The sequence below is a fragment of the Astyanax mexicanus genome, chromosome 20, assembly GCF_023375975.1.
Source record: "Astyanax mexicanus isolate ESR-SI-001 chromosome 20, AstMex3_surface, whole genome shotgun sequence".
In the NCBI taxonomy this organism is placed as follows: domain Eukaryota; kingdom Metazoa; phylum Chordata; class Actinopteri; order Characiformes; family Acestrorhamphidae; genus Astyanax; species Astyanax mexicanus.
In genome coordinates, this window is record NC_064427.1 from 35,144,144 (window position 1) to 35,382,912 (window position 238,769).

General features: G+C 38.3%; 5 protein-coding genes across 12 annotated transcripts; 2 read left to right on the forward strand and 3 right to left on the reverse strand.

The window, feature by feature from the left end:
- Positions 1 to 2,152: 2,152 nt before the first annotated feature.
- On the reverse strand, positions 2,153 to 6,943 carry LOC103021711 (phosphatidylinositol glycan anchor biosynthesis, class P). The gene is made up of 4 exons (XM_049469098.1): positions 6,540 to 6,943; positions 4,816 to 4,888; positions 4,331 to 4,449; positions 2,153 to 2,787 (listed from the first exon to the last, which is right to left on the reverse strand). Exons 1-4 carry the CDS (start codon positions 6,619 to 6,621, stop codon positions 2,654 to 2,656), a joined length of 408 nt encoding a protein of 135 aa, XP_049325055.1. The 5' UTR covers positions 6,622 to 6,943; the 3' UTR covers positions 2,153 to 2,653.
- Positions 6,944 to 7,872: 929 nt separating this feature from the next.
- Positions 7,873 to 53,723, forward strand: ttc3 (tetratricopeptide repeat domain 3). Of its 6 annotated transcripts, none has more exons than XM_022681410.2 (48): positions 7,891 to 7,985; positions 8,873 to 8,902; positions 11,165 to 11,243; positions 11,628 to 11,670; positions 12,620 to 12,779; positions 13,680 to 13,758; positions 13,889 to 13,954; positions 15,716 to 15,845; positions 16,002 to 16,087; positions 19,540 to 19,634; positions 19,731 to 19,793; positions 19,935 to 19,989; positions 20,080 to 20,242; positions 22,683 to 22,731; positions 22,851 to 22,941; positions 23,370 to 23,409; positions 26,156 to 26,216; positions 27,830 to 27,920; positions 28,208 to 28,357; positions 29,646 to 29,726; positions 29,867 to 29,976; positions 30,091 to 30,217; positions 31,382 to 31,495; positions 32,773 to 32,874; positions 33,403 to 33,495; positions 33,590 to 33,654; positions 33,855 to 33,991; positions 35,088 to 35,408; positions 36,827 to 37,099; positions 37,191 to 37,237; positions 37,342 to 37,398; positions 37,500 to 37,582; positions 37,673 to 37,822; positions 40,277 to 40,973; positions 41,082 to 41,159; positions 42,207 to 42,356; positions 42,463 to 42,602; positions 42,741 to 42,809; positions 44,125 to 44,221; positions 44,342 to 44,445; positions 45,060 to 45,144; positions 45,321 to 45,422; positions 47,948 to 48,160; positions 50,007 to 50,341; positions 50,809 to 50,932; positions 51,598 to 51,750; positions 52,270 to 52,362; positions 52,960 to 53,723. In XM_022681410.2, the coding sequence occupies exons 1-48, from the start codon at positions 7,978 to 7,980 to the stop codon at positions 53,089 to 53,091; spliced, it is 5,871 nt and encodes a 1,956-aa protein (XP_022537131.2). In that variant the 5' UTR covers positions 7,891 to 7,977; the 3' UTR covers positions 53,092 to 53,723. The 6 variants fall into 6 exon arrangements, with proteins under 6 accessions (XP_022537133.2, XP_022537131.2, XP_022537132.2 ...); XM_022681411.2 differs by having other exon boundaries at positions 23,373 to 23,409; XM_022681412.2 differs by lacking the exon at positions 8,873 to 8,902 and having other exon boundaries at positions 7,873 to 7,985.
- Positions 53,724 to 54,952: 1,229 nt separating this feature from the next.
- On the reverse strand, positions 54,953 to 61,589 carry vps26c (VPS26 endosomal protein sorting factor C). The gene is made up of 8 exons (XM_022681415.2): positions 61,425 to 61,589; positions 59,638 to 59,781; positions 58,722 to 58,871; positions 57,519 to 57,599; positions 57,326 to 57,400; positions 56,349 to 56,499; positions 56,000 to 56,152; positions 54,953 to 55,858 (listed from the first exon to the last, which is right to left on the reverse strand). Exons 1-8 carry the CDS (start codon positions 61,479 to 61,481, stop codon positions 55,776 to 55,778), a joined length of 894 nt encoding a protein of 297 aa, XP_022537136.1. The 5' UTR covers positions 61,482 to 61,589; the 3' UTR covers positions 54,953 to 55,775.
- Positions 61,590 to 64,485: 2,896 nt separating this feature from the next.
- Positions 64,486 to 79,947, forward strand: dyrk1aa (dual-specificity tyrosine-(Y)-phosphorylation regulated kinase 1A, a). Of its 2 annotated transcripts, XM_007247283.4 has the most exons (13): positions 64,486 to 65,185; positions 67,426 to 67,538; positions 67,763 to 67,832; positions 71,301 to 71,497; positions 71,912 to 72,031; positions 72,188 to 72,376; positions 72,708 to 72,855; positions 73,270 to 73,556; positions 73,796 to 73,942; positions 74,071 to 74,211; positions 74,468 to 74,771; positions 75,534 to 75,655; positions 75,986 to 79,947. In XM_007247283.4, exons 3-13 carry the CDS (start codon positions 67,823 to 67,825, stop codon positions 76,592 to 76,594), a joined length of 2,274 nt encoding a protein of 757 aa, XP_007247345.1. In that variant the 5' UTR covers positions 64,486 to 65,185; positions 67,426 to 67,538; positions 67,763 to 67,822; the 3' UTR covers positions 76,595 to 79,947. The 2 variants fall into 2 exon arrangements, with proteins under 2 accessions (XP_007247345.1, XP_007247346.1); XM_007247284.4 differs by lacking the exon at positions 67,426 to 67,538.
- A 12,889-nt stretch (positions 79,948 to 92,836) lies between these two features.
- kcnj6 (potassium inwardly rectifying channel subfamily J member 6) lies at positions 92,837 to 195,574 on the reverse strand. 2 transcript variants are annotated; one of them, XM_022681416.2, is made up of 4 exons: positions 195,209 to 195,574; positions 132,333 to 132,378; positions 131,030 to 131,954; positions 92,837 to 102,676 (listed from the first exon to the last, which is right to left on the reverse strand). In XM_022681416.2, the coding sequence occupies exons 2-4, from the start codon at positions 132,363 to 132,365 to the stop codon at positions 102,333 to 102,335; spliced, it is 1,302 nt and encodes a 433-aa protein (XP_022537137.2). In that variant the 5' UTR covers positions 132,366 to 132,378; positions 195,209 to 195,574; the 3' UTR covers positions 92,837 to 102,332. The 2 variants fall into 2 exon arrangements, with proteins under 2 accessions (XP_022537137.2, XP_007247344.2); XM_007247282.4 differs by lacking the exon at positions 132,333 to 132,378 and having other exon boundaries at positions 195,209 to 195,572.
- Positions 195,575 to 238,769: the final 43,195 nt, after the last annotated feature.

Here is a 238,769-nt window from a genome sequence, read left to right on the forward strand (position 1 = left end):
GAAAACATGGAACACAGGTGAACCTTACCAGGAGTGGGTGAACAAACAAAAGGGCATGGACAACTCATTCAGGAGATCACAAAACAACCCAGAATGTTTGAAGAACTGCTGAAGATCAGTGTTATCCAATGGTATCCATTACAGTTCCAAGGCAAAAAACTTTTTGGAAGGTGTGTGCCCTATTACATTTGGTGTAAAACTTACACACACACAAAAAAAATGTAAAACATGGGGGTGGTAGTGTGATGGTCTGGGGCTGCTTTGCTGCTTCAGGGTCTGGACAACTTGCTGTAATTGATGGAACCAGGAACTCTGCTGTTTACCAGACAATCTTAAAGGAAAATGTCTGGCCATCTTTGTGTGAGTTTGTGACCTCAAGCTCAGGTGTACTTGGGTTCTGCAGCAGAACAATGATCCAAAGCACACAAACAAGTCCACCTCTGAACGGCTCAAAAAAGTTTCAGAGTGGCCTAGTCAAAGTCTGATTGGGATGCTGTGGCATGATCTTAAACAGTAAAGTTAAGAAACATTGATTTCAGGTTGTAAACCATCTATAAAAATCCAGGCATCACCAAACTTCTGACAGCGCTGTACACAATATCTGAAGCACCATAGCCTCATGGTGGACCGGTCAAGCTGCAGGTAACCGAGGTTAAACTGTGGCCATCCACTCGACACCAGCCTTGTTTACTTATGATGGGTTATCTGCAGACGCGGCGGCCGCCGACCCTTCACCTGTCTGCAGGAGGGCCAGGGACAGAGGGGCAGTGCTGGCGGGGTGGGACCGCGGTGGACAGGTGAGGGCAGGAGAGGTGAGCAGACTGATTGAGTGGCCTCTGTGAAGTCCGTGAGATGGGCAGATAGTGAAGTGACCATTTCACTTCTAGTCTGATGAGGAGGTGAAACAATAACCCAGACTTCTGCTTATGTCTGCTGCGGAAAAACCTATTAACCCTGTCGTATCACATACAGGACAAATAACAAATAAGAAATGTAATATTTTACTCTAATTACTTTACAAAATTAATATCATAGCTGTCCGAGAGCTAAAATTACGTAACTATGAGTTGGTTTATTTCAGGTAATTTTCGAGAATTTCTTTTGGTCCATTCATCAAGACATTTGGAAGCAGTGTAGGGGACAGTTTGTTTGTTCAAGTTATGTAGTAAACTAAAAATCAACGAAAATGGAGAGACTTGTTTTAACTTGTTTTTGGACATCTATGATACACAAGAAAGATAAGACTGACAAAAAAAATGAACAGTCAAAGAAAAGCTTAAAGGAGAACTCCGGTGTAAAATGGACTTTTGGTACTTACCTTTGACAGTGTCCACAGTGTTCCAAGTCCAGAAATTGTATCAGTTTGCCCAAACACCCTTTAGACTGTAGCTCCACACCTCCTTGCTAGAATTCGGAGAGCCCTGACATTTAAAACGAGGCATTAATAACTTAAAAAGTGCACAAGAAGCTTATTAAAAAACACCATTCACATCCTGTAATGCTATTAATCTATGACATTATCAATAAGAATATGGCTGAGCACGGAGCTGGAATCTGAAGGGTGTTTGGACAAACTGTTAAAATTTCTGGATCTCGGAACGCTGTGGGAGAGCGGAGGAGGGCTGTTCATCGAAGGTAAGTACTTTTTATCATGTTTTACCACACCAAAAGTCCATTTTACACCAGAGTTCTCCTTTAAAAATGAGGTCAAAGAAATGAAGGAAACAAACTAAAGACTCGATCGTGGATTAATAACTTTAGTATGCCAAAAATTAAAGTATAGGCTTATATAGTGAGCTAGAATTTATTCTCAGGGATGAGCCGAGCAGTCAGCTACTGAAACCCCTTGATAGCCCCTGTGATGCTATAGAAGATGAAACCAAAACTTCACATGCAGCATTGTTCTTTTGTACATCTCTTTATGTATGAATTTAGCCAAAGAAGAAAATTAGAATATTATAAAAAAAAAAGGGGGAAAAAAAAGGAAGAAAACACATGTTGAGGAAGAGTTTTAATCTTAACTTACTACTCCCTATATAGTGTACTATATGAGTCAAAAATATAGAACCTAAACAAAGCAGTATTTATTTAACAGAATAGAATGTGGAAATCTAAAAAAATGGTATTTGTGATTCAAAAAGAAAAAAGCATGTACTGTGCTGTTTTTTTTAATTGGAGCATTTCTAGTTTTGACACAATACAAGAATAAATAACAGATTCAGCAGCAAAACAATTACATCATTTGATATTTTAGCATTTATTTAGCATTTATTAAAAAAACAAAAAAAAAACAAGAAACCAGCCACTTTCAAAGCTGCAAAACCAGACAAAAAGATCCTGAGCGGCTTTTGTGAGCAATCACTTTTACTTCTCCATGAAAGCAGCCCATCTACCTGACGCAGGTTTTTCAGCACAGCAGTCTCTGGGGGTCCTCTCTGGAGGTCATGTGATTAGCACACCATCAGAACCTCCAGGGTTCATCCTAGAGTCAAATGCCTGTCCTGTCATGAGTGAGTGATGGAAAAGGTGCATCTAAAACCTCAGCAAACTCCAGAGGCCTGGGCTGACGACAACCGATACTGGATGCTGGCCGTCTGTATGGATCAATGCAGATCAGAAATTTGGGGACACGAGGCATCATGTCAGAATGCACTCAGGTTCTAGGGTCCTGGAGTTCATGTTGTGAGAGATAGAAGCGACGGTTGACTTCACTGATGGGTACGTCCCGCAGTCGGGGAATAGCTTCTTCCTGAGAAGACACCCCACGCTGACTCTTAGCATAGCGATCTACAGAAGAATCAAAATAAATTAATCAATAAATAACAAAATAGACAATATTAAGTTATCTATTAAAAAATGTTTCTGTTTTTAATTTTATGAATTTTAAATATTTTATGCCACCAACTTCCATGACTTCTCCATAATCCTTTAATAAGGACATTTATTAATAAGTAAAGTTATTGTTTTTAGGGATGCACAGATGTAGGAATTCTGGGCCGATATTAGATTGTACACATTTACCTTTCTAACTATGCAATGCCAATGCAGATATACATAATTATAACCTACAGAGAGACTAGAGTTACCAGTATAACTTTACAGCATTAAAAATAATAAAAAATAAATACAAACTAATGTCACTGTAATTCTAAATTTTATTTAAGTTAAAACAAATAGTAATTTTCGGTAGAGAATATACATGTCCAACTTTAATATAAAATTACTATTTAGGGAGATTAAAGGTTGGCAGATACAGAACCTACGGCAACAATTTTCTGAAGGGATCAATTCTCTAATTCTATTTTCTACTAAGAAATAAACCGCATGGGACATCTGACCTGGTGTGTGTAAAGTTTTGCATGAGCTTCTATATTTTACATAACATTTACATGAGAGCAGCATTTAGTTTTGAACTGGCTAGAAGTAGATCATTCAGTTTTCAGTTCTTCTCCAGTTTCTCTGAATCACTATATCACTTCTCTGTATATACATTGTTTGTCTGCACTTTTTTACTTTCTAAATGAATAAAGTAAATGTGAAAGGTGCTGCAAACCATGGTGAGCACCGACAGGCCAACATTTGGTCTAACCAAGAGCAGGCTATTCTCATCATTTCCACATATTAAAAGTAATGACTGATCAACAGAATAGTAGATATTTGTATCTATATAAATATCTACTATAACAATAATGGTAAAATTGGGAAAGCTGAATTGTATGTATATTATATACATAAATGTCATAGATATAAAATTACATAACATTATACATTAAAATGCTAGTATTTTCATGTATTTGTGTGTATTTTTTATATTTATTGTGGTGTGTTTTTCCAACAAATGATTGTAATATCTCAGCTGATGCTTTTAAACTAGAACAAATGATTGTGCTGAGTAAAAGTAAAAAAAGAGCTTTAAGAGAGGAGGGCAGCAGGCCTGTAAGTGCGCACATGGATGTGTTTTAGAGAGAGCACAAGAGCGAGAGCATGCTCTTGAGAGAGAGAAATTGTGTGTTTGTGTGTGTGTGTGTGTGTGTGTGTGAGAGAGAGAGAGATGCAGTAAGAGTTAGTTATAAGATTGAATGCATATTTCAGCATAAACAGAAAGTAACCCATCTACCTTCTGAACTAGTGATGTAGTGATGCTGTTTACAATTCTAAATATAGCCAATATGCTTAAACATCACCATGCTTTATAAAACTAATATGATTAACTTGTGTTTAAAAAACATAAAAAATTCAAAGTTTTCAGAAACTTTGAGGGCCTCTAGAAAGAAGACCCCGGTTGCCACTTCTAATATTATTACAGCTGTGGAGAAACCCAACCTCATACCTGTGATGTTGTTCACAGAACACAGAGGAGCAGTGTTCATCATATTGACTCCAAACAGCAGCACGAAACACACTGCTAAAGCAACCAACAGGTAGATCGGAATAGCAAGAGCCCAGTACCTGCAGACAAATCAGTGTCCCTTATTAATCATTTTGTAATTTTGACATTCAGTTCCAATTTACAAAAGCGAGCATATAAATTGTCAAAAAAGTTTATTAGCTGAAAACAAAGTCTCTTTGATGCATAATGCCTAATTTAAGAGTAACTTAAATAATGTCTATGTTGCAGAAGATATTGCTTAAAAGGTGAGTTCTTTAACAGTATAATGACCCAAAACACACAGCTAAAAATATCCAAGGATGGCTGAGAGCAAAGCACTGAACAGTTCAGAGGAGACCTTCTATGAACCTTCCTGATCTTAAATAAATTTTATATATAAAAAAAAAAACATAAATCCAGACTATCTAAGGACATGATTCACATACTTCTGAGGCCAGTACGTCAATCCAATAGAGTGGAGCCAGGACTCAGGAACATACGCCCATACTAAATACAGCACTGTGAGAAAACAACATGAACACATTAGTTGGCTTTATTATTAATGAACATTTATATGGCAAGGAAAGCATTATAGCCCACAATTACACCAGCAATAACAAAAGTCCTGACTTATTTTGTACCAGTAATATCATATTTAGATTCACATACAGTCAATATAACTTTGACTAGTTATATGGGATTTGCATGGGATTTAACACTATCTTAACTATAATTAACTTTTGTTCAAGTAAAAACTGTAATTAAATATACAATACAATATACAAAATGGTCACATCCAGCCTTTTGGCTTTCAATACCTGGCACTTCATATATCCACCTCAGAAATTGAACCGGACTTCACTGCTTCACATTTTTTCTGCTTAACTGTAGTATCTATTCTTATCAGTAACACCTTATCCAAACCATATAATTACAACTTTTTTGAGGCAATTTTTTTTGTTGATCTATATTTTTTTATTGTTACATTGTCTTGTATTTTTGAACACACACACACACACACACACACACACACAGACACACACACACAAAACTGCCTTTTGGGAAAATTAATTACCCACCTCTGCTATAATTTCTGACAGTACAAACAGTTCTTATCAATAATGTTAGATTGCATGTAAACCCAAGGTAAATCAACCCACAAACATTTTATTTTATATACATATCCTCCTGGTAATATGAAGAGTCAGCGCTTTATAGATCTTTAGATTTGATATTATTGGTTAATATTGTAAAGCTGATATCTGAAATGAGTTTTGATTACTAAAATTATGTAATTTTAGGCTAAAACAACCTACTTGCCGTACATTTCAACACTGTGCATTTTAACTGTTTACTTTTAATACCCTTAAAATACATACAGTATCTCATAAACGTGAGTGCACCTCTTACATTTTTGTATATATATTTTTTACCTTTACAAGGGAAAATAATGAAGATATGACACTTTGACAATTGCAACGTGTACTGTGATATTATAACCCTAAAGGGACGTAACAGTAGTAGATTTTATCCTGGCGTAAAATGTTTGTCATCTGACGTTATGACCAACATTTAACCTAAAATTTCTATTGATGTTGGTGGCCAGCTAGGAAAGCATTGACCCTCCAACCTCCAGGAACTGGGCTGCATGGCAGTTTATAACAACAACAAAAAAACAACCCCTAACACACCTCCAAAATGACCACCACCGCTTTGCTGAGGAAACTGAAGCTGAATGGCTCCAGACCTAAACCCTATTGAGCATCTGTGGGGCATCCTCAAATGGAGCTGTGGTAAACTCCATGCCCAAAAGAGTTAGGACAGTGCAGGAAAATAATGTCCACACAAAATAGTGACACTTTGGGAACAATTTGGCCAATTGTAATACTTACTCTTGTTACCAGCTGTTTAGACATTAATGGCTGTGTGTTGAGTTATTCTGAGGGCACAGCAAATTTACACTGCACTTTTATACAAGCTGTACACTGGCTCTTTTATATTGTATCAAAGTGTCATATCTTTAGTGTTGTCACATGAACAGTTATAATAAAATATTTTTGTGTAGGGTGATACTCCCTTAGCTAACTATGTGAGGTACTGCAGCTAGCTAACACTAGTAAAATGAAGATGAAGAGAAGTATCATTAGTTTCATTAAGAAGTGACACTTACAAAAGCCAAACTGTGATCCCAGGAACAGCACAAACCCATAAATAGCTCTCTCAGGCACCGGAGATGGAGAGTTTTCTACCATGATTATAGTGACTAATGTGATATATAGCTAACTATATAACCTAACGTTGTTAACTTAGCTAAGCTAGCTAACCAAGCTAATACAGCAGAACACAGCACTGCCCTAAATGAGTTAGGTAGCTAAAGCTACAGCTAGCTGGTTAGCATGGCTGAAATTTCACCACAAAAACAACAGATAAAAATAAACTTTAGCTAGCGAGCGTTAAACGTGTCTAAATTAATTTTTAATATGTCTTAAATTAACTGGATTTAAATATGTGTAAAACCACCTCTTAAAACAAACCTCTTCCCTTTTAAAGCTAGCTACAGTACACAGGGTACATCCAGATACCACACAGTGAAGTCTACTATATATAAGACTCTAAAATACCACAGCAGTGAACCTCTTAGTGCACTTAAAGAAGTGCACTAGAGTGTGCGGTTTCAGATATACCCTTTCTACAGTCGTGGAGCACGGGCCCTCCACTACAGGCTAGTTAACTACTGCCATCTTTAGGTTTGGAGCAGAACCACGCTGCATATACAGCTCTTAAAAACCTTAAGAGACCACTTCAATTTCTGAATCAGTTTCTCTGATTTTGCTATTTATAGGTATATGTTCGAGTAAAATGAACGTTTTTGTTTTATTCTATAAACTACGTCCAACATTTCTCCCAAATTCCAAATAAAAATATTGTCATTTAAAACATTTATTTGCAGAAACTAAGAAAAGCCTGAAGTAGCAAAAAAGATGCAGAGCTTTCACAGCTCAAGTAATGCAAAGAAAACAAGTTCATATTCATGAAACATTAGGAGTTTATAAATCAATATTTGGTGGAATAACCTTTAATTACAGTTTTTATGCATCTTGGCATGTTCTTCTCCACCAGTCGTACACATTGCTTTTGGATAGCTTTATGCCACTCCTGGTACAAAAATTCAAGCAGTTCAGCTTGGTTTGATGGCTTGATGGATCCTCTGTCTTCCTCTTGATTATATTCCAGAGGTTTTTAATTTGGGAAAATTAAAGAAACTCATACTTTTGAGAGGTCTCTTATTTTTCCCAGTGCTGTACTCATCAGACTGTGACTGTCCTATCAATTCTAGTAAAACAAAATAAAAGCAGTTGCAGTGTTTTAAATAGAAAATCATTGTGTTTCTCATAAAACAGACTAATACAATACTTTTAAATAATAAGGGCCGAGTCATTTATATATTTGACAGGGTTTTTATTGTCCTTTGTGTGTGAAATAAGCGGCAGAGGGCAGTGTCTCCTGTTTACACTGCGGGCTGTCTCGGCGGAGCTGCTATAGTCTGAGGTAGGAGTTCGTGGCTCTATGTTTCAGGAAATCTTCCCCCACCCAGGAGACCGTAACTTATGGACAGGTTTGTTGAATATCTGACTTATTTCATGGTGAAAATTGTGGCGGGAGTATTGTTTTACACGGCTGTGTGCAGCTGCTGTGACTTTCCAAACTTACCGAGGATAAAAACGCGGGATCGCGGCTGTCGGGTGGACCGTAGGGCTAAAAGCTTGTGGGTCGGTGGTATGTCGAAATTTGCTACCCGTCAACATGTGCGAGTAGACTGTACTGCGCATGTGCGGTCAGATATTTTTTTGTGTGTATGTAAAATATTTTATATAATTAATTTTAATGCGCTTTTTTAAGGATGATTCTGTTTTACTCGGATTACGCGCATAAGCTATACAATTTGAATTTGTTGTCATTATTTTGATATCATTTGATTATTTGATAAAAGTATATAAAGTGTCTCAAATTTAAATAATAAAGTGATTTAACGTTAGGCCATCTAAGTGAATATTTTTTTCTACAGCTAGTAACTTCTGCTTGAACATTGTTTTTGATATGATTCCTTTAGCCTTAACCTAAATATTTTAAATGATATGTTTCATACCCTATGGTTAACACGTTCTGACACGGTTGCATAAATCGACAAAACACCAGAGAGAGCTGGTTAGCTAGCTTAGTTTAAGTAAGTTAACTACACTACGTTTGTGAATTATGATATCTAAGAGCAGAATGATATGGGGTAGGTTGTGCATCTAATCTAATGTTAAGAAGTGAGGCAGGTTTATTTCTAGTGCCCGATCTTAAGTTTTGGTCTAACGTAGACCTTCCGCTGGTAAACCTCCTTTGTGAACTGACCTACCTCACTAACAGACAGTACAGTACAGTACAGCAGCCGTTAGCTTAGCTTAGCTTAGCTTAGCGTAGTCTGCTAACGCTAACTGAAGCTCTTTACTTCTACAGACATTCACATCTGGACTGCTGTAGTTGTGGGTAAGGAAGCTTATGTTTCTAATCTAACGCTAACTATATGTTTTTTTCTGATATGAACCTCTCGAATTTTACAGAAGAACAACAAAAATACGACATAAGTAGCTGCCTGTTACTCAGGCTAAAGTTAATAGATAGAAACTCATTCTAACGCAGATTTACTAGTAGAAACACTTATTTCGGATATTAGCTCTAAAATAATTACTATATAACATAATTTTTCAGCTAAATCTGTTTAAAGTAGTCGTATTATTAGGACAACAAATTCTTAATGTAGCTAGGTTAGCTAGTTAGTTTTCTAACAAGTCAAGTCAAGAGGCCTTTATAGTCATTACATCTGAGTACAAGTAACTTTACACTGTGTAACGAAAGTACTTTAGTTAAATTAACTAGCTTAGCTGTTTACTTCACTAATTTAGGTTAACAAATGTTTGACTATTCACGTGTTACCACTGATTTACATAGATGATTTTTGCTCTCTTAGCTATTTATAATTATATTTTACTAGTGTCAGTTGATTAAAACAGTTAATAAAAAGAATCACGATATAATTCTGTCATTAATCATGATTAATCACACTTTTTCTTCCTCAAGACTAAACTTTTGATAATGTGTATTTAAATGTGAACAAAATAATCAGTTAGAAACACCTACATTTTTATTATGGGTGTCATTCTGTGAGTAAATGATGAATAAAATCATGATTACATGTTTATAAATGCTGGTAGTTAGCTATATTTTGTTTTACTTTTTTTACTGTATTGTTATATTTCAGTGTAGCTTTAATGCTTTTTAAACTAAAATATTGTGATTTTCTGAGTTAGAGTTTAACTGAAAGATTTAATGGATAAAATAAACGCTAGTGTAGCTCCATATTCCACTTTCAACAGCTTGAAAAGAGGAAACGTGCCATCAGCTGTGTGTGTGTGTGTGTGTTCATCATAAATAAAAGATAATTTACCTTCTGAACTCAACAGTGAGCGTTGCTGTGATATATTGCTAATAAAACTGCTAATGTGTCACTGGGGGCTGTCAATTTTGTCACATGATTAATTAGCATTAAAACAAATTAAGTTTACAAACAAAATAAGTTTTCATATTAACTGCATGTGTTAACTCTTTAATGCCACACTAACGCTAAGAATAATTATATATATATTGTTTTTACTATTAGAAAATAATTGCCAGGCGCCGAGTGGTCCAGCGGTCTAAAGCGCTGTCACTATGAGCGGGAGGTCGCAGGTTCGAACCCCACATCTCTCCTCACATCTCTTCTAGGGTGATGTCCACAGCACAGGGCGTCTGTGAGATGATGTATCAGAACCGAGTCGCTCCGCTTTCCTCCGAGCGCGCTGTGATGCTACTCTGCAAAGATGCATCAGCAGCAGCTCGAAAAGAAGCGGTGGCTGACTTCACATGTATCGGAGGAAGCATGTATTAGTCTTCACCCTCCTGGTGTGTTGGGGCATTACTAGTGATAGGGGGAGTCCTAATGAGTGGGTTGGGTAAATGGCAGTGTAAATTGAGGGGAAAATGGGAAAATTTTGAAATAAAATTAAAAAAAAAAAAAAAAAAAAAGAAGAAAATAATTCCACATATCTCCACTGTAATTCTGCCTAGTAAAGCTCAGGTACACATCTGTAAACCGTTGGTGTAGCGCAGTGGATAACACCACCTCCTGTTTGTGAGCTACCACATTTTGTAGGAGACTGGGGTTCAATTCCAGGTCTGGGTGACTATGCTGAGCTTCACCAATAAGTCCCTGGGTCCTAATCTATAATGTTGAAGAGACTAGTAAAAAAGTGTATTTCTACTAAATCTATAAAATATAGCTTTTTAAACATCTACAATTTGAATTTTATTGCTAATAATAATATTATTGATATTTTTAGAGGTGAGTAACCCAGGCATAGAGATTAAAAATCAATTTCTAGTGTTGTGTCCCAGCAGAGCAGAGCACAAGAGCTGCAGAGCTCGGATGAATTTTTAACTTCCTGTACCTGTGTTACCCACCTCTAGATATTTAAAACATATCACAGGGAGTTACTTTAGCTGGCTGGCTTAGCTTAGCAGGCCGAACAGTTAAGTTAAGTTCCACACTTAGAATCTGTTTTTTGTGTCGATTATGTTGGCCAGGTTAAGGTAAGAACCTCTGAGAGAGCATCTGTTCACTCTTCCATGAACTTTGTGCTCATTCCCAAAATGTTCCCAATCAGAGATAAAGTCTGACTTTCTTGTAAACTCTGCATCTTCTGTGTGTTTTAGGCTTCTGCCCACAATGTTGGAGTCTGACGATTCAGATATTGAGGACGGTCCTGATGTGGTCCGACACAAGACCAAAATTGTAAGTGCGAAGACGCAGACCAGATTACATATATATTTTTTGAACAAACATATATTTTTACTGTAACATCACAGTATACAAACACAAAGTTTGTATGATGAGATATGATATAATGAGATGAGATATAAAACAGGCAACAAAGGCATTTATATAATTGTATAAACATTACACAATTTCTGTTATGAATAAATCAATGTAAGTAATAGTTAGTATGGTACGTACATTTTGGTTCTAATTTAAGGAAGAACTTATTATACAACCACAGGAAGTTTGAAGAAGGAAGTGAAATGTCAGTGTAAAATTAAATGTGTCTGAGCTATCAAAGATGCCAAAAGAAAATTGTCTTCTCTAGCTAATTTCTGATTATTTATTTTTTCCTTATAGATTTACCAGAACACCTTTCCATACATTCACATGGAACCACCTGGTAAGATTATTCCCTCCTGTTTTAATGTATATGTAATAAATTACTGTCTTAAAATACTGTTTTTGCCATTTTTACTTTTGTTATGATTAAAATCAGCTACTTATTCTTTGAATTCTTCGCATTTTGTAAAAACAATTGGAAAAATGGAAATGCAGCAAAATTGGCTTGATTCAAATCATTTTACATAACTTTTATTTCCATTTTGTTTGTTTAAAACATGCTATTATCTTATGGCTATGTGAGAACAGAAAGATGAGAAGAGGGGAACTCAGAGAACTTTGGACTGAAGTTTGGACAGCTTCAGCTTGTCGTAGGAAGCAAGCCCTCCTTCTCCTTTAAGTAGAGTGAGGAAGGAGAGATGGAATAAAAAAGGAACAAGAGAGGGGGTGGTGGAGGGTTGCGAAAACATCTAAAATCCTTACAACAACACAAAGTCAAGAAGTGTTTTTTTTTTTTTTTTTAAATCATCTTGTATAAGGTATAAGATACCTGTACAGTTTCCATTTTTGAGATACAGGGTTTTTGTGTGACAGGGACGATTAGTACTTTATGCAGTTAAAGTTAAAGAACCAACGTGTCCTACTGCACAAAGAGCTACTTAACCCTAAACCATTTTTTTTCATTAATAGCTAAAATTTGTTCCTTTTAAACTAATAAAACGTACCAGTCCTGCATAGAATTATTATAAACATTTCCTAAGCTTTAAACAATTATTTTATTGTGGTAATTTCTGCTTCTGCAGGGCCCTCTCATGCCTTACCTCTAAACCCATACATCACCCAGTGCCCCTCCCAAACTACTCCTCCTATTTTTTTTAAAGCCTTTTTCACATTTGAGCTGAGGGTGAAGTCAGCGAAAGTCAGGGGGTTTAGTAGCCAGTTAAAGAGTGAAGTTGGTGATTTATTATGCTGTATATTCATGTATTCATGTTTTTTTGTGATGAATGTAGACGTCCTGTATGAGCGTTGGGCTAGAATAAAGCTGGAGGTGAGGGAGGCTGTTGGACACATGATGCACATCTCTGTGTTCTGGTGGCACATTCTGTTCCGGCAGCAAGACAATCACGACACCACTGCCTGGGCGGTGGACATGGGCTTCCTGGACTCCAAGTAAGTTTTTTTTCTTTTCTTTTTTTTTTTTATTTAGAGTTTAGCTCTGGCTCTCCTAGCTCATGTTCTGTGCTGTAGAGAACAATGCTACAGGATTCTGCTGCCTGCCTGTTTTTTTTTGTGTTTTTTTGAGACGTGGCAGTGACGAATAGTGACTTAATTTTTCTGAGTTTGGGTTGGTCAGAAAATATGCAGTCAGTGTTACTCCTCATTTAAAAGTCTATTGCACAGGATTATACCACTGGTAAGCAGTGGTCCCAAACTTAGCTCCTAAAGACCGGCATTCTAAAATTTGATTGGATGAGGAAGAATGTAAGCCATTATTAAAGTCATTATTATTATTATTATGAATATTACTTTCTGCCTACTTAACAAAAGTAATATAAAACCTTAAACTCAATGCACATAACACAAACAATTGATTGCTTATTATTATTTATTGGCTAAAACAGTTCTTTAGTCTATACTCCACTGTGCTCCACCAGCCGCTCGCGTTCAGTAAAACTAAGCCAGATCCTCTGTTAGAGGCTGTATGTGTGATGTAAGTACATAAAGACGCTCGACGTGGCCTGAAGAACTCCAGAGACGCGCGACCCGAAACTAGGAACTTTTATTCCTATTCCACTCAGAAATGCTTTTGCTTTCAGTTTAGAAACAAAATAATACAGACTGCAACTTTAATTTAGTACTGAAAAATGCTGCATGGTGCAATGTTTTACACTGAGGAATCATAAAGCGTCTACGTGTGCAGACGTGTAGTGCTGCAGTTTGTTTTTTTGTTTTTTTTCTCAACTGTAAAACTTAACTAACTTAACATTTTTACATGGTATTTGTAAAGAATAATACATGTCTCTTCATGTAATAAGATTATGCTCGGTTTTGTTTTTCTTTCTTTTTCAGTGTTTCAAACGATTTGAATTTGAAAAGGCTACACAGAATTGAACTCCTGGAGCTCATCCTGAATACAGTAGAGAGATGTGTATGTTTTCCACTTTTGCTGCAGCATGTCCTGAACTCATCGAATACACAAGAACATAGCCAACAGGCTTTTACAGACTTTTTCTGTTTTAGTCAATAACATCTATTGTGTGCATATCTTTCCTTTACAGCTGGCAGACACAGATCCTGAAAGAAAAGCACGGGAGTTGGTACTATTAAGCACATCTTTTAAACTGGTAAGTATACTTTACATAAATGACAAATATGAAGTAAAATAAACTCAAAATCAAACAAAGAAAGATTGAAATGAAAGCAAACAAGAAGACCTTTGATTGTCCAATCCATTTATATGCTCAAAAGAAGGAGGAAGTAATCACCCCTTTTTCTTTAACTTTAGTTTTTCAGGGGGTCCTTGTGAAATTTTCTCTTTTATCGGGGGTCCTCTGTGATTTTATTCCCGTATGGAATGACCATGTGTGTGTTTTTCTCAGGGGTCCTCTGAGAAAATTACAGGCTAAATTACCTGCTGTTTTTCACAGAACTCCGTGGTTCTCTGGTAATTTTAAGTCCCATCCGGACTCACATCTCGCATTTAATAAAATAGCTATTTGTCCACTGCCACACATCGTAATTACACTTTTGGCACTCGTATCAACGGAGATCCACGTAAACACTGAGCTACTGAATGCGATGTCATGTGACAAAGAAAGCTTAAAAAACTCACTTTTTAATTGCAGTCAGGATGCAAGTGAAAAAAGCAAGAGTAGAAGTGTGAAATATTTTTCACAGATGTCCCCCTGAGAAACTAAATCCATCCAGATAGGGCTATACATACCCACAGGTTAATCTGACCACGGTTATTTCCAAAACACAGATGCCACCATTGTCACCATATTTTATTTATTTCTTTATTTTTTTTAAACCAGTGTTTTCTGACAAGTCCAGACAAAATACAGTACTACTCAAAAGTTTGGACACACCTCTACACATAAAAGGAATTTTATGATTTTTTTTATTTTTTTTTTACATTGTAAAATTAAAAATTAATTTAAGACTGTGGATATATCTCGATTTCTGAAAAAGACAAAGTCACAACTTTCTTCTCCAAATAAATAATTATCGAAAGTCAGATCATATGGCCGGTAGTGTCTCCTTTAAGAGCTCCCCAAAGAGAGATTTACCTTGGTTTAAATACTGTCTAGACAGGATATTGGCTACTTTTCATTGCTTACACAACAGATAGGTGTTCAACATTTCATAGGTTACAGATTATTACAAGTAAACAGTCCCCCTTAAGTTAATAAATGTATTAATAAAGTTAAATAAATTGGATTATGTATCTTCATTATGAAAGGAGGAGATTATATAAAAAGGAGACGATTAAACTTAAAATATGTTACCCAGCATTCAGTGTTTGGTTCATAGAGAATTCTTTGTCTTATCGAACAGCCACAGGGTCTAGAGCAATAATTCAGAATAAATCATCCGCTTATACATTTCTGTTACCACAAGATATTAAAGCTATACAGGATCACATGCAGAGTATATAGTACTGATATAAATATCAGTGTCTTCATGAGGTAGAGTCTATAAAGTTTTTTCAGCATCTTTAATGAGTTCCTGGAGGTGCTGAACAATAGCTGAAACTGCTTTTCAGCATAAATGGGTGTCCATTTATTATCAAAAGGTTTTGATACATCAGTGGCTGTTATCCTTGTGTAAGCTGATTTACATGGAAGTACCTGATAAACATACTACACCAATTAGTATGTTCAAATTAGGTTAAAATATTAAACGTCCATTTTCAATTTAATATACTTTTTCAAAATACACATTAAATATACTTTTGCATCAGTACGCAAAGTAGTACATCTACAATATACTTTAAGTGTAATAAAAAAACACATACTCAGTTGGCAGAAGTTAAAAAAGACATTTGCTTATACTTAAACTCTCTCTCTCTCTCTCTCTCTCTTTCTCTCTCTTTCTCTCTGTAGCAAGAAGAGTGTCTTGTAAAGGCAGTGAGCTGGCTTGAGGAGTTTGGACCAACAGGCCTAAGCAGGAGGCTGCTGGACCTTGGCTCAAAGCACATTCGCTACCAAATACTTCAGTTTATTTTCATTGAGTGTAAGTCAGTGCTTAGGTTATCCTGGAAATGCATGCCACTGCAAGATTGAATACTCCTGTCTTGTATGTGCCTTTTTTGTGTACATTGTGTACATGTAATGTGCTAAGTGTTTAGTCTCCAGCCCAGGGTAATCATATTCTCCTCCTTCTCTTCAGATGCTCGTTACATTCAGGTGATGTCATGCAGCAAAAAGAAGATGATCAGGGAACTGTCAGTAGATCCTGATCAGTGGAATTTACAGGTTAGTCCAAGTTAATTAGGGTATAGGTCCATGTATCTTTGGTCAGTTTAGTGGAGAAAAATGACCGTAATATAAGCCGCACTATCAATGAAAGTCTGTTTTCCGGTCTGTTTTCATACATAAGGCACATCGGAATAAAAGGTGCATTTTAAGTGACAATAGTAATAAACAAGGGTGTTCAAAGTCAAAGTCAAAGTGGTTTTTATTGTCATTTCAGCTATATACAGAGTACACAGTGAAACGAAACAACGTTCCTCCAGGGACCATGGTGCACATAAACACAGTGTAGACAGAACAATAGTGCAACAGTACAAAAGTGCAGACAGACAATACAACACAATACAGACAAAGAATAATAAATAACAAGACAGTGTGCAAATTATGCAGTGTGCAAAAAGTGTGCAAAAAAGACCAGTGAGGTAGTAATTACCTCTATTACACAGTGTGCAATAGAGTCCAGTGAGGTAGTAGGGTTTTTAGTGCTTTCCATTTTCTGGGGTAAGTGGGGTAAGAGTGTGTGTGCATGTACAGAAAAAACATCAGTTCAGTCTCTGCAGTTGAGGAGTCTGATGGCTTGGGGGTAGAAGCTGTTGCAGAATCTGGTCACCATGTTGCCATGTCTAATTTAGCAGGTCTCACTGCTGCTGGTGGGGGTGAGTGCTAGGTAAACTAATCTGTAAAAAAAACATCTTTCAAAGTCAAAGGAGTGCTGGATGTTAATCTACACATTTCTCTCCTGAAAACTGTTTATTTGGGTGAGTAAAGCATTTCTATTTATTTACAGTAAGATTAGATTTCCAATATTTTCAACAGCACGGTTAGCAGCAGTGCTAGCTGCGGTTAGCCGTGGTTAGCAGTGCTTAGCGCTAGTAAATGCACCCGACTGCGCTACACTGAGGAACCCTGCGTGTTCCGGTTACCCAGGGTGCTATTAGCTAGCGGTTTGTCCCACGTAGCTTGTTTTAACTATAGTCCAATATAATCATCTATGATTGGCAAATGAGCTAGCGCTGCAGTTAGCGGCTAATGCTAATACTGCTCCAGCCCCGGTACTGAAGAAAACTTCACTGAAACGCTTTCATAACCCTGCACTTTTTACTTTACTGCCCCTTACAACCTGACTGGTAAAATTCATACATGATGCGCACCAAATTATACATTATAAAATCATAAAATTCAAGGATTTTAAGTGCTCCTTATAGTGTGAAATATACGCAATATATTGTCTGTTTTGTCATTGAAACATGGTGGGATGGGTGGGGCTACAGATCATGCTGCAATCAGCCAGCAGAGGCCTTAGACCCGTGGTGATATTTCACTTTGAGAGACGTTCTACTGTCCATGTTTTCTACAGTAGTTGTTAATCATACTAATGGCAACATGAATAATGGTTGATACATCAGTAGTGTATGAGGAAATGACACGGAAATACATATATTGATTTTCGTGTGCCATTTTCTGCACCAGGTGTTATGAGGGTGTGAGACAGCCACGCCTTCGTGCCTCTAAATGAGGCTTACTGTGTTACTTCAGTTAGAAGACAGGAATGCAGTCTACAATGAGTCATTCTCAGGAATGAATGTCCTTTGTGAAGAAAAAACGTGAAATTCAACCTCATTACATTTAAAAATATTACAGGGTCGAGATTCGCCTGATGGCTTTCTATGATTGCATGCACTCTTTCACACGAAGGTGTTTTTGTCAGATTTCTGATTTCTATTTGGCACTATGCCAAATATTTTGTGTGCCAAAAATGTTTTAAGATATTAAGTAGAGGTAGGGTTGAAACTTTGTTGTTGACAAGATTGATCTGAAATTAAAAAGGGAAGATAACCATACCCATATTTAAACCATGTGGTCAAAGCAGAGAAGGAATAAAAAGGAGAAGTACCCATTCAGAATGTGTTCAAAGTTTGTAAGACACTAGAGGGCGTGCTCAAGTGAGTCCACAATGGAATTGGTTGATTTGGAGCATTTCATCTAAATCAACAATCTATTTATTAATGTTTGACCATTTTCATACTGAAAGTACTGTTCCAATTTCCTCATTGCTAAACGATATCAAGTGTTTTAGCATATCAGACTTTTTGAAGCTTTTTTTTAATCTGCCGTTATTTTAAACATGCTCTGGCTATATCAGCTCATCCAGCATGATCTCATCAACCTGTCAGCACACAGCAGCAGCAATACTTTTCTCAAAAATATTTAGCTGAAGAAAAATGCAAATATACATTTTTTTTTTAATATATTGAAGTTTTCCTTCTATTATAGCATGGACTAAAAAATGTCTTTACTTAGCAATAGGCTTAATATGTTGTGTCCCAAAAAATTAAGCTTTTAAGTAGAAATATGGTTTAAACTTTGATCCTGACGTGATTGATCTGAAAGTAAACAATATTTAAATGTATAGAAAAAGGGGAACATAACCTTACCCATACTTAAACCATGTGGTCAAACAGAGGAGGAATAGAAAGGAGAATTACCACTGGAGAATGTGTTGTAAGTTTGTAAGACACTAGAGGGTGCTCCCAAGTGAGCCCAAAATTGAATGATGATTTTGCTTAAATGCTCCATATCAACTAAATCAGTTTATCATACTGAAAAATGTTTCAATTCCTTAACGCATCTTTAAGCATGGCTGACTTTTTAAAAGCGTTTCAGCTCCAGTTATAAGACAGTTATAAGTGCTGATGCTCTGGATGTAATTCCAGCATCAGCTTCACACAGTAGCAGTAATGCTATTGTTCAGAAATGTTTTGCTATAGAAAAATGTAAATATATAGGTCAGTTTTCTTAGTTTTTTTTAATATTATTAAATATATAAATCTATATTAAAAAAATTAAATGAATATCCTGGGCAACTATTCTAACTTTTTTTTTTTTTTTTTTTTTTTTTTTTAAATAGCTCCATTCACACCCATTAAGTGAGGACTCGACTCACTCATAGGCTCCCTCTAGTGATTTTCAGTCATATTTTTCATATAACTAGGGAAATAGGAAGTGGCCAGGCTGCCCTTAAACCAGCTTTGGTCAAAGAGACTCTAATATAACTTCCTGAAAACCAGGTCAGCGAGATAAAACTGTTATTTTACAGTGCAGTGGAATTAAATAAGGTGTACAAATACATTTGAAGGCAATTACTTTAGTACTTTTACACAAGTTGAGGTCTAAAAGGAGATGTTTTACTTTTACTGGAGTTAACTTATAAAAAAAAAGTTAAAGTAACTCAATAATGGAACTAATTATTTTTATATTTAACGCTTTTGATGTGGTAACTTCTTATTTGCTGTGGAAAGTATTTTTGACATTGAAAATGTTGTAAACTGTAATAAAATGACTGGCTGAAGCAATTTGTAATTCAGCCAAATCAGGTGACTTTAAAGGGGGTTGAATCATTTGTAAAGGCACAGTGTGTGTGTGTCTCACTCGACTACATGTGTTTTTTTTTTCAGAAAAGTGAAGAAATGAAGAACAAAGGGAATGAACAGTTCCAGAAGAAAAAGTATGATATGGCTGTGAAGTGGTACACAAAAGCCATTAAATACCAGTAGGTTTTTATGTTTGTTTTTATTTTTAATTTACGATTAAGCTTTGTGTCATTCTAATGATATTTTTATTAATTTAAACATATGCTTTGCTCCAGTACCAACAACCATCTGCTGTATGGAAACAGAGCACTTTGCTTTATACGATGTGAAAAATACCTGTAAGTTTTATATTACTTAAGTTTTTAAAGAGACAAATAATTAATTGTTCTACAAATATTTTTCAGACTTGTGATGTGTGCAGTTACTGAGAATGGTTCTTAAATAAAAAAAAAATGTATATATATATATATTTTTTTTAGGAAAGCCATGGGTGATGGCAAACGAGCTATTATTCTGCAAAAAAACTGGGCAAAGGTACGCTTCTTGCACTGTTTCTACCTGAGCTTCTTGACATTTATTTTCTTTTTTTGTTTCTGGATTTGTAAATTTTTCATTGTATTTCAGGGTCACTATCGCTTCTGCGATGCTTTGTTCTTTCTGGGAGCTAAAGATAAAGCAGTGGAAGCCAATGTTTTAGCTCAGCAGCTGTGCGGTGCTGATCCGGAAGGAATGAGAGATCTTCAACAGCAGTACTTTCGCTTCTTGAATGAGCCTTATGAGGAAAAAGGTAAGAGAAGAGCACAATTTAGGTCATTCTAAACATTTCACAATTTAAGAACAGTTAGACCAAAAATCTATTTCACTTATTTAACTATCCCCTATGTCCTTGATCAGCCAAGACATGATTGGTATCTGAATTAATCAAACACTAAAAACACACTGAGCTGTTTAGGAATCTTAAATAGAATTGCATAGATGGTTTTTGAATCTGTATAACCTGCTGTTTCATCAGTGAATGACATTTTCATGTGTGATGTCACTGACAGGCTCGGGAAGGTGTGGGCCTCATGGAAATTTACTCAGTAAAGAAATTTCATTTGACTAGTGTCATGATTCTGATTCATCATGATGAGGAAGTCAGCTGCAGATCTCATAGCTGCTGCTGTTTTTTTATATATATATAATTAGGTTTGGTCAGACTCTGTGTCCATAGTTTAACAATTGTTCTGGTCTATTTCCTCTGGTACCAGTGTGTTTGTAAACTAGAAATGGTAAGATAAGCTGGACACTAGTCCACCATGACTGGAAGTGCTCTAATATTTAGCATTTTTAATAGCTTTCATATACATGCCAATTTTGTAACGTGTGATGTTCATGGCAGATGCCCTTAAGAGAACAGTTTCTAATCTTGTCTTTCATACAGTATGTCTGTCAGAATAAAATGGATGAAAAATGATTAGTTGGGGATTTTTTGGGAAATTAAATAATATGTACTCCTATGTTGAGTAATGTTTCTTACTGTTAATGATTGTAAAATGTATGTTATTTAGAGAATCACTGCATACAGTATGCCAACAATGCAGGAACTACCATGGCTCCATGAGCTGCAGCTTGTGGCAATTCACCACAGGTATGCAGTACACCTGTCTCACCTGACTGCTGTCTTTGCAAACTCCTCCCGTGAATTGATTTGAGGAGGCGAAAAAGGCCAGGTGGCTTGCTTTTGCTGTTTTTTGCAGGTATAGGTTTGAAAGTTCACATTCATGTCGCATGTTCATGGATCGGATACACGTCTGATTTAGGACCAAATATGAAAGTGGCTCAGATCTCTGATTTTAAAAAATGAATCGAATTTTGCACGTTCACACAGCAATGAGAAAATCAGATCTGAGTCACTTCAGCCTGGTAATGTGAACGTAGCCTCTGTTCTAAAGGGAAGGGTTACACTCGAAAACAAGGGGTAGGGGTACAAAAGAGAAAGGGATTGGGACTTAATTGAAAGCAAATGACTAATCTGGAGAATTGGGAATACTCTAAAACTAATGTAGGTTGCAAAATGTTGCTATATGACAGAATAAAACTAAAACTGAGTGGAAACTAAATAAAACTTGTGTATTTTTTTTACACTTTGTGGAAAAACAAACTTCCACAATTACTGCACTGTAGGGAAAATAAAATTATTACTCTTTTTGAGAAAAGGGCTGTGGTTTACAGGCCTGGGTGCGTTTTCTGCAGCGTCACGGGAGAGAGAGAAAAATCACAATGTAACCAGAAATGGGGAAAAAAATGTTAAAGGGAAAAGAAGAGAGTTCAGTAGGGCTAAAAACAGAAATGAGTAAGTAAAAGTCAGTTGTTTTTGCTAATTATGTTACTATTAAATGTCCTTGACTAGGATATGAAACAGTTATGTTACAATAATATTAATAACTTTAAGGTAAATAGCAATACTGATAAAACTAATACTAATAAATCCCTTATAAACAAAACATTTATAGTTGTTTTGCCATTTGCTTCAAACGTGTGCCAGACATATCTTTTGAGTTAGTTTAAGCTTCTGAAGGGCGGGTTTTAGACTGACTTTGGGCTGGATATTTGTTTGTTGGACCTGGCAACCCTGCCGCCTGGAGGAGACTAGATGGCGGAGTAGCACCGGTGAGTGGTAGGAGTGATTAGGCCGGTAATGTAGTGCGATGTTGATTGGTAACGTTAGATTTAACGTACCGTGGATTAACGTATATTGTTGTGTTGTGCTGTGCTATTTTATGGAACTGAATGCGTAAAAAATACCAAACGTATTTAGTTTTAGAAGTGCTGTAATTTAATCAAACATACTGCACTATGGTGGGATTTAGCTTTGTTACATTACTTTGTGAGTTAGCTAACCTTAGTTAACGTTACACTACTAGCCTCGTGGTAGCAGCTGAGTAGTGGAGTGGAGCAGCTTAGTTAGCTAATTAGCTAAACTAACCCTAATAAACGTTTTAGAAAACTAGTTAACTAACCTAGAAAACTTCCAAACATGTCCTGGCTTATCAAACTCATTTGGGGTAAGGGAAATTTGACCTAGACTGAGCTTTATTAGCTAAATCATTAACTCTAAAGCTGTGTGGATAGGTCGATGTTAAGTGCGCAGTCCGGCCTGAACACAGGTAGCTAATGAAGTCCTTCATTAGCCACAGCTGCATTAATCTCGCAGGTGTGTTCTCTTCTTTCCTTTTCTTTTCAAGATGAAGTAAAACCAAGGAAACCGGAGTCAAAGAAAGCACCTGGTAAAAGGTAGTTAGCTAGTTATCGTTTTCCTCTTTGCCTCGTTTTTGTTTTCTTTTTAAACTGCTTAAACAGAGGCTGTTTGTCTCATGTCCGCTAACTAACTTGTCTTCATTTTTGACTCTCAGGTTTGAAGCAGCATGTGGCATGGAGCCCTCAACTGAACATCTAAATTCTCACAGAGAGCCTGAGCTTGTCTCCTGTACTAAAGAGAATGAGGTGAGGGGAATTACTTGTTAGTGCTTGTGCACGTTTACGTTGTGGTTATCTGGAGTTTCCACCAACTGACCATGTTAACTAGCTTAAAAATCTTAACTACCTTAACTAATTTCAGAAATAAGACAGTTCTGGCCTTCAACTAGATCTTCTCCAGCCATGTCTGTAGTTCAGGGTACCTTTAAAGCGTAGGCTAAACTGTTAGGTCCATTAATAGAAGACTTAGGCCTAGTTCACAAAAACCTGAATCGAGTATTGACTGTCAGAAACTGTAGCATTAGCTAAGAGAGTTACGACCTCTCATTTCTGACCATTTGAAGCAATAAAGAAACCAAACATGCTCTTATTTTACTCATCTAATATTTAATGATTGTTTACTATGAAATAATCACATCATATTCTGTAAGTCAATTCACTGTGTTCCTGTACAGCAGAAAGCAGAAGACAGAAGGGAGGAGGAAGACCCTCCAGGTGAGTCATGATGCCCCCAGTGCTGCACTCAATTCATTTACTAGTTACTTTCTGAATATCAGGGGCTCAGGCTTCCTCATCATCATCATTGTTGTTATTGTGGATGTATTAAACACACCTATCAGTCAAAGAATAGCTGTGTAAAATATAGCATTCTATAGCTTTATACTGTGTGGTATGCTATATTTTATATAGTGGATGTAGTTACATATCTTGAATCAGATTTGTTTTATAGACTTGTGGTAATGCTTGTCATAAAAATATATGCTCAAGCCTGTGCTTTCACTTTCAGCTTAAGGTTTAGACCACACTGAGGTGGTGAAATGAAAGTGGTTGATTTGCCTGTGTTCAGTAGTCCGTGCATAAATGTGGAGAATATGCATTGGGATGTGCATTGTTCTTGCATGGTTTTCTGCTTTTCATGATGAACCCAAGTGCGTCACAGTTTGGGGTGTTTATCCAATACTTTTTTTTAATTTTTAAACTTTTAGGCTAAATTTGAAAATGGACAAATTGGTGTAAAACTTAAATATTTATTTATTTTTAGTACTGTACATGGAAAAATAATCAAGTTCAAAGAAACAATGGTCCATCTTTGCTACAAGAAGCAGAATCTTATGTTAATTATTGTAACATAACGATCTCCACTGATTGTGGAAGCTTCACACTAGAACTCGAGCAGCTTGGACTGTGTACCTCTGCACTCTTTTCCAGACTCTGGTCCTTTGATTTACAAATGAAATGCAAAATTTACTAATCAGTGATGGTTTGGAGAGGTGTTTCTCTACTGTGTTTTATTATCAAGTCCAAACTCAGTGCAGTGTTTTCCCAGAAAATCTTACAGCACTGACATGCTTCCCTCTGCTGACGACTTTTATGAAGATGCAGATTTTATTTTCCAGCAGGACTTGGCACACTGCCCCCACTGCCAAAAGTACCAATTGGGCTTGCATAATATTCAATTTTTTTAGAGACTAATTTTTGGATTTTCATTGGTGGTAAGCCATAATCATTAACAGTTAAAAAAAATAAATGCTTAAAATAGATCACGCTATAATATGAGTTTTACATTTTAAACTGAAATAAAGTAACTTTTCAATTATATCAAAATATTTTGATATGCACTAGTGTGTATATATATACACACTATATATATATATATATATATATATATATATATATATATATATATATATATATATATATATATATATATATATATATTTCTAGTGAGCAAAAAATGGGTTTTGTTCTATTCAAAAATATATATATTTTTCGCAATCAGATTTTAAAAAGTGAATCAATCAAATCAAGTTCAAAAGGGTCATGGAATTTGAGAATAGCAGTTTCCAGGCCTGGGTAAGTTTTGGAAAAATAAAAATACCCAGAGAGCTTTGGAAAAGTCATGAAAACTCTCTACAATGTTTTTTGTTTATTAATGAAAAAAATCTATTTTGAGCTAACAAATAGGTCAGCGCAGAGTTAATTCAGTAATTTAGCCCTACACAATGGAGCTCTCAGGATCTGACTTTCACTTTTTATTATTAAAGCTTGTGTGTCAACATTTTTATCAGATTCAGTTTAGGTCTACTATAATCAATTGTGATTACAGTTTTAGGTGATTTTTGGTTTTTATTGCCCATGCCTGCACTGATGTTTTAAAAATCGTATGGTAAATTTGCCTTGAAGGCATAGAAAAGTCACAAAGAAATCCTGGAAATGTATTGGTTTAATGTGTATGAACCCTGTTCAAAAAGCAAAAAAAAACATGAAATGCTGCAAAATTGAGAAGATTAATGAAATACCCTTTTTTATTCAGTCTCGTAAGTGGAAAACAAATGAATAGGTTTTACACCTTTTTGTTACGAATTTATCTTTAAATGGTCAGAAGTGATAAACGTTGCATTGAGCAACTTCTAGTTAGTTGTCAGTGTTTTGTGCTTAGTTGTATCTGGATTAAGGAATGTCATATGACCGGCAAAGTTAGTGTCTGTTAAAAACAACAAATCTGTTTGAACACGGAGTGAAACACGGAAATAGATCAGCAGATCACACTCGCACTAAACTAGGTAACATTTCAGCTGGAGACGCTGATTATCTGCCCACCGTAAGACTGGGTAAGTCTGAATAACTACTGCGGAATTTCACCAAGACCACGTTTAAAGTACTGTAGAGGTTTCTGTATTAAAATACTGTTTATTTTTATTAGTTTAAAGAGTTAAAATTAAGGAGGATTGCGACATACTGAGTTGAGCGCTGTTTGCGGATGTTGTGTCCTTATTTAAGCTACGTTAGTTAACTCAAGCTAACGTGGGCAGTTAAGTTAAATATTTAATGCGTTTGTTCTGGAATTATCTCTCTTCTAACTAATCTAAATTACGTTTTCTTAGTTTAACAATCTAGCCAGCACGCTGAATTCACAAACCAGCTCCTGTTGAAACCCTCAGACAGAGATATATCACACAGTCATAAACATGAGCACCACAGATCTGATCTGAAATCAGTCCCGTTTGGAGCGAGCAGCTCGGCAGGTCTTACCGGTTCCAACAGAGTTACTGCTACAGAGTTACTGGTGAACTTTTACGAAGGGAGTGGTGTCTCAGAGAAAAATAGTGTGAGAGAGAGACAGACACACACATTCACACACACAAGACACGCGGGTTTGCGAACACAGGACGGGAGTTTACTTCACTCTTCACAACTTCATCTTCAGTTATGTTCAACAGGCTGAACTTTGCTTTTACAGGTAAATCCAGAAGCGGACCGCACGCAGAGGAGAGCTCCAGAGCCTCCCGGGACGCTAAAAGGTAAAGCTAAGCTAAAAAAACTTATAAAGCTATTAAAATTGTAAAGGTGGGTTAATTCCACTGACGGAAAGTAAAAACCCAGTCCAGGATATTGTTCGAGCTGCGTGTTCCAGCGGGCGGTCGGATCAAAATCCTGGAATGAATTTTTACTTTTTGGACCTGGATTTATTCACCGCTGTTCGCGGGTTTGTTAGAGCAGAGCTCTTTAGGTTTGATAGAGTTTTTTTTATTCTCTGTAATGTTAAACTAAAAGCAAAACAATAACTAGAGTCGATTAAAATTGGCGAGTTTGTTATTTTTTTTTAAATATGTAATTATTGTGTTTTGCTGTACATTTGGTCTGTTCTTAGTTTCACTTTTGTTTCATTGCTCGGCTGTTAGGCGCAGACTTGTAATTACTAAGAGGTTTGTGTTTAGATAGTTAACCACTTATTTCAGCCTTATCTCTGTTCTCTGGGGAGAGGAGGAAGTTTCGAGAATTTTCTTAAGATTTAGATTATGTTTCTCTCTGTTATTTTAAAAAATAAGATAAGCAATAGATATCATTTTAAAACTTGCACATTTTAACTAATTAAAAAAACTAGATAACTTATAATAATTATTAATATAAATACAATAGAAGGTAATATTGTTTTTGATAAAAAAAATATTTAAAATAATCAATAACCCTTTATGGCATTGTGTTGCCCTTCTTTGATAATCACATTAATTTAATATATTTATTTTAATGTAAATATGTTGTCACAAGACAAGCCTCTTTTAAATAAATGAGTGGGGAGACTTTGGTTAAACTTTTTACCTGAAGGTGGAGTAATTTTTTTTTTTTTTTTTTTTTTTTTTTTTTAGCAACCAAAGCCACAGGAATATAAATTTCAGTTTAAATTCAGTATATTAAAATATACTGAGATTTTAAATTACTTGTTTTCATTTACCTATTCAAAGTGTCCTCCTGAGGCAACAAATAAAAAACATTATGTAGTCAGACCTCTCTTTAAGCAGTGCTTGTTGTTTTTCTTCAAGAAAAATAAAATAAAGTTCATGCTGCACAGGGTTGATAATTTTAAAAAGTATATAATTGTATCCATTACATTTAGTAGAAATAGAAATTGTACAATTATGTCTTTCTTTCTAATGCATTTTGTATCTGAAAGGAGGGAAGCATACAACTTTTTTTTAGTGTTTTGGGGTTTCGTAGAATTGATATTAACGAGATTGTTGCAAAGTTTCATATTTGGCATATTAAATATTATACAATATGTGAACATTGCCATAAAGACTTTTTTTTAAATGAAGGACTTGTTGGTCTAATTAAAATTATGTATGTGAATTAAAAACTTGAGAAATCTGCATACCACACACAAAAGCTGGCAGTGGGGGAAAGCCCCAAATATTTCTTCCACCTACGCAAAAGTTACTTCCATTCCAAAGATTGTAGCTTGCTAGTCGGATAATGATTACATTTTGTAGATGGTGTGTTAGTCTTACCTAATTGAATAAAAGTGCATCATGCTCCAAAGTAATAAAATAAAGCATGATTACTATTCTGAGTTTCTTGTCTCTGTAGACCTACTTTTAGAGTATTTTATCTTTTTTTTTTTTTTTTTTTTTTATAGTGAAATGCCAGACAGAAAGACCAAGAAAGTCCCGCCAGGCACTCCGGAAAAAACAACTCTAAGGAGTAAACACTCATCTGCACCAGAAAAGGTAGGTGGTTTCATTTAGTAATAATTCAGGATGTGATGCATTTATTGCCCTGAGTATGAGGTTGAAGGACTGTTAGTTTTGTTTAGCTTTAAAACTTGGTGGAATGTTGAATTAGAGTTAAGATTAGATCTAGATTTCAGATATTGAGCTTTCAGATCTTTGCTGTAATTTGTCCTTTTTAGTTCTTGTTCTGAAAGCCTTGCATGTAATGATTCACTATGTACTCCTTGGCTTGGTTTCTGTGTTTTATTGGTTTAATATTTTATGATGTATTCTCTTATCAAAAGCCTCAGCCCAGCAACAGTGGTGCAGGCAGCAAAGAGCAGTTTTGCGCTGCAGTGCAGGATGCTCATACGGCGCTCACTGACCAGCGCTGTCGCAACGCGGAGCAAGCCTTTTCCCTGGCCCTCAACATTCTGGAATCTAGTGGGATTGAGGTATTCATTCTCGCATACCCATCTTCATAATCACTTGCGCACATATTTTTCTGATTATACATAACTAATCAGAGGAAGTTCACTGTTTTGCTTCAAACCTAAAAGGTTATTTCCTGTCTGTGGCTGCAACAACTGGAGCACTGCACGAAGTTGCAAAAAAAAAAAATTACATTACCCTGACTCACACAAGCTAACACATGACTATGATGTAATGTGCTTTGCATCTAAAATATTTGGATAATGCATCTGATGTAGATTCGAAGTAACATCAGCACTTAAACAGTGTTGCCTGTGGTCTCATCTGAAGTTCATTAGAAGTGGAGCAGCTGGTCTCCACCCACATTTTACCCTGCCAGCAGATGATAAACAATGTGCCTACTAAGAATGTTTTGCATTGTTTTACCAGTTGTATACCTGCTGTATTTTTAAACAAATTAATTTGGGTTGTCTTGAGCCCTAATCAGACAGGATTATTTTTTCAGGGGAACGTATGTGAAAAATATTTCACAATCCTACTCTGTGATAAAACTCTTGCATCTGGACTGCAATTGAAAAAACAGTTTTTTTTTTTTTTTTTTTTTTCCCCTTCTCTTTTCTTCTTTCTCTGTCACGACATCGCACTCAGTAGCCCCTCCACTTGTAGCTCCATCCACTTGCTGTTGTGTTTATGTAAAACTCATTGGAAACACGCACCCAAAGTGTAATTACAGTGCGTGATGGTAGACAAATACGGTAGCTATTTTTTTAACCTGAGGTGAAGAAACTCACATATGTGGATACAGACAGGACTAAAATTACTGGACAATCATGGAGTTCAGCGTAAAACAGTAGGTAATTCAGCCTGTAATTTTTTCAGAGGATGTCTGAGAAAAACACATACATGTATGTAAAATCACGGAGGACCCCCCCCCCCCCCCCCCCCCCATAAAAAATGACCCCAGAACCCACTGAGAAACTAATCCAATCCGAATAGGGCTTTTTTTCTAGAAAAAGATGATCTTATTTTAAAAAGGAAAAACGTTGTAACCTCTGGACAATTATTGCAACTTTTACAGGCCTGCCAACATGGACGCATTTTGTGTAATAGGCTTGCTCCACCTCCTAGCACGTTCGTACGATTCCATGTGTTCTAAAGTTCACATATAGTTTGATCTCTATGGCACACTAAGTTGTTTAACCAGTGGTGTATTATCTAAATTGACCTGACCTTTAACATTTGAAGTGAATTATTTTAAATAATGTTTCTGTTTGTTGAATTCCTCAATCTGATTTTTCTTCTTTCATACAGGCTCTTGGCATCACTACACTGGACAGATCCTTGCTTATCTATGGCTGTGCAACAGCATTGGTTGAAATCGGCCAACCTGAGGTAACTGACTGAGTTTACAGCTGTCCTTTAGTTAAAATATATAAACCACCATCATATTATAGTTCACAGTTGAAACTAACAACCTCCAACATTTAATGTAATTTTTATTTATTTATTTATTTATTTATTTATTTTTAAAGGACCTGGCAAAAGCTCGGAGGCAGTTTAAGGAATTAAGCTCGCTAGAGGACCGGAAATTTCAATCATTGGTTCACTATGGAAATGGAAATCTTTATCTAAAAGAGAACAGGTGAGTGCAGACTGCATTGAAAAGTAAGAGTGGAAAACTAAATCTGGTTTTCACAAGTGGGTGGCAGTATTTACACTTATTCTCTTACTAAGTAGCCATTCTCTTCCTTTTCAGGTTTTCTGAAGCTTTAGAAGAATTTTGTGATGCTCTTTTAATGGTGCAGAGGAAGATCACACCTGGAAAACTCACCTGGCCCACTACTAAAGTAACAATTGAAGAGACCAGACCTGAGTATTTAGAGGTAATGTCTTGTGCAGGGAGTTTTCAACTTTCATGTATACGATGGGTCATGTACACATTGCCAAAACCTTTTATCCTTATTTTTTGACTAATGTTTCATTAATTTTGCTATTTTGAAGATAAGGACTTTATTTTGTTACTCATTCAATCCCATGGACAGACACATTGTTAAAAAAAAAAAGAGTTGTCACATGTATAGCACCTTTACTCTCAGGTGAAAGTGTTATGTGTACCTTCACCTATTACAATTCAATGGATTAGTGACAAACAGCCCTTTCAGTGTTTTATGTCTCATACTCACCCTCTCCTCTCTTAGCGCAGACAGGAAAACAGAAAATCATGCCTTCTTGAAAATCTCTACTTGAATGCACGCAAATATAAAAACCGCAGTAGTACCAAGAGGCATTTGGGTGACACAAGCTAAATGTGTTACTGAGCTGTCTTTTGTGGCTTCCTGGTAGATAACTGCACATCAAGATTACAGAAGTGTCATATTTTGCTGGCTGCAGGAATGACAAACATCGCTGCTACTGTCAGCAACTAGAGAGAGGGTCCCCCTTGAGGTGCATTATCTGTGTTGACCTTTAAAGATTTAAAGGAGAACTCCCAGATTGTCGCTGCATTCAGTTCCAAACCAGTTGTTGTCTTGGGGACACAGGTTGGCTCTGGGCCCTAGGCACTTGATTGGTTTGTTTGTCTTGTTGCAGAGGGCCTGATCAGGATGTCAAAAATTATCTATGTCGTATCGTTTTCTTGTAGGAAAGTCAATGACACAATTGGCCATGTTTTTTAATGATGGCTCAAAACTTTTCAGAGACTTCGTCTGTAGCCTACTGAGATGCCTCTTGAATTCTTACGACTATGTTGCAATCTGGGAAACTTGCATCTAAAACAATGCAGAAGTTAATGTTCTGCATTTGTCCACCAGCTATTTTGTATCTGTCAATACCAGCATAAGGAAATAAATAAGCAGCCTTTGTTAAGCAGTTTAAATAAAGTGTGTTACTAATGGCATCGTGGGCTTAGGTCTATCTAGTTTTCACCATCACCCTCCAAAGGATTAGGATTGGGTCACTTATCATTCATTATCAGTTTACAATTACACTTCCCCCTCAGCCAGCCCTATTGTTTATTATTCCACTTACATCCTTCATGTTCTCTACAGGAGCAGCTTCAGACCTCTATTGAGCTCTGCAAATTTCCACCCAAGCCAGATGCAATGTGTCGATATGATAACTGTCGATCCAAGAAGGTGTACTTCACAGACCCAGACTTTAAGGTAAACCCTTAAACTTATGCATTATGGTTACATAAGACACAACAGAGGTCAAAGTTCACATGAATCTGTAGGCAGTAGGATGCTTAAATGAAAAATAAATATACTATGCTGAATTCTAATAAGGGGCTATAAATACCCTCTTTACACCTGATCAGTTCATAATATCTTGAGTATCAGGATTATTTCTGGATAAAGTTAAGCTTGAGAGGGGATGAAGCCAACGTTTTTATTTATTTTTATTTATTTTTACTTTATTGTAAACATCTCGGCAAATAAAATTCTAATTTAGAAATCCTTACAACCAAGCTGAGTATAAAAAGTCATTTTCACTCTTAATGCACCAAAATAAGCACCAGTAAACCATGCAAGCACATTGTCTTCTCTGAGCTGTCTGGCGTTGGAGGAATTACCATAAAAAAGCCATTAACAACCAAAACTCCCTCTTAGTACATCCAGAACACCTGTAATAATTGCTGCACATCATGTAAATTTGTATACATTAATTCCACATTGCAGTTGATTGATTTTAGTCTGGTTAACCAGAGACTCATTTGACTAGTGTGAAGCCACAAGAGCTCAGAGTGCTTGTGCTACCTCTTGTCATTTTAATCAACTTCTGCAACTCTCTTCTGGCTTGTCTTCTGTTGCGAGTCATTAGGCCGGTGCAACAGATTCCGAACGCGTCAGCACGACTGTTCTTCAATCTTCTGAAGTTCATGGCTTCCTGTTGTCGACCGCATCCGATTCAAAACCCTGACGCATGCCTACAAAGCCAAAAACAGACCAGCATCTTCATACTTGATGGCAATGGTCAAAGCCAGATCTGTAATAAGAGCTCTTCAAGCTTTCAGAATGGCTTAGCTGAGTTAGACCCACCATTCTACAAGTCCCACAGAAATCAAACATCGCTACTCTTCTCTGTTCTAAACCACGGTGGTGGAACGAACTTCCAGTGGATTTTAGATCAGCAGTCACTCACTGTCTTCAAACGCCAACTGAAGACTCATCTCTTTAAAGAATTCCTGAACTAACACTTTTCTAAGCATTTATTAAAGCTTAAAACTTTTATTTTTTTATTCTAGTCTCTACAAACTAGCTATGGATATGTTTCAAGTAATCAATAAAGCCCTTTTGTAAGTTGCTCTGAATAAAGTCATCTGCTAAATACCCTAGATGTAAAAGGATACTAGTACATTACATACATGACCTGATGTCTCTGTGTGAACAAATGTTTTGTCCTGAGAGAATTTTTACATTTTAACATTTTAATTTTGCAGGGTTTCATTCGAATTACATGCTGTCAGAGCTGCAACGTGGAGTATCATATCAACTGCTGGAAAAAACTCAAATCTGCATCATTTGCTGATAAAAATGATAAGGTAAGCAAGCAAAGATGGAGTTAAACTAGAGGTGTGCCATATATCATACATGCAATATTATTATTTTTGGATCAATAAAAAAAGTCTGTGATGATAGCACGATTCTGTCTTTAAAAACCTGTTTTGTATAGTTTTTGCTATATATTGTAAAGCTAACTGCAGACTGCTTGTTTGGAGTTTGTATGCATGCATAGTTATTTTATTTTTTTTTATACATTTTTTATTACATTATTTTATTCAAAATTAGCATTTTAGTTTCTGTTTACAAAATAGACCAGTTTTTCTTCACTTTTTTTGGTTCAACAGAATGGTTAAATTTTTTACACTATAAATCTACATTTTTTGTTGTCTTTGCAATAGGATATTTTTAAAATTAATTAAATAACTATTTTATTATTATTTTTTTTTTTTTTTAGTTTTGTCTCAGTATTATCACAAAAAAAAATTAAGGCTCATGTCGCTCACTCTTAAATTTGATTTCAAAGTTTTGAATGTGAATTTTTTTTTTCTCATCTTTTCCCCTTCTAGGACTTTCTTCAGGATTTTTGTTTTACTCCAGACTGTACTGGTAGAATCTGTCACTTTGTAATATTTGGCTCAACTGGACTTATTAAGTGTAAGGTAGGTGATAGACAGAAGCAAAGTCACATAACACATTGCAAGTTACTCCCGAATAATGTTGACCTTTTTCTTCTTGACTACTTCTTTATTTTAGTTTGAATCATCTGTTCCTAAAAGCAAAGCACCTGGGAGATTGAGAGTTAAGCAGAAATGTACAAGGTGAGCTATAAACTATATTCAAGCAGTGAGTCTGCTTGTTAATTATGATAAGCCAACAGTATCTGGAATCTTAAAATGCACATAGAAGAGGAATAATTGCACTTCTTTGGAGTTTTGTATGTATATTTTGATTGTGAAGAACAGGTGTTCAGCTGCGTAGATGTTGGTAATGAGACCCTTTGCTCGTTTGCTCTTTTCAGTCTAAAGAAGTTGAAATCTAAAGAGGATCGAAAGCTGAAAAGGAAACAGCAGAGAGCGGCTGCGGCTGTCGCCAACAGTGAGGCAAACATCTTAACCAGAGAAGAGGGAAGAGACCACCAAAGAGAAGAACAGACAGGTAGAGTTCATCATTATATCTATATCTATAACAGAAACACTAAAAATAAACGTGTGTGTGTGCACCTGTAGGCTTTGGAAGTCATGGCAAACAATAGAGAAGCTATTAACCAATAAGAATCCAGGCCTATTTCTGATGTTTTTTATTTATTATTATTATTATTATTATTATTATTGTGGGAACATGACTAAATATTGTGAGGTTACATTTTTTAAGTAAAATAACACAATGATTGCTTACCTTGTATCTTAACAGTTTGTTCTACAAATTGTATCAGAACTACGTAGATGGTAGGGGTGGGCGATATGGCCCTATAATAATATCACAATATTTTATGGTATTTTCACGATAACGATACTCTTGGCGATATAAATTAATGATTTTTTTTTCAGGAATGCACTACTGCAACAAACTGAATTTTATTTTATTATTGCATACGATTTCTGTCACACCCCTGTCTGAGATATTAAAAATACAAGAATTTGATCAGATTTGTAACAGAAGTCAATGATCCAGAAAGTCATGATACTAATAATACACTCCAAATATCCCCATATATCTAGGATTAAAATAAAATAAATGACACTGGACAGATATAATCTGTCTCTAGTAGATTTATAATGGAAAATGAGAACAGTATATTTTTTCTTTTGCTAAAACAGTAAAAAAAAAAATAGTACCCTGATGTGATCATTAGGGGTGGGTGATATGGCACGATATTTTTAGGGTAAAATATTGTTCACGATATTCAAAAATGTTAGCGATATTATCGCGTACGATACAATATGGCACACCCCTAGTAGATGGAATATAAAACATTTAATTTTAATTGTTAATCTGGTTTGAACACATCGGTAGAAGTGAAAAATACACTTTTGTAAGGAGCAAGTTTTATCTCCAGCACTAACCCAGCGTGCATACATTCTGCAAAAAAGGTCAGATGAACAGCGATGCTCCCAAGATATTCACTATATGTCACTTGGGGACTTGATGAGTTAAAGTGAAGGACACAGTGCTGTAAAGAATTTGATAATGTGGTCATAAAGTGACTGATGACTACTCTTTTTTTGTTTTGTTTTTTCTTTTTATGCTTTAGCATCAACCAAGGAGGATTACACTAAATATGGAGACCGTGTTTTACAACAAATTTATGAAAGGAGAGAACATTTTAATGATGAAATACACAATATTTCTACCATGTTAACGTGTCTGAGATCATGGATGGAGCTGGATGAAGCTAATGGACATGTAAGCATGTTAAAGGATTGTGCAGAGCCTCACGTTTTGAGTGACCTTGTCGACCTGCTACTGAAGAGGAGCAACCGCGTCTGGGCTCGACTTTTTGTTCATAAACTCAGTGGCTGCAGTAACCTCAAACCAAAACTTCACGACTGGGCTCTGCAGCTTGACAGAGCTGGTAAGATCCTTTAAGCATGTGATTCATAAAAAGCAAGTCTTTTGAAATTTTGAAACTTTTGATTTCCGCATTGATTGCTGGTAACATGTAGGCTTATAAAACTTATGTAAGATTGGTGGTTGCACATTTAACCAGCCCCGTGAATCATAATGTTGCAATTGAAGATTTATGTTGTAAGTGTAGGTTTCACGGTCACATAAAGGCACCTAAACCTGGTTACTATGAAATCTGTTCTGAAGAAAAGTTGTTTAGTTGTTAGTGTTTTAAATGTTTTATCCCTATTTGTCTTGGGTAAGAACCAGACCACGTTTTTCATCGCATTCAGGGCATTAATGTCTTTTTGTTTGCGAGATTATAATTTTTTTAATGTGTGTGGATGCTGTCTTAGTTTCTGAAATAAATTGAAGTCATATATTTGTTGAAAGTCAGATTATAAGGCTGGGAGTGACTCCTCAAAGAGCTCACAGAAAACGAGGTTTGACCACAGTTTATATAGCCTCAAGACAGAATACTGGCATTATCATAGATTACGAAGATGGACAAAAGATCATGATCATGAGTTACAGATTTATATCAGAGAGAAGTAAAGCCCTATCTGGATGGGATAAGTTTCCTGGGGTAGTTTTCTCTCTTATTTGGGGTCCTCCGTGATTTTATTTCCATCAGAAACTACCATATATGTGTTTTTCTCATACGTTTACTGACTAAATTACCTACTATTTTTTGCTGCTGACCTCCGTTGTCGTAAGGTAATATTATTTCTGTCCGGACAGACATCTCTTGAGATTTGTCACCTCGCGTTTAATGAAATTGCTATTTGTTCACTGCCACGCACCGTAATTACACTTTGGGTGTGCGTTTCCACGGAGATCCACGTAAACACAATAGCGAGTGGAAATGAAGGAGCTACTGAACAATGTCACGTGACCAAGAAAACCCCAAAAAAATCACTTGTCCTTCTGTTTTTTTTATTGCAGTCCAGATGCAAAAGTTTCATCACTGAGCAGAAGTGTGAAATATTTCTCACAGACATCCCCCTGAGAAACTAACACCGCCGATACTCGTTATTTGTTAGCAGTAAGAGTGAAAGAGTGAAAACAGAGAACATATTTATATAAGTTTGTTTGGCCTTCCTCTAGATCACTTAAATAAGTGATTAATTTAGAAAGTAAACAGCACACTAGCTTGTTAAAGCTTAAAACAATACTTATAGTACTCAAAACTATATAGAACTTACACAGATATTTATGCATTTATGTGCATTGCAGGAGCAGACAATTCCACATTCTGTTAATATGACATCTAATGCGGTTGCATTGTTTGAACACCAGATCTGAAATATTTGTGTAGTTTGTAATGTGCATGTTTTTTCTTCTTTTTTTTTCCTTCATGCATCCTCCCCTTTGCTCATCTCATAGGTTTTGTTGCTGCTCAGAACTTTATTGATCGGTACGGTAATCGTCTGGAGGACTTGGATCTATCACCGCTTTTGGAATTTCACCCACTAAAAGAGGTCCTGATCGAAAAGTTTGGGACTATGCCGGACTTATTTGACATCTCAGGTGTTACTGTAATGGATTACCTCAGACAAGCTCCACCACAAGAAATGCGTCTGTTCATCTGGGCTCTAGAAGAGCACAGAGAGCGATACCCCACTTGCTGTACTATCCTTGATGAATATTTTGAAACAGGTATATGTTGTGGAAGTTTTGACATTTGGGGAAAAAAATGTTGGAAAAAAAAAAGTCTTATCAGAACTTTTTTTTTTTCTTCTTTTTTCAGATGGAATATGTTTAGTGATTAGGAAAACTGAGAATGACGAACACTTAGTGAGTATTAGTATCTATACTTCAGTTGTTAGTTGTGTTGTACTAAATTGTGCTAAGTCTTGGATATTAAATGTTAATTTGTTTTATTTTTATTTATTTTTTAGAGTTCGGGTTGTAAAGGTAAAAGCAAAAATCGAAAAAAGAAGCAGAAAGAACCAAAGGTGAGTGAGTGATTAGAAGTAACTCCTCTGAAAAGAGCTGACTAGATTTATGAATGCAGTTACTGAATTCAGTTCTAATATTTAAATTTTGTCCGTCTCAGCCTGTTCTTGTTCTGTCGGGGATGAGAAGTGGAGCCCTGAGAGATGAAGACGATGAGGATATTTTCTCTGAGGAAGATTCACTGTAATATTTTAATTTCTGCTTATTGAAAATACAAATTTTGATTAGCCTAAAACTGTAATATTTAACTTTCACTTTAAACTCTCTGCCCAGGTTTTTGCTTGATGCCACCGATCCATTTAGCGTTCCAGATCGCTTGAGGGAACGAGTTGCAGAGTTTGAGGGTCACTATACAGGGCGCTTAAATCAAAATAAGAGAGTCTTGGACAACAACCCAGATCCGACAAAAGAAAGTTTATATGAGTAAGTACACAGTTAAATCAGTATTGTTGAATATATCACAGTATGGTATTTCATCTACATGTAAAAAAAAAATAATAATAACACTCTTTTAAGTTTGTGTTTGGCTGTGTGTTTAGCAGTCATTATCATTGGGTTTTGGTTGTTTTGGGAGGACTTTGATTGTTGAATGCGTCTTGGTGGGACGGGTTTATTTATTCTCATTTCTGAAAAGCATCTCAGACATCATCTCCTGAAGTGGTTCAATTTATGGGCTTTCATTTTTATTTGGCTTGGCCTTACAGATGCATCTAAAAAAAAAATGAATATCATTGAAAAGTTACTTTATTTCAGTAATTTAGTTCAAAATATGAAACTCATATCATATAGATGTATTACACACACATTGCTCTGTTTTAAGTGTTTATTTCTTTTATTGTTGATGACTATGGCTTAAAGGGATAGTTCGGGATTTTTGACATGAATCTGTATGGCATCAACATGACCAGTGTCGTGCATTCTCACTGACTTACCCCCGACCATGTCCGCTGAGCGGAGTTCTTGTCCAGTATTGTCCGAGCCGAAAGTAGTCCGGCATGTTTGCTGGGGTCACGAAACGAAAGCGTTTTTCTTCCCAAAACAGTACGAGTGCAAAAGAGCGATTTATTTGCATAACAAAAAACGGTGTCTGCAAAAGTCACGCCTCATTATCACTGGGGCACTACTTTCATTTTGGATCAGTGCGCATGTCATTCTAACTGCGAGCAGCGCACTAGTCTTTCAGATCATTGGCTGCGCTCAGCTTCAACCAGCAACGCAAAGAGCAAGCTTTAGAGAGAAGTTTATCGGCTTTTATAAGCTTCTTGAACACAGATTTATACATTTGTATGTGTGTGTGTTAAAATGGTGCGGACTTGTGATTATCCAGGCTGTAGCAACAAAGATGTGGCTGATTCTCCGCACAGTTTCCATCGTATCCCCGTGACTGACATTGCTCTCAGGCAACTTTGGATACCTGCAATGGGCTTCCATGTGGACACCAAAGTGGTGAAAATGAAGAAGCTTCGTGTTTGCGGTGCGCACTTCAGCGAGGATGACTATGTTTCTCCATGCCCGCTGTTGTTTGTGATGCAGGCAGCAGCTGGCCTGCCGACGTCCTCATCAATTGACAGGTTCTGTATCTCGGGCATAACTAAATCCCACTCGTGGCAGCAGTAACATTCCACCTCTGTCGGCATTAGTTCGCACTTCAAACAAGTGCACCAGGATTTGTCGGCCACCCTTGGTATCGCAGCAGCAGCAGCAGCGGCTCCAGCTTCGGTCTCAATCATTTCTCTGTCCACCCTCTCTCTTTCTGCACGATCCAATTCGATTTGGGCAAGTTCCTCCTCAGTATACTCAGGCTCATAAAGATACCCCCTTGGCTCTGAGCGGAAATCAATATATTCCTCGTCGCTCTCGTAGTCCGACATGTTCCCGAACAGTAAACAGTGAAATCGAAACCGTAGGCTAGCTGCCAGGTTGCGCAATCGCGCGCACTGATCCAAAATGAAAGTAGTGCCCCAGTGATAATGAGGCGTGACTTTTGCAGACACCGTTTTTTGTTATGCAAATAAATCACTCTTTTGCACTCGTACTGTTTTGGGAAGAAAAACGCTTTCGTTTCGTGACCCCAGCAAACATGCCGGACTACTTTCGGCTCGGACAATACTGGACAAGAACTCCGCTCACCGGACATGGTCGGGGGTAAGTCAGTGAGAATGCACGAAACTGGTCATGTTGATGCCATACAGATTCATGTCAAAAATCCCGAACTATCCCTTTAAAGCCAATAAAGACCCAAAAATTAGTCTCAATTTTATTTTGTACAAGACCAATTGGTACTTTTGCCAGTGTGGGCAGTGTGCCAAGTCCTGCTGGAAAATAAAATCTGCAGCTCCGTTAAAGTCGTTAGCAGAGATAAGCATAAAGTGCTGTAAGATTTTCCAGGAAAACACTGCAATGATTAGCCTTAATGTTGCATTTATATTTTGAGTAAGCAATTATTGTCCTTTTAAAAGTACACACTAATAGAATATAAAACTTTCACAAACACATTTTTGTGATAAAATGGTATTTTTTTTAAATATTGATTTAATAATTAGAAATTCATTAATTAATAATTAAAAATAACTATAAGAATCTTTCTCAAAATGAATTTGCACATCCCTGTCTAAAGCATTTGTCCATCTCCTGAAGTGGTTAAAATGATGGGCTTTGTTTTTGTTTACACTTTCATTTTTGCGTGGCTTGGTCTTATATAATCCTGATTTTTGACATTCAGTCAAAACTGGAAAGAGTGTACAGACTGCTTAAAAGAAACAAATTAAATGTAATCTCAAAGTATTTTACAGGAAAGTGTTGTTGTTTTTAGGGAGATTTTAATAAAGCCACCATATCTTAATCTAATCCTGCTAAATTCTGGGGGGGGGGTTCCAGTTATTTTGCTCAGATTCTGGAGCAGTATGGTCCTCTGGAGGTGTCCAACCCACTGCTGGTGGGTGAACTGGAGAACTTTCCGCTTGAAGCTCAGCAGAAGATTGAGGGGGCTGGAGGACTTGAAGCTTTTCTACTCGAGTCTCTTCGGTTTGTGATGAATGAAAACCGTATCGGACTGACTAGGCATGCGGTCACCCTGCAGAACAGTATGGCTGACGATGCCAGTGCTTTCCCTGACTGTGTTCCTCATACTTTCGGCACTGAGACTTTGGAGTTTAGAGGATCCTACTATCTCGATCCCACAGCAAGAGAGTTTCTTCCACAGTATGAGCATTTCAGTGACCGTAACGCGTCTTGTGACATTCCCGGTATTTTGAGTGATGAAGACAGCTCTGCATCAGGACTGTGTGAACCCACGCTGCCTGATCCATATGTTTTGGAATCTCAGCAGGCTCGTAATGGTGATTGCATGTTTGTACCAGAAGATACAAGCATGTTCGCTGCTTTTTCATCTGGTTTAACAGTTCCGGAGTGTTCGGGGTACGTCCATGGCTCAGAACTGAACTTCTATAACTCTGCCTACCCCCCTGAAATGAACAGTATTAATGCATGCAGTGAGAAAGGAGGAGGACAGCCATGTTCAGAGATTATTCGTAACGAAGCTAAAAAATCTGAAAATAAAACAATTTCTGTGCAGGTAAGATTTTACACTTTAACTTATAAACTTGACATTTCTTCAAAAAATATTGTGTGAGTAACTTGATGCAAAAAAAAAAAAAATTGTATTGTTCCACTGTTCTTGTAGACGTTTGGTTATAACAAAGACACCAAAGATGATGTGGCCGTTAATACAGAACCGTGTGCGTTGTTGGAAAGGAATAAGGTGAGGTTTTTTTTTTTTTTTTTTTATATATATATATATATATATTTTATTAACCTTCCACCTGTTGCTCATAGTCTTGTCTAGGGCCATGTTCACTTACCCCAGTATTCCACTGGATGAGTGTGTGCTGCGGCTGTGCTGTTTGTTCGTTCCATCCTTCACTGTCCACAAAAGCTTTAACACAAGTTGCATAATTCCATTCCTCTCACTCCAGTCACTTCAGTGTATTCGCTTGTTATGCTAACTGGCTAGCATTCGCCAACGATCAGTATGCTTCTGCAGCAGTGCTGTTCTACACAACGCTCCGCAGCACCTTTGGTGTTTTAATTTCCTCTTTGGTGTATCGTATGAAGCGGTATACGGCCCAGCACTAACCACCATTTTTTTTGTTGTGCGCAGCGATGCAGCTCCACCAGACAACTAGGCCCACAGGATCTCTTATGAAGTCACACACAATCATGATAAAGCAGGATATATTTTTCTGCGAATAGAATAATAAAACTGTTTCCGTTCAGAGAATTAGTAAAACAACTCTGTGCTGTCCTGCTGGTTCTTATTCAACCATGGATTGAATACAATATTTATAGTTTTTATAATTATATGCTCAACTAACAAACTAAATTATTTTAGTTTGAAAATTCTTTTTTTTTTTTTTTTCATTTATTTATTTTTTGACAAATTTGATTTATGATTTATTTTAGTTTGAACAGACACATCACCTCATGTTCTTATGTCTGTTTCCTTGAAATACCACCACTAAAGACTTCTCCTCAATGAATGCCACATTAATTATGATCTAGCTTTTTAGACTGAATCACGTGGTTATGGTATTAACAGTGTCATATTTAATAGTTTTTTGCTGTATTTGGGCCACTTTTACCTACTGAGTAACAGTGGCTTAAATGGTGGTGGTGGTGTTGGCAGTAATAGTAGTGTGCGTTGACCTTCAGGCCCTGTTTGTATTTGATTGTTTAGTCTCTAGTGGAGGGAGGAATGCTGGAGTTTATCAGCTTTAGTTTTAACCTTCACACTCTGTGCTCTTTTCAGGGTGATATGATCCTGAAAGAGAAAAACAACATAAAACTTGAAAAGTGCATCCAAAATGCGAAGGACACACGTTCGTCTCGCCAGATAACAAGAAAGGAAGAACTTTCTGTACTGGAGGCCCAAGTGAAGGAAGCCCAACAGAAAATAGAGGTAAAAAATCCACAGATTGTTCTCCTTTGCTGTGGGGTCTTGTGTTGAGGGGCATTAAACAAACAGCATTTTGACTGTGATGCATGTTTCCTATGTCTGTGTCCAGATTACCAACAAAGAGCTCAGCTTATTCCAACAAAAGCTTGAGGAGGAGATCCGAAAAGATCAGCAGGAGAAAAAACACAACCAAGAGACCCTTAAAACCTTGAAGGGGGAGATCAAAGAGTTGTTAGATTTGCAGGAGAGGTGAGGATCCAGGGGGGAAATGTTTTTTAATCTGTATCAGAGTAGAAAGTACTCTTCAGCTTCTTTAAAAGTTTGCTTTGAATATGAATGAATATGCTCTCATGTCCTGATCATTTCTTTTTTTCATGTCTTGCCTAGTTACACTAAGCAAATCCAGGATAAGAATGAGGAGTATCAAACCGCGCTGAATCAGTTCTGTGCAATAAGGCAAGTACTGTAATATGCACTACATTTTGACACTGTGTAGAACATCATGGTATTTCACAAGGTGCTGTCTGTGTAGTGAGTGATTTTTGCTGTGGCTTCCTGTTTCAAATTAACTTTCTTTTACCTGCATAAACTTTAATTTTGGGGTCGTTTTTATTTATTGGCTTCAAACAGACCTGCCATCGTGTATGCAATTTGCACAACGAGTATCCATTTTGACCTTTAATTAGTTTGTAAGATTTCATGCTCTAAAGTACATGTATTGCTTGATTTATTGTTGCTCTGGTTGGTTAGTAAACATGCTAAGCCTGCAAGGTACCTATCGCGTCATCGGCTACTTTCATTCACACTTCATTTTCCTCCATCCCTGTGCTAAAGACTCTCAGGCGTGTGCTCTTTCTCTCTCTCTCTCTCTCTCTCTCTCTCTCTCTCTCTCTCTCTCTCTCTCTCTCTCTCTCTCGCTCTCTCTCAGGAGAGCACTTTTTTTATTTAGTAACCTGAGAGAGAGAGTAAAGTGATATAATTAATGGAAACTATATAGTTTTATTTTTTTTTTAATTTAACAACTTATCCTTTAAGACTTGCAGGCTAGGACGACATAAGACTTTTGTTAACTTAAAAAAAAAAAATAATGCTATGTATATTTTATTATCGTATTCATCAAAATCATACAAATGATTGTAAATTAAACTTTGGCCGGGGAGTGATTTTGTATTCAGTTTTTTCGAGGTTGCCAGGTCTGCTACAGCAAGAACTTTCTACTGACCTGATAAAATTGCAGTTTTAATAAATATCTGCACACGTACCATCTGTCTTGGTGTGCTTTTCTTGTCTACCTCGTTTGCTCTGGTCTAATCCAGAATTGTAGAACCAAAATTTGCTCCAACCAAAAGTCAGTCTCTATCTGAGTCAACTGAACCATGGTTCGGTTTATTAGCAGTGTGATAAACACCTTTTTTATTGATTAGACTTGTAGGCCAGTTGTAGGAAGTTAAGGTCTAATATTAACAAGGAAAAAAAAAAGTGTTGTGCTAAAATCTGTCTCCCTATCACATGCAGGCATTGCTCTTAACGATCAATTTGTTCTTGTGACTCTTATAAAAATGGGCTAACCTGTAGTTACAGTAGATATAAGAGAAATGAAAGGAGTTTTTGGGCGTAATTTGTTCATCAATCTTCTGTGTGACATGCATGCACTTGGAGGGAGTCTGATTCTGGCAGGGAGGCAGATTTTAGCACAACACCTAGAAATTGTAATTGAACATAAGTGAAGGAGCCTAAAGCATATTTAAACTAAGATTGTGTCATCTAACAGTAATCAGTCTGCTGCTGAGAAGATGAGTTTGGAGGAGGAGATCAAGAGACGCAGAGATGTGTGCGCCAAAGCATCTAATCGATCAGTGGCAGCACAGGTAGAAAACTGATTCTTGTTTATATTCAAATTCAGCTTTGAATGTATTTCTTTGCTCTCATCAGCAAACATATGAAATGAGTTAAAGCAGCCTGAAATCTCTACTGTTCCCTCTTTGCAGCTGTCCGTCCTGCAAAACAAGCGGGAGAATGGTTTGCGCAAGTTAAAGAAGTGCGTGGGAGACGGGAAAGCCATTCTACAGAACATGACAGAACTGTCATCCAGGTAAAGCCCAGTGTAATTTTGTAATATTATAAATAGGTTTAGAATGTAATATATTGTCCTATATCTTCCTTAAGGAAGGCAAAGAAAAGAAAGTTACTTTTCCTTTTTTATAACAGGAATAAAACCTGATCCATGGCAACAAGTTTTAAAAACAAAAGATTTATGTGGATTTATTACAGCAACTTTAGTTAGTGTCCATTATTTTACATTAAAATAATAAATTCATGCCCAATACTGGATATTCTCTCATTAGATTTGCACATACAGCAGGTTAACATATAAATATCAGCTTGTCCTAACAGTAACTGCATGAAATACAGTCATAGAAATGTGTAAATATGTATAATGCCAGTTAGTTAATGTACCTAATGCATGTTGTTTTTTTGTTTGTTTTTTTTTTTGGTGCGGGGGGTTGGGGGGGGGGTGATGTTGATCAAATTCAGCTTGAAACTGTTGACTGTTTACGTTTTTTTACCTTTAATATTAAGGTGTTTTTAAGCAAAAGAGAAAAAAAAATCCATAATGGTGTCATAATAAATTGCTTAGCTAGAAATAATTTATCTTACTCATGATAAATCCAGTTGTTCACTCACGTTTTTCCTCACTCTAATCAGATATCCATCTGGAAGCCTCTTCTCCACAATCGAAGCCTGGAAATCATGTGTGCTGGAAGCTGAAGAAAAGATCAGAAGGACAAGGGTCAGATTCAAATTCATTTATTTGTGGAGTGGTACTTTTGTCTATTTGGCCTTTTAAGTCCTTCTGAACAAGATAAATAACTGTAATATCATTTGATTGGTCGTTTACAGGTGATTGAACCACTTCACTTAAAGCATTGTACTGCATTCTAAAAAGTATGTTGTATGTATGTGTAGGCACAATATGAAGAACAAATTGAGCTACTGAAGAAGGGTACCAAACTGTGCTCGCTTCCTCCAGTCTCAGTACCCAACGCTCCTGCTCCTCCTCCTTTACCGGTAAGAACACTGCTCTACACATGCTGTTGAGTGACGTGTCTAAATACGTCTATTTGGATGGTTTCCCCTGGAGGAAACCGGGGTTCACATCTGCTTATTGCAATGGTCTAAGTTCTCTTAAGCATACAACTGTGTTTAAAGAAAGGGGAAGACCGCTTTATTTAGCAGGTAGTTTCAGTCTTACAAAGCAGATCAGAAATTAGAAGTCTTCCGAGAAACACAGTCCGTAAAGACAATTTTTATACATGTAAAAATGTGTTTGGCATTCTTGGTGGGCCGGCATGTAGGTGGGGAATCAAGGCTCCACTTATATTTGTCATATAATCTTTTCCATTTTTGGGCCTAATCGCATCACCCTGAAGGGCCAAGGCCATGTTGACCTGTTTGACCATACCTTAAAAATTTCGTCTTTTAAAGGAGGACTGTTCTGTTCGTCCCTAATGAGTTTTTGGCTTGGTTGTTCGGGAAAGATGCCAGCCCGTTTTGATAGACTGTTGGGACTGAGACTCCCTTCCCACAGTATATGTTGGTCTACAACCATTTGCCTAATTTATGTTCTTCTAGTCAGTTAGGGCCGCCCCCTGTCTTCACATGATTCTTTTCAGGCCCAGCACCTTTCTCACAGTAACAGGGTTCAGAAAAAGGACAGGCGTGCAGGCTTCAGTATAGAGCACTGTTGTAATCTCATATATTTAGAAGTCTATAAACTAATAATTAAGGCCTTTAATTAAAGCCTATACCTCCACATGTGTATCTTGAAACTTGGTGTGTTTGACTTGGAGGCAGTCATGTAGCAGGATAAAAACATTATCATACTTGTATAATCCTACCAAACGTGCAGTTTATTTAGATGAATGGATCTGCTTTCTTGCAGAAATTTTATGAGCTTTTTTTTTAACTATGGTAAATTCTAAAACAGCATTTTTAATTTACATTTTTTTAATCTGTTTGTAATCAATACATGTTACAGTTCAGTATCAAACTATGTAAAACGGTGTAAAGAACACTTTCACAAACAAGTCTATACAGAATAAATAAATGCTTTCCTAAAATGGGAGTCATGTTTGGAGTGCACAATTGAATCATCTCTATACCAAACATGTGGATATACCAGTTTGTTTGTCTTTCTGTACAAATATCAGACCTCATATTTCCTAAACAGATTTTAAACAGAAAGTTTCTCTAATCTCTAATCATTCTATGATACTTTCTTATAACCTGAAAATTATTATAAAGAGAGAGAAAAAAATCATTTTCTTAGGGCGTTTTCACACCTCCAATAATTTTTATTATTATTATTATTTTATATATTTTTGTTGTCTGAATAAATCAAACTCACAATTGGTGCGTTTTGTTAGGGCTGATGCAAATGCAGTAATTGCACTCCGGTGCAGACCAAAACAGCTGTACTCAGACACTTGAGCAGACAGGGTTTTAGTCCATTTGTGGTGAGAATGAGCTGTGAACTTGATCTGACCCCACTATCAGATATACTCTGCAAGATTGAGCTAAACTCAATGCTATAGATTCAGTTTAACCAGATACTGCTCTGAAAATTAGTACAGCTGTGTACAAATGCTAACTCTACTGTTTCTCCCTCTTAAATTGCACTGAATTATGCTCTATACCAGAAGACAGAATCACCTTTCTGTATTTATTTACTTTTCCGCCCCAGACAGCCTGACCAATAAGAAGAGAGAATGTTTTGGAAAAAATAAATTAAAATAAACCATGGGGAAAATGCTGGAAAATGCAGAGCTGTATTTTGTACCAAAGTTCTGGAGTCTGGGGCCTCTTAAATTTGACTTTAACTCTTGAACACTTCCATTTAGTAAAGCTAGTACATTTCAGTGTTAACCGAACATTAGCAGTGGTCTGTGTTTTGATCAACCTCTACGGCCTGTGCTAAAAGCATAGTAAGATGCAATGTTCAAGGAAATGATGCCGTCCTTACGTGACCTGTTTACCACAGACCACATAGTGTTCTAGTCATTTCCGCCCTTTAAACACAGAGAACATGCTGTAGTTCTTCTTATAGATCATCTTATGGAGGTCCCAGCCCTGCTCCTGGATTGCTTCTGTTATACCTCCATCCCAAATTTGACTCTTTAATTCAACTGATCAAGCTTTCCTAGGGGCAGTAATTAGGTGAATCGGGTAGGATTGATTGGTGGTTGGAACTAAAATCTGCAGGTCTAAAGGAGAGCTCTTCAAGAGCAGGATTGTTACCCTCATGCTGGAAGTTCTCTTTATACTACGCTTTCTGTTCAACTGTTTGTGACCTTGTAACTGTGGAATTTTTTATGATTCTGCAAAGTAGAGTAGCTTATACCTACACTCTTCTAAAATCTGTTAGTTCCTAATTCTTTCAGTGGATTACAGCTGTAAAACTAGACCTCTGTAAACAGTGTTATAATGTGCTATAAATGACTAAATCAGCTTTGCTGTACTAATCATGCTTACGTTTCAGTGGCTGTGTTTTAAATTCAGCGAACATTTGTGAGAGAAAATGTGTGGTTTTGCAGATAAGACGTGGCGAGAATGGTTCTATCGTGGTTTTGCCTGCACCAGGGGTTGAGGTGTCCCTGGAGTTACAGCTTCCATTCCTGCGCCCTCCTCCAGGGTTCAGCCCCTGGTTTCTGCCCCCTCTTCCCATCTTTAGGCCAGCCTTGCCGTACGTAGCGCAGGGACAGTCAGTAGCAGCACAGATGCAGGAAGGCAGAGTGAGTCAAGAGCAGGTAATCTGAGACTGACATGAGGAAACATGAGGTTATGTTGCGCTTATAGTGGATTTTTGCACTGGATTATACCTCTGTGATGACTGGGGTACATTTGGATCCATAAGTATTTGGACACTAATTTGACAAGCCAGGATTTGATTTGAAATGTACAATTGTAGCGTTTAGTTTTTACTTTTTCCAATTTTCACAGGCTCAAAAGTAAGGTCACAGGTAAGGTTACAGTGACTTTTTTTTTATTTGTGGAGGCCAGTACTTTGCAGTCGAAGTGGTGAAAAGTCTAGAATCATTAGAAAGGAATGAGCTTTCCTAGGACTTCACGCTGCTGCTTTTTGTGTTAACTGCTCAATTGGGTTTGATGTCAAGACAGAATTAAAAGAAATTAACTACAGTAACCATATAAGTAAAACACCAGTGACTATTCTGTTGGTAGATGCACACACCTATTTCATGATGGTACCTCCACCATGTTTGACAGATGAAATTGAGTAAATCTGCTTATTTCTTACTACTAGGGCTGCAACGATTAGTCAGTGTAATCGACAGTGTTAATTTAAATTTGTCTACAAATTTCTTTGTCAACTAACCATTCATTTGTTACAGTACTGCATTACACAAAGTGCTGGAGACAGAAGTGCAATGAGTCATGGGTAAATGGCTCACTCGCACAGTTTACTCTCAACTTACTCTGTGTTTCCAAAAGTGCTCAAACACAACAGATTACATATTTACTCACTAAATATCAGTACTTTCTACATTTAAACAACATCTAGACATTTAAATGCATTTCTATCATTTTTTTGACATGGAGAACATGGCAGAAATAATCGTTGACTAATCGAAAAAATAATGATAATTTTAGTCGACTACCAAAATAATCAGTTGCAGCTCTAGTTACTACTATTGGGTCTGTGAAAATGGACAGATTGTGTATAATTGGCTCTAAATCCAAAACAGTTACATAAATATTGTTTTTCCACTTTTGAGTAACTTTTTTATTGCTATATTTTATATCCAAAGAGCTAATGTACAGATACATATTACAAAATATGTATAAAAAACTAAGGTGACATCATGGCCCGAACAAAAGTTCAAACCACGTATCATGGTAGATGACATGCTTGCCAAAGTAATAGTGCAGTTGGGGGCAGTTAGACTCAAAGGGTGTCAAATTGTCAAACTGTTTAAGGGACCATTTAAGGATTATATTTTCTCTAGTAGCTCATAACATAATCAGGATGTAACGTCAGATATTAAGGAAACATGCTGAGTTTAAACACTGGCCGCTATTGTCAGCAGAGCTTCAGCCAGTATGTTCTTATCTGAACCGTGTGGTTCATCAAGGAAATCTGTGTTGCTTACGGCCTCTGAATCTGCCCACCGCCGTTCCCCAAGTCTCATTTCCACACCCCGTGTTGCCAGGTATAGAAAACAAAAACATGCAAACAGTGTGCTCTAGCCATGGAATCGGGTAAGCTGGCTATTTGTCTGCTGGGAAATTTATCTCTTCCTTTAGTGTAGTAGTGATGGGCGTTTTGGACATTAAAATGTATGTATTCTATGATCAGCTACATAGTAAGTCTCGTCGTTGCTAGTCACTCTGTGTCAATCTGACAACCCGCGTTAACTTGGGAGGAGAAGGAGCAGATAACTCTTTCCAGTCTGGAAATCAGGCTCCTTTACCATTTCACACATTCGCTCACGTTTATTACTGATTGTTCCTTTAAACATGCGTATCATAACTAACATAAACCTATTACTAACAAGCCTACTGTACTACAAGCAAGTTCTTTAATTAGGATCAAGTTATCTTTATCTAAGCTTGACTTTTCAACTTTCCCTGCAGGCTTTCTTAAACACACCATCCAATCAGCAGCAAGTTCCACAGCAGTTTCCTGTGGGGCACAGGCAGCCACATGCACCATACAGTGTGAATCAACATCCTGTGAGACCCCAAATGCACTCAGCAGTGTACGTACCCCTGGCTCCACCTGCAGAGAGAATTGTGCGCACACAGCCAGCACCCAGCGTTCCTGCCACTCGTGTGGAGGCTCCTCAGAAACCGGCTGCTCCTGCGCCAGCTCCTGCTCAAGCTTCTGCTCCAGCCCCAGTCCAGCAACACCTCAGTGTGTTTGAGAAGATCATAGACCACCTGAGCTTGATGTTTCCTCACTATTCCAGGTGAGAGTTATAGGCATTGACAGACTGCTGCGCTACTGCGGTTATGGTTAACTTAAATATGAATTGTGCATATTAGTAAATATTGTGATAAGCGTGTATCGCTAGATATTAAGGAAATGTGCTTAGTTTAAGCACCAACAACTCTTGTCTGCAGAGCTTTAGCCAGTAATTCCTTATCTAAACTGTGCGGTACGTTACGGTAATCGGTGTGGGTCACGGCCTCCGAAGACACACCCCAGGTTGCCAGGTATAGAACGCAGCATGCAAACAGTGTGCTGCACAGACATACATTTACAGACTGCTGCGCTACTGTTAAAAATGGTTAGTTAGAATTTAAGTTCTATATACAAGGCATTGTAAATGTAACTTGTGTAGACAGTGTAACTTGGCTTTGCATTAATAACTATTATGCTAAATTTCTGATGTTATTTTTATTTTATTTTTTATTTTTTTCCTCCCTCCTCCAGGGCGGTCCTAAGCAAGTTTATTCAGGAGGTCCGCAATGCTAGTGGGAGCCTGAACCAGCTGACATATGAGGAAGTGATCAACAGAGTCACACAACTCATCCTTGACCATCAGGACGAGTCACGAGTAAGATAAATAACAGCTACACATCGTTATATTAGTCAGGTCTACATAAACTACATGTTTAGAACTCCAAAATGGACTAAAATAAAATGTTTTTAAATGGTTGTACTTGAAACTAATTAACTTCTTGATATACACAAATTCCACTGCAGTCAAAGAACTCAATACATGAGATTTTTGTGTATGTATTAGGGGTGGGCATTATCATCGATATTTTGGGGTAATTTTGTGATAATGATGTTCTTTTCAATATATATTTTCAAGAATACACAACTGCAACAAATTAAACATTACAATTGTATTAATTTTTTACTTAAATATAATGTAAAATAATACGAATATCATATGAGTGTCGTTTACAAATCATTTACAGTAACTTACCAAGACCCTGATTTGTTTATTTTTTTTTCCCCCCAAACAAGAATCTACCACAAAACTAAAGTTTAGCATATTAAGTGCTTGCATATAAACCACAAACATTCATAAGAAAAAAAAACAGTACATTTTTAAAAATGTATTTATTTATTTATTTATTTCGTTTTTTGGCAATATTGTTGCAAAGTAAACAATATGTTCCCACTAATACATGTTTATGTTGATTCCTTACATACAGTGATCTATTACAAGCGAGAATTATTTTAATATTTATGATTATGTTTTGTGTGTAGGAGCAGATTAGTTTGGTGAGAAGGGCTGGTGTGAGGGAGAATGTAGTTCCCAGTCCAACTCCCAGCGGAGACTCGAGCAGAGCTACTCCCACTCCACCCCCTGCACATGTCTGGAAGAGTGTGTCTTCTCATCAGCGCGGCACCTCCAAAGCTGTAAGACTTACTTTGTAGCCATCCACATGTACATTCTGGAATCTACCACAATTTTTTATTAAAAGAAACTAACTGATTTCACACAAAAAGGATAATTGTTTTTTAAAGTGCCTACCTTCAAAAAAAAATATCCTTTTTGTGTGAAATCAGTTAGTTTATTTTACTAATGTAAGCTTTATATTTTAAGTGCCTTTATGAATGAGAAAATGTTAAAAACTTATAATTAGTTTTTAATGTAAAAAGTTGTCCTAATGAGAGAGGGAGAGAAATGCTTAAAACATGGTTATTCATAGAAATGTTTAAGAGGTTGTACAATCCAGAGGACAGAGGGCTGTTCCAAGTGCAACTTTATTCGATAAATATATCTATTAATGTTGCACTTGAAACACACCCTCCTCTGATCTCTGGATTGTACAACCCCTTATGCAGACATCTGTAGATTCTGGAAGTTCCCCACACTGGAAAAGTATCTAATACAGAAAGACACACCTAACCACACTTCTGTTTCTTCAATCCCAGCTGAATATGGAAGATCCCTGTATTATCTGTCATGAGGATATGGCAACTGAAGATCTGTGTGTGCTGGAGTGTCGCCATAGCTTCCACAGAGAGGTAATAACTGTTCCTTTATTATGTTATGTTGTAGATGGGGTTATTAAACAGGGTTATTCTAAATGACAATATTTTTATTTGGAAGAGAAATGTCTGTAGTTTATAGAATAAAACAACAATGTTAATTTTACTCAAACATAAAACTATAAATAGCAAAATCGGAGAAACTGATTTAGAAATTGGAGCATCTGCAGCTCAACTCAAGCTCCACAGTACCATCAAGTGGTTGAACAATGAACTACATCTTGCTCTGAGCAAGAAGCTCCTACAGTGAGCCTGCTGTAATCCTTAACTCACAAATATGAGCTGATCTGTTTCAGGATTGGCTAATTGGAGAAATCACGGCCAACCAATCACTTTGGCCTAAAAATGTACTTAACAAGGTCTTGATTATTGAGTATTAGTGTGTTGCCAAAAAAAAAAATACAAAGGAAACAGCTGCACAGTGTAGACATTGAATTAAAATAAGTTACTGGAATAAATTAAATTAATTTAGTTATAAATTAATAGATCTAAAAAACTATATTAAAAAACTTAAAGTTCAAGTGATTAATGTATTGTATTTGTATTCTAATTGTCGTGTCTGGTTTTATGTAGTGTATAAAGTCATGGCTGAGGGAGCAGAGCACCTGTCCGACCTGCAGAGAGCATGCCCTCCTACCTGAGGATTTCCCCATGTTGCCTGGACGACATCACAGAGGACACACATCTGCAGCATCCTCATCTTAAACACCCTGGATAATCTCTGTATATACAAAAACACCAGATAAACCTGTACAAGCATACGTGTGTCTATAAACGCTGCATGAAGTACAGCTGGACCAAGATTATATACGAATTTACACTTATCAGTTCTGTGTGCCTTTTCTTCTTCCTCTTTGAGATCATCCTATTGATTTAAATATTGCCTATCATAATGACAGTTTAGTTTTTTCTGGGTTGCATCATAGTCTGTTTAACTCCTACTCACTCACTGTACTGTGATCACTGAGGACCAATCAGTTGTTTGTAAAAGTTATTTTAAAGGTTGCTTTATTTTCTTTTTGTTCTTTTTTTCTTTCTCTGCAGTTGTGTTCATTATGCTGCTGAAGAGAAACATTTGCCCCTTTGCCATCTTGTTATTTATGTATATATTTTTAAAAAACAATATTTTTAAATGGTTTCATTAAAAATGCCATGGAAATGGGATTACTTTGTTTTATTGGTCTAGTTTTGATTTGTTGTATAAGCTGTAACTAAATTTTAGAGTGTGGCAAGAATGGCATCTGTGTGTAAGTGTTATTTAGACTGCTTGTTCTGTTTGTTTTTTATTTAGCCTGCTTTAGCCTTGAAGAAAAATGTGTATTAAAACCTGAAAATGATCAGACGTGACTGCCTCTCTAAATATAGCTATGAATTGGGAGTAATTCCTTTTATTCCTGATTTAATGTTACTATTATTAGTGTGTGGATATATCTTTTATCCTGTGGACTGGAATTCTCCAGTGATTTTTTTTTTTTTGTTGTTATATCCCCCCTACCTTTCTCCTTGATTGGTAGTATAAATGCACCTTAAAGCTCATGTCTGTAAGTGTGGGGATTTAGGGCCCTCTCTGGTGAGAATGGGTAATTGCACCGAGCATGCAGAAGAATCATTTTACTGATTCTTTTAACTGGGCGGGTGTGATGTGCTCATCACCATTCAGAGCGGACGAATCTGATTCCAGGTTATGTTTAGTCAGAAAGAGAGAGTGCTCAGTCAAACTTCACTCCTTTGTTTTTTTGGTTTTAATATGAGTGAATGAGCTACTGAGCTCTGAGTTTCCCCTTCTGAAGTCTCCATTGCTCCACCAGCCACTAGTGTTCAGTAAATCTGAGCCGGACCCTCTTTTAGAAGCTGTATATGTGACGTGGCCAGAAGAACTCCCGCGAAAATCGTTAAACACCCCAGTTTTTAGAATGAATATATTAGGCTTAGCAGGCAACACAACGTTGTTAAACACAATATTTTATCCCTTCTCCACTCAGAAATGCTTCTAGCTTTAAGTTTAGAAACAAAATAATAGACTTCCACTTTAAAGTCATTAACATTACAAATCCAAGTATATGGTGTGAATTGGTGTAATGCAGGTGATCCCAGTAGCATTTACCTTACCTGGTTTGGAATTATCCGAACCTAAAGTTTACCAGTATTTCTGAAAGTTCTTATTCCAGTCGAGCCTGAGCAGAACTGATCTGTGCATGTTTAATCACCATGTTCTCAGTTTTGGACAGCTGCACAGGTGTGGATTTGCTTTTTTGCAGGAAAGACCTTTTAGTAAGATTGGACACTCCTGTGTAGTGTTTATATCATATTTAGGCAGCATTATGTGAGAGTTGTTGTTTCTTGGGCTCCCCCTGTAGTTGGAAAGTGGAATTTGTTCACTTTCAGGCAGGCAAGCTCGTCAAAGCCAAGACTAGCTACAATATTGTAATTCTCCCTGTAACTCAAAGTTCATTGTCAGACATGAAATACTTGAGACTGAGACACTTGAGTAAAAAAGAGTACAAGTGCTCCATCAAAAAAGTGACTTAAGTGGAAGTGTTCTTTAAGGAACACACTTAAGCGGAAGTACTGCAAGTAGTGTATTGCTACTTTATTGTTATGTAGTTTTTACAGAAATCAGTGTAGAAATCGGGATTAGTTTCTCAGGTGGACGTCTGTGAAAAATTTTTCACACATCAACTCAGTGATAAAACTCTTGCATCTGGACTGCAATTTTTGCTTTCTCGATCACGTGACCGCGTTCAGTAGCTCCTCCATTTCCACTCGCTGTTGTGTTTACGGGGATCTCTGTGGAAATGCGCGCCCAAAGTGTAATTACGGTGTGTAACAGTGGACAAATAGATATTTTATTAAACACGAGGAGACGAAACTTGTTAAACCACAAAACAGAAAAGACCATAGCTTGAAGCTTTGGCAACTGTCGTTTGAAGACTCCTTTTATATCAGTATCGGGGGCTTCTAAAGAGTTGTCCCAATTCTTCGGGGGGAGTATTTCACCCGTTCCTCTTGTAACTCTGTTCTAAGGGCAAGGGGTCCAAAAGAGAACTGGGATAATGCGTGAGTTTAATCATATTATAAATGACATGGCACTGGATCTCTGCAGATGTCCAGGGTTAGTAAACCATGTACCACAAGGCAACATAAGAAGAATAATGATCGTTACAAACCAGTAATTGCTCATGGTAATTATTTGGCAACTGCTTGGTCAGTCTACTATCAGAACACTGTGACTCTCTGTACTGTACATTTTATAGTTGTGGTAAATATCAGCACCCATAGCTCCAAAACTGCCCCCACTGCAGCAATTCTTGACTGGGACCAGAAAAACACATAAGGTCACTTTGCAAAATATCCAACAGTTAATGCTGGTAAATCTGTAGACTTCGGCGTCACACTCTGCACAGCTTCAAGGGGAAGTTTTCCGTTATTAAATGGTCATCGTGAAGAACGATCACCACGTTCATCTCAAACTCTGCAAATAAAGCAGTCACAGTCAGTCTCCAGGCTTTAGAACTGAAGGGTAAGTTATTTAGTGACACACTGTACCAATAATGCAGAGCAGCAATAATACAATACATCTCATAATTCTAAACGCCAATAAAACGGGACTCACCAACATTAAAGTTTGTAGTTTCAAGTGTAGGACAAGTGAAGAGCCTGGGGAACACCATGTATATTGGGATGGGGAGGCCGTGACACACATCTCCTTCTGCAATCTGGATGTTCTGAATCTCTGTTGCATCCCTGGCATACCCCTCAGCACAGCCTGGGAAAGGAAACCATATTTTAAAAAGTTTTTTTTTAATATGTATATATAATAAAAATAGAAAAAGTAGAAATGAATCAACCAACCAATCCGGACCTAAAGCATTAAATATCGTAATATTTTCTCAATAATGTAACAAATGTAACACATTGTATTTAATATTTTATATTGTATTTTATATGTTTCAGTCCCTCACCGCATGTCTCCACACGGACTAGCTGCAGCTCAATGCTCTTGATTGCAACCTCTGAACTCTCAACGACCAGCTCCCCTGTGAGAGGCTGTGTGATCACACAGTTAGTGGCATCCAGGTGGCCTCTGACCAGGAACTTCGGCAGAGAGTTCCTCTGAAAGAAGAAGAAAAAGAATATACCGTAACACTTTATTACATCATTTACAATACTTTAGGTAGTGCTATGGTTTATTACATTAAATAACATTATTGATCTTCAACAGAGTATGATGTATGATTGCTAAGTTAGAATAAAGGTACATTACTACATTACTTCAGAAATAGTGATATAGGGGCTCTGATACCTCTTTTCCACCAACAAAGTGCTGGTGCCGGAGCCAGAGCCGGTTTCTGCGAACCTTTTAAGAACCGGCCTGTGTTTCCACTGCTCTAAGGAGTCACTCACTACGTATGTGAATGTACGTAGTGAGTGACCGGCACCATGCCGGTTGAAAAGCGCCCTGAGTGGTTCAGTGAACTAAGGCACAGCAACTATGATCAGGAGATTGCTGGTTTATATCCTGGTGATGCAGCTTGCCATCAGCTGCCGGAGTCCTGAGAGAGCACAATTGGTCTTGCTCTTTCTCTGGGTGGGTCTCTCTCCCCTCATCACTCCTAGGGAGATGTCGATCAGCACTGTGAGCTGATGTATGTGAACCGACTCGCTCTGCTTTCCTCTGAGCACGCTGTGATGCTACTCAGCAATACTGCTTCAGCAGCAGTTGGAAAAGAGGTGGTGGCTGACTTCACATGTATCAGAGGAGGCAACAATAATAATTCGGCAAATGTTCTAAATCACTATAGGGTGGGCTTTGATTCCTTTTAGCAAAGGGGAGACCTAATGAGTGGGTTGGGTAACTGGTGGCCATATACATTGGGAGAAAATGGGATAAAAAATTTTAATAAAATTATTTAGAAATAGTGATGCCATTGATTCTTACCTCTTTCACGTTCTGTAATGTTTCTGGAGATATAGTGAAATCAACTGGACTCGGCTGCACTTTAGATTTCTGTGGCTGAAGAACATGACAGTAGATTAAATTTAATACTGCTCTGAAATGAAGTGTTTAGTGTCTGTCTTTAAAACTGTTTTGCTAGAATTAGAAATAAAGTGATAACAGAACCAGATCTTACCTGACAATGAAGCATAAATTCACAGGTCTTGCTCAAGTCTTTCGCCAGCAGAGGGCGCCTCATGTCACAGCGAAGGGTGTACTGTGAACACAGAATCCACATCACTGACCAACAGACAAGAAGTAACTTCTAGGTGTCCTTTTTCTCTTGTACTGCACTTATTTCTTTTTTTTGTCTTGTTGAAGAGTCTTCATTTATTTTATTTTGTTGCAGACAGTATGAACTCAATTTTCATGTTTTTTTTATTTTTTATCTGGTCAATCTTCACCTGGATTTTACTACGTAAATGATCTGGGGTTGCTGCTGTTGGTCAGGTCTAGAATATATACTGAATATAGACCAGGTTATTCCATTAATGGATTTTTTTCTTCCCTGATGGCACGGCCATATTCCAAGATGGAAGGCTTTGTGCAGCGGTCAGAGTCTACCATCATCAATGCTGCAAGATCTTGGTGAAAAAGTAATGCAACACTGGATTGAAATAAATCGTGTTACATTGCAGAAGCTTATCAAAACAATGCCACTGTGAATGTGTGACGAAATCAAAGCTAAAGGCAACCCAACTAAATATTAGAGTATGTGAACTTTTTTGGGCCAGGCAGTGTATTCATCCACAACTGGTCAGTCATTTTTCTGAACACCCCCAGTTTGTTTTTCCGTGTGGGCGTGCATTTATACGGAGATTTATGTAAAGCAGTAACAGCAGCGAGTGGAAATGGAGGAGCTACTGAACGTGATGTCATGTGACCAAGAAAGCCCAAAAACTCACTGGTCCTCCTGTTTTTTTAATTGCAGTCTGGATGCAGGAGTTTTATCACTGAGTAGAAGTGGAAAATATTTTTCACAGACATCTCCGTAAGAAACTAATCCTGTTCGGATAGGGCTAATGACAACCCTTTACTGCTGCACAACATGAAACATGTTTACAGAAAGAAATGGGACAAAATAACACCTGAATCACTCAATATTTTGAGAAGAAATGGCAACATGCAAAGTGGTATATCTTTATTTCCCAATCTTTGTTGCACACCTAAAGTGTGGGAATGGATGCATTTTAATAGAGGCAGTGAAAGTAAATGTAAGAAACACTGTATCTGCAATGTATTTGAATTTTTCATACTGCCACAATGTTTTCAAACTTGGGGATGTAAAAGATAACAATTAAGAATGAGACTTTTAACCCTCAAGTCTGCATATAAGTACCTGAATGTTGACAAAAACACCATGATACGTCTCGTACAGCACTTTGTTTCCTTTGACTTGCAGCGGGAATTCAAATGGAATCTCTGTTTTGCCTCCCGGGACTTTGCCTGGTTTAGCCACTTCAATGTTGCTGTTGATGAGCTGAATGGGCTGTGGAGACAAACATAAAGAGACTTAACACAAAGCAATGCAGCCATCTTGGGGCAAGCTTACTTGAGCATGGATGGTAGGCAACATATTTTTTTTAAATAATGTGCCCTAGGCTCCGAGTGGCCGATGGCAGTGGGCTAAGCGTTCCCACTATGATCAGGAGATCTCCAGTTCGAATCCTGTTCATGTAGCTTGCCATCGGCTACCAGGAAGCTCACTGAGGGAGCACAATTGGCCTTGCTCTCTCCGGGTGGGTAGATGGTGCTCTGTCCCCTCATCACTCTAAAGGATGATGTCAGTCAGCACAAGGCGTCTGTGAGCTGATGTATCAGAACCGAGTCACTGCGCTTTTCTCTGAGTGCGCTGTGATGCTACTCAGCAATGCTGCATCAGCAGCAGTTTAAAAAGATAAAATAAAATTATATAAAAAGTAATATCTTTCTTAATCACACCTTTATTAAAAACACCATAACAATATAAAGCATATCACTGGTGGTCATGGCCAAGAGAAGCTGTGGGGGGTGTCCTTTATTTTCATTTCTGAAAGGTGGAACCCTAGCTGCGTTACCGTTCATCATCATTACCACATCAAAAACATTTTAAAATTTTTAACATAATTTAAATGTATCCATTGATCTTGTGTCAGACATTTTGGCATGAAATTCCCACAAAATTCTCTTGAATAATTGAGTGTTCAGGATTTTTACAGTGGGATTTTTTGGGACAGTTTGGCAACCTTTATCCTTGTCCATGGTGGATCTCTCACCTTTACGGAGTTGTAAAAAGCTTCGAACACTCCCACACTTTTGGAGCTAAGCTGCAGGTTCACAAGGCCTTCCATGGTAAGAGAGATGCCTTGATGCTGCACTGCTTCCTTACTGGTGATAACCACGACTCCAGCCAGCACCTCCTACACACACACACACACACAATAAATTAACAGATGTCGATTTTCCCAATTCAGCACTACTACTAATAGACCCTCAAAGAATCTTAAGCCCTATCTGGACAGGATTAGTTTCTCAGGAGGTCCTGGGGTAATTTTCTCTTTTATTGGGTGTCCTTTGTGATTTTATTCCCTTCCGAATCAACATATATGTGTTTTCTCAGACGGAGATCCACGTAAACAAAACAGTGAGTAGAAATGGAGAAGCTACTGAACGCGATGTCAATAAGAAGAGGTGTAAAATATTTTTTTTACAGACGTCCCTCTGAGAAACTAATCCTGTTCGGATTTTTACAGGTAATTACAAAAAGCAAAAAAAAATGCACATGCCTAAAATCATTTGTACTTTAAACTGCTTGAATTTCATAATGCTTTAATTCCATGTCCCAAACAGAGAGGTCCCACCCATCACCGAACTTCAGGGAGTCTTCCACATTTTAATAGGAGGTCCCAGATGCATGAAAATGATATACTCAATATCCTGAAAATCATATTTTAAAACGAGAGCGCACACAAGAAGAAAGGCTGGATAAGTGTTAGGAAGATACTGTAGTCTGCCTACTCTCTTAAAATAGTGTTAAATTATATAAAAAACTTTATTTTTACCACTTTGTACACACTACTGGTCAACAGTTTTAAAACACCCCAATTTTTGTCCTCTTTTTGCCTTTGCCATTTAAGCTCTTCAGGTCCAGTCAATAACCAAAAATTCTACTAAATCCAGTGTGTAGTAAACCAAATAAACTAAACACTGGAAAAAGTAATTTTTGTATTGCAAAAGAAAAAGAAAAATAATAATAATTAAATTGTATATTGTACAAAAGGCATGCAAATATGTATTGTTTAAAAGTTTAAAAGTGAGTTTAAGGAAACAATTAATTAAAGTAAAGTAAAGCTGGACTGGAACAGACACTGTTACTGCACTCTCTATTGCAGCTTTTACACACTTACAACACCTCACACTTTTATCATGATAACTAGAAAAACATACAGAAACACAGATGACTATGTAACTATCAAAAGTATAAGGGTTTCCTTTAGAGAAATTGCAGAAGAGTGGTTATTACAGTTTTCTACATATTTAAAAGACTTTGGTAAAGGAAGAGAGGTCTGGCTGACCCACATGGCAACACCTTCAGATCAGCTTAACAATAGACTAAGTCTCAGTTTCAGCAGTGAAGAGAAGATGGAAAGCATCTGGAACAGGAATACAAGCTTCAATATTAGAGTCCCACACAACTAAAGAAGCACATTTTACATTTTAGAAACCAAACATTTCAGGACAACCTTAGTTTAAAGCAAGTGTGTAAAATGATAAGTGACTTTTATTATTTAACCCCCTGAGACTGTCTGTAATAACACTGTTACAGTGCAGGACTGAAGTGTTTACTACAGCCAGCTTCTCTCTGACTGTTACTCATTAGTGACTTTAACACATTTTAGAATAGGTCTAGTCTAAACAGTAAAATACAGAGCTCTACCTGCTCTGTTAAAGTGTTTACTCTTACCGGATAACCTACTCCAACTAGCTGACAATAATTAATATATAAAAAAGCCAGAAGCACCGCTCCCCCCCACTCCCTGCAGGAATAAGAGAGTTACTTTACCGCTTCATGGTAGACTTTATTAGCGCGCTTCAGTCTTATATCCAGAATAACGCTCATCTCTCTGAATCTGAAGATTTATATCATTTATTCAGCTGTATTATAAAGACCCGCTCTGTGGTCAGCGCCTCTTCCTGATCCAACAAACCATGTGACACAGGTCACGTGACGAAGCCTGATCGCTTCTGCGCAGAACATCACCCATCATACAATATCAACAGCAGAACATACACTGTAGAATAGAATAGAATAGAATAGAATAGAATAGAATAGAATAGAATAGGATAGAATAGAACAGATCAGATTAGGACAGAATAGAATAGAATAAGGCAAATCAGAATAGAAAAAGACAAATTACAATAGAATAGAATAAAATAGAATAGAATACGATAAATCAGAATAGAATAGAACAGATCAGATCAGATTAGGACAGAATAAAATAGAATAAGACAAATTACAATAGAATAGAATAAAATAGAATAAGACAAATCAGAATAGAATAGAATATATCAGATCAGATTAGGACAGAATAGAATAGAATAGAATAAGGCAAATCAGAATAGAATGAGACAAATTACAATAGAATAAAATAAAATAGAATAGAATATGATAAACCAGAATAGAATACAATAGAACAGATCCGATCAGATTAGGACAGAATAGAATAGAATAAGGCAAATCAGAATAGAATAAAACAAATTACAATAGAATAGAATACGATAAATCAGAATAGAATAGAATAAAATAGAATGAGACAAATCAGAATAGAATAGAAAAAATAGAATAGAATAGACAGATGCAAATAAAATACATAGAATATAATATATGAAAACAGATGTAGAACATATTATATATTAGTTTAGAATAGATAAAAATAGACAAATCAGAATAAAATACAACAGAAAACAGAATAGAACAGAATATTAAAAGTAAAGAAAATGATAGAGCAGAACAAAATAAAGAAATAACAGATAAGAACATAATAGAATACATGTACGCAGAAAACTAAATAAACAGAGTTAAACAAACAGTAAAAAGAATAGTGTTGAACAGAACAGACTGTAATAGAACAGAATATATTCAAATAAACAGAATAGAATATGTATAAAATAGAACAGAGGAGAACATAATAAATTGCACAGTGAACAGAATGAACAATAGTTTAAAACAGATAACATAAAATTGAATAGAACAGAAATCAATAAAACAATAAAGCAGATTAGAAAAGAATAGAACTATATAAGTATATAAGAAATTGCTGTTACTTCTGTTGTGATGATATAGGAATATAAGTGCATAAAATAAATAAAAGATTACAAGCCTTTTCAGAGTACCTTTTGATTACTATACACCACTTTAAGCACTTTTTTAAAAAGATAGTTTAAAAATATTGTCTTGCCATCCCTTGCAGTAAAAACTATTTTGTCTTAAAATCAATATATTTTTTGTCAATACGTTTTATTGTGAATATTACTAAATCCACTGAACCGTAGTGCCATTAAAGAATTATAAAATAAAACTCTAAACAAATTTTATTTTATTTTATTATTTATAGTAGGACTCAGTCTGGGTGAGGGGTGAATAACGAATTTGTTTACATTTTAAAAACACCTGTTTTAAAAAACACAGTTGTCTCTAACTAACTGGATCTACATATATAGTATTATGATAGGAACACAAATTATTTGTACTGTTTATATGTCATCATTAGCACCCTCTGTATGGGTTTGGCTTAGCAAACTGGCTAAAAATGCACCATAAATATATGCTTTATGGTATGGGAAGTTTTATATATATTTTTGTAGAACTATACTTAAATATGTATAAAAAAAGGTTAGGCGTAAAGCACATATTAAGTCCTATTTATTTATTTATATATTTTTTGCGTTTTTCATTGCTGGAGTGACCGTGTAGTATAGCCTGTTTAGACTAATGCTGTCTTAAATTTATGTTGGAAAAATCATATTTATGAGAACAGGGCAAATAAACACCAAAACAAACTTGTATTTACCAGTGGAATATTTTTGGCCCAACATTACTGCAATTGCCTTCTAATTTTAAATGGTTTATTTTTATCCACACATTCAAAAATCTAATATGAATGTGCTACTGATATTTCTGCTGGTAATAATAAAGCTCACCTAAAGCTCATATGTGGCTCTTTGTTGTTTTATCCGCAGTAACTATTATTAAAATAAAAAAGGGAAACAAATGCAAATAAAAAATACAAAAAATGTGTTACTTTACTTAAGTCAAACTTTACTATACTTTACTGGATTAATTCTTTTTTAGACAACATTTTACTTCTACTCCTTATATTTTAAATATAGTCTTGTTACTCCTATTTCATTTAAGCTTTTTTTCATTTGTTAAAAAAACATATGGCCTAAGTCTTTATTGGATTTTTCTCCTTACATTATTTTTACTTTTATACTTTAAGTAGCCTTGAAACCTGTACCTTTACTCTTTCACTTAAATAACAGATTTGATTACTTCTACAGAAATATTCACTCTAGTATATATAACTATAGTATCTATACTTTTAGCTGAGCAATGAATTTGAATACTTTTGACATCTTTGTTTATCATAAACTATCATAAGCTCCAGACCCTATTTATGGCCTGTTATGGAGAGAAGTCATTTAACAGCTCACAATTTGCTGTTTTATACTCTCACAACATGCCACACTATGTCAGATTCATTCGTTTTTAAACTGTTGGGACATATTCGTTTTGTTAAAGCTCATTATGACCTAGCTACATGTATTTTAAAGAACAAATACTTATTAAGTACCATTTAAGCAAAGTGCAGATCCTAGCGTGGGTTTGGTTGTAAACTAATTCAGTTTAATCTTAAGTGTGTCTCTGATAAACGCTGGTTAGTTCATGCTAAGTAAAAAAAAAAACACTTTTTTTTTCTTCTAACACTTTTTTTTCTTCGCCACGCCCCTAGTAACGCAGAGGTGATTGACAGTTTCTAAGGCAACTCCGGGAACGTGTCTACGTCATGAGGTCATCCGGGAACTTGGCGGGTTTGATTGACAGTCGTCATGGTAACGCTCTTACTCGGCTTCCATTTTGTTCCTGCACTTTTTCTTCCGTCAAACGTTTCGAGGTTCCGAGCGCTCGCGGCGAATCTTAATCGACTCGAGCGGTTCTCGCCCGCTTCGATATCGAGCGGGAGCGCGCGGGGAGCTCGGCGCGAGCGGAGCGCGCGACTTTTAGCTCGACCTTAGCCGGCGCGAGGCGCCTTGGTCATGTCCGAGGTCCGCCGGGCCGGTCCGCTGCGCAGGTTTGGAACGCGCGCCATTTTGTAAAATTTACACAAAAAAGGAAGAAGCGGCTGGAGGAGGATGAGCTCTCCCCGGAGAGACACAGCCAGCGCGCCGCCACTCCACAGCTCGCTTTCGGTGAATATGCGTTTCGGACCCGCGGCTCTTGCAGCGCTATTACGTGACTCGCGTCACTGACGGTCGATGCCTGCGAGGCGGAGGGTCAAAATGTAGCTGCGTTTCTGCGGCCGGATCGGAGAAGTTTGTGTTGACGGAGGCGGGCTGAGTTTGACGGAGAGGCGCTGTTGATTCGGAGAGGAGTTTTGACTCAAAGTCAAACGACTCAGGGCTTTTTTTCTGAAGCTTCAACGGACAATTAATACACGGGATCTGAGCGGAGGAGGCTGGATTTTACCGCGGAGGTCGGTCTTGTTGTATTTAAACCCTATGAGGATATTTTCTCTCCGCCGTGAACGGACGCATAGCAACAAGGTAAGTTTGTGTTGAGTGACTGAGTGATGATGATGGGGAGCTGCTGAACGGTATAGTAACGTTAGCCAGCTCGAACGTTAGCTGTAGCGGGCTGGCTAACCTGGTCAGCTAACAGCTCGCCGTTTCCAGTGAATGCGGGGAGAAGAACGGGCTGACTAGCTAACCTAACTTAGCTTAGCTAACGGTGGGTGATGGTTTGGGCTAACGGAGTCGTTAGCTAGCTGAGCTAGGTTAACGTTGTTACCACAGAGCGGATCAATGGTGAGCTAGCTTAGCTAACCAGGCTACTCTTTTTTTATTTGTAATTATTTGTAGCTTTAGAAAATTATCTCTAGCTATACACGGTGCGGATTTAGCTAAGCGGAGCGGAGCTGTGCTAGCTAACCAACTAACCTGACTGTAGCTAGCGTTATTTGAGCGGGGAAGGGAAGGTCTAGTCTCGGTTTTTTTTCACAGAGGCCGGACGGAGCGTTAATGTTACTAACGTAACGCTAGCTAACCTAGCGATAGCTATATTTTTTAGTGATATATTCGCTAACCTAGCTATAATCAACTAACTAGATAGCTAACTGGCTATATTAACAGCCAGCTGATTGTATCGTAGTAATTATATAAGCTAATACAGGTTATTTATTTTTCCAGTGTCTGAAACGGTACAGCCAAACAGAACAGCTGTCTAGCTAGCTAACCTAACTTAGGATACCTCACCAGCTACTGGCAGTTCAATTGCAGAGATATCAAAAATGGAGCTGAATTCGCGTTAAGGTGCTGCTGCTCTTTCTGATTCTGCTTTTTGAGCGCGATAGTTAGCTAGCACAGCTAAGCAAGCTAGCTAGGTTAGCTAACGCTAGCTAGGATAGCTAACTCACCAGAGCGATTTTAGCCTTGGCTAGTCCTGTAGCTGCTACCTGTGTGACAGCTCTCCTCTTCTCACACACACTCTACTCAACTAACGTTAACGGTAGACTGGCGAGCTCAGCCCTCGTTTACAGCCACAAAAAAACGAGAATAAGGTCAGTAACAAATTTCAGCAGCTCGTAAAGTGTTCTAGTTATACCCAGAATATCCAAAGTGAAGAGACATAATGGATTAATGAATAAACACGACAAAGTTAACATTGGCAAGCTGGAAGCAGTGTTGGAGTGGCAGCAGGCTAGCTAACCTAACGTTAAACCTGGCTACCAGTCTTACTAATTCTCTTTGCTGTCGATTTACATTGGAGTATTCTGGGTGTTACAGTCTAGCTAGATTAGCTATATATATTCGTTCAGTAGCTCTAATTTAGCTAGCTAACTACCAATCAGTACAAGAAGAGATGGAACAGATTGTTAGCTAGCCACCTAGTTATGTTAACATTGACATTGAAGGACTGTGATTGTGTACCATAATATCTATAATTTAGATACAGCTGGTTACTTTTGAAGTGATGAACAGCTAGCTAACTAACTAGCTAGGTTAGTTCTGAACTGATGTTTTAGATAGCTAATACACAAGGTGCCATGACTTGTTTCTAACCTAGTGTAACGGGGTTCCTCAGCTAGCTGTCTAGTTGGCTAGCTAGCAGCTTTAGAATCCGTGCAGCAGGTAGTCACTTTTTATTTATTAAGTCAGCAAGCATATGTGTTTAGGTTCAACTAGTTTTAAAATACACGTTACTGTGTTAAAAATGGTTAATCTACATAGATAGCCGTTTAGCTAAATGTCTTGTTTTGCTCGCGTCTCCTTCAGAGTTCCCCTGTGCTTTGTTTACATATGATTCAGTGCTTGCATTAGGTTAGTCCAATACATGCTGGCTATATGGATATGGTAGCTGATGAGTAATTGCATTACATGTACTCTCTCCTATTTATATTTATGTAGTCTTAAAATAAAATAAATGACCGTGGTATTAAACCTTAGCTAGCTAAACAATGGAGTGATACGGCCTTAGCTGAAAGGTTGATGCAGGGTTTTTGATACTCCTCTCACTGAGAAGTGACCACTGAAATCTAGAAGGCCAACCTTATTTTTGTAAATAATGTTCAGGACAAAGAGTGATATGGAGAGAGGCAAAGGTTTTGTGACAACTGAAGTCAACAACAACAACTTGGAATTTTAAGTGTGAGATTTATTTTTGGGTGTTTAAGCATTAAGCTTTCTGATAACATTGCATATACAATGTTATCTAATGTCCTAACCACCTATACTGCATTATTTACTGTTATTGTTAACTGGTCTGACAAATGGTGCGTTCTTTGCAGATCCATACCAATGGTTGTGCAAGTTGAAGAGAAGTCAGTTCATCAAACGTTGAAAGACCCTGCTGGGGCAGCAGGGTTGTTCTCACATAGAGACCACTTGCAAGTTGGTTCAGGTAGCCTACGTTTTGCTTATAACTTGTAGAGACGTAAGACCTGTTTCTTAAAGTTCTAAACCATAATCAGAGAGTAAGGCCTAGTTTTATGGTCTGCTCTATAGAAATTGTTAACAATGTTCTTAGTTGATTTTTTGGGTGGGGTATAATGTGTGGTTTGTGATTGTGTTCATATGTAATAGTTACTAAATTTTGCAGTTTTCTTCTTGTTTTCTGTCTTTTAGTGTGCTGTGGTTTGCGGATGGACTCCCCTGCCAGGATGATATGAGATTTGCCAGAGGACGATGCATACAGGTTAGCTATTTTTTACTTTTTTCTTATTTAGAGAAAATTGGCCAGAGCATCTTGTTCTATGAAGTATCTGAATATTTCAGATTTAAGTCTGAGGGCTCACTGCTATTGAACATGAAATTATAATGTTCGGAAAAAAAACTTAAACAAATACTCAGATGGTTACTTTGTTGTGTTTTGTATACTTTGTATATGGAGTCTTGCACTTATGTGTAGCCTCCGAGGAAGTTTAAAATGAATGTTAACTGATATCCATAAATCCAGTGCACTCTCTGAGTTGGACCTCGGTTCTTGGCAACTTTTCCTTTTTTTAAAGCTATTGTGTGTGTTGGCATCAGGTGAGCAGTTACGAAACTGTCATGATGTAGGGTTTAATATTTGAGACTAAACGTTTCAAGGAGACTTCTGAGTCTGTTTCAGAGGCCCAGTCAGCAGGTGTGGCTTTAGTATGACTTCCTTACAGTGACCATAAGTTATTTTTCCTAAAAAATCCTCTGTGCAAACTTGGGCCAGGGATGTATGAGAAACTGAGAGTGCTGCCTAGTTGGGATCTAAGCGTCATGTATCCATGTATGCAGGGAGGAGTTGCATTGAGGAGTGAATCAGTCTTGCATGAAGTTCTCTATTTGGGGCAAACATGCTGCTCAAACTATAAATGTTTAAAAATATAGGCCATGCTCCCTCCTGGCAGCTGCCGCGCATTTTCTGCTCCTGTCTCCAGGGTCAGCTATCAGAGTTCCTTTCTCGGAGAAACTGATTCCGGGTTCCTAACCCGCGAGCTTTTCTGTCAGCAAATACTGTGTTAAACTGTGCTGGGAAATGTGTCAAAGTGCAATGCAATTTCATGCCTGTTACCCGTTTTCCTATTGGACGGCGCACCGCTGCTTTGCCCTAGCAACAAAAGTGGGTTATTTGCATACCCTTTCCCGATTGGCTCCCGCTCTGCCTGCGCGGCGAATCGCGCGGCATCTTCCTGGTGGTAGGCTATGCTAATGAGGCACTGTTGCTGGGGTTGAGAGCGCCGGTTGCCAGTGTGGTTCTGGTGCATTGTGACTGCCTGGTGAGAGACGGTGATAAATGAGGACTTAATGATCTGCACAATTCCCTCTCACTCGCATACAACGTTCACGTTTTCAAAAACGGCGCTCGACAACGTCGGCCAGGCCGCGTTTATAGCCGAGTTTTAGGCGAGCAGCCCGACAGAGGCTCGCCTTGCAACAAACAACGAAAGCAGGCGGCTGGTGGAGTTCCTGCGTGTGGACCACTCGCCTGCTTTCATTGTTTGTTTTGCGTGATTTTTTTTTCTTATGTTGCCGATTCCCAGCTGTGTGCTCTGCTGAAATACACCAAACACACAAATAAATAAATCCTGTTTTACTCATAAGTTAAAAACTTTATTTGTTTATTTTATTATTTATTTTGGGTATTTTAGGTTAAGGAGACAAAAAAAAACACAACGTCCAACCCCCCCCCCCCCCTATTTCTATTTATAAAGTGTTGTGCTGTAGCTGTGTTTTTGTACTCCTCTGTTTCTGAGGTCAGTGTGTATAGACTTCTTTTTGTTATTACAGTTTCTTTCAATATTGTCATACTATATGGATGCTGGAGGGGTGATTCTGACTGACTGTGTATGTGTGTATGTGTGTGTTCTCTATCTTGGATAGAGATGAGTAGTACAGTACTGTAGCATCACTTGAAGGATGCGTGTATGTGTGTTAGTGTTAAGTAGGGCTGGGCAATATGACCAAACTCACATCTTGATATGTTTAAGACAAGTGTGATGTAGTATGTTCTAAAGAAATTCTTAATAAAATATGACTGTACTAATTTATAGAGCTTATTTTTGCATGGTCAATGCAGTGTTTTTATATATATATATATATAAATTGCACAAGACTCTACTCTGTTTAGTGTCGTCCCTCTGGAAACCAAACTATTTTCACACAAGCAACCCATATATTTTTGGGGGGAATTGAACCACACAGAGATGGCAACTTCTGTAACAGGAACGATGTGGTCATTGCTGTTTACTCCTTATATAAAATGGTTTCGAATATATATTGATGTTTGCAATATATTGCCCATCCTTAGTTAGAAGTATGGACACCAGTGTACTGTTGTTAAGCTCTTCAGTTTGATGGTGAACCAGCTGAGTCATAAACACACACACGGCTCCAATTATACTCGCTCTCTCCCTCATATTATACAGTGGCACCAATCTACCCTGGCAGAGCTGAGCGAGGCCGAGGGGGAGTGTGCATGCATGCATGTGTGTGAGGAAGAGAGAGAGAGAGAGAGATGTGAGTGCTGTTGTAGGAGCTACTGTATGCCTCCATCCTGTAGCTGTGTTCTCTCATACCCACTGTAATGTCAGCCTACTGATTATGCCAGCAAACTAATAGTTGATAATGGCTCTACCAGCTCACAATTTGTGTATTTAAATGGCAACTAAGCATTGGTGGTATGAATGTGGACTGCTTTGTAAATGTTGAACTGTAATATAATTGATTTGAGTCCATTTTAAAGGCTTATTTGCTCTTATTTGTTTAAAACCTATGCAGTGTTACACACACTAAGCAATAATATCAGGATATACTATATGGTTATTCTTATTCAGGCTGGATGCATTTATGTGTCTGGTTGAAGCTTGTTGTCTAGCTTTAGAAAAGCTTCGTACTGGAATGACTGAGTTTGCTCATATAGCCTACCCTCATTATAATTTTATATAATATACTGCCCTGTTTAATAAAAGGCGACAAAGCTTTGCACTCTTCTTAAAATGTGATAATATTGACACCTTGTTCTTTAATTCCAGACATACACATGAATCAGTTTATTGTCCAATGAGTTTGTTTTTTGAGGAACAATAAATCCTTCTGCTTTTGAGGGACTGTAACAAGTGCTAAGAGTAATCTTGTGACAAAAGCATGATCACACGCTGCCATTTTAGTCTGTTCTTTTTTGGATGTGCTGTAACTTGATCGGCAGTTACGAAGGCAGATTCTTCTGCTACAGAACATATTAGACAGTCCTATCTTTTGGAACATTACATAAGATGTTTAGCCATGTCCCAAGTCTGTGGCCTCTGTTCAAAGCAAAGTAAAGGAAGGTGGAGATGGTTGCAGTCTAGTTGTCTACCCATCATTTTGACTGGGCTGTATGTCATCTGTTTGTGTTACTCTTCAAATCCAGATTGTGTTAAGGCAAGGATCCTGGCTAGGATACTGGCTAGAATACTTGCATCCCTTTGCGGTGTACTGTGTGAACTATCCTGTTCTCTTTCCTGAAAATTAGATTATGATGGCTAGAAGTGGGCACCAGGAATGGATTTAAAAACCCAGAATGGATTAGAATGGCAGGACTTAAGTTTGAATGTCTGCTGTGTCTAGTTGCTTTAGATGTTTCTCCTGGCCCCAGGAAAAGTGTCTTTCATCTCCTAATTCAGTTTAATTGTTTGGTGTGATATTGCAGGAGGAGAGACCTCAGCATGCAAACCCTCGTCTGTTCGGCTTGCTCCTTCGTTTTCGTTCAATGCGGCAGATGTGCAGATGGCTGCGCAGACGCCCCATTCTCACCCGCCGTTCAGTGACGGCCACCAGCCGAGCGCTGACCCGCCGGCCCCTGTGCTGCCCTTCGGCCCACAGGCCCCACAGCTCAACACCACCCAGGTACCAGTCCGGACCATTTACACATCCCCATCACCACCTACATATCACACAATATCTCAAACCCACACACATGGTCCTATGATACAGTACCTCCTTGTTTCCCAGCATGGGCCAGGTTCATTGCTTTTAGTCTTCTAATTCTATACACACCCACCCTGTAGAATCGCTCTCCTCTAATTCTATACACACCCCCAAACATATCTCCTCCAAAAGTAGATCACCCCTCTAATTCTACACATTGTGTGTGCGCTCTTTAATCATCCTTTAATTAATAGTTCTAGTAGTGTTGATGAATAGCAAGTGTTTAAAAGTGAATGAAAACTTGAAATGTTACTTTACTTTCAAAGAAAATCTATGAGTGGAAGTTATAATGGGGTTTGTCTGTGTTTGTCTTTCTGTGTCTGTGTTAAATAGGTGACTGCTGATGTGGTGATGTTACAAAGGCGGATCCCCCAGTGCTTTCGGGATCCGGCAACAGCTCCCTTAAGAAAGCTCTCCATTGAACTGATCAAAACCTACAAACACATCAATGAGGTCAGAACACACTCCAGCCTTCTTAACTTTTTGTGTTAAACTTAAATGTTTCTCTATCTTGTAGAAATTAAGGATTTAGGCTGGTGATTTTTCGTTTAAAGTGAAAACGCTTCATGTTTCAATGTGTTACTAATGTATCTGTTTTTCTTACTTCAGGTTTACTATGCAAAAAAGAAGCGGCGTCACCAACAGGGCCAAGGGGAAGACTCCAGTAATAAGAAGGAGAGGAAGATCTACAATGATGGTTATGATGACGACAACTTTGACTACATTGTTAAAAATGGGGAGAAATGGATGGATCGCTATGAAATTGATTCATTGATAGGCAAAGGATCTTTTGGTCAGGTGAGTTTCAGCTCTTCAGCTTTCTTCAAAGTCAGTCTACACTACTGTAGCATTTCTATATCCTGGTCCTGGAATCCTCCCCTGCACACGTATTGCTTTTCGTTACCCTAAAACCCCTAAAATGTACAGGGCTGGGTGGTTCCAGAGTCATGATGGAGAAACACAGGATTACTGTGATATCATCAGCATGATTGCCTTAGAAAAAAGCAAAGATGCATGTCTAACCTGTATTGCTCTGAAGGGCCAGATGTTTTTGCATGGTCATACTGGAGTGTAATGAGTAACTGTGGACTTCATGACTAATTGTGTACATGTCTCCCTCTGCTGGCAGGTTGTAAAGGCCTATGACCGCCATGAGCAGGAGTGGGTTGCCATTAAGATCATAAAGAATAAGAAGGCATTTCTGAACCAAGCACAGATCGAAGTACGGCTCCTGGAGCTCATGAACAAACATGATACGGAGATGAAGTACTACATAGGTAAGGACTGCTTGTGTTATGGGTGCAATTTTAATAAATAAAATAATTTATATTTTAATTTATTAATAAATAAAAATGAAGTGCATTCAGTAAAAAAATACTGTTACTGACTATAAAATTATGTGTTTTATTACACGATAAAGAATATGACACGGTTGTTCTTTCTATTGGCTTATGGTGCCATCTAGTGTTTGTGGTGGAACATTTTCCAAATACTAGTGCATAAAATAGACTGGCTGGTTACTCTGTGCAGTGTGTAAGTTCTAGCATTAATGAGACCTAATTGTAACTGTCTATTATTTTTTTTTTTTTTTGACTAGTTGCAAAATGTGTAATTTTCTTTCCCAAAAAGGTAGTATATAGTGTTTGCTCTTAAAGTTGACGTTCTCGCTATCTCTCTTATTTTGTGTTCAGTTCATCTGAAACGTCACTTCATGTTTCGGAACCACCTGTGTCTGGTGTTCGAGATGCTGTCCTACAACTTGTACGACCTGCTGAGGAACACAAATTTCCGCGGAGTTTCACTGAACTTGACGCGGAAATTCGCACAGCAGCTGTGCACGGCGCTGCTCTTCCTGGCCACGCCTGAACTCAGCATCATCCACTGTGACCTCAAGCCTGAGAACATCCTGCTCTGCAACCCCAAAAGATCCGCCATCAAGATTGTCGACTTTGGCAGCTCATGCCAACTGGGACAACGGGTATGTTGAGTTCTTTTAAGTGCTTATGTTTGTTGACTGTTTCTGTTCATATGCTTTAAAAAAATGTCGTCATATTCACTCACCTTGGTCAGAAACAAACAATGGAGGAGTAAGGCAGAGAGAGGTGGATAATGACCAAGAGAAAGAAATGCATGAAAACCAAGCTTGTTTTACCCCATTGCTGTTGCTTTTTTTGATGTTAACATATATTTTTTATTTTATTTCTCTTTTGCTCTCAGATATACCAGTACATTCAGAGTCGGTTCTACCGTTCCCCGGAGGTGTTGCTGGGCATGCCGTATGACTTGGCTATAGACATGTGGTCATTGGGCTGCATTCTAGTGGAGATGCACACTGGAGAGCCTCTGTTCAGCGGAGCCAACGAGGTGCAGTTCGTTAGTCTGTATTTCTACAGTTTCTACAGAGCTGAATATATGAAATGTAAAGGTGGAAGAAAGCTTTGCTTCAAGGGTATAATGAAGTGTTTTTCTTTGTTTTGTTTTTTTCTTTTCAGGTGGACCAAATGAACAAAATAGTGGAAGTTCTGGGGGTCCCACCCAGTCATATACTGGATCAGGCACCGAAAGCTAGAAAGTTCTTTGAGAAGATGTCTGACAGCACGTGGTGTGCAAAGAAGACCAAAGATGGAAAACGGGTATGTGTTCATTTCCGCCTTGTTTTATCTTTGTCCAATAAGTGCATAAAGTGTATAAAGCTGCTCTCAGGAATGACTTATGCTGGCTTGGCTGGATAAGTCCTCCTAGAGCAAACAGAAACAGAGAGGCCTTCTGTTAGAGAACATGGCCTTGTTCCTGGGGGTTTATCAGTGTGTTTTGGGCAAACCCTCTGTAAGCCTTATTGTTTGTGTATTCTTTCAGTAATTTTGGCTCCTTTTGCTTCCCTACATGCAGTATAAGCCAGCGGGCTCTCGTAAGCTGCACAATATTCTGGGTGTGGAGGCAGGCGGTCCAGGTGGACGTAGAGCAGGCGAGTCCGGCCACGCCGTTGCTGACTACCTGAAGTTCAAGGACCTGATCCTGCGAATGTTGGACTATGACCCCAAAAGCCGCATTCAGCCGTACTACGCCCTGCAACACAGCTTCTTCAAGAAGACAGCTGACGAGGGTACCAACACCAGCAGCAGTGTGTCCACCAGCCCGGCGCTGGAGCAGTCGCAGTCCTCCGGAACCACGTCCAGTACCTCCTCAAGTTCAGGTCTGCCACTCACTTGATTTTACTATGGGTTTCGAAACCTATTGCCTGGTCTGCAAAGTTGATTCAGCTGTTTTTACTGTAGGCTCTGACACCACTGCTCTGGCCACTTGTGTCTAATTCCGTTGGGTTTACTGTCAGTGTCTGCCTGTGTTGCTTTTTGACGGTGTTCATCAGCAATATCTGTCTGATATGGCAGTTGTTTCAGTTTAAGTCTGGCACTGTTTTTATGCTCAGTATTTGTCACTGCTGCCTGTAGTTGTGGTGTCTTTAGTGGGACTTTGCCTTTGACAGATAATGTTCAAGATATTTTGTGCTATTGGTATGTAATGTCAGCGGTCTACTTTCACTGTCACAACAGTTAGTTGGCTTTAGGCCTAGAAGCATATGTTTTGTTGAGATACCAGATCAATGAAATAAGTTCTCATGTTCCCATCCATTAGTTTCTGTCAGGGATGTTTCTAGCTTGGTAAACCAGTATCTAGACAAGCTGCTTTTATATGGTAAAAGCATTCACACAACTGTTTATTTGCATATAGCAGGCATATATCCTTAACTGTAGATTGTTGGCATTATGTAATACACCATTGCTTTCATAAGGCAGACCGAAGTTTGAGAGTGATTCCCACTAAATATAAGCAGTCATGGGAAGGACTTCTAATGCTTAGTTTGCCTATTGCTTTGTTGTTATGAATGGGAGTGTGTGCCAAATATCGTAAAGGGAGGGGTAGATTATAGTAAATTGTTATGTTTCTGTGTTTACAGGAGGTTCTTCTGGGACAAGCACCAGTGGACGTGCCCGCTCTGATCCTACCCATCAGCACCGGCTCAGTGGAGGCCATTTCAGTGCTGCAGTAGGCATGGACTGCCATAACCTCTGCCCTCAGGTACATGGGCTTATGAACATACATGCTTTTGATGTACAGTTGTCATTGCAACTGATTCACTTAATCACTCACATTTAGCACCTAAAACTGCTGGGCACAGCATTGAAAAAAAAGGTATTTGCAGTCTTATTTAGCGTGTATTTCTAAGAACAATTCCAGGATTTTTTTGAGATTGATTCTGTTGTTGTAATAACTCTTTATCAGTTAGGAAAATAAAAAGATCACTTGGGAATAATAAAATGTGAGATCAGTAGTTTACATCAGTGACTTATATTCTGTGAGCCTAAACCTTGTTGGTTTCTTCTTTTTCTGTGCGTGTGTTCCTCTTAGGCGAGGCAGGCGTTTGCCCCCGCGCTCGGCTGGGTCGGTGGAGAAGGGCTTCAGCAGGCCGCTGGAGAGACTCACCCTGTCCAAGAGACCACCTTCCACGTGCCTCCCCACCAGCCAAAACCCTTACACCCCCACAGCTCCCACCACCACCATCACCACCATCACCACCACCATCACCACCCCCAGCACGGGCAGGGCCCGGCACGGCCGCGGCCCAGACTGTACTCGCCCTCGCACAGCGCCTCCACGCAGGACTCCATGGAGGTGTCGCACGGCCACCTGTCCATGACCTCCCTGTCTTCCTCGGCTTCCTCCTCATCCACGTCCTCATCATCCACGGGGAACCACCACCAGGCCTACCAGAGCCGCCCGCTGCCGCTCGGCCTGGGCTACAGCCACCCCGGCGGCATGAGCCTCGGCCTGGGTGCCTTCTCCAACCCACGCCAGGAGACCGGCATGGCAGGACACCCCTCCTACCCGCTTGCCACAAACTCTGGCCCGGGCCACTACATAGCAGAGACTCATATGGGCCTGCGTCAGGGCCTGGACCGAGAGGACTCGCCCATGGCCGGAGTGTGCGTGCAGCAGAGCTCTGTGGCCAGCTCCTGACTACGCTGAGAACGCTTTTTCCTCTGTGTGTGTGTTTTTAAAACGCTGGTGTTTTCAAAAAAAGTGCATAGAGATTAAAAGCTGCTGTAAAGAGAAGGGAGATGATGACTGACGCTGTAGCGCCGAGCCCCCCCACCACCCTCACCCCCTCCCCTCCTGCGCCATGCGTGTTCAAACTCCCCTCTGCTCACTGCTGGAGGCCTCTGTTTCAGTCAGTTACCGTTTTTTGCTTGGAACATTTTCAAGTGAAATTTGATTTTATTATAAAGGAAAAAAGAAAGTTTCATATGTTTTCACCTATTCCTTTTCACTCAACTCTTTTTAATTGCTTATTAACATATGCACCTTCCTGACAGCCTTGAGATTAGATTTCTGTTAAAGGTCTGGGAGAAGGTCCAGTTGGTCGAGGAGAGGGATGTTCTCTCTCTTGCCATAGTCCCCATCAATGCAGTGCAGTGCAATGCAATGTGGCGAGAAACAAAACAAAAAAAAATATCCCCATCATCCTCAACGGTTGCTCTTTCAAATGCCATCTTTGTTTCCTTTCTCAGAAGGCTCCTTTTTGAAAGTTTCTTCTTCATGTTGTGCAATTTTATTCTTTTGAGTTTAGCTTTCAGAGCAGCAGCATTAGCAAGAGCAGGTGTGCTGAGTGGGTCTCACCTGTAGAGGGTGCAGTTTGCAAATCTCTCCTCTTGGAAAGAGGGCAGAGAGAGAAGTCTGTGGGAAGTCTCTCCTGTTCAGTGGTGCAGTTTGCGAGTCTCTCCCCTAGAGGGCTGCCCGTGGTCCCAGAGCATCAGCAACAGCCATGTGCTGGTGTTAAAAGTATAGTGAGGAGCTCTAAAGTGGGCAGTGGAGCAGGCAGGAGCCTGGTACTGGGCAGTGGTGGACAGCAAGTTTTGAAAATATGGCCTTATCACGCACTGAATGAAGAGAAGCTGGACATTTACCCTTAAAGTAAAAATAGCTTTCCTGTATTTTTTAAAGTCTTGAGTACACTTAAGTCTTTACACGTTAAAAAAAAAAAAAAAAAATAGGAACCGGAGCTTGAGAATGGTTATTTGAGGCCTTCCTTAACTAGAAATCTACTCTTCGAGAGTCTTTTTGCTGGGCCTTGTGAGTTCACAGAAGTAGTATATTGCAAGTCGAATGGAATCAGCTACTACTGTGTCCCTTACTATTTCTCTTTTCCCCACTTGCTTTCTCTTCTTGGCTTCATTTTAATTTTTGTTGTTTTCAGCATGTGATTTTACTTTTGAGCCTCTGCACATATTTTTGTGTTCTGTTCTACCCTGAAAATCTTAACATGCAGAAGTTTGTGTGAATGCTTTTTATTTTGGTTTGCCTCACAATTATGCTGTGAATTTTAGGAGAGTTTATTTTCCCTTTTGATAATTTATTGTACCAAAGCAGTTTTTTTATAGCGCATAGATGTCTGTAACCAATAATGTAGCAGTTGTGCACTTTGAAACAAGGTGTATCAGACCTGTTGGATTTTTTTTTTTTTTTTTTTTTTTCCTTTCTTTTTTAATGTCAGTAAAAACAAATGGCTGTATTATCTGTTGCTTTCTTGAAACTGGAACTGTTGTTTAATGCGGCACATTTTACTGAGAGCTGTATTGCGAACAGCATTGGTTGTTTTTTTTTTTTTTCTTTTTCTTTTTGATACCAGAAAACAGACAACTGAAAACTCAACTATTGTTTTTTTTTGCGTGAGTAGATTTTAGTTTTGCTTTTCTCTGTGAGATGGATGGATGGATGGAGGGTGGGTAGATTCCCATGCTGTTGGCTGCTCTGCAGGTTCCAGAGCTTCATGGTTAGTCGCTGACCGTCTCTACGTGAGAGTGTGACCCCTTTGGCCCTGCAGCAGAGTGCGAGAAGAAGGGGTAGCGGCGCGCCGCTTCTCCATTTAGACGGCTATTTACTTGAGGTGCCTGATTTATCTAGGTTCCACTGCCTTAAGCGCGCAGCGCTGCCACCGCCACCACCGCCGCCGCTCTCCTGAACGAACACCGTGGCCCCTGCATTTGGGGTTCTCGTTCAACCCGGCCCACCGGGCTCAGACGAGGGGTACAGGGGGTTTGAGATGTGTGAGAACACAGCCTGGTCTACTGATCCGTCTCACTATCGCTCGTGCTCTCTTGCTTTTCTCCCTTTTGCTGACGGTTTCTCCATGCCTCGCTCTCTCTTGTCTTGCCCCGTCTTGCTCGCTTGCTAGCTCGCTCGCTATCTCGCTTTTATGCTCCCTCTTTTGTGCACTCTTTCTCTCTTTTCTCTCTCTGTCTCTCTCTCTGTATCTCTCTCCATGTGAGTGTGATGATGCCTATAAATACAAGGTAAAAATGGTCCTATAGGGTTTTTATTCTCGGCCAGCAGCAGAGGACAGCTAATGGGAGGAGTCCATGAAACCCAGGCTTCAGGTGTTTACTTTGTGACCCCATTTTAATAGCTGAAATAGAATTTATGTACATATTTATATTTTTTTAATAAAGGAAGTTTAGAACTCACTACTTTTTTCCTAATGGTATTTTGAGTACATTTAAGTCAGCTTGGTGACCATGCAGTGGAACTCTCTGTGGTAGTCAATGGGTATCAGTGCTTCCAGCCCAAAGTAGTTGACAATGCCAGTACAAATGCAAAACTCTAGGGTTTAAAATCTTAACAGGAGAGTAGATCTTCATACCTTAAATATAATAGACAGGGTATAGTGTGTGGATGTGTGTCTACAATCCGAATGACGGCAGTGTTTTCATATATTCGTATACATAAGAGATTATGTATGCCTAGTACAGGAAATATTTTTGTTGTGTTAATTTGGCACAAGCTTCAATAAATGGGTCCATGTGAAAACCGAAACGTAGGCTATTGCTGGAGGCGTGTGTCGAAGTGCACAGCGGTCGTACACACACACACACAAACACAGATATATAAATATATATATTCTCACACACACACACAAACACACGCACACACAGTCTGAACCGTGCATCTTCGGTCAAAACGTCGGCTCCTAACTCCGACTTCCACAATCGCAACTCCCCCCAGGACGAGCGCAGACCTCACTGCGGCTTTCCCCCCTCCCTACCCCTTACCCACTCTGAGCCCTGACCCCCCACACCCCCAGGCCTCCACACCCACTTTAGAGTCTCCACTCCTTCTCCCTTTGGTTCCAGGACATCTGATATGCACTGCAGAGCTAAACAGCGTGGCAGAAGGATAAGTACCTTTTATCCACAGATTGTACGATCAGGACTTTCTGTGTAAAGTAAAATGTTACTGAGAGGCAGAAATGGACAAACCCTTTGTACTATATTCAAGCGGTCTTATGTATGACATAAAAAAGTTGCTTAAATTTTGCTCGTCTCTTTGTTTTTCTGTTCTGTTCAGCTGATGACAAAGTTTTACCCTATCCTGTCATTGTGTCTCCTATAATGGATCCAAGGGGGAAAAAAGGCTTGAGCTGATCAGGTGGCTCAGGGTACGACTGCTGATCTGAGTATGGTCTATCATACATCACTACTCCCTGCAACTGTATAAATAAGATGCCACCAACTCTTTGAGAGAACTTATAACAGTAATAACATCTTGCCATCATAGTGGGGTTCTCATCAAAAGGGCACAGTCTTAGGGTCTACACGTTTTCTGACCATTCACCTGCAGCCTAATGTATGCCAACCTTTGGTATATGCCACTGTAGATAAACATATAATCAGTGGCATTCACTTTATCTTGTATTGCTAATGTTATGGCTAATTGGTGTCTGTGTGGTCTGGTAAAACTAATGTGGCATTTCGTATGCTATCTGGGATTCAGAAGTCTTAGATTAGGGGCACTAGATATACAGCAAATGACCATATTTTTTGTGAAGATGCATTACATAATTTGATTATCAGGTGCCTTGACCTGGCCCTGGATGTTTGGGTCTAGAACCTGGACTGAATCTAGTTTAATCCAGTTATTGTTAACTGATATGTCATTGCTATCAGATCAAAACCTTGTATCCTCCTTTTTGCTGGTTTTGACTTTATATGTTTTGTAAATCTGTCCATTTTTAAATTGTGTCGAAATAATAGAAGACTTTTTCTCATTAAATTTTAAGTTACATTTAGGTGCACTGTAGATACATACACAAGGTTTCTATGTGACAGTGCTGATTTATTGGTAGGGGGAACAAGTGCTGAAAAATAAAATAACTTTTATTTTTAGAACTAATAATTAAATAATTAAGCCAGTAGCTCAGTACTGCCTTAACTTTATGCTATCATCAAAACATGAATTTTAAATACGCTATATTGTCAAAAATTATACCACTGAACTCAAGTTACAGTCACTTCTATTGCCACAGGTATATATAACCAGGCACCTTGGCATGAGGACTGCTTTTACAAACATTTGTGAAAGAATGGATAACTCAGTGGAGCTCAGTGAATTTCAGCCTGGTACTGTGGTAGGATGCCACCTGTGCAACAATGTCCACTACTTCTCATTACTAATTATTCCACAGTCAACTGTCAGTGATGTTATAACGAAGGGGAAGCAACTGGAAGTGACAGCAACTCGCTATGTCAACATAAAATGACAGTTTGATCAGCAGATGCTGAGGTGCATTGTGTGCAGAGGGCTGCAACTTTCTGCAGTCTTTCACTATAGACCTCCAAACTTCACGCAGCCTTCAGATTAGCTCAAGAACAGTAGAGTGTAGAGAGCTTCATGGAATGGGTTTCCATGGCCTAACAGCTCCATCCAAGCCTAGTTATTGTTGTCATCATTGTTTAGATGATAGCAAAGCATTTCAGGTAGATGTTTCCTCAGTTTGTGATGTAATGATAAATTACAAGCTAAGGTATGAAAGCCCAAGAAAACCAAGAGAACTGCTCATGTTTCTGAAACGAACAGCATAGACCAATCCATGTCCTTTTAATGTGGTCTAAACTGTTTTTATTTTTACTGGTCTGGTGCTTGTCTGGTTTGAGAACCAAAATCGAGGGGAAATATCATAAAGCTCAAGGATACAAGTCCATCTCCAGAGATCTTGATGTTTCTTTGTCCATGGTGCGCAATGAAATCAAGAATTTACAACCCATGGCACTGTAGCTAATCTCCCTTGATGTAGGATGGTGGATAAGCAGCCCCAATCAAGTTCTGAAGAAATTCAAGCTACCCTGCAGGCTCAGGGTGCCTCAGTATCTACACGAAGTGTCCGTCGACATTGGAATGAAATGCTAAGGCAGAAAACCCAAAAGGATACCACTGCTGACAGAGACAAAAAAACAGCTAGACAGTCAGCACTGCAGTTTGCCAAACTGTACATGAGTAAACCAAAATTCTTTGGGAAAATGTTGTGTGGACATTTAGGACCAAGATAGACCTTTTGGGTAAAGCAGATCATTCTGTTGTTTACCGAAAATGAAATGAGGCATACAGATAAAAAATATAGTATCTACAGTCAAACAGGGTGGAAGTTCAAAGATATTTTGAAGTTGTCTTGGTGTATCTGGCACTGGGTGCATTGACTATGTGCAAGGAATTATGATATCTAAAAAGATTACCAAAAGGATTTTGTCAGAAAATATCACAAAGCTGGGTTTGCGTCCAGGGTCATGGGTCCTCCAGCAGGACAATGACCCCAAACACCAAACATTCTTTAAAAAGCACTTAGTAATGGATGAAAACGGGGGAAGTTATGAAGTGGTCAGCAATGATTTGGGATCTAAATCCTATTCAACAGCTCAAGCAGATGAGTGGTCCAAAATTCCAGTTGAGTGCTGTAAGATACCTGTTGATGGTTACAAGAAGCAATTGATTCAGTTATTTGTTCCAAATGGTGTGCAACCAAGTATTAAGCCAATATTTTTGCATAAAAATATATACATTTTGGCTTTTTTCCTCTTTTTGTGTTGTCCCTATACACACAAAGAAAATGAACACGAGTGCTTTGATATAAACATCTAATAAGAAGCTCTTAATTTGGAATGGCTTGTTTGACAGTTTGCTGAAAACGCATTTATAGAAAGGTAACTTAATATTAATCATTTTAAACCTTTTTAATTTTTTGTCTGAAGCAGACAATGATATACACACTGCATACAACAGTCAGGCCAAAGCTGTTACTGCTTTGTATTAGGGACACTAAGCTATTTTAAAGACACTGTGTGAGATAAAATATTCATTATCTATTAAATATGTAAGTAAAATAAATGGATAACACTGAAAAGCAATATCACAGAATGCCAAGACCATGGTATATCGATTACTCTATATCTCCTGTCATAACAGAAAAACACACCTACATCTACCTGTAGTTTTAGATTAGTCGTCTGCACATTCACTTAGCTCAAGCCGTACAGTTTACTCCCTCCTCAGATTAGCCGCAGGCTATCTTAGAGGTCTGCTTTCATTCATAATTAACGGGTTCTCCTGGGGGAGATGCCTACTTCTAATAAGACTTTCCAGTATGGACTACTCTTTACACTTAAAGCTATATGCATTTTGTAAGGGATTAGTCTACAGGGAGAAGATTAAAGGAAGTGGTAGGCTCCGTTTGGTAAGCGCTGCCGCTCTTCGGCCGCCATGCTATCACTGGTTGTTTCAGGGCTTCTGCGGGATCTGAGTGAACCTTCATGTAGATTAATGGGAGTTTATCTTCACAGCAGGAAGTGCAGTAGAACACAAGAAGAAAATAGGCCACAGACAGCTGGCAAAATTACAGTCTACCCACAATGAGATATCTTCATCAGTGAAATCTGTTCGAGGTTATTGTTTTGGTGCTCGCTGTAGGCTGTGTGTGGGTGTCTGTACCTGCCATTCATTTCACTGATGATTCAAAGAGCTGGAGAAAATAATGACACATTTCTCTTCTGTGTCCTCTCGAATACGACATACTGTTTGCTGAAAGCAGAGGTGAATGTACGGATTTTCACAGTATTTCAAATGACACCTTTTTATCTTGTTCTCCTGTGTATATTTTTGAGGAAATAATCTAACTTATACCTAACACCATTTTAATGTGATTTTATTCACAGTTCTGTTGTTTTTTACTGTGAGGTTTTTTTTTTTCATTTACAATGTTTGTTTGGCTTCACGTTCCACAAATGATGTTATTCCTTTTTACTGTAACTTTGAAGCTACAAAGACTGATTGTATTTATATATCTTTTAAAAATATTTAGATATATAAATAAATAAATAATTGATATATAAATAGAAATAGACTAATTTCCGATACATCAGCTTACAGACACCTTGTGCTGCGGACGTCACCATTTTGAGTGATGTGGGGAGAGAGCGCCATCTATCCACCCAGCGAGAGCAAGGCCAGTTGTGCTCTCTCAGGGCTCCAGTAGCCGATGGCAAGCTACATGAACAGGATTCGAAATGGTGATATGATTCTGATCATAGTGGCAGCGCTTAGCCCACTGGACCACTTGGAGACCCTATCCAATACTTTCCTTCATGCTTCATTTGTCTACACATTTCCCCTGTAAATATGCATAGATGCTTTATTTTAATTTTAAAAATTAATCCGTTTTTAGCCTTAATGTTAGGAACCACAATGTTGAGAACAGGAACAAAACATGGTAAAATCAACAAGTTCATAACAGAAGCTGCAGACCGTGTCTTTGACTGGTTAAAATAATATTTGGTCTTGGTGGTTTGTCCGCAGTGTAAAAGCTCTTTTCTAGATGTTTCGGACTTTTAAACCAATTACAGGAAGTTGAGGCAGTCTTTAAACAAACCAGAGGAAAAAGAAGGGTAGCAAGATTTTGACAGAGCTTGAATTCTTCACAACACCTGGCAAAGCAACTCGTCGAACTCATAACTAACATTGTACTAATTCTACAGTTAATATAAAATATAGAGAGACTCTGCTTACAGTGTAAAACCAAAACTAACTAAACCAAGTATAGAGTACACAATGTAACAAATACACAAACCTTCACACTTTTAGGTGTGAAAACACCTTAATTTAGTCAACGCATACTGCATAGCTTTATGAATTGTTATCAACCAAGGTTAGCAACCAATGCTAACCTTTGAAAATTCTAACAATGAAAGCTTATTTCTGAATGTTTACCTGGAATGGAGTCGATGTTTCAGCATTCCCAGCTTCAACATCTGAGGTAAATGAAAAGCAGCACAAGAGCAAGCTAGCTAGTTATGTGCTAAATAGCTTTTTAATAACCTTTAATAATAATAACAGGTTGATAACCTGTTAGGATGATGGGTTAGCACATAGACTGTGTATAGCTGGACAGAGCATCGTCTCTCAAAAGTGAAGCCACCACAGGTCGGGCGCCCCCTTCGGTTGCAGAAAGCTGTGTAACTCCACCCATTACCATAGGTTTCAATGGCAAAACAGACAACTTTCAATCACGTTTTTTTCTAATATACTGTAATTCTACCTCCATTATTTAAATGCCGCAGCTAGTGTAACCTCTGCTTATATCGTCACATTTTTATATCCCCACAGAATTTGTTTTTTAAAACGTTATTCAGCTCTATTCAAAAAAGGTGTGATTATTGTAAACGGGCTGGTTATGGGCGGGACCAATAACAGACCGTCAGCTTCGCTCCGCCCCGCTCTGCAGTCTGTGACCTCGAGGCAGCCCTCAGGGGCGGGGCTATTTAAATGAGTAGGCGGTCTCTCCACAGTATTTCTCCCTCCTCTGGTCTCTACTGCGCAGAATCGGGTGTCAGAATCGCCAACATGGTGGAAGATTTTGGCTTCATTTTCATTGAATGAATGGGAACGGCGACACGGCGTCCATCTTTTTTTACAGTCTCTGGGTTAGCATAACAAGCTAGCTACTTGTGTCAACAGCAGTAGATTTCTAATGACTGCATTCACTTTGAATATGATATAACCAAACAACATTTGATACTACATAATTTTGGACACAAATCTCGAGGTGAAATAAAGGTGATTCAATATTTCACACTGTATTTTTAAAATTGGTTTACTATAGTCTAACCACTTTAATGACACTGAAAAACTTCTACTTGCTGTAACTCTGCTGCTGACGCCACTGTTCATACCTAATAAAAACACAGGTATAAAAATACACCACTAGGTGGCGACTTTGTCCACAGAGTGAAGCCCCTGAGCCCCCACATCACTGAGTGCCCAGTAATGATTTACTGTGTTTGTGTGTTCTCTCCCAACAGCTATTTATTTAACAGCATTGTTGGCAGAATGTGAAACACAGTTATAAAAGAGACTGACTGACTGTAGACTGACTGTAGTGTTGATGTTAAATTCCTCAGAACAGAATCCCAGTCTGTTTCCAGTCTGTGTGAATAGAGAGACGCTCTGCTGTTTATTATTAGGAAAGAATAACCTCTCCATTACTGGGATAATTTTAGACTTTTTATACGATCAAAGCTGCTGATGTAGATTTATGCAGGACTCTCTCTCTCTCTCTCTCTCTCTCTCTCTCTCTCTCTCTCTCTCTCTCTCTCTCTCCCTCTCTCTCTCTCTCTCTCTGTGTGTGTGTGTGTGTGTGTGTGTGTGTGTGTGTGTGTGTGTGTGTGTGTGTGTGTGTGATGACACGGACACTGCTGTCTGCTTGCTGATCAGTCTCAGTGTGACGTAATCAGATGTCTGAAACTGCACTCTCTCTTTTATTCTTTATTATTGGTTTCATTTAGTTTTGTACTTTTTATGTTTCTTATTTTACTATATCTTAACTTTCTTTTTGTATTTTTTTGTTCTTTCTTCCATGTGTTCTTTTCCTTATTTATTTGTATTTCTTTTTTTTTTTAGTTAATTTATTTGTCTTTCTGTCTTTCTTTCTTTCTTTCTTTCTTTCTTTCTTTCTTTCTTTCTTTCTTTCTTTTTGTTTCTTACTGTTTTTATGTCTTTTTTCTTTCTTTTTTTGTTATTGTTTTTATTTGTCTTTGTCTATATTTTTTACTGTTTTCATTTGCCTTTTTGTCCTTCTTACCATTTACTGTTTAATTTTTCTTTCTTTCTTTCTTTCTTTCTTTCTTTCTTTCTTTCTTTCTTTCTTTCTTTCTTTCTACTGTTTTTTGGCTTTCTTTATTTCTAACCGGTTTTATTTGTCTCTTTTTATTTTTTTACAGTTTTTAGTTGTCTTTTTGTCTTTCTTTCTTTTTTACTTTTCTTTCTTTCTTTCGTACTGTTTTTGTCTTTCTTAATTTTGTATTGTTTTTATTTGTCTTTGTTTTTTTTCCTTCTTTAATATTTTTATTTGTATTTTTGTTTTTCTTTCTTATTTTTTACTTTCTTTTTCTTTCTTCTTTGTTTTTTGTCCTTCTTTTTTAGTTTTTATTGTTCTTTGTCTTTGTTTTTGTCTCATTGCCTTTCTTTCTGTCTTTCTTTTTTGTTTTTCGTTTTTTGTTTGTTTGTTTGTTTCTGTTTAACTGTATTGATTTATTTCTATTTAGTTCATTTTCTTTTTTAACCTTTCATTATTTTTGTAGTAGAGTCAGTTTTGATGTCATTTGTTTAACAACCACAAAAGAGAGATAGAAATCATGGTGAAATGATCACTCTGATCTTCAATCAGACATCTATTAATTATTGTTATAAACTACACAGACATTCTGAAACAGATATAATAAATATTATCACTTACTAAATATATATTATTACTTTATCATCAGTTACAAAGAAATGAAGATATGTGTGCTTTAGACCAGAAGTCATTTACTGTATGGTTCTGAGGATTACTATACAAAGCTGTGATTATTATAGTATCAGTAAGGGAAAGAATCAGTTTAGGGATATTAACATACAATTATTTTATCTACTATAAAATAATTTAATCAGGGTGAAAAATGTGCCTTTTTGCACAGTTCTTGGGCTTTTCCACTTTCAGTGTTTTTAGTACAGGTACTCTGAGTCACCCCATGCTGATGATATAGTCGCATAATTAAGCAGTTGGTTGTAATTGCTGAGTGAGAGGATATTCCAGCTCTCTGCCCCGGGCCTAATTAAAATCAGCTCTCCGCTGTTAAAGTGTCCGAGTGCTAATGAATGGAGGTATCTGCACTTTCCTGCAGCTCCCCTCTGCTCAGGTACAGAAACCCCTCGCCCTGCTGCCACCATGTATTGTTACAACAGGCCGGAGCCGTAATGACTGGTCAGACAGCATGAAGCAGCCAGAGAAATAACTCTGGGTCTTATTTAAAGAACAGTGTGTCACTTAAATCCACCTGCTTTAAAATAATCTCACTATCTATTTTTAAACTCCCTTAAACTGTGTTAAGTTGTATAGTTCAAGCATTGTTTGTCATCATAAAGTTGTTTATACTGAACATATTTGCTAAGAAGTTATATATGAACATAGATAACAAGGCATAAACAGTAAAAATATTAGCTTAAATTATATTATATATAATTCAGTCATCTGATCCAGGACCACAAAATTAGCTACATTCCCTTAATATGTAAAATTAATTTCATTTCATCACATGGCGGTGTTAATTGTGTGGCAGTGTGTGTGGCAAAGATTTTATTATGTTTACTTCTGATCTGGGACACTTTTTTTTACACAGTATTAAAATCCAATAAACAGCTCTGGAAAAGACTTCAGTTTCTGAATCAGCTATTTATAGGTATATGTTATAAATTCCAAATAAAAAAAATTGTCATTTAGAGCATTTATTTGCAGAAAATGAGAAACGGCTGAAATAACAAAATATTCAGAGCTTTCAGACCTCAAATAATCCAAAGAAACAAGTTCATATTCATAAAGTTTTAAGAGTTCAGAAATCACTATTTGGTGGATTAAACCTGGTTTTTAATCACAGTTTTCATGCATCTTGGCATCATGTTCTCCTCCACCAGTCTTACACACTGCTTTTGGATAACTTTTATGCAAAATTTCAGGCAGTTCAGCTTGGTTTGTTGACTTGTGATCATCCATCTTCCTCTTGATTATATTCAAGAGGTTTTCAGTTTAGTAAAATCAAAGAAACTCATCTTTTTTTTGTGGTCTGTTATATTTTTTCAGAGCTGTATAATCTGACTCGTAACAATGTGATTAAAACACTTCTAAACAGGCAGATCAGATTTGATATGACTTTTACAAAAAGGTGGTGGTGATTCAGCTCTGTGATTCTGGCAAGAAAGAAACAAAAACTTCATGTGAAACTCTATGTGTTTGCGTATATGCATCAGTTTCACTGTAGAATTTCAGATATGGGTCACATTAAAAGATTGTGACCAGCCTAAAACAAACATGGGATTTGGCACCATAACTCAGCAGGTATGAAAAGATCATCTAAAGAAATGTAATTTCAGTCATTTTGGTTGAGAATGGGGCACTACACAGCAGGATTAGCCAGCAAACTTTGAGGGAGGGATCTGTAACTGCTCTCCTTTGCAAGTCAGCAGATGAGTTTAGTTCCACATTTTTAATTTCCACTTTAATAAACTTAAAACTTACAGTAGCACAAATCTAAAGAAAGGTAAGATGTGGAAATTAGGTAATTAAGTTGTGGTCATGATTTAGTAACGTGTGGGAATGAGATTAAATAAGGGTCATGACATGGCTGGTCATTAGTAGGGCTCTACATAAAAACAATACAGAAATTGTTGCATATCATTGTTGAGATTTTTATGTATATCAACACCCTCCATAAACACCATGAGTTGTTTTACAATCTGAAAAATGGTTTATAGAACCTTTATAAGATGTTGAATGTGTTTTTGTGCTCGAACTGAAGATCTTTAATAACTTGAGAAATATGAATTTATACTGGGGCATCATTTACATCAGTTGTAATCAGCTATGCAGCTGTTTTTGTTTGTGCATAAGTATGGCATACTAACATCACAGACTAATTGATCTAATTGATATTTAGTCTATTTACATTTAAATAGAAGATTGAAGGATACAGATATTTATATTAGCAGCCTATATTTAGTTTGGAGTAGCATTATGGTCATATATCTTTCTTCTTTAGTTTAATTTGGTTAATCCCTAGTTTAAGCAAAGTTTGGTGTGTTTGGACAGTTGCCATCAATAGCCTATATGTTAAGAATACAGAAGAAGACTGTAAAAGGCAGAGAGCTTTATTTAGGTAAATATTATCTCAAGCTATTAATAAATTAATAAAGATGTTAGGATATGTATTTTTCTAAACATTAATCTTCTTTTCATGCTGAGAAAATATGACTGAGGCAAAATGAGGTTGAAACATGGCGTCAAGGGAATTACATGGATTTTTTCCTAGAATATTCCAGTGAGAGAAGGCAGGGCCCTGGGAATATAAAGCTGTTTTCAGACACTTCCCTGAACAAATTAAATCTCTGAGAACTTTAGGGATGAGCCCCTTGAACCATTTTAAGTGCTCTTTGATTATATTTAACAGTCAAATGCATCTCTGGATAGTCAGGCTGAAATTTGATTGCTTTGTGGGACAAAATCTGCAAATGTGCTTGTTGTCCAGCAATTATTTCTGATGTTTTAGTTATTCTGGAAGTTTTGATTGTTTGTTGAAAGCTAAATATAGCTATAATGTGGCTCAAATGTGGTTCAGACCAACTCCTTGTGTTTACGCTTGTATTAATATTTATAAAATACTTATACTCAAGCTATAAGAAGTGACCAGGGGTAAACAGGGTCTAATTGTGAGCCTCCAAACCACATTAAGAGGTGATCTGAGATACATTGATCCATATTTTATAACAGTGGAAATTACAGTTGCATAATTTCTAATGAGTAATGTATTTCATACATATCACGTGTCTGATGTGCCATTTAGCTGGAACATCAGCTAACATTATCAGTCTGTGGTGTTAGCAGTTAGCCTAATAGCTAACGTTATTAGTTTATAGTGTTAGTGGTTAGCCTGTTAGCTAACATTATTGGCCTGTGCTGTTAGTGGGTAGCTTGTTAACTAATGCTATTAATCTGTGCTGTTAGCGGTTAGCTTGTTAACTAATGTTATGAGAGTGTGCTGTTAGCGGTTAGCTTGTTAGATAACATTATCTAGCCTGTTTTGTTAGCAGTTAACTTGGTAGCCTGTTCACTAACAGTATCCATCTGCAGTGTTACTGGTTTGCTTGTTAGCCTGTTAGCTAATGTTACTGGTCTGTGCTGTAAGCGGGTAGTTTATTGGCCTGTAAGATAATGTTATTGGCCTGTGCTGTGCTGTTAGCGCCCAGCTTGTTAGCCTTTTAGTTAATGTTAAAAGTCTGTAGTGTTACTGGTGTGCTTGTTAGCCTTTTAGCTAATGGTATTGGTCTGTGCTGTTAGTGGTTAGCTTATTAGCTAATGCTATCAGTCTGTGCTGTTAGTGGTTAGCTTGTTAGCTAACATTATTAGACTGTGCTGTTAGCGGTTAATTTGTTAGCCTGTTACCTAACATTATTGGCCTGTGCTGTTAGCCGATAGCTTGTTATCCTGTTTGCTAATGTTATTGGCCTGTGCTGTAAGCAGTTAGTTTGTTATTCTGTTAGCTAACATTACCAGTCTGTCCTGTTAGCGGATAGCTTGTTAACCTGTTAGCTAACATTATTGGACTGTGCTGTTAGCGCTTCGCTTGTTAGCTTATGTTATTAGACTGTGCTGTTAGCGCTTAGCTTGTATTCTGTTAGCTAATGTTATTGGTTTGTGTTGTTAGCAGTTAGCTTGCTGTCCTGTTAGTTAATGTTATTGGTTTGCGTTGTTAGCAGTTAGCTTGCTGTCCTGTTAGTTACTGTTATTGGTTTGTGTTGTTAGCAGTTAGCTTGCTGTCCTGTTAGTTAATGTTATTGGTTTGTGTTGTTAGCAGTTAGCTTGCTGTCCTGTTAATTAATGTTATTGGTCTTTGTTGTTAGCAGTTAGCTTGTTAGCCTGTGACAAAAATATCCAAGAGAATTTTAGTTGTACTGATACAATTTCAGGCCTTAATTAGCTTGTTAGGGCTTTGGATAGTTCAAGCATCACACAGTCTGCTGGATAATGATCCTAAACACACCTCTGAATTAAAGGTTTTCCCATGACCATCACAGTGCCCCAACCTAAACATGACATTAATCTGTGGATAGACCTTAAAAACGCTGTGCATACAGAGCAACCTTAAAACCTTAATAACCATTTTTGGACAGGAAGAATTGGGCAAATATATCCAAATAAGAAGTAAAGAGGCTTAACTGAGTGCAAAAAGTTTTTAAAAGCTGGCTGGCTGCTGAAGACAGTTCCACAAATTTGGACCATACTCAAACATTTGCATGCCACTGTATATTATAATAAAACATAGTGTAATATTATGAAACACATTGTGAAAAACATACCTGTGTAATTTCCTTACCTGTAAAGAAACAGCTTGTATTTTGGGTCCTCTGCCATCGCAGGCGCTCACCTTTTCCCTCCAAAGATTTAGTGCCTCTGATCCACACCAGTGCATTTCATATTCCACTCTTTAATTATTAGCCAAATAACTGATTTTAGCTTGTGGAGTAATTCTTCCAAGAACTACAATGACTAAAAAATCATTGATCAACTCTTCTTTGCATCCAGTTGTTGAATGTCAACAAAGATACATAAATCAAGGCTTCTGAAGAATGTAAATAAAATCTGAAGAAAGAAGAAATCCCATTACATAGCGTACAAATAAACTAGATTCAACCTGGTATCAATATATAAAAATATAATTTAGAAATATAAAGATTCCCTTTATTTTTTTTATTTTTTTTTTGGGGGGGGGGGGGGGGGGGGGGGTGTCCTTCTCTTAATTTAACAAATCATTCCCTTGTTTTAATAAACTGTCCCATCAATGTAATTTATAATGTAAATTATAAATTATTTCCCTGATTTAATAAACCATGCTCTCAGTTTAACAAACTTTTCTCTCTATGTAATAAAACATTTTCTCGATGTAATAAATCAAGCTGTATATTTAACAAATTGTTCCCTATATGTGATATATGATTCCCCTATATTTATATTTACCTCCATGTAATTATTAATTTTTACAATGCAATAATTTTTTCCCTCTATGTAACAATTATTTTTACAATGTAATAAATTGTTTCTCTAATTTATTAAATTATTACCTCTATGTTACCTCAGTGTAATAAATTGTTTCCTCTATGTTCTAAATAATTAATTTATTTTAAGTCATTTTTTTTATTTAAGAAATTGTTACTTCAATGTAACAAAGCTTTCCCTCAATTTAATCAATTTTCATTTATTTTTTATTTTATTTTCCACCATGACACTTTAGATGATTTGTAGATTGGAACGATGTTCATCACCCTTTTTTTTATAAATAAAGACAGAACACTATAATCTTTAACAAATTCAAAGGAATATTTAGATATGGTTTATTTCATGAGTCTCTTGTGACACAGAGCATTTATAAATCAACAACAACAAAATCAGGATGACATATCTCTAGAAACACTAAATATGAATATCGTACCATATTATGGCTTCTTAGTTAAAGAGTTTAAAAATCAGTATCTAAAGGAAAAACAGAATGAAGGAACTAAAGGTAAAAGTATGCTCGGTGTTCCTGACGTAGCACTTCTCCCTAACAGAGAAACGGAGGAGCCAGAGTATGTGTGTGTGTGAGGATGAGAGGAGGACCTGATGGAGAAGAACCTCAGTGTCTGGGCTGAGTGAATTGGGGGGCTGTTGTGTGTGTGTGGTGTGTGTGGGGCTGCTCTCCTCCTCTGGATGGCTTGTGTATGAAGGGAGCGGGGTTGCTGGGTGTGTGGAGGAGCAGGAGGAGCAGGTTTAAAGGGCACTTCAGCATTTATAAAGTACGCTGCTGGAGCTACAGCGCACAACACCTCTCCACTCGCTCCCAGAGGAAGGACAGAGAGAAGCTTAACTTCCTCACAGCCTCACAAACTGTCTTCTCCTAAAAGTGCTCAAATCGATGCCCTCATTCATTCTCTCTTTATCTCTTTCTCTCTCTGTGGGTGTTGAACCATACTGCTGTTAAACATTTGGGGACAACTATCTTTCTGTTTGATGTATTGGTTTATAAAGGTGCCATTAAATGCAATAGCCTTTTTTTTGTATTTTAATTGTAGATAGATCATCGTTTTACACACATACATTATTTATAATCATATTAAAGACAAGTTCTGCAATATCTGACACAGAAGCCACATAACATAGCTTAGTTTAGCATAGCTTTGTTTTTTTGCACAGTAACTAAAAATTGTAATTGTATATGTTTAGTAACTATCCAGACTAATTGAATAATCCTGTTAGTACAGTGTGTGATTAGCTAGTTGAAGAAATATATGGCTTTTGAGTAGTGGAACCTTAGAAATACCATTTGTATCACTTGATAAATTGCATTTGAACAGACTTTTATCTATTTTTTCCCACTCAACAGGACTAACACTAGGAGAAGTGCAGGCTAGCACATGCCTCCTCCAATGCATGTGGTCAGCTACAGCTTCTTTACCAACTGCTGCTGATGCAGCATCACCCGGTAGCCATTTAGTTCACTCAGAGGAAAGTGCAGCACTCCAGCTCTGATACATCAGCTAACAGACACCTGTGCTGACCCGCCATCTACCCACCCAGAGAAAGCAAAGCTAATTGTGCTCTCTCTCTCTCTCAGACTCTGGCTGCTGATGCCTATTTACATAGCAAGGCTAGTTCATGTCTCAGAAGACAACAACAATAACTGGAGCACCGTAATCTCAATGAATCAATTGGCTGTTGTCTGTTATAGTGCTAACATAGTGAACTAGGGCAAATATAGTGTATGTTAATGTGAATAAATCTACACTCTTTAAAAACACTTTAAGGTTTTTGCAACTAGTCCAGCTTAAAATGCTGGTTAATGTATTGGTTATGTCAAATTTGAATTTGAAAGATGACACACTGCTATATATCAAGCTTACATAATTTTTATCTATGCCTGTATAACTAAGTTTTGAGAGGAGGAACATGCCGCCTGAAGCTCCTCCCCTTTCTTTACTAACATCCTACAACTCCTCTGGACTTCTCTTATTTATCATGACAAGTTTCCCTCCACCACCCCATTTAGTCCCTGTAACTGTTATATCTCCTCCCTGACTCTGATTATGGGACAGGGGGGCTTACTTTCTATGACAAGTTGAAGCTGTTCGAACACCAGCCCAAATTTCTCAGAGTCTTCCTCTTCTCATCTTTCTCAAGCTGATGGCATGTTTTGAACTAGCAAAAATATTTTTTTACATTTTAGGGCACCTTTAACATGAAATAACTGCTTTTGTTGCAAACAATATGAAAAGTATATTTTAAAAACACACATTGAAGTTTTTGCGGCCCAAATGTGATTGCAAATCTCCAAAAGGTTTATGAGTTGATTAGTGCAAAAATCACAGCAAGGCTATTAAAATGTGTACAACCTTAAATTATTACAAAACAGCAAAACAAAACTAAAAGCTAGATGTCCCAAAACGATAGCAGATAGTCATTGATAAATGTACTTGCAGGATAATTATTGTGAACATATTTTAAAGCTTAATTCCACAGATTTTTTAGATCAGTGTTTCAGCATAATGAACTGGTTTGGATGTGATCAAAGTCATTGAGTAGAATGGTTTGTTGTTAAATTCTATATTCTAGATAAACATACTCTAGTCAGTCATGTGATACAAATGTTGTTCAAGTGTTACCTAAGGGAAGAGCTTGGGAATACCTGCACCTGTATAAGTTGTGAGGTTGGGTTATCTAGTTAGTGAGTTTGAACACTGACCAGCATACTCAGTGTTTGGCAAGGCGACTTGAATTTTTGGTGTTTTATCGAGGCTTGACAGCCTGGCATTTGATTTTTTTCGATGTTGTGCAGGCATTTAACATTCCTTGGATGTTCTACGTTGTCTCATGTGTACCGGCAATATGCCATAGAAGGCATTACCACCCACAGTGGACAGTCACAACAACACAGTGGGTGGTAATGATCATGACCGGCGGTGTCTGGCTAGAACTGTCTGTGCAAAAAGACATTCACATTCAATGCATTAAACCTCACAGGCAGTGGCACATTCACATGGCAAAAATCATGGGACACTTGTTGGGATAATAGTTCCTGTCCCATTACTTTTGGCATGTTAGCGTATCCGCATACTGTAGCCTATTAAACCGCTCAGAATGACCTTGTTTCCATCAGAAATACTTAATTTTACTGAAATTTGAAAAATCAGTGGAATTGAAGCTTTCTTTAAAACATGAATGTTAGCATTTTTTGTGATATTGCCCAACTTTCCTAATAGGTCAAAGATGCATATAAAGAGTATTGAAATGCTAAAGATACAAGACTTCTTCTGTATGTTACAGATTTCAAACTACCTCCTAATACTTCATTGTATCTCTCAGTGGCCTTCCTAATGTTCTGTGGCCTGCTAAGTTGATCTATTTTCTTTGAGGTTAATAGCAAAATCAGCCACTATCAGTGGCGGCTGTTGTAACATGATTCTGAAGAAGACGGTGTAACACTAGTTTCATCCATTACAGATTTATTCATTGTTCTGTTAAAAAAGCGGAAAATAAGGGTTTAAATCTGCAGACTGTTGCAGATGAAGTTTAAATGACTTGGTAAACGAAACACTGCTTCCACTCGATCCTACTCCTACTGATTGCTTTAGAGATCAGGGGTCGGTCTCTTTGGTTTCTTGCGTCCAGTGTGGGTTCAAGAGGGAAGTGAACGTTTGAGAAGACCTAAAGGTGTCTGTAAGAGAGTGAGGTATGATTCCCAAAATGTAGAGAAAAGTGTAGCATTGGCTTAGGCATATACTGCAAATATGTTTGGCAATGTGTTCTGTTTTTTTTTTTCATTGTGTAGAGCGTCTATTGAGGAGTAAAAGAGCCTAGAAGAGGGCCGACTCAAGCTCAGCCCCGCTGTTAGTGAAGGGGAAAACGTTTTCCTCGTATGGCTGCGTCTGCCAGATGACAAAAATGACAATTAAAATAGAAAATATTCCTCAGTCTTCAGGGAGAACATGTGCAAACAGCACACCATGAGTCATCTGGGAGATCCACACTCGCACAGCACCTGAGGCCGAGGGCACATACACTCGCATGCATGCAGACACACACACACACACACACACACACACAGCAAACTCTCTCCAGCCTTCTGTTCGAAAGTTAAAGGTGCGAAGTATCAAGAGTCTGCCAAGACAGGGGTAAACTATGGTCGCAAAGTAAACAAAGTCTAAAAGGGGTGCTTAAAGGAAGAGTTTGGTGACAGAATTAAACATCCTTGACTTTCTACTTTGTCTTTTACTCCAAATGTAGTCAATCAACCAAGACATATATTTTATTTGTGACTGGAGTTTGCTTCTTTAGTTTGCATTGAACCTGCAAAGCTAATATAGCCAAGAAGTAATGGAAGCACCCATTTGAGCTTGGATGTCAGAATTGCCTCATTTCAAACAGGACATTTTACCTTGTGCGCTCCTCCAGGTCAGATTTCCTACTAGTTGGAAAATTGGGAGAGTCTCACCAACATTAGGACCCCAGGGGCATCTGCCCCAGCTAATCGGGATCCAGTAAATAAAAAATAAAGTTTAGAATTTAAGATCCCAGCTAACAGAGAACATTAAAGGAACGTTGATCAATATTTTAAAAAAGGTTCCTGAAAGGTTAGCTTGTAACATTACAGAAATAATGTTCCAAGAATGAACAACACAATGTTAATAGAACATTTTTCACATAACATTCACAACTAGACGAATAGTTAAACATTTTGGAAATGTAAAAGTAACATTCCCAAAACAAGCAAACAAAAAAAAAAATTAAGTGCCATTGCAGTGGGGTTACCAGAATGTTTAAAAAAACATTGTTCTACAGCGATCCTGAAAACTGGACAAATTGAACGTTATAAGAATGTTAACTGTAACATTCACAAAATGTTCTACTAAACAAAAATTGTTAGCTGGGATGGCTGCGCTGCACATTACCAGTAATAACAGCAGTAGTGTTAAAAACTACACAGTACTGTGCAGCTTCTGTGGATAGTTTTCTATAGTGTTTGGATGTGCAAAATCCTGCATAATACACTGTTATCAACTAGGGGTGGCCTAACACAATGCTAACAATGATAGCTGATATCTGAATGTTTAACTGAAATGCAGACAACTTGGTTGTGAGGTAAACAGAATGCAGCATTAGCCTCTATCAAGTCTAACTGTCTGTCTAAGCATTATGCAAACTATATATCTACCTACCTATCTAACTACATTTCCACTGGTAACATAATCTTAAGTTGACCTGCTTATGTGGTTTCTAACACTGTATCCCTGCTAAAAAACATGCTGCTATTAAAATTAAAAACAAAAGAATAGGCAAAATCCAGACTAAAGATAGCTGCTACGACTGTTATGCTATGGAAGGTTTTTTTTTTTTTTTTTAAAGAAAAGTTTTTTAAAGACAGTAGTGAAAAACCAGTCATACAGTGTCAAAAACCACATCAGCAGGTCTATTTCAGATGACGGAACAGCTTGATGCAGCTTGAGGTCTTAAAAAATACAACTACAAGCAACAGTTGCAGCCTGTATGCTAAAGGTGTGCAGTTCTGCTAAAGCTAATTCTTATTTTACACAATCTCTTTTAGCTAAGCTATGAATGTAATTGCGAAATAAATGAGAAAAGGTTAAAGTGTGAATGCTGTAGACAAAATCCTGGCAAATGAACAAGGAATTGCCATTTTTGATTAAATACAAACACTAAAAGTTTGGATAACACTTTCCAAAAAGGGTATAACAGTACTGACAACAGTATGTCTCAACTACAATATTTTTTTAACTATATGGCACACAAAAATGTATTTAATTTTATGTATGAATTTTACCAGTCAGGTTGTAAGGAGCAGTAAAGCCACTGCACTGCAGCGTCATACAGAAGTTTCAGTTAAGTTTCCCCAGCGCTCAGGCTGGAGTAGCATTAGCATTAGCTGTTAACTGCAGCACTAGCTCTTTTGCCCTTCAGAGGTGAGTATATCTGTAGACTGTAGTCTGCATGTTTACTGTGATGAAACAACCTACGTCGGATGAACCGCTAGCGGATAGCACCCTGGGTAACCGGAACACTCAGGGTTCCTCAGTCTAACCACGGCTGGCTAGCGCTGCTAACTCTGGCTGGCTAGCGCTGCTAACTCTGGCTGGCTAGCGCTGCTAACTCTGGCTGGCTAGCGCTGTTAACCGAGGCTAGCGCTCATCCTTGGACAAAATATTAGAATTCTAAGCTTACTGTAAAAAAACAGAAGCGCTTTACTTACACAAATAAACAGTTTTCATGAGAGAAATCTGTGTAGATGAACATCCAGTGAATTAGAATTAGTAGGGGAACATGGCGACACCCGTGTACACATCAAGGATGTATTCTTACTAGTGCCGCTTAATGCCTCTTATGTATAAAAAATACTGCAAAAAATATGACGTTTTTTGACGTGTTCTTTATACTCCACATAATACGGTAATTATTAATCGACACTAGTTAAGATATCATACATCATTACAACATTTTAGCTAAGGTCTCAATTCAGTATTATTTACAACATTCTTAAGCATTAAAATTTTGTAATGTTTAATAATGTCTTAACTTGTGTAAATTAATAATAAGTTTGAATAATATTTATTACTGTCATAGCTACCGTTATTTGTGACCATTATTGAAAAGTGTTACCAAAGTCTGGAGAAAAAATTCCATGTTAATTTGAAACTTGTAACAAAAAAAATTGGTGCGCACAGTGCACAGCCCAGTAATGATTAGTGGCATCAGGCTAAAATTGCTTCATGGGATATTTCAATGATACTAGTTCTTGTCCCATGACATGTGGCATGCCAGTGTACTTGGCCATGTACTTCCATAACGTATTAGCCGCATTAGCCGAGCAAAACTAAAGAAGCTTTAGACACCAAACCTGTCCTGGACACTGACAGCACCTGAGGTAAGGTGGAAACTTGCAGATTTGATTGTTCACCAAACTGTTGCTTTAAGCTCGTGCGGTTGCGTGTTTAAGAGCAGACATGCACAGTTGGGGCCAAACACTTCCCCGTCGCTAACCACCCCCGCACCCAAGTAACAACCTCATGCTGAGGAAGGCCCCAGAGCACGGGCTAAAGCTTTTGCATCCAGTATAAGATCAGCCGTGCCTCGCCTACAACTACCTACCATCCTTTATGTACATAATACATCATACAGAGAAATCAACTAGAGTTCGTTTTGTACATGCGCGTATATAAGTACATATATATAAATATATATTAACATATATATATTTATATATATTATCTGAAAACCCAAAAGGTAAAGAAATTCTCTTTCAAAAGGCAGAATATACAGACCTGGTCCAAATCAATGTAGTATCAAACAACCTCCTGTCAAATATTCACTCATCTCGAAAACAAAAGCGATTATTGAAATATATATACAAAAAATACAAATGCAAATGCCCTAGAATATATCTATATATTCATATACATATATAGTTTTTTTCATCTTTCAATTAAAAATCTGAAAATAATATTATTGTTTTATCTTTAAGAAAAAAATTATTCGAAACCATGCAGTTTCCCAAGCCTCTGAGTCCGTCTGATGTCAAGTCTCTTTGGGGCAGGGTAGGCAGGGAGGGAGAGAGAGAGAGAGAGAGCAAAGGAAAGGGCGAGAGAGTAAGAGAGAGAGAGGGAGGAGGGCCAAGTGCTCCGCCCAACTTTGCAGGGGCTCTTTCCTGAGCTGGTCTCAGACCTGTGTCCGGCTACGCAGAGCAGAGGCAGACAGAGAGACGTGTATGTGTGTGTTTGTGTGTGTGTGTTTAAGTGAGAGCAGGGGTCTTCAGCTCATCTCTTGGAGGGTCTTAGTCTAGCACAGTTTGGATATTACTTACAGGTAATTTACCTGTGATGCGCCATACAGTAAAATGCAGCACCAGTCAAACCTTTGGACACACCTCTTTCAGTCAGTGTGTTTCCTTCTTTTAATGATATTTTACATTGTAAATCTAATACACATGCTAAATTATTTTGTAAACAAAAGGGGTCAAATACTTTTGCACACTCTTACACTTGCACACATATTTTCTCAGTGGCTTCATGAGGTAGAGTCACCTGGAATAGTTTTCTCAGCGTCTTAAAAAGTTCCTGTAGGTGCTGAACAATAGCTTCTGCGTTTTCTTCCTCAGTTGGGTTTAAGTCAGGGGATTTTGGTGGCTAAACATTTTTTTGTTTACTACGTAATTCCATATGTGCCCCTTAATTGTTTTCATGTCTTTAATATTAATATACAGTGTAGAAAATAAATTAAATAAAGAAATTGGATGAGAAGGTGTGTTCAAAGTTTTGACTGGTACTAAGTATCAATATACAGTATCAGACTTTTTTTGATATTGATATTGCAGATTTTGTATGCAATATGCAAGTAACTCTGCATTTAATTCATTCATATTTATGCATTTGAAGTAGAAACTCACATGGAAAGATAAGTCTGGATCCTTTTTACATTTTACACTGTCGTTGATACAGCTGGCACACCTTTTTTGCCTATTTTTGCCTCTGCCATCTATTTTGCTTGTAGGTTCATTATATAACTTTATTTCTATTTTTTTTCCCATTTTCTCTCCAGTTTACACGGCCAATTACCAACCCCATTCACCCCAGGACTCTCCCTATCACTAGTGATGCCCTAACACACCAGGAGGGTGAAGACTAGCACATATCTCCTCTGATACATGTGAAGTCAGACACCATCTCTTTTTTATACTGCTGCTGATGCAGTATAGTAGCATCACAGCATCACAGCAGAAAACGCAGCAACTCTGTTCCGATACATCAGCTCACAGATGCATTACCAACACTGATCAACATCACCCTTTGGAGTGATGTGGGGAGAGAGAGAGAGGGCCATCTACCCACCCAGAGAGAACAAAGCTCCAGTTGCCGATGGCAAGCTACATGAACAGGATTCGAACCGGCGATTTCCTGATCATAGTGGCATCGCTTAGCCCACTGGACCACTCTGAGCCCTGTATGTTCATTATTATGACTTCCTTCACCATCGGCATGATTTTGTCAGTGTTTTTTTGGCTCCCTCTACTGGATGGATTTTAGTCCAATTTTTAATGAACTGGATGTGCATTTTAGCTGCACACTAAACAAATGATGGTTTTGAATAGTAAAAATGGAAAAGTTTGTGACGATTTTTGGTGCAACAGGATAATTAAGAAATTTTGTGTAGCATTTATGCCTTAAATGATTTTGTCATTTTGAGGGTCCACTGACTTTGGGAGAATGGTGTCTCTTTCATTGCCATCCTGGATTCAGAATGTCACTACTGCACTATGTAACTTTGGAGGAGCTGAATGAGAACTCTTATGCAAACTATTTTCATATTACATCAATCCAGTGAGCCATTACTGTCTGTGGATTGGACCTATGCCCCCTGCAGTCACAGAGTTTCAGCATTGTTATTCTCTGTTTTTAAATGTTTAGTTAGGGCTAAAATGGGCTGAACTTTAAAGAGTTTTTTTAATGCTTTTGGGGAAACTGGGCCATGGACAGGAATGTTCTGAGAAGACTGGTGTAATCCTTACCTGGCAAGTACCTGATCAGCACAGTGGTGTACCCTTTATTACTGGTTCAACTAAAGTTACTATATGGGATTAGATACTATATAGAGTCGTATTGTTTAACATGAATCTACAGACACTGTTTGTAATTTTTACCAAACTCTGCTGGACTCTGAACTGAGTACCCCTGAAAGAGAGACAGAGAGAGAGATAAAGAGTGTTTGTGTGAAAGTAAGAAGTGGCCCTCTGCATGGCCCGTGTGCTCCTCCGCTCTACACTTTGGACTCGTTCTCCATGTTGGCAATGTCTCCGTTGCGCTCGGCTTGCTCCTGGCCCTCTCCACTCTTCTCCTTCTCCTGCTCCTCATCACGCGAGTCCAACAGGCCCTGCTGGCTCAGTCTGCTGGCCACGCTCCAGGTGAGCGGCAGGCGGGCACGGGCGCTCATCTCGGCCAGCTCGCGTGCGCTGCAGCTCGGCGTGTTGGTCTCGTAGATCTCGTGGAAGCTGTTGTAGTCCACCTCGTAGAAGCCATCCTCCAGCGTCAGCACGGGCGTGAAACGGTAGCCCCACTTGATCTCACTGGCCACGTATGAACTGCGCGCCTGGCACGTCATTCCTGAGGAGACGCAAACACACACAGGAAGAAACACGCATTAGGAACTCTATATTTTAATGTTGACACATTCGAATTATTAACCACATCATGACAATCAGCGTAGTAATGCTATACACAGTATTTTTAGAATGCAAATGCTAAAGCAGTGTTAAATAACAGGAAATTAAAAGGGTAAATTTTAGGGTTGCATCAAATATGTGGCAACCAAAATATTTAGCTAAAAAGGGCAAAATATACACTTTTGCTGTTTAGCCATATAAGTAAAGACAGAATAATTTATATTGAACAATTACCTGTTTATATCATATCATATCATATCATATCATATCATATATCTAAAGGCAGCAGAAGACCCACACTGGGTATACAAAAATCACTTTATCTTTAAAAATATTTAAGCAAAAAATAGATTTGGGCTATTTTACTCATTCAGTGGTGAAAAAAGTGGTAAAGGAAAATCATTTGGTATTTATCCTTCGAACAAATATTTCATTTTGTTGATTTTGTTTTGATAGAAGACGCAGTTTAATAGTGATACAGTTTTTATTGTAAACTTTTGTTAATTCATAACAAGGCAATTAGTTTTGTCACAACACTTTCAATATGATACCTGCCTCAAAATCTCAATAACGATACTAAAATGACAATACAGAAAAAAACTTAAAATATCAGAAATGAATGGGATAATACAAGATTAAAACAATTAAATTATTCGTTTTTTTATTGATAATAAAAGAAACAACAAAATGCTGTGAGACATTTAATCCGCTGATATTTTGTAAATTATCTCTGTGGTGTTTGGAAGCTTTGAGTAACTTAAAGCAGCACTAGGTAGGATTTCCTTGATTTTTGATCTTTTTAAAGAAGTAAAATTACAGCTTGAAACTGGTGTAATAGGAGGAATAGCGGTGCTCTCGTGTCTGTGCCGGAGCTCCTCTGAGCTCAAGCCAGACAGTTTTCCGAGGCGGTCGCGACCAACGCTCGCGAGAACTGCGACCTGCTTTCCGACCTTTAGTTCTAACAGTTCTACAAGGACTACTGGTTCATTATTTACAAACTAACATACAGACACTCTGGCAGAAGCTGGAAAAAGACCGAATATGTCTGTGAAAGCCAGAAAATGAGAAAGAGAAACAAATCCGCATGAAACATTTATTACACTCTGCAACTGTAGGGGGAGTCATAGAGCGAAACAGTTCACAAATGGAATTTTAATTCCATGATATCGTTGATATCGTGTTCTGACCTTGTGTATACAAAGTTGGGAGGAAACTCACGGATCATGGATCCCTCACCAAAGAGTGAAGACGCAGCAATTTTATGTAAGATTTAGTTTTTTATTTTTGCCTTTTCTAGACTTATATATGGTTTATGCTGAATTCTTTGGTTATTAAGCTGAGAAGAAAACAAGGTGCATTTTTGTGTCAAAAGGCGCACCTGGTTCGGATTGTGTTAAACTAAATGAATGGGGTAGTAAATCGTTTTCCAGTATCTGTATACCGTGCAACACTAAAGATGCCACACCATACAAACAATGCAAAATATGCTAATTTAGCAGAAAACAAAACCCTGAAGTTTCACTTTGCCATTGTAAAACAAATGAATCCACATTCTAAAACTCTATCCAAAACTCTATCATGGTTTTATACAAAAAGGGCATAGAACTGAACCGAAAGACCTTTAAAACAGTATTATTAAAATAATTGCATTTACTATTTGTGTGGAGGCTACTGCACTGCATAGGGATTTAATTTCTGTCATAGTTGCTTGTCTGCATGGATAATCTCATTGTGCTGTCCACTATGGGTAGTAATACCTGTGGACTGGCTCTGTGACACAAAAAAATATATACACCTCTTCATCCTATGAAGCCACACACAGACCGGTGTTTGATCTTACTCACAAGACATCACCTCAGCATTTATACATGTGTGGCCATTCCTAAACCATCCCATCAGCTAACACTCAATAATCCATTTACAGTAGGCTATCCCATGACTTTTAGCATTTCAGTAGCATTGTAGGAGTCAGGGTCAATATTATAAAAAATATTCTGCTATTCTGACTTGCTCAAATAACTATAAAGCAGGTATATATATGTATTGATTTATTCCAGCTCTGAAGCAGAATTACTGTAGTCACGCTTTCAGATGGATCGGAGCGCAGTAGCACCGGCTATAAATATATACAGGGAGAGTATAAAAAGCAGATGCGTGAGAACATTGATTTGTTAGTATCTACATTTTATGAGGGGTTATTAACTGAAATTACAGCATTCTAATAGAACTGGTAATCTTATCACAGTCGGCCAGGGTGGACAAAGCGATATCACTGGGAGACGCATGTGTATGTGTGTGCAATCGGATTCCTCCCAATAGACGGCGAGATGAATAGAACTGCAATAGAAGGAAGAGCTGGGATGGAGTGTGTGTGTGTTTGCGGACAAACCGAACGGTCATTTAACTCAATGGTAGGCGAGAACAATTATTCAGTAAGAAGGTGTGTTTGTCAGTGCAGGGTTCAGCGTAGCGCTGATCTGCAGTCAGTGGTGATTTACTCTGGAGGTGAGGGAGTCCGCGCACTGGCTTTATTACAGGCTCTCCCAGCAATTTATCCTGAGACTGACTCTTGCTATTTCTTTGCACTAGACGCTCCACTACAGGCAAATACGCAACACACACACTTATGTAACACTTATGTTTGGCAAAGAACACCCCCTCCCAGCCGTCTGCTGCTGCGAATCTCTCTCTCTATCCTTCTCTCTCTCTCTCTCTCTCTCTCTCTCTCTCTCTCTCTCACACACACATACCCACACACACATCTATACAGCAATGTCCACCAACCTCCGCTGCATTCGCTGCCTTTAGCACAATTACAGTATCATTACCCTAAACTACCTTCAACACAATTACACTAATCTCAGTGCTCAGATCCAAATAGTGGGGCTACTAATTACAAGTACCTGTAGTGTAAAGTGTTTAACTCATGGCCATTTAACTTGCACAACCATGTAATTTAAAACCTACTGTTCTTCTACTTGAAAACGCTACCTTCATTAAGGGTGCTTGTGATGTTAAAGTTTAACCATTTGAGGCCTGGTGGTCACTCACATCACCCCACTCACAAGTTCCTCTTGTGTGTGTTTGAAGACACTCATGTTGTTGTAGTTTTTGGTCTTGTATTGTTGTGGCCAGTTAGCATGCTGGCTTATATATTTTGCTACATTGTTATACGTTTAATTTTTCTTCAAATGGAAATGTAAAACATAATATAAGTTTTAAGCCTCTTATTAATATATTTAGAACCACACTGTTGCAAATAGGAACCAAAGAAAGAAGACACTGTCTATGTCTGTGATTGTTCTAAAGAAATTTCTGGGGCAATCAGTAACAAATGTCACTGCATTTTGACATTGTTTATTTTCAAGAAGTTGAGGAAAATTAAACTCCATTTGTCTCTTTCGGCTTGTCGCTTGCGGTTAAATTGTGACTATAAATCCCATCCTAACATAGGAAAATACCCAATGTTTGTATCAACAATCAACAGAATACAAATTAAAATAACATTCCTCATGCACCTTTACACCATAAAACAAGCAGGGTAGTTCCTTCTGCTGAGATGCGCAGAAGCACTGCATTGTTAAAATAGCAATTTGCCAGTCAGAGCACACCTGGCTCTTAAAGGGAATGGAAAGTGAAACGCTGATTGGTTTATTTCATGGTTTATTCTTATTCAATACAACCATGGTTAATTATGAGAAATATTACATGCCTTTCGCATGATTTAAGTTGCATGAGGTGTACCGTACTTTTCCCTTCACTACAATATCAAAGACACACTGACATGCCCTAAATCAAGCTGTGCGGTGCACGGTTGACAACTCGCCTATAGATAGCTAAAATAGTGCCTTTAGAATTTCATGAAAATAACAACATCTGGCATGTGGAAATGTAATATATACATATATTATAATATTATACATATAATTTGCTTTGCAATTTGATTTTGCGGTGAACTAAGGGAGGTCAACTATCAAAATGTTCTGCAAAATCTGTCTAGAGCCCTAAAAGCTTAGCTGTCAAGGTGCAGTAAACGATGCATTGACTCAAGAGCCTTACCAATAGGAAGCACAAATGGAGGGAATGACAAAAATAATCGTGATTAATTGGAAAAATAATCGGCAGAGTAGTTGACTACTAAAATAGTTATTAGTTGGAACCTCAACAATGCAGAAGACTCCAAATGCAAATCCCACAGGTCAGTGCAGCATTTAGCATCCATTGGCCATGACAAAACTCATGGGACATGATAATAGTTCTTGTCCCAGTGCCATGATTTTTAATAGTTTTAAAGGTCAATACATTACAAACCATTTATTTATGATAAGTCATGCAATTTTGTATCACCTACCTCCACAACCACTTTCACCACACACACACACACACACACTCTTACACAACTCCAGCTTCCAACAGGGCTAACATGAAAGAAACTAAAGCCTTGGAGGATAAAAAACAGCCACTGCATCACACATAAACACAAACATTAAAGTTCCACTTGAACAGACTTGTTCTGTTTATCCGTCGTTTGTTCAGGCTGCCGCTCTGCCTTCTGAACGTATAGAAACTCCACAAACTCAAGCACTGAATGATGCGGTAGTGTATTTTTTTGCCCCTTGAATCCTAATGCATATGATTATAAGGACGGTGGGAGCTGATCCTAGATCAGCAGGCCCACTCTGTAAAGCTGGGTAAACGAGGGCCCGGGATTAGCGTCCCGCCTGTGCCGCGCTAACTGAAAGGAACTTGGCAGGTAATGGTGAGAGACGGGTCGGTGTGAGGGCCCAATCGACGCACCCCTGTGTTATCAGCGGCCAGCAGACTCGCCGCATGAAGAATCCCCCTGCCAGCTAATGCGGTCAGAGAGAAAGGAGGCAGCGACAACGGCCCTGCGCCATCGAAGCACAGCGCCGCCATTCTTCCTCTGAGATGAGCAAAGCAGACGCACAAAGGCTTAGTGCAGGAAGCATACATCTGGATAGTAGCATGAGGAAAGAGTGTTGTGTATACACACACACACACAAACACGTACACACGCATGCAGGAATGCTGGTTAATTGTCTGTTCTCTTATGAGTTCTAGGAGGTTTAACCTGCGTTTCTGAACCAAGGCTTTGAATCAGTTTTGAACTGAACTCTGCACTCTTACAAAACCTTTGAACGTTTATACTGAGGTTCTTTAATGTCTAAAAAGTTCTTTAGACTCACACACCTCATTTTCAAGGATGTTTTCCTTTAGAAAGCTCTCCTGGGAACCAGAGGTGGTTGTCTACAGGATGGTACACACTAGAAGCACTGAATTGTGTCGCACACTGCCACTTGGCAACTTGGAGTGTCAGCATTTTGTGAATGCTGCATTAAAATTAAACCCAGAGCAAAGAGCAAAAGCAGCAATGGAAGAGAACATATAGCTTGAAATTTGCAAACAGAAAAGCATCCAGTATTGAAATATTGACAGACAAATCAGAATTTCATTGTATATTGAGATTCGTCTCTTGTCTCTTGCTCAGTAGACCTACTGAGAGATCACTTAAATATAATGAGTTTATTTAATTTTACCAAATTAAAAACTGTAATCCATTCAATAGGAAGATGGATGATCATGAGTCATCAAACCAAGCTGAACTGTTTGAATTTTTGCAACAGGAGTGGCATAAAGTTATCCAAAAGCAGTGTGTAAGACTGGTGGAGAACATGCAAAGTTGCACGAAAACTGAGATAAAAAAAGGGTTATTCCACCAAATATTGATTTCTGAACTCTCAAAAATTATTTAAGGTCTAAAACCTCTGCATCTTTTTGTTATTTCAGCCATATCTCATTTTCTGCAAATAAATGCTCTAAATTACAATATTTTTATTTGGAATTTGGGAGAAATGTTGTCTGTAGTTTATAGAATAAAACAAAAATGTTAATTTAATTCAAACATATACATATAAATAGCAAAATCAGAGAAACTGATCAAGAAACTGAAGTAGTCATTTTTCCCAGAGCTGTATTAGTGTGCTCTGTGTGCACGATTTACACTCAATCTCTATTTCACAGTGCATCGTTTCAGATGAGTTCTTTAACTACATGGCAAAGAGTTCAAAAAAAGGGAATATAAAACACATTACCCCTGCCTGTATTGCCCATGGTGGGCAAATGACTGTAAGACATCTTGAGTTAAGTTTTTATTTGTCACTATTTCACTGGTATAATATTTTATATATTTTGGCTGCTAGGTGTGCAGCTTTATAGGTGTCCTTTAGGAAGAGGCCAAACTTCCTGTTGACTTCCTTAAACTCATAACACAAGGCAAAATACACACACACACACAAAAAAAACAGGATTCCCAATATGCCTTTATTTCTTTAAGTGACAACGCTATATTAAGTATTTAGAGGGAATGCTGTAAACCTTTGTGGTGGACGTTGCTTTAGGGGGTTGGTGTATGCACGGTAGGATGTCTGTACTTAATAAAAAAGTGGCAAGTATCTCCTGTTCCCTCAGCAAATTTCTTATTTCACCTCATATATCAGGAACAGTGAGTGTGTGAAGAGTTAGTGAGCTAATATTAAATGTGAGAGGTCCTATATGGGGTGAAGAAAGGTTCAATCTATTAAATCTATAGAGTGAGATTTTCTACACGTGCCTTAGCTGTGCATTGATTCCACCACATCCATTATGCAGTGGCCTTATGGAATCACGGCAAAGAACACCTTTTTTGCACTTTCATTTTGAAGAGTGTACTGAACCAGTAGGGTGGCATCACACTTCCAAAAATGGCAGTTCTGTGCAATGTCATGGGTGTCGACTTGGGTTATTGGTCTTGTGAAAACAATTCTGAACCTTTTATCACCACTTTAAATAAATTTTTAGGTCTGTTAGAATCTGGTTTTAAGTTGGTTTGATGTGCTGTTTAACCTGCCATTGTTCCTATTCTGTTTTTGTGTGAACCTGTCTATCTATAGGTTGCCAAATATTTGATGGCATAATCAATATTCATTTATAAGCTAATCCATTTTAATGTTGTACTGTCTAAAATCAATGTTTTCTTGCAGCTGCAATTCATTTAGAAAGAGCTAAACCAATTGGTTGGGAAAATGCAAATCTGGCAACCCCATGAGAGAAAGAACCACACAAACAACAAAAATAACAGTGTTGCTGTCTGAGCTGTTTTCAGTATGTCCAAGAACTTTCACTGCCATGATCTCCTCAGACTTGATGAGCTTCTGTCTCTGACTTTTACATTTATGTGTGTGTGTGTGTGTGTGTGTCTGTACTTGACAGAGAAACAGCAGGTAGGTGTCAAGTGGCCTTGGGGCTCAGAGGCACCTGGATGGACCATCACACAGTGAAAATGTGTACTGTAGTGAGACGAATCAGTATTTCAAATCTTTTCTGCAAGAAATGAACACTGTGTGCTCCAGACCAAAGAGAAAAAAACGTTATAATAGGGTATTGGGTTGAGCCCATAATTAGACCTTTTAGTAACATGATCATAATAATAGATTAATAGATTAGAGCAAAACAAAATAAACATATTTGCTCTAAAAAAAGATTAATCATTTATGTATTACAGTAGCTGTGTGCACTAGGGGGAGAAGATGCTCGCGCTTCCTGTTCAGAGATTGAAAATAGAAAAGTAAACGAGTTTACAGATATACACCAGAAACGACAGAATTTGCAGAACAGTGTAACATTTTCGAAATGCAGGTCTTTCTCTTCATAAAAATAAAATTCATTTGTTTTTAAATAAAATAAAACCACTAATGTCTTGAAAAAAACACTTTCCATATTAATAATCATGTTTTTTTTTTAAATTATATCACTGTAGGAATTTGGAGTAATGGAATGGCATAATTAGATGCCTGTTTGGATGTATGTGGACCAGAATTTATCCTCCTGTAAAATAAGAAAATGAAACAGTTATCAAATGAACCCACTGAAGTCTTGCCTTAGCTGTATATAGACTAGAATTTGGAGACCAAATACAACCAAATCAAATGATACCAATAAATCCACAAAGAAAACATTCCATACTATTAATCATAAAAGTTATAAGTGATATTACTGTAACATTCTGGATAAATGGTAGGTCAAACTTAGGAAAAGTGTCTATTTGGTTTTGCATAAACCAGAATTTATCGTAATAATAAAATAAAACAGGAAATCAGACCAGGAAGTCCATTATTTTTTATTTCTGGGGCACCGCAAAGCATTTGTGCTTAGGTCACCCAAATGGCAAGTCTTTTTACAGGGTTGTTCATGCATTTTTTTAACAAGACAATGCTAAAACACATGCTGCACAAAAACTAAAGGGATGCCTTTGGACAAAGACTGTCCAGCCAGCTGTTGTGACTTGTACCCACTAGCAGTGATGGCAACAGTGGGGCTTGTGCGAAATCGAATCAAATGAGCCTATTGATTCAGAAAAAGATTGAATCTTGTGAGACGTTAGAGTTTTGATCCACCACAGTGACATCTAGTGGGCAGTCAGGTCACATTTGACCTGTTTATCTTTAAGTTCCCAGTGATCCCAAACAGCAGACCTAGGACTTTTGACAAATTATGAGCAGCAAATAATAAAGCAATGTGACGTGTGTTTTTTCTCCACAAAAAAAGAAAAAAAGATACAGATACATAAAGAGGTGCTTAGAATCTCTTTTAAAGTGTGGCAATAATGTTGTGTGTCATATTGACAGCAAACACAGATTCTGAGATCAGTGATTAGATTTTTTACTTCAATTTTGAAACATTTTGGGACAGGAGGGTCTAATCTCAGATCAGCTGTGTGCATCTCCTTACCAAAACGCACGAAAAGACTGGAAACATTTCAAAACGTGTGTGTTTTGGGACAGTCATGTGACTTTTTTTTTTTCGGTTTTGATACAGACTTCAATTCAAATGAATGGATTCAATTAGAATCTGAGTTTCGAGTTTGACATCAGAACCCAGTACTATGTGAGCAGAAAATAGTTGTTAAACGAGGGTTATGAGAGATAAATCAGTTAAATGCATCCTTTAAATCAGTCCAAATGTGGGCCCACCTCAGCTTAAGCCTATAGGCATTGGAACACAGCTTGTGTGTGTGTGTGTGTGTGTGTGTGTGTGTGTGTGTGTGTGTGTGTGTGTGTGTGTGTGTGTGTCTGTGCTTGGCAGAGAGAACAGCAGGCAGGTGTCAGGAGGCCTTTGGCTTTGAGGTGAAGGTGATGAGCAGATGAATAATGCTGTGCTGAGCGGCTGCTGTTGCTGCTCCTTCCTCCTGAAGGTTCTGGCCTGAACTCTGGATGCGTACAGTTGCTTTAAGATGACACATATGCACACGCTCTGTTTTCTCGTGGCCGTGGCGACAGGTCAGCCGTGAAGACGCCACCAGCTGTTCTCTCTTTTCCATCATGCCCTGGCTCCTCCCAACCCCAACAGTCCTGACGTTGTTGAGAGAGGCGGGGGTTGCACGTGAGTTCCGTTTGTGTGTGTGTGTGTGTGTGTGTGAATGAGCAGGGTTTTTTCCAGTTTGTGTGTGTCTATGTGTGTGTGTATGTGTGTTAGATTGTGTGTGAGGAAGCATGCAGGGCTTGTCATCTCTATGTGTGTAGTTGTGTGGGAATACTGTATTACTGTATGTGATTGAACTTCAGTGTATCTGAGTGTATGAACAAACTGTTTTAATTGCTGTATTTTTCGCACTATAAGGCAGCTAAAAACGTTCCTTTTTAGAGTAGCTTTTTACTAGTTCTGTTCCCCTTATACTGAATTATTTTATTCATTGATTTTTTTTTTTATTGTATTTTATATATTGTATTAAACGTCTTATTTCCTACTGTTTTATGAAATTGTTACTTTTTAATTGTAGCACTTTGAACTGCATTTATATGTATGAAAGGTGCTATATAAATAAATAAATAAAGTTTATTATTATTAAAATCCTTTAATTTACCCAAAAATCGTCAGTGGGCCTTTTAATCCAGTGCACTTTATGTATTCATTTTACCAGTCAGGTTGTGCTGAGCAGTATTAGCATTAGCCGCTAACCGTGCTAGCTCTTTCGCCATTCAGAGGGGAGTATATCAGACTGTAGTCTTAGCCACTAGTGGATAGCCGCTAATGCTAATGCTCTAGCCTTAGTGCTGCAGAAATTCAGGAATCTAAGCTTACTGTAAATGAACAGAAGTGCTTTACTCACCCAAATAAACAGTTTTTAATGAGTGAAATCGATGTAGATTAACATCCAGCACTCATATGACTTTGAAAGAAAGTCTTTTTTATTACAGTTTTGTTTACTTAGCTTAGCTTTATATAACTTAGTTAAAGTAAACTTTGATCATACTCTTGAAAAGGTACAGTATAGTGTAAAAATATACTGCTATGAAGTGCATTTTTAGTTTATTGTAATTCAGAACACTTCTAAAATACTTCCAAATATACTTTTGTACATTTTTATCAAAGTGTGTTAAAAACAAATGTTACAGTAGTTCACTTAAAGTGCAATGTATTGTGTAACTTTTTAGAAAGTAAATAAAATTACTACATTGTTAAAATGTTTAAAAATATATATGTAGGTATAACCTAAATATAACAGTTAAAATGTATGTCAATGCTCTGTAACTAAGTAAATTATAGGATACAGTTTTAACGCATTTAAATGTCAAATAAAAAAATGTAAGTACATTTGTAACACGCTAAAATTTGTAGTACAGTTCATCAAAATATATATTTTATACCCAACAAAGTATACTAGATGTGTGCTGCTTACAAAAGACAGGAACAAGAAGCATATTTGTACTATTTGTACAAATGTAAATAGATCACATATATTTATCATCAATTCTTTGTACATTTCTAATATACCTGGTGTATAATAGTGATACAGTAGTAATACTCATTAAATGTATTATAATTTTTTTTTAAATTTTTTTTTAATGAAAACTGAAACCACTTTATGAATATAAACTTGTTTTCTTTGCATTATTAGAGATTTAAAAGCACTGTACCTTTTCCATTATTTTGACCATTTCTCATTTTTGGCATAAATGCTCTAAATGCCAATATTTGTATTTGGTATTTTGAGAAATGTTGTCCGTAGTTTATAGAATAGAACAACAATGTTCATTGTTAAATGTTCAAACATATACATATTATATAGTAAAATCTGAGAAACTGATCATTTTTAAGAGGTCTAATTTTTTCCCCCAGAGCTGTATATTGTTTTAAATTTATGTTTATTAATAAATAAATAAAATAATGCACTTTACATCAAATAAAACCACAAACTGAATTAAACTCTTGATTTTTCTAAACGTTTTAACTTATTAAAGCAATTCAAAAATAATAAATTCCTCAGTATAAAATGATAGCTGCAGGTCTGCTGATCTATAGCTCATGCTCGCGCGGATCTGCTGTGTAAATGATTTGTAGATCAGCGGATGTGCTCAGCGGGTCACGCGCTGCAGTCACACCTGTTCAATCACCGAGTTTATCGCTGATGGACGCGCTGCTGGGCTGGTTTCAGGTAAGAACAATATTATATACTAAAACATTAAACAGACGTTTAAACGTGCCTCTTCTCCTGGCAGGTGAATATAACAGGTACATGTGTTTTTAAACTGTTTAGGTTAGATAATGTTAACCTGGTTAACCTGGTTAATTGACAGTAAACAAACCTCGTTAGCTAAACAGGTAGTTAGCTTAATTAGCTAGTTTAACCAGGTTATATGTTGTAGCTACAAAACACGGTATAAACAGCTGGCTAACATTTACATTACGTTAGACACACCTCAGCTGGACCTGGTGGTGTAGGAGAAAAGATTAAATGATGAATTTGTGTGTGTGTGTGTGTGTGTGTGTGTGTGTGTGTGTGTGTGTGTGTGTGTGTGAAAGAGTAATACATAATTGTGATACGAAATTACATTACAAATTTGATTTATATGTGTTTTTGTGGTGCATGTTAGAGCATATCCAGCAACAGTAGTGGAACATCTAGTATTTATTTGTGTATCTATCATCCATCTGTTATCTTAGTTGTGTATCTATCATGTGTTTGTGTATTTGTGCTGCGTTTTGGAAGATATTAAGATACAATAGTTGTCATTGAATATGCATATTTTGTTAGTGTTAAATTGTAGAAAAAGACTGTCTCAAAAAGACACCCTACAAAAACTACCCACCACCACCACCAAGCATGAGCCACTATTTATATATATATATATATATATATATATATATGTGTATATATACCTTATATATATATATATATATATATATATATATATATATATATATATATATATATATATATATATATGTGTATATATATATGTGTATATATATACAGTTGTGGTCAAAAGTTTACATACACTTGTAAAAAAACATAATGTTATGGCTGTCTTGAGTTTTCAATAAGTTCTACAACTCTTATTTTTCTGTGATAGAGTGATCGGAACACATACATGTTTGTCACAAAAAACAATCATAAAATTTGGTTCTTTCATGAATTTATTATGGGTCTGCTGAAAATGTCACCAAATCTGCTGGGTCAAAAATATACATACAGCAACATTAGTATTTGGTTACATGTCCCTTGGCCATTTTCACGGCAACTAGGCGCTTTTGGTAGCCATCCACAAGCTCCTGGCAAGCTTCAGGTCGAATGTTTGACCACTCTTCTTGACAGAATTGGTGCAGTTCAGCTAAATGTGATGGTTTTCTTGCATGAACCCGTTTCTTTAGCACTGTCCACATGTTCTCAATGGGGTTTGAGTCAGGACTTTGGGAAGGCCATTCTAAAACCTTAATTCTAGCCTGGTTTAGCCATTCCTTTACCACTTTTGATGTGTGTTTTGGGTCATTGTCTTGTTGGAACACCCAACTGCGCCCAAGACCCAACCTTCGGGCTGATGGTTTTAAGTTTTCCTGCAGAATTTGGAGGTAATCCTCCTTCTTCATTATCCCATTTACTTTCTGCAAAGAACCAGTTCCACTGGCAGCAAAACATCCCCAGAGCATAATACTACCACCACCATGCTTGACAGTAGGCATGGTGTTCCTGGGATTAAAGGCCTCACCTTTTCTCCTCCAAACATATTGCTGGGTGTTGTGGCCAAACAGCTCAATTTTTGTTTCGTCTGACCAGAGAACTTTCCTCCAGAAGGTTTTATCTTTGTCCATGTGATCAGCAGCAAACTTCAGCCGAGTCTTAAGGTGCCTTTTCTGGAGCAAGGGCTTCTTTCTTGCACGGCAGCCTCTCAGTCCATGGCGATGTAAAACACGCTTGACTGTGGAGACTGACACCTGTGTTCCATCAGCTTCCAAATCCTTGCAGACCTGCTTCTTGGTGATTCTTGGTTGACTCTTGACCATCCTGACCAATCTCCTCTCGGCAGCATGTGATAGCTTGCGTTTTCTTCCTGATCGTGGCAGTGACACAACTGTTCCATGCACTTTATACTTGCGTATAATTGTCTGCACAGTTGCTCTTGGGACCTGTAGCTGCTTTGAAATGGCTCCAAGTGACTTCCCTGACTTGTTCAAGTCAATAATTCGCTTTTTCAGATCCACACTGAGTTCCTTTGACTTTCCCATTGTAGCTTTTGTAGCTGAGTCTAATCACTGGGTCAAATGAGCCCTATTTAAATGGGCTCATGAGAAGTCAACAGCTGTAGTCAATCAGAATCACTTACAAGAAGTGAAGAGGCCATGACATGAAGCTAATTTGATTGACACAACTCGCTACATCACCAAAATTGACAAATTTTGTTGCTGTATGTATATTTTTGACCCAGCAGATTTGGTGACATTTTCAGCAGACCCATAATAAATTTATGAAAGAACCAAATTTTATGACTGTTTTTTGTGACAAACATGTATGTGTTCCGATCACTCTATCACAGAAAAATAAGAGTTGTAGAACTTATTGAAAACTCAAGACAGCCATAACATTATGTTTTTTTACAAGTGTATGTAAACTTTTGACCACAACTGTATGTATATACATAGTATTTATATATATATATATATGTATGTATATATATACATGCATATACATACCAGTGCATCTAAAACATAGAATATCATTGAAAAGTTTATTTATTTCAGTAATTAAGTCAGTAATGTATTATAATTTTACTGTAAGAATATTTAAAACATGAAGTAGTATCTTCAAATGTTACTTAAGTATATTTAAAATAGTTCTGTTTTAGTACAGTTAAGTACACTTAGCACAATTTAAGTAAAACATCTGTACAATTTTTATACAAATAAGTTTTTTTTTCATTTTAGCACTTTTTAAATATACTGATTAATAATAATGTGGCTACAAGAACACTTTAGTGCACTATAGCATAATAATGCTTAGTATGCTTTTTTTTCAATAGGGGGATGGAACAAGAACAACAAATACATGAGTATGGATCAAAACAACAGGGTTGAGAGTGTTTTCGAAATGGTGTGTATTGTTGAGCAGAAGTACAGTAGATGGATGTGCACTTTTACCCCCATTCGTTTTTAAATAAAATAAAAATGTCATAATTTGTTTTTAATTAAATTGCAAACATTTCATACAAAACGTTGTATTCAATCAAAAAGCTGTATACAAGCCTACTTCACAAAATCAGGCTGCACAAACTAGTTATATATTTATATTTATATCTTGAAAACTGCATGATAATTTAAGTTTATCAAGAATAAAATGAAAGAAGTAGAAGAAGAATATAAATCTTTACAGTTATAAAGGCTCTAATGGGTCTTAAGAAAATTCATAAAATACAACGACAGTGTCGGCTATGGGTCTTTTAATAATCTGATGTGATGTTCCGCAGGGATAGATCCATGGTCTGGGATATTGTCTCTCTCTCTAGAAAATGTGTCTGTGAACTAGCTGCTGACACGGCGTGATCTCACAGCTCTTTTAGAGGCATTTCAGCTGCTGTGAAAGACGTCTGACTGAAGAAGAGATTTTATTTTTGTCCTCGACCATCACAAATTACAATTCAGCATCTCTGAGACGCCGTTTTTTACTCTTCGGAGGCCCAACAGCTGAGTTGGGTAGAGATGTGTGTTCATTCTGCAGCACCTGCGGCACTACACGGACCGGCACTCACTGACTGCTTAATCTTTTATAAGTAAAGACACGCTGCTCTAAGAATGAACGATACCTACAAGAGTACAGCACGCCTTAAACTAGATGCCTTGCTTATACCTGAAGGAGACAATGAGCGAGAGAGATGGTGAGAGCATGAGACAGGTTTAAAAATTGAGATGCACTTAAAAATGATTGATGCAACTATGAAACACTTACGAAATTGGAAAAAAATTCAGATAATTATAGGAGAGGGACAGACATACTCCCCCTCACTAAATAATGATATTTTCTGTATTATCTTGTATGTCCAGAAGGACTAGTGTCACTGTGTGGGGTGCAATTTTGTATGATACCAAACAAGACAATGGTCCAACAAGACAATGCCAATGCACATACTTTTTTTTTTTTTATATAATTTTATTTCTAATTTTTCCCATTTTCTCCCCAATTTACACGGCCAATTACCCAACCCACTCATTAGGACTCCCCCTATCACTAGTGATGCCCCAACACACCAGGAGGGTGAAGACTAGCACATGCTTCCTCCGATACATGTGAAGCCAGCCACCACTTCTTTTCGAGCTTCTTTACCGAGCAGCATCACAGCGAGCTTGGAGGAAAGCACAGCGGCTCGGCTCTGGTACATCAGCTCACAGACGCCCTGTGCTGCAGACATCACCGTAGGAGTGATGTGGGGAGAGAGCGCCATCTACCCACCCAGAGGGAGCAGGGCCAATTTTGCTCCCTCTAACGCCGGCAGCTTGATAGCAAAGCTGCATGAGCAGGTGTTCGAACCTGCGACCTCCCGCTCATAGTGGCAGCGCTTTAGACCGCTGGACCACTCGGCGCCCCAATCCACATACTTTTGCCAAATATGAAATTGTAATGCATTGAAAAATGATTTTGGTGCATAGTTGTCTCAGCAGTTTGTTGTCATGTGACACAAGCCCAGAAGGTTATATTATGAAATGTAACATTTGATCCAACAGGACAATGCTCGTCCACATACTGCTGTCATGTCTAGAGCTTGCCTTGAAGAAACCTATTGTGTATATACATTTATTTACAACTTATATACACTCTTTTGAGAGAGATAGAGAGGAAGAGAGGGGAAGAACACAGAGCCTTTGTGTACATCTTGCGTAAATTAAAAGTGTACATTAGTAATAAAAATAATAATAATAACAGTACGCCTGGTGCTGGACTCTTTAGATAACAGAGTTGTGTAACATCAGTGGGTTTTCCTGCTGCTCACATACTCTCTCTCTCACTCTCCACACTGTCTCTATGGCAACCACTCTCACAAACCACTCAAAATAGAATCACAGTTGCTGGAAAAGCAGAATTTCGACTGATCGTTCCACCCGAGATGCAAAAATCCATTTTTCAGGCTTTATTTAGTTACCCAGTGAAGTGCCTGTGATGATGGCTGAATGCTGAATCAAAGCTCTGAAGACAAAAGGCCTGATCTTTTGTTCTAGACTGATGAGCGCATTGCTGGAGAGTTTTTGACACCAGCAGTAGTTTAAAGTCGTTTATACTCCCTCTCCGATCATAACGCACTAAAAATACATAATTAATAAAATTCCCACCATCTAAATCTGAGCAGTGTTATTTGGCCTTGCTGCCCCCTGGCATGCACTTTATTTATTTTTTTATTATGAAATAATAGTGCTGGGGGATTCATCAAATTAAGCTGATTACAATTTTAACTTGTGATGTTTACACAAAGTAAAATATACAGCTCTGGAAAAAATAAGAGAGCACTTAAAAATAATGGGTTTTTATGATTTTACCAAATCAAAACCTCTGAAATATAATCAAGAGGAAGATGGCCTTGGATAAATACTTTCATTGGGAGGCAATTTAGGTCTACTGACTTTACATGAAAACCAACAGCCTCAAATTCATTCCCATCTAAGAGCCACAATTTCTAACATCAAAACCTTTAAAAACTATAAATATTTATATAAATACAGCTCTGGAAAAAAATTGAAGACCACTTAAAAATGATTAGTTTAATTGATTTTACCAAATATAAAACATCTGGAATACAATCAAGAGGAAAAAATGGATGATCACAAGCCATCAAACCAAACTGAACTGCTTGAATTTTTGCACCAGGAGTAAAGCAGCATAAAGTTATCCAAAAGCAGTGTGTAAGACTGGTGGAGGAGAACATGATGCCAAGATGTGATCAAACTGTGATTATAAACCAGGGTTATTCCACCAAATATTGATTTCTCAACTTCATGAAAATGAACTTTTGCATTATCTTTTTTTGTTATTTTAGCCATTTCTCATTTTCTGCAAAAAAAAAAGCTCTAAATGACAATATTTTACTATACTCAACCCATTGTGTAAGTTCCTTAAAGCATTTTTAAAAAGCCACACAAATCACACAATAATTGTACAGTCTAAATTTCTCCCAACTTTTAAATAAATGCCTTATTTTACAGTTTCCTCTGCTTTTCAGCGATCGACTGAATAAAATAATTTACCACTGACTTTATTTTCTGTAACTATGATTTCAAACAGGAGTTAATTATCAAACAAATTCAATAAACTGATTATGTTCTTACTACGTAAATTAAAAGATTATTCGTCAATGTTAATCTTTTTTTTCTTTTATTATTAATAAAATGATCTATGATCATTCTATTATTCCATTGATTTCTGATTATTTAGGTTCTTGCCTTTGTATGGTTTAAGTATCAGTATTAACATGACAACAACACTAATCCCCCCCACCAACATCACCCCTGCCCTTCCGGACAAAACCTCACTCTAATCAAACATTACAACCTGAGAGCCCTGTTAAATAGAGTTCGTATATGGCATATTGCAAAATGTGAATATAACTGTCTTTTTCGTTTATGAAAGGATTTGGTTTAAATAATCGCAAAGATTTTTGAAGAATATAGAGATTAGAATTTTTACGTTTTAACGTCCAGCCCTAAGAGATAGTGATTGAAACAGTGTGCTTGTATGTGTGAGTGTGTGGGGGGTGGGGGTGGGGGGTGAGATATAAAATACATAAAAATAAATAGAACAGTGAGAGAGAAAGAGTTTGGGAGTACAAGATTCCTGCCAAAGACAAAAGCGGAGGACTGACTCAGACATGACAGCTGTCCGTGAAGTCTAAAAACAGCTGCAAGAACATTGGAGCAGAAGCTCTGCCTCCGAAAAGCAGGAGTGCCAGCACACACACACATTGAGATCTCACACACCCAGCTGATCAGTGTAATCTAACACAACTGCGTTTACTACTCATTCTCCCTGACATCATTACACAATGATTCTCCCTGACATCATTATTAGAACATCGCCTCCTTTGGGTTTAAAATATGCGCACACTTACAGAGAAGAATGCATTATCTAGCGGTGCCTCGTATTTCTTTTTTACAGGAATTAATCTGTAATTTATTCTACTGTTCAGAGTCAATGTGCAATAATAGGTCTATTGGTTATTGTTTTTCAGAGCACTGTAACAATAATCCTGTATTAAACATGGAAATAAAAATATATGAAAATGAAAGCTCAGAGTTATCTACAAATAACAGATTTACAATGTCTCTTTCAGACACACAGACATCCAACAACCGCACTTAAATATCTGTAGAACAAAAACATTCAATATATATTGTATTGTATTGTATTATACTGTGACTGTGACTCTGTTTAAATTTTGAATGTGTTTAAATGATGAATGGACCAATAGAAGTAGATTGGACTAACAAAGGCGAGAGAACCCTGAGAAATTAAAGAGCTTGAGTTAAAAGGGGGAAGGCAGGGTGGTGGAGGGTGTGAAACCTTGTCAGGGACATGCAAACAAGGTAGATATTGTATTTATTGGATGTTAGATTGGTAGGAGAAACTTCAGGCATGTTCCTTCTCCTACTCAAAAAAAAGGCAGAAAATCAAATTTACCCAACCCTAAATTATGTAACGAAACAAGCTCAGGTTCCGCAAAACCCTCAATTCCTGAACCCTAATAACCTCAACCTCTTCTACCCAACAACCTCAAACTATATCACCTAACAAGTTTAAGCTTTGCCACCAAACTACCTCAAACCAACAACCTTACCCTCTGCTACCCAACAATCTCACCTCATGTCATCAACCTCAAACTATATCATTAATTAAGCTCAGCCTCTGCCATCCAAATACCTTAAACTCTACACCCGACAACCTCAACCATTGTTACCCAACAGTCTCAACTCATGTCATCAACTTTAAAGTATATCAATCATCAAGTTCAAGCTTTGTCAACCAACAACCTCAAACCACAGAAACTCAAATGCACAATAATTGCAGGAAATCAGACCTTAAATAAGAAGCTCATTATTTTAAATCAGCATCCTATCCGGTTACATTTGTGTGCATCTGCACAAAACATTATAACTGATTAGTGCTCTAAACTCCAGCTCTCTTTATTGTATATCTTAATTAGTATTCTAGGTCCTAATCTGATCTAAGCAATTAGAGTATGCTGTTTTTTGACCACTTGACACATATTCAAACAACCGAAGAAATCAAATTATGATCAGATTATTAATTGCAATTTAATTAAATCACTTTTTATAAAAATCACAAGTTTTATAAAAGTTTTTTTTTTTTATATATTTTTAAAATATATATTTCTGTCTCCTCTAGCTGCACGTGTACAATTGTTAGACTTTCATAATCTCAAACATGCTGGAAAAGCAAACAGGACAGGGGTTTGTCTGAGTGTGCTCCCAGTGGACCAGTGTCTCTCTGTGTGTTCTTGTGCTGAATGTTGTTAAATCCCCTGGGAGTGACTCACTTGCATTATTCTTGCCTCATTGACTTCACACGAACAGCCACAGCCTCAAATTCTCCCCCTTTCAAAAGCCACACACCTTATACACTGCATAACCTCAAATCTTCCACCCACACAACCTCCACTAACAAGCAAACTAAAACTTCGGACCCACCGTTTTAAATACTGTTAACCAACAAACTCGAACTCCATCACTAAACAACCTCGAAGTCTATAAAAGACAAGTCTCAAGCTCTACCATATAGTACCCCTACCTCTGCAAACTCAACCTCTGCTACCCAACAATCTCAACTCATGTCATCATCTGATTTTACTATTTATAGGTATGTTTTTGAGTAAAATTAACAATGTTGTTTTATTCTATAAACTACAGACAACATTTCCCCCAAATTTCAAATAAAAATACTGTCATTTAGAGCATTTATTTGCAAAAAAAAAAGAACAATGGCTAAATTAAAATAAATTCATAAAGTTTTAAGAGTTCAGAAATTTTTATTTGATGTAATAACCCTGGTTTTTAATTTATGTCACTCCTGCTGCAAAAAATCAAGCAGTTCAGTTTGGTGGTTTGATGGCTTGTAATCATCCATCTTCCTCTTGATAATATTCCAGAGGTTTTCAATTTGGTAAAATCAGAGAAACTCATCATTTTAAGTGTTCTTTTTTCAGAGCTTTATACCAATCAACAGGTTCAAGCTTTATCACCCAATTATCTTAAACTCCACACTCTGATAACCTCTGCTACCCAAATTCTACCCAACCCCAAACTATATCACTCAACAAGTTCAAGCTTTGTCATCCAAATACCTCAAACTCTACACCCTGACAATCTCAACTTTTGCTACCCAACAGTCTCAACTCATGTCACCATCCTCAAAGTCTATCATGGAAAAAACTTAAATTCTGCCACTCAGTGTCTACAAACTTTGTGACCAAACAACCTCATTGCAAGCCATCTCAAAAATGGGCAAAAGATCTACCTTCTAGAAACATCAACATTGTCTTTCACAACCTTAAACACAATAAACACTTCAAACCTTGCCCCAGACAATCTCAAACATGCAACCTTTCCTCACACAACAACCTTAAACTCTGCTATTCAGTGACAAACTTGTGACCAAACGACCTTATAGCAAACCCCCCAAAACTAACAAACTTTTCCTGTTAAAAAACCTGACAAGTGTCTCTTACAATCCTAACACCATCATCACCTCATCCTCTTCCTCATACAACGTCAAACATACAAGCTTTGCCCCACACAACCTCACATTCTGCGACTCAATGACTACAAACTTTATTGTCAAATAAATGCATTGCAAGCCACCCAAAAACTTTAAACAGGGCCTCCACAAAGTCTACCTGCTGGAAACCTCAAACCTTTCCCTCACAACCTTAACTCGACGCAATCACCACCTCAAACTCTCTCCATAGAACCTCAAACATGCAACCTTTACCTCACACAACCTCACATTCTGCCACTCAGGCATTATAAATATTTGTGACAAAACAAAACCCACCCAAAACCCAAAAACTTCCAAAAGATGTTCAGCAAGAAAGAGCAACACTGTTTCAAGAACCTCAAGCATGCATCTATGGTTTAACAAACTGAGAAATAAAACTCTGCAGCACCCATTAGCTCCAACTCTTCTTAACTTCTCAAACTTCATGGTCTTAAATCTTTGCTGTCTCTCCAGCTTCAAACTTCAACCTCACAATCATTTCATCACTCGTGGTATTATACATTTCCTGTTCTACTGCTCATTTACTTGGCCTCTTTACTAAAGCACATTAAAACCGGCATCCCCGCGGGAGCGTGCGATTTCTCCCTCGGCTGCAGATCATTCTGTATTCTTTCATTTACTCCCGGAGGGAGCGCTTCATCTCACCTGCGGTTCACAGCTTGGGCAGCTGTGGCCTCAGATCTGCGACTAATGAAGGATCATCTGCATTCTGTGCGCCAGCACAGCTTGTCTGGCTAAAGGCCTCATAAAATAGTAATCTGCAACAATTACCCTGAAAATCCGAGGTGGGCAAAAACGCTCACTTCCAATTAGCCTGGCCACTGATGCCCAGAGAATAACCTGTGTTAGATATGGATATGGAACGTGGCGCATTCTGTGCTGAATGAGATCTATTGTATCCGGAAGCTGAGCCGGGCTGAGCGCGTGGAAGGGAGCTGAAGAGAGTTCTGCCTCCTGTAGACGTGGTGAGACTTCTAAAAGGCTCCGAGGAAAATGACCACATTATTCCAGTTCTGTGCTCAATTCACCGGCTCCCAGTTATTTTGTTCTCATTACAAAGTGCCATTGCTTTTATATAGCCATGCTTCAAAGCACTTCCCTCAGACTACTTGCTTACTTTCAAGAGAAAATCAAGAGCCCAAGCTGTATTCTCGTCTTAGGCTCCGTCTATATAAAATGGTGGGTTTGACAAAAATCTGAAAACTGGGCTTTTCAAAATTGTTCTCTAAAGATGAGATACTATAACTCTGTTTTCAGTGTTTTTTATGTGTACAGAGAAAACAGAGCATTAAAGAAACACTCACATCACAACACAAGCATTTTTCTGAATCAATCTCGAATACTTCCTTACTCCTTCTATAGTGAACTTGTCATGGATGGTGAGGGGTCAGATTTATGTGCAGGTAATATTATTTTTGTACAGGAATCAAACACGGGTAGAAAAATCAACTACAAAAGACAAGATTAAAGATAACAAGACCATGAAAACTAGACGGTAGTGATGTCAAAACTCAGATTCGATTGAATCGATTCATTTAAATTAAAGTGTTTTGATACACTGCTTCTGAGTCTGTATCAAAATGAAAAAAAAGCCACGTGACTGTCCCAAAACAGGTTTCATTACATCACACAGTTTCGAGCTGGTTTAATCTTTTTGCACATTTTGTTTTGTGCCTGAACAGTGCAAGCCGCTGATCTGAGATCAGAATGTCTTATTCACACATGTTTATAAATGAGAGTTGAAAAACCTTATCTCTGATCTCAGAACTGTGTTTATTGTCAACAAGACACAGGACAACATTGCCACACAGCATTGTAACTATTTCCTGTAGACAAAATCACACAGGTTGGATTGCTGTATTGTTTTTTCTGCTCATAATTGATCAAATCTTTAGTATTTGTGAAATGGAACGAGCTGGAAAAAGACCTAAATCTTATTCTTCATGTCCTTTTAAACAAACTTAAAGACAAAAAGGTAAAGTGCCTGATTTAACTGCCCACCAGATGTCACTGTGGTGGGTGATAATTCAAACGCCTCACAAGATCAAATATTTTTTTCAGAATCAGTTATTTCATTTGATTTCATTTGATCTCACAAGAGCCCCACTTTTGCCATCACTACCCAAAATATTTAACACTGACAGGCAAGGAGGCCGAACAAAAATTCACAGTTCTGACAAAAGCACATGAAGCACACAAAAGACCAGGCAAAAAAAAGTGAAACAAAGGGGCTCTATATACAGAGTGGGGGACTGGAAACACCTGGGGAAGATAACGAGGGGGAGGGTAACAAAGGACCACAGGTGAGAACACTGATGACAGGGCGGGGCTAGAGAGGAGACAATGACAAAACAGGGCCACGTGCTTAAAGAGCACATGGGGGAAGAAAACAAACAGGCTAGGGAACAGAAAGAAACAGGTAGGCAGAAAGTCAAGTCAGGAACAGCAAGGACGGAAAAAGAAGGAAACAAGACATACAAAGGTCAAGGTCTGACAGAACTACATAAAACTAAATTTAGACACAGATAGCAATAGATTTAAGATATTTTCACATATGAATACATGTAAATACTGTTCTATTACAAATATAGCTCAACTAAAGCCACTGCCTGTTCTTACAGCTGCCCAACTCAACTGCACGAGAAATAAAAGCATTAAAACCAGGACCAACAGGTTTTGTGACAGTTTCTTCCCTTAGGCCGACAGGCTGCTGAACAGCCAATAGCACTGTACATATCAGTTCACAATCCAATTTATCTTACCTTTCTCACTGCACAAGTGAGATATCACATCACCCCCATATGAACTCAGCCTGCTTATTATCAGCTTATTACTGGTGCAAATTGAGAATGTTGGAGTAAGAAAACACTAAAGTGTGCAAGACAGAGGATACACAGTTATTTTCAACTCCAATACTGGTGAGTAACAGCCTTAAACAGTTATTCTCTACCCTCAGCACAACTGATCTATTTCTTCTAAAGGTTGATAATGAGGGGTAGGGTTGGAAAAAATCCACAAGAGATGTAGATGTTTTTTTTAGCCCTAGGTCAAACATTAAACACACTAAAAATGGCTTTGAATGTATGTATTGCTTCATAACAAGTATTCTCTATAGTAAAAAGGGCAGACCCCAGTCATCTAATGGCATTAGAACAGATAAGACTACTTAGACTTAACCTGAGCTGCAGGGTAAACCTCTGGAAACCCTGGAGTTATTTCTGATGGTTGTTTAAATTGATTGAGGAGATCATGAGTTTGATCCTATCCTCTAACCGTTTTCAACCCAGTGTTACTCTGGGAGTACAGATTCTGCAGCTGTTAAATATAAATACGTTGCTTTAAGCAATGGCCTTGGATAAATATTTTCATTGGGAGGCGATTTTAAGCCTGCTGACTTTACATGAACAACCACAGCCTCAAATGTATTACCATCTAAGAAAAACATACAAGAGACCACTTAAAAATAATGAGTTTCTTTGATTTTACCAAATTAAAAACCTCTGGAATATAATCAAGAGGAAGACGGATGATCACAAGCCATCAAACCAAACTGAACTGCTTGAATTTTTGCACCAGGAGTAAAGCAGCATAAAGCTATCTAAAAGCAGTGTGTAAGGCTGGTGGAGGAGAACATGTCAAGATGCATGAAAACTGTGATTAAAAACAGGGTTATTCCACCAAATTTTGATTTCTGAACTCTTAAAACTTTATGAATATGAACTTGTTTTCCTTGCATTATTTGAGGTCTGAAAGTTCTCAATGACAATATTTGTATTTGGAATTTGGAAAAAAATGTTGTCTGTAGTTTATAGAATAAAACAACAATGTTCATTTTACTCAAACATATATCTATAAATACCAAAATCAGACAACCTTATTCAGAAACTGAAGTGGTCTCTTCATTTTGTTCCAGAGCTGCATATATAACTTTTAACTTAAGCATTGTTAGAAGTTTAAACCCACCTCAGCATGTTTTCAACAGTACTTTAATTCCTAATAGTACTTTAACACTGTCAATTTTTCACCCCTATCCATCAGGGTAAGACTACATTGTAGTTTGAGGTTAAATGGTTGTAAAGACTCTTCTACAGCTCTGCATAACACTGTGTGTGCATCTTTTCTTTTTCAGCTCTCGCTCTTTCTTTTTGCCCTAGATCAACCTAAACTACGAAGCCTCACCCACACAGAAACATAATTGGTATACTAAGCATGAAGAGAGGTTGTGTTTGCTGTATTTGTCACTCTCTCACTATATGTGTGTGTCTTTCCCTTTGTTGCTAGGACTCTCTCTCACTTGCTTGAACAAAATAAATATTTCTGGGATATTGTATATAAAATTTTAGGCTAATAATATAAATGTGAGAGACTCCCTGAACTTCCAAGACAGGTGGGATCTTTGCAAACTCTGCATTTAAAAAACAGACATCCAAACAACTTCTAATAACTAGCATCCTCAAACTTACCATTTCAAAGAGTTTCTCAAACATCTCTGCCAAAAAACCCTAAACCCTAAACTATAGTACCCAAAACCCAGAGCCACGTCCCAACCTCAAGATCTTCTAAAAAACAACTTTAACCCTTGTGTGGTGTTCATATTTTTGTTACTCGTTTACTTTGTTACTTGTATTTAATTCAGCAAAATTAAGCAATTTTACATTAAAATGCTTTACACATGCTCGCTTCACCTAAATTGCAAGCAATATAAACAGCTTACATGGTTAATATTTGCCCTTTACCTTTCTTATGTTACATTTCTTTTAAAAAGTGCTACTCTTTTTTTATTAGTTTTTTAATAAAATGTTAAAGGGTGTTCAGTGTGTGTTTATCAAAAATGTGTTTTGATATATGTTTTTCACAAAAAAATGAGCCAATGCCAATGAGTTTGAGTTAGAAAAAATATTTTTTTTTGTATCATTTGATGAAAAATGAAAACGGGTCCCACAGACCCGAACACTACACAAGGGTTAAACTCAGCTAGCCAAAAATGTCAAACTTGACAACCCAATTACCACAAACGCTACCATCTGACATCCTTCATTTACTAAACTCACTCCAATCCTAACCCAAAAGTCATGGTTTTGCAATATATAAACTGAATTGATCACATAGTCTTACTACATTAGGGAATGACTTTGGAATACCCACACCTGTATAAGTTGTCAGGTGTTATCTTGTGAGTAAGGTTGAACGCTGGCCATTGTGTTTATGGCAAGGCGATCTGAAAACAGTTGGTGCTCCATTTCCAAGGTTTTGCAGGAATTTACCAATTCTCAATCCACAGAATCACATGTGTACCAGGAACATGTAATAGAAGCCATTACCACCCACAGTGGACAGTGCAGTTGGTGGTAATGATCATAACCAGCTGTATCTGACTAAAACTGTCATATATTCTATATTTAAATGTTCTACCACAAGCCTTGTCACATGCTCCTTGCTATATTTTTCACATTAAATTGTGGTTCGAGAGCAGATGCACCGAGTAAACTTGACTCGATTTACAGCACAGAACCCATACACCCACTACTGAAGGCTGTGAGTAAGTGTCTGTTTTGATCTCCACTGTACTGTGTGTGTGGTCTGTAAGCTGTAGCTGCAGCCTGTCTGTCCTCCACTCAAATAGCACTGTTTTTCCTCTCTGTTTAATCAGCGGAATCTGTCTCTGCAGACAGCGTTTGCTTCTAGCACACCATCTCATCCCGCCAGATGCACTTTATTCTGCTTCTAATGAAAGATCATCTCATTTGCTCTCCCACCATACTCTTCCTAGACATGTCTGCCTTCAAAAGCCCCCACACAAATGGCTGACCGAAGCATGACACACAATTGCCAATAATGCACAGAAGAAACACAAACATAGTTAATTAACTGTTGTGTTTTATGAGAGTATTGCAATATTCAATAGAATTATTGAATACATTTCTCATAACTGAAGGCCAGAGTATCAGACAGACATAAAATACATAACATACAGTACAACATGACCTACAAGACGTACATGACTTGCAAACAACCCATCATCAACTATCAGTGAGTAATCCAGCATGGAAAAACTGCTAACCGGATTCAAGGCTTCTAAACCATTGACTGCTTATTTACAAGAGAAAAGTAAGGAGGGTGTTATTTATTCATTTGCTCACATATGAATTTTAGAACATTTTAAAAATGCCCAGGCCAGATAGTATTAATGAATAATAAAAGGTATTTTTATGTGAGTAAAGGTGTCAAGCTATCAAAATATCCCCCAAAATTGATCTAATATTCCAAGATTCACAGCATCTCTTAATGGCCAAAGTTTATTTCTGAGTGCTGCTGTTAATTCAATGCATTCACGCTAAGCAGGAAAGGCAGAATTCCATAGCTATTACCATTGATGATATTGTATTGACTGAAATCTCAGTATTTCCAGGCAACTTACTGCACCAGACTTTGAGAAAACCACAAATAATTGAGCCAACTTTAATTTTTTTAGTTCAGATAATACATATTTTACATGTATTTAGATATTAGGTCTCACTATATTAAATATTCACTTTATTTGGCTTAATTTAGGTTCTATGAAATGTCCCTTAGGACCAATAAAAAAAAAAGTTGTATCCATGACACATTTTGCATTAATCAAATTCATGATTTACTCACAGTCACAGATTCACCCTACAGCACAAAACATAGCAACTTGCTCTTATAGCCTTTAACACTGAGGCCAGGCAGTTAACTATAATATAACTCATTTATATATCCTAAGAGAAGGCAGCAGCTTGTGGAGAATGACTACACACTGATGGTGATTGAGAGGTAGGAGAAAACGATGCCCAATATGCAAATAGTTTGACGGACATCAGGTGAAAACCCCTGCAGAACTGCTCTGTAGACCCTGTTCAACAACTAAAAAATGTGAATCTGAGCGTGTGCAAAGTATTTGGCTTGGCTTTAACTAGGGTTCAAGTATCAATTTCTAAATTTTGCCAAAACAAATTATTTAGTCAGGCCAGCTTTTAATGTTAGTGTTAATGTTAGTTGAGGCGACTAATTTCCTACAGTTTATGGTGCAATTAATTATTATTATTTTTTTTAAAGGGGTATCGTCTAAAATCTCTAAACATGCAAGGCCAGGAGTGTTCCTGGAACAAAACATGAAGCCACTTATCTAGAGCAAAACCTGAACAGAAAACTGAATCTGTACGTTCCTACCTGTAGCCTCCACCATGCCTTCCAGAATCACCACAATCTCCAGCTCCTCCTTATTCAGGCTGGCTTTGTTGATCTCCCAGAAAGGGCTGTGCTGGTTGATTTCGTGGCAGATGATGAGCGGGGACACCAGGAAGAGGCGGTCGTCGCCTGTGTCATAGCCCACGTTCATGTCTGTTTGGTTGAGAGGGATAAACTCCCCCTCCTTGGTCTGTTTGGACTTGATCAGTTTGGCTCGAATGGAGGCCTCCACTATGTGCGAGTTCCTCAGGTCCCCCACACGAAACATTAGGCACAGGCGCCCATCGCGCACAGAGATCACAGCGTTGGTGGAGAACACCAGCGTCTCTGCTCGTTTCTTGGGCTGTGATATCTTGACGAACATGCAGCCCACCATGAAGGCATTCACGATGGAGCCCAGCACCGACTGCACCAGCAGGAGCACGATGCCCTCGGGACACTTGTCTGTTATCACCCTGTAGCCATAGCCGATGGTGGTCTCTGTCTCTATGGAGAACAAAAACGCAGAGACGAAGCCCTCCAAGTTGTTGACGCACGGCGTCCAATCCGACTCCCCTATGTGCTCCAGGTCCCCCCTCATGTAGGCGATCAGCCACCACATGAAGCCAAAGAACAGCCACGTGACCGTGTAAACCAGTACAAAAATGAAGAGGTTGAACCTCCACTTCAGGTCCACCAGTGTGGTGAAGATGTCCGTAAAGTATCGGTAGGTCTCCCGGACGTTGCCGTGGTGCACGTTGCACTTGCCGTCCTTGCGGACGTAGCGCTGGATCTTGCGCTTGGCTCTCTCAGGGTCCTGAAGCTGCTTGGGGATGTCTTCTCGGGCCTGCTTGGGCAGCCGAGGCTGTCTGACCGTGATGGGGCTCTCCACATCCTGCTCCATTGGGCCTTTGGGAAGGATCTGGGCCTGGAGGCAAGACACATGAGAGGAGATATGACCATATTGTAGTACAGTTTGAATCACTGGCTTGCTAACCCTGACCCAATACCCAATTGGATCAAATTTAAGTTTAAGGGTAATGTTAGGATTAGAGTTCGGTTTTAGGGTTGATTTAGGGTTAGGGTAAAGGTTAACACAAGAATTGAGAATCATTTACATTCAGTTGAGGGTGTAGTTGCATTTAATAGATATTCAGTTTAGTTTTGTTAGTCGAATGTCAGTTGAATGTTTGGTGAGAATCTATATGGACCATCCAAGTTAACTGATACCAAAACTGGCAATATTGTATTTGTATTTTAAACAGTAATGCTGCTGACACAGAAGGCATGTTCTACTGATACTGACCCAAAAACCAGTAGAATCTGATGGAAACGTCATCCTGTATCAGCTCCTGTTAAGACATTTTCAATACAAATCTTTAGTTTTTTTTTTTTACCAAGTGGTGTTTTATTATATTAAAAAAATGGGCCAAAGTTGGTTTGAACTACTTTAAACCACTGACCAAGTAGAATCCAGAACCACAACTTATTGAACCCCAACGAGATCAACGCCAAAGTTTCTCGACCCATGCAGTGGGTTAAATATGACCATTCTGGTTATGAGGTTTCCTAACAACTCCTGTCTTTACTTCTGAGTTATCGTCACAGCAAGCTCTTCGCTAAACAGCAGCTTAATGATGCCGAGCGCTGCTGCTTCTTCTCAGGAGGTCGCACACAGGAAGGAATAAAAAAAACTCTTTGTCTTTTACTAAAAAAACAACACAGCAAACATTCTGCAGTGCTGCACACAGAAAGACGTATTCTTGCAGATGTAAGTGTGCCACTGAATGCAGAAAGCAGTGGTTGCCAGTGCCGATATGATACGAGCTCTGCCGAGGTTAAGGTTGGAATACCAGCTGTTAAATGCCACCCGTTGATCAGAATTCAGAAGAAAGCAACTGGCAGAATTTGTGTTTTGTGACTATTTCTGAACGTGCTGGGTGCTTCTCATTTTTTCACTGATAAGTCAGTGTGACCTCGTTCTGTCGTTCCATGATTAGCACAGCTGCAGCTGAATTTACTTTAAAGGCAAATTGGTCAAAAAGAAAAAAAATAAATCAGCATGCCTGGCTGCCTAGAGACGACCTGCTCTTCAACACAATTTTATTTCAATCTTGTTACATTTTTTTTTGCATGGTTCATTTTATAACAGACATGCTGTGTATTTTTCCTGAAAGTAAAACTGCCTTTTTCTGAGGAAAGCTGCCTTAATGAAGAGAACGATATTTTTCCTTGCCAGAGCAGTTTTTTTAGAATTTAGGTCCAAACTCCTAATGAGGAAGCCTTTGGCGAAAAGAGGCAAGAAAAACTCTCTAAGAGAATAACAGCATCGACAATGACAATGAAAATAACAGAGAATAACAAAGAGCCAAAAGGGGAAACCACGATTCCATGAGACCAAACAACAAGAGGTAGAATAAAAACTTGTGGCTGTAAAACCTCACATGTGCCATTGGCCTTTTACCTAGACTTACCATGAGAACATGCACAGTGTGATGATGATGGTTAAATAGGGAGATGCAGTCACTCAAGTATTGCCCTTTTTTTGCGGAGTAATAGACATGCTTCTTTAAAGTGTCAGTTTGTATGTTTTTGGTGAGAATGTGTAATTACACTAACTATGCAGAAAAGTACTTTTAAAATGTGCACAGGAGCGTGATGTCCTTTCAGCGTGGATGAATCTGGTGATTTGATTTGATGCGTGAATGAGTAGGTGAAAATAAAGGTTGGTTGATTAATTGATTGACTGATTGATTGATTAATTAATTGATAGTGAGGTTTAACAATGGCCAGCATGCTCATGACAAGGCAACATAAATTATTGAAGTTTAAATAAGACCTGATCGAGGTTGTCAGATGGATGGGACAGACATTTTTACCATTCCTCTATTGACAATCTCACATGTGTACCAGAAATGCATCATAGCACTGTGAGTGGTAATGGTCGTGACTGGTTGCATCTGGCTGGAAGTGTCCATGTGAATATGTCCAACTGTCCATATTCAAACCAATCTAGCAGACATTACATCCACATCCATTTATTGCATATCCCACAGGTCAGTGTATTGTTCTTTACCTTCCATGGCATATGGCATAAGTCATGGGACACAATACTAGTTCTAGTTCCAACGTTTTTGGCATGTCAGAATGTATTTAATCATATAACGTCCGTTGGAATGTAAGATTACACATGGCTGATCTTTCAGAAGATCTTTCAAAGCCTGGCATCCATTGTAGTCTTTATAAATCAATACAGTGATAATCAAGTTTACTACTGATGTGATGATGTAGCTGTGCTTTAGTAGTGAGATGGTTTATTAAAGTCATTATTAAAGAAAGGATTTCCCCTTACCTACATTTACATTTAGTAATTCCCTTCATAATCTACTGCTTGTTACCCACAAACAGCAGATTACCTTAAACCCATTCAGAACTTTAGCTCCTCCATTTGTTAGAGAAGGAAGAAAGTTAATTAAGACAGTGAAGATATGCAAAATTTTCATGCTCATATTTAATTTGCTGGAGCGAGTGCGGCGGCATGCAGGGTTTTGGAAGTAGAGACGCTACTTCATAAAGTAAGTAATTAAACTGTAAATGGCTTTCCTGTGATGCCACTGCCCAGGTATTTAGCCACAAAGACACACAATTAAGACTCCAGTTAGCATGAAAGTGACTATCTTAATCAATACTTTGGGACCTAGAGAATAACATGCAATTAGTCTTTCCCTCATTTAGAACTAATATCTTTTTCATGACTATAATTGAAGCGGAGATGGCATGATTAGCCGTGGCCGTGTATGACCTGCAATTTCGAGCCCATGCTTCTGTCTGCAGTTGAGTACCTAAAGGCTTGAGTACTGAAGGCACTTCATGACTTTTAAATTTGTATCAGATTATAAACAGACTGGGTGTGTCACACTTCCCCGATGAGATTTCCTGATTTCTGTCATGAATGAAAAAATGTCAATCACACACTAAACACCTAGGATTTATACACTACAAGCCTTAACATGCTGCTGAACTGAACAGAACACGGCCAAACCACATGCCTCAGATATCTAGGGCTGTGTTCACCCAGCATCATGTGTTACACAAAGGTTTTATCATAAGTAAATAGCAAAAAAAAAAAAAAAACACTTTCAAAAACAGGGCGAGATTGTAGGTTCAGAGTTTTGTGGGGTGCTAAACACCCAATGAACCCGCTGCCACTGATCCCTCTTTAAAAACAACTATAGCAGGGGTGGGTGGATCATATCAGAAGGAACAGAATCATTTATATTCAATATAGATCAGATACACAAACTATTATGCACAGGGGACAGGTGTGTTACTTTCATTTTAAACATCTTTTCAGCAGATAGTAAGATAAAACCTTTGGGCACATTTTTAAGTATATTTTTCTGAAACATTCCTTCCACATTAGTTGTGGGAGCATTATCTGATACACACACAGGCAGTACTGACTTATATTAGGGGTGCTTGAGTGGCCTTAAAAGGGGATAGTGATTGGATTTTCAAATCTGATTTACTTCATTTTAGTATGTGGTATTAACATCCGATACCTTTATGTAAAAATGCCGGTTTTTGGCTCTGAGTGATCCAGCGGGCTAATATGATCAGGAGATCGCTGGTTCGAATCCTGTTCATGTAGCTTGCCACCAGCTGTCGGAGCCCTGAGGGAGCACAATTGGCCTCTCAACACATCACTCCAAAGGGTGATGTCTGCAGCACAAGGCATCTGTGAGCTGCTGTATCGGAACTGAGTTGCTATTCCTACTATTGCTATTCAGCAATGCTACATCAGCAGCAGTTCAAAAAAGAGGCGGAGTCTGACTTCACATGTATCGGTGGAAGCATGTCCTAATCTTCATCCTCCTGGTGTGTTGGGGCATCACTAGTGATAGGGGAAGTCCTATTGAGTGGGTTGGGTAATTGGCCTTGGGAAAGGGGGAAAAATGGAAAATTGTGTGGCCACCATTATTTTCCAGCACAGAAAAAAGGTCAACAGACTGATTGAGGGTTTCAGCAGAGGGAGCATGAGGTAACAGATCTGATAAAAGACAGCTTCAACCACTCAGTGTTTCTAATGAAATGGCCAAATGGGGTCACAAGACATGAATGCAGTGTCAAAAGAACATAAAAAGCCTAAAATGAAAAGTTTGAAGAAACCAAGGGTGCGAAATAAAGCTTTGTTCGTGGCTGAATAACAAACCTTTTTTCACAGAAAGCTCAAACACCGTTTAGGTACTGTGATACTTGCAAGAATGAAACTAAAACTTAACGTGAAGCATTGCTATTTCACTGTTTCACAAGTGTCAGATACAGGTCACATAAAAAAAAACAATGTGGTGAGAAAAATCTAATTTGGGCCACTTTTATCTGCTGTGTGAATGTAGCCTATGAGACGCTACATAAACTTAGACCTACAACAAACATGGACTTGCTATTGTCGTTTGTGCCACCATTTGCTTTAACTAAAAACTGAAGAAAACGTGAGAAACATAGCTTTGGGTGAGGTTGAGTGTGGGAAGGTGGTATTATTATGGTCTGTACAGACTGCAGAGGGAACATAAGGTACACACAGCTCATATACATGTACAATGCAGATATTTGCTTCTTATATAAATTCCTGTTCTATCTGAAAAGATGCTGCAAAGCGTAGTGTTATTATTATTTATTTAATAATAATAAAACATCATGAAAACTGCACTTTTTGTGCTTAGATTTCATTCACTACTGATGAGACACTCAGGCCCCGTCCACACGAAGCCGAATATTTTTAAAAACTGAGGTTTTTGTCTCCGTTTTTAAAATTATCTTCGTCCACAAGAGCAGCGTTTTCAGAAATATCTCCGTCCACACGGAAATGTCATACCACTCAAAAATGCTGAAATGAACAGCGAGAAATGTCATTCCTCAGCAACAACTACTTATTTTTTTTAATTGTCCCACCAATTTTTTACCGTTCGCGGTAGGGTCTGTACCTCCGGACAGGAGGATCGGAAAAAAATGCACACAGCGCATTTCAGTAACGTTACCTCCGCTGTGTTAGGTAATGTGAGAGTAACGTTATATTAAGCTGTGAACATGTTATTAATCCACACATTGCAGAGAGAACCGAACCAATCCAACGCTGTCCCTGTTTCAGGACGAATCTTAACGTGGCTTAATGTACCAAACAACCAGAAACAATTCTCAAAAATCTCCACCTTGGAAGGCATTTTCGAAAACCTCCGTTTTCAGTGACCGAAAACGCCGTTTTTATGTGGACGGAAGGCCAAAACGGAGACAAAAACCTCAGTTTTTAAAAATACCTGGGTTCGTGTGGACGGGGCCTCAGATACAGTCAGAGTATACACTCGTAGGCATTTTAACAGTCCAGGTAGGCAATTTTATTTAAAGATAGCTTTCTTTTAAAGGAGAGTTTCTCTGTTTTTTCGTATTGATTTTTCCAGTGACACCAAAAAGATGCAGATTTAAACAGTACTTAAAGTAAAGATTTTTAGGAAAGATCGAAGGGTGGCTTGGTGGTGTAGCAGGTATTGAGTGTACTGCACAGCTCCAGGGGCCTGGGGATGATGTCCAAAAATCTGACACTGTGCCCCTTACACACTACTCGAATTTCTATCTATTAGTCAATTTCAACTAGGGATGCATAGATAGCATTTTTTCCAACCGTATAAATATGTGCATTTTTGTTCTTGCTGCTACCAATACCTACTTACAATTAAGCAATCAGGAGCGTTATAATAGTAACAGTATAGATGTTTGTCTAAAGAAGTGCAATAAGTTGTACCTTTTGATATTTGCTGTGACATTTTGAGTCATATATTATTTTTACTCTATGAACGTATGTTTGTTACATCATCGTGATCATGTGACGTCAGGACCACATCAGCCAATCGAATGGGACTTTCAGGAAAAAAACAGAAACACTGTGGACACTTTGTGATGGATGTTTACTGGGGTTGAAACTGCTGTGTCTACTTAACTCATTTACCTTCCAGCAATCTCTCTCTCTCTCTCTCTCTCTCTCTCTCTCTCTCTATCTCATTCTTTCTCTTGTGCCATCTACCATGCCGTGTATCTGGGTCTGGGACTGAACGTATACAAATTCTGAATCGAACGATGAAGTTGCTGGAAACAAAAATAAGCTTAAAAATAAAGTTTAAAGAAACCAAGAACGCAAAACAAAGCAGAGTCCAGAGCTGAATAACAAACTCTTTTAACAGAAAAGTTCACATGCTATTTAGGGCTTGTGATTCCTAAACTTAACAAGAAGCATTGCTGTTTTGCAGTTTCACACTGCAAACAGTTCAGACAAATGTCAGATATAGGTCACATAAAAAATGGTGTGAACAGCCTAAAATAAACTTCAGATGTGATAAGAAAATCTAAATTGGGCCACTTTTACCTACTGTGTGAACGAAGTCTATGAGATGCTACATAAACTGAAGAAAAGAAAAAAGATCTGGGACTGAATATATCGAATTCTGACCTGAGTGATTTGCTGTTTTGGAGATGCATGTCAGTTTCACAGCACAAACTGTTTGGACAAATGTCAGATATAAAGAGTGAACAGCCTAAAATAAAAAAAAAAAAACACATTTAGTGAGAAAATCTAATTTGGGCCACTTTTACCTGCTGTGTGAACGAAGTCTATGAGATGCTACGTAAACTGAGAAAAAGATCTGCTACTGAATATATCGAATTCTGACCTCTAAGCACATGTTGTCGATACAACAATACAATAAAATATTGTCATATCGCCCACCTCTAGCTATTTGGATGGAAGATGAAGGTAACCAGGCAAAATATTTGTTTAAAAAATTACACTGACATGGCAATATTTACTGAGCTACACATACTGAAGTAGTGTAAAATGCATGTGTAACACAACAAACATGCCAGATGTCTCGGTGTGAAGTTGTAGAGGTTACTAAAATAGTCCTGCGATAATCCATCACATCATGCAGCTGGAATATTCACACAGTTTCTGCAAGTTATACAGAAGTAATGGAGTGTTGATAGTGTGTCAGATAGAGGTCCACACATTTTCAATCAGGGATAAGTGTGGCAATGCAGCTGGACATGGCATAGTGACTGTGTCTTCAGAGCAAGAGCTCTTAAGACAGCATGAGCAGTACACGGATGAGCATTGTGCTGTTGAAATAGATCAAATCAGAGTGTGATCGATTCATTATTTATTGTTCCTCAAATAAAAATCTAATCAAATCAGATTTATTGTGTTTTTCACGAGTGAAATACTTGAGTGCAAGTTCCCACAGTATGCAGAGAACAATATTTATAACATAGAGTAGAATAAGTAAAAATAGAAAATAAACAATTACCGTACTTTACAGACTATAATGAACACTCTATTATAAGGTGCACAATCAGTGAGCGTCTTTTTTCTACTCTATTTCTATACATAAGGCGCACCAGATTTTAAGATGAATTTTAAGCGACAACAGTAAGGAACAGGGGTGTCGCCAAGCTTCCCTTCTAATGGGGAAGTAGGGGAAAGTGCAAAATAAAACAAAACTGTAATTCTTAAAAATATATATATGTATATTTTAAAGTCAAACGAGCACTGGATGTTAATCTACACAGATTTCTCTCCTGAAAACTGTTTATTTGGATGAGTAAAGTGATTCTGTTTATTTACAGTAAGCTTAGATTTCCAAAGTCTTTAACCGCTAGTTGAGGTTAGCAACGCTTGGAGCTATCAAACTCTGCCAGGCACCGCAACACTGAGGAACCCTGGGTGTAAACCACATAGTAAACATGCAGACTAAAGTGCGATATGCTCGCCTCTGAACAGTGAAAGAGCTAGCGATGCGTTTAGCGGCTAATGCTAATGCTACTCCAGACTCGGTGCACTTTAGCGGAGTGGCTTTACTGCTCCTTAAAACCTGACTGGTAGAATTCATACATAAGGTGCACCAGATTAACAAGGCTCACTGACGATTTTTGGGGAAATTAAAGGATTCTAAGTATAATGAGAAACTATGGCAACTTAAACAGCATACACAATAACACTATTAGACACAAGGATTCAAGGAGATTTTATTGTCATTCGCATCACATGTGGTACATGAATTGGAACGAAATTGTGATCTCACGATCCAGTTTTACACCCAAAGAGCTGTTATTAATAGATATATAGATAAAAAAAGAATACAATAAAAGAAATAGAATATACAAAATAGATAGATAAATATCCCAAAGAATTAAGGCAATGCACTGTAGATGTATGTTAAAATATAACTAAATATACATATATTACAATGCTATATACATGTGCAAATAATCTAGAGTATGTGTGTGAAAGTGTGGTCCAGTAGGTGACAGAGTAATTATGAGTAAAGTGCAGGTGCAAAATGAGTTGTGTGGGAAGTACAGGGTGCAGAATGCTGTATGTGGGATACTGTAAGTATGGGAAAGTCCGATAGGTGCAGTGTGAAATAAAGTACAGGGTGCAGTGAGTTTGAATGAGATGGCAGTGGGGTGGGCTGGGCAGAACATTGTTCCACTGGCTGTTCAACAGCCTGATCGCCTGGGGGAAGAAGCTGTATCGGAACTCGCTGGTTCTGTTTCTTAAGCTTCTAAGCCTCCTTCTACTCGGCAGCTGTGAGAACAGGAAGTGGCTTGGGTGGGAGGGGTCCTTCATGATGCTTCTAGATTTCCTAAGGCAGCGGTTGGTGTATAAATCCAGAAGATTTGGGAGTTTTAAACCCCGGTGATGGTAACGTTTATCTTTATTCCTTTAAATAGCATTGAAATTCGACAGTTCCTTCGGTGTGCAACTCATTTTGCAACTACTCCTTTGACTATAAGTGTATACTGTGAACAAGAACACTTGAGTTAATAGCTTGAAGCTTTGGAAACACACTTTGGCACATTTTTTGTGCTTAATGCATTTTGTCAAACATTGCGGACGCAAATGGCTCCCGCTTTGTAGAACGACTCTCCAGCTTTTCAAGTGAGGAAACTGCCTTTTCCCAATCCAGCCCCCTGCGCTGGGTATTTACAGCTGCCCCCACCCGCCTGATGCTTTGCATTCAGAGTGTAAAAGAGACTGTAGAGCTTGCGGATTTTGCTGTGTGGAAAATGCACCGAGGCTTGGGGAAATTAAAAGCAAGGACACAAACATCATCTCTATTGCATCGGCATATCACTTCAAATGTGCTGTGGGGAGAGAGGGGGAGCGAGGGAGGGAGAGAACGAAAAGAAGAAAGGACGAAAGAAATAAAGACACTCTTGTATGACTAATTCCTCTGTCACTAGCTGCCGGCAGCAATGCAGACAACATGCAGGTAATTCAATTAGCAAAGGATTCTGCCTCTTACACACACACACACACACACACACATATACACACACACACACGTATACGCACACACACACGTATACGCACACACATGCACTCAAACAGATGAGTGTTGGCAATAAATCATATTCACTGCCCTCCAAAGGGACTTAGGCCTTGAAGTCAGACTCCATTGTTATTTTGCAAAAAATAAAAAAATAAAATAAAATAAAAACCTGAATGTGGTATGAAATGCAAATTATTCAAACAATCTGAATGACTACCGTTTTACCCATAGTTTTGCAGAAAAAAGAATATTGGTGACTAAACAGTAATTAATACAGAAAGAGAGACAGACAGACAGACAGACAGACAGACAGACAGACAGACAGACAGACAGACAGACAGACAGATAGATAGATAGATAGATAGATAGATAGATAGATAGTTAGATAGATAGATACTTTATTGATCCCCAAGGGGAAATTCTAGACTTCCAGCAGCAGGTATGTATAGTACACAAAGTCACAAAATGATAAAATATAACGATACATATAAACACAATCAAATAAATAAAATAAAATAAATACAATAAAATAAAAAATAGAATGTAATACTTGCATTAGTTGCATATTGTCACTATCAGAAAAAAAATAATCTCCATTTTTAGTGTTTTTACTTTTTAACAAAGTATGAATCTCGCAGCCGTTCTCAACCTTAACAAGCTTAAAGTGTACTTGTCATATACAGTACCAGTCAAAAGTTTGGAAATACCTTAAATTTAGGTGCATGATGGTTTTTTATCATTATTAAATGCTTTGCATTGTAGATTAATACTAAAGCCATCCAAACTATGATGAAAAACTTAATTGCTCAGGAATTATTTAGAGAACAAAAAAGTCTTAAACAAACAAGAATATGTTTTATTTTTTAAATTCGTCAAAGCACAGCTGTACTGAACTGATCAAGAGATAATTACGTGAATTTCTTGCCACTTAATCCTAATGTGTGTTGAGAGCATCAGTTCTAAAGTTGTGAAGAGGTAGAATTGGTATACCTTGAATTAGAATTAGAATATTTGATATATATATATAAAAACATTAAATAAGGTGTGTCCAAACTTGTGTAGTTTGCAGCACTGTTCATAGTAATACACAGTATATGTAACAGTGTAACAACAGAAGTAACAGTGAAATGTTCTTTGATTTGTGTCACAATTGTATGATGGATGGACCAACAGAAATGCTAAAACTCTATTTGCATTAACATCAAATAAAAGATAAGGAGTTTTTTTCCGCAGTTCTTGGAGTTTTGGAGATAAGCAGTTTTTGTCTGACAATAAAAATATGCAATTTTCTGGAATTTTCTCCTACATTCGTTCACACCCTTCTCTAATGCTTTACCTCGCTTAGAAGGAGGTCTTTACCTCACATGCTGCTGCTGTTAGCTGCAGTGTCTGCACCATTTAATGCTGAATGGAAAATTCATGTATTTTTCAGATGCGCTGTACGTAGTGGAAAGATTAATCACTGGTGGGATCTAAGCGTTCTGATCCCATGAGTAGGACCGTACTTGAACATTCCAATTAGATTGCTGCTGTCCTTAGAAAGTTCAGAACAAGAACAAGAACTGACAGATCAAACAAATGACAGGGAACACATTTCCATTTTATCCTGTACAGTGTTTTACAGTGTTCTTCTGCACTTTCACTCTTTTTGAAATATCTGCACATCTGCAGTGAATCTTACAAGACAAAAGTCTGGACACTACTTCTCTTTTTATGTTTTTATTTTATTTTTTACACTGTAATTTAATACTGAAGTCATTCAGACTATGAAGAAACAAATAAGGAATTAATGTAGCAAACTTAAAAGTGTTAAACAAAGTATTTAGGTGGCTCTTATCTGTGGTTAAGCTGTTAATTTGTGGTTTCTGAGGCTGGTAACTCTGAGGCTGATCATTTATCCTATGCAACAGTGGCAACTCTTGATCTTCCTTTTCTGGGACGGTCCTGATGAGAGCCAGTTTCATCGTAATGCTTTTCATAGTCTTTCATGGGATCATTTCAAAATTCTTGAAAGATTTCTTAAATTATTATTTTTTTCTTTATTTAGTTGAGTAGTTCTTACCATAATCTGGATTCAAACATTACTTAAATATTCACTATTCACTGTATACCAACTCTATCTCTTCACAACTTTACAACTGATGCTCTCAAACACATTAAGAAGCAAGAAATTCACATAATTATCTCTGGACACTTCACTTTTAAAAAGATAAAATCTAAAAAATGTTATTTATTTATTTATTATTATTTTTTTAATTTTTACTAAATAATTCCATATATTTTATAGTTTAGACGACTCTAGTGTTAATCTACAATGCAGAACATTTTAAAGTAATAAAAACACACTTAATTTAAGGCTTGTCCACACTTTTGACTGGTACTGTATATTGTTCTAGAATCGTCTCACATTATATTGTTCCAGAATTTGATCTTCATTTCTGTCAGGATTAGACCCTGGCAGAGAGACGAGGAGGCGGACGTAAACACAGGTAGGGCGAATTTATTAAATAAATATAAACAAATAAACAAGTAAACAAGAAACAAAGAAAAACAAGAAACAGAGGCTATAAAACTAGACAGGATGAACTTAAACAGGGCAAGGGAATAAACTAGAAAACTAAACAGGGAACTAGAAAATAAACAGAGATAAACACAGAACAAGGGACTCGGGTTAAGGCTATGGAAACACTGAGATCAGAGAAACGCAGAAGGACAGACAACGGGAGACAGTGCAAAGACCGACGGCCACAAAGTGGTAGACGAGGGCATTTAAGGAAACACGAAACACTAGAATTAGAAACACCTGGGGAAGGGGCGGAGCTACAAATGAGACATGAGGTAATGGAAAATCACAGGCAGAACACAGGGGCACGGGTCACGTGGGACAACACAGGCACGAGGACAGACAGGAAACAGGGCCAGGCGTGACAGAAACCTCCCCCTAAACGCGCAGCTCCCGAGGCGCGTAAAAACAAACCCCGGGGGCTGGCGGCAGGGAGAGGCCGGGGAAAACAGGAGACCGAACGGGAGACTGGACAGGGAACTGGACAGGAGATGGAGACAGGACAGGGGACAGAGACTGGACAGGGAACGGACACTGGACGGGGAACTGGACAGGTGACGGAGACTGGACGGGGAACTGGACAGGTGACGGAGACTGGACGGGGAACTGGACAGGTGACGGAGACTGGACATGAGACAGAGACTGGACGGGGAACTGGACAGGTGACGGAGACTGGACGGGGAACTGGACAGGGGACGGAGACTGGACATGAGACAGAGACTGGACGGGGAACTGGACAGGTGACGGAGACTGGACGGGGAACTGGACAGGTGACGGAGACTGGACATGAGACAGAGACTGGACGGGACCAGACATGGGAACAGGGACTAGAACATTGACAGGGACGGAAACAAACACAGTAACAGGGACAGGAACAGAGAAACCACCGGGGACAGGAACTGGAACGATCACAGATACGGGGACCAGGACAGGGAGAGACAGGGGTACAAAAGACATAGGTGGGTGCCCAGGACTGGCAAAAGTCTGTGGGGACAGCCTGGGCACATAACAGGGGGCAAAGTCAGGAGGCCTTGGAGCAGGCCTGGAAATACGGGGCCTGGGCCCAAACATAGTTCTGGGAGCTGCAGGTGCTTGGGCAGGTGCTGGAGCAGCTGGGACTGCTGGTGCTGGAGCAGCTGGGACTGCTGGTGCTGGAGCAGCTGGGACTGCTGGTGCTGGAGCAGCTGGGACTGCTGGTGCTGGAGCAGCTGGGACTGCTGGTGCTGGAGCAGCTGGGACTGCTGGTGCTGGAGCAGCTGGGACTGCTGGTGCTGGAGCAGCTGGGACTGCTGGTGCTGGAGCAGCTGGGACTGCTGGTGCTGGAGCAGCTGGGACTGCTGGGGCTGGAGCAGCTGGGACTGCTGGGGCTTGAGCTGGAGCAGCTGGGACTGCTGGGGCTTGAGCTGGAGCAGCTGGGACTGCTGGGGCTTGAGCTGGAGCAGCTGGGACTGCTGGGGCTTGAGCTGGAGCAGCTGGGACTGCTGGGGCTTGAGCTGGAGCAGCTGGGACTGCTGGGGCTTGAGCTGGAGCAGCTGGGACTGCTGGGGCTTGAGCTGGAGCAGCTGGGACTGCTGGGGCTTGGGAGAGCGGCGCGGCCGCCGCTGCAGTCTGTGAGCGCGGCGCGGCCGCCGCTGAAATCTCGGAGAGCGGCGCTGCCGCCGCTGCAGTCTGTGAGCGCGGCGCGGCCGCCGCTGAAGTCTCGGGGAGCGGCGCGGCCGCCGCTGAAATCTCGGAGAGCGGCGCGGCCGCCGCTGAAATCCCGGAGAGCAGCGCTGCCGCCGCTGCAGTCTGTGAGCGCGGCGCGGCCGCCGCTGAAGTCTCGGGGAGCGGCGCGGCCGCCGCTGAAATCGCGGAGAGCGGCGCTGCCGCCGCTGCAGTCTGGGAGAGAGGCGTGGCCGCCGCTAAAGTCTCGGAGAGCGGCGCGGCCGCCGCTTGTATCAAGGGGTGCAGCGTTTCAGACGCGTGCTTCACGGGGCGTGGCAAGAAGAGATCTGACGCTGCAGCACTGGAGCCCGAAGCTGCGGTCGAAGTGAAAACCCGGACTGGATTCCTACTCTCTCGTGCAGAGTCCGGCGTGAGGAGCGCGGGGAAAGTCTTTGACCGCGGCTGGCTCGCCGCGCAGGGGGTCTCGGAGCGCGATTCCACTGCCACCGGTTCGGCTGCCACCGCGAAAGACACAGAGCGCGGATCGGCAGCTACCGTGGGAGGAAGGAGCGGCTGGCGGGCTGGTGTAGGAGGGCAGTCCTCAAACTCCTCTTCACTGGATGCAGGTGTGAGGAGATCGGAGTAGTCCCAGGAATAGGACTCCTCACAGCCTGCATCCATGCCACCCCCGTCCTCGTCGGGGCGAGGATCGAGGCTGACCGCACACAGCCCTAGCGCCCCCCCAAGAAAATCCTCCCCGGAAACGGGCTCCTCCTCCGGCTGGCGGGACCCCTTAAAACGTCTACCCCGAGGCCTGCGGCGTCCTTGGGGCCTCGGGGATTCCAACGCCGGAGTCCCGAATGGAGCATGGCGGATCGCCATCCTGGAGCCAGTCAACGGGCTCCCCTCGTGGGTCTCGGTGGGCGCCACTGCAGCTGGGCTGACGGGCTCCAACCCGAGGAAAGGCGCTGGGAGCGGGTCATCTCCCCGGATTTGCTCGGCGAGGAGGCGGAGATACTCCAGGTCCGCCTTCCGAGCAGCATACCACTGGTTTATTTCCATTAGGTCGGTCTTTTTGTCAGGATTAGACCCTGGCAGAGAGACGAGGAGGCGGACGTAAACACAGGTAGGGCGAATTTATTAAATAAATATAAACAAATAAACAAGTAAACAAGAAACAAAGAAAAACAAGAAACAGAGGCTATAAAACTAGACAGGATGAACTTAAACAGGGCAAGGGAATAAACTAGAAAACTAAACAGGGAACTAGAAAATAAACAGAGATAAACACAGAACAAGGGACTCGGGTTAAGGCTATGGAAACACTGAGATCAGAGAAACGCAGAAGGACAGACAACGGGAGACAGTGCAAAGACCGACGGCCACAAAGTGGTAGACGAGGGCATTTAAGGAAACACGAAACACTAGAATTAGAAACACCTGGGGAAGGGGCGGAGCTACAAATGAGACATGAGGTAATGGAAAATCACAGGCAGAACACAGGGGCACGGGTCACGTGGGACAACACAGGCACGAGGACAGACAGGAAACAGGGCCAGGCGTGACAATTTCACTTGTTTTTTTTTTTACATGTTTTATAGAATGTTGTACAGTGCTCTACCACAATTACATAGTTCTAGAGGGTTTTTTGCTTTTTTATCATACTTTATCAAACAAACTTTAATATCAGTCATAACCAGATAACCAGAGTAAATATAAAAAGCAACTGCAATCAAGCTTTACTGAAAACTATTAAACAGTCTTTCTCATCTCTGAGGAGATTTTGGTCCACTCATCTACTTTACAGAATTGTTTTAATTTAGACACATTGGAGGTTTTTTAGCATAAACATTCTGTTTAAGATCTTACCACAGCATCTCCATCAGACTAGGCCACTCCTAGTCTTTTTAAATCATTTTATTTAACTCAATGTATTTTTAAATCAATGTATTTTAAATCATTCAGAGGTGACCTTGTTTGTGTGTTTTGGTTCATTGTCCTGCTGCAGAACCCAAGTACACCTGAGCTTGAGGTCACAAACAGATGGCCGGATATTCTCCTTCAGGATTGTCTGGTAAACAGCAGAATTCCTGCTTCCATCTATTTCAGTAGGATTTTATCATTTAAAAAGTGCTTTTTATGCTTACTCAGGTTCTATTAGTCAGATAATATTTGTTTATAATTTGTTTAAAAATCTGAAAAATGTAAGTATGATAATACAGTAAATCTGTACTGAATATTGTTAAATAATTATTTCCATGTTTACTGTTTTAGAACGCTCTCCTGTTTTTACATTGTTAAAGTGTTATTTCCTCTACATCTATTTAGAATTTACCAGAATATTCTCTCTGTTCCATTAGTTCTATAATGTTCTAGAATGCTTTTTCATTAATAACTTTTTCACACTGTTAATGAAATTTCTATATGTTATTCTAGATTACTCTCTGTTTTTCCACAGTTCTAATATGTTACAGTCTTTCCTTCTCTTCATAAGAAAATCAGTCAGTTCAAATTGTTCTAAAATATCCTTATTTACACATCTCATTTCATCTGGTTTATCAGCCCTTTTTTCTAGACGTTTCTAGAACAACTGCTGACATTTGATACTGAAAAGACGGAACGTTGGTGTTTGTTGGGCTCGAGAGTCAAGCCCCTCTGGGTAACGGATGGTAAAAAAAAAAAAATCTGAAAAAAAAACTGAGATCAGCTCACCGACTGTGAGAAAGTTAGACATGTGCCTCCATATCCTCAGAGTGTGTGAATCACCCTGAGCAATCATTTCATTATTACACTTTTCTAATATAAGAATCCAATAAATGGAGCAGCATAGATGGTTGTAGAGAGATTAGCACCAATCCAGCAGTGTATTTTTGTGATAAGTTGGGGTGGCAGCATGACCTTTAAATGTGACTGTAGGTATGAGACATTAAAAGAAGGAGTTGATGGTGGGGAGCTGGTGGGGTGAGATTTCTAAAGTTCAGAAGTTTTAAAAATCCTTTATATGGTTAGATTAACTTTGACAGCTTTGCTATTTCATCAGCTTCTGTTATTATTAATGTAATTAATACTGTGGACTTTCCGTGCCTTGAGGAGCCAATAACAAACCTTAGGACAACTTCCATTACCAATAAAATCCAGTTCTGTTAAACCTTACAGTAGATGCAACTAATGACTATTTCAGTAGTCGATTAATCTGACGATAATTTTTTCAATTACTCAATTAGTCATGAATGTTTTTATCATTCCCTCCAATTGTGTTTGTGTTTCCTATTGGTGAGGTTCCTGAACCAATGCATGGTTTACTGCAACTTTACAGCTAAACTTTTAGGGCCCTAGACAGATTTTGCAGAACATTTTGATAGCTTAATAGACGTACCGATATAAATTACAAGGCATAGTATTAAGGCCCTCTCTAGTGAGAATGGGTAATTGCACAGAGCATGCGGAAAAATCATTTTAAACTTGGTGGATGTGATGCGGTCTCTTTTCAGAGTGGATGAATCCGATTCCAGGTTATGTTCAGTCAGAGAGAGAGCGCACTCAGTCAAAAACTTCACTACAACTACACACTTTGTTTTTACGATGGTTGAATGAGCTACTGAGGTTTGAGTTTCCTCTTCTGAAGTCTCCATTGCTCCACCAGCCACTCTTTGCAATAATTTTACTGAACGTGAAAAGAAAGTAGTCAATGTTTTAATAATACTTGTAAATGGCTATTAAATCTGTTCATAATTTCTATATTATTTATTAAATTACAAGTATTTACATTTTTTAAGTATTGGGCTCTTAAATTGCCTATGTAAACTAAGTTGCCAGGTTAAGGAATAATCTACAGTTACAGTAGATAAAGGAATAAGCAGCATAATCTGTCGCACCCGTTTTTTTTTTTTTTTATTCTTGGATGGGTGATGACAGCCTGCTTCAAGTTTAGTGATCTATAGTGCACTGGTTATTTGCGGATCGTGCAGGTGGATTTAGGACTTTAGGTCTTGTGTCTTTGGTATCGTAAGGGGCAAAAAATATGCCTTGTGCGGCGTAGGCATATACACGCAAAAGGCATATACTAATTGTCTTAATTGATCATGTGTTTGTTTTGTGTGTAAAGTCAAATAAACCAATCAGTGTATTACTTGCCACTCCCTTTAAGAGCCAGGTGAGCTCTGACTTTGGCATGTTCGTATCTTAACAGCATGATGCAAGTTGAAAGGTCTGGACCAAACAAGGTAGGTGATGGCACCTTGAAAAGCCAGAAATTTATGAATGTGCCATGTGTCCTTCAATCACAACACACACACACACACACACACACACACACACACACACACACAGTATTTCTCCCCAGGAAGGGTCATGCCATTCTCTGAGTCAGCAGGTGTCTTCGCCCTGTGTCTGAAGAAGCTGGTCAAGGACATGAGATCTCACACACACACACACTCAAACAGATACACACAGCGCAGTAATGACAGACACTAAAAACAATGTCCCTCTAAAGGTCACGTCATTTCACATGGTGATCAAATTGTATTAGAGTGCCACTGTTTCCTGCTGAGAGACCTTGTGATCTCTCTTTTGTCATCCATCTCTGCACTACAGGCCCACACACAGACCACAGCATATGAACTCACACACACTCGCACGCGCACACACACACAGTTAATCATCCACTGATCACTGTTTCCTTCACAACAGCAATTTCCAGCACAGAGACACACGCAGTCAGCACTCTCCGAGAGTGCTACCAATTCCTGCTCATTCAAATCCACAGGCAGCTTACTGAACACTTTTTTGCAAACTTGCACCCCTGGAAAAAGTGTCAGAATGAATAAGCAGATTCTGCATATCATCGCCACTGGACTCAGACAGCTGACTCATGGCTTGTTTTGCATATGTAAAAGTACGTCAAACTAACTCAAGTCTTTCTAAATGCCCCCAAAACAAACCACAAAAGAACGGAACTGAGACCTTCTTGCTGTTTTGTTTCTGTAAAGGTTTTTCACTTGTCTTGTACGAGACCACCTTGCTTGGTTGTTCCTAATTGTGTTCTTTTGGTTTCAGGTGCTGGTTTGTGGCTCCTACTTTCACATTAGCTATTTTCAAACCCAATGTTTAATAGCTATGTTTAAACTGAAAAGTCAGAAGGTCTGGACCAAACAACACCTTTAGGGCATTTTCACACCTAAAAGCCTGGACCAGAGTACGCACCAAGATTCATGTGTTTCTTACATTGTGTACTTGATATTTTGTGTGGTTGGATTTGGTTTCACACTGCAGTTTAGTGATTTCCCAGACAGGCTTAAAAATAAAGCTTATATACAGCAAGAAACAAGATTCTCCAAAACTGTTCTGCCTTGCAGAAGGCTAACTTGTGGTGAACAAGAGCATTCTTTTTGAAAAATGTGTAGTGTGGTGTGTTCACCTTTGTCTTTTGGTGATGCTGAGTCTGTAATCATAAATATGCCAGAAAGTCAGTGAGCCCCCCTCTCATTCTGTTGTGTTTCCAATATTCAACAAAAAGACGGGATACAATTAGCCACAATTAGTCTTACTCTGTAGCTGATCAGTGAATATACATGTTTCAGTGTCCAAAATGGCCTGACATTTTATGTAAGTATTCAAGTCCTTAAATTAACCCTTGTGTGGTGTTCGGGTCTGTGGGACCTGTTTTCAGTTGTCATCAAATGATACAAAAAATATTTTTTCTAACTTAGACTCATTGGCATTGGCTCATTTTTTGTGAAAAACATATATCAAAACACATTTTCGATAAACACACACTGTACACCCCCCCCCCCCCCCCCCCACACACACACACATTTATATTACATACAGTACGTTTGGCCAAGGGCTAATAAACATTGCTTCATTTGTAAATTTGAAACTAAACAAATGTTCTACTCATATCTTGAGTTTAATTCATTTTCTTTTACATTTTATTAAAAAACTAATAAAAAAAGAGTAGCACTTTTTGAAAGAAATGTAACATAAGAAAGGTAAAGGGCAAATATTAACCATGTAAGCTGTTTATATTGCTTGCAATTTAGTTGAAGCAAGCATGTGTAAAGCATTTTAATGTAAAATTGCTTAATTTTGCTGAATTAAATACAAGTAACAAAGTAAACGAGTAACAAAAATATGAACACCACACAAGGGTTAAGGCTTCAGGTCATTAAGCATACAGTGCGCCACAAGATTACACCTCACAACTTATCCATGTGTGTTTAATTCCCAAACCGCTCCCTGAGGTAACACTCATGATAAATGAACATACTGCTATTCTATTATTTGGTTTGTCACAGTACAACCGGCTGCCTTACGTTCCTCTTTATGAGAACTGCGTACACACTTCACAGTTATTCTAAGGAGATTTTACTTATCTAAGGCTCCAACAAACAAGTCCCTAGGCAAACAAAATGGAAGAATAAAAAACGGACAGCAGCAGTGTCATATTTAATAACCCAACGAGCGGATGAGCGAGCTGCCTAATAGAACAGCTTGAAAATGTCTAGGTGTGTTCACTTCACTTGGACGAAGAGAAATGCAATTTCTCGAGCAAGACAGCTGCTAAATGAGAACAAATCTCATTGAAAGCAATAAGGCAATTGTCTTGTCTACAGTCTACAGAGATTTCCATATGGTAGCTGCTCGCTCTGTTTCAGCAGAAATGCAGCAAGGATCACAGCAGTCATCCTTTACACTTCTGTGGCAATGCACCAACCCAGATTGCTGCAGTCCACAGAGTGTGTCCATTCTAGCAATTCTAATCCTGTCTCTGAGACCAACCTCCTCCTATGATGTAGATAGATATCCTGGGATGCCCCCATCTTCCATTTTCTCTTTATTTTCTCTTTATTTCTCACATGTGGTGCACTGAAACAAGATCCTGTGTGGATATTTTCAGCAGCATTTGGATTTTTTTTTCTACAGTTCTTTACAAAACCATGTATTCAAGTGGGATCATATACAGAAACTTTGATAATGGCTCTATTTGTATTGGTATATATGTAGAATTATTTAAACAAATCTACGCAAAGTTTTCCAAAATATGGAAGAAGCACTGGACCAGTCATAGTGGGATCCGCCATTATTTTACAATGCAACCCTTGAACAACCCCTTTCAGTTGAGATTGAAGCTTGTGGGTCCAAAGCATTTGCATATACCTTTAAAGGCTTATAGCAAGAAACAGTACACAGCTGGATTAGCCAGCAGACTTTGTCTGAAGGAGGGATCTGTGCCTATTGTTCAAGGTAAGTCAGCAGATGAGGGAGATGTAAGTACTTCCAAATAATGAGTTTTCTGCTTCTATTGCAGTTAAGCATGAACTAGTTAACACTAACGTGCTAAACAATCAGCATATTTGCATAAAAGTGACAGAGCGCTTTTAATAGAATATTTAGAATAATATAAATAGAATAGCTATGTGCAACCACAATAATAATTCTGCATCAAACAAGGGAGCTGCAGATTTGAATTGCAGCTGCTAATACCAAATTAAAAACCAGTGGAATATAATCAAGAGGAAGATGGATGATCACAAGCTAATCATCAAACCAAACTGACCAAGCTAAGACAAGCTAAGGAGAACATGATGCCAAGATGCATGAAAATGTAATTAAAAACCAGGGTTATTTTACCAAATATTGATTTTTGAACTCTTTATGAATATAAACTTGTTTTCTTTGCATTATTTGAGGTCTGAAAGCTCTGCATCTTTCTTTTGTTATTTCAGACATTTCTCATTTTCTGCAAATAAATGCTCTATATAACAATATTTTTATTTTGGAATTAGGGAGAAATGTTGTCTGTAGTTTATAGAATAAAACAACAATGTCCGTTTTACTCAAACATAAACCTATAAATAGCAAAATCTGATAAACTGATTCAGAAACTGAAGTAGTTTCTTAATTGTTTTTTCAGAGATGTATTTTACAGTGTTGAGTGTGGTTAACATATGACCTTAAATACAATCTGATCTGATCTCTGAAAACACGTGTTGACCCAAGATGTAGACTGACTGATAAATTCACCTGTATCTTGTGTCACTGCTTGCTCTCTCTCTCTCTCTCTCTCTCTCTCTCTCTCTCTCTGCAGAATGGAATTGGTCCATTTACTGATAAGATGATTAGTATTCAGCCCACATACAGAGCGGAGCTCCTGAACAAACCCCTGATCATACAGTCTACATGTATGTACATATGTACTCTTACACGCGTGAATCGACCGGATCCTCGGCGGTCAGTCCGTGCATGCGGCTGCAGTGTGTCAGGTTGTGTGTTAAGCATCTGGAAGGCTTCATACAGCTGCACTCTGATCCCTCCTGACAGCACGTTTACCGGGGAGGCAAGAAAAGGAGGCTTTTAAAGGGACGTTATCTGTCAGGTCGGATGTCACATCACGTCGCATGGTTTGCCATGAGGGAAAACACACCGGCCCCGTCTGTCCAATCACTGTCTCTCAAAGTGAAATGAAAGTGGAAGGCACTCTTGAAGATCAGCTGTCAGAGACAGTCAGTGTTGCTAATCTAATTAATAGCTGAATGGAATGAGTAGTTCATTGAAACCTCGCTGTGTAAAGGTGAGTATGGTGCCACCTGCTGAATATTAAACACACAACTGGCACTGTCTGGAAAAATGACCATTTATATATTTATATATATTTATTTATATATATTGTACATCTATTTTCAATCCCTGCCCACTTTCTGAAGTCCACCTACCTTGTAGGACACCATATGCAGTACTGTAGGTGTGCAATTACTGACAGACTCTGGGCACAGGTGTCTAGGAGCAGCTACAAGGACTAAAAGTGTACACGAACCGCAAGATGTCACTTATATTGTCATACAAATAAAAAATAAAATAAAAATAAATAAATAAACAGATAGGAAGACCAGTAAATAAATGATCAGATATTTTACCAAGATTTAAGAACATCCCTATTTTTAGTTGTTGAGTAGCAGTGCTGTATGTTCCAAACAAGCTGCTATTTTATTTTCTCATCTTAGCAATGACTTTATTACTGCACTTCACCTGTCAGACCTCTAAGTCTTCTCTCCACTGCTGAAACTGAGACTGGTTCTAATTCAGTTAAGCTGAGCTAAAGGCTAAAGCTGTTGCCATGTGGGTCAGCCAGACCTGACTCTTCCTCTAGCAGTTTTCTCCAGTTTGCAAGAGGCTTTTAAAGCTGTAGGAAACACTATTCATGGCACTATGGCTTCATCTGTAATTTCTCTAAAGAAAAGACTTAATATTAAATATTAAAGACTTATATTAATATTAACAGAGTTCTCTGTGTATTTTTCTAGGTATTATGATGATAGTGTGATTGTGTTGTGTGTAAGTGTGTAAATGCTGCAGTAAAGAGTGCAGTAACATGATCTGTTCCAGCACTGCTTTACTACAGACACAGGCTAGTTCTGGAATAAAAAAATATATATATTTTACCAAATTGAAATTTGATTTGATAGAACCTCTGAAATTTAATCAAAAGGAAGATGGATGATCACAAGCCATCAAACCAAACTGAACTGCTTGAATTTTTGCACCTTTTGCACCAGGAGTAAAGGCATAACATTATCCAAAAGCAGTGTGTAAGACAGGTGGAGGAGAACATGATGCCAAGATGTATGAAAACTGTGATTAAAAACCAGGGTTATTTCAACAAATATTGATTTCTGAACCCTTAAAACTTTCTTTGCATTATTTGAGGTCGGAAAGCTCTGCATCTTTTTTGTTTTAATTTTTGTATTTGGAATTTGGGAGAAATGTTGTACAGCGACCTATAAGGGCTATAACTGCTTATCAGTCAATTGTTCAACTTTTAGCCTTTTGTTAAACCCTTTAAATTAAAGCTGTATGTCACATGTTGATTGCCTGATTTCAAATTGATTATGCTGCAAATATATTTTATGGCAAGTTGTTTAAAATGCTACTTTTCCCCCTGACCCTACTTTCCCACTAATGCAATAATTAGACTTTTACATCTATTCATGATTTTTTTTATTAATGCAGGAAGGGGATTCCCTATAGTTCTATGGTGTATTTAAATAATGCATGCTATATATTGTAGTGAAAGATGATGAATGAATAAAAGCTTGAAAAGGGCATGCATCAGGCTCAGGGATGCTATGCTTCACTACAGGATGTTTGATAGGCTAGGATGCCCCTTTAAGCCCTAGTCTGCATTGCATGACACTTTCGGTGAGCATTCTCCATTGCAAATCCCTCTTTGTGTATGGCTGGGCTTAATCTGCGCTTGGAAACAAAACCCATGATTAATTAGAGAAATCTCCTCTCAGCAGGCTAAAAGCAACTCAGCTGCCATTAAACTGGTGGAATGAGATCATTATGAGAGACTAAATTAGCTGAGGAAACTTCAACAAATACATCCATCTCATTTCATGCCCTTATATACTACTTATATGCAATTACTGTATAATTGCTGGTGTGCTATTAAGACAAACTGCCGAACTGTGGTTAGAAATTGACAAATTGACAAAGATGATGCATTATGCATGCAGGCATGGCCTTCATTTATTTCCCAGTCAAAATGTGCACTGAAAAAATGTTTACCTTGCGCAAAACAAACAAAAGAATTATAATAATTGGTACCATATTGCCCATTAAGTGTTTTCTTGCTGAATCAACTTAAAATAAAAATAGCTGTTTAGACTTTTCTCATAGGTTTTTTACATAATCAACTTGAAAAAATAGCAATTCAAGCCTTTGTTCAGTTGCATTTTTTTACAGTGTGTACAGTAATACACATTACTATTAAAGAAAGTTAATTATAAAAAACAAAATATGCCAATCTGAAGTTAAACATCAGTCTTGCAAGGAAAAAGGTGATTTGATTTTGTGTAGGGTTTACACTAACCTCTTATTATGGTCCACGTTCTGTTTATTGTAATTGTGAAACTCAGCTGAGTTAACATAAATATATGTTTTATTGTCATGTTTCTGCAATTAGGCAAAAATATAACTTGTTAGGCTGTAGGGGTGGGACGATATATCGATGCAGTGTCACTGCCTCATAACTCTACGTGGGGGTCCTAATCAAAACCTGCTGTAATCCTGTTGGTGGAGCAGTTAGCTGAAGCAGTTAGCTGGAGTGGTTAGCTGCAGCGGCCACTCCAGGGACAAAAAAAGTGCTTTTTGATTGGAATTGTTGATACAAAATTACCTGAACTCAAAAGTTTACTACCAGAACAACCAGCACCAATGTCTACGATCAGAAACTGCAAAATAAGACAGCAGAGCTGTGAGCACTAGGCCTGCTATCATCCACAGTGTTTCCTGTGCCTGCTGGCCAAAAGAGGGGTACTCGTAAGGGGTGCTTATAAAGACGGTTCACGCTAAAGCTAAAGCTAATGGCTAACACCATCCAGCTGCCTGTTCTCTCCATCCTGCTCTGGAACTAATGCTTCTTGGAGAATAAACTAGTCTACATGCAGATTCAGTGAACAACCCAGCATAAGTTTATAGACAGCTGTGAAATTTCAAAAACACAGTAATTTAAGGACTCGGTTTCCCAGTTTCCTGTGAATCTGACACCAAAACATATTTAAATCCTGGTATTTGCATATTTAGAAGTATTTTAGTCCACCTCAGTAACAAATATGTTGTGAATTATCATAGAGAATTATCTTGCAATATATTGAGTATGACAGAATCTCAGTATTGTGAGATCATCATTATTGTGGGCAACGTATTGTGATAATATCATATTGTGAGATGCCCTGCAATTCCCAACTCTTGCAAAGCAATTGATATAAATAATAATTAAAAAAAATAATACTATCATATATTTTGTGTTCAAGGATTCAAGGAGATTTTATTGTCATTCGCATCACATGTGGTACATGAGGTGGAACGAAATTGTGATCTCACGATCCAGTTTTACACCCAAAGAGCTGTTATTAATAGATATATAGATAAAAAAAGAATACAATAAAAGAAATAGAATATACAAAATAGATAGATAAATATCCCAAAGAATAAAAAAAATAAATAGAGAGTAGAAGGTTCAGCAACATGAAGTCCAGAGTGCAAGTGTGCTATAGCAGCATGATAATGTGAATTAGAACAGTGGAGATAAAGTGTCTCAGTGCAAGTAAAGTGACCATGTTTGTAAACAGTAAAGAGTAAATTGTCCTTGGTGTCAGTGCAGTGTGTTGTTAAGTGGAGTTTAAGAGTCTTACAGCTTCCGGAATGAAGCTGTTTCTGAGTCTTGTTGTTTTGCACTTAATGCTCCGCAGCCTCCGGCCTGAGGGGAGTGGGACAAAAAGTGCGTGTGCTGGGTGGGTGGGATCCTTCCTGATGCAGGTGGCCCTTTTCCTGCATCTGGAGGTGTAAATGTCTGTGGTGCTGGGGAAGTTAACTCCAACAATCCTCTGTGCAGCCTTCACCACCCTCTGCAGTGCTTTCCTGTCTGCAGCAGAGCAGCTTCCATGCCACACATTGATGCTGGAGCACACAACGCTCTCCACCACACATCTGTAGAAGGAGGTGAGGACTGCGCTCCCGAGTCCAGCTCGTCTCAGCCTTCTGAGGAAGTAGAGCCGCTGATGTGCCTTCCTGACCAGAGTGGAAGTGTTGTTGCTCCAGGTGAGGTTGCTGGTCAGGTACCTGTAGCTGTCAACCACTTCCACCGCAGATCCTCCAATGTGCAGGGGGAGGTGGGCATGCTTGCCCCTTCTGAAGTCCACAATCATCTCCTTTGTCTTTTTTACACTGATGCAGAGGTTGTTTTCTCTGCACCAATCCTCCAGGTGTTCCACCTCCTGCCTGTAGCTGGACTCATCTCTGTTTGTGATGCATCCAACCACTGCCGTGTCGTCCGCAAACTTCACAATATGACAGCCTGGATGGAGAGGTGAGCAGTCATATGTGAGCAGTGTGAACAGGAGGGGGCTCAGCACACAGCCCTGAGGGGAGCCAGTGCTGAGGATTATGGAGGGGGAGGAGATGTTGGAGGAGTGTTCTGGTTAAGTTGGCGGAAATTATATTAATTATGTTATTCTTACTAAAACCAATGTAATATACAGTACTTGAGTAAATAAAATATATAAGTTCAGGAATCTTAAGAAATCTTAATTTTAAATATATATGTATTTGTTAAGTTTAATGTTTTTAAAAATTATATTACATGAACTTGTATGTAAATACCTAAATGTATTAGGTAATTGGTTACAACAAAGGTTTTGAGTTTGGTCAACTTATTAGATTTTACAGTGTGGTATAGCATGGTTGATATTCTGTGAATTCTTTCTCTCATTTCTCTCTTGCATTTCTTTCTCTCATCTCTCTCCATCTTTCTCAGTTTACCTGTTTTGCTCCATAAAGAAAATCCAATGCACAGCTCTGTATTGACCAAAGCAAAGCCTACAGGGATCTCCAAACAGCCACTATCAGCCCAGGAGACAGAGCAACACACACACACACACACACACACACAGATGCAGGTGAGCCCACAGATGTGTGTGAGTGAGATTACACAGTGACCGTGCTGATTACCCCACCTGTGTGTACACATGATAGAGAGAGAGAGAGAGAGAGAGAAAGATGCTGACATAAGGCGTGTCAGCTTGCGCTTTATCAATATATCTGAATCACACTGGTCAAACACACTATTACTAACGTTCATCTGCTAGTATAAATACATTAAGATGATAAAAGCCACCGCCACAGCTTCTGCCCTTTGATAAAGAGAGCGTTGCAGAAGCCCAGACAGACACCTGCATCCGGCACAGGCAGTTTATTAGCTACACCAACAGAGGGAGGTCTGTAATAATGGAAAAACCATATTATAACCCTTTATCAGTAACACTAAGAAATATATTTGCAAAATAATATTTATTATTAAAACTGTATTCCTGGATTTTTATTTTTCAACGTTCCTGTTTTTTCTTTGTTTGTTTGTTTTCAGACGACCCATTCAGGAGGTGGATTTGTAAGTCATCCAGCTGGCTGAACTGCCCAGTTAAGGTAATTCTGAGATTCTGAATTAACGATTATCACAGATTAGTTACTAAAATGCAGTTTTTAAAATGTGATTCTGGGTTCTTTTAGGACCTCCTGGATGAGTTGTCCATGCCCTTTTGAGTAATTTCAGTAGGCCAGTCTCTCCTGGGAAGGTTCATCTGTCTGCCATGTTATGTCTGTTTGTAATTAGTAGCTCTCACTGTGGTCAACTGGAGTCCCAAAGCCTTACTTTGTTTCCTTATCTGTTCTTGAATTTCTTCAGATCTGAGTAATTGTAAAAAGGTTACATGGCATTCTTCCACCACATCACTCCCAAGGTGATGTCGGTCGGCACAGGCGTCTGTTAGCTAATATATCAGTGCTGGGTTACTGTGCTTTCCACCGAGCGCAGTGCTGGCTACCCAGTGATGCTGCATTAAGGGAAGTTAAAAAAAAAAGAGGCGGTAGTTAACTGCACATGTATTGGAAGAGACATCTGCTAGCACTCACACTCCTAGTGCAGGGGGAATTACTAGTGATGGGGGAGTCCTACTGAGTAGGTTGGGTAATAGGCCTTATAAGATGGAGAGAATATGGAAAATGGAATAAAAAAAAAGCTGCATGGTACTGTGTGTGTGCTGGTACAAATGTATGCCAGGTACTGTGGTGTTTCTAGGAATTTTACACACCTTGACAAAACAGCTGGATTGAGAATAGTCCACAAATAAATGGTGGGCCCACCATCAGAGACTGACCATTGATGATCAACAACGGGCCAGTGAATGTGTCTTTAATTGTACGCCTACAAAGTGTAACAGTTTGATAAAAACATCTATTATAGTGTCCACTAAGTGACTACAGTGTGTATAAAAGGAAACAGGCCATGCTACTCCACCCACAGTGATTCACTCATCTCTTTACACACACACACTGACATTGTGATGTCATGTTACTGCATGTTGTGCTGGTCTATAAATATTAATTGCCTACACTAATATAAAGATGATCCTAGTTAATCAATACACTTGAGCTTGAAAAAGGGGGCTTTTAAATAAGACAAACACTTAATTGTGATTTACTGCATTAGTTCTGTAGTTAATCATGATTAATTGATCTTATTTGCTTACATTAAGCTTATTTGACACTAAAGAAAAAATATATCCATATTAAAAGCAGTACTTGTGTATTTGTGGAAACTTCTAAAGAATGCATTCAACTAATCTACGTTTCATATATTGCTGATGTGCAAATGCAAATACAAAGCTTTACAGAGCGTCTAGTTCTTCTACAGAAGTACTGCCAACAGAATCAGACTCTTTTTAGTCCTATTCGATTCCAGAAATAGAATAGAAACTCTTTATGAGTTGAATGGTAGAACGAGCAAGGTACAATGTTACTTACATGGTAGAGAGCGCATGGTATTACACAATGCACTCTCTCTTGCTTTATCACTCTTCTCTTTTCTCTTTCTCTCTCTCTCCCCTGCTCTTTTAAAATACAGGTGTAATGCTGACTCACATCCAGCCATATGACTGTGAGGCAATCCATGCAAATCCCACAGTGCCTCGCTGAGCTGTATAACAGTGCTTTATAATACACTGCACTGTAACAATGCTCTATAATATCACATTTTAACACTGCACTGCACTGTAATAGTGCATGGAAATGCTGCACTGTAACACTCCACTGTGCTCTCTAACAGTGCACTGTCCTGGTGCATGGTAAAACTGCACTGTAATAGTGCCCTCTCTGAAACACCGCATTGTGTAACACCGCACTGTAAAAGTGCTTTGTAACGGTAATGGTGCATGGTAACACTGCACTGTAATAGTGTTTTGTAACACTTTACTGTAACAGTGCTTTGCAGCACTGCACTGTAATAGCTCTCTGTAATGGCGCACGATAACACTGCTGTGTTACTCTGTTACACTGCTATGTAACATGTCTTTGTAACACTGGACTGCAATAGTACTTTATAAAAAGCACTGCACTGCAGATGTGCTTTCTAACAGGTGCACTGTTATCGTGCTCTGTAACACTGTACTGTAAAAGTGCTTCCCAACACTTAACTATAATAGTGCTCTATAACACAGCAGTGTAATGGGGTGCAGTAACACTGCATTGTAATATTGTTCTGTAAAACTGCACTGTAATAGTGCTCTGTAACACTGCACTGATATAGTTTTCAGTAGCACTGCACTGTTATGGTGCTCTGTAAAACTGCATATGGCATGTAACACTGATATGTAACATACTGTACTGCAATAGCCCTTTTAAAGCACTGTAGTTTATAAACCCTTTCAAACTCTGCCCTGTAATAGTGATCTGTATCAGGTGCACTGTAACACTGCACTAAAATTGTGCTCTGTAACACCGCATTGTAATGGCACATGGTAACACTACACTGTTATAGTACTTCCCAGACTCCACTGTATTAGTGCTCTGTAACACTGCACTATAATTGTGGTGTCAAAAATCACTGCCATAGTACTTTATACATCTCCACACCTGGTTTATAACACACTTAACTGTAACAGTGGTCTGTAACGCAATGCAGTGCAATAGTCATTTTAACACACCACACTTTATAATCTCAAACCCTGCACTAAGTTCTCCATTACTGCAATATAACCCTGCTCTGTAAGAGTACTCTTTACCACTGCATGGTAAAAATATTCGAACTAATTGTAACTAAATATAAAGTAACACTTCACTGTATTAGTGTTACACTAGAACGCTGCACCATGACTACCAGTTCTTTGTGACATTTCACTGTAAAAGTGTTCTTCAAAACTGCAATATAACCCTGCACTGTAACAGAGCTATGTAACCTGCTGCACTGTAATAGTGCTCTCTAACTCACTGCTCTGTAACACTGCATGGTTAAAATACTCTGTAACACTTCACTGTAGTAGTGCTACACTACTGCATTACACTTTGCGCAACACTACACTATTTCTGTACTCTGTACCAGTTCTTTGTGGCACCACACTGTAATATTGTCCTGGTACACTACGCTCTAATTGTGCTTTGTACGAATCCACTGTTCACATGAATCTGAAACATTGCTTCATAATGTGCTTTGTCATACTAGCCACTCTTCTCTGCTTCTGAATTAACTGGGATGTTCAATCACTGTAAGTAACACTGATCTGCACAAGCCCTCTGTAATAATGCGTACCACTGCTTTATGACAGCACTCTGCAACACTGCTCTGTATTTGCACCGTGTTCCAGTGAAAAACTGCTCAGTTATAGAACTCGGAGCGGCCTGTAACACCTCTCTGTAATCTGTAACAGAGTTCTCTTCAGCAGAGCTCGGCATCACTGCTATATCTCAGTAGTCGGCTACAGTCTCAGGGTATTATAGATAGATTATCTCTCCTACAGTGAAGACAAAGGCAGCCGACGGCAGACTGGGAGCTGACAGATCCAAAAGTCCTCTTCCTTCTTAAGCAGGAAAAGGTACGAGAGGCTTTAACTCCTCCTGCAATAGCACTCTGGGAGAAGATAGACGTAAGGAGATGAAATATGCTAAATGGGTTCCATATACACGTTGTTGCTGTGTGTGTGCTGCTGACAAGGCCTGGACCATATGACAGCAAATCCTATAAATCAAGTCCATCTGTACATCAAATCTCTCTTCCTCCACATCCTTTATCTCCCTCTCTCTCTTTCTCTCTCTCTCTCTTTCTCTCCTATACATGGACAATATGTTCTGAACAAGGCACGAACAAGGCACGAACACAAGATGTGATCATAAGGCCTCTGCCTAACATTTCGTTTCAAAGCGCTGCTGTGTTTATTCAGAAGCGGACAATATGCTTTGTCTGGGCCGCTCAGTCACTGGGCTGTCCAAATGGACGGCATAATTGTGAAAAAAAGCTCGACTAATATTCATGAAGGCACTGAAAAGGCACAGCCAGATGCAGTGAGCAGAGTGAATGAGCCACATTACCATAGCTGTTGTCTATGCAGAGACAGACGCGCACACACATCCACACTAGCACGTCGGACACAAGCTGTAATTGCACTACACCATGCAGTCATCGAAACCGCACGCACACAGCTTGTGGAGCTTGTGTCTCAACCTGCACAGCTAGTCTCCACTGTTAGCTTGTTTTTCCACAGAGTCTGGAGGGTTTTAACTTTAAAAAATGAAAACATAACTGTAACATAATCTCATGGATTTCTGAAAAGGTTTTAAAGTAGCATCATCGGATAACATTAGGCTTGTATTGCTTGTCTTTTTAAATGAATACGTTTCTATGGAAGTAAAACAGTGTCAACAGATTTTGAATTTTAAAAGCACTTGAATATTTAGCACTGAATTATTTTACATTGTGATGATCATTATTGCATGTGATTTTTTTTGCCTCTGAATTAAACACTTTAATTTTTCAGTATATCATTTTCACTTATTTTATTTTAATGTAAAAAAATTCAAAAGCAAAAATTCAAGTTTTAAAAATTCAATTAAAATAAATTCAGGTTGCTCAAATTCGACTGCTAAAATACAACGCTCAAAATTCGCTGTAAACATCCGGGACACACAGGATGAGCAATCGATTCAGTCTTCAATCGAGCCAACAACCAGCCAATCACATCACGCTCCGAAGATCACGTGACAGGTAGCGCCTCAGTACAGCAGAGCCGCTCAACGCAGCTCGCAGCCCCCTCCGCTGCTGCTCTCGAGAGGGTGAGTGTAAAACAGCTGAAAACAGGGCATTTACCTCACCACTGTGGCCATGTAATATCACTTAAACGGTGTAGAAATCCTCACTTTAACCAGGGTTTGCTCTGTGGTTTGTAAACATATTAAATTAAGATAGATATCCAGATATACCTTGTTAAACTAACTAAATAAATAAATAAAGCTCCCCTGTTCATTTCAGAAAGCGCTTCAAACACGAACACTAGATACATTATTTATAAATACAGCCAGACTGTGTGGAAGATAATTACTACTGTAGAATCTGAGATTGTAACTTAGTTAGCTAAATTATAGCTACCTATCTAGCTAGTTAGCTGTGGGACTGTGCGATTATAGATAAGATACTACCTAGTTAGCGGTTTGTTTAGCAATACCTTATTTACACTTTGCTGCAAAGTATGTTGCTTAGTGTACTGGCCACTGTCTAAATAAATATATTGAGCTATATTACACTTACTGTACCCCTCTCAGGCTGGTCCTCTCATTAAATAAAGGAGATTTATAAGAATTGCTTTTTGTCTCTTTACTAACTAATTTAACAGAGATAAATTAAGATATGACCAGTATTTATTTTATGATATTGATTTTAATGTTTATATTTAATATATATTTTATAAATTTGTTAACAATTCAACTCAGGCTTTAACTGAGGATATCAACAGTAAATAATAGTCCTAAAATGCTTGTGTAATTAAGATACAGCATGATTAGTCCTGTTTACTAGTGCATCTCAAAAGTGAAAAATATATATTTGTGTTTAATATCGTTCAGTAAACGGTCACATTTAACTTTTTTTTTATTTTAAGTTTAAACTACATAAGGTCAGGACAGTAATTCTGGTTTAATGAACTTTTAGCCAGGTAAAAATGATTTGGAATATGTCACTTTACATGTAGTGTAATGTATAATTTCTGTTAAATTATGATATTCTCATGATCTTCAGATTTTCTGAGATGCATTAGTAATTGGTTTGTGCCAAAACCAATGCAATAATAATTGCAAAAATGTTTTATATAAATGAAGTAAATACTGAATCCAAACAACACCAAGTTTAACACAGTCATACTTCTTGTCTTCATTTTCTTAAACAGGATATTTTCTCCCAGAAAAAGAAAGGATAATAAAAGGTAGGTAATGTTCTTAAAATGTTTAATTATATTCATGTATCAAATGCAGTAATTTTTCAAGTTTCTTTTGTATTCCACAGGTTTCCTTTCTCCAAACTTTTAAAGAACAAATAAAGAAATCCAATTTCATGCAGTCTGTGCTGTGTTTATTTGATTTATTTACATGTGCCATGTTCTGTTTTTCTTTAGTTGTTTACATGTGTTCTGTATTTTTTTTGTGTGTGTTTTAGGCAGCCTCCCTATATTCTGGCACATCATATCATGTTAATCTTGTTTGTATAAATAATAAAAGCTGTTGCAAATAATGTGGTTCCTATTCATAATCAAAATAATTCTGCATAAAATCTTCAAGTGGTGACTTTGTATTCTTTGACTTCGTTCTTTTCGTGGTGAACTCTCCATAGCTGCAAGCTGAAACTTCTTCATCTTCTTTTCAACCTTAAATAAAAACATCAGATTCACTTTTAGCGACAGCATTTACAAAATGTGATAATTATTATTAACATAAAACATTTAATAAATATTACTAATAATACTCTCTCATGGGTTGCAATATTTGATTCTCATTTATTAACATGACCTAAATATAAATAAAAATGTATAAAAGACATCACTAATAAATATTGCACTGATTACAAATTAGATAATGCCCACACATACATCTAGACCTAGTTACCAGCCTGAGAGGTATATAGTAACTGTAATAAATCTCCTTTATTTAATGAGAGGACCAGCCTGAGAGGGGTACAGTAAGTGTAATATAGCTCAATATATTTATTTAGACAGTGGCCAGTACACTAAGCAACATACTTTGCAGCAAAGTGTAAATAAGGTATTGCTAAACAAACCGCTAACTAGGTAGTATCGTGTCTATAATCGCACAGTCCCACAGCTAACTAGCAAGATAGGTAGCTATAATTTAGCTAACTAAGTTACTATCTCAGATTCTACAGTAGTAATTATCTTCCACACAGTCTGGCTGTATTTATAAATAATTGATCTAGTGTTCGTGTTTGAAGCGCTTTCTGAAATGAACAGAGGAGCTTTATTTATTTATTTAGTTAGTTTAACAAGGTATATCTGGATATCTATCTTAATTTAATATGTTTACAAACCACAGAGCAAACCCTGGTTAAAGTGAGGATTTCTACACCGTTTAAGTGATATTACATGGCCACAGTGGTGAGGTAAATGCCCTGTTTTCAGCTGTTTTACACTCACCCTCTCGAGAGCAGCAGCGGAGGGGGCTGCAAGCTGCGTTGAGCGGCTCTGCTGTACTGAGGCGCTACCTGTCACGTGATCTTCGGAGCGTGATGTGATTGGCTGGTTGTTGGCTCGATTGAAGACTGAATCAATTGCTCATCCTGTGTGTCCCGGATGTTTACAGCGAATTTTGAGCGTTGTATTTTAGCAGTCGAATTTGAGCAACCTGAATTTATTTTAATTGAATTTTTAAAACTTGAATTTTTGCTTTTGAATTTTTTTACATTAAAATAAAATAAGTGAAAATGATATACTGAAAAATTAAAGTGTTTAATTCAGAGGCAAAAAAAATCACATGCAATAATTCAATGTAAAATAATTCAGTGCTAAATATTCAAGTGCTTTTAAAATTCAAAATCTGTTGACACTGTTTTACTTCCATACGTTTCTCACAGTTTTAGACGATTAAATTGTTTATTATTACAAGGCTTTACAAGAAGCCCATGCCCACGCCCAGCAGCTCACGAGTGTCGCAAAAGTCAGTCTTGCTGTACGACAAATACTAGGGACACGCCCCCAGCAGAGAGCTCGAAAATCACTATGGCAATACGCTTTATTCACTTACGTCACCATCGTCTACCAAAACGAGGCTGTGAAGTAATGTTGGATCACTGGGAACTAGCAAATCCTCACTGCTGCGTTCTCAAAATGCACTTCTTCTTAAAAAAAAAAAAGGAATCTTATAAAAAGTTCAAACCTTCCATAGTTTCCCCATAGATACCGTACTTCGCAATAAATGGATTAAGTAGAGATTGCCATTTTAATTTACCACAGTATGCTACTGTGGTAACTAGCTAGCTAAGGCTAGCCATATTAATATACCCAGCCAGCCAATCTAGCCACATAAACGTTAGCAGAGAGACAACAAGCTAGCTAAACCTGGTTCTCAGACTATGATTTATTATCCCTGAACTGGTTATTTTCTCCGTTTAATGTCCTACCGTAGATAGTCTGGTCGTAAAAGAGTGTACACTTGCATGCTTAGCTAGCGCAGTATTTAGCATTTAGCATTTAACGGTCGTGTTAACATCAATTTTATGTCTGATTTGATATTACAGATTAATGTGGACACAAAAGTAAATTCAGAGCACTTTACAAAATAGTGTTTATTTAAGACACTGGTTGGAACGTGAAAGTTAAAAAAAGCATGCTGTGCTCACATTATTTGCCTGGACATATAGTTCAGTTAAGCCTGTAAGATAGTTAGCAACTAACAAGCTAGCAAGTTAGCTAACACACAAGTAATTAATGTTAGAGTCTATTCTAATGTAAAAATGTTTGTTAAATAAAATACATAGCTTTTTCTAGGCTTAAATGAAATGTTGTGTGATGTTAGACCATTTAAATGAATGCAAATCAAACAGTACTAAAAATAAACAAATGTTTATCTTCACCATTTGACAGCATGTATGTGTACTATAAATGCCAGATAATGATTTAAAAACACAAAATACATATTAAACACAATAAATAATTAATATTTGCTTTTTGGTGTCAGCCTTGATAAGAAAAAAATAATGATTATGATTATGAAATTATGAAACAAATACAAAATGAAGAGGCTGCACCAGTACATTGTTGAACAGCCTTAATCTAAAAAGTGCTTAATCTATAATGATATACATTCATTTATTATTTATAGTAACATAACAGTAAAAATAATCCATTACTTCACAACTCTGCCTTTCTCTATACAGTAAAATCCAGACAAGCTGCTTCAGGTTAAATCCTTTTTAAAGCTTTCTACATCTCCCTAAAACAACTGCAGATTCTCCATTCGCCTGGAGAAACTATTGAAATTCAGTCCCACATAAAAAACGCTGAGCCTTGCCCTGCTCCTCTAACATATTCCGTCAGCAGGCAGCTCTGAGGAAAAGAACATTTACCCATTCTCACCTTTACAGTGGTCAAGGGTAGTAAAGGCAGAGAGAGGAGATGCTAAATCTGAAGTGACACTTTTACTTTATATAAAAAAGGAGCAGAGGTTTAAAGGTAAAAGAAAACTGACAGCTTTATGGAGGAAATTATAGCAAAGCCTCGACCTCCTCATGCCCAAAGAAGTCCAGCTGATCCTGCTGTACAGGTCGCAGTCATGAATGAGCTGTCTGCAATCCTCTTCACTTCATCTAGCACTATAGCTTCAAAGCTGTAAGATCTTTTGAATTATTATCCTTCAGTTGTGTTCGTTATAAGGATGCACCGAAATAAAATATTTCAAACATTTGGCTGAATACCAAACATTTACTGCAAGGTTCATACAGTTTTTAACTTATACATTTCCAATACTTTTTCATGACTTTCCATATGAGTTCAAGGCAAATGTCCATGACAATACGATTTTTAAAACATCAGTGCAGACATGGAATATAACCAAAACGTATGAACTATAATCCGAATTGATTACAGTAAGGCAAAAATTAATTTGATAAAAAACTTATCTTAATAATAAATGTGTCAGATCCTGAGAGCTCCATTGTGTGGGCTAAATTACTGAACTAACTCTGAGCTGATGTACTGTATTTGTAAGCTTAAAAAAAAAAAGCTTTTCTCCGTCAATACATTTGTAGAGCAAATTTCCATGATTTTTCCAAAACTTATCCAGGCCTGGAAATTGCTATATTGAAGTTCCATGACTTTTCCATATGACCATATGAACCCTGTTAATGGTAAAAAAAAGGCAATATCAAGTTATAAGATATTAGATCAAGTTCTTTGCCATTTGCTAAAGGATTAAATTATTATTTTTTGTATTAACCACTCAAAATATTTATAAATTGTTGCATGTGCACTTTCTCTACTGGTTAATCCCTTTTTATAATATTGTTTAACATTTATCTCAAAGTAAATGACATCACACCTAAGTTGTCACCGTTCTAGTTTAACATTCAGATAATTTAACACTTTTCAATTTTCAACAAACAGCTAAAGACTTTCCAGCTAACAGCAAACATTTTAGCAACTTTAACTAACTTTATATAAAAGATCTTCCACATTATATAAAAATAAAAAAATCCCACAAAAATGTTCATGGCAACTTCTAAAAGTGTTAAAAAAGTGTTCCCCCAAGGATTAAAACATTCCTACAAAATTTTACAGAAGTCTTCTAAGAACATAACTTTGTTTGCTGGGTTTGGAGTTTAGCAGTACTTGTTTGACGGACCTAGATCCACTAGTGTTTTATGATCAATCTAACCAAAATATTCCCCAATTTTATTTGCCCAGGATATCATTGTTAACATTGTCTCGGTTTAGTATTGTTAGTAATTACTGATAACAACTAATATGATTGATTTAATGACACACTAAAAGACTGAAGTAATAAAAAACTGTATATTTTTACTGCTTTTATTGTTGCTGTTGATGTGCACTGCAGCCATCTTGGATTTTGAATTTGGGGTTGGTGAGGCTTTATCTCTTACAATAAAACAAGTTGTTTTTCTTACTGTTACATAAAAATACAAATGTCATCTGCTGTGATTGGTTGTCTTTTATTGCGTGTCATTCAAAAAGAAGCCCAAACTGAAACACTCCATATAACTTCAAGGTGAATGGGAGGTGCTTAGCAGATGTAGGCTGATTAGATGTAATGCTGATCACATTCCAAATCAAATAAAATAATGAATTGAGAAACAGATTTTATTTTTTTATATAATTATTTTGAATATTTTAAATTCATTGCTAGTCAATTTTAATGTTCCATACAATTACAGTTTTTAGCTGATTTTCACCTTTTAGATGAGTTCCCCATTAAAGTAAGCCAGTCTCAATCTGGAGATAAACACAGAGCAGTCTGACTGCCTCTTTTTGAGTGACAGCTCCCTTGTTCAAGCTCTGTTCATTGGTTCTTCCTGGACCTTGGTCATGTTTGTGATTGGCTAGAAGACAATGACAGACTTGAAACATCCTGCTGCCTCCCCCACGTGGAGGGCCAATGCCAGTTTGGGTGCCGCTGTGAATCAGAATTCGCGGCAGCCTGCAGGACAGCAATAATTACACTGCCTCCCAGAGATAATGTGTAATTCTCACGTACAGTCGCCCATGGCCATATGTGTGAGAACACTCAGCAGAGGGAGAGTGAGAAAGAGAGAGAGAGAGAGAGAGAAACAGAGAGAAAGAGAGAGAGAGAGAGAACTCTACGGTCATCTTATTATAGACTCCAGCCGTGAAGTCTGTAAATTTCCTAGACTGATACTGCACTGCATTGGGACAATATTGGATAATATTGCATAAGACCATATCAAACATAATACAATGTGATGTATGTGTGTACACAGCTGGACAAGTTGGTCCTAGGTTCTTTTGATAACATTTGATTGTTTTGTAATAAACTATATAAAACAGACATGAAATGATATGATAAAGTGTATTGATACTTTACTGAAGAATATATCAAAGCCTTGTGATTCTTATTACCATTTAATGAGGCTTATTCCATAAATCATCAGTTGTCATGCGTAAATGCAACTGTCATTATTTGCAATGTAATTTTATTATTATATATAAAATATAATGCCTTATATTTGTCTGTAAAGAGCTACCAACCATTGTTTGATGTATTATCATGGTGATTTTATATGCACATGTGTTTACTGTTAAATTTTCTTGTGAAGTGAACTAAAAAAATGATGTTGTGAATTAAATTTGATTAACCCCTTAATCCCAATGGTCATTAATCTGTTTTTTAATCTGAATGCATACACAAATGTAAATTATGTAGTGTAACTGTTTGGTGTAACAATTTTTATTTTACTTTGCTTTATTGCCATTTGCACAGATACAAGTAGTACTTAACATTTATTATTTTTAGTAGCATTTTATAAAGGCCTTTATATAGTGCCTTTAATATGCAAATACACAAAATCACTGCTCTGATTGGCTCTTCTGTTTTGTGCCTCATTCAAAAAATATTAAAAGCAGCCTAATTTAAAACACTCCTTTTAACAATATCAATGTGGGAGTGGGAGGAGTTTATTCTAGGCCCTGTCTATTCTAATGTTGTAGGCATTGTGTAAAAGCATTGTAAAACCACAATAAAATGAGATATTATTATGGAATCAATGCAATTTAATCATTAACACACATTAAAGTTTTTTCCTTCTACTTTAAAGTTACCATTTCAGTAAAAAACACAGCTCTGGAAAAAAGTAAGAGACCGCTTCAGTTTCTGAATGAGTTTCTCTGATTTTGCTTTTTATAGGTATATGTTAAATGAACATAGTTGTTTTATTCTATAAACTAAAGACAATATTTCTCCCAAATTCTAAATAAACATATTGTCATTTAGAGCATTTATTTACAGAAATTGAGAAATGACTGAAATAACAAAAAAAAAAAAAGATGCAGAGTTTTCAGAGGCTTAAGAGTTTAAGGTTTAATCACAGTTTTCATGCATCTTGGCATGCTCTCTTCCACCAGTCTTACACACTGCTTTTGGATAACTTTATGCCTTTACTCCTGGTGCAAAAAATCTAGCAGTTCAGCTTGGTTTGATGGCTTGTGATCATCTATATTTCTCTTGATTACATTCCATAGGTTTTTCCAGAACTGTATATATATAATAATTTAGCTGTGCTTCATTGGAGCTTTTTATTTATTTATTTAGTCTTTGCTTTAAAGAATGCTGAGCCTTAATGAGCTGCATTTTATATTAACACCTCAGAGCTGTGCTCTTGATGACATTCTACCTTAAAGGGATATGGCAGGTTTAATACCAGCCTAGGCCTAACTTCAGGTGCATTACTGTATCTCTAAATGAGAAATGAAAGCCCTGCGTATATGGAGTGGATAAAGAGATATTAAAGACAGTGAAGCCGCATTTCTCTCTCCACAGCTGAAGTGGATCAGTATTCATTTGGTGCCTCATATCGATTTGGTTCAAATGTAGCTGGAGAGAAGGCTCACATGCAGCAGCTCTGTTCTAGGCCTCCTCCGCGGACCACATCTCCATAACTATGGCTGCATCCTCTCCCCATCCTTCCCTCACTGATCTAACCACTGCGCTACCAGAACAAGAGCTCTAATCCCAAAACGACGCAGCTTGCACTAGGAGCAGAAAAGGAGAGCTGCATTATGGGATATGGCTGTTGGTGTTTGAAGTCTCGCTTTTTTCTTCTCTGTCTTTCCTGCATGAAGAAGACAGAGAAGATATTTACAATGAACATCCAAATCCACAAACATCTCCATATTGTTCTTGCAAACCTACATTCATATTCACACTGAACTTACACAGCCACTGCCGTGTCCTTACTGACCTTAGAAACCCATATCCATATTCACACTGAATGCCAACAATGCTCTTCACACTGAACTTTGAAACCCATAACCATCTCCACACTAAACTTCCAAATCTTTAACCATCCCCACACTGAACTTCCAAACCCATTGAAATTTTAAACTCACAGCCATCTCAGCATTGAAATTTCAATCACAACCTTATCAGTTTTGAAATTTCAAACTCACAACCATCTCAGCATTGAAATTTCAATCACAACCATCTCAGCATTGAAATTTCAATCACAACCATCTTAACATTGAAATTTCAATCACAACCATCTCAGCATTGAAATTTCAATCACAACCATCTTAACATTGAAATTTCAAACTCACAACCATCTCAGCATTGAAATTTCAAACTCACAACCATCTCAACATTGAAATTTCAAACTCACAACCATCTCAACATTGAAATTTCAAACTCACAACCACCTCAGCATTGAAATTTCAAACTCATAACCATCTCAGTATTGCAATTTCAAACTCACAACCATCTCAGTATTGAAATTTCAAACTCACAACCATCTCAGTATTGAAATTTAAATCACAACCTTCTCAATATTGAAATTTCAAACTCACAACCATCTAAAAATTGAAAATACAGACTCACAGCCATCTCAACATTGAAATTTAAATCACAACCATCTCAGCATTGAAATTTCAAACCTACACACATATCCACACTGAAAATGTAAGAACCACATTAATTTATAACCCTACAAATACATTTTTAAACCTGCAACATTCAACTTTTTACTCAACTTCAAATCCACCATGACCACTATTACATTCAATTTCCAAACACACCAACAACTGTAGTTACATTCAACTTCCAAATCTACAACTATCCCTTAAATGCATTTTCCATGATCACAAAATCTACAACTGTGACACTAACGTTCCTTAAATTAAAGAGATATTTTAAACCTTGTTCTTAATACACATTCTGATTCTTCTTTCCTGAAAAAAAAAACTGTTTCTTCAAAGGCATCACTCCAATAATCTTTTTTTTTTGACACCTTTATTTTCCAACTGCACAATCAGAACTATTGTGGTGCTGCCAAGCCCACAAGAATCCCCTTATATTTTTATCTCCAATACCCAAGCTATTCTTTTCATCACACCTACAAAACCCACTGCCATTCCCCTCTTCACACCTTTCCCATCCACTGCCATTACCACACTACAACTCCCAAACCACAAGCCCATACCTAATCCTCACACACATCTTCACCAGCTCCACTCTCCAGTCCCCCCTGTTTCCTAGTGTCAAATCTCAGCGCACGTGTTTTTATCAGCTCCGCTGTGTGGACGTGTGGGTGTCTGAGTTATCTCGAATGTTAACGTCTGTGTTTAATCAGCATCTCTGATGAACAGCTCTGGACAGCTCTCCCCTCCTCTGCCTAGAATAGTGTATAATTCAGGCCTTCACAGGAAGAGGCTGCGATTAATAGTGCAGTTCAATAAAAAAGAAGTCATATCTATATTAAATAATCAAGTGCCTCAGTCAAGACCTTTTGTTCTCTGATCTGAGCTAAGCGTGTCGCTGCACGTTCCAAAACAATATACACAGGCACATACACACTCGTGCAGCTGGTGACACATCAGGGGGGGGGGGGGGGGGGGGGTGTGTGTAACAGCCAGTTATAGCTATAGACGGTTGTGGTCTTATTCTGAGCTGCTTGATCCTCCACTCTTGATCCAAGACTAAAGGTATAAGCTATAAGAGTGCTTTTCGGTCAAGAACCACTTCTCTACCGTAAGACCACAAGAGCTGTAAGAGTGTGAAGAACCCTTGGAAGAAGCTCGACAGAATGTGATGATTCTCTAAAGCTGTAAGTATGTAAGGCAATGACTTATTTTCGAATCAAATAACTGTACAATATGATCAGGATTGAAGGTGGAATTCTGTGTAGTCTGTAAGCTTCCCCGTGGCTGTGTATACACAAGGTCAAGGCATGAAATCGACGCATGGGCTTCTCAACAATGTTTGCTATTATTAATTCAAATTTACACTTGTTTTGTGAACCAATTCACTCAATTGGCCCTATTGTTCACCCTGAGGCATGTTTAAAAAACACGTGCGCCACTGACCGATTTAAACCCAGACAACAGTCAATAGTCACCCGTCCATACCTATCTTAGCTACACAGGTGCGCAGTGCGTGAGACACCCCCACAGACTGCAGCATGCTAATCCAACTTTTGCATTAATAATAAACAGAATACAAATTTAAATAACATTGCTGTTCCCAATAGGGCCCAATGAGTTAATGACTCTATACTCAACCCATTGTTCACATTCCTCAAAAAGCGTCCTCAAAACACCACAAAGATTGCATTATAATTCACAAAATATTAGCAGATGTTAAAGCTTACATGTCTTCCAGCCTTTAAGTGCCTATTTTTCCAGTTCCGTTTTCTTTTAGTGATCAAGAGAATTGAAACACCAAACAATGACTCGGTTCTTGTCTTCAATGGAAGTGGGCATGTTTTTTTTTCTTCTATTTTTTCTGAGATAATCGGGTTCGGGGAGACTCTCCTCTCTCACAGCTCACAGACTGAATTACAGAAATTCCATAAACTTACTTGAAGTATGTTCTTACTTAAAATGAAGAATGAACATAACCACATTTTGAATCTTTTTTTTTTCTTGTATTATTTAACAAAAATTAAATACATTTTGTTGTTCAATATTCAATTATTTAATTAATTACTGATGTTTTAGGTTTTTGCTGTGTCCTTTCAGTATCGGTATTGAGATATTTAGGTTTGTATCATATCGAAAGTCCTAATTTTGGGACTGTGACAACACTACTACTACGTGTTACCTACCTACCGACTTGCCTTTTTGACGCTTATGCTTTTCCAAGAGTGAAATTAGGTTCCTGAACAATAAAACACTTTTTCACATCTCTTTTCCATACAGAGGCCTGTCGCAATAATTACATTATTGATTTATTGTACCATATTGATAAACGAACATGATGTTCATAGTTTTTACTGACTTTTAGCCAGGCGGACTGTTCTGATCTCTTGTCTGTCTGTGCGGGAAAGTTTCGGACCTTCATTTCCACCACGTCTGGAATTTGGAGTGTGTTTATATTAAAAATATGTGGTCAGTTAGTCAGTTATTTATCCTATCTGACTCAATATCAACCTGCTGTTGAATGTTTGAATGAGGCTCGTGGGGAATCAGACTCAATTCCCCAGTCCATCACTCCAGCACTCAGCTCTGTCCACACACTGGTCTGACTTTATGTGTTAAAAATTATCCAGAATTGAACAGACTGAAACTAAATTCAAAACTGAATCAATTTTGAATTTAGTGAGCCGCTCATTCATGTCAGAACTGGGATATAAAACATTCCATTTGAGTAGAAGCAGAAAATCATCTTTTAAAAGGAGCTAGTTTTATCTGTAACCCAGCACTCCTACATTCTGTAAATGAGGTCAGATGAACAAACACACACACACACACACACACACACATTCACACACTGTGCTGTGATGCTCTTAGGATGTTCAGTATGTGTCACTTAGGAACTTTAACAGGAGGTAAAGTAAAGGACAGAGTGCACACACACACACACACACACACACACACACACGTGTGTACATGTACAGCTCTGGAAAAAAAATAAGAGAACACTTCAGTTTCTGAATCAGTTTAGATGATTTTTCTATTTATAGGTATATGCTTAAGTAAAATTAACATTAACATTGTTTTATTCTATAAACTACGGACATTTCTTTCAAATTCCAAAAAAAAAAAAATCATTTAGAGCATTTATTTGCAGAAAATGCAGAGCTTTCAGACCTCAAATAATGCAAAGAAAACGTTTAAGCGTTCAGAAATGGAAATTCTGGTGCAAAAGGTCAAGCAGTTCAGTTTGGTTTGATGGCTTGTGATCATCCATTTTACTATTGATTATATTCCAGAGGTTTTCAATTTGGTTAAATCAAAGAAACTCATCATTTTTAAGTCGTCTTTTTTTTTACAGAGCTGAAGCATACAAATATTTTACAACAATTACGCTAATTTTCACTAAAAACAGCGATTTGGCATTTCATTTTCATAAGCATCCTGAATAATCTTAAAAATAAAAGCTTGATGAAAAAAATAAACTATAATATGCTACAGATATGACAAAATGCAAATGGATTAAAAATTGGATAAATAAAATAAAAATGACACTTTAAGACTCAGTTTTCAGCCTTAAACATGTTGTCAGTGACAACATTTCAAATGAAAAAGAAAAACACCTCTTCATGCTGATTTATTTTTCATTTCACACTTTGTCTTTTCATTTTCAAGCTGCGATGGATTTAAATATACAATAATTAGCAGGGGGTGGGGCTCCCTGCTACAGTCTAGAGCTCAGGGACTCAACATACATGGGGGAAGGGTGGTGAAGCTGTGGTAGTGGAAAATGAACCATGTGCCAGGTACCAAAAAGAAGGGTCAAGTAAAGTCTTGTCTTTTTCAGTGGAAAACTGAAAATGGGTTATGAGTTAGGAAAACTCATAAAAAAAAGCTGATTTAATAGCAACTGCAGTGTATTTTTAGCGTTTACTCTCATCTAGTGGGAGTGCTGATATTTGAAAGGTAGCTGCCCATCGTCTCTATCTTATCATCAGTTTGGGTTGAGGTACAGATACAGAGTTAAACCAGTAGGGGCGCACTGTTGGGCGGCGGTTTGTAACAAAAAACAAAATTGCTTTATTTGGAAAAGCACGTTTTTGTTTTACCCAAATGCTACAAAAGAATGGGTTTTAGACATGCACTTTACCCCAGTGGACAGTCTGCTACCTTTTTCTGGTACTGTAGGGACCTTTAATTTTTTTATTAGTGTCCTGCTGGGAAATGACCAGGGTCATATTCCACATTACTCACATCTCAACCATATCAGCTGCTCCCATCACCATTATAATCTCCACTATTTATTCAAGTAGGCATACTGACACCGACAGCTGTGCACACAACACAACAGTTAAGCTATGACAACGCAAAACAAAAGAAATCCCATTTACATTTGCATTTCGTTGTTTGGCAGGTGCTGTTATTCAGATCTGCTTACAAAAAAGTGATAACAATAGATGTCCAAAAATAAATCATTGATTTTTTTTTTTTTTAAGAATTTTATCCTCTCCTGATTTATTGCACATGTACATAGTGATAAAGAAGTAGTTCACTATTACAGTGCCAGTAAGACACAAGAAAGTCAAACCCAGTAAAGGCTAAAAGCTAACCACTTACAAGCTTTTTAGCTTGCTAACAAAACTGCAGGCTAAGAGGACGCACCATGGGGCCAGTAATACTGATGTCCTTGTGTTTTAATGTTAAAACTAGGACTGCACTATATTGGAAAAATTTTACATCGCATTATTTTAGTTTTCTGTGATATATATCGCGATATTAAACCATGCAGGACTGTGACGGCACCAGCCCCGCCCTTACCCGCGCGCTATCTGACGACAGAGATCCGGACAGACCAAAAGCTGTGTCAGCTAAGCACTTAAAACCCGAGGAAAACAGCAAACAACGATAATTAGGCATTTAAATTGCCTTTTAAAAGGTAAATAAGAGCGTTTTTTTTCTGGGATTAATAGCATGAATTCAGATTTAACTGGAAATATTTGCGCAAAACTGCGGCCATCAGCTGCCGGTGCATAGAGGGAGCAAAATTGGCTCTGCTCTCTCTGGGGTGGGTAGATGGTGCTCTCTCCCCATCACACTTAAGGTGGCGCTGGGCGACACGAGGCGTCTGTGAGCGGATGAATCGGAACCTAGCCACTGTGCTTTCCTCCGAGCGCACTAGCTGCTCAGGCAATGATTCATCAGCATCAGCTCGAAAAAAGGGTTGATTGACTTCACACGTGTCGGAGGAGGCGTGTGCTCGTCCTCATCCTCCAAGGGTCACGGGCGTCACTAGTGATGGGGACGCACAAAGGAGTGGGACAATTAGATATTCAAATTGGGAGAAAATGGGGAAAAAACAGAAATAAAATTATAAAAAAAAAAGAAAAAAAAAAACTGTGCGGAACTGAGGTGCACAGCTTTGGACAGGCTGTCTTAGGTGGTTACCTCGCGTTCACGCCCGCTCCCCCTCCCCTCGCGCCAACAGCAAGGACAGCGACAACATACATATTTTAAACATGAGATGATACTATGATACTTACTACAATGCTACATCACAATAAGGCATACAGAATAAAGTTATCACTGCTGTGGTTCACTATCTAGAATAGTACTGGGCGATATGGGAAAAATCATATATCACGATTTTTTATATCACGATAACGATATACATCATGATATACCACATTTAAGTGTGTTTTCAGTTATTCTTCGAAAAATATGACAAAATAATATAATTGCTTACTTTTTTCCAACTTTATTTCAAAGTGACATCAAACCCAACTTTCACAAATGAGAATTACTACTTTTTAGTGCAGTAATATACAGGGGTTGGACAATGAAACTGAAACACCTGGTTTTAGAGCACAATAATTTATTGTGGTGACGGACAGTTCTGGTGGAAACAGGAGAGTTGAGGTGCACATTGAATTCTGCCGTGATTTGATCAGCCGTAGTTTTATGTTTTTTGGACACAATCCGGGTTAGCACCCGAACATCCCTTTCAGACAGCTTCCTCTTACAGCGTCCACAGTTAATCCTGTTGGGTGTGGTTGGTCTTCTTGGTGGTATGCTGACATTACCCTGGATACCGTGGCTCTTGATGCATCACAAAGACTTGCTGTCTTGGTCACAGATGCTCCAGCAAGACGTGCACCAACAATTTGTCCTCTTTTGAACTCTGGTATGTCACCCATAATGTTGTGTGCATTGTAATATTTAGAGCAGAACTGTGTTCTTACCCTGCTAATTGAACCTTCACACTCTGCTCTTACTGGTGCAATGTGCAATTAATGAAGATTGGCCACCAGGCTGCTCCAATTTAGCCATGAAACCTCCCACACTAAAATGACAGGTGTTTCAGTTTCATTGTCCAACCCCTGTATGTATCAAATGAACACAGATGAGGTAGATGCAGTAGCATTTTTTTTTTTCAAAAGAACAATGCGCCTCCATTGTTCTGCTCTCATGAGTTCAATAACATAAAGCATGTCGCAAACCGGCGTGTCCGTCAAATAACGTAAAGCAGTGTCATGTCACAAAATTACTTTATTATCACTTATATAAACTGAGTTTATGCAAAGTGATCACACCAATCCATTTCATTGTAGCCTACTTTATATATTTGCATGAATAATTGATGAAATTACTGTAGAAACGATAGGGACGATAGAAGGTAAGTAGCACGATAGACACTTTTCTAGCATCCCCACGATATTTATCGTCATATCGCACAGCACTAATCTAGAGTATAGACTGCTATATCTAAAGAAATGGCATCATAATTTACTGAATGATTCAGTAGCTGCAATTCAATCAGCTATCTTACACACAAATACACCATACTGAGAGGGAAGCCATTAGCAAGAGACACTAATCCTGTACTGCTATTGTGAATGGCTCCTTTAAAGCTATTGTTTCTTTGGGTCAAAGTCAAGCAGCTAAAATCACCAGGTTATTAAAGGGGGGAGGGTTTTTTTCTTCTGCTGTCCGAGGTGTGTGATCTGAGGTGCTGAACTTTGGCCTGTCACCACTCACAGTGCATTTAGCAAGGCACACTAATAGGAGCACACACACACACACACACACACACACATGGAAAAGGCAGGCACACATACACACTCAGAGGAGAGCTTAAAGAAGCAGTTAATTAGAGAAACAGCCACATATGACACACACACATACACACACATGCGATGAGATCTCAGAGGAGGGCTTAAAGTATCTAACAGGACTGCTCACCAGGGAGTGTGTGTGTGTTCGTGGCCTATGTGTGTGTGGACAGTGTGTAGCTTTCTGAACACTGAACACTACTTCTAATCCTTCTGTAAACATACAGGCTCCTCCCTCGGCAACCAGCATGCTGACAGCACACACACACACACATGTACACCTGCTCCTTGTGTCCAACAGGTAGCCCATAATCCCTTCACCAGCTAAGAGAAAACAGGAAAGCTGCCGAAACAGTTTTAATATGCTAAAAAATCAAAATTACGCATCTGACTGCAGCCTATAAAAGCCTAAAAGCGTTTCTTTAAACCAAGCTACGTATTTCCAGCCTTCAGCTGTGCCCACTGCAGCCTCAGCTTTCTGTTCTAGACTGATAGAAAAGGAATCTGGCGTATTCTTCTGCTGTTGTAGCTAATTCGTTTCAAGATACAAAATGTTTTGTGCATTTTTTGTGCTTTTTTATCTCACAGCAATTGAACAAAGTGGATATTCAAATAACTGAGCTACTGTAGCCTTTCTGTCAGTTCAATCAGTCTGGTTATTCTCCTATTAACAAGGCATTTTCATTGGCAGAAATTAAACTGATAAAGCAGTTAGTTTTTTTTTATTACACAATTCTGAATAACGAAAAGATCAGCATTTCAAGAAATCCTCAAACCAGCATTGCTTATACCAACAATTATGCCATGTTAAAAATCACTGAAATCACACTTTCTACATTCTGATGGTTGATGTAAACATTATCTGCTTGTTCGCACGACAATCCTCATCTGCAAATAGAGTTTTTGCTCAGATTGGATTTGGATACCATGACAGTTCACATTAAAAAATTCTGTGATCTGATTGAGTTCAGTTATCCGATAACAATGTATCTTTGGAGTAAATACACCTGGATTTATGTGGGCAAGTGAAATTTGTAGTGTTGTGCATGTGTTCATATTTTTGTGAACGGCCACAGCCAAGCAAAGCCAGAGCTAAACGGCTAAAACACAAATTAAAAATAGTAACTAACTACTTGCCCAAAATATGCCTATAAATTAGGACAGTAGAATGATGTATTTTGCTAAAAAGCAAATAAATATTATTTACATAATTAATTTTTCTTAACAGTAAACAGGTTTTATGCAATAAAGGTGTTAGAATTATTTCTACTGTGAGCTGATTGACGGGTTAGTAAGGCTGATGCTGGAGTTATAAAAGGTTTATAAGTGGAATTTAAAAGCTTTAAAAATAGTTTGCGGTAGTGAAACATTTGATATTGTTCAGTGTGGAGGGAATGAGTAAAGGTTTCAGTACAAAAATCAGCATGTAGCAATGATTTTGGGCTGGTAATGGATAGGGGTAGGGGTGGGCGATATGGCTCTAAAATAATATCACGATATTTCAGGGTATTTTTGCGATAACGATATACTTGGCGATATAGGAAAACTAAAATAATTCATTTATTTCAGGAATATATTATAATAGTATAACAGTATAATCACAATGTGGCAAAATAAATAATACAGCATAAAATAATATAATGCAGCAAAAATATTGCAGAATATTTAGTGCATGCATATAAACTGCAAACTAAAACAATTATACAATAAATACACCTAAAGCTTCACAGTAAATAATAGACTTCTTTTAAGACAGAACATCTCTATTACCACGATATGGATTTTTAATATCATGATATTTCTGTGTCACTATATATTGTATACGATATAATATTGCCCACCCCTAGATAGGGGTTCTATTAAAAAAGAATAACAAATGAATTTAAACTAGCTTATTTCGGAACTGTGAACTATTTTTAGACAAAATATGAACGTGAACTAGTTCATTTAAATGAGTATGAACTAAACTTTGGATTAGTTTATATTAAATGTCAACTGGCACAACCCTGGGAATTTATTTATAATATGAACAATTCTATATTCGACATGGCATGCAATGATACATTTATGTATTATATGTGTGATTTCCCTCAGAGCTGTTCCTCTCCTCCACTGTTGTTTTTCCACATTGTTTGGTTGGTAGCAACAGCATTAAGCACATGCTTACAGGCTAAAAGATGCATAAAAAAATCTGATTATTCCCATATTATATTATGTCTTATGCAAATGAGCCAAACACATACAGTATCTGGTTTAGAACCACATTTGAAAGTGAGTCAAATCTGATTTGATTAAAACAGGGTTGACATGTCCACACAACAATGAAATATCTGACATGTATCACATTTAAGGCAAAAAACTCAAATCAGGTCCTAAGCCTGGTAATGCAATTGCACCTATCTAAAGCTGTTGGGCCCTATCTTCATGAATTTATGTGCTGATCTGATCAAAAACTGCATGGATGAATAATAACGTATAAAGTAGTAGTTTCTATATTTAAATTATTATTGTATTATTTACTGTTTTTAATAAAAAATCTAATAAAGCACTTTGCATCAATGTTTTGCTTTACATGTGCAATGACAATACTAATATTCCTTTATTATACGCTAAGAACGTCTGAGAAAGCGAGAAAAGTTTAATCAACACCAGCAGCTCCATGCGTATCATCCCTCTTTCAAAATCACTTTTTTCCCTCTTTCTTTCATCCATCAGACTGTGAAAAACAGCCAGGAGAAGGCAGAGTGATTCAGGCTCGCCTGGCCACAGCTGCCTGACTCAGCACAAAAGAAATTGGAAACGCTAAGAAAAAAAATATGTGTGTCGCTGAAACGCACAGGCAAAGCGCTCCACAAATCAGCGCGCGAGAGGGGGTTTGATTGGCCATCATGTGGGAGCTCTGATTGTGAGGTTTCCTTTCATTGGCCTTCTTATTAGGGAGAGGGGAACTGGTACACAGAAATTGATGGAGCTCGGGGGTTTTGATTAGTCATTTTGTAAGGGATACACTGTGATTGGTGGATCTGAGATGAATTTTCTATTCACATTGGTTAGTTGTGGCCACCTACAGAGAGCTGCATATTGATTGGATGGCTAAAATAGCTATGATTATTGGTGACACACACGGCTCAAAATTCAGGTATAGAAAATGTTGTACATGAATAATATTCGATGTGCCAGCTTTTATGTTGGAATTAAATATACTGTAAAAAGACATTCTGAATATTTTTCTTTTAAGAAATTTGTTTTAAAGCTGGCTATTTATGGCTTCAGAGTATAAATGTATACAATATGATGGGTAAAAAGACATGTTTAGGAAATGTTATGAGGTGATGGATATGTTAAAGCAGCTAAATTAATAGCAATACTATTAAAGAAGAAGAAGAAGAAGAAGAAAAGGAATCAGCTAACATTTAATTTATATCATTTTAACAATTTTATTCATCCCAAATTCCTAACACATTTGTTGTAACACATACTGTTGTGGTGTTTTTTCCACATGGACATGGTTTGGCATGGAATGATTTTAAACTGGGCTCGGCCTGGTTTTCTCAGTAGAGATAGCTAACAATACCACAGATCTGTTCGGTAGGAAGAAAATGGCAGAAACTGTAGACTGTACTGTTTTTTTCAGACAATTTTTTTTAATAAAAAAATATATTTTGTTATAGCCCTTTCCAAAACTGATGTTGTCACAATGCAGCTTTACAAAAATTTGCTAGCAAGATAAATGAACAAATAACACACAAAAGATAAATGTCAAATTCCCACAGACCAAGATAAAGTGAAAAACTCCCTCAGAGCTAGAAAGAGAAACACTGGTATGAACCAAGGCTCATAAGCGGGGACCCATCCTCCTTTGGTCAAAAAACTGCTTTAAATTTGTTTATAAAGGGTCCATACTAGGTTGAGGTGCACTGAGTAATCATAATAATGGTGGTCAGACTAATGAATTAATAGTGATGGTTAATGGTAACAAAATAACAAAAATTATAGCAGTTTGAAAAGTAATAGCTCAAGTCTATGTGAACTTTAATAAAAGTGTGGGCAACAAATCTAAGACATGTGACAGAAGTTGGGCGGTGGGTAGCTGGCCTGAGGTGGTCAACAAACAACAGCAACAATCACATATTAACCCTTGTGTGGTGTTCATATTTTTGTTACTCGTTTACTTTGTTACTTGTATTTAGTTCAGCAAAATTAAGCAATTTTACATTAAAATGCTTTACACATGCTCGCTTCACCTAAATTGCAAGCAATATAAACAGCTTACATGGTTAATATTTGCCCTTTACCTTTCTTATGTTACATTTCTTTTAAAAAGTTCTACTCTTTTTTATTAGTTTTTTAATAAAATGTAAAAGAAAATGAATTAAAATCAAGATATGAGTAGAAAATTTGTTCAGTTTCAAATTTACAAATAAAGCAATATTTATTTGCCCTTGGCTAAACATACTGTATGCAATATAAATGTGTGTGTGGGGGTGGGGGGTGGGGTGTACAATGAGTGTTTATCGAAAATGTGTTTTGATATATGTTTTTCACAAAAATGAGCCAATGCCAATGAGTTTGAGTTACAAAAAATATTGTTTTAGTATCATTTGATGAAAAAAGAAAACGGGTCCCACAGACCCGAACACTACACAAGGGTTAAAAAAAAGAAGATGCCATGCAAATCCTGGTCCAAATCTAGCAATAGGTGTAGCACATCAAAAAAACAGGAACTGCTCTAACAGAGCGGTGCTTTTCACCTCTCACTGTAAGGTGCTGACTGAGTGATGTGTTTGTGTGTCTGCTTCAGTTCCTGAGTACAGTCAATATACACCTTGGTGATCCAGCATGGACTTTAAAACTTGTCTAATTAAAAGTGAGAGACTATAAAATAAAGAGAAAAGCTGCCTAAGGAAACAGCACTCGACTTTACTACTCAGTTGAGGAGAGTAGAGTTTTCATTCTTCTAGTAAGTTGTAGTAGGATTGGGTGAAAGGTGTTTAAATACCAATTTAAAAAAACATTATTAGAATATGATAAATAGATGAATAAATGAATTAGAACTAATAAATGGTTATTTTGTGTACTAATCTGCAACATTACGCTGTGAACATTATAGTATTAGATTGTAGTATGCAATTAGGACACCCAATATGTTAATAAAATTAATGTGCCGTATTTATCACACTATAAGGCACACTAACAAAATTTTCCCAAAAATCATCAGTGCACCTTATGCTCCAGTGCACCTTATGTATGAATTTTACCAGTCAGGTTGTAAGGAGCAGTAAAGCCACTCCGCTGAAATGAGTTTCAGTTTAGTTCTCTGGCACCAGGGCTGGAGTAGCATTAGCATTAGCTGCTAACCGGTATTTCCCCATTCAGAAGTGTGTATTATTGGCCTGTAGCCTGATGCTGCTGGAGCAGCATTAGCATTAGCCACTAACTGCACTAGCTCTTTCATCGTTCAGAGGGGAGTATATCCGACATTAGCCTTGAACATTTACCGTGGTAAAACAAGCTACGTGGAACAGACCACTTGATAATATCACCTGGCTATTGATAATGCTCTTGCCTTAGTGCTGGAGAAATTCGCGGATCTAAGCTTACTGTAAACTTTTTAGAAGAGAATCTGTGTAGATTAACATCCAGCGCTCGTTGACTTTAAAAGAAAGTCTTTTTTATTACAGTTTTGTTTACCTTGCTTAGCTATATTTAACTTAGTTAGCTACCCAACCACCACCCAGTAGTGTGCCTTATGTATGAAAATAGACCAGAAAATAGATGTTTATTGATAGTGCACCTTACAATTCGGCGTGCTTGATAGTGTGTAAAATACGCTAGATGAACTTTGAACTGTTTGGCAACCCACAACTGAGAGTGCTGATTAAGAGGTTGCTTTAGAGAGCTCTTTTTGGAGAGTTGTTTTTTTTAATTAGAGAGGAATTAATAAAAAGAACTTGTCTCTGATTGGCAGCACATAAAAGATTTTTCAGTTGGGAGGAAAATCACAGAAGCTGCGTCCCGAATCCTTGACAGCCACTGAGGTGGGCTTCACCTATCGGCTGCTACGTCATAGATGGTTGTTCCAAAGTAAAGGAGAGTTTGTATGCAGTTGAAATGTTAGTACATCATGAAGCCTACCTTGACTGCAGCCCAGATCTTTATAAGTCATTCGGGGTCCCCAGACCAGCTCGGGGCCCTGGAACATTGTTTGGTTTGCTTGCGTTGTTGCAACGGGTCTGAGCCTAGTGTTTAGAATGCAGCTGCTGACATACACTGCATCTACAAACCCCACAATGATGTTTTGTGGGAATTTTATTTCTTGAAAATAAACTTTTTCTTTCAGGAGTGGATCTCTTTCTTTATTTCGCTCTGGGTCTCTCTCTTGCAGTAGGTCATTGTGAGCTGTAGCCGTGTTGTTAAATATTAAATCATTCTCAGCCTCTTTGTGGGATTCTGCCGGAGAGCAGGACATGCTGCCCCGCAGTTCAGCAGCTTGGAGGGCTGGAATCTGTTTTTTATAGACAGTGTGTGTATTTGAGCTGTGTGTGAGCTACTTTGAGACACGACACACACACCGCACAGTCTGTTTTCCATGTCAACACAAAGCTGTCATTACTATCCTGCTAGCCAGTTACAGCGTAGATGATTCTACATTTTCTGTGTCTCTGCAGATATCCAGTATTAGTCAACATTAGTCATGAAACTCCTGAACCAAGATGGCGTTACATATTCCATATTAAAGTAATGGTAGTTATTTAGGCCATTTATCACTGACCACGTTTAATTTTAGCTAATTTAACCAGGCTACCCTGCAAACCTGTAGCTAATCAGCCAAGGGTCTGTTTTACATTCATAAACGTTGCTTTTCACACAGAAACTGAAGCCTGTCATAAAAGACGTGTGAAACGGACAAAAAAAGGCCACCAGCCCCGAGCACAAACACATCTCGGTCACCTCCAGTGAACTCTGGCTGGTTTTATACTCCATCATGTGAAAATTCTCTCCTCTGGGGCGCACGATAGCCAGGCAGCCGACGTCGCCATGGCAACGCACACAGCTCTGTCCGCCAAGCACTCACGATGGCGCGCGAGCAGGGGCGTGGCAGCAAATTCTGGGCCCTGTACACCCTCTATGTTAATGGGCCCCTATCCATGCCAGTAAACAAAGGAAAGTGAGCGGAAAAAAAATCAGGATTTTCATGGGCCCCTCTCCCTACTCGGGCCCTGGGTAGTCAGGTCCACTTTTCCCCCCACTACCACGCCAATGCGCGCGAGCACACACACACACACACACACACAGTGCAGAGTGAATTAGCTACCCAGAGATAACCTGCCTGAAATAAAACTTAAACCTACAAAAAGGGAAACACTACAGTTAATGCTAATAAACAGCCTACAGAAAACTGCTTCCAGTTAACTTTAGCAAACAGTATACAGAAAACTGCTAACAGTTGAGGTTAGCAAACCGTATAGAAAAATCTGCTAACAGTTGAGGTTAGCAAACCGTGTACAGAAAAGTGCTAACAGTTGAGGTTAGCGAACAGCCTACAGAAAACTGCTAACAGTTAAGGTTAGCAAACCGTAAAGAAAAATCTGCTAACAGTTGAGGTTAGCAAACAGTATACAGAACACTGCTAATAGTTGAGGTTAGCAAACCGTATACAGAAAATTGCTAATAGTAGAGACTAGTAAACAGCCTACGGAAAACTGCTAATAGTTGAGGTTAGCAAACCGTAAACAGAAAATTGCTAATAGTAGAGGCTAGTAAACAGCCTACGGAAAACTGCTAATAGTTGAGGTTAGCAAACAGTATACAGAAAACTGCTAATAGTTGAGGTTAGCAAACAGCCTACAGAAAACTGCTAACAGTTGAGGTTAGCGAACCATATAGAAACATCTGCTAACAGTTGAGGTTAGCGAACCATATAGAAACATCTGCTAACAGTTGAGGTTAGCAAACACTATACAGAAAACTGCTAACAGTTGAGGTTAGCGAACAGTATGCAGAAAACTGCTAACAGTAAAGGTTAGCAAACACTATACAGAAAACTGCTAACAGTTGAGGTTAGCAAACCGTATAGAAAAATCTGCTAACAGTTGAGGTTAGCAAACCGTGTACAGAAAAGTGCTAACATTTGAGGTTAGCGAACAGCCTACAGAAAACTGCTAACAGTTAAGGTTAGCAAACCGTAAAGAAAAATCTGCTAACAGTTGAGGTTAGCAAATCGTATAGAAAAATCTGCTAACAGTTGAGGTTAGCAAACAGTATACAGAACACTGCTAATAGTTGAGGTTAGCAAACCGTATACAGAAAATTGCTAATAGTAGAGGCTAGTAAACAGCCTACGGAAAACTGCTAACAGTTGAGGTTAGCAAACCGTATACAGAAAATTGCTAATAGTAGAGGCTAGTAAACAGCCTACGGAAAACTGCTAATAGTTGAGGTTAGCAAACAGTATACAGGAAACTGCTAATAGCTGAGGTTAGTAAACAGTATGCAGAAAACTGCTAACAGTAAAGGTTAGTAAACAGCCTACAGAAAACTGCTAACAGTTGAGGTTAGCGAACCATATAGAAACATCTGCTAACAGTTGAGGTTAGCAAACACTATACAGAAAACTGCTAACAGTTGAGGTTAGCGAACAGTATGCAGAAAACTGCTAACAGTAAAGGTTAGCAAACACTATACAGAAAACTGCTAACAGTTGAGGTTAGCAAACACTATACAGAAAACTGCTAACAGTTGAGGTTAACAAACACTATACAGAAAACTGCTAACAGTATGCAGAAAACTGCTAACAGTAAAGGTTAGCAAACACTATACAGAAAACTGTTAACAGTTGAGGTTAGCATACTGTATAGAAAAATCTGCTAACAGTTGAGGTTAACAAACACTACACAGATAACAGGTAAAAGTTAAGATTAGCAAACAGCATTAAAAAAAGTGCTAACAGTGAAGGTTAGCAAACAGCTTACAGAAAACAGCTAAGAGTTGAGGTTAGCAAACAGTTTCAGAAAATTGCTTACAGTTAATGGACACAAGCAGCCTAGAGAAAACAGCTAAGAGTTTAGTTTATCAAACAGCTTACAGAGAACTGTTGAGGTTAGCAAACCATATAAAGAAAACTGCTAACAGTTAACAGAAGTTAACAAAAAGCATACATAAAATGGTTAACAGTTAAGGTTAGCAAACAGCGTAAAAAAACGTTACCAGTGAAGGTTATCAAACAGCTTACAAAAGACTGCTTACCGCTGTTTTTAGTAAACAGCCCAAAAATGCTAACAGGGTTCAGCAAACAGCCAACAGAAAAGTGCTATCAGTGAAGATTAACAAAACACTACAGAAAACCACTAACAGTTAACATTATCCAACAGCTTACAAAACCTGATAAAATATGAGGTTAGCAAACAGTCTACATAAAAATGATAACATTGACCACTATATGTCCACATATCCAATTTTTTTTGTGGACACCCCTTCAAGTGAATGCATTTAGCTACTATAGAAAAGTACTGCCAATAGACTAGGACTCTGTGGAGCTAATAAATATGAACCTATTGATAAAATGCTTAATACCAGGTGTGAGCTAAGTAGTTAAGTAATAGTTTGGGGTGAACATTTGTTGTGTACCTTACTCTGCCTCGTTCCAGTTTCAGCCTTGTTACATTAAGTAAGCACATTCTGCAGTGAGTAGAGCTCCCTCTGTTTCTGCACACAGGTACTGCACTCTAATAAGCTGTTCTTCAAAAATGTTATCACAGCTATTTCAGTGTGTTTTGTTCATCATGTGAACTCATATTGTGATAACGATAAAAAATACAATGCATCATACAGCCCATCCTCAGAAACATCCTCAAAACACGAGAGACAGATAATTAATGAAAAAAAAAGTGTATTTTTGCTCAGAATGCCACATCCCAGAGGAATCATGTTGATATTAGGAGCAGCAGTCTGCTGACCTTTGTGAGCCGTCTGGACGAGAACTGTTCAGAACAGTTCAGAACCGCCGTCCCAGACCTCTGCAAAAGAGCCAGCGCTCTGAAAGCCCCGCTACACAGTGGGAGAACACTGAGAACTAGTATTTCCGTCACATTTAACAAACAAGTTATGTAGAATATTTTTTTCTTTCTGTCAGTCCCTGTATGGCCCAGGAATATACCATCTCTCTGCTTTTATTTTAAGCCTAGCCTTACCAGCAGCAGATGTAAGCACTGTGGTTCATATTTCGGTTCATTTAATTATAAGGAGGTTATGCCCACGGGAAGTCTATAACCGAAATTAAGACCTGCCTGCAAATCCCTTTAGATTTGACAGGAAATCCGGTAATAGAACAGTCTGTGCTGTGTCTAATATCTGGGGAAAAGTCAGGGAACACGGAGGAACTTAAATAAGTGACACAAATACATCAAACTGCCGGTTACAGCAGCTAATGATGCTCCTGTGACAGCGAGCAACACTCTGCCTGTTCAGCTGGCCACTGAACTTATCTTTTAAAGGGCCACAGATAAGCCACAGAGCAGCTGTTGAAGGGGAATCCCACCATTTTTTCAAATTGCATAATTAAATATTTAGGAAGTAAACAAATCACGCTGTGGTTCGATGTGAAATAATATATTCTAGAATAAAATAGTCTAGAGTCACATTGTTCATAGTGGTGGTGATAGAAACCAGACATCTGAAGAATTAAATATCTCTAGGGTCTACATCACAAAAAAAGCTGTTATTACAAAAAACGTTATTTGAAATTTTAAAGTTTGTGTATTTAAAACACAAATATGTATGGTGGGAAGAAAGATCTACATGTGGAGTGTTATAAGGCAACATCCCCTAAAGAAAAAAAAGAAAAACTCAACATGCATGTTGCTTTGATTACACAAAAAAGCCTTGAATTTATAACTCCAAAACATAAAAAGTTGGGACAGTATGCTAAATGTAGCAGAAAATTAAGCAAAAAACAGCATAAATCCAACTTACATAATTTACTTTGTTAGCATACATCCTTTCCTGCTTTTCAGTCCTACACAGAGGCCAGCCCAGAACCCATATTCTCATCTTCCACAGGCATGGCTTTGTAATATGTGCAGCATATGGTTTTGCATTGTCTTATTGAAAAATGCATGAACATCCCTGGAAAATATGCCATTTAGAAGGAAGCATATGGTGCTCTAATATTTCAGTGTTCTTTTCTGCATCAATGCTGCATTACAGAATTCTACTGACACAACTTCATAACATAACCTGACAGACCCTGACTTTTGGATTTCTTGCTAAAGACATCTGTATGACAAGATGTCCTTGTCGTATTTCGTTCAGAGAATACAGTAAGGTTTGCTTAAAAGCGTTTTTGCACAGTAAAGTTGTAACTGGCCTTCATGATTGGAACCCCCAAGGTTTGTTATTGAAACTGATGTCCATAAGTTTTGGCATTTAGGGCCCTCTCTGGTGAGAATGGGTAACTGCCCCGAGCATGCGGAAGAATCATTTTAAACTGGGCGGATGTGATGCAGTCTCCTTTGAGAGCAGATGAATCCGATTTCAGGTTATGTTCAGTCAGAGAGAGAGAAAGAGAGAGTGCGCTTCACTTCAACTACACAGTTTCCCCTTCTGAAGTCTCCACTGCTCCACCAGCCACTCGCGTTTAGTAAAACTAAGACGGATGCTCTTTTAGGGGCTATGCGTGTGATGTAAGTACGTAAAGACGCGTGACGTGTCCAGAAGAACTTCGACGAAAGCGACCCAACACCCAAATACCGTTTTAGAACGAATATATTGGGCTTAGCAGGGATGGTCGTTCCAGCACACTGGTGCCATTAAACACAAAATGTTGTCCCTTCTCCACTCAGAAATGCTTCTGCGTTCAGTTTAGGAACGAAATTAATAATACAGACTGCCACTTTAAATGACAGTTATTGATGCAGTGCTGTCTGACGGATCAGAGATATCACAGGAAGATCACAGATCATGTAAAGGTTTAGTATCTTCAGCTTAGGGTTGAGTCCTTGCACCTTACTGAAATTCCTCTCAGTTCCTTGAACGGTTTAATGAAAGTATGCACTTTAGAGGGACAGTTTACACTTTTGTGGATACTGCTTTTTGAAGCTGAGCAGTCTCTTTGATACATTACAAGTTGTGAAATTAATGGAAATTTAGTTTGTGTGCTATCACTTGACACTTGATGTGTCCAGTATAGTAAATAAAATGCAAGTAATTGCAAGTAAGTTTCTCTACAATTGAACCAATCTTAATGACTTATTCTTTTTGAACGATGATCAAATTACTTAGAAAGTTTGAAAAATCTGTGGGATTCCCTTTTAATGTTAGAGTAATATGATGTATTGGGATTGGGGAGCTCTCCGTGGTGCTGAAGAGGTTCAGACCACAGACACTCTAAAGGCTTCAGGTTTCTCACTGCTTTCTTCACAGTAACAGTGTTGGAAATTAAAGTGCTGTCCACATCCATTAAAGCTATTATACGCATACCGAAAAAGCAATGATTTATTTGATAGGGGATTATCTGAGGTTTCAGACGAGTCGCAAAGACACATCCTGCGGTTAAAGCAAAGTTTCAGAGTGTCTGTACTGTGCTGTGCTGTGAGACATGATTCTTCTACATTTCACGACTCGTAATGTAGCTGAACTGCTGCTTTAAATCAGCGCCAGCTCCACAGAAGAGGAGGAGGAGGAGGAGGAGGCGCTGAGCTAAGATGTTCACGTCTGATTTAGCTAGCTGAAGAACCTGGCCGCTTTTGGAGACTGTAATTATCCCCCCCTCTCAATAAAACAAAGCTCTGGGATGGTTCCTAGCTAGATAGTTCCCCCACTCCCTGCTTGCGACCCTGCACTATCCTCAAGCGTTGTCCCGACACTAAGGGTTTCTCGCTCTCTTTCTCTCTCTCTCTCTCTCTCTTTCCCCCTTCCATGCTTCTCAATGGGCGATTGCCCGGTCGCCATGGAGACGGAAGGAGCTCATCATAGCCAGAGCAGTGAAGCTGAAGCCTAAACCGGCCAAAACGCCTCAATTCCAAGTCCAACCGCGGCATCCTGGCCAGAGGGAAGAGACAGCCAGAGGCGGGCACGACGAGTTTGTGCCATTCAATGTACGTAAGGGGGGGTGGGCTGAATATTACTGCAGGACCACTGAACTGCATCAGCACGTGAGGGGGGGGGGGAAAGCTGATTTCTCTTCCATAATAAGCTGAATGAACAGAACGATGGTGGTGGAGCTCCAAACCCTGCCAGAGCTTCACTGCAAAGGCACCGATGTGGACTGAAAGTTAAAGGTGCTGTATATGAATCTAGAGAATGACTGTTTAACTATAAACTCAGCAGTGCTCCTTCAGAAGCTTCAACCCCCACCCCCACGTGAATATCTAAGATGTAGGTTGACAAACCGTTGCTACAACTGTTAGCGAATATTTATTACAAACCTTTGCAAACTAAATAAAACAATACTCAGCTATTTCTGTAAAGCAGAACAAGTAAGTAAGTGTTAAGAGACATGACCAGTCATTTCCTATGGGAGTGCACAATGATTTGTAGCCACGATTTAGCGACAAGCAACAAATTAATATGGTGCATGAAACATCAATCTAAACCAATTGACCCAAGACATTTTTTAGGCCAATCGTACACACTGGGGTTCAAAATTCCCTGAGTCTGCTCTTAGAACTATTTGTTCCTACTTTATTTTGTTCTTGTTCTCAACAGTGTGATGCTAAATACGTAAGAGATGTTTTATATGGTGCATCTTTTCAAAGATACAGCGAATGCCAAAAAATATTGTTGGCATTTCTGTTGGTTTTGTTGCTTGATTGGTCACTTGCTAGATTAGCCAGCATGCTAACTAGCAATGCCGATACCCTTTGTGGTACAACTTTGGACGAGGTTAGGACTCATCACCTGCCAATGTAAACGCAGAGTAAGTTTCTGATTGTCTGGAATAGTGTTGTATGGGTTTACCAGAGCCGCCTTGTTTGTTTTCCATTTACAGAACCAGGGAAGAGTAAAAACACTGGATTTCTTTCAAGCATGCCGAACAGAGCGAAGAAACTGTGGTGAAACATTCGTTGAAATGTACCAAAAGTGTTTTGAACTAAAATCACGTACAGCACCTTTAATGTAAAGTCATATACAGCACCTTTAACCCTTTAATGCACAATAAAGGAAATGAGAGACCACCTAACTATGCCCATATACGGCGAGTTTTCTGCGCCCCCCTCTGCTCTACCGAGACAAACTCCAGAATTTTCCACTGTTGCTCGCTTCCTTAGACAATGACGACTTCCCAGCTGCTCAGACCAGCCGCCGCTCGCTGCCTCGCGTTTTCCTCCGCCGCTCGAATCGACTCGCTGTGTCGGTGAGCCATGGCAGCCTTATGTAACACACACCCCCACTCACAGCCCCCCTCCGGTCCCCCCGTACCGATAATCCTCGAACGCGCGCGCGGAGAGCCCTCAGAAATCCGCGGCCGGCGCAGACGCGCGTGCAGGCGGGCGGCGTGCGCTCAACGTTACCTGGTTAGTAAAGGCGGCGCTCACGCATGCTTCAGGCCGTCCCGCGCGCTCCCCTCAGGCTCTGCGTTGGTCCTCCCGCATCTCAACATCATCTCAAGCGCAGCAGCAGCAGCACAGGCCCGCGCTCCCCTCAGCCCCTCATAATCATCTCCTCTACTGCTGCTGCTGGAGAGAGAGAGAGAGAGAGAGAGAGAGAGAGAGAGAGAGAGAGAGAGGAGGGGGGGTGGAGGAGAAGTATGAGAGGGACGGAGGGAGCGAGAGAGACCTATACATACAGAAGAAAGGAGAGAGAGAGTGGAGGCAGGGAGAGAGAGCTGCACACAGAGAAAAAGGAGAGAGGAGGGTTCTACAAGAGTGAGGGAGAGAGAGAGAGAGAGAGAGAGAGACTGACATACAGAGGTAAAACGACAGAGAGAGAGAGAGAGAGAGAGAGAGAGAGAGAGAGAGGGACATCCACATACAGAGAGCAAGAGAGAGATTGGAGGAAGGGAGAGCGACCTCCACATAGAGGAAAAGGAGAGAGGGGGGTGCTATGAGAGTTAAGGAGGGAGAGAGAGAGGAGAGAGAGAGAGAGAGAGTGGAGGCAGCGAGAGAGACATCCACATAGAGAAAAAAGAGGGGGGTTTTATAAGAGCGAGGGAGAGCAAAAGGGACTGGAGTCAGATAGAGAGAGATTCACATACAGAAGAAAGAGGAGAGAGAGAGAAAGGAGGATAATGATAAAACATGAGATAGAGGGAGTGTGTGTGTGTGTGTGTGTGTGTGTGAGAGAGAGAGAAAGAGAGAGTCAAGGGTGAGAGGAACTTTGAGAGTGAGGAAGGGAGAGAGAGAGACATACAGAGGTAAGGAGATAAAGAAAACAAAGGCAGAGAGACATCCACATACAGAAGAAAGGGGAGAGAAAGAGTGGAAGAGAGAGGAAGAGCGTGAGAGTAGATGTAAGAGTGACATCCACCTACAGAAGAAAGGAGAGAGAGAGAGAGAGAGAGAGAGAGGGGAGAGACAGACATGCACATATAAAAAGGAGAGTAAGAGTGAGAGAGAGAGTGAGAGTGACAAGAGAAAAGAGAAAGTAAGAGAGAGCAATTCACATACAGGAAAAAGAACGTAAGAGAGGGGAAGTATGTGTGCAAGAGAGAGAGAAAGAGACAACCAGAGTGATGTCCAAATACAAAAGAGGGGGGGGAGGGTTGAGATTCATTACCAGAAGACAGGAGAGAGAGAGAGAGAGAGAGAGAGAGAGAGAGAGAGAGAAAGATAAAAGGGAGTTGTGTGGAAGTTTTGGAATTCAAAAGAGTTTTTTATGTGGATGTAAATATTATTTAATATATACTATACTACAATAAATATAGCTTTTTAGTATTTATTTATTTAATTTACCTTTATTTTATGATCACTATTAGTTTATTACTGTTCCTCTATAACTAATTCCGTCATTGATGCTAGTTTGCGTGTGTGTGTGTGTGTACCTGGCCCAACAGCTTATACTAACAGGGGTGTCAGAAACAAGCTGTGCACACACACACTCACACCCACACACCAACACACCCACACACACTCTAGAGTAACTTGGCTGAATGTCACGTAGTCCCAAAATAACTGGGGTGCGTTTATGAGATCTGACTCAAAATGAAGATTATGCAACTGGATGTTGTAAAATTTCATAAATTTCTCATCTGCTCTGAACACTCCAGCCTGGACTCGTCCTCGTCTCACCATGAGCAGTTCACACAGGACAGCGAGGAGGAGGTCACAGCCCAGCGCAGTGCACAAGTACTGCACACACACACACTTAGATCAGGACCATGACTGACACTGTTAGAGAGAAGGAGAGAGAGAGAGAGAGAGAGAGAGAGAGTGAGGGTGAGGGGGGATGGTAACAGTGGTAGGGAGGGAGAAGGACAGAGAGAGAAGAGAGAAAAGTATAGAGAGAGAGACTGAGAATAGAGAGAGAAAGGGCACAAGCGAGGCAGAGATAGAGAGATGAAGGGTATCAAAAAGGATGGAGAATAAGAGAGAGAGAGAGAAGGACAAAAACTTTGGGGTAAGACAGAAGGACAGACAGATAGAGAAAGAGAGATAAGTATATATAAAACCTATGTGAATGTATAAAAGACTTTTTAAAATTAATTTAAAAGCCGTTTGACTAGTGGTAGGATGGTCCCCCCTTAAATGTGAGTCTTGGTCCTCCCAAGGTTTCTTCCTCCTCCTGCAGCTCTGAGGGAGTTTTTCCTTGCCTCCGCGCTCATTTGGGGTTCTGTATTCTGTATTTTGTATGTTTAATGTTTTTACCTGATTCTTTGTCCTCTAATCATGTTTCTGTAAAGCTGCTTTGTGCCAACACCAGTTGTAAAAAGCGCTATACAAATAAATTTGATTTGATTTGAGATAAGTGTAGACAGACAGAGAGAGAAATCAGGATAGCAGTATCCTCTTATAAATCCCACCTACTCTGAAATAACATTCAGAAAAAAAATCTAATACTGTCCCTGTATTCAAATCTAGGCTGAAAACTAGTTTGGTTTAGCTTTTGGTCATTATTGTCATTATTGTTAGAAAAAGGCTGCTGATCCACAGACATACAAACATATGGAATTTTAGAATTGCACTTCATAACTAAGGTTTGTGGATGGTGGATTGGAGGGTTGCCAGCGTTTCAGGGTATGTTCGTGTCTTTGTTACCTTCAGTCCTTCGAGTTAGGATGTTATAATCAGACCTGTTTGGAGTTGCTAGTTATATTTCAGAAGTTGCCTGATTAATCCTGGATTAGAAATGTGTCTTGGGCGATCAGATATGAAAAGTTGCCAGCACAAAGTACAGGTGTGAATGGGATACAATGCCACTGTAAACACTGAAGCAATGCTAGTGTGACCACCTAAGTGTCTTAATGCATCCCTAACAGCAAAGCACCATCATCAAGAACCATGCAGTGATGTCAGTAATGTGTTACTTAATAAGAAGGGAGGATAGAGATGCACGTTTTCTAGCTGGAAATACAGACACTATTCTGAATTTGTATCAGCTAAGGTTGGTTGTTTACTCTGTGCTGCGACAAAGTGCCACCTAGCTTAAAAAACACAACGTTAAATTAGAAGAAATGTTTGGAGTCACAGCAGCACACTTACTGAACAAGTACCAAAGGTGGATTGAAGCCTACAATAAAGTGAGTTTTGGCAAAGCAGTTATGTTAAGGCAGCAGTAACTTAAAAGTAACTTAAAATAGTTATAAAAAGTTATCCATAAAGTAACAAAGTTACTTTTTAAAGGAGTAATCGGTAATAAGATTACATTTTAAGAGTAACTACTGTATGCCATCACTGTAACCGTGTCACTACATATACACTATCAGTACATGTGTAATAAGCTACACTGTCCTTGTTCACAGAAGTTAGCTATACACATGCTATAATAACTATTATAACGCTTATGGCTGATGTGCACACCAAACTAGGTGCTTCATCTCTTAGACTCTTACCATAATTAGCCCCTCCTCCAGCAGAAATTACGTGAGAAATCCAATTATTAGCAATCACAGGAGGTACAATTAAAATGCCAGGCGTGAATGATGCTTTGGCAATCATTTGCGATCTTATCACGCACTTGTTTAGTTAAGCTATGCAGATTTAATCACTACTATGGTGCCAAATTCAGCACCCCTACTAGGAAAAGCACCCCCTCTCTGGAGAGGCTGCAGGTGACGTTTCTTTTTTCTTATTTCTTATGAGTCAACGTAGCTTGGGAAAATAGCTTGGGTATTTCCATTTAAGTAAAGTCAAAGCCAAGAAGAGGTGAGTGCGTGCTCCTGAGAGGGGGTGCTTTTTCTGGCGGGGGTGCTGAATTTGGCACAACAGCGGCTTTACACGCGAGGTCAATAGTGAGAGCAATGAATCGCAACAATAACAATATGCTGCAATAAAACGAGTTTTGGATAATGTCTTGTTCTGCTAAAAGACTAGGAGGGTTTGGGTTATCGAACGTTTACATTAAATGCTGCCAAAAATCCCTATGAAACGTAAAGTTACATTCTTTAATAAAAGACACGTTAGAAGTGCTTTCAGAAGAAAACAATTAAAACACAGGAGAAAATGTAAATATTCAAATGCCAATACATAATAATAATAATAATAATAATAACCAAATTAGTTGTATTATTTTAAATATTAGGTGATAACTGATCAGTTTTTTTTTGTCATATGTGTATTTGTCGTATGTATCTAATTCAGAAATTGCACACATTATTTTTTCTTTGCTTTGATTAATTTAAGCAAATGTGTCTCCCAAATGTCAAACCCACTCCTATCCCTTTTCCTTTTAAAATTTGTTTTTTTTTTCAGTTAATGTCTACCCATCTTTTTGACCTGACATTGATGGAAACGTGACCAATGAGGGCTCCTGTTTTCTGCATCAGATCAGCTTCCCACCATCCAGCAACTGCTATCTGCCTTTGACCAGTGCCCACCCTCTTTGGTATGATTAGTGCTAATCATCATCATTACTTTACATTATTTTATTATACCATCACTACTATGACTATTCTAGGACACCCAACCACATAACCATAACAACATACTTATGGCATGGGACTGTGACTGTATACCAATAATGTACAAACAGTTTTGACCAGAAAAAGAGGGGGTCTGATAACAGAGAGAGAGAGAGACAGATAAAGTGAGGACAGACAGGGTTGTGTGTGAGTGTGTGTTAGTGTGTGTGTAAAGGGTAAATCTCCAGTGGGCTCCCCTTTGGGAATCTCTCACTATTGCGGTGCATGAACATCTGTCACTCAGCCTTGGTTATAAAAAGCCTGGCATTAGCATGTGTGTGTGTGTGAGAGAGAGAGTGTGCATGTGTGTGTGAGAGTGTGTATGTGTGTGTGTGAGGTATTGATTGGCCGGATTGCTTATTTGCAGTGAAATGAAGTGGGCGAGCGAATGGTGTTCTGTCTCTGGTGGCTGACCCAGACAGGGCAGTATCAGTTTGTGTTTGTGTGTGTGTGTGTGTGTGTGTGTAATGTATAATGTTCAGATGTGTAAGTGTGGGTTGGTGGTCATTATTAGCGCCTTGACCAGCGCTGTCTGCTTCACACAACACACACTCATGCACACACTCAGACATCAAGTCTGAGCGGCTTTACTCGTCTGCCCTTCTGCTGATGCTTCAGCACTGTGTGTATGAGTGTGTGGGTCAGACATGACAGAGAGAATGTGCAAGAGACAGACAGACAGAGAGAGAGAGAGAGAGAGAGAGAGAGAGAGAGAGAGAGAGAGAGAAGGTTGTGTGCTGTACACACTGACTCCAGCTGTGTGGAGTCAGCCTTCAAGGGATAAAAATCCTGCATGCAAAGTAGCTTAGTTGAACACACACACACACACACATGCAAAGTAGCTGAATTAATGCACATGCATAAGCAGAGTATGAGGAAAGACATAGAGAATAGATAAAAGTAGAACGAGAGAGTGAGAGACAGAAAAGATATAATGAGAAAGAGCGAGACAGAGCGAGAGACAGTGAGAGAGAGGATAGATTAAACAAGAGGGGGAGCAAGAGACAGAAAGATAGTGAGAGAGTATGAGAAATTTAGAACAAGAGATAGAGAAAGAGAGAAAGAAGAGAAAATGAGAGCCTGAGCAAAAGAAAGAGAATGAAAGACAGAGCAGAGAGAATGACAGACAGAGAAGAGAGAGAAAGAACAAGAGAGAAACAGAGACAGAGAGCGAGAGATCAGAAGGAGACAGTGTCTGACCTCTGCTGTTCCACTCTCTAGGAGGTGTGTTGTTGTGTTTGATCAGAGTGTCGGGGGGAGGCCAGATCACAGGCCCAAACACACACACACACACACGCACACGCGCACACACAGCTGAAATGCTTGTTTGAGCTATTCTTTTCTGGTAAAACATCACTGACTTGTTGCCTGATTTGTAACATCAGCACTGCATTCATATAACAATAAACAAACAAATCAAAAACAAACAAACAAATAAACACATTTCATTAATAATTTAAGCAACAAACACTTCAAACTTCTCTCACATCCATCATACACTGGAGATGAAATGGTCAGTGAGTGGAAATACAGGGTGTTTCTAATAAAGTGGCCAGTGAGTGACAATTCAGGGTGTTTCTAATAAAGTGGCCAGTGACTAAAAGTAGACAAACATGGAGAGTGCACAAAGAGTTTCTTATAAAGCGGCAAGTCATTGTAAGTACAAGGTGTTTCTAATAAAGTGGCCAGTGAATGGAATTTAATTGTGTTTCTAATAAAGTGGCCAGTGATTGGAAATTATTTAGATTTCTAATGAAGTGGCCAGTGAATTGAATTACAGGGTGTTTCTAATAAAGTGGCCAGTGAGTGGAAGTACGAGGTGTTTCAATAAGGTGGATAGTGAGTGCAAGTTTATGGTGTTTCTAATAAAGTGGCCAGTGAGTGACAATTCAGGGTGTTTCTAATAAAGTGGCCAGTGACTAAAAGTGGACAAACTTGGACAGTGCACAAAGAGTTTCTTATAAAGTGGCAAGTCCGTGTAAGTGAATGAAATTTAATTGTGTTTCTAATAAAGTGGCCAGTGATTGGAATTTAATTGTGTTTCTAATAAAGTGACCAGTACGTGGAAGTTTATGGTGTTTCTATTAAAGTGGCCAGTGAGTAGATGTACAATGTATTTGTTATAAAGTGGGGAGTCAATGGAAGTTCAGGGTGTTTCTAATAAAGTGGCCAGTGTGTGAACATATAGAATGTTTCTAGATTGGAATTTAATTGTGTTTCTAATAAAGTGGCCAGTGACTGAAAGTACAGGGTGTTTTAATAAAGTGGCCAGTAACTGAAAGTACAGGGTGTTTCTAATAAAGTGAACAGTGCGTGGAAGTATAGGGTTGTTTCTAATAAAGTGTCCAGTGAGGTGAAGTACAGGGTGTTTCTGATAAAGTGGCCAGTAAGGGGAAGAACAGAGTGGACTCTTGTGTATTCATAAGGCGAGAATGAAGATGAGGGCATATATATAATGCAAAATCTTGAAGCATATAGAAGGCAGTCATGTATTATTAATTCATTATGCAGAAGTGGAAAATCAGCGTTTTTGATGTATAAAAATGCGTAGCTAAAGCAGGCTGTGATCAGTGTATGTGCTGCCATTAAGAGCTGAAGGGCTGATAGTGAGTGTGATGGTGAATTTGAAAGGAAAATGAATCATTTACATCAGACATGTCTGTAGTATGATAAGTGTAAATCTGATAACGAGACCAGGGAGAGGCAAATCCTCTGACTGAGCTCACAACCATCTCACGTCAAGTCAAGAGGCTTTTATTGCCATTACATCTGCAATGAGTTTAAATTTATATCAGAATATTATGACCATATAGGTGCCCTTTATTGTGTGATGGGTCATTCTCAGCACTGCTCAGATGGTGGTGGTGTGTTAGAATTGTGTGTTGTTCTGGTATGAGTGAATCAGATGCAGAAGTGCTGCTGGAGTTTTTAAACAGGATATTCAGTTACTGTCCACTCTATTAGGCATAGAGCAGCTAACTAGCTGGTCCACCTTGTAGATATAAAGTCAGAGACAGAATCTCCTCTGTTGGTGCATAGTTTGTGTTGGTCATCCTCAAGTACTTTCTTTACTGATCACAGGACACTATAGGCTGGATATTTGTGCTTGATGGACTACTCTCGGTCTCTCAGCAGTGACACTAAGGTGTTCAATAACTCCAGCAGCACTGCTGTGTCTGATCATACTCATACCAGCACAACACACAAACACACTAATAATAAACAACATACCAGAGTGTAAAAGGCAAAATGGGGTCATACACAGAAAATCCAGCATGAAAAATATACAAAAAATAAAAAATAAATCGGCAACGATAAACAAACGATACAGAGGGGAAGGCAAGCGAGTAGTCAAAAAACACAAAACAGGTCAGTAACAAAGACAATTGAAACACATCATAGAGGAGCTAGCAAACTAGATTCAATACTCGGCTATGACCTAAGGACCCTGAGGGGTATTTATACAAAACAGACCAGGTGTGTGCAATCAGAAGCTGGGAGAGCGTGAACGCCATAGCGTTACATAATCAACAGAGTCAGGTAGGTCCGGTGTGAGTGCATGCTGGGAATTGAAGTCTTTGTCATGTGAGTCCAGAGCAGGTAGGCTGACAGCAGCAGGACTGACATGCTCATTCACACTAACGTTGGACTTACAATGTAGCAGATTAAACAAGGACAGTTATTAACCCAATATTAAACTCATTTTACTGACATAATATATTTAATATATGTTATAAAAACGTGACTTTTGTGGCTGAAGCTATTGGTCGATTTGGTTTTAATGAAAGTGCTGAGGTCCGTACTGATGTCACTGAGTCTCATTAACATTGTTTGTATTTTGTCATTACTGTATATAATTATTGTATTGATTCAGTTCTCCAAAAGGTATTTAATGATCATTGCTTTATTTCTATTTTGACGTCATGTTAGGAAGTGATTGATAGCTCAATTATCAATAACTCAATAAGTCCGTTTTGCTCATATTCCTGCACAGTTGGCTGTATTTCAGTGCTGAGATCAAGACTTCTATACAGTGGTGTAAGTGATGTCAGCAGGCAGCAGCTGTGTTCTCCACTGGGTTAAAGAAGATCTAAAAATCAATTCCCGTTTTTCACACATCCTGACAGGAACAGAGTCCCTGTACTGTTTTCATCCCTCCACCATGAAGCACTGGGCAAGAACAGACCTGATCCCAGCACACACACACACACACACACACACACACACACACAGGCTCTTGTCATGTGCAATTTATAGAAGAAAAGCTGTTAATGATCCCACCTAAAGCTAAATAAATTATTCATGTAAATATTTCTACATTCAGAGCTGTATTTTGTAATAGTTATAATATAAAAAGAATCTATAAAACTTGACACTCTAGATAACTACTAAAGTCTTCCGAACTATATATTTTCATATAATATCCATATAAAATCTTAGATTATTTAGGATGTATTAAACAAAACAGAATATGTTTTTTATTTTAGATTCTTCAAAGTAGCACCTCTTGCATAGATAACAGCTTTGTCCATCTTGGCTGGATTTTCTCAGTCAGCTTTTTGAGGTGGAGTCACCTAGAATGGAGCAAAATTGGCCCTGCTCCCTCCGGGTGGGTAGATGACGCTCTCACCCACATCATTAAAGGGTGATGTCCACAGCACAGGGCGTCTGTGAGCTGATGTATCAGATCCGAGTCGCTGCGCTTTCCTCCGAGCGCGCTGTGAGGCTACTCGGCAATGCTGCATCAGCAGCAGCTTGAAAAGAAGCGGTGACTTCACATGTATCGGAGAAAACATGTATTAGTCTTCACCCTCCTGGTGTGTTGGGGCATTACTAGTGATAGGGGTAGTGGGTTGGGTAATTGGTCATGTAAACTGTGGAAAAAAGGGGAAAAAATTGAAATATAATTATAAAAAAGATAGTTCATTTCTTACATTTCTTGCTTCTTAATGTGTTTGAGAGCTTTAGTTATGTTGTGAAGAGGTATAGTTGGTATACAGTGAATAGCCTTGTTTGAGTAATGCTTTAATCCACATTATGGCAAAAACTACTCCACTAACAAATCTGAAACATTTCAAGATTGATCAAAAACATTTTGAAAGGAAGACCACTAGTTACCTCTGTTGCACAGGATGGGTTTCACAGAGTATTTTGGTTTGATTAAAAGTTCTAAGTTACTACATGATTCCTTATGTGTTCCTTCACAGTCTGGATGACTTCAGTATTCATTTACAATGTAGTAAAAAAAGCAAAACCTTCTCCATTTGTCAGTTTTTGACATTTTCATTTTAAAGAACGTTTTGTGTATGAATGGGAGAAAATGAGAACTTTTTGGTTAAAATGAAAAGTGTTATGTTTGTAGAAAGAAAAAACACTGCATTCCAGCATATGAACCTTTTCCCATCTGTGAAACATGGTGGTGATAGTATCATGGTTTGAACCAGGACAGGTACTGTATGTTTTGAACACTGGAGAAAAATAAAATTTGGTACAAAAAAATTCTCCAATTGTCAGTCTTTGACATTTTTTTATTTAGTTTTTATTTGTTTACGAAAAGTGCAATGAATTTTGTTACAGTCCTCATTGTCAAATATTTTTTTATTTTTTTTTATTTCTCCATTTCGTCATGAAAAAAAAAACTCAATGAATATATTATGTCATAGTTTTTATTAACAGAGCAGCCATTTCTTGTAGCCAATCTAAATATATTGTTTGATAAATAAATAAATGCATAACTAAACAAATGAATAAATATTATAATATTACTGGATCCAGATGGCTGTAATCACAGGGGCTTCAGAAGGTCATTATTATATTATATACAGCACATATAATCCTCGTGCTTATGGTAATCTTGGGACTGTATATATTGTAATTATACATGCGTAAGTGTTGTGCTGGTGTAGCATGAAGAAAATAATGATATTACTGAATACATTTGGGTTGCTCTGTATATACAGTATGTGTGTGTGTGTGTGTGTGTGTGTGTATGGGCATGTGCCTGGTGCCCTTGTTCCAAGACTCTGGCTGGGACAACAGCTGCTCTCTAACATGGAGAGGAAGTTGGGTTCATATCCATATTCTAGCATGGATCTTTCTTCCTGTTTCACTGCAGGCAATGGCAGAGCCAGTGTGTGCAGCCCTGTTGCTCCTCAGTTGTGTGGAGAAGAGGAAGATGATAGTGTGTTTGTGTGTGTTTGTATTTGCTGAAGGCCACCATTGCTGGAAGCTGTTTTTGAAGTCCATAAGCTGGTCTTTATTGGTCAAGGTGATTGAAAAGCTAATCATGCAGCATTAGCATCATTTTTTTTTTATTTTAAATGTGTGAGTTGTAAGTAACTCAGCTACTCAAAAAAAAAAGTTCCTTCTCAGTCTTTCTGTGATGGTTCTGTATCTCTCAGCTTGCCTGGAAATGCATGTGTAAGGCATGTCCTTTAGTGGTGACGGATGGAGGTGGTTCCACGCACAATTGCCTTTTTTGCAACTTTGCACATGCAGTGCAGCTCCCATTTCATTTAAAATTAATGACCAGAATTCTTTTGTAGACTAATTTATGCCACTATCATTACCTATGCCTATTATAGTACATAGATTGCCACCTGCTGGTATTCATATTATTAGCAAGAATGGAAGATACCCAACCCGAAAAGTTTATTGGGAGTTTAATATTTTTATCAGCTAGTACAAAAAATGATTAAATAGTCTAAAATAGTCATTGAATTAAGTGTCAGTCCTGATGCTGTCAGTTTGCCCTTTATGGACAATAGTTCCACTAAAGACTTCATTTCCCAGCATTCTCAGCCCATGGACAACAATGACTCGGCTGAACACGTTACTCTGCAGCGTCCAGCCTCTCCCTCTTTCTGATTGTTCTTTTCCTATACCTGTGTTCACCTGTGTAAAAAGCTCTCTGTTTTCTTTGCTTCTCGTCGAGTATTATCTACGGGGGAGCGGGCATAAACACGAGGTAACCACATGTACTCCACATGCTTTTAAACAGCCTGTCCAAATCTGTGCACCCCAGTTCCGCACAGTTTAATGCAGATATTTCCAGTTACAACCGGAATCACGCTTTCCCAGAAAATCCCAGAAAAACGCTCTTATTTACAATTAAGGCCAGTTAAATGCTTGATTATTGTTGTTTTGCTGTTTTCCTCGGGTTTTGAGTGCTTGGCTGACTCTAAAGTGCTGACTCAGCTCCGGGTCGGTCTGGATCTCTGTCGTGAGACAGCGCACAGGTGGGGGCGGGGCTAGTGATGTCACGGGTCCTTTTTTTAGTTTTTTTTATTGTTTTATTGTTTAATATCGCGATATATCGTCGTAAACAAAAACAATGCAGGTTCATTTCAGGTCAGTGGTGCACTGTGAAGGTTGCGTTCAATAAAACCATTGAAACTTATCATTTTTATGTAGTATTAGTTTAAGCAGAGTGTGTTTGTCTATTGTTGTGATTTAGATCAGAAGATCAGAACACATTTAATGACCAATTTATGCAGAAATCCAAGTAATCCCAAAGGGTTCACATACTTTTTCTTGCAACTGTATGTACATATGAAAGACAGTACTTAGCCACAAGGACACGGTCTAGGAGTCTCCACTGGCAGTAGCTGGTTCCAGGATGTTAGCTAATGGCATTTGCCAATAGATTTCTCATCTGCTTGGTGAAAAGATACCTCCTTAGAGTGCAACTGAGCAGCACCGAATCGACCCCACCTCACGCTACCTCGTCAGACTGATGGGGTTATTTCTGGTGTGTCCTCTCCTCTCGCAACGATCCGGCAGGAAATACACAACCAATCGGAGCAGAGAATAGCGGAAGCGTACGGAGGGGCTCGGTGAGATGGCTATTGTTTGACACAGGTCATCTGAAAGGCCAGGGGCCCATTAAGCATATACTGGATATATATATATATATATATATATATATATATCAAGCCCACACTGCTGACACAGCACTGCCTACACACCCCCAGCGTCCCCAACACAACTGTCAACTTAACAACTTAACAACACATTCTGAGCAGACTGTCGAGTTCACGCCGATGATTGACACGCTGTGAAACGCTCACACAGTTTGCAAAACAATTAATGTGAGCTGTTCTCAGTGAATAATTTAATTTATTTATTTATTTGACCCATGTTATTATATTTTTATTTGACACTAATTTAAAGCAGCCACTGCAAACAAGCTGAAAAGGACACGACAAACAACAAACATGACACATGATCTGCTTTATTGATAACCTAACATGACCATCTGTTCACTGGTCGTGTAATGAGGGTCACAGTATAGGTCAATATTCTCTGTAGGTGTACAGATATAGATCGAAGCCCATCTGTTGTCATGTAGAATATCAGTCAACCCCTCTCTACCCTATTCATTATCACTGGTCAGTTCCAGACCTCAGGACCACTGCTGACCAGTGACTAATTGACTGTGGAACCACTTGAAACACAGTGAGAGTGAGAGACACTTCAGACACACTGCATCCCACACAAAAATGCAATATATGACATATATGTGCTTATGTCAAGAGTGGTGTTTCCATATATAAGCTGTTACCTATGAGCTGATATATTATTATTAAGGATGAAAATCTCTTAAGCAGAATTCAATTCCATTACGATTCAGAGGTTATAAAATGATTATCGATATATCTTGATGCTTTTTTTCTTCTATACAGGATATATTTTTTTCTCATTGCTTGACTACTTGGTACTTTTAAAGTAAAATGTCTGTAATGATCTGAATGTAGTGAATTCTGCTATTTACAGTAATAGGATCCCTGACCCTATTTCTATTTACTTAGGAAAAAGTAATATATAAGTTATATAATAAACAAAAATCTAGGATTAAAGTTGTTAGGTTACTATTAAAATCAGCTACAAGGAAAGCAGAAATATATACGAAGGTGATTATAATGTTATGGCTGACTGGTGTGATGTATATATGGATCTGGTTTGATGTTGTGGCTGATCCGTGTTTGATCTGACATGAATTAATTAATAAGTATAATGCAAATAAAATAATAAGGCTTTTTTTTACTGTATTATAGTACCTCAGGATAGTTTTGAAGCTTTTTAAATGAAAATATTGTAAAGTTACTGAGTTTATTTGGGCTAGCTGGATATTCTAACCTACCATAGAAAGAGGAAATGTCCCATTACCTGTGTGTGTGTGGGTGTGTGTGTGTGTGCAAAGGGAAATCAAATCAGCATCACAAAACAATGGGCAAAAATGATAAAAATGGCAGAAAATGAAAAAGCTTTAAGAAAAAATGATTTTTTCACACTGTCAGTTTTTATAATCATAATTATTTTTGTAAAGAAATAAAAAGCACAAATCCAAGAGATAAAACCTTTCTGGTGATCTCCATAATGCATCATTTCTATGTTCCAGTTGTATGGTCAAAAAGACTATATATAAGATATATCTACACACACTTAGTACAGCTTAGGAACTTCTATATGTTGCATTGACCTGTGAATGTATGTGGGGCCTCCTACATTGAATAAGGACTTCTAATATTGATTTCTGCCAGATTCACTTATTTGTCACATGGACAGTTCTAGCCAGATATTAACTGTCACCATCGTATGATTAAGACAGTGTGGATTGAGGAATGTTAAATGCCCATTTAAAAAAATCACATCAACTCTGATAATTCACTCACTTACAAGATAACACCTCACAACATTTCTTTTACTGGTGTAGGCCTTCTCGGGCCATCCCCAGGGGTAACACCTTATGATCAGTTTACATACATACTGATACTATCCCATGATTTTTTCACAGTATTTGTATAAAGTTGTATAAATCGGGCTTCGTATTTGATACAAAGATCAAATAAAATAAATGCAATAATAATCATAAACCTTTAATAATGTAAGTTTCCATCAAAAACAACATTCCCATGAACCCAAAGTCAATGGACAGTTATTGGTGAAGTTGCATGAACATTTGTGATCATGTGACCATGAAGGTGTGAACCAAAATCAATGGGAATTTTCTGATGACAGTGTACAAACAATCATATTCCACTAATTGTCTAGATACTCTGTCTAGTTAAATGTGATTAATAATGTAAAACATTAAGGTCATAGTTGGGATTATGACTGAGTTAACCCTCCTGTTATGTTCATTTGTCAGGAACAGCAATGGTGTATTTTGGTGCATTTCATTACTAACTCCATTACTAATTATTCTATCAATATTTATTGGAATGGTGTTCCTTACCTCTAACAGGTAATGGTTGACTTAGGATAATTCACTCATGTTTTTGTATTATAAAAAATACATGTTCAAACTTTTTTTTTATGTTTTACTAGTTTATTAATTTTAAAAGACCAACATATAAAACAATACTTGTACATACCATTGAAAATTGCAATTTTTACAGGGGGTGGTTGCAAATATGTGAGATGACAAAGCAGACAAAGTTTCATACAAAAAAAAAAATCCTTTTAACTATTTTTCCCAGATTTTCAAACTGGACCAATTTGACCCATAACATAACAGAAGGGTTAACAGAATGCTAATGCAAATCCTATAAACCCATATTTTATTCACAATAGAATGATGATGGCAGCGACAACCTCTGAACCTCTCAAAAAGTTTAGAACAGGGCAATGTCTAGCATATCACCTCTGGCTAACAGCACTGCAGCAGAGAACGCTATCTGCCTTCCCCCACAGTCAATTTTACAGCTCTAAAAGTCAAAGGACAAAATATTTTCAAAGACACAACCTTAGTTGTAAAGATATAACACTGAGTGCTAGGTAAAGTTAACCATTAAACTTCGCTTAACATCAAACTCTTAGCGTCGAACGGCCCAGCAGCCGAAAAATGTAATCAATGCCACAGGCCGAGCGTGTGCCGCCCGCCACAGCCACATGGACACACTGTAATCCTACAGATAGCTAATGTTAACTAGCTCTGTAAACAGAGCTGTAAGCTCCACCTGTGGGCGGTCCTGAGCTGAGGTGGGTGAGGCCATGAACTCACTAGTTGATGTAGACACCTAACATCTCTCTAATCAACTTGTGTTTTTGAGGATTTTTTTTACAAGCTACTGTAAACAGAGGAGACTAAGAAACAGTTTCATGTGCAGCATCCATATGCAACTCAGAGAGACCTATAGTATTTCACAAAGAACAAGAAAAAGTGGATTTTAGCGGAAGGACACCTTTAAAGATAAATTGAGCATGTACAAAGTTTCTACAGGAGGCTGTCAAGGACTTGCAATTCAGTTCAATCTGAACAAAACAATAGACCAGGCCAGACAGATCAGCATGAGCCTGTGTTCACCTGTGAGCACACTAAAGACGAGGGGCTCATTAAAACCTTCAGAAAGTCTCGTCTCCTAAAATAAGCCAATATTTTCTACAGCTCAGACATCTTCTTTTGTGTTTTTAGTAGAAAAGTTAACAATCTTGTTTTCATTCAAAAAGTTTTTTTCCACCATGTTTTATGTACAGAAGTTGAACAGCAGTGCTCAGGCTGTCTGAGTCAGTTACTTCTCCTCTCTTTCTCCGCTTTCTTTTCTCTGTATGTGGGTATCTCTGTATCTTCAAGGCTCTAGCTGCAGGTTCACCATGTAACGAAGGTGGACTTATTAACTTCTATTCACTTCCAGTTTCTGCGTATTGACTTCCAGTCACAGGGTTTGAACTAATGTGGACAAACACCCTGTAAAACCTATTGAACAAAAATTCTTTTTTTTATATAAAGATGAAAAATGGCTATAATTTATAAAGCAAAAAAGAAAAGAAGTATAAAATGGCTGCTGCCATCCAATTTCAGAGAATGTTTGAGAATGTAATGTTCACTTTTGTTCTTTTTAGATGTGAAAAAGTGAAGCTTGTGTGGGTTGCCAGGGTTAGGACACTAACAGGACGAGTTCACAAACATCATCAAAGCGACAGTCCATAAGTATTGGGGATTTAGGCCTCTCTGGTGAGAATGTGTAATTGCGTCGAGCATGTGGAAATGTCCTTTTAATGCAGGTTAATGTAAATAAATTGCTGTTTGTGAAAGTATGTGGGTTTAAATATATTTTATTGTTCATTTTGTTACTGTAAAAACTCACTGCAAATCCAACAAACCTACCAGACCACTTTAAATTTTAAGATCAATCTATTAGATGTTGCAGGGATGGCTGTGCCAGGACACTGATATTATTAATTAAGAATATTGTCTCCCATCTCAAAGCTACTTCTTTGGAATTGCTGCTTTAAATAACTTTTTAACCAGCAGTGGAATCTGTTTTCAGGCCAACATTTTATATGAAATGAGAGAATATGTATATAAGTTCTCACTCTGAGGTCTTAATGGTGAGAACAAGAAATCAGAAACAACTATGATGTGACAAACGCAAAGTTCCTTTACAAACAACGTACATGTTGCCTTTGTTTCCCAGAAATAACAAAACATGCTTGTACTGGACTAAATTAGATTCATAAGAGATGTGCAGCATTTAAATAAGATTACTAATCCATTGACTAAAAAGAACAGACACATGTCATCAGTCAAGACGTTCATTGCTATCTTGGCAGTAAATTGTCAACACAGGCGCACACCCTTGCATGTACACCCTCGCTTGTTACACACATGGACATAAAGCAGTGCACAAACCCATAGCACCTGCCTGTTTGCAGCTATGAGACTTTTAACTGAACAATAAACAGAATGAACGAGCGTGAATTCGAAAGTCAGTTTCCTCTGCTGAGAAGCGTTGGACATGTTCAGGTAGCTGCCCCATTGAAATAGCAATCTGCCAAAGTTAGAGAGCTCCTGGCTCTTAAAGGGAATGGCAGTGACATGCTGATTGGTTTATTTCACGTAATGCTCAAAACACACTCATGACTAATTAAGACAATTAGTAAATGCTTTTTGTGCATTTTGACCTGCAAGTGGTGTACTTTTCCCGTTGTTATGATAGCAAAGAGACACTGGCTCGCCCTAAATCAAGTTGCATGGTGAAAGGCTTGTGTAGAGATAACCTAATAATCTGGAGTTCTTTGTCTTTACCACCATTAAAACAAAAAAATATCTATATTGTTCTTTAGCATTGTGTAAAGCTTGTCTAAATTTTAACACTATTTTCTAATTGAGAACACGTTTGTGGGCAGAGCTTGGACAGATCAATTATGCAACTTTGTTCACTTGGCTGCAGGTGTTTCATCGATCTGCTTGGTTTAAATCAGAGTTAAGGGAGTTTTGCATCACTTTTTCTGCTGTTTTTGTGTCTGTTGTTTTGGCCCAGTGCTCAAGCGCTCTGCTGACAAGCTGCCGATGAGTTCCAGACTCTTGCAACATTTTGTAGATGGATAATAACTAAGACAGAAACAGAAAAACAAGCAGTTTACACCAAAACAACTACTGTTTACATTGACACAAAAATAGAGGTTGAGTTAAATGCACAGACTTGTCCTGCATTACATCTCCTTCCTTTCTAATTAGAAGTATTATCAGATTTTATAGGATACACAGTTGTAATTAGTTTGACATTTATTGCACTTACATAAGATGAAATTAGTTTTAAATGTAAAGATGAGTCACTCAAAATGCATCACATCTTACCCTACGTATAGAAAGAAACGATAAACAATAAAGACAAGAACAAAACTTCCTCAGTGAGACAAATCAAAACTCAAAAGGGGAAACAGTTGTCTGCCACACAACAGCAGTAAAAGTCTGCAAAATCTTGTTAAAGAAAGTGAGATATGAAAAAACTATTGCTATGGTGAAAGCAAGCCATAAGTTATGATGACAAAAGTGTACATGTACAGCCATTTAGTATCATCCACCTGTGAGCAAATTAACAGGAGGATCTGGAAGTCTGGGGGAGCAGGACAGCAGGAACAGATCATCTTAATGCATTTTAGAGCCACAGGAAGAAGAAAAAACAAAAAGGAACAGAACAATAAAGGATTAGGAAAACGCAGGCCAAATCACAGAGCAGGAGAATCTGGTCCAGAGCCAGACAAGCAGCAGCACTCATCCACAAACCACCTCACACCAGCATTGAGCGGACAGCAGGGGGATATGGGGGAAAAGAGAAGAGAAAGAACAGAAACTGCATTCTAAAGCCTTGGCTGCTATGTCATAAAAGTAAGCCCGAGAAATTTTGCGTGTTCATTTAGTGATTTTGAGGACGGAACGGAGGTATCCTTTCTGGCGCTCAGTTATCTCTTATCTCCGTTTGATCTTAATTTCTTTTTAAATATGTATTTCTTTTATTTACTGTTATTTTAAAATGATTTAATTTAAATATTATTTTCTTTGTCATTATTAAAAATATTTGTTGCTTCCGAGTCAAAATAAAGGTTAATTGATTGATTCATTGATGACTGGCTGTTAACCGGCTCTGGCTAGCACTGCTAAACGGGGCTTGCTAGCATTGCTAACCAAGGCTGAGTAGCGCTGCTAACCGGGGCTTTTTTTTTCTTTTTCTTTTTTGCTCAGCAGTATTTTTTGTCTTGAAACTCTGCCATGCAGGCAATTTTTGCCCAGTGTCTTTCTTATAATGGAGTCATGATTATTGACCTTAACTGAGGCAAGTGAGGCCTGTAGTTCTTTAAATGTTGTTCTGGGTTTTTTGTGACCTCCTGGATGAGTTGTCCATGCGTTCTTGGGGTAATTTTAGTCCTGGGTTCACTCCTGGGAAGATTTACCACTGTTTAATGTTTTCACCATTTGTGCATAATATTCTATGGCTCTCACAGTGGTTCGCAGCAGTCCCAAAGCTTTTATAGTTTTTTTTAGTTAATTGGATTTATTTGCTATATAGATTTTTAGTTGTGTGCATTACAGACAAAAACAGCATTCCTACATTTTGTTCTTTACTGGATATAATTTAGCATAAAAGGGTTAAGTAACTTCAGTAAAGTGGAACCGATAATAATATTTTACATTGGGTAAGTCCATGTTTATTGCAGAAAGATGTTCTACAAACCTTTTTTAGCACAGCAAAGTCCTCGAAATCTGCTGGGATTTTTTGCTGTTACAAGATTTTGATAGAACAGAAAGAAAGAACATCCTCTGTCCCCAGTCCCCTCTACCCCTCACCCCCCTCCACCCCAGTTCATAAAACTGCCCTCTTCATGTGCATGAGTCAGACAGCATGAATTAAAAAAAGGACATAAATGACGTTTTCATGTTCTGGTTTCTGCAGCTATTTTGAGGGAGGCCTCCATATCGGCGCTCGCTGAAAGGAGGCCAGTCTCTCGGGAAAGCTGCCTGCGGTCAGTTCAGCCAGCCTGGCCGTCTTGCTTTGCTCGCCAGGTTTCAGGGGCTGTCCTGGAGCCAGGCAAGCAAAGCAATCTCAGTCAGCAATAGAGATGGTTATTTTAGGCAGCAGTCACTTTACTTTACAATGCCTACACTGACAGGAAAAGTAGCAGTGGTGTAGTCCATTACCAAACAAGCACCAGAGTCCAGATAACAACTTGAGATACGGACGTCGTAATTGCAGGGAGAGATTCAAAAGGCTTCCCAAAGTGAAAGAGAGGGCTGGACTGACTATAATGAATCAATCTGGTGAAACCGGAAATAATTTATTAAACACTAAACTGCATTTAAGCTGGATTCTTCTAGGGAATGTATCGTAACTTAAGGGATCACTGACTTGATAGGTTTTACTTTTTTCCCTACATTGTAATTTAATACTGAACTCCAACCTATAAACAAACGCATAACTTAAAAAGTGTCCAACAAACCAAAATACTCTGGAGCATTTAGATACTCCTTATCTGTAGTGATGTTAACTTGTGGTTTCTGAGGCTGAACTTATCCTGTGCAACAGAGGTAACTCTTGGCCTTCCTTTCCTGGGGCGGTTCTGATGAGAGCCAGTTTTGACATTCCTTTTTGATGGTCTTTGTGACTGCACCCAGGAATATTTGTTAAAATGTTTCGGATTGACTGAAATTTCTTCACTTCTTAAAGTATTTTTTCTTTATTTAGTTGAGTAGATCTTGCTTCTCATAATATGGATTAAAACATTATTCAAATAGAGCTATATACCTGTAACTCTACCTCTTCACAACTTTACAACTGATGCTCTTAAAACATTAAGTTCAGCACAGCTGTTAGATATAAATCATGATCTAAAATAAACTTTTCAACCTCAAAATTAGTGTTGGATTTTAAACAGACCATTTATTTTAAATTGAGTTTTGATTTAATGCTAAAGATGTCAGTCAGACGTTTGCAGTAAAAACTAAAATAGGCTTTTTTTACAGGGCAGTAATTAAAGTCAAATAACCATAGTCAAATAACAAGTGTGGGTCAAAATCAGTTAAAAAAGGAGCCAAAACATCAGAGCTGAATCACAAAACAAAAATAGAACCATAAGCCAAAAGCAGCGTTCAACAAACCAGAAAATCTCAGATGCTAACAGAGCAAAAATGGAGTCAAAAGAGCAGAAAAAGGGTCATACACAGAAAACACAGACAGAAAGTAAACGCTCAGTATAATGTTGGTTAACAGGGATTTTTTTTTGCAAAATACATGAATAACAGACGGGTTTATATACTTGAGTAAATTACAAACACCTGAACACAATCTAAAATCCGGTTTGTCCATTGATAGTTATTGTTTAGAACTACAGAGTCTTAAATCTGATACTAATTTTTTATCTGAAAAAATATATTAATACAATGCACAAAGTACTGGTCCCTTCCAAACGGACTTGCACTACACACCCAATATCTGCACTACTGATATACTTGCACTGTCTATACGCACTTTAATTCCCCATAAACTGTGAACTTTAAGAACTTACGCACTCATTCACTTTACCAGCCTTAAGATATATACCATATACCGTATTTGCACTGCTGATATATACTATTCCATCTCAATCACCATCAATATTGCACTATTGTCTTACGTATGTTTATTGTGTCTTGTTGTTTTGTACATATAGTGTCTCCCACTCTTTTATATTATATATCTATTTCTTTTTTTACTTATATTTATATATCTATTTCTCCCCACACTACTGCACCTTGTTTTTGTCTCATGTATGTCTATTTGTGTCCCTGCTGTATTGTACTCATAGTGTCTCCCATTCTCCTTTATTATATCTATTATCTGTACTTGCTGTAAAATTGGGAAGGAGAGTAACGTAATTTCAATTCTCTGTATGTCCTGTACATATGCAGTATTGACAATAAAACTACTTGACTTGACTTGATATAATAATAATAATAATAATAATAATAATAATAATAATAATAATAATAATAACAAATGGTTGTTTGCGAAGGAGCAATTTAAATTGTGAATCAATAATAAATAACTAAAAGTATCTATTATTCTTTATTTTCTATTTTTCCCATTTTAAGGCTCCAAAACATCTAGTTTGTGTAAGGGAAAAGGGGGATCATGTGTTCATGAAAGTTTAGATTGCTCCACATTTTATATTTTACTTTGAACTGAATTGCATAGCAGTTTAATAAAACATTACCAATCAAATCATTTGAGGAAATAACACAGACACTCTCAGGACTCAGCTCATCAAATCCTTTACCCATCTTTCATTTCAGAATCTCCTCTGGTAAAATCAGCCCGGCTCATCTCTTGCCTGAGTGAGACGGTGTGACTGGACTGAGTGAGTCACTCAGCTGAAGAAGGGAATGAAAGACGCTGAAGTTCCAGAGGAGACAAAGTCTATCTGACTATATACAGTATCTCTAATCTGGCTCCAACCTTGAGGATGCTAGTCTGAGGTCGGAGACTGTAGAACCGATGCCACTGCAGCCTAAATGAGTCAACTGCTAAACTTAGCTAGAACTTGACACACAACAGAAGGGCTCATTCACTGAGGTGAGCGAGTAGAGTAGCATAAACACATATGTCATGAGTCAAGGTGACGCTACTTCTGTGACTTAATGACTCAAGTTAAAGTGCCTTTTAAAAACAACTTTATCCTTAAGTAGAAATACAAAAGCAGGGAAGTGAGAAATGAGGGTGTTGAGGGTCAGGGGCAGATCTAGCCATGTTGAGGCCCTAGGCAAAATATAAACAAGGGGCCCTCATTCTTGAAACACACACATAAACCAAATAACTAGAGATGGAACGATCGATCGGCAGATCGGCGGTAACAGACGATTTCAACCAAAATACGGTATTGGCGATCGGCAGATATTCTTCTGATTTTAGCCGATCTGATTCAGGAGTTTAGGGTTAAGCAGTTTATCAGAGCTGTGTGTGGATGAAACTGGTGAAACCGGTGAAACTGCTCGCTTACAGGGAGCTGCAGTTCCTCATCCAACCACTAGTCGGAGCTGCAGCAGCAGCAGCACAAGCCCCGCCGTCTTTACACCAGTCACAGAGCTACAGCCCAGCCACGGGCTACAGGGCTCAGCTCAGCCAGTCTGGAGCGTTTTTTTTACAGTTTTCTTAAGATCATCTGTGTAAATAAAGTTTTTAACCCCACTAACCGGATAATACAGCTCTCTACAGTTCATCTTTCAGCCCAACCAGCTGACAGCAGCAGATTAGAGCAGCCGTCACGGAGTCACTGCTGGGATTACATTATAAACAGGTCAGTTAGCGCGCTGCTAACCTCATGATGTTTATAACTACGGAGTTTAGTGGACACACCACGGCAGCAATGTTAGACTGTTGAAGGCTCCTGAAGACTATTAAAGGCTATTGGAGGTTATTGAAAGGGTTATTGGGGGCAGAAATCAGTAAAGGCTGGTTAGATAAGTGATTCACGTCCTCGTCCTTTGCTGCGGTGAAACTGCGACTAGCGCTGTCACAGTGATGTTTATTAACGTCATTAAAACAGATTTTGTCAGGTATTGTCTTATAAATATTTACACATAACTTATATCTCTCCTAAAAAGCGGTTTTGGTCAGTAACACTAGTGTTTATTTACTAGCAGCGCAAATTACCAGTGTTTGTTTTGGCATGGATGTAATTAGGGGAATCTGTACCAGGTTTGTCTGGCACCTGTGTGGCATTAATGTGGCATTTGGCCCCGCCCAATATCGGTATCGACGATCGGCCGATCGTGGTGAAAGACGATCGGCGATCGGAATCGGCCCCAAAAACCCTGATCGGTGAAGGAGGTGTAAAAAAGGAGGTGAATTTTAGCAGTGCATCTGCGATTCTTTTGCTCTCTGTCCGTATCTTTCGTTTAGCAGAACCACTTTCATAACTCCGCTTCATTTTCACTGTGACAGCTGTCACTCTAGTCGCGTACAGTTCCCGCTGTTTTGGTTTGAAGTCACGCCGTCACACATTGCTACGTCATCATATTATGGACTAGTTCAATGCAAGCAACGGAGGTTGGTATGTGTGTTTGGACAATTAGTATTTAGACATTAATTCGGTATTCTACTGATATTTCTGTTGTTTTTTAATAGAAATATGTTTTTTCTTTACTTTACATAAGTAACAAATTAACATTCTTTTGGTGTATTTACTGTAGCTGGGATGGTCAGATTTGGGGGCCCCTATGGAGGACAGATTTGGTCCAGGCCGCAAATGCCTAGGTGTGCCTAATTAAAGAACCGCCTCTGTTGAGGGTGCTGAGGGAACTGCAGGGTCCAGCAAGGCCTAACTGCCTAAAATGTCCCTCACCACCCACATGCATTCCCTCCTAGTACCATAAAAAAAGCTCACACTTAACAGTACTTACAACAGTAATAAACAAAGTTAAATAGTTGAGTTAAGACATTTCTCAAATAATTGTTGACACTAGTAAAGTATTAGTATTAAACATTAATACATTTTAATTCTTAAGAATGTTTTGATTAATAATAAATTAAAACATTCGTTAAAATGTGTAATGAATAATAATGTCTTATCTAGTGTCAATTAATAATTAGTTGAGACATTCTGTCCTAAACACCAGTGGCCCAAAATGGGGGTATGCAGCCTATGCATATCGTATTTAAAATATATACAAACAATTCAGATAAATTACGTTTTCCCCCCTTATATTACTTTTATACTTTAAATAGTTTTGAAACCAGTGCTTTTACTATTTTTCTTAAGTAAAAAGCTTTATTCTACATACCTATTTTTAAACTCTAGTATCTACACTTCTATCTGAGTAATGAATGTGAATATTTTTGACACCTTTGTTCAGGTCTAATCTAACCTGAAAAACACTCCAGAGAAGCCCTATTATTTTAACTGGTTCTGTTATCATTAAAATGAAGCCCCAGCAGCTGTCAGGGTGCAGGTTCTGACCATGTACTTGACTCTGCTGGACTTACAAGGGGGTTCATTAGTAATGCTTTAACACTAAGCCTGCCCTGCTGAGGCACCTACCCACCTCCCCTCATCTACTGCAGAGAGTTACAGCCTGTAGGCAAGAGTGTGACAGGTAGCCTGAATCTACAGACTGGTAGATTGGTAATTGTGTTTCGTAATTGTGATCATGACAGTAAATTCTCTCACAGTGAAATAGAAATGTATATGTATAGGTTTGGTTTTGCTGGTTCTGGCTATGGAAATGCACTAAATGGTAAATTTAACCTCTTAACAAGCCAGAATTTTAGTCTGCCTGACATTACACCACTAAATCTTAAAGGGATTTCTATTCAAGCATTACATAAAAAGCTTTTATGTTTGATCAGGAACGTTACTGGAAAGCATAATTGTAATTGTAATAGAAAATATAGAAAAAATAATAAATAAGTAAATCTGCTAATGTCAAAATAAAATGAATAAAATCCTAAAATTGACTCTTTCCTGAATTTAATTTTAAAATCAATATTTTCCTGAATACAAATCAAACAGTTAATGTCCTCCAAACTTATTTTCTACGTCTATTTTTGATATTTTTCAAAAATGCAGAATTTGGTTCTTGTTACTGATCTGGAATTATTAAGTGGAGTAGAGAGAGAACAGGTATCCTCTCCAAGTGTCCTGCAGGAGATTTCAAAGCCCTCAGATTTTCATAATGTAAATTAGTTATTTTACTGCAGAAAAGAAGGGTTTTGTTTCACCTACACCTGTAGCCTTTATACTGGACAAGGCGTTTTAAGGGGTTAATTAACACACTGAAGGTTATATATACAGCTCTGGAAAAAAATAAAAGACCACTTCCGTTTCTGAATCAGTTTCTCTGAATTTGCTATTTATAGGTATATGAGTAAAATGAACGTTTGCATAAAATGAGAAATATCTGAAATAACAAAAAAGATGCAGAGCTTTCAGACTTTAAATAATGTAAAGAAAACAAGTCAAATTCATAAAGTTTTAAGAGTCAAACTTTGGTGGAATAACCCTGGTTTATTTACAGTTTTCATGCATCTTGGTATGTTCTCCTCCACCAGTCTTACACACTGCTTTTTGAGTTACTTTATGCTGCTTTACTCCTGGTGCAAAAATTCAAGCAGTTCAGTTTGGTTTGATGGCTTGTGATCATCCATCTTCCTTTTGATTATAATACAGAGGTTTTCAATTTGGTAAAAACAAAGAAACTCAACATTTTGAAGTGCTCTCTTATTTTTTTCAAGAGCTGTATGTTGATATATACACACAACTAGAGCAACGAGCGAAACCTGAGAGTACTTTAACGGACCTCTCTACCTCACTCTGCATTCAGTGAGAAGTACAATTATCTTTTTATGGGCTTTTATAGACTGCTTACACAGAAAGAAAATGAAACTATAAATCATGTGTGTGTGTATATAGTGTTTCATACTGTTGCTACAAAAAGTAACAGTGTTTTTATTATATGTATCCAGGTTTTTACCTCATTCAAAACATCGGATGCCTTTTAAATTGTGTGAATCTTTTTTATGATCATATTTTTATTGCATTTTACAACAAGAGAAGGAGGAACGTGAGGCAGGGTGGTGTAAGGTACAGTATATACACAGGCCAAAGACAGTCAAACTGACAGAAAAAAATAATTCATAGTATTCTTCCATTCTTCCAATTACAAATAGTTAAGGGTTTTGGTTTGTTAGGCCAGCTATAACATTTCCTATGGCTCACACACACACAAACACACACGATTGTGCCAAAGTCAGAGCACACCTACCTCTTAAAGGGAATGACAAGTGGCACACTCTTGGTATTTTAATCTCAGTGTCTTCATGAGGTAGAGTCACCTGGAATAGTTTTCTCAGCATCTTGAAGAAGTTCCTGGAGGTGCTGAACAATAGTTGCTGCTTTTTCTTCATGCTGTGAAGCTTCAGCTCATCCTAAATCACTTAAAATCACCCTCTCAGTTGGATTTAGGTCAGGAGATTGTGGAGGACAAACACTTTTTTTACTGTTTACTACATAATTCCATATGTGTCCTTTAATTGTTTTCATTTGTTATTTAATTATAGGCAAATATATATAAAATATAAAATAACAATGTAACTAAAATCCCTGTAGATAAGGCTTTTGTGCCTTCTCATCCCCATTTTTGGGACTACAATATTAAATGTTAAGGGGAGATGTAGGAATGCATTTATATACCTTGGCTAATGTTTTTTCTTAAAAGCTTGGCTATGGGTAATTTTTAAAGTAGCCTAATAAAAATATTTAAAAAATCACGCTACTAGCGCTACTTACATGTAATGCTGTAGCTTGAGCAGCTTGTGTACCCTAATTTAAAGGCAAGCCACCTGACCAGTAATGAGGCAGCATGCAGGTACACGAGAGGAATCGTTATTAACATGGAATGGTATGGTCCACTTTAGGGGTGCTTGAAGGAAGCATAGATACTGCACTGTTTTGTAGTATTTAATATTATATGTAAAAAGTATATTTAAATGTTTTGACACAAACTGTTGTTTTTACCCCTTTAAGGAGGGTCTGACCCCCCCCAATACCCCCCGTAATTTGCACCCTGTCCTGGGGTAATTTTCTTTTTTATGAGGGGTCCTATTCAATCATGTTCTTGTTTTCCTCAGTCGTCCTCTGAGAAAATTACAGGCTGAATTATCTACTGTTTTTCGCTGAACTCTAACTCACCTAACTCGCGTGTAGGTGGACGATATGTGGTGAAACACTGGCGCAATAGGTTGTAATACACAGTGTCTGTTTACCTGATAAAAAAGAAAGATCTTCAGGTCAGCATTGTAAAAGCTGGCCACTCAGCCTAATCTAGTAACCCGAACACGGCGTGCAAGATAGTATCTTCAGTTTCCAGGCAATTGTACCACAAACACACACACACACACACACACACACACATGCACACACACACTGCTTAGTGCAAAGTTACACACAGACACAGTGGGGATGACCAATAACATGAGAATAATATCTGTACTGACACACATTGCTTTAAATACTGATTAACATTGAACAGATGGCTGACAATTTCTCATATCTACTGTACATCTATAAGGGTACCTTTATTATTTAAAGGTGCCACTTACTATCAAACAATTGATCAATGGATCAATTTATTAATCAATCAATCAATCAATCAATCAATCAGTCAACCTTCATTTAAACGTTACCCTCATTTACAATATACCTTGGTCTTATTCAAAAGAAGGGCTTGATATTAGTAAGCATTAGGCGGTGTGCCATATTGTATTGTATGTGATAATATTGCCAAAAAAATTGAATATTGTGAACCATATCATACCCTGAAATATCGTGCCATATCACCCACCCCTAATTACCTAATTTAGCAAAAGAAAAATTCACACTGTTCTAATTACCCATTATATGTCTACTAGAGACAGATTATATCTGTCCAGTATCATTTATTTTACTTTAATCCTGGATATATGGAGATATTTGGAGTGCATTACTAGTATCATCACATTCTGGATCACTTGGTACCACATTAAAATAAGACTACCTTTATAAAGGGTTTATAAATGGTTTACAATTAGTTTATTAATGGTTACTAACTAGGTTGTAAATGCCTTAAAAATCATTAATAATCAGTTTTAACACATACGTATTTGGCAATCAACAGGTCATTGTTGCCCTTTTTACATATGTGTTATAATTGATTATTAATGATTTTTAAGGCATTTACAAACTAATTAGTAACCATTAATAAACTAATTGTAATTAACAATTTATATACCCTTTATAAAGGTAGTCTTATTTTAAAGTGGTACCAAATTCTTTCTTTAAATATCTCAGTTAGCCATATCATATTGCATGCAATAATAAAATTCTAAATTATTTAAATAATAATTGTCATATCACCAAAAGTATCGTTATCGCGAAAATACCATTCCTGCTTAAATTTTTATAAACCTTCCTAACCTTTAAAAAAACCTCTTTATTGTGGTCCTTTTTGCCTCTGCAGCGCCCTCACAGGTTAAACTGTGCTATTGGCGAGGATGATGTTCCATGTACTTTATGCAGACATATCACAATATAAAGATCAGTCAATTAATAATACTGCCCCCCCGGTGACATCCAATCATCTGTGTCTCATCATTATCAGAGGCACTCTGCTCAGCCCAATCAGCTCTCCCTTCTGCCCAGCCTATAAACCCATACATCATCCAATGCCCCTCCGGAACTACTCCTCTCTTTTTGATGATCTTCCATCATAGTGCCTGTAAACCTACTGCTCTGACTCCCTCCTCCTTCAGTTCAAGAGATCTGTGTGTGTGTGTGTGTGTGTGTGTGTGTGTGTGTATGGTCCTCATATTACACCAGTTAAACTGCTGTCATGTCACTGCAGGCAGGTGCGTGTAGGGCACAGGTGAGACACATTGAGCAGCGAGGTGTGTAAAGCACTAAACGCAGCTCCCTGTACTGACCGAGCTCTCCGAGGAGCACAGGGTCACTTACTGCTGCCAGACAGAATCAGCAGAAACAGCAGCACACACACACACACACACACACACACACACACACACACACACACACACACACACACACACACAAAGGGGCCTGTCAGAGTCAGTGCTGCTGGACAAACAGGGAACAGGTTGCTCACTTTGGAAAATCAACGGCGTTTGTGTTCCTGTCTGTGTGTGTGTGTGAGAGAGAGAGAGAGAGAGAGAGAGAGAGAGAGAGAGAGAGAGATTGCAGGCAGGGAGAGGGAGTGAAACAAAAGAAAAAGAAAACAGTGAAAAAGACAAGCGAGAATAATATACTGTAGAAAAGAAATAAAGACAGAAAGAAAAAGAGAATGAGTAACACATATGGATATATATTAATCACACATGTTCTTCTTCTTCCTAAGCCTTAAGAATTTAATAGTGGATAAAATAATGTTTAATATTTATATGAGTGGTATCAGCTGTAATATTATTTGATAAATCACAAATAAAATCATGATTAAAGTCATTTAAATGCTGGTATTTGTCTTAGGAACAAAATGCTGTAGGAGCATTTTAAATAACAATTGCTTTGCAAATGTAGCTCTAAAAGGAAAATAAATGTATGAAAAATATATTTTTAAAATTATAATTTTTTAATGAAAAAAGTTTTCGTCATTTCATGTTCAAAAGTTTACTACAATTTTATTTACTGACTTAATGTTATGATTTAATATCACTACCACTACTACTACTAAAATTGAGTTGTGTAAAAAAAGAAATTTCATGTTTTTTTTTTCATACATTCACGTTCCTTATGGAGCTACATTTACAAACCACTTGCCATTCAAAATGCTCCCAGCAAAATTAATATAATTTTTTGGTTTTCTGACATTAATCCTACTGTTATTGTCTGTAGTTCTTTCATTGATGATGCAACCGCCAAGAACTACAGCTACTACAGGTGCAGTTTAAACTACGCGGTTGAACCATGGTGGTTGCGAACATTCAGTGGAACTGCGGTTTTGGGAAACACCTGAGTAGCTTAACAAGGGTTTGCATTTTGTAAGTTACTTGGCAACTACTCTGTTGGGAAACCCACTTCAGCTTATGTTTAGACCAATTTTTACCTTATGCGTCCATATTACATTTTTTTGCATGTGTTTCAATAGCTTTTGGTGCTTCACATTAGTAACACTGCGTGCCCTTGTTTAGAGAGAGTCCTGTATAAGATATTTTGCTGTTTTGTGCTTTGCCTTGTCATGGCTAGAGCGCTGTACTGGGTATGATGATGCGGTCGGGCTGTGGGTTCCCTGTACGTCACGCCTGCCATGTTGTCTGGTTAGTCACAGTGGAAAAACTGTAAGTGCTGTAAAGCTGGAATAAAACAAAGAGAGAACCAGTGGCGTTGTGATGATGAGGGTGCTGTAAGGGTTGTCATGCTGCCATTGTTCTTAGGGTTGTCATGGTGAGAGCACTATATGGGCTCTCTCTAAAGACTGGAGTGTGAAGTACAGATGGTATTCCACACTGTTTTCCAGCCGTGCCACCGAGCAACCCTCATCATCCTCCTCACCCTCCTCCCAGTGTGTGCGCACGATAAAGCCAAACCAAAAGCAGGTCACATACACCCACACATACAGTCCACATACTATAGCCACGCGAAACAAGTGCCTGAGTTGCATACTCCAGAGACAAACAGGCCACGAAAAACAGACGCATTCATGAATATGAATATGAGGGAACATGAGGGTTGTTTAAACAGATTGCAGCCACAGAATTGCTCTAAACCAGCTTCATAAAACAGCTTCAGTGTGAAGAGAGAGCACAGAGAAGTGTGTTTGATAAAACTACAAACACAGAGACTGCTAAGGACAACAAAAGAGAGGATAACAAGAGGCTGAATTCTGTGCCACTCTGTATTATTCTCCTCTCTCTGGCTCTAAGGCTTCGTTCACACAGCAGGTAAATGCGGCCCAAATCTGATCTTCATGTTATGTCGTACGTAAAACAGATGTGTGGTTTGAGTAAAAGGCAAAAACACATTGAACACTGAGGACCTTATTTTAACGATCTATTTTAAGCCCTATTTTAGGCAAGTCATCAACCGTGCCCACTGTGCAACTTGATTTAGGTTACATTTCAGTGTGTCTTTGCTATTAAAACAATGGGAAAAGTAGATAGATAGATAGATAGATAGATAGATAGATAGATAGATAGATAGATAGATAGATAGATAAAGTGCAGTATATGTAATGTTCATATAGACTGCAAACATAATAATACAAAATAGACAAGATAGCATTCTGCTATTATCACAATATTAATTGGTAATTATAATATAATGTAAAATGACATGTCACACCTATAAAATGAAGATTCCCTAGACTCAACTGTGGCTCTGTAATGTGTACATTAATTTAGATTGCTTCTTCTATTCCTCTCTCTCTCGCTCTCTCTTTCTAGCTATCTTTCTCTGAGTGACACACATGTGCACACAAATCATACACTGTGCACAAGAGCATCATCATACACTGAAAATTGTAATAACAGTGTCAACGAATGACGACAAAGATGATGATGACGAAGAAGACACTCTGTGTATGTGGGCCACCCAGAGCACTCCCAAAAAACTCAACTGCTTGCATCACCACAGACCAAAAAATAACTAACCCCAGAGACACCTAATGGCCTCCATACAAGATCTGATGTCACCTCCTCCTTCTGAGAAAAGCAAAAAGATGCTTTAATACCAGTCTGTTTAAAGCAAGAGTGGATCAAACTGGACCATAGAATAAGCTGGAGTCAAACTGTACCATCCAAAGGTCCAATTTATTCATATACCACAATGTATTTGATCTGCTGTAAATTGGTAGAAACAAATAGGAAGACTAACTGTAAAAATCAGCAATGAAAAGAAAGTTTTAAGAGTTTAGAAATAAGTATTTGGTGGAATAACCCTGGTTTTTAATCACATCGCATGTTCTCCTCCACCAGTCTTACACACTGCTTTTGGATAACTTTATGCCTTTACTCCTGGTGCAAAAATCCAAGCACTTCAGTTTGGTTTGATGGCTTATGATCATCCATCTTCCTCTTTATTATAATTCAAAGGCTTTCAATTTGGTAAAATTAAAGAAACTCGACATTTTTAGGTGGTCTCTTATTTTTTTCCAGAGCTGTAACACCAACAGAAAGCATAGCCACAGTTAAAATACATTAGGTTTACTAGCTTATTCGGTTAATTGGGATCTTTGCATGTTACGGAAGAAGCAAGTGTAGGTTGGTTGTTATTGGAAGGAAAAGTAAAATAGTTGACCGTAGCATAAAAAGTGGCTGTAATTTGCTCCGTGTACAGGTTCACACAGACAGTGCTGTTGAGCTTTGTTCAGTCACTAGACACTCTGACACAGATGGAGTCCAATCCACACCTCAGCCACACTTCATCCATTAATAATGACTGAACAGAGGGGCAAGACAGAGAGAAGGAGAGGGGGATGAATGAAATCAGAGACAGGAGTGAATGTTGAATCAGGCAGCCTTAGCAGACTGGAGGGAATTTATTTTGGGTTCTAATGAATGGAATGGAACATTTGGTCATTTACAGAAGCCTGGTCTTTTTCTATACCTCCCATTAAGCCCATAAAATAGCAACAAAATTCAGGGCACCAATGAGTGAGTCCTGCAAGAAGTAAAGCAGTGTTGTGTAGCAAGTTTGCTCTGTAAGCCTGTATAAGTTTACATTAGTTGAAAAATGTATAAAAAATTTAAATGTTTTTACACATAAATTGTAAGTTGATTTAACCAATGTTTTAGTTATATAATTAGCTTTGCACAATAACTGTGTCTTTGTATTTTGTATTTACACTCTAAAAAACAGAGGTACGAGTTATGAGTACTTTTTGTACTCAAAGGTACACTCTTTATAATTGTACCCTCAAAGGTACAATATTGGTCTTTACAGGGTCAGATTTGTTACCTCTGAAGTACAAAGTCATTTCTAACAGCAATAAGTACAGATTTGTACCATTTAACCTGCAGCCAAAAGGTACATTCAGTATTCTGTATCACTGCACTGATAAACAATATATATTTTAATTGCACATTTTTTATTTGAAAGCCAGACCATTTTTGATCATTAAGTTTTTGAGCCATATTTAGTTGATGATAATGTTTATCATTTTATAATCTTAACTGGCACAAAAACCATGGGTACAAAAAAGGACTTTCACTGAAAGGTACTTTTTTGTACCTCAATATAAGGTACAGCCCCAGCGACAAGCTTTATACTCTTTTAAGTACAAATCTGTACTCACTTTTCTTAGTGTGTAACTTAAACAAAATACTGGTATAAAATATTTATAGGAAAAGAGACAGAACCCCAAATACAAAATTTAAGTTAAGGAAACATTATATTTCACTGACTGAACCATAACTCTATTTTAGTTATTTAAGTTTATTCTTTAATGTTACATGCCAAATCCTGACAGTATATTTTTTGTGAAATGAAACACCATAAAACACAGACAGCACAGATTTAGCAGCTGAAGACCTCAAATGAGAGCCTTTTTTCACAGCCAACATCATATATATGATATTTGAGTTTATCTAAAGACATGAAAAGAGACTAATTCTCTTAATTAATCATGGCTGTGTTTTGGGCTTAATGTGCAATAAACCAACCAATGATTCACTTGCCTTTCCCTTTACAAGCCAGGTGTGCTCTGACCTTAGTGCATTGCACATAAAAAATAGATATATTTTAATGCACCATTGCTATTAACACTACACAAGCACAAAGCATGAAAATAGACTTGCCAGGGTGTAGATTCAAGATTCAAGATTCAAAGAGTTTATTGTCATATGTACAGTACAGAAACAGGTTTCAGTGTACAATGAAATTCTTTCTTTGCTCTTCGCCAAGAATGCCAAATAGAAGATAGAAAAAGTGCAAAAAAATACAATAAGGTTATAAATATTAAACTAATTGTCAAAGACATAAAAAAAATAAAAGTTACTTAAGCAAAGAAATGTATAAAAAAGTGCAAGTGCGAAATAATGCAGTTATGGACATTAACTATATATATTAAAAAAAGATTAACAGTAAAGTGACGGCTGCAATGTAAACATGTTGAAGTAAAGTGCAGGGTTATTCCTCAGTTTTGTTCAAGAGTCTGATCGCAGGGTTATACCTGAGGTGTGTTTAGAGTCTGAAGGCAGGGTCATTCCTTAGGTGTGTTCAAGAGTCTGATGGCCGTGGGGAAGAAACTGTTCTTTAACCTGGTGGTCTTGCATTTTACACTTCTGTACCTCCGGCCTGAGGGCAGAAGTGTGAACAGTCCATGCTGGGGATGGGTGGAGTCTTTGAGGATGGATGCAGCTCTCCTGTGGACTCTGTGGTGGTAGATGCTCTGCAGGGAGGGCAGTGGAGTCCTGATGATCTTCTCGGCAGTCTTCACCACTCTCTGCAAACGTTTGCGCTCTGCCACAGTCGTGCTGCCGTACCACACGGTGATGCAGCTGGTCAGGAGGCTCTCGATCACACAGCTGTAGAAGTTGTTGAGGATCTTGGGAGACATCCCAAACTTCCTCAGTCTCCTCAGAAAGTACAGCCGCTGTTGAGCCTTTTTGACCAGCTGCGTTGTGTTTATTGTCCATGTGAGGTCCTGACTGATGTGGATCCCCAGGTATTTGAAGCTGCTCACTCTCTCCACTTCAAGTTCCCGGATGAACAGTGGCTGATGAGGTCTCCTCCCCTTTCTCATGTCCACTATCAGCTCCTTTGTCTTGACCGTGTTGAGAGCGAGATTGTTGTCTTCGCACCATAACACCAGCCTGGTCACCTCACTCCTGTAGGCCGCTTCATCTCCGCCAGTGATGCGTCCTATCACCGCGGTATCATCAGCGAACTTCAGGATGATATTGTCCTTGTGTGAGGCGACACGGTCGTGGGTAAACAGTGTGTAAAGGATGGGGCTGAGGACACATCCCTGTGGGGTGCCGGTGTAGGTGGTGATGCTGGCTGAAGTCCTGTTGCCAATCCTTACAGACTGGGGCCTGCCAGTCAGGAAATCCAGGAGCCAGTCGCAGAGGGAGGGGTGCAAGCTGAGTGTGGACAGCTTGTGGGTGAGTTTGTGGGGGATGACCGTGTTGAAGGCAGAGCTGTAGTCCACAAAGAGCATCCTAATGTAGGAGTCTTTGTTTTCCAGGTGTGAGAGGGAGTAGTGGAGGGCAGCAGAGATGGCGTCTGAGGTGAATCTGTTATGACGGTAGGCATACTGCAGTGAGTCCAGGGTGTCTGGTATGATGTGCTGGATGTGGGCCAGCACCACTCTCTCGAAGCACTTCATAATGATCGGAGTGAGTGCTACTGGCCTGTAGTCATTCAAGCAGGTGGGGGGGCTCTTCTTGGGGAGGGGGACGATGGTTGTGGTCTTGTAGCAGGTGGGAACAATGCTCTGGCTGAGGGAATGATTGAAAATGGAGGCCAGAACACCAGCCAGTTCGTTCGCACATGCTTTGAGGGCCCGCCCAGGAATGTTGTCTGGTCCTGCTGCCTTGCGGGGGTTGATTTTACTCAAAGCTCTGCAAACTTGGCCTGGTGATATTGAGAGTGTGGAGGAGGGGGGTTGGGAGAGCTGGGTGTGTGTACCCCTCTCAGTGTTGTTGCTGGAGGTCTCGAAGCGGGTGTAGAATGTGTTGAGATCATCCGGTAGGCTGTCTGTGGAGCTGATGGTGCTGGTGGTGCTCCTGTAGTCTGTGATGTGCTGCAGGCCTTGCCACATCCTCCTTGAGTCAGCAGTGGAGTAGAAGCCATTCAGTTTCTCCCTGTACTGCCTCTTGGCTACTGTGATGGTCTTCCTCAGTTTGTACTTCGCAGCTTTGTACTCAGTCTCATTGCCTGATCTGAATGCAAGAGAACGAGCACGCAGCATGTGTCGTACCTGGTTGTTGACCCAAGGTTTCTGGTTGGGGAACCTCTTCACCTGTACGGTGGGCACGATGTTGTCCACACACGTGCTGATGTAACCGGACACGTGCTCAGCATACTTCTGTATGTTGATTGAAGAGTCCCCCATAGTGGCTGCAGCCTCAAACATATCCCAGTCTGTTGTAGCAAAACAGTCCTGCAGGATGCCCTCAGTCTCCGGAGTCCATATTTTCACTGTTCTGGTTGTGGGGGTTGTCTGTTTCAGTCTCTGCCTGTATGCTGGGTACAGGAATAGGGAGATGTGGTCTGATTGTCCAAAGTGGGGGCGTGGTGCGATAAGCACCACGCAAATTACTGTACACGTGATCCAGCGTGTTTTTATCTCGTGTAGGAATATCCACATGTTGGTAGTAATTGTGGAATACAGTCCGTAGGTTGCACTGATTAAAATCACCAGCTGTGATGATGACGGCATCAGGGTGAGCCGTCTCCAGCGCGCTGATGACGTCGTGGAGTGCACCGAGCGCTGCTGTGGAGTTCGCTCGTGGATGAATGTAAACAGAGCATAAAAACACAGCTGAAAATTCCCATGGAAGGTAGTGGGGACGACATTTAAGCAGGAGAAACTCCACGTCTGGTGAACAGTGCTGATGAACTGTCTGAACGTCTCTACTGAACGTCTCTCTCTGTAGAATAGCGAGGAGCATTGTGACAGGCACTACGCAGGGTGTAGGATAGGGCCCTTTATCCTGCCAAGGTCCAGATAATGTCCAAGTTAGCCCATGTGTAATTAGAGCTGGTAATTTATCAGAGATTTCACTGTGGGTCATGTCATGCCTCCTGCATGCACTGAACAGGTGCTGCCCATTGCTTAAACCTCATGGAACATTTCCTATAGTGAGAACACTGGAGTAAAAGAGCAGCTACAGATAATGGTTGTTGGTATGGTCAGGTAACCTCTTGTCTTTTTCATCAATACTGCTCTGAGCGGTGTGTTGGTTGCTGAAGCTAGCATGTGAGCGTCCATCTTTATTCATAAAAACAGAACAATTCCAGGGTTTGCTTTGACCCGGTAGCCAAGCAGATGCTTGCTGATTAGTTTATTGACTGATCTAAGCAAAGTAGATTCATTCAAGTATGGATTTTATTTGGATGCAGTTCAAGCTCCCTTCTAGTTGCTTTTTACATTTTTTCTACAGCAAATAGGTTTCGGGCAGAAAAAACACAACAGCATGGCTGCCTGCTGATTTTTGGTGAAGCTGCAGTTCCTGGTTTTGCTACTCCAGCCACCTGCGTGGTGTAAATAGCAAAGATGCTTGTGAATATATCTATGATGATGGGCATGGGGGTCTTGAAATGAGTGTTCAGGTTTTTGGCATATTGGTATCTTGCCAATAAAAAACACAGGTGTGCCACTGACTGAAAACAACCTAGACAGACGTCAACACTCAGATGTTCATTGCTATATTGACTGTGAATTATCACAGGCCCATCCCCAACATGCTTACACACCACTTGTTACACACACATAAACTCATTTTAATAGTAATCCACCAAAGTCAAAGGGAATGGAAAGTGAAACACTAATTGGTTTATTGCACATTAGGGTCAAAACACAACCATCATTAATTAAAATAATTAGTACATGACTTTTTGTGTGTTTCGAGTCAGGAAAGGTGTACTTTTCACGTTGTTACGATAGCAAAGGCACACTGAAACGCCCTAAATCAAGCTGCACAGTGCATGACTGATGGCTTGCCACAGGAACATATTCATTTAAATGCCCTTTAACATCTAACCAACCCAGAATGTGTTATTTAGTGGCAGGTCTCCTAGAAACCAGAAGAAACCACTGAAAAACATTCAATTAAAATGTACTCTTGATATGCCAAAAGCCATGTATGTAAACTGATCATGTAGTTTTACCCCAGAGGATCGTTGGGAATGTTCACACCTCTATAAGTTGTGAGGCATTATCTGTTGAGGTTGAAGGTTGAACATTGGCCATCATGCATCATGCTGTTTTTTTTTTTTTTAACAAATTTTATTCTTTAATGAATAAATACAAGCTTCATGGCGAAAAACTTATGGTACAATTCTGTTGCAAAACAGAAAATGCTATCTGTTGAGGTTGAAGGTTGAATGTTGGCCATCATGCTCACAAAAACACCAGGTGAAAAAAATTAACCTGCGTCTTAAAATTTTGCACGTGTAAATTTACTTCTCACGAGCACTGTGTGTTTCTCCTTCTCGGGTGTTTTTTTCGTCTCAAATTCACAATTGTCCTCTTGCGCTATAAGAATTGCATGCAGCGGCTCTTTGCTCAAATGAGGCTTTTGCACTGGAGTGTAGAAAGGGGTGGTTTTGATCATTTGATAATTGGGGGTGGGGTCAAGGTCACCTCCCCTCAGCGAATGTTATTGGCTGATATCGCCAATAACTACCCACAGCCGGAGGAGTGCGTAATCGTGCTTATGACTTTTTGCAAAAAATATGATAAACCATTGGCTATATTGCATTGCTTGTAAAAGTTTGTGGGTGGTTGAAGATTTGTAGAGGTACACCAGCTACCTTTTTCGATTACTCATAAATTAAGGATGCATTTCTCAGATGCATTTGAAGGATCAATACAAGACAGCAGCCTTCAGTGACGTAACAGCCGAGAAGTGCAGCCTTTCTTAGCTGAGGCAAAACCACTGTATCTACCATGCTGATCAAAAAGAGACAGTATACTGTAGAAAGCACATACACAGTGCCTGGTATCACCTAGGTGCTAAGAGCTACTCCTTAACATTATTCCTTTTTCTCTTAGTCTGACTGAACCATAATTCTATTTTTTATCTAATTTTATTTTTTAATGTATAAATACAAGCTCAATGGCACATACTGACGGTACAATTCTGTGGCAAAACAGAAAATGCTATAATGTGATCTCAAATAAGAGCTTGTTTTTATAGCCTACATCATATTTGATATCCACGTTTACCTAGCATAAGGCAAGGCAAGGCAAGGCAAGGCAAGTTTATTTATATAGCACCTTTCATACACAACGGTCATTCAAAGTGCTTTACAAATTAGAAAATACACAGAGAAATCACATAAAAAAAACATGTAAAAGATTAACAGTAAAAATGGAAATAAAAACTAAAATAAGAATAAAGCATGATTGATTAAAACATGATTAAAACAAAGAGGATTAAATTAAAAACATGTAAAAGAACAACAAGGAATTAATAAGAATAAAGCATGAATAAAACATAATATAAAGGGGCCGTTACAGAATAAAAGTGTGTGGAGCTGCAGTGTTTTAAGCTGAGCTGAAAGCCTGATCAAACATGTAGGTTTTCAGTCTGGATTTAAACATGTTTAGTGTTGGAGCTCTTCTAATGCTCTCTGTTAACTGGTTCCATTTAAGAGCAGCGTAGTAGCTAAACGCTGCCTCTCCGTGTTTAGTTTTTACTTTAGGCGGCTCTAACTGAGCAGTTCCTGATGATCTGAGAGTTCTGCTCGGCTCATACTGCTGGAGCACATCAGATAAATATGCTGGTCCTGCACCATTAACACATTTATACACCAGTAACAGTACCTTAAAGTCTATTCTGTAACATACTGGTATCCAGTGTAGGGATTTAAGGATGGGGGTGATGTGCTCCCTTCTTTTACTCCTAGTCAGAACTCTGGCTGCTGAATTCTGAATCAGCTGAAGCTGTTTGATGGTCTTTTTTGGGAGTCCAGTTAGGAGTCCATTACAGTAATCAATCCTACTAGAAATAAAGACGTGGATGAGTTTCTCCAGGTCTGATTTAGACAGAAAATCTCTGATCTTATTTATGTTCTTGAGGTGATAAAATGCTGATTTGGTGACTGCTTTGACATGACTGTTAAAAGTGAGATCAGAGTCCATTTGTACACCAAGATTACGCACTAGTTCTTTAGATTTCAGGCTTTTTGAATCCAGATAGGCAGCTAGTCTGTGCCTCTCATTACTATTCCCAAATAAAATAATCTCTGTTTTATCTTTATTTAATTGCAGAAAGTTCTGTCCCATCCATTTATTTATCTGCTCAAGGCATTTACACAGTGAGTCAATGGGACCATAGTTGTTTGGGCAGAGGGCCATGTAGATCTGAGTGTCATCTGCATAGCTGTGGTAAGATATCCCATAGTCACGCATGATTTCCCCCAGAGGAATCATATATAAATTAATTAAGAGTGGCCCAAGAATTGAACCCTGGGGTACACCACAGGTCACTGGCACAGTCTCAGAAACATTATTTTCCATTTCCACAAAGTATTTCCTTCCTTGAAGGTATGAACTGAACCATTTTAGGACATAAGTAGCATGGGGAGTGACTACACACTAATGGCATGCTCAATATGCAAACGGAGACAAAGGAAACGATATTGTCATTGCCGTACACTAAACTTAACTATTATAAGATGATACAACTCAGAGACTATATTAAAGTACATGAACTGCACACAAATATTCACCTTAAATAAATAGTTAATAATCAATACAAAAATTCAGCCTTCCTCAGCCTGTAGAAAAACTCTTGTAGCTACACTGTAGCTCTGATAAGTTGAATTTACTTAAAGAATTTGAGGAAACCGGTTGCCTTAAAAAAGTTAAGTAATGGGTAATGAAAACTTGAGTTAGCATAACTTAAAACATCAAGTTATGACAACTAAAGGGGAACTTTTTTATCTCTTTATATTGTAAGACCGGATAAGTTGAGTTTACTTAACTTTTTTAAGGCAGCCGGTTTGCTCAATTATTTTTAAGTAATGGTGAACAAAAACTTGAGTTAGCATAAATTAAAACACCAAGTTATCACAACTAAAGGGGAAGTTGAGTTATTTCTAAGGTAGCCCAGGGGGAATCACTACACACTGATGGTACGTGTCAGAAACTGTTGGACACACCCAGTATGCAAATAGATTGTGACAGGAGCCAATGAAAAAGATGCTGCCAATGGAAACAGACTAAACTCAGTTATTATAAGTTGTTTCAACTCAAAGATCTCAGTTTGAACAATAGTTGAGTATTGTTTAGAAATATCCAATTTTATGTAACACAGACTCATCATTTGAGTTCAAACAACATTTTACAGTGATGTTGATCAAAAAGAGGCAGTACGCTGTAGAAAGCCATACACAATGCCTTGTATCACCAAGGTGCTAAGAGCTACTCTTCAACATAGGTCCTCTTTCTCCCAGTCTGACTAACCAGGTGGACAGACATAATGAGAGGCCTGCTGTGTCTGAACTGCTTGAATTTCAAGGCACAACTGAAGTAGGCCAAGCTAATTAAGTCGGGTAGCAGTAAAATCTATATCCTTGTTAATCAAATGCTGCTATATGTGCTGCAGAAGCTGTAGAATGTCAGAAAACAGTCACGATGACATAATATAATATTGATGTTTAGTGTTTTAAATATTATATTCAAACATGTTATAGTATGCTCAAATATAACCTATGTATGTAAACCGTTGTGGGTTGGGGTTGTCTTGTTGCCTTAGGGCTTAGATGATTTTGCGATCATATAACAATCAATCAATTTAAAGGTACTGTTTATAAAAAAAAACATTTACTGTTCGTGAAATGTTTGTGTCTTTTAATGGGATCATTTAGTAAACATTCACACTGGAGGCAAGAAAAAGAAAGTGAAATTCTGGACCCAATCTTATACCCTACGCAAGGTGTGTTGCAACGCTCATTGCTAGCTTACACTCTGTCAGCAATTTATTTTCATGCCTTCCTAGACATCCCAAGTTACCCCCCCCCCAAAAAAAAAAAAAAATTGCACACACACACCTTAGGATAACAAAACTTTACTTTTATATTATTATTTTTTTTTTATTAAATTTAGAGTATTCAGAGGTGAAATGAGTTTTATCTTTTTTCTTTTTGGAAGGCCCTGCCTTTTTTTTTGGGGGGGGGGGGGGGGGGGGGGACCTTTATTTGACAAAAATTTACAGTTACAATATCACAAAAAATTGCACAACATCAAAAACATTTCATATCATATTACAATAATTATTAATATTGCCTCCGCCATGATCTGCTTTTTCTCACTCACTAAACAAATCCCGTCTGGGAGGGGGGAAAAACACTGCCCGCCCACACTAAAAATTGATTGGCTGTCTCACAGACTCTTTGCAGAGAACAGGCCAATCAGAACCCTCTCTGTTTTCTCTCTCTCCTTCCCACAAGCGATTAGAGAAAAAAAAGTCTGTGGCGTGTGTGCGCGTTTGGGGCGCTAGTTCGAGATTATATGTGACTCGCGGGCATCAGGGAGCCGCTACCGAAATGCAGGAGACTCCTGCAGCTTCAGGGAGACTTGGTTTGTCTGCCTTACACCTGAATCATTTAAATAGCAATGCTTTTGTGAATGCACAGGTCAGTTCCCTCTGCTAAGAAGCTCAAAAGCTATGTGCTATTAAAATACCAATCTGCCAAAGTCAGGGCACAAAGTATATAAATAGACAAACAACAAACTATAATGTTAATGAACGGACACAATGAAGAAAGCTGCTGCTCCCTGAAAATCATTGTTTTTGAGCACATTTATATAAAGAAATCATTTAATCAATGTGTATCAAAATCGAAGTAAAAAAAAAAACACACCACACATCAACACCAATACGTCAAGCCTTTGAAGCATGGTGGAGGGAGCATCATCATTTGGGGTTGTCTTTTACCCTTAGGGCTTGGATGCTTTGTTTGTCAAAACATTTTACAGGAGAATACTGACCCCCAACTCTAGAGATGTTGGGTATTGCAACAAGACAGTGACCCAACCTACCTAAATCAAGAAGGTTTGGTTTTGGAATGATAAGTAAGAATCCAGACCATACCCCAAAAATATGTTTTAACTTGAAGAGAGAGCATATATACAGGGCTATGCATACCAGAAGGCATCCCAGAAATAATGATGAACTGAGGAATTCTTCCTCAACATTGTGCAAATCTTATTTGCAGCTGGAGAAAGGTTCAATAGAGATGATACCTGCTAAAGGGGAATCTACAGGTAATTAAATATTAGAGTTTACCTGCAACAGTATACCATATATACACTTGCCAGTAGTCACTTATAAAGGAAGGCCAGCCTCTTCCTGTAACATAATAACAGCAAAATGTGTTAACAGGTGAATTTGATCTTGTTATTTTCCTGAGGGGGAGAGAAAGAGACAGAGAAACAGAGTTAGAAAGACAAAGAGAAAGAAAGAGGGACAAAGATAGAGAAGGAAAAAGTGGAGAGAGCCTTATGGAAGATTACTAAGTACATTGGCTGGTACCACGTGGCAACTTAAACCACTAGTGATGCCTCTTCCTTAGAGATGCACACTCATTTTCACATCCACATC

Excerpts from the sequence above, each read along its gene's own strand:
- ttc3 (XM_022681410.2), top strand. Across the intron at positions 29,977-30,090 it reads CTTTATCTAAAAGAGAACAG|GTTTTCTGAAGCTTTAGAAG; the intron begins GTGAGTGCAGAC and ends CTTCCTTTTCAG. Across the intron at positions 44,446-45,059 it reads ATGACAGAACTGTCATCCAG|ATATCCATCTGGAAGCCTCT; the intron begins GTAAAGCCCAGT and ends CACTCTAATCAG.
- kcnj6 (XM_022681416.2), bottom strand. The coding sequence starts at position 132,365 with ATGACGTTTCCATCAGATTCTACTGGTTTTTGG. Across the intron at positions 131,955-132,332 it reads CAGATTCTACTGGTTTTTGG|GCCCAGATCCTTCCCAAAGG; the intron begins GTCAGTATCAGT and ends TCTTGCCTCCAG. Across the intron at positions 102,677-131,029 it reads AGGCATGGTGGAGGCTACAG|GAATGACGTGCCAGGCGCGC; the intron begins GTAGGAACGTAC and ends GCGTCTCCTCAG.
- LOC103021711 (XM_049469098.1), bottom strand. The coding sequence starts at position 6,621 with ATGGTAGAAAACTCTCCATCTCCGGTGCCTGAGAGAGCTATTTATGGG. Across the intron at positions 4,889-6,539 it reads GGGATCACAGTTTGGCTTTT|TGCTGTATTTAGTATGGGCG; the intron begins GTAAGTGTCACT and ends GTTTTCTCACAG. Across the intron at positions 4,450-4,815 it reads TTGACGTACTGGCCTCAGAA|GTACTGGGCTCTTGCTATTC; the intron begins GTATGTGAATCA and ends ATTTGTCTGCAG.
- dyrk1aa (XM_007247283.4), top strand. Across the intron at positions 74,772-75,533 it reads CAGTACCTCCTCAAGTTCAG|GAGGTTCTTCTGGGACAAGC; the intron begins GTCTGCCACTCA and ends CTGTGTTTACAG. Across the intron at positions 75,656-75,985 it reads GCCATAACCTCTGCCCTCAG|GCGAGGCAGGCGTTTGCCCC; the intron begins GTACATGGGCTT and ends TGTTCCTCTTAG.
- vps26c (XM_022681415.2), bottom strand. The coding sequence starts at position 61,481 with ATGAGCGTTATTCTGGATATAAGACTGAAGCGCGCTAATAAAGTCTAC. Across the intron at positions 56,500-57,325 it reads CATTACAGAACGTGAAAGAG|AGGAACTCTCTGCCGAAGTT; the intron begins GTAAGAATCAAT and ends TTCTTCTTTCAG. Across the intron at positions 55,859-55,999 it reads AACTACAAACTTTAATGTTG|AGTTTGAGATGAACGTGGTG; the intron begins GTGAGTCCCGTT and ends CTTTATTTGCAG.